This window comes from Dendrobates tinctorius, unplaced genomic scaffold, assembly GCF_039654945.1.
Source record: "Dendrobates tinctorius isolate UK_male_01 unplaced genomic scaffold, ASM3965494v1 ptg000155l, whole genome shotgun sequence".
Taxonomy (NCBI): domain Eukaryota; kingdom Metazoa; phylum Chordata; class Amphibia; order Anura; family Dendrobatidae; genus Dendrobates; species Dendrobates tinctorius.
The window spans coordinates 20,841,420-21,129,777 of record NW_027361822.1 but is presented as its reverse complement, the minus strand read 5'-3'; the positions used below and the strand labels follow the sequence as shown (position 1 = coordinate 21,129,777).

At 44.7% G+C, this 288,358-nt stretch overlaps 1 protein-coding gene and 1 pseudogene across 1 annotated transcript; both read right to left on the bottom strand.

Moving 5' to 3' along the window:
* Window positions 1-58,128: 58,128 nt before the first annotated feature.
* On the bottom strand, window positions 58,129-253,415 carry LOC141051185 (uncharacterized). The gene is given in 17 exon segments (XM_073548049.1): window positions 58,129-59,304; window positions 59,306-59,926; window positions 100,621-101,549; window positions 113,086-113,094; window positions 139,382-139,990; window positions 141,120-141,210; window positions 142,366-142,460; window positions 142,540-142,663; window positions 142,747-142,926; window positions 143,056-143,205; window positions 207,741-209,020; window positions 222,355-222,445; window positions 222,632-222,729; window positions 222,813-222,936; window positions 223,019-223,198; window positions 223,328-223,477; window positions 253,266-253,415. Coding segments are annotated over 17 exon segments (4,782 nt in total). The 5' UTR covers window positions 253,293-253,415; the 3' UTR covers window positions 58,129-59,280.
* LOC141051111 (uncharacterized) lies at window positions 101,993-104,358 on the bottom strand (annotated as a pseudogene).
* Window positions 253,416-288,358: the final 34,943 nt, after the last annotated feature.

Below are 288,358 nucleotides of genomic sequence, written 5' to 3'. Positions count from 1 at the left end.
CCGGTGGCCTCCGGGAAATCCCATCCCAGGCTGGTGCGGCGGTGGTGCTCTGTGGTGCGGCGGAGCTCTGATGGCATTTTGCGACAGGTGCTGCGGTGGTGCTTCTCTAAGGGGTGGCGGCGATGGTGCTCTGCGGTGCTCCTCTGTGGGGCGGCAGTTGCGTTGCTCTGTTGGGCTCCACTATCATTTCGTGAAAGCGTGGCACATGCTCAGATTAAGATCTCGGCAACTTTGCCCCGCAACGTCCCGCGCATCTTGTCTCGAAAAAAACAAGCCCCCATACAGCTCCATCACCAGAAAAATAAAAGTTATAGCTCTCAGAATAAAACGATGCAAAAATAATTATTTTTTATATAAAATAGTTTCTATTGCATAAAAGTGGCAAAACATAAAAAAATAATATAAATGAAGTATTGCTGTCATCGTACTGACCCGAAGAATAAAACTGCTTTATCAATTTTACCACACGTGGAACTGTATAAACGCCCCCTCCAAAATAAATTCATGAATTGCTGGTTTTTGTTCATTCTGCCTCCCAAAAATCAGAATAAAAAACAATTAAAAAATGTCACATGCCCGAAACAGGTACCAATAAAAACGTCAACTCGTCCCGCAAAAAAAAGACCTCACATGACTCTGTGGGCCAAAATATGAAAAAATTAAAGCTCTCAAAATATGGTAATGCAAAAACTATTTTTTGCAGTAAGAAGCGTCTTTTAGTGTGCGACAGCAGCCAAACATAAAAATCGGCACGAGCAGGGGAGAATGATGAGAGCCAAGTTCAGCACCTGTCGCCGGGGAACAGCACTTACTGTAACACTTCTTCCCTGTCGCCGATGCATGTATGTCACATGGATGACATCCATGTGTGTTATGCATATGCACGTGTGCTGGATGGTTTTTGGCCCGTGCTGACATTAAAAAATGGACATGTCATCATGTTTTTCCCACTGACACACAGTCCGTGGAAACACACTGACATGTGCACAGACCCATTCACTTGAACAGGCAAATAACGCTCCGTTCCTCCTGAGTCTCTCCGAATGGCTGCCCAATGGTATAAATTTCTGGGACACACCCATGGTGTCAATATGATCACTGCACCCCTAGATGAATTCATTGAGAGGTGTAGTCCATAAAATGAGGTCACTTATGGGGGGTTCTGCTGTTCTGGCACCTCATGGGTTCTCCCAGTGGGTCATGGCACCTGCAAACCATAAGGCCGGGGTCACACTAACCGACGCAAAATACAGAAATGTCCCCTAAATAGTGCTTCGTAAGCAAGGTGCGGTTGCGTATGGTTTTTGAGGCCTGCAAACTATTTAAATCATTAGCCTACGCCCTATTTATTGGCTCTGGAACAGGTGGCTGCCTCCATTCTGTCCATTTGTGACCTTGCCTTGACTTGGTGTGTTGGTGTTGTATGTGCAACATGGCAGACAGTCTGAGTTTCAACACAACTGAGCAGGTTCTCTTCAACTGGCTTTTGTCACGCCGCTTTGGTCACCCATACCCAGTGATAGTAGATCCGCGGAAGAGGAGACGCATGTGGGTCCATCCACTTTTGACGCAACGACTCACAAGAGGTCATTTTCACTGCCTCTATTCTTCTCTGCGGGATCATCCAGAAAATTTTTTCCAGTACTGTCGCATGAGCCTTGCAACATTTGATCTCCTTTTGGAGACAGTGCGCTCTGGGATAACCTTTCAGGATACAAGGATGCGCAAAGCTATATCTGCAGAGGAGCGACTTCTACTCACATTACGGTATGTGAGTCGCCATCGCTCCACCCAGGGCTGTGGGGTACTCTGTATCGGGCCGGTGTCGGGGGAATGGTGTGTCACAGCAGCGGTGACCAGGTCCGTGGCCCTGGGCCCCAATATCAATGGCGGTGGTGTTTGGTTGTAATATAAAGTTTGTGACGCCATCCGTGGTATTTGGCAAGTGAGGTGTTAGCCAACGCTGCGTGCAGATCCTCTGGGGCTGATGGTGTGTCGCAGCTTAGATGGTGTAGCTCCCCACAGGTGAAGCTGTAACCCCAGGGCAGTGTATAAGTGATGGGCACAGGGATGTAGCAGTGCCGACAGGTTAGGAAGCAGACACAACACAGCGGGGTGCAATTTCTGTACCTTTACTTGGTAACTGCAGTCCAGGGTCCTGATCACAGATGGTATTGGAGCAGGCTAGCCTGGAAGCAACTCAGGGATTCTCTCTCTCAGACGGGCTGTGCAGTCTCCCTAATAGCGCTGTGTGTGTGAAGCACTCCAGTCCTTAGTTACCCTGAAGTTCCTCCTGTCAAATGTTCCTAGACTTCCACTTGCACGGCAGACAGCTGTAGCCTCTCTCTCTGGGACTCCTCTCACTCTCTGAATCCCCGGCTCTCTATCCGTTTTGCTGTTGAGCCTCAAGTCTTCTAGGGGAGCAGGGCATCTACAGCCTCCTACTCCTCGGGTATCTGTGGCAGGGCCGTTAGTATCCGTACCACCGTGGAGACCCGAATCCAGTTCTGTGCACTCTCAAGCTGAGGGAGCTCGCCTGCTGCAGCTCAACCTCCTGCTTCGCATTCCCCGTCTGCACACTTCACCCTCCGCAGACTAACTCCACTTACTTCCTCTTGGCCCTCAGGGATCACTCCTCCCCTCCATCCTGGGTCAGAGCTTCCCCTGCTGGTCAGGAGGGGAACTGTGTTATATGCATGGATTGACTGTGAGAGAGACCCATCATTGCCTCCAAGCCTGGCATTATCCTCCCCTGGAGGAAGGCAAAGCCAGTGTGGTGACCGAAACTCCTGGGGGCGCCACATATTTACTTCACAACCACATTTTCTATGTTCATGATGTGTTGCCCAAAGTATGTGTATTTTTGTTTTTGGAATAATTTTTTGGCCCTCATCTTACTCCAGATATATTAAAAATTACATACCAGAATGTTATGTGTAATATGTACTGAATATCACGTAGTGCTATAAAAAATATGTGTTAGTAGATATGAAACAATAACAAGTTTGGTATGTCTGTAGCTGGTCTTTTTATCATTTTTGCCTTCTAAAATATTCCATTGCTGTTGTTCTTCAGCTTCCTGTCCAATGACCTGTCTTATGCCGCCCTCCACCATGAGTTTCTCATTGGAAGATCTACCATTTCTGGCATAGTCAGGTCGACATGTAGTGAAATATGGTCAAGACTCCATCAACTTATCATGCCCGAGCCCAGGATGGAAGACTGAGGATCTCAAGGGACCTTGAGGAGGAATGCCAGTTTCCTAATTGTATTGGGGCCCTGGATGGGAAACATATCCGGGTGCGTAAACCGCCGAACTCTGGCTCCCAATTCTTCAATTATAAGCAATACTTTTCTGTTGTATTGTTGGCTCTGGCCGACCCTCAATACAAGTTTATAATTGTCGACACTGGGGCCTATGGAAGGACGGGAGACTCTAGAGTCTTCAATACTTCCATTATGGGTAGGCACCAACAAGTTGGATCTACCCCCACCACGCCAGCTACCAGGTTCCACTCAAGAATCAGTCCCTTATGTCCTTGTGGCAGATGAGGCGTTTCAGTTAACGCGCAATGTCATGAGGCCATATCCCCGGCGTAACCTGAACCACCGACGCAGAATTTTTAACTTGCGCCTATCACGTGCTCGGCAACTGGTGGAGTGTCCCTTTGGCATTCTTTGTGCCAAATGGCGGGTCCTACAGTCTGCCATTCAGCTGAGTGAACAAAATGTGAATGAAGTTATCAAAGCATGTGTCGTTCTTCATAACTTCACCAGGATACATGATTGTTCCTCCTCTGCTGGTGTTGTGCGTGGGTCAAACAATGTGCGTAGGTCGAGGCCACATATCAACCCTCAACGTAGACCGCTCTTTGGGCTCAAAGTGCGTGATATTTTCACCAATTATTTTAAGTCACCTGAGGGGGAAACTTCTTGGTAAGAGCATGCTGTGTCTATGTTATAAATTTTTGATTTCTGTCTGTGTGTAAATATATATATTTCAACCCCTTATGATTCTCTGACTCTGCCTTGGTAAGCGTATGTTAGTATGCTGATAATTTTTTTCATAATTGAGACAGAGACGTAAAATGTAGTAGACAAATTTTTTACTCTTGTCTTTTTTTTTAACCACATATTGCCATATGGTAAATGTGTCAATGGCCCAAAGTGGCCTTTTTGCAGATTTGCAAAATTACAAGCAAAACATTTTCATAAAACAAAAAAACAAACAATTTTGCAAGACCAATATTCCTACATTACAAATGTCGGTAGGTTGGGGGAGGAGAAGGCGGAAGACCAGCCTGTGTTTGCTGCTGGCTACTTTGGCCAACTTGGCCATCGCCCTGTTTGGGGCATACTCTTGCCCATGATGTGGGTAATGTACTGCTTCCTGTGATTGTGGTGGGTACTGGGCTGACTGAAATTGGAGAGGGGCCTCTTGTTGGGGCTGGCAGGCCCGTGGCTCATACCCACCAAAATAGCCATGTCGTCCCCAACCAGGTTGGGACCAGCCTCCAACACTGGGTGGGAACAAGTGGCCATATTGGTGAGGCTAGAGGCAGACATATGTTGCTGCTGTGGGCAAGGTTGGGTAGGGGGAGGAAAGGGGTGAGGTGTAGGCCCACGTGTTTGAGGATCCTCAGAGCCTGCTTGAGCAAGCATGTGTGTGGGATGTCTAAAGCGCAGTAGATTCCTTGGGGAAAGCTGTCACCTCTCCAGATATTCAAATAACTCATATTGGGTATTGGGGTGTGTACTTGCATCAAGCAGGATCTGAAAACATCCTCGAATACGTAGCCTCACTTCACGGGAAAGGGCCCGAAGATAACGTGCCAGGCTGCGTGAGTATGCCTCCTCCCCATCATCATTATTGACTCGAGCAAGGTAGTTCAGTACCCCTGTGTCAACATTGGTACGGGTATCTTGAGCAGGGATCTGACACCTTCTTCCTCACCGAGATGGTCCAGCAGGCTGTGGGGAGCCCTGTATCTGGGCCTGGGCAGTTGGGCTCCTGCTGATGTTGCCCTGCTCCTCCTTTATGGCGGATGGTGCTGCAGCAGACGGTCCCGCTTGTGGATGTGCTCCCGGTGGTGGGGTTTGTGGTGCAGGCCCTGGGTTTTCAGGAGAGGAAACTTCAACCATGCTTCTTGGAGGGGGAGAAGATGGGCCAGCCACCTCTTCTCCTCCAGCCACAGGATCAATGGTGGGCTCTGTATCTGAGCCAGTTTCCCTTTCCGTAAAGTTTGACTGAGTTCTGTTATGAAATAGAACATAGCCAAAATTCCAAACATTAGTTTTGGCCCTGTAAAGTATCTGTGTAATGTGGTGTGAGGTATCTACTTACAGTCTCAGATCCAGAATTGGAATGAGGAAGGAGAGGCGATCATAATAGATATATTTGCGCTTTGTGTGGCCCGCATCACCACTCCTGGCCCGCTGCTGACGTTCCCGCCTGTATTGGATGCTGCGCCAGCGTCTCATCACATCTTCCACTGCAATGCGACAGGAAAGATTCTAAATTTCACATATTTGCTAGCTAAAATTTGCAAAAAGTAGCCTAGTCATGTGGCCTTCTAGGGTTTGCTTTCTACCCAGTGTAGCATATATAACTGTGGCATCCAGGCCAGATACACAGGGTCACAATAGTTCAGGGGTCGAGTAACAACTCTAAACTTGGTTGCCTAGGAAGATGAGGAGCTTGTGGCCAGGGACAAATTATGCCAGTGTAAAACAATGGATCACATAAAAATCTACACGCCTCATGAGGCAAAAATTCCAAGCACAGGAAGGGGGTGGGGGCTTATTCAAAATGCCTTTTTTGATGTGAGGTAATTTTATACACTTTTTTGGTTGGTTGTACTTACTCATTTGCTGCTGCTCCTCACGTGGCCAATCACCAAAATCGTGGAACATCTGGTGACATATGCGCCTCCAGGACGCCTCCTTTCTTGCCCGGTTGGCATAATGGGCATCATGTTGGTCCCAGATTCCTGGGTGCTCCTGCACTAACACAATCAGCATCTCCACTTTGAGGTAGTAGGCTGCCATGATGCTGCAGGACTCCATGGAGGCGTACTTCCTGAATGTCTGGAGCGATTGGCCCATTTCCTGTCACCTGCCAAAGTCCTGCGTATGTCTTGCAAGTCACACTTGTGGTCCGTGTGTAATGCGTATTTTTTGCGCACCCATAGACTTGCATTGGCGTACTACGGAGGTAGTACGCTGACAATCACAGCATGCTGTGATTGGCACGGACCGTAGAATACGGCCGAGAAATATACGGCTGATGGGAGCTGACCCATAAAGAATCGTTGGTCCGTGTGTAATGCGTGGTTTTTACACCTCTCACTCGTCCGTATTTCTCTCTAGTGTGACCCTGGCCTAACTGTAAAATCTGGCGCTCCTTCCCTTCCGAGCTCTGCCATGCGCCCAAACAGTGGTTTACCTCCACATATGGGGTATCAGCGTACTCAGGACAAATTGCACAAGCATAGCACATGTCACAATAACCTAATTTAAATAATCTCTAAAACCACCCCTCAATTAGCAATAACCAATCACCAGCAAACATTAACAATTATATATCAACAATACAGTTAATACACATAAAAACATCCCAACACTTCAGGGATCATAAGCGCATCAATGCAGCATCAGAAACGGCCCCCCTGATCGTTCATCACATTCATATATATTAATATTTATGCCCCAAACACATACACATCACATAAAGAGGCTGGTATCGCTCCACCAATCAATATGTAGCCTTTTTGTTAACATAGTGATCATCCATTGTGGAGTCGCCTCCTGCTCACCTTGTCCAATAAGAAGGATGTGTGATCTGCGCATGTCTCGGCGTCCTTCCCTCACTGGTAATCATCCAGCTCTCAGTAATAGACTCTGCGCAAGCTCTGACATCACAAAAGGTCCTTCAGCACTTCCTGCATAGTCACCAGCATCGCATGGTGCAGTCACATGATTCAAAAGGTCCTTCAGCAGTGAGATTTCAGATATAACTTCAATCAGTCAAAATCACATAATTAACCCGGTGCCGGCAGCTAATAGTCGAAAAAAAGGGTGACAGATTGCCTTTAATGCTTCAGAAAGGTTGGACACATAAGGGTTAATATATTAAATTGCTGGATAATGGATTGTTATGTTATTATATAATATGAATAACGGGTTAGGCCTGTTTCACATTTCAGTTGTTTGGCCTCAGTCAAAATCCGCCTTGTTTCGAAAAAAGCGGATCCACCTTTTTTTTGCCATAGACTTGCATTAGCGGCGGATTGTGATGGATGGTCGTCCGTTCCATCCGCCATTTGGCGGATCTGCCAGAATTTTGGCGTCCGCTATCTGGAGTGGATGGACATTTTTAGTCTGCGCCGAAATGGCAGATCACAGCAGATCCGCAGCCGTCCGCCATCTGTTATAATGGGCGCCTATGGGTGGCGGATCCGTTGCCTATTGCCATTTGGCGGAATCCGCCGGCGGAATCCGCTTTTTTAAACTGAGCATGCTCAAAAATGTTGATACTTTTCCAGACAGCCCCCAAACTATATAAACCTGCAAGGTGGGCTTCACTCCTCATCATGCCAGCCATCCAGCGACAGCCAGCAAGAAGAGAGAGACTGCAGAGACTGCCAGGAAGCCTGCCAGTGCTTGCAACAGATACTGCCAGCCAGCGTGAGTATTGCCAGCCAGCGTGAGTATTGCCAGCATGTGTGAACGCAGCATGTGTGTGTGTGTTCTGCTTTTTTTTTCATCCTGTAATTGTATTTCCAACTGCTGTGGTGTGTGTTTCATGTGTTTTTTATTTTTCATTTAGTGTACTTGTATTTAAAATAAAGAGCAGTGTAGCTCCTACTTCCCAAAAAAGTAAACCTCCCCCCAAAAAATTTAATAAAAACTGTATCCAAAAACTGTCTGTATTATCATTTAAAAATAAGGTAACTTTAACATTTTGGGTATACATGCAATACAAAGGTATTTGAGATTCTATTTCTTTTAACCAAAAAGTATCTATAAAAAGGGGAATGCAGAACTTTGGTATTTTAAATTTTATCTTGGTTTTTAAAGAATTTGAGTGTAAATGGAATTTCGAGTCGGGGTTTAGAGATTTAAAGTTGGAACAAGCTTAGGTGTTTTCAAGTTTTTTTGTTTGGAGGGGAATTTCAATACAGGAGGTGGAGGGTTTGCAAGGTTACGCATTGCGCCAATCAATTTTAAATGAGTGTTGGTGGTTTTGCAAGGTATTTTTTTCGGAGGGATGGGTGAAAAACAGGAAGTGGTGGTTTTGGTAGGTTGCACATTGCGCATATGAACATAGATCGTTCTTAACCGTTAAAGAGGGGTTAGAAAACCAGTCAAGTACCGAACATTTATAGGTTTTTTTTTTTGGGTGAGTGGTTTTGAAATCCAAATATATCTGAACATACGTTTTCCTTTTCATAACGGGATAACACATAAAAAATCATTACAAGTGTATTTATACTTTATTATACTTCCAGTCACCCAGCCACGCCGCAACTGACCCAGTCAGGCCACAACGGACCTAGCACTCCGCCAGGCCCCCAGTTCAAGTTTTGCTGTAAGTATGAAGGCCTGAAAGCTTTACCGATCCCTTTGTATAGTAGCTTACAAGTATCTTTATACTTGCAGTTTCATCGAGGGAACCAGTCAGACCGCAAGGAATGCAGCCAGGCCAGAACTGACCCAGCCAGACCGCAAGGAAAACAGCCAGGCCAGAACTGACTCAACAAGGCTGCAACTAACTCTTCCAGGCCTCAAGTTAAAGTTTTGCTGTAAGTATAAAGGCCTGAAAGCTTTACCGATCCTTTGTATAGTAGCTTACAAGTGTCTTTAACCCCTTCCTGACATCAGACGTACTATCCCGTCCATGGGACCCAGGCCCCTATGCCCATGGATGGGATAGTACGTCTACCGCGATCAGCGGTGCCCACGTGGTGAGCGACGCTGATCGCGGCCGGGTGTCAGCTGATTATCACAGCTGACACCCGGCACAATGTGTCAGGGGCGGTCACGGACCGCCCCCGACACGTTAACCCCTTGCACACCGCGATCAAACATGATCGCGGTGTAACGGGGGTTAAAGGGAAGCATCGGCAGGGAGGGGGCTCCCTCCGTACTTCCCTGATCCCCCCACGGCAGCGCAATGTGCAGCGCTGCTGCCGGGGGCTCCTTTCCTGCAGGCCCCCGAATCCAAGATGGCGACGGGGGCCTTCGGGGGCCTGCAGGAAGCTGGCTTCCTCAGTGCCTGCAAAGCGCAGGCATGAGGAAGCCTTGTGCAATGCCTGTGACAGATCGCTGATCTGTCACAGTGATCTGTGATGTGACAGATCAGCGATCTGTCACAGAACAGTGATGTCCCACCTGGGACTATTTAATAAAGTAAAAAAAAATAAAAAAATGTGTTAAAATAATTTTAAAAAAATCGCCAAATAAATTACAAAAAAAAAATATTCCCCCAAATAAATCCATTTTTTGAAAAAAAAAAAAAAAAAAAAAACAATAAAAGTACACATATTAGGTATCGCCGCATCCGTAGCGAACCCCTTAAAAAATAAAAATAAAAAACGAAGCAAAAAATAATGATTTATTATCATACCGCCAAACAAAAAGTGCAATAACGCGCGATCAAAAAGACGCATATAAATATCCATGGTACCGCTGAAAACGTCATCTTGTCCCGGAAAAATCGAGCTGCCACACAGCATCATCAGCGAAAAAATAAAAAAGTTATAGCTCGCAGAATAAAGCGATGCAAAAATAATTATTTTTTATATAAAATAGTTTTCATTGCATAAAACCGACAAAACATAAAAAAACGACCTAAATGAGGTATCGCTGTAACCGTACTGACCCGAAGAATAAAACCGCTTTATCAATTTTACCGAACTGCGTCCCAAAAATCGGAATAAAAAGCGATCAAAAAATCTCACGTGCCCGAAAATGGTACCAATAAAAACATCAACTCGTCCCGCAAAAAATAAGACCTCACATGACTCAGTGGGTCAAAATACGGAAAAATTATAGCTCTCAATATGTGGTGATGCAAAAACTATTTTTACAATAAAAAGCGTCTTTTAGTGTGCGACAGCTGCCAAACATAAAAACCGCCATAAATAGTAAATCAAACCCCCCGTTATCACCCCATTAGTTAGGGAAAAATAATAAAATAAAAAAAAATGTATTTATTTCCATTTTTCCGTTAGGGCTAGGGTTAGGGGTAGGGCTGAGATTAGGGTTAGGGGTGTGTTGGGGTTCGGGTTGGAGATAGAATTGGGGGTTTCCACTGTTTGGGCACATCAGGGGCTCTCCAAATGCAACATGGCGTCTGATTTCAATTACAGCCAATTCTGAGTTGAAAAAGTCAAATGGTGCTCCTTCCCTTCCAAGCTCTGACATGCGCCCAAACAGTGTTTTACCCCCACATGTAGGGTATCAGCCTACTCAGGACAAATTGCAAAACAATTTTTGGGGTCCAATTTCTCCTGTTACCCTTAGGAAAATAAAAAATTGGGGGCAAAAATATCATTTTTGTAAAAAAAAAATGATTTTTTTATTTTCACGTCCGAGGGTTATAAACTTCTGTGGAGCACTTGGGGGTTCAAAGTGCTCACCACACATCTAGATAAGCTCCGTGGGGGGTCTAGTGTCCAAAATGGGGTCACTTGTGGGGAGTTTCAATAGTTTAGGTACATCAGGGGCTCTCCAAACGCACATGACACCCGCAGACCATTCCATCAAAGTCTGCATTCCAGAACGTCACTACTTCCCTTCCGAGCCCCGACGTGTGTCCATACAGTAGTTTTCTTCCACATATGGGGTGTCAGCGTATTCATGACAATTTGGACAACAACTGTTGGGGTCCAATTTCTCCTGTTACCCTTGGGAAAATAAAAAAATTGGGGACTAATTGATCATGTTTGTGGAAAAAATACGATTTTTTTTATTTTCATACCCGGGCATTATAAACTTCTGTGAAGCCCTTGGGGGTTCAAAGTGCTCACCACACATCTAGATAAGTTCCTTAGGGGGTCTCGTTTCCAAAATGGGGTCATTTGTGGGGGTTTCCACTGTTTAGGTACATTAGGGGCTCTCCAAAGGCAACATGACACCCGCAGAACATTCCCTCAAAGTATGCATTCCAAAACGTCACTACTTCCCTTCCGAGCCCCGACGTGTGTCCATACAGTAGTTTTCTCCCACATATGGGGTGTCAGCGTACTCAGGACAAATTGGACAACAACTTTTGGGGTCCAATTTCTCCTGGTACCCTTGGGAAAATAAAAAAATGGTGACTAAAAGATCATGTTTGTGGAAAAAATACGAATTTTTTATTTTCACTCCCGGGCGTTATAAACTTCTGTGAAGCACTGGGGGGTTCAAAGTGCTCACCACACATCTAGATAAGTTCCTTGGGGGGTCTAGTTTACAAAATGGTGTCATTTGTGGGGGGTTTCCACTGTTTAGGTACATCAGGGGTTTTCCAATCGAGACATGGTGTCTGATCTCAATTCCAGCCAAAAACGTCAAATGGCGCTGCTTCCCTTCCGAGCTCTGTCATGCGCCCAAATAGTGGTTTACCCCCACATGTGGGGTATCAGCGTACTCAGGACAAATTGCACAATAACTTTTAGGGTCCTGTTACCCTTGGGAAAATAAAAATTGGGGTGAAAAGATCATTTTTGTGGAAAAAATATGATTTTTTAATTGTACCGCTGTACGTTATAAACTTCTGTAAAGCCCTTGTGGGTTCAAAGTTCTCACCACATATCTAGATAAGTTCCTTGGGGGGTCTAGTTTCCAAAATGGGGTCACTTGTAGGGGGTTTCCACTGTTTAGGTACATCAGGGACTCTCCAAACGTGACATGGCGTCCGATCTGAATTCCAGACAATTTTGCATTGAAAAAGTCAAATGGAGCTCCTTCCATTCTGAGCTCTGCCATGCGCCGAAACAGTCGTTCCCCCCCCCCACATATCAGGTATCAGCGTACTCAGGACAAATTGCACAATAACTTTTGCAGTCCAATTTCTCCTGTTACCCTTGGTAAAATAAAAAAAATTGAACCTGAAGTATTTTTTTTTGTGAAAAAAAGTTAGATGTTCATTTTTTTTTTAAATATTCAAAAAAATTCCTGTGACGCACCTAAAGGGTTAATAAACTTATTGAATGTGGTTTTGAGCACCTTAAGGGGTGCAGTTTTTAGAATGGTGTCACTTTTGGGTATTTTCTATCATATAGACCCCTCAAAGTGGCTTCAAATGTGATGTGGTCTGTAAAAATAAAATGGTGTTGTAAAAATGAGAAATCGCTGGTCAACTTTTAACCCTTATAACTTCCTAACAAAAAAAAATTTTGGTTCCAAAATTGTGCTGATGTAAAGTAAACATGTGGGAAATGTTAGTTATCAAGTTTTTTGGGTGCCATATCTCTGTGATTTAAGGGCATAAAAATTCAAAGTTGGAAAATTGCAAAATTTTCGCCAAATTTCCGTTTTTCTCACAAATAAACGCAAGTTATTTGAATGAAATTTTACCACTAACATGAAGTACAATATGTCACGAGAAAACTGTGTCAGAATCACCGGGATCCATGGAAGCGTTCCAGAGTTATGACCTCATAAAGGTTCAGTGGTCAGAATTGTAAAAATTGGCCCGGTCATGAATGTGCAAACCACCCTTGGGGGTGAAGGGGTTAATAGAGATGAGCGACTTTGCCTTTTTTTAGGGTTGAGTCGGGTTTCATGAAACCCAACTTTCTCAAAAGTCGAGTCTAACGAAATCGTCCGACTATCGGGAAAAGTTGGAGGTCCGACTGAAACACGAAACCCAATGCAAGTCAATGGTGAAGCAAAGTCGGCAGGGAGTGGAGGACAGAAAACACACCTACATTGCCCATTTCAATGCCAACGACATCAATTCTTATTACCTAAGCTTGTCAACCTTAATTTACTTTATAATAATAGTTACACATTGAAAATTGGGGGTTATTTGGTTAAAGTTGTGGGGGCGGGTAGGGCTGGCTCCAGGTTTTCATGTGCCCCGGGCGAAAGAGTGTCAGTGGGCCCCTTTAGCACATACCACAATTCATGATGCTCTGATATGGCAGAGAAATATTGGTGTAGTGCAATGACAAATACTTCACTTCTTACATTACATGACTGATATCTATTTTAAATTCTACAATAGCTCAAAACCGGACAGTATATTCCTCCATACAGTATTATGGCCACCACATAGTGCGCCATACAGAATAATGAGCCCCATAAATTGCTCCATACAGAATAATTGGTTCCGTATAATGTTCCAAACAGTATATGATGAGCTCCACATAATGCTACAGTATATGATGGTCCCCATATAATGCGCCATACAGTATAGGATGGTCCCCATAGAGTAGAATGAGCCCCACATATTGCTCCATACAGTATAATGAGTCGCATATAAAACTCCATATAGTATATGATGGGCCCCATATATTGCTCCATACAGAATGGGCTCCTTTTATAGGAGGGGAAGACAGTGCAGATAGAGACCTGGGCACAAATAATGAAATGGGGGGTGGGGTTAGAACAGTTAATAATTTAAGAAAGAATAGAGGTACAGAGAGATACATAAAGTGCATGTATACTAATGCCAGAAGCCTCGCCAACAAAATGGAGGAATTGGAGTTAATGTTGTTGGAACATAATTATGACATGGTGGGGATATCTGAGACATGGCTGGACGAGAGACATGACTGGGCGGTTAATTTACAGGGCTATAGTCTGTTCAGAAATGACCGAACAAATAAGCGAGGGGGAGGCGTGTGTTTATATGTAAAATCATCCTTAACCCCTTACCTACAATTGACGTAATATTCCTTCCATGTGACCATGGACCTAATTACCATGGACGGAATATTACGTCATCGCGATCAGCGGCGCCCACGTGGTGAGCGCCGCTGATCGCGGCCGAGTGTCAGCTAATTATCATAGCTGGCACCCGGCACAATGTGTCAGGGGCGGTCACGGACCGCCCCCGACACGTTAACCCCTTGCACACCGTGATCAAACGCGATCGCGGTGTACCGGGGGTTAAAGGGAAGCATCGGCAGGGAGGGGGCTCCCTCCGTGCTTCCCTGAGCCCCCCACGGCAGCGCAATGTGCAGCGCTGCTGCGGGGGGCTCTTTCCCTACAGGCCCCCCGGATCCAAGATGGCGACGGGGGCCTGCAGGGAGCTGACTTCCTCACTGCCTGCAAAGCGCAGGCATGAGGAAGTCTGCAGCAGTGCCTGTGACAGATCGCTGATCTGTCACAGTGATCTGTGATGTGACAGATCAGCGATCTGTCACAGGACAGTGATGTCCCACCTGGGACAAGGTAATAAAGTAAAAAAAAAAAAAAAAAAAAAAAAAAAAGTGTTAAAAATAATTTTAAAAAAATCGCTAAATAAATTAGTAAAAAAAAAAAAAATATTCCCCAATAAATCCATTTTTTCAAAATAAAAAAACCCAAAAACAATAAAAGTACACATATTTGGTATCGCCGCGTCCGTAATGACCTGCCCTATAAAACTGTCCCATTAGTTAACCCCTTTAGCAAACCCCTTAAAAAATAAAATTAAAAAACGAAGCAAAAAATAATGATTTATTATCATACCACCGAACAAAAAGTGCAATAACGTGCGATCAAAAAGACGCATATAAATATCCATGGTACCGCTGAAAACGTCATCTTGTCCCGCAAAAAACGAGCCGCCATACAGCATCATCCGCAAAAAAATAAAAGTTATAGCTCGCAGAATAAAGCGATACAAAAATAATTATTTTTTATATAAAATTGTTTTCACTGCAAAAAACCGACAAAACATAAAAAAACGACCTAAATGAGGTATTGCTGTAACCATACTGACCCGAAGAATAAAAACGCGTTATCAATTTTACCGCACGCGGAACGGTGTAAACGCACCCCCCAAAAGAAATTCATGAAACGCTGGTTTTTGTTCATTCTGCGTCCCAAAAATCGGAATAAAAAGCGATCAAAAAATGTCACGTGCCCGAAAATGGTACCAATAAAAACGTCAACTCGTCCCGCAAAAAATAAGACCTCACATGACTCGGTGGGTCAAAATACGGAAAAATTATAGCTCACAATATGTGGTGATGCAAAAACTATTTTTACAATAAAAAGCGTCTTTTAGCGTGCGACAGCCGCCAAACATAAAAACCGCCATAAATCGTAAATCAAACCCCCCGTTATCACCCCCTTAGTTAGGGAAAAATAATAAAATAAAAAGAAAATGTATTTATTTCCATTTTCCCGCTAGGGTTAGGGTTAGGGTTAGGGCTAGGGCTAGGGTTAGGGTTAGGGCTAGGGTTAGGGCTAGGGCTCAGATTAGGGTTAGGGGTGTGTTGAGGTTAGGGTTGGAGTTATAATTGGGGGTTTCCTCTGTTTGGGCACATCAGGTGCTCTCCAAAGGCAACATGGCGTCTAATCTCAATTCCAGCCAATTCTGCATTGAAAAAGTCAAATGGTGCTCCTTCCCTTCCAAGCTCTGCCATGTGCCCAAACAGTGTTTTACCCCCACATGTAGGGTATCAGCCTACTCAGGACAAATTACAAAACAACTTTTGGGGTCCAATTTCTCCTGTTACCCTTAGGAAAATAAAAAATTGGGGGCAAAAATATAATTTTGCGGAAAAAAATGTTTTTTTTATTTTCACGCCCAGGCGTTATAAACTTCTGTGAAGCACTTGGGGGTTCAAAGTGCTCTCCACACATCTAGATAAGCTCCGTGGGGGGTCTAGTTTCCAAAATGGGGTCACTTGTGGGGAGTTTCAATAATTTAGGTACATCAGGGGCTCTCCAAACGCACATGACACCCGCAGACCAATCCATCAAAGTCTGCATTCCAAAACGTCACTACTTCCCTTCCGAGCCCCGACGTGTGCCCATACAGTAGTTTTCTCCCACATATGAGGTATCAGCGTACTCAGGACAAATTGGACAACAACTTTTGGGGTCCAATTTCTCCTGTTACCCTTGGGAAAATAAAAAAAATGGGGACTAAAAGATGATGTTTGTTGAAAAAATACGATATTTTTATTTTCACGCCCGGTCGTTATAAACTTCTGTGAAGCACTGGGGGGTTCAAAGTGCTCACCACACATCTAGATAAGTTCATTAGGGGGTCTAGTTTCCAAAATGGGGTCACTTGTGGGGGGTTTCCACTGTTTAGGTACTTCAGGGGCTCTCCAAACGCACATGACACCCGCAGACCAATCCATCAAAGTCTGCATTCCAAAACGTCACTACTTCCCTTCCGAGCCCCGACGTGTGCCCATATAGTAGTTTTCTCCCACATATGAGGTATCAGCGTACTCAGGACAAATTGGACAACAACTTTTGGGGTCCAATTTCTCCTGTTACCCTTGGGGAAAATAAAAAAATGGGGACTAAAAGATCATGTTTGTGGAAAAAATACGATTTTTTTTATTTTCACGCCCGGACGTTATAAACTTCAGTGAAGCACTGGGGGGTTCAAAGTGCTCACCACACATCTAGATAAGTTCCTTGGGGGGTCTAGTTTCCAAAATGGTGTTATTTGTGGGGGGTTTCTACTGTTTTGGTACATCAGGGGCTTTCCTAACGCGACATGGTGTCCGATCTCAATTCCAGCCAAAAACGTCAAATGGCGCTGCTTCCCTTCCGACCTCTGCCATGCGCCCAAATAGTGGTTTACACCCACATGTGGGGTATCAGCGTACTCAGGATAAATTGCACAATATCTTTTAGGGTCCTGTTACTTTTGGAAAAATAAGAATTGAGGGTGAAAAGATCATTTTTGTGGAAAAAATATGATTTTTTAATTGTACTGCTGTACGTTATAAACTTCTGTGAAGCCCTTGGGGGTTCAAAGTTCTCACCACACATCTAGATAAGTTCCTTGGGGGGTCTAGATTCCAAAATGGTGTCATTTGTGGGGGGTTTCCACTGTTTTGGTACATCAGGGGTTTTCCAATCGCGACATGGTGTCCGATCTGAATTCCAGCCAATTTTGCATTGAAAAAGTCAAACGGCGCTCCTTCCCTACTGAGGTCTGCCATGCGCCGAAACAGTGGTTCCCCCCCACATATCAGGTATCAGCGTACTCAGGACAAATTGCACAATAACTTTTGCAGTCCAATTTCTCCTGTTACCCTTGGTAAAATAAAGAAAATTGAACCTGAAGTATTTTTTTTGTGAAAAAAAGTTAAATGTTCATTTTTTTTTTTTTAATATTCAAAAAATTCCTGTGACGCACCTAAAGGGTTAATAAACTTCTTGAATGTGGTTTTAAGCACCTTAAGGGGTGCAGTTTTTAGAATGGTGTCACTTTTGGGTATTTTCTATCATATAGACCCCTCAAAGTGGCTTCAAATGTGAAGTGGTCCCTAAAAATAAAATGGTGTTGCAAAAAATGAGAAATCGCTGGTCAATTTTTAACCCTTATAACTTCCTAACAAAAATAAATTTTGGTTCCAAAATTGTGCTGATGTAAAGTAAACATGTGGGAAATGTTATGTATTAAGTTTTTTGTGTGCCGTATCGCTGTGATTTAAGGGCATAAAAATTCAAAGTTGGAAAATTGCGAAATTTTCAAAATTTTCGCCAAATTTCCGTTTTTTTCACAAATAAACGCAAGTTATTTGAATGCAATTTTACCACTAACATGAAGTACAATATGTCACGAGAAAACAATAGTGGAAACTGAAAGGAAAAGAGCGCAATAGGGTCTTATCTGGGAAAATCGAGAAGTAAAACAATTAATTATACTCACCCTATGTAGGAGAGTAGCAGGCATAAAGGAACAAGGTCAGCTTGCTGCACATCCAAATGACCACGCTGTGGCCATAAATCTTCAGATTCACTAGTAGGATTTTTTTTGGATTAAACGTGCGCTGCCAGACCATCACTCCTCACAAGTTGTGTGCTTAATACATTTATTTCCCAACGCGTTTCGAAGTTAAAAACCTCTTCTTCAGGGGATGACAACTGATGTCATCCCCTGAAGAAGAGGTTTTTAACTTCGAAACGCGTTGGGAAATAAATGTATTAAGCACACAACTTGTGAGGAGTGATGGTCTGGCAGCGCACGTTTAATCCATAAAAAATCCTACTAGTGAATACGAGAAAACAATGTCAGAATCACCGGGATCCATGAAAGCGTTCCAGAGTTATGACCTCATAAAGGTACAGTGGTCAGAATTGTAAAAATTGGCCTGGGAGTTAACGTGCAAACCACCCTTGGTAGTGAAGGGGTTAAAACCCATCCTGCGTGATAATATATATGAATCTAATGAAAATGTAGAGTCCCTGTGGGTAGAGATAAAGGGAGGGGGAAAAATAATAAATTACTGATAGGGGTTTGTTATAAGTCTCCAAAAATAATAGAAGCAACAGAGAATATCCTCATAAAGCAAATAGATGAAGCTGCGACTCAAGGAGAAGTCATTATTATGGGGGACTTCAACTACCCTGAAATACACTGGGGAACCGAAATCTGCAGTTCCAGCAAAGGTAATAGGTTTTTGACAACTATGAGACAATTACCTTTCACAACTGGTTCAGGACCCAACAAGAGGGGGGGGCACTGCTAGACTTAATATTAACCAACAGGCCAGACCGCATATCAAATGTAAGGGTTGCGGGTCACTTGGGTAATAGTGATCACAAATTAATAAGTTTTCTTGTATCCTTTAATGAGATGTTTAGTAGAGGGGTTACAAGGACACTAAACTTCAGGAAGGCAAACTTCCAATGGATGAGAGATGATCTTGGTGCAATTAACTGGGACGATATACTGAGACATAAAAATTCACAAAGAAAATGGGAGACGTTTATTAGGACCTGTGCACAGTATATACCGTATGGGAATAAACATGCGAGAAATAGGAGGAAACCACTATGGCTAAATAGAGCTGTAAGGGGAGCAATAAGGAACAAAAAGAAAGCATTTAGAGAATTAAAGCAAGTAGGTAGTGATGAGGCATTAACTAAATACAGAAGATTAAATAAATTCTGTAAAAAGCAAATCAAGACAGCAAAGATTGAGACAGAGAGACTCATTGCCAGAGACAGTAAAAATAATTCCCAAATATTCTTTAACTACATAAATAGTAAGAAGCTAAAAAATGATAGTGTTGGCCCCCTTAAAAATAGTCTGGGTGAAATGGTGGAGGAGGATGAGGAAAAAGCCAATATGCTAAATGACTTTTTTTCAACAGTATTTACACAAGAAAACCCCATGACGGATAACATGATCAGGGATAAAAATTCTCCGTTAAATGTCACCTGCTTTATCCAGCAGGAAATACGGCGGCGTTTAAAAATCACTAAAATTGACAAATCCCCGGGCCCGGATGGGATACACCCCCGAGTACTGCAGGAATTAAGCACAGTCATAGATAGACCATTATTTTTAATCTTTAAAGATTCCATAATAACAGGGTCTGTACCACAGGACTGGCGTATAGCAAATGTGGTGCCAATATTCAAAAAGGGGACAAAAACTGAACTTGGAAATTATAGGCCAGTAAGTTTAACCTCAACTGTGGGTAAAATCCTGTGGAGGGTTTTCTAAGAGATACTATACTGGAGTATCTGGAGACGAATAACCTAATGACCCAATATCAACATGGGTTTACAAGGGACCGTTCCTGTCAGACTAATCTGATAAGCTTTTATGAAGAGGTAAGTTCAAGACAGGACAAAGGGAATGCAGTGGACGTGGTGTACATGGACTTTTCAAAAGCTTTTGATACGGTGCCCTACAAAAGGTTGATACATAAAATCAGAACAATGGAGATAGGGTAAAATATGTGTAAGTGGGTTAAGAGCTGGCTCAGGGATAGGAAACAAAGGGTGGTTATTAATGGAGCACACTCGGACTGGGTCACGGTTAGCAGTGGGGTACCACAGGGGTCAGTTTTGGGCCCGCTTCTTTTTAACATATTTATTAATGACCTTGTAGGGGGCATAGAGAGTAGAATTTCAATATTTGCAGATGACACTAAACTCTGCAGGGTAATCAATACAGAGGACAATTTTATATTACAGGAGGATTTATGTAAACTAGAAGCTTGGGCTGATAAATGGCAAATGAGCTTTAATGGGGATAAATGTAAGGTCATGCACTTGGGTAGAACGAACAAGACGTATAATTATGTGCTTAATTGTAAAACACTGGGCAAAACTGTCACTGAAAAAGACCTGGGTGTATGGGTGGACGACAAACTCACATTTAGTGGCCAGTGTCAGGCAGCTGCTGCAAAGGCAAATAAAATAATGGGATGCATTAAAAGAGGCATAGATGCTCATGAGGAGAACATAATTTTACCTCTATATAAGTCACTAGTGCGACCACACTTAGAATACTGTGTACAGTTCTGGTCTCCGGTGTATAAGAAAGCCATAGCTGAACTGGAGCAGGTGCAGAGTAGAGCGACCAAGGTTATTAGGGAACTAGGGGGTCTGCAATACTAAGACAGGTTATTACACCTGGGGTTATTTAGTTTGGAAAATCGAAGGCTTAGGGGTGATCTTATTACAATGTATAAATATATGCGGGGACAATACAAAGACCTTTCTAATGATCTTTTTACTCTTAGACCTGTGACGGGGACAAGGGGGCATCCTCTACGTCTGGAGGAAAGAACGTTTAAGCATACTCACAGACGCGGATTCTTTACTGTAAGAATCATAGAATCATAGAATCGTAGAGTTGGAAGGGACCTCCTGGGCCATCTGGTCCAACCCCCTGCTCAAAGCAGGATTCGCTAAATCATCCCAGTTAGATGTCTGTCCAGCCTCTGTCTGAAGACTTCCATTGAAGGAGAACTCACCACTTCTCGTGGCAGCCTGTTCCACTCATTGATCACTCTAACTGTCAAAAAGTTTTTCCTAATATCTAATCTGTGTCTCCTCCCATTCAGCTTCATCCCATTGCTTCTAGTCTTTCCTTGTGCAAATGAGAATAAAGTTGATCCTTCTACAATGTGACAGCCCTTTAGATATTTGTAGACAGCTATTAAGTCTCCTCTCAGTCTTCTCTTTTGCAAACTAAACATTCCCAAATCCTGCAACCTTTCCTCATAAGACAGGGTTTGCAGACCGGTCACCATTCTGGTCGCTCTTTTCTGAACTTGCTCCAGTTTGTTGATGTCTTTTTTAAAATGTGGTGCCCAAAATTGGACACAATATTCCAGATGAGGTCTGACCAAAGAGGAGTAGAGGGAAATAATGACTTCACATGATCTAGACTGTATGCTTCTGTTAATACATCCTAGAATTGCATTTGCCTTTTTTGCTGCTGCATCACACTGTTGACTCATATTCAGTCTGTGATCTATTAGTATACCCAAGTCTTTTTCACATGTGCTGTCACTTAGCCCTATTCCTCCCATTCTATATATGCTTTTTTCATTTTTATTGCCCAGATGTAGTACTTTGCATTTCTCCCTGTTAAAAACCATTCTGTTAGTTGCTGCCCACTTCTCCAGTTTATTTAAATCTTTTTGAATCCTCTCTCTCTCTTCTCTAGTATTAGCTATCCCTCCTAGCTTTGTGTCATCAGCAAATTTAATCAGTTTACCCTCAATTCCTTCATCTAAATCGTTGATAAAGATGTTGAACAATACAGGGCCCAGGACAGAGCCCTGTGGTACCCCACTTGAGACATTCTTCCAACTGGATGTGCAGCCATTTACGACCACTCTTTGGGTCCGATCACTAAGCCAGTTATGAATCCACCTAACAGTTGCCTTGTCCTTAGTCCTTGTACTTAGTCATTTTTTCAATAAGGATTGTATGAGAGACTTTGTCAAATGCTTTGCTGAAGTCAAGATATACTATATCTACAGCATTTCCTTGATCCACCCAATCAGTAATACCGTCATAGAAGGAAATTAAATTAGTCTGACATGACTTATTAGTTACAAACCCATGCTGACTCTGTTTAATCACTTCATTCTTATCCAGGTATTGACATACATGTTGTTTAATAATTTGTTCAAAGATCTTTCCTGGTATAGAAGTCATACTCACCGGCCTATAGTTGCCTGGGTCCACCTTCTTCCCCTTTTTGAAGATAGGAACAACATTTGCTCTTCTCCAGTCTTCTGGCACTTCTCCTGTTCTCCAAGAATTTTCAAAGATTATGGAGAGGGGTTCAAAAATTTCTTCTGCTATCTCCTTCAGTACTCTGGGGTGTAATTCATCTGGACCTGGAGACTTGAATTCATTTAGGTTAGCTAAGTGTTTCCTCACTATCTTTCTGTTTATAGATATCCTGGATTCTTCTATTCCCTTAATAGGACAGTGAATAACAGTTGAGGTTACATTTCCTTTCTGAGAGAAAACAGATGCAAAATAGGAATTTAAAAGTTCAGCCTTCTCAACATCCTGTCTTACCATTTCATCATTTTCATCCTGTAAAAATCCTATAGCATCTTTGACTTTTCTTTTACTTTTGACATATCCCCAAAATCCTTTATTATTGCTTTTGACATCTCTTGCAAGCCTCAATTCATTTTCAGCTTTAGATAATATGATTTGTGCCCTGCAGGTTCTGCAGACAGCATTATATTCTTCTTTAGATATGCCTCCTTCTTTCCATTTTATAAACATTTTTTTCTTCCTTTTTAGCATGTGCTTAAGTTCTGTGTTCATCCATCCTGGTTTCCTTAAATGCTTCCTATTCTTCCCTCTTTTCGGAATTGTTAACAACTGTGCTTTGAGAATTTCATTTTTCAAGATTTCCCATCCTTCCTGGACATTTTTGTCTTTAAGGATATCCAGCTATTGGATCCCTCCAATTCTCTTTCTGAATCCCTTAAAATCTGCCTTTCTGAAATCTAACCTTGACGTCTGAGTCTTCACAGGTCTTCCGCCTCTAGTTATCCAAAATTCTAAAATAGCATGGTCGCTACCTCCTAGGGTCCCAGCCACTTTTACCTCCTCAACCATTTCCTCCCTGTTTATAAGGATTAGATCCAAGGTAGCAGTTCCCCTTGTTTTCTCCTTTACCTTTTGGAAGATAAAGTTGTCCGCAAGAGAGGATAAGAATTTCCTTGACCTGTTAGTTTTGCCTGAGAGAGATTCCCAACAAATGTCTGGATAGTTGAAATCTCCCATGACAACTATGTCAAATTTTTTGGAGAACTTGGCCATTTGATGCATAAAGAGTTCATCCATATCTTCAGCTTGCACAGGCGGCCTGTAGTAAATGCCTACAATGGTGTCCTTTCCATTGTTCTGTCCTTGTATTCTTACCCAAACAGTTTCCACAGAACTCCCAGTCTCTGAAGCTTCAATCTCTGTGCAGATATACGCATTTCTAACATACAATGCGACACCCCCTCCTCGTTTATCAAGTCTGTTTCTTGCAAATAAGTTGTATCCTTCTAGTCTTGTATTCTAATCATGTGTATTGTCCCACCAAGTTTCAGTGATTCCAATGACATCATATTTCTTTTCCTGTGTTAGTAGTTCCAATTCTCCTTGTTTGTTGCCCATGCTTTGTGCATTAGTATAGAAACATTTTAGTTTGTGTTTGGTTTCTCTTTCTCCAATATTTTTATTAATTAGATTCTTTCGTCTTTGTTCTTCCTTTCCACTTCTAATAGCAGAGTTCTCAATAGCATTTGTCAGGTGTATGGCTTTTTCTGGTCTTTTGCTTCCCTTCCCATGTTGTTCTAGTTTAAAGCTCTCCTTACAAGTGTAGCAAGGCGACTTCCAAATACCTGCTTTCCAGTCTTCGTAAGGTGCTCCCCATCTCTAGCAAGTAGTCCATCGTATAAGTAGTTCACTCCGTGATCCAGAAATCCAAATCGTTGCTGACGGCACCATTGACGTAGCCAGTTGTTCACCTGCAGAATCTTATTCCACCTCCTTGTTCCATGGCCATCCACTGGGAGGATGGAAGAGAAGACCACCTGCGCTCCCAGTTCTTTCACTTTCTTGCCTAAGTCTTCAAAGTCTCTGCAGATGGTTTCCAGGTCGTTTCTTGCGGTGTCATTTGTCCCCAAATGTAGTAGCAGGAGCATGAGCATTGAGACTATGGAACTCTCTGCCATATGATGTTGTAATGAGTGATTCCCTAATAAAATTTAAGAAGGGACTGGATGCCTTTCTTGAAAAGTATAATATTACAGGGTATATACACTAGTTTCCTTAATATTGCGTTGATCCATGGAGCTAGTCTGATTGCCGTATGTGGAGTTGGGAAGGAATTTTTTTCCCCAATGTGAAGCTTAGTGTTTGTCAAATGGGTTTTTTTTGCCTTCCTCTGGATCAACATGTTAGGGCAAGTTTGGATAGGATATGGGTTGAACTAGATGGACTTAAAGTCTTCCTTCAACCTTAATATAATGCTCCATACATAATAGGCCCCATATGTGCGCCATATAATGCTCCATACCCTATATGATGCCCCATAAATAATGAACCCCATATGGTTCTCCAGTATATGATGAGCCCCATGGATGATGCTCCATTGTATGATGGGCCTATATAATGCTCCATATATAATGGGCCCCATATGATGCTCTAGTATATGATGGGCCCCATATGATGCTCCAGTATACGATGAGCCCCATGGATGATGCTCCATTGTATGATGGGCCTATATAATGCTCCATATATAGTGGGTCCCATATGATGCTGCAGTATATGATGGGCCCCATGGATGATGCTCCAGTGTATGATGGGCCTCTACACTGTGTGCACAATTATAAGGCAAATGAGTATTTTCATCACATCATCCTTTTTATATATTTTGTCCTACTCCAAGCTGTATAGGCTTGAAAGCCAACTGCCAATTATGTAAATCAGGTGATTTACATCTCTGTAATGAGGAGGGGTGTGGTCTAATGACATCATCACCCCATATACAGTAAGGTGTGCTTCATTATTAGGCAACTTCCTTTCCTTTGGCAAAATGGGTCAGAAGAGAGATTTGACGGACTCTGAAAAGTCAAAAATTGTGAGATGTCTTGCAGAGGGATGCAGCAGTCTTGAAATTGCCAAAATTTTGAAGCGTGATCACTGAACAATCAAGCGTTTCATGGCAAATAGCCAACAGGGTCGCAAGAAGCGTGTTGATAAAAAAAGGCGCAAAATAACTGCCCATGGATTGAGGAAAATCAAGTGTGAAGCTGCCAAGTTGCCATTTGCCACCAGTTTTGCCATATTTCAGAGCTGCAATGTTACTGGAGTATCAAAAAGCACAAGGTATGCCATACTCGGGGACATGGCCAAGGTAAGGAAGGCTGGAAAACGACCACCTTTGAACAAGAAACAAGATAAAACGTCAAGACTGGGCCAAGAAATATGTTAACACAGATTTTTGTAAGGTTTTATGGACTGATGAAATGAGAGTGACTCTTGATGGGCCAGATCCATGGGCCAGAGGATGCATCAGTAAAGACCAGAGAGCTCCACTCTGACTCAGACGCCAGCAAGGTGGAGGTGGGGTACTGGTATGGGCTGGTATCATCAAAGATAAACTTGTGGGACCTTTTCTGGTTGAGGATGGAGTGAAGCTCAACTCCCAGACCTAGTGCCAGTTTGTGGAAGACACCTTCTTCAAGCAGTGTTACAGGAAGAAGTCGGTATCGTTCAAGAAAAACATATTTTTCATGCAGGACAATGCTCCATCACATGCATCCAAATACTCCACAGCGTGGCTGCCCAGTAAAGGTCTAAAAGAAGAAAAAATAATGACATGGCCCCCTTGTTCACCTGATCTGAACCTCATAGAGAACCTGTGGTCCCTCATAAAATGTGAGATCTACAGGGAGTGAAAACATTACACCTCTCAGAACAGTGTCAGGGAGGCTGTGGTGGCTGCTGCACGCAATGTTGATTGTAAACAGATCAAGCAACTGACAGAATGTATGGATGGAAGGCTTTTGAGTGTCATCGTAAAGAAAGGTGGCTATGTTGGTCCCTTTTTTGGGGGGGGTTTGAATGTAAGAAATGTTTATTTCCACATTTTGTGTTATATTGGTTTACCTGGTGAAAATAAACAAATGAGATGGGTATAGATTTGGTTTTTATTAAGTTGCCTAATAATTCTGCACAGTAATAGTTACCTGCACAAACAGATATCATCCTAAGATAGCCAGATCGAAAAAAAAACCCACTCCAACTTCCCAAATTAATAAGCTTTGATATTTATGAGTCTTTTCAGTTGATTGAGAACATATTTGTTGTTCAATAATAAGAATCCTCTCAAATACAACTTGCCTAATAATAATTATGCAAACAGTGTGTAATGCTCCATATATAATGGGCCCCATTTATAATGCTCCAGTGTATAATGGGCCCCGTATATGATGCTCCAGTGTATGATGGGCCCCATTTATAATGCTCCAGTGTATGATGGGCCCCATTTATAATGCGCAGGTGTATGATGGGCCCCATGGATGATGCTCCAGTGTTTTATGGGCCCCAATTATAATGCTCCATATATGATGCTCAAGTGTATAATGGGCCCTATCTATGATGCTCAAGTGTATGATGGACCCCATATATAATTCTCCAGTGTATAGTGCTCCCCATATATTGCTCCAAACATTAAAAAAATGAAATACCTCTCTTCGCTGGGCAATGCTCCAATCTAGACTCTTCAGCGTCGCCATATTCAAGCTCTCTGCACTTGGACTGTTCAGGCAGAGGGCGTACAGACGTGACGTCATAGCACTCTCTGACCTGAATGTCACTGTCAGGAAACGCGGAAGAGGTCACAGTGGTGGAGCATGGAGAGTTAAGTAGTGCTGGTGCCCTGAGCAAGCAGGGGGGCCCACTCGTGGGCGATGGCAGTGGCACAGGGCCCCTCATAGTACGACGGTGTCTGTGACTGTGAGTGGACCCCCCACTGTCAGAGACACCGGTGTACTGTGAGGGACCCTGTGTCAGTGCTGTCACCTACGAGTGGGCCCCCCATCTGCCAGGGCCCACTCGTAGGTCAGGTGCTGACGCCGGCCCTGGGGGGGTACAGCCCAGTTAGGGAGGTGGAAAAACTGGCATATGTTGAGGTGTAGGCTGAACGTTCAGAGCTGTAAATGGAGGAATTGCAGAAGTCTGAGGAAGAGGAGGACAAAGCGAGCCATTTTGCTGGCAACCTATGTGTCATCAGGGGAAGGTGGTACAAAATCCTTTGAAACCCAGGCATGGTTCATTTTAATGAAGGTGAGATCACCAACATTTTGGGTCAACAGCCGTGTCCTTCTTTCTGTCAGGATTTATCCAGCAGCACTTAAAACTCTTTCTGATGGCACACTACCACAGCAGGGCAAGCAAGCTCCTGTAAGGCATATTGTGCCAATTCAGGCCAGGTGTCCAGTTTAGAGGCCCAGTAGTCAAAGGGGAATGAAATGTAAGGTAGAATATCGATAGGGGAGAGGTAATTTTGAACCATAGTTAACAACTGCTGTCTCCTGTCTGTTGCAATCGATTCAGTAATAAGTCGTGTGAGCGGTCCTCGAGAAGTCAGTCCACAACATGCTCATGAAACCCCTGTCTCCAACGCCAGTTCAGCTGTGTACACCACGAACACCTCTTTCATTTGGCCCAGTACGGCTCGTTGTAGAACCTGCACCGCTGCTGTGTGCTGGGAATGCCTCTAACAAACGGTTTACCAGAGTTGCTTGTTTGTTCGCCAATATTAGCTCTAGGTTCTCCTGTGGCATGAAGTTCTGTAGTTTGACTTTATGGCGTGGATCGAGGATGCTGGCCAACCAGTAGTCGTCATCCTTCATAATTTTGACAATGCGGGGGTCCCTTTTTAGGATCCGCAAGAGATAATCACACATGTGGGCCAATGTTCCAGGTGTCTATGATGCACTAACAGTGGTGGGTGGAGGAGTACTTTCTGCCAAATCCACATCCCTCCAGTCACGCACAAACCCTGTACCTGACCTTGGCAAGTCAATATTTTCTCTTGCCCCCCCGAGAAGCATCTGCCTCCCCAAAATAATCATCCCCCTCATCCTCCTCTTCCTCTTCTTCCTCCACCTCATCCAGGAAAGTTCCCTGGGCAGACAATGGCTGACTGCCATCAAGGCTTCCCTCCTCCTCCTCCTCTTCCTCCTCCGCTGCAGATGCCTGATCCTTAATGTGCATCAAAGTTTGCATTAGCAGATGCATAAGTGGTATGCTCATGCTTATGATGGCGTCGTCTGCGCTTACCAACCGTGTGCATTCCTCAAAACACTGAAGGACTTTACAGAGGTATTTCAGCTTTGACCACTGCACACCCGACAACTCCATGTCTGCCCTCAAACTACCTGCCCGTGTATCCTCCCACAAATGCATTACAGCCTGCCTCTGTTCGCACAGCCTCTCAACCATGTGCATGGTGGAGTTCCACCTTGTTGCAACGTCTATGATTAGGCGGTGCTTGGGGAGGTGGAGCGATCGCTGCAGCCTCTGCATACGACTGGAGTCTACGGGCGAGCGACGGATGTGCGAGCACAGTCTTCGCACCTCATGGAGCAGGGCTGGTAACTCCGGATAATTATTTATGAAGCACTGCACCACCAGGTTCAAGGAGTGAACCAGGCAAGGCATGTGTCTGAGTTTTGCAAGGGCTATGGCCGCCACAAAATTACGTCCATTATCACTGACTACCTTGCCTGGCTCAAGATGTAGACTGCCCAGCCATGACTCAGATTCTCGCTGCAAGTAGTCGGCCAATACCTCTGCGGTGTCTGTTGTCACCCAAAGACATCATTTTTAAAACAGCCTGCTGACGCTTACCACTAGCTGTTCGATAGTGGGACACCTCATGTGCAACACTGGCAGCTGCGGATGGAGTGCTCGTGTGACTGCGCTCTGTCGACAAGCTTTCACTTCTGGATAAGGAGGGTCGAACGCCTACAGCCAACTGTTTCCTATACCGTGGGCTAGGCAGCACTGTTCCACCGCCACTGTCCCCTGTGGAGCCTGCATCCACCACATTAACCCAGTGCGCAGTGATGGACACGTAACAGCCCTGGCCATGCCTACTGTCACATGCATCTGTTGTGAGGTGCACCTTTCCACTCACTGATTGTTTGAGTGCATGGACAATGCAGTCTTTCACATGCAGGTTGATGTTGTGAGTTCATTTTCCCCTTCACTACTGAGGCCCGAGGAACTCCCTCTTCTGGTAAAGAATGGTAGTGAGCCTGATTATCAAACACCTGAGGCTGATGATGATGACTGGCTGAGTGGAGTTACTGACTGGATATAAGGCTGCCGACGCCCTTCTGCCCTGCGGGTGATTTCTCTGTGGGATCCTTGGAGACCAGTCTGAATTCCTGCTCCTCTAAAGCTAAGTTTGCTGCTCGGCTTTTTGCATTTGTGCTTTGACTTTGTTTTGCTTTGTTTTTCTGGATTTCTGCCATTCCCTGCTGGGGTGTGCTGAATTCCTTTAGCTCTGTCTTCTGAAAACACCTGAGTGCTGATTTAGTTTTTGAAGCCTAGCTGCTTCAGGGTCTTTTTCATATCAGCTTGTTGGCTTATGTCTTTGATAGGGTTTTTGCAGATTGCAGACAGCAGCCTTCCTGTCCTTTCCTATCTAGGTAGCTTTGGGCCCCATCTTTGCTCAATCTATCTTTCTGTCTGTGTTAGTATTTTCATCTTGCTTCACCATCATTATATGTTGGGGGCTGCCTATTGCTTTGGGGTCTGCTCTGGGGCAGTTTAGATTTCCCCTTTCTTTAGGCCTATTTAATTCTCCGGCTGTGATCGAGGGGTCTAGGGCATCGTAGGAACCCCCCACGGCTACTGCTAGTTGTGTTGATAGGTTCAGGGGTCTGCAATCTGATAGTTGCCAACTTCTCTGGATTTCTGGACTTAGCTTGAATTTCTGTTTTTGCCTCCTACGGTGACTCAATCATAACAGGTGGAGGGCAGGGATGGCTTTTCCTGAAAAGTGTCGACTGGGTAGGTCATAGCGTGGGACAGCGTAGGCCATGAGCTCTCGGAATGCTTCACTTTCAACCAAACGGAAGGGCATCATCTCTAATGAGATGAGTTTGGCAATGTAGGCGTTCAAAGCCAGTGTACGCGGATGAGAGGATGAGTACTTTCTTATCCTACTCAGAGTGTCTGGTAGGGTGAGCTGGACTTGAGAGCTGAATATGGGGGAACTAGTGATGGACCTGACTGACTGAGAGGGGGTTGGTGATGGTGGTGATGATGGCCTATATTCAATCTTTCGTTGCAAAAACATTGTGATTCCCAGACTGCTTTGGCCTTGCGACGACACCTCAACATTTCTTGCTGGTGGTGTGCTTACCGGTGGGCTTACAGTGGGGGAAGCGATGGAGCGTTGCTGGCTACCTTCAGTTGGAGCAGGTGCACATGTGCTACCTGAGGTTTTGTAGTCCGTCCATGCTTGCAAGTGCATGGTGATTAAATGTCTAAGCATGCAACTGGTATTCAAATTTCGAAGATTTTTCCCTCGGCTAAATTTCCAATATTCAAAAAGGAGTGTAAAAGGGAACCTGGAAACTATAGGCCGGTAAGCTTAGCATCTGTTGTGGGTAAAATTTTTGAAGGGTTTCTAAGGTATACCATTATGGAATATCTCAATGTTAATAAATGTATAACTCCATATTAACATGAATATATGAAGGATCACTCCTGTCAAACTAACCTGATCAGCTTCTATGAGGATGTAAGCTCTCAAATGGACCAAGGAGAATCATTGGATGTCATTTATCTCGACTTTTCTAAAGCATTTGACACTGTCCCACATAAAAGATTGGTAAGTAAGATGAGAAAGCTTGGGCTAGGGAAAAATGTGTGTAGATGGGTAGGTAGCTGGCTTAGTGATAGAAAACAAAGAGTGGTTATTAATGGTGCATACTCAGATTGGGCCAGGGTTACTAGTGGGGTACCACAGGGTTCTGTATTGGGCCCCCTACTATTTAATACATTTATTAATGATCTAGTAGATGGCTTACACAGTAAAATATCAGTATTTGCAGATGATACAAAACTATGTAAGGTAGTTAACACAAAGAAGGACAGTTTGCAACTACAGACAGATTTGAGTAAATTGGAGAATTGGGCTGAAAAATGGCAAATGAGGTTTAACACAGATAAGTGTAAGGTTATGCACATGGGAAGGAGAAACAGATGCTATAATTACTTACTAAATGGGAAACTGCTGGGGAAATCAGACATGGAAAAAGACTTAGGTATCTTATTCAATAAGAAGCTAAATTGGAGTGCTCAGTGTCAGGCAACTGTCACCAAAGCAAATAGGGTCATGGGATGCATTAGAAGAGGTCTGGGGACACGAGATGAAAACATAATTCTCCCTGTGTACAAATCACTCGTCAGACCACACTTGGAGGATTGTGTGCAATTTTGGACGCCGGTGCTCAAGAAAGACATTACTGAACTTGAAAGGGTTCAAAGGTGGGCTACTAAAGTGATAAATGGAGTTGGTTCACTACAATACCCAGAAAGGTTATCAAAATTAGGTCTATTAAGGGGAGACTTAATATATATATGTACAAGTATATCAGAGGGCAATACAGAGATCTCTCCAATGAACTGTTTGTACCAAGGACTGTGACATGAACAAGGGGGCATTCTCTTTGTTTGGAGGAAAGACAATTTCTGCACCAGCATAGAAGAGGGTTCTTCACAGTAAGAGCAGTGAGGCTCTGGAATTCTCTTCCTGAGGAAGTGGTGATGGCCAACTCGCTGAATGAATTTAAGAAAGGAATGGATGCTTTTCTTGTGAGCAACAGTATAGAAGGTTACAAATAACAGAATATTATAGGTAGATGGTTGACCCAGCTTAGGGGAAGGAATTTTTTTCCCTATGGAGAAAATTGGCTTCTACTCTGTGGGTTTTTTGCCTTCCCCAGGATCAACAATGCAGAACAGCTGCACTAAAAATAGGCTGAACTAGATGGACATAAGGTCTTCCTTCAGCCTTCAAAACTATGTTATGTTACTATGTTATGTCCTTCCGCACTTCTTACAGATAACCTTTGCCTCATTAATAGGATTTTGGTCAAAAAAGTGCCACACTGCAATCTTCCTACTATGGTCTAAATTTCCAGGGCTTGCACGCTGTGCTAATTTGACCGCCTGGCCAAGCTGTCCTGCAACTCTTTTTGTTTTTTTAACACGTTTTTGGACAGCTACGTGCCTGCAAGATAACCGTTGCTGTGATGTCGATGCCTGCTGCGGATCCTTCTCCAATTCTGAGCTATTCCAGCGGCACCCTTTTCCTCCAATGGATGCCAATCTGGGTCAACAACTGGGTCATCCATCACCTCCTCTTCAATTTCATGTGCACCTTCCTCTGTGTCACCGTGTAAGGTGGTATAGTATGCGGGAAGGGGCACCTGAGTTTCATCAGGGTCAGATTCTGGCTCAGTAGACTGTAAGGGCAATGTAGTGCTCTGGGTCAATGTACCAGCAGAATCATCTAGCAGTGGCTGTGCATCAGTGCACTCCATGTCAGATTCATCTTGGACTGGGGAATTCAGGATTTGACTTGATAACCCAGACATGGTATGTGAAAAGAGCTCCATGGAGTAATCTGAAGTGTGGCCTGCTGCATCCTTCACTTTTGGTGGGGGTGAAGGACACAAGGAAAGGTGTTGTTCCTGACCAGAAGCCTGCACTGACCACTCAGTGCTTGCAGTTTTTGAAACTTCAGAAGAAGAGGCGATAGAGCTGGAGGCTGTTTTGGCAATGTAAGCCAAAACCTGTTCCTGATGCTCCGGCTTTAAAAGCGGTTTACCTACTCCCAGAAAAGGGAGCCTTCCAGGCCTTCTTGAGGCAGACGATGATGCAGGCTCAACACCTCCTGCCTTAGGTGCTATTGTGCTTTTGGCACTACCAGCAGATGCACCACCACCATCAGTACCAGCTGCCCCCCCACCCACTGCCTCTTCCACCATACTTCCTCATGTTTGGGAAAATGTACCAAAAATACCAGCAGATATGTGGTACTGTATGAGGAGCATACACCTGTATAAGGTGTAGGGGAAAATTTAAATCTCCGTATATATTTCCTTAGTCACACACATACGCTCTCCCAGTATGGATTTGACCATAATCCAAACAGCAGATATACGGTACTGTATCAAAAACGTACAGCTGTATACAGTGTAGGGGAGAATTTAAATCTCCATATATATTTCCTTAGTCACACACAGATGCTCGCCCACTATGGATTTGACCGTAATCCAAACAGCAGATATACGGTACTGTATCAGAAACGTACAGCTGTATACGGTGTAGGGGAAAATTTAAATCTGCATATATATTTCCTTAGTCACACACAGACGCTCTCCCAGTATGGATTTGACTGTAATCCAAACAGCAGATATACGGTACTGTATCAGAAACGTACAGCTGTATACGGTGTAAGGAAAAATTTAAATCTCCGTACATATTTCCTTAGTCACAAACAGACGCTCTCCCACTATGGATTTGACCGTAATCCAAACAGCAGATATGTGGTACTGTATCAGAAATGTACAGCTGTATATGGTGTAGGGGAAAATTTAAATCTCCGTATATATTTCCTTAGTCACACACAGACGCTCTCCCACTATGGATTTGACCGTTATGCAAACAGCAGATATACGGTACTGTATCAGAAACGTACAGCTGTATACAATGTAGGGGAAAATTTAAATCTCCATATTTATTTCCGGGGTCACACACAGATAGTCAGCATGTATTTGTCCATGATACCAGCCGATACACGATAGTGTGTGAGGAGCGTACAGCTCTATACGGTGTGGGAAAAAATGAATGGTCGGTAACTGTGCAGAAAAAAAGAATAAAAGTATTAGTGCTGTGTAAAAAGCAGTCTGCATAGCAGTGTATACACAGCAATGCAGCTATCAGACAGCCTAATAACCAGCGCTGCACACAAAAAAATCCTACCGTTACTGCACACTAACTACAGCACAATTTCTATCAGCACAAGCACAGAATCACTTTTCTTTCCTGCCTAACTCTCTCCCTACTGAGAAACAGCGGCAGCAACCTCTCCCTACGCTAAGATTGGCAGAAGTAAAATGGTGGTCAGTGGTCAGGGCTTTTATAGCCACTGTGACACCACACAAAGCAAGCCAATCACTGCAATGCCCTTCTCTAAGATGGTGGCGGCCGCTTGCCCATGTCATCTTGTTGCACACAGTGTGCGTCCTTGCTCATTGGCTGAGAAAAGGTGCCTGCAAGCATTATGGGAAACGCGACTTTGGCGCTCGGGTCGACGACCGCATGGCCGACCTCACGCTATGGTCGGGTTTCACTCAGCGAAACCCAACTTTGGCGAAAGTTGGCGATTTTTGAATCTGACCGACCTGTTTTGCTCAACTCTAGTCTTTATACTTGCAGATTCATCGAGGGACACAGCCAGACCGCAAGTTAAAAATGTCGTCTTCTGGGAGCCCCTCTCACAGCGTCGGCGAACTGAGGTAATAAAAAATTTTTTTTCATTTTTTTCTCTGATGGTAACAGTTTTTTTTTTTTTAACCCTATATGCATGTATTCTGTTTTCACAGGAAGCTGAATCACAGGGGCTTCCAGAAGGAGACATGCAGGGTGGAGAAATGCCAGGAGAGGGCACGCAGAGTGTAAGTTTCGCAGATACAGATACTCACATACATCACACTACACAAAACAAAAACATTTATCACAGCACACACAATAACTATGCCTCCATCCAAGCACATAATCATGTTTTTATTTTTTATAGTCTTCAGAATCCGGTGCCCGAACTAGAGTTATTCCCAGGACCTACTGGAGTCGTCGAGGTGATAATCGTGGCGGTCAGCGAACAGTAAGTAAAATTTTTTTGGGGTGTTTGATTAATTAACTTCATGTGCATGAATTTATTTATTTTTTTTTAACAGGTTTCACAGCGTGCTCCCGAACCAGATTTGGAAGAGGGTAATATAGATGTGGACACCCTCATCAACGAGGTGTGAGAGCAACGGCATTGGGAGGAAGTATGTTTTGTCGTTATAGACAACTGGGAGGATCTCGATGAGCAGGACAAGGATAAAGCACTTAAGTATTCACAGTTCAGTAAGTTATGTTACAGCATGTAATGTGTTGAATACTAATCAATTTGTGTTTTTGATTTCCAGGTGAAAGAGTTATCACGCGGTGGCGGTCACTCAGGGATCGCTTCAAGAGGGACTTCAACAAGGAGATGCAGGTCTCGAGTGGATCAGGAAGACGCAGGAGCAGCCGGTATAAGTACTACAGAGCCCTGTCGCTCCTACGGTCGACGAAGGTGAGTAGAAGGTAAATATTCCACACCCCATTTATGAAGTAAAAATGTTGACATGTTTAAACTTTTTTTTTTCTTTCAGCAAGAGCAATGAAATATCAATATATTAATATATATTTTTTCTTTTACAGCACCGTCTGCAGCACTTGGGAGCCTGCTTCTGAGTTGGCCCCCTCTGGAGCGATCCCTTCGGAGACCGCCAGCGGGGACCACGTCGAGAAACCCGACCCCTCTGCACCTTCCCTCTTGTCTGGTTCCTCGGTCCCATTCACCAGCACTGGAGAAGCAGGGCACATAAATCTGCAGGTGACGAGTTAGAGTCCCCTTTACCCCACCCCTCTGACACTGCCGCAACATCTAGAAGAACTTTTGGTTCTTGACGGCAGTGCCAGAGAGGTCAGGAAAGGATGTATATGCCTGAGTTTTTGCATCTGAATGCATCCTTCCAGAATGCCATAAAACTTTTAGGGTACGTGCACACGCTGCGGATTCCGCTGCGGATTAATCCGCACGGATTTTGCAAAAACCGCAGATAATCCGCAGGTCCAAAGACCTGCGGATTATCTGCGGTTTTGCCTGCGGTTTGGTCCTGCGGATTCACCATCTCCACAATGGTGGAGATAGGAACCTGCAGCGGTTTCCGCAGAAAGAATTGACATGCAATTCTTTCTGCGGATTCAAAACCGCAGCAAATCCGCGCGTTTTTTTCTGCAGCGTCGGCACAGCGTTTTGTTTTCCCATTCAAATGAATGGTACTGTACACCGCAGCTAAAACTGCTGCGTGTCCGCAGCGGCCAAAACCGCTGCGGAAACCGCAGCGTGTGCACACAGCCTTAGGGCAACAAATAACTTCTGGGTTCAACATGATCAATACAAGCATCATGGAACTCAGAAGTTTTATGGAGAGGATGCATTCAGATGCAAACCAGTCGCCGAGACATTTTTTTTTTTCAATCGGTACTCAGGCACATGGAAAATCTAGCTCCTGACCTGCAGATGCATGTGATGAAAGGCTGTCACAATGCTTTAGTGCAGGCGATGTCCCAAGCCCCTCCACCTACCCATCACCTTCCCTCCCCTCATGCCACCGTCCATACTCCAACTGTCCATCCTCCTACCGTCCATCATTCTACCACTCCTTCTCCGATCCCGGTTTCCCCATTCCATTCTTCCTATTTCCTTCATTCACCTTTCCATTATTCCCCATTGACTTCACCGTACCCACCTCCACACACACTTTCAATGTTCGCACCAACCACATCTGGCCAGCAACTCCCATCCCAACCTCATGTTTTCCACCCCCCTTCCACTTCTGATCCTCCCCAAACTCATTCCCAGTCCACCCCCCCCCTCGACGTGGTCCACCCTGTTAGCCCCTCCGGTAATATCTCCACCCAACCGTACCTTCAGTTGTAAAATTGTTTACACAGTTGTAGATAAAACTTTTTTGGTTCAAAACAATTTTATTGTCTTTCCTTTTTTTGTAGTGCTAAGTTAACAAACTTTAAAAGGTTAAAAACATACACAACTTTTGGTAAAGGTACAAAAAGGTAAAGGTACACAAATTGGTGTACAGGTAAAAAACATACACAGCTTTTGGTAAAGGTACAAAAAGGGTAAAGGTACACAAATTGGTGTACAGGTAAAAACATACACAACTTTTGGTAAAGGTACAAAAAGGGTAAAGGTACACAAATTGGTGTTCAGGTAAAAAACATACACAACTTTTGATAAAGGTACAAAAAGGTAAAGGTACACAAATTGGTGTACAGGTAAAAAACATACACTGCTTTTGGTAAAGGTACAAAAAGGGTAAAGGTACACAAAGTGGTGTACAGCTAAAAACAAAAACAAACTTTTGGTAAACAAATTGATGTACAGGTACCAAAAATAAGAAACCAAAAGGGAAAACTTACAAAGTTTTTGTTATAAAAAAAGGAACCTTGGTATAATCTGCAAAAAAAATAAATAAATTTTAAACCATGCCATCTTGCCAGTCAACTCTTCCTTCTGGTGAGATGAAGTAGTCTGCAAATGTGTCCTTCATTTTCATCAATGGAAACTGATTCCTTGGAAATGACAAAATTATGCAGGATCACACACGCCTTCACCACCTCATCCACAGTCTCAGTTTTCATTTTTATAGAAGTTAACAGGACTCGACATTTTGCAGTTAAAATCCCAAAAGCGCACTCCACCACTCTTTGCGCTCTTGTTAAGCGATAGTTGAAGATTTTTTTTCCTTTGCGTCAATCCATGACTCCCGTATGGCTTGAGAAGATGTTTGGACAGTTGAAATGCTTCGTCTCCAACACATACAAATGGCATTGGTGGGCCTGAGGTTCCAGGTAGTGGTCTTGGAGGTGGTAATTGAAAATTCTCTCCATATAAACGACGCCCCATTGCAGACATCTTAAAAACCTGTGAATCATTTGATCGACCATACGCACCAATATCCACCGCGATGAATTTGCATTTTGAGTTGGGAATGGCCATCAGCACAATTGATAAAAAATTCTTATAATTGAAATATTCTGAACCAGAGCCAACGGGTTTCACAATCCTTATGTGCTTCCCATCCACTGCACCAACACAATTTGGAAACTGACATATTTCTTGAAAGTTGTCAGCAATCTCCAGCCACCTGTCCTGTGTTGGCTGTGGGATGTACTCCTCCTGTAGACAATCCCACAGTGTCCGGCAGGTCTGTTGTACTATTCCGGATATTGTAGATATCCCCAGCCGGAACTGGTAATGGAGGGAGGAAAAGGATTCTCCAGTTGCCAGGAATCTGTAAAAAAAAGGCAAAAAAAAATACAAACTACCAGCAACAACATGACACTAGAAGTCTGCAGAATCAGAAACCATTTACAAAAAAATAAACTTACCGAAGGGTCACCATCAGACGCTCCGCCGATGATATTGAAAACCGCAAGTAGGTGTCCCTTTTCTGGATTTGCGCTCCAACACGCTCCACCAAAATCTCAAATAGGTCCCGTCTCATCCGCACATAACTAAAGAACTTCTCAGGGTTTTTCCTCAATTCAAGATAAAACGTAGCAAAAACACCAAGGGTCAATCGCTATGCAGTGACAGGATGAATCCACAGACGTCTCTTCCTTCGCCGACGCAGGATGCGCTGTCTTGCTTCCTCCTTGGGCCGAGCAATCATTGCCAAACGATTGCACTCAAAGTCCGCACAGTCTATTACTGAGAGCTGGATGATTACCAATGAGGGAAGGACGCCGAGACATGCGCAGATCACACATCCTTCTTATTGGACAAGATGAACAGGAGGCGGCTCCACAATGGATGATCACTATGGTAACAAAAAGGCTACAAATTGATTGGTGGAGCGATACCAGCCTCTTTATGTGATGTGTATGTGTTTGGGGCATAAATATTAATATATATGGGTGTGATGAACGATCAGGGGGGCCGTTTCTGATGCTGCATTGATGCTCTTATGATCCCTGAAGTGTTGGGATGTTTTTACGTGTATTAACTGTATTGTTGATATATAATTGTTAATGTTTGCTGGTGATTGGTTATTGCTAATTGAGGGGTGGTTTTGGAGATTATTTAAATGAGGTTATTGTGACATGTGCTGTGCTTGAAAAAGATCATGTAAGATGGTAAGTTGCCACAGATGGCAGAATAAAGAAACAGAAAGAATTTTTCACCAACTTTTGTGGCGCTGTCTTCATTTTTTATTTGGATGTCTGGATATTTTCCGGGAAGTACTCTCTGGAATTGACGTGCGCCTCTATTGTGGGTACAGTTGACCCCTTATTGCTATGAGGTGCTGTGGATTTTTTATTCTTTGATTGTAAATTGCACAATAACTCTAGGGGTCCAATTTCTACTGTTACCCTTGGGAAAATGAAAATTGGGGGTGAAAAGATCATATTTATGATTTTTTATTTTTACGGCTCCATGTTATAAACTTCTGTGAAGCACTTGGTGGTTCAAAGTGCTCACCGCACATCTAGATAAGTTTTTAGGGGGCTCTAGTTTCCAAAATGGTGTCATTTATGAGGGGTTTCCACTGTCAAGGTGTAGGTACGTGTGCCGACTGGGGGTGGTCCTCTTTCTGCCGCGAACAGACTGAGACAGAGACTGAAGTGCGTCCAATAGGTCCTCTTTATTGGCCATCCTCTTGACGACTGCAGCACCACATAGCAGCTGCACGACAACTTCCGCACACAGGCCCGGGTACCCTTCTCTTTCTTCCTTTTCCTAATTGACGTCCCTCGCTCGCGGCTCTTTCACTGTGGCTGCCCTAGGCCTACCACCACAGGGCTTCACCCGTCCGTCTGGTACCCCCCGTGCTTGCTCTGTCCTGCGGCTCTCCTGTCAGGGCCACCCCCCTGACTCTCTTCCTCCTCAGTCCCTGCCGGAGCTTCTTCTCTGTCCGTCTCCCTTTTCATCTCTTCTTCTCCTAAGCTCCTCTCCCTGGACTGGCTTCCTTTTGGAACTCTCTACCCCTTCTTATATCCCCCTCCCTTGGAATTCCCCTCTAGAGCTCCTGTAACTCCGCCCCCCATGACTCTGCGGTTTCATAGCCTTAAGTTGATGTTAAGCCCCCTCACTGCTCCCTGCTTCCATCTCGTGGCCAAACTAAAGTACTACACAGTCATCTTTTCCTGCTGTCCTTGGTCTCCCCCTAGTGGCCAAACCCAGTACTCCACCATCCCTTACTATCTCCAGCTGTCTCCCACCTTCATATACAGCAGTCCATGTCAAGCACACTGTACATTTACCTTCCCACTACAGACAGGTCCGTAGGCCAGTCCACTTCCCCTACATAGGCTCATCAGGGGCTCTCCAAATGCGACATGGGGTCCGATCTCTATTCCAGCTAATTTTGCATTGAAAAGTCAAACAGCGCTCCTTCCCTTCCGAGCTCTGCCATGCGCCCAAACAGTGATTTACCTGCATATATGGGATATCAGTGTACTCGGGACAAATTGCACAATAACTTTTGGGGTCCAATTTCTCCTGTTACCCTTGGTAAAATAAAACAATTTGCATCTGAAGTAAATTTTTGTGAAAAAAAGTTAAATGTTCATTTTTTTTTTTTAAACATTCCAAAAATTCCTGAGAAGCACCTGAAGGGTTAATAAACTTCTTGAATGTGGTTTTGAGCACCTTGAGGGGTGCAGTTTTTAGAATGGTGCCACTTTTGGGTATTTTCTATTATATAGACCCCTCAAAGTCACTTCAAATGTGATGTGGGTTCTAAAAATAAAATGGTGTTGCAAAAATGAGAAATCGCTGGTCAACTTTTAACCCTTATAACTTCCTATAAAAAAAATTTTGGTTCCAAAATTGTTCTGATGTAAAGTAGACATGTGGGAAATGTTATTTATTAACTATATTGTGTGCCATAGCTCTCTGTTTTAAGGGCATAAAAATTCAAAGTTGGAAACTTGCAAAATGTTCAAAATTTTCACAGGAAAGATATATATCTTTGTACCGTGTTAGCCAGTAGATAGAAAAATAGCTTGCAATGTGTTACCATCTTTTCAGTTAGCCATTAACAGGTATCAGCCACTGAGGACTCTCAATTCTGAATATTTTTCCCAAATTTTTGCCAAATTTCCATCTTGTTTCACAAATAAACGCAAGTTATATCAAAGAAATTTTAACACTATCATGAAGTACAATATGTCACGAGAAAACAGTGTCAGAATCACCAGGATCCATGGAAGCGTTCCAGAGTTATTACCTCATAAAGGGACAGTGGTCAGAATTGTAAAAATTGGCCCGGTCATTAACATGCAAACCACCCTTGGGGTTAAAGGGGTTAAAGTCAAACTTTGAATCATAACAGCGCCTGCACTGCACAGTGTGAGGAGTCTCTGATGCCAGGAGTAGGCGGTCATGTGACTGCAAGTATGTGATTTGCATACATGTGGTCATGTGCCGACTAGATGGGCGTAGCCTCAATCAGACTTACGCCTCAAGCCTGGACAACCCCTTTAATAAACTGAATTCTAATTTGAGTAAAAATATATATACTCACACATTTTTCAAAGAATTTGTCACCATAAAGCTCAGGAGAAGTTACTAGGACCCATCAGCTCTACTCTGCCAGGCAGGTGACCATGTGATCCCCTAATCTCTCCAGATCACTGACCAGGTAAAAACAAACACCCCCAGCAGCAGCTCCTGTTTGCCGAGTCCTGGCAGGATAACTGCTCATGTGTGAGGTTCATACATAGTAAAGGGAGATAGAGGGTGTATAGCCTGAAACTACAGGGGGCATGACAGTCCCTCTAAATCCGGGATTTGCACATGCGCGGCATCGGTATCATTGAATACCTTTTAATTTCACGGCCATACTACATTTTTCAGTGTTATCAGTGCATATAATAGATGCCAGGCCTGATTATGCCCCTTTGCTTTTTAGCATAATGCCTAGCACATGCGCATTAGAGCGGTTTTGATTTTTTCCATTCATTGCGCCCCACTTCCGGTTTTCGGACATATTTTGCCCATTTCCGTTCTGAGAGACGGTTAGCGCATGCGCGGCACCGATATCATGGGATACCTTTTAGTTTCACAGCTATTCTGCATTTTTCATTCATATTAGCGCATATAAGAGACGCCAGCCCTGTAGGAAGACACACACCCTCCACAGGCAGCGGCGCAGTCCCGTTTCACCGTGATTTTCCTCTTACATTTTGGTAAATATTAAGTTTATTCTGTTTGGAATGTAATGTTTTCACATTTCTATTTCTTGCTAGATCTTGGTGTTGATCTTACTTTTTTCTTTTCTCTTTTTCCCTGGCTTTCCTCCAGAACTTTGAAATTTCAACATTTAGCCACTCAGGTGCTTATGCCTTTGTATTACCTTTTGCACTATTTTCTATAGTACCTTAAGGCTGCGTTAGGCTGTGAGTTATTGAAGAGGGCTGTGTAATTTGTGGTCGCCTCTTTTTACAGCACGTTATGAAAGATTCAGATGATTTATTCTAATGATGGAATCCTAAGTCTATTATAATTTTCAATACATTGTTTATATCGACTCGATGTCTTTTCTTTATTTTGATTTTTTTCATTTATAAAGTATGTCAGGCAGTGATTTTGTGTCTTTTACTTAAGTTCTGTTCTCAGAATCAAACTCTAATTTGTTGTTATTATTACTATGTTTTATGTAGATGAATACCCTTGACAAAGGCTGTTTAGGCCGAAATGTTGGGGCACTGTGTGACTAACAATAATATCATGAAATAAAAATTGTATATTCAAAATAATTTTCTTGTAGCCTCAGGTTTTATTATACTACTGTATCTACACATAGATCTGAATTAAACGTATAAGGCTTTTTCTCTATAGAGATGTTTTTTTCCTCTGCCCTCCATATGTGAGGTATGTCTTTATAATTCATACTTAGTATAATAGACTTCTTTCTCTCTCTTCTCTATCTTCAGATGTCTCAAGGCTCTGCGGATAGAGACTCTTGGGGGAAAAAGCTTCAGGAAAACAGCCATTTGTCATGCAGGTCTTGAGATACTCCTCAGTGAATATTATTTTTGTGCAGACCACAGACAAAATGATTATCCTATAGAGATACAGAACTTTTCTAACAGAAAATGATGCTGTGGATGAAGTACTTGGTGCATGATACGGTTAGACAGCATAGCCAAGCTTCATCCAAGGCGAACAGGGTTATAGCGAAACTTCCAGAGTCAATCTCACCCAGATCAGGGACCTTGAGGAAGTCTCTCCTCCCAGAGAATGAGAAGATGCAGAACAATTGAGGATTACATATCAAGTTTATTATTCTCTCTGACAGGGACCAGAAAATTAACATGTTCCCACTAGAGAAGATGTCTAGGATGATTAAAAATTTGGATCCTGAGAGTGGTCTGTGTCATGCCGCTGCAATACAGGTAAATGCAAGCTCCACTAGATGGCAGTAGAGTGGAGGGAGGACTGCACACAGCATGGCCAGACCTGTAATGCAGCGGCGAGGCCACCACCAGGTGGCAGCAGAATAGTCAAACAAGCTGGGCCGATGTAAGACTGTAGCTCAGTACAAAAGGAATAAGCAAACACAGAGTCACAAACAAGCCAAATGGGTCAGTACCGGTCAGGAGCAGATATGCCAAAACAAGAGACAAAACAACAAGTCAGGGTCCAAGTCAAGTCAAAACCAGGGAGCCATTACACGAACGGGAAACACTGAGTCAGGAAGGGAAGAGATAATAAACAGACACGGATTCAGTAAGCAAGCAGCAGGACAAATCAGGGCAAATGGGGTCAGCGACACACGCTATAGGCAGAAACTATAACTGACATGGTCTGCAGGATGCAGCGGAGATAAATAGCAAACCCAGACTGAGGCTCAGAAAGTTCACCTCTGGCATGACCAGACCGTAAAAAGGGGAGGCTAGGACTCAAAACCTGGTCTGGATCATGACAGTCTGTATGCAGAGATTATGGGGAAACAGAGTGATTAAAGTAAAAAAAAAAATCCATCAGAGGTCAATGACAAATGAATGGAAAAACCCTGATAAAGCTACTTTTCTGAATAATAGGTTTAAATCAGTGCATATGATTGATCCAGAACACAAGAACATGTGGGGTGCTAAAATTGTTTAAACATACGTATTGTGCCCAGTGAGGAAAGTTCCAATTTTTGAGACTGAAGGATATTGCACTACGCAGAAGTCATTTTACAACAAGTTTTTTCTAATCCCAAAACCCCAAAACAAGTGGAGAACTATTATAGATCTCAGTTTTTTTTAACAAGTTCATAATCAAAACAAGGTTTTGCATGGAATCAATAAGATAGATTCTACCACCTCTAGAGCAAGGGGATTAGCTAGCTACTATTGACCTAAAGGATGCATACCTACATATTCCTATCCACGCAAATCATCAAAGATATTTTCGAATGGCGGTCTGGGTTAAAAAGCAAGTTAGTTAATATCCAGTTCACCTCACTTCTCTTCAGGAATGCCTCTGCTCCTCAAGTCTTCACAAAGGTTGTGGCAGCGGTAATCACAGGACTCAGACTGGAAGGTATAAGCATCCTGGATGTTTGGCTTATAAAGGCCTCTGTAGAAGTGACCCTCTCTATTGATTTGGATTTGATATCAGATGTAACCAGGCACTAGGGTGGATAATCAATTGGAAATAATCTCATATATCTCCATCCCAAGAGAGAATATTTATGGGGTTCATTCTGGACACCACAAGCATGTCCCTGTCTCTTCTGGTACAAAGACTCAGAGTACTCAGGGCAGCAGTTGAATTATTGAGACAACCCAGACCAGTGTCCCTTCGCCAGATGATGCGGACAGTTGAACTGATAGTAGAAGCTAGCGGATCAACCTAACCGGCCTGATGGCACATGCGCCCTTTACAGTTAGAGATACTGCAAAAATGGGACAGAGACTTGCATTCTCAGGACGAGTTGACACTCCATTCCAGAGAAACGTGATCTTGTCTGAGATGGTGACTTCACTTCAAGAACAGCAGACCCTTTGCTCCCCCTGCATGGACAGAGGTAGCAATGAATGCATCATCAACAGGATGGGGTGCCCACATGAAAGGCGAGAGTGGGTTATGGTCTCCTAAAGAGAAACTATTGTCGTCCAACCTCAGAGAGCTGACAGCAGTTCAGACAACACTCTTTCGCTTTTATCCAACCATCCAAAGGGAAGCCGTGAGGAATAGGTCCGACAATCAAAAGACAGTATCCTATATAAACCACCAGTGTGGCACAAGATCCATACCACTCTCAATGGAGTTGCATTGATCTGTGCAGAGACCAGATTCAAATGGTTGACAGCCGTACATATCAAGGGGAGCCGGAATGTATTACCAGATAGTCTAAGTCGCGATCTAACACTTCAGGGGAAGTGGTCTTTGGATAAGAGCATTTTCATTCATATTACAGAACTATGATGGAACCCTCAGATCGACTAGATTGCTATCCAAGAGAAAATGAAGATAGCTTTTGATCTCTCTGCACAAGCAACACAACTTGATCACTGGACGCTCTATCAACACCATGGAGTTTCTGGTTACAGCTCATGTTTCCACCTATACCGGTGATTCTCAGAGTCCTGCAGAAGATCACGAGAGAGCAGGCCTCATTTCTAATGATATGTCCTTATGGTTCACACCTCTGACAGTTATGAGCAAGGGAATTTATTTAAGACTTCCTATCATCCCTCATCTGGTGACTCAGGAAGGCTAATGTTATCCTCACCTGGACCACCTTCATCTTAGAGCTTGGTGGTTGATAACATATCTTATCTAAAAGGGGGCAATTGGAGGCTATAGACAATACTGTCCTCCATTCAAGAGGTGCAAGCATCAACAAGACCTATTCTAGAAGTAGAAATGTTTTTTCAGCTTGATTTATTAAGAACCAGGTGTCCTCTCATACTTCTACCTTCCAGAACATCCTGGACTTCCTGCAAGAAGATTTTGACAGAGGTCTCAAACCTAATACTATCAAAGTCCAGATACCTGCCCTGTCGACAGTACTGGGAAAAAATTGTCCCAGGAATCACTTCTCTGGAGGTTTATGAAAGCAGTCCAAAGAATTTGGCATACTATCACAGATTTAGTTCCCAGATTGAACCTAGGACTTGTCTTGGAGCAACCCGGAATGGCTCCTTTTGAACCTCTGGACAAGGCAAATATAAAGTAACTATCCCTCGAGACCTTTTTTGTGACAATTACGTTTGCAAGGAAAATGAGTGAGATTCAGGCTCTGGCTTCCAAAGAGTCTTATCTTATATTTCTACAGGATCGAGTCCTGTTAAGAACACTACCTTTTTATACCTGTAAAGTTTCTTTCTTTTCTAATATAAACCAACAGATAGACCTGCCATTTTTTTTAACTGGATCCATCTTCCGATGAAGAGAGAATCCTGTATTCCTTAGATGTTGGAAGGGCTCTAAAGGCATATGTGAGTCACACGAAACAGTACAGGTGTTGTGAATTCCCTTGCTCGGACTTCTGAGCCGGAACTCCCTCTGGTGGTTACTGGGAATGGTGGAGCAGGCCAGGTTGATGGAAGTTTGCCACCTGACGACGATTGGAATCTGGGATTACAGGCTGGGAGCATATAAGTGAGCAGGCTTCCCTTAGTGGTTGCTGGAGATTTCCTCCTTGTGCATTTTGAGTTCTTTTGTCTCCTGCCTGATCTGCATGGTTCAGTTAAGTGATTCTTTTGCTAATCCTTTGCAGCTAATCTGTGTCACGGTCCTGTTAAGGTTGGCATGCAGCCACCGCTGAGCAAGGACTCACCCACACTGCAGAGGGGCCCGGGGTCAGACACAGCCAGATAGTTCAAGGGAACAGGACCTGGAGAAGCTAAAGTCAGTGAGCAGTGAAGGACCTACGGTCATGTGACCACAAGGGGGCGGGGCTTAGCATCCTGCTACCAGCGATAGGCAAAACACGAATACAGGAATTCTCAAAGTCAGACAAACCGGGTCATACACAGAGATAACAGTAAAGTACCAGGGATGAGACAGAACGGAGAGTCGGGGCCAAGCAGAGATCAAAACCAAACAGACATAGAAGGTACCAAGCAGAATCCAACAAGCAGTATCCAGAGAACAGACCGAGTCATACACAGAGTATCAGATGAACAAGAACACAGCACAAACACGCTCAGGGGTCACCACACTATGCCAAGGGCGAAAGTATAACTGATGGGGATGGGAGCATCCTGAGGCTATAAGAAGCTATCCCAGAACCAGGGAGAGGCCACAATCATAAGCCCCAGGTGTGCAGGTAAGCCTGCACTGGGATCACAACCTTTAACCCCAGAAATGCCAGTCATCAGCACTGGTTCCAGACATTAACCCCACGTGTGCGAGTCAAACCCGCACTGATATCATGACAGTACCCCCCTCTCAACGGGGGGCCTCTGGACCCCCAGGCTTGCCAGGGTACTTAGCATGGAAAGCCCGCACCAGGTGATCAGCATGCATCAACCGGGCCGGCACCCAGGACCTTTCTTCCGGTCCATACCCCTTCCAATGAACCAGGTACTGTACCGACCGCCGTACCAACCTGGAATCTATGATATGACCAACCTCGTACTCCACCTGCCCTTTGACCAAAACAGGAGGAGCAGCGGACTCGGAGTCTCCCCGGACTGCTTCAAAAGGTTTCAGTAGAGATTTGTGGAAGACTTTAGGGATCTTGAAAGAGGGTGGAAGGCACAGCCTATATGCCACTGGATTGATTTTTTCCACAATCTTGTATGGGCCAATGAATTTGGGCCCCAACTTGACTGAAGGAACCTTCAACTTAATGCTTCACGTGGAGAGCCAAACCTTGCTTCCAACCTGAAATGTGGGCCCTGGTGTTCGTTTCCTGTCGGCAAAAAACTTATACCTGCCCTGAGACCTAGATATACACCGCTGAACTTCTGCCCACGTATTCTGTAATTGCTGAACAGAGCCCTCAGCCCCGGGACACCCCGAGTCCAGACGAGAAAACTCACCAAAATGAGGACTGAACCCATAATTGATCAAGAAAGGAGTCATACCCGTGGATTGACTCACCCGACTATTGAAGGCAAATTCAGCCAATGGCAGTGCATCGCACTAGTCATTCTGTCTAGCAGAAGTTAGACACGTGAGGATCTGTTCCAGGGACTGATTAGTGCGTTCCGTCTGACCATTGCTCTCAGGATGGTATGCAGACGAAAAGGACAGAGACATCCCTAATTTTTTGCAGAAAGCACGCCAAAACTTAGCTACAAACTGCACACCATGATCAGACACCACATTCAGGGGTACCCCATGCAACCGGATCACATGCTGCACAAACAACCTGGACAATGTCTCAGCTGACGGTAGTGCGGACAGGGGTACAAAATGAGTCTGCTTAGAAAACCTGTCCACCACTACCCATACCACTGTATTACCCTTAGATGGAGGGAGATTGGTCACAAAATCCATGGATAAGTGAGTCCATGGTCTTTCGGGCACTGCCAAGGGCATCAGCTCCCCTGCCGGCCGGCTATGAGAGCTTTTAGAACGAGGGCAAACCCCACAGCCAGCAATTAATTTTTTCATGTCCGAACCAAGGGTAGGCCACCAAAAGATCCTAGCCACCGTCAGACGCGTGGCTGAAATACCAGGGTGAGCACTCAGCTTGATTTCATGGAACTCCTGCAAGAGTTTCAGGCGAAGTTGCTCTGGGACAAACAACTTCCCCTCCGGCTTGGCCGCCGGGGCCCGCGACTGGGCCCCCTGAATCTCCCATTCGAATTCAGACGAGACCTCTGCTATCACAACCCCAGGGTGAAGAATGGAGGATGGTGGCTCAGGGGGAGACACCGGCTGAAAACTGTGCGATAAGGCGTCAGCCTTGACATTCTTAGACCTTGGACGAAATGTAATCGTAAACTGAAAACGGGAAAAAAAAGTGACCAACGGGCCTGTCTGGGCGTTAGTCTTTTAGCAGACTCAATGTATGACAAATTTTTGTGATCCGTGATCACCGTAACCTGGTGACTGTCCCCCTCCAAAAAGTGCCTCCATTCTTCAAACGCCAATTTGACCGCAAGAAGCTCTCTTGCCTACGTCGTAATTTCTTTCCGCAGCAGAGAACTTCTTGGAAAAGAAAGCACATGGCCTGAGGTTGGTTAGAGTGGCAGGCCCTTGGGACAACACCGACCCCACCCCCACCTCAGAGGCATCCACTTCCACGACGAATGGTTTGGACGGATCTGGCTGTACTAACACGGGAGCAGACATAAAGCTTCTTTTCAGGGTCGCAAAGGCCTCTTTTGCGAGCGAGGACCAGTTTCTCACATCCGCACCTTTACATGTAAGATCTGTGAGTGGTTTGACCACCTGTGAAAACCCCCGAATAAATTTGCGGCAATAATTGGCGAACCCCAAGAAGCGCTGAAGACCCTTAAGGTCTCGGGGTTGCACCCAATCCGCAATGGCCTGCACCTTCTTGGGGTCCATGCGAAAACCCTCACAGGACACAATTAATCCCAAAAAAGACAATTCTTGAACAAAAAACACACATTTCTCCAATTTGGCATACAGATGATTTTCCCTCAGTCTTTGGAGAATGGTTCGTACATGATTCAGATGAGATTGACTGTCGGGAGAGTATATGAGAATATCGTCTAAGTAAATGACAACAAAACAACCAATGAGATCCGAGAATACCACGTTGATGAAATTCTGAAATATGGCTGGGGCACTGGTAAGACCAAACGGCATGACTAAATTTTCAAACAGTCCCTCAGTCGTGAGGAACGCGGTTTTCCATTCATCCCCCTCCCGGAAACTTATCAAATTATATGCCCCCCGAAGATCCAGTTTGGAGAACCATTTTGCCCCTGAAAGTTGGTTACACAAATTGGGAATCAACGGAAGGGGGTACGTATTTCGTACAGTAATCTTGTTGAGCTCACGAAAATCGAGGCAGGGACGTAAACCGCCATCTTTTTTCTTTACAAAAAAAACCCTGCCGCCACAGGTGAGACTGAGGGACGTATGAGTCCTTTGCGAAGACTCTCAGCAATGTAATCTTTCATGGCCAAGCGCTCAGGGCCAGACAAATTAAACAGACGGGCTTTAGGCAATTTCGCCCCCGGGACTAACTCGTTAGCGCAGTCAAAGGGTCTATGTGGCGGCAACGTCTCGGCCTCGCTTTCAGAGAAGACATCTTCGAATTCTTTCAGGTACTCCGGAATACCTTCCAGCTCGACAGATGACACAGATACAGATTTAACAGGTTCAACCAATAGTTCAGACTTATCACATAACATCGAATCATTAAACGCCCACTGAACAATCTCCCCCGTTTACCAGTTAATTACTGGGTTATGGCGTTGTAACCAGGGCATGCCCAACACCAATCCTGCTGGTAGATTGTCCAGAACCAAACAACTTAAGTTTTCCACATGGGTAGCGCCCACTTTGAGCGAAAACAAGTCAGACATAAAGAGAATTCCCTCTTTAGTGAGGGGGGAGGAGTCAATGGCCACCACTTTGATCAGAGTCTAACTGTCCCTATCTTACAGCGTGTGACCAATTGGGAGTCAATAAGATTGACGGATGATCCGCAGTCCACGAAAGCTGTAGAGGGAAAAAACAACCGTCCACTAACAGTTCCACATGAAGCAACACCTTAGAAAATGAGGAAAAGGGTACCTGAGGGTCTGAGTAGTCTCCCCGCTGACTACCCAGAACCTAGTCGTTTCCCGTCGACCGGGTTGAGGATGGACAATCAGGACACTCCCTTTTCCAATGTCCCATTTTACCACAGTAGAAGCATAACTGCTTTTCTCTCCGGCGTTGCCTCTCCTTTTCCTTCAGGGAGAGAGCCTCTACGTCCATGGGCACAGAAACAGTCTCTTTTCCACTAGGGAACAATGGAGTCTCTGCCTGCATCACCCCCTTGGCCCGCAGCCTGTGGTCCGTCCGGACGGCCTGGGTCATGGCGTCCTCGAGTGAGTTAGGCGGGGAATGTAATGCCAAGGCATCCTGTAACCGCTCGGACAAGCCTCTGCGAAAGAGTCCTCGAAGTGCGGCGTCGTCCCAAGAGACCTCTGCGGCCCAGTGGCGGAATTCTGTACAAAACCACTCAGCCAAGTGTTTCCCCTGACAGACACTCATCACCATGTCCTCTGCCAGTCGCACTCGGTCCGGCTCATCATATATGTGCCCGAGGGCCTCAAAAAACGCATTCACAGAAACTCTCTCAGGGGCAGTGGGAGGAAGGGAGAAAGCCCAAGCTTGTGGGGACCCTCTTAATAAAGACATAATGACCCCAACCTTCTGACTTTCGTCCCCAGAGGAACGTGGCCTCAAACTAAAGAAGAGTTTGCAACCCTCCATGAAGACCCTGAACTCCTTTTTGTTCCCAGAAAAGAAATCAGGCAGTTTAACAGGTGGTTCTGGGGACACCAAAACAACATCACTCGCCCCAGCCCCCAGAGACCCAGCAGCTAAAGCCCCTCGCACTGTCTCAGAAACCTGCTGCTGAGAACGAGCCAGAGCTTGCTGCTCCAGAGATAAACCCTGAAACATCTGACTAAGATTTTTCATTTCTTCAGCCAGAGATTGTATGGGATCCATATTTCTCAACAGAGAGAAAAAAAATAAAAAAAATAAAAAACACCCATAAACTTAACGGTCAGTTATAATGTCATGGTCCTGTTAAGGTCAGCGTGCAGCCACCGCTGAGCAAGGACTCACCCACACTGCAGAGGGGTCAGACACGGCCGGATAGTTCAAGGGAACAGGACCTGGAGAAGCTAAAGTCAGTGAGCAGTGAAGGACCTACAGTCATGTGACCACAAGGGGGTGGGGCTTAGCACCCTGCTACCAGAGATAGGCAAAACACTAATACAGGAATTCTCAAAGTCAGACAAACCGAGTCATACACAGAGATAACAGTAAAGTACCAGGGATGAGACAGAACGGAGAGTCGGGGCCAAGCAGAGATCAAAACCAAGCAGACATAGAAGGTACCAAGCAGAATCCAACAAGCAGTATCCAGAGAACAGACCGAGTCATACACAGAGTATCAGATAAACAAGAACACAGCACAAGCACACTCAGGGGTCACCACACTATGCCAAGGGCGAAAGTATAACTGACGGGGATGGGGGCGTCCTGAGGTTATAAGAAGCTATCCCAGAACCAGGGAGAGGCCACAATCATAAGCCCCAGGTGTGCAGGTAAGCCTGCACTGGGTTCACAACCTTTAACCCCAGAAATGCCAGTCATCAGCACTGGTTGCAGACATTAACCCCACGTGTGCGAGTCAAATCCGCACTGAGATCATGACAATCTGGTTGTGCCTTTTTTTTGCTTTCTGCTTTGTTGCAAGGGTTCAACCTGCTTCCTGCTGAGGGCTGCACTGGGCCCGCTCCATATGTTACAGCTTGTGTCAGTTTGCTCAGTCCCCAGTTATATTAGTATCTTTTGCTTTGCTTCCAGTTCACACCAGAGTGCTGATCTAGCGGGGGTGAGGTCGTGTGGCCTCAGGTTTTTTGTATGTCAGATGTGTTGGATTTTGTAGGGTTTTTGCGTGATTGCAGACAGTATCTTTTCTGTCCTGTCCTATCTAGACAGCTTGGGCCCCACCATTTGCTCAGTCTATTCTCTGCCTATGTTTGTCCCTCATCTGGTCTTACCGACAATATATGTTTGGGGGCTGTCTATTCCTTTGGGGATCTGCTCCTGGGCAGTTTGGATTTCACCTTTCTGGCTTTAGGCTTAGTTAGTTCTCTGGCTGTGCCGAGGCATCTAGGGCATCGTGGGAGCGCTCCACGGCTACTGCTAGTTGTGTTGATAGGATCAGGGGTCTGCAATCCGCTTAGTTAACAACCTCTCTGGTTTCCAGGTGGCATAGCCTGTTCCTGCCATCCTCCTCGGTGACCCATTCATAACAACAGGAAGTCAGAACATCTCTTCATTTCCTTCTCAAAGAAAAACAGGTGTCAGAACATATCAAAAATCTCCTTATCCAGATGGTTGAGGCAGACTGTTACTATATGCTTTGAGTAAGTAGGTTGTCAAACTCCTCAGATTGTGAAAACCCACTCAACTAGGGCCATGTGCATATCATGGGCAGAAAGAAGCTGCATACCTATTGAACAGATATGCAAGACAACCTCTTGGAATTCGGGCCTAACCATTGTGAAATATCATAAGATGGACATCCAAGGTTCTGGAGAGTCAGCCTTTGGCACAGAGATTCTACTGTCCACTGTTAAGAGTACCCACGCAAAAGATGGTTTATTGCTATATCTTCATTTGTGCTTCTGCTGTAGAACGACAAGTAAAGCATAATTTCTTACCATAAATTCTCTTTCCTTTAGTCTGAAGCAGGAGCACGAACTTTCCCTACCAATAAAGCTGTGTTTTTTCTTCAGTTTTTCTGGGTCTAAGGCCTCTTGAATATATTTGATAACAACACAAGGGAATGTGGAGAACTAGCAGGTATATACAGATGTAAGACAATTTAAACTGCGGTAATTGCTATCAAATGTCCTTTGTTCCAGGAGAAAATCCCCATTGGTGCTGCTGCTTCAGACTAACGGAAAGAGAATTTATGGTAAGAAATTATACTATACCCTGACCCCCAACCAACATTCAAAGGCAGCACTGTGGCTATTTTCTGTTAGGTGATTTTCCATTTCCCTCAACAAGCTATTCTTCCCTTCATCAAATTTCTGCTTGTTTTTCATCTATCTGCATTCACTTTCTGGAATAGACCTGCAGATAACCATTCTTTTTTTGTGGAAACATAACAAACTCTTCTCTGCTATAATGGTGCTGTTCACACTGCAAATATGTTGTCACAAAATGTAATGTTTGTTTCAAGCAAGTATCTGGTTTGCCTGTTCCATCACTTCTGCCTGTAGTTTGCTTGCTAATGTCCTACATCTCTGCAACTGATCATCTGTCTCTTGATAGTTTGCAACTCTGTCATTAACCTTTTGCTTGCTGCAAGTCCTGCACTGACTATACTTTTTCTCTTTAGGTATGTATCCACACTCTTCGCTCTGTGTCTTCTGGTGGTTCCTGATTGACTTGTCTATCTGCCATCCTCCATACCCTGTTGTCCTGGTTCTCTGTGATCCATGTGCTATCTGGCAAGTCTTTCCCACTGTGCCATTGGTTTTGGTCCATGTTGCTCACTCTGACTTACAGCTTATAGAATGCACCTCACCAGGTAAGCCTATTACACAGCCCAGCAAAACATTTGTTAGGATATTATCACTCACACCTATTTCTGTTAGCCCCTCCTTGTACCCCAAATTAAGAACAATCAAGTCATAGGTACAGCATGGTGGATTGGTTCAGGAGGTTCTTCTGTCTCTCTATAGATGCAGCAACAAAAAAGTGATGCGTATAACCATGGAGCTGTTAGGGTATGTTTCCACGGTCAGGAAATGGCAGCACTGTGGACGCAGCACATGTCCGCTCCGTCCAAAGCGCTGCCGGCTTTGTACATGTGGTGATTCGCATGTGTTTATTGAACACGTGGAATCACCGCATCCTATAGATTAGACTGTGTTATTTATCTTGCGGAAACTGAGCGTGTCCGCAAGACAAATAGACATGCTGCGGTCTAGAAAGATGCGCCGCATGCCCGGTAACGCAGGTCTGCTACCTGTGTCTATGAACGCATAGTGGAGATGCGATTTCATAAAATCCCCTCCACTATGCTGTAACATCTGGCCGCTGCAGATTGGATGCTGCGGCTGAACGCAGCGTCCAATCCACAGCAAATACTGAAAGTGGAAACATACCCTTATTGTTCCAGTGAAGGTGGAAAATGGGGGAAAGACCTTGGACAAGGTATGAAAACATTAGATATTTCATGAAAAGTTCATCCTCATCATCATGATGTGAAGAGATTTGTAGATGATATTGAGCACAGATGGGTTTGTGCTGATAACGGCATAATGAGGACGGTTTCTGCCAGACAAATTAATCGGATTAAGAGAGAAGCTACTAAAATACCAATAAAAAGCAGCAAACAGGTATCTGAGACTGCTGGTGACTCTGGGTCCCCACAAACCTCAAGGTTAAGCCACCGTTAAACAATGCTCACAAGCAGAAATGGTTGCAGTGGGCTCACACATACATGAAGACTACTTTTAAAAGTCTTTTTTTTACTGATGAGTACCATGCAACCCTGGATGGTCTAGATGGATGGAGTAGTAAATAGTAGATAGCCACCAAGTCCCAACAAGGCTACGACATCAGTAAGGAGGTGATGGAGTCATATTTTGGGCCATAATCATGGGGAGATAGCTAGTAGGCCCTTTTTGGGTCCTTGATGGTGTGAAAATGAGTTCAGCAGTATATTGTTTCTCACTGACTGCTTTCTTCCATGGTACAAAAAGAAGAACTGTGCCATCCGTAGCAAAATCATATTCATACTGACAATGTACGATCTCAATCTGCAAAGAATACCTCTGAGTCTTTGGCTGCTATGGGCATAAAAGAACAGAAGCTCACCATCCACCCCTGACCTAAACCCTATTGAGAACCTGTAGAATATCCTCAAGCAGCAGCTCTGTAGGGCTATTTTGACATCCTGCAAAGAAATTCAAGCAGAAACTCTCCCCAAAATTTACAAGTTCAATGGATGCAAGAAATATGAAGGTGATATCAAACAAGAGATCCTATGTTAACATGTAACTTGGCCAGTTACGATGGTTTTGATTGGAAAAGCTTTTAATTTCAGCTACTGTGACCTCTTAATGCTGCAAATTCAACAAATGGTCATTTTCAGTTCTTTGCAAGCTGCTTGAAAACACTGTTTTGAAGAGTAATTTGGAACAGTTAATTTGAGTTTTTTTAGTTTTGAGAGAAATTCTATTATCATTGGGAGGTTTGTCCAATAAAATGTGATTTATGAACGGTTGATGATATCCATTTAGGAAAATCAGAGAAAAATAGCATTTGCATAATAATTTGGAACTTGGTAATGTAAAAGGGTGAAAACAAATGACAAACTGTAGAAAGTTGTCAACTAATCTCTTAAAATCAAATAAACATAATACTTACCATATTTTTCAGGCTACAAGATTCACTTTTTATCCTCCAGATTTGGGTGGAAAATGGGATGCATCTTATAGTTCAAATGTAGCTTACCAAGGGGAGAGGACGGCGGTGGAGCATGGTCACAGGAGGCAGGATCAGGGTTGCTGCTGCAAGAAGCCGGCGGCAACAATAGTGGTTCCATGCTGCAGGCCTGGGCTGGTAGGAGTGGGACTGGGGTCTCGCGGTGGGCTTCAGCAAAATGGCATCAGCTCATATTTATGGATAATATGATCATTTAATTGTTTAGGCTAGTTTCACACTAGCATTTCCTGGAGCTGCAAAATGCAACAGGGTGCGTTTGGCACAGGTCGGCGCACCGACAAAAGGACGCATGCGCCGGCAAACACATACCTGCGCACGGCGTGCGTACCCAATGCTAAAGATAGGGTATGCAGGTCGCATGCAGCGTTATGCGCCTATAGGCGGAGCTGACCGGAGGAGGCGCGGCAGGGGGTGGAGCTTAGCAGCGGCTGTGCGCAGCACGATGCAGCTCCATGAAACGCTAGTATGAAACTAGCCTAATACAGGCAAACTGCACTTAATCATGCACGTTGAATGATCTGTAATAGCTCATTCATTGCAGCTAGGTTGCCACGTTTCTTGGCAGCGCGAAAGTCCTGTTTACACAAGACGATGTGCTGTCAAAAACGATGATCACCAAATGAACGAGTGCGTGATAGGGAGCCTCTTTAGACTGGAAAATTACTGTGAAACTAGAGTAAATGGATATTTACTAAAAAGGAATGCAATTCATAAAACCAATGTGAAAAAAAACAAAAAGTGCTCACAAAAATCTTTGTAAATCTCAGTATTTACATTTTCCCACATTCGAAATGCCATGTGTGCCCAAAAAAATTAATAAAGTGTGCAAGCTGTATTATAGATCTGACACCTGACTGCTCCTCCTCCGTGCTGGTTCCCTTGTTCATCTCTTCAGATGATGTTGATGCACCAGTGACTTGGTCATCGGGAAAGGGGAGTTGTGGTGGGATTGATATATAATTTTGTGCTGTTTATTATTTTGATAGAGCGCCCACAATAAGGCATATTTTAAATGAAATGGTGGGAAAAATCCCTTTAACTATTCATGCTGGGGTCAATAGAGGCCATGGTTTTAAGTGGTAAAACAGATGTAGTCTCTCCTGTTATGTCTCTCATGCTTGTAAAAGTGATTCTAGGTCTTGCTTGCTCCCCAAAGTCTGCCTTATTTAAGTAAAAATTCTGGTTCACAGTCCTAGAGCTTTTGCTCAAGCCCAAACCAAAATAATATAGCACATTCCGAATAGCAATGGTTTTTATAAACAATTTGCACAATTTCAAAAGTACAAAAGAACCAACATACTGGTATCCTACTGATTTGTCATTTGTCCTCGAGTTATAGGGTTTCTTCCATGCCTTTATGGACCTTGCTTTGGGAACATACATACTGAAAAAAAGGGTCTTCCCCAAACTGTTCTCATAAAGTGTAAGCTACAATTGTCCAAAATGTCTTAGTATGCTGAAGCATTAACATTTCCCTTCCCTGGAAATAAGGGCCCAGTGCCGACCCTGAAAAACAACCCCTAGGCATCATCTCTCCTCCACCAAACTTTAATATTGACACAATGCAGTAAGGCGGGTAACAATCGCCTGGAATTTTCCAAACCCAGATTCATCCATCAAACTAACAGATATGATTCATAACTCCACTTAACATGTTTCCACTGCACCAGACTCCAGCGGCATTTGTGCTTTACACCACTTGATCTTACACTTGACATTGTATTTGGTGATGTAAGGCGGGCATGCAGCTGCTCAGTCATGAAAGCCCATGCTTTCAAGCTCCTGGCACAAAGTTTCCTAGCATTTGTGTTGATGTTGATGCCAGAAGAGGTTTGGAAGTCTGCAGTTATGACTTACTAGAGCATCAGTGACTTGTATGCACAATGCACCTAAGCGCTTGGTGGCCCTGCTCTGTAACTTTATATATTCTACCACTTTCTGGCTGAGTTGCTGTGGCTCCATTTTTTTGGATTATATATGAGGAAGAAATGTAATGAACTGACTTGTTACAACGATGTTGTCATAATAGATGATCACGCTCAAATTCATTGAGCTCGCTAAAACGAGCCATTCTGTCAGGAATCCTATTAATGTCATACTGCATTGCTTAATTTTGGCAATGCCACTGAGTGGAAAACCTGAATTAAAAGATTAATAAGTGTATCCCAATAATGAACAATGAATATTGCTTTTTTATTTGCTTTTTTATATTACATCTATTAATTGCATACATTTATTAATTCTAATTTAAAGGGGTTGACCTGTGCCTCAATCTGTATTGTTTCCTGCAGTGGTGACATCATGTGGATAGCAAATCATTAATCTTCGTGGCTAGTGCCATTTACAGCTGCAGAGTGTCACGATCCTGTTGGGATCGGCGTGCAGCCACTGCTGAGCAAGGACTCACCCACACTGCAGAGGGGCCCGGGTTCAGACACGGCTGGATAGTTCAGGCAAACAGGACCTAGAGGAGCTGAAGTCAGTGAGCAGTGAAGGGGACCTACGGTCATGTGACTGCAAGGGGGCGGGGCTTAGCGTCCTGCTGTCAGAGATGGCAGGACACTAATATAGGAATACTCAAAGTCAGACAAAACCGGGTCATACACAGAGATAGCAATAAAGTACCAGGGATGAGACAGAACGGAGAGTCGGGGCCAGGCAGTGGTCAAAGCCAAACAGACATAGAAGGTACCAAGCAGAATCCAAAAAGCAGTATCCAGAGAACAGACCGAGTCATGCACAGAGTATCAGATAAACAAGAACACAGCACAAACACACTCAGGGGTCACCACACTATGCCAAGGGTGAAAGTATAACTGACGGGGATAGGAGCTTCCTGAGGCTATAAGAAGCTTTCCCAGACCCAGGGAGAGGCCACAATAATAGGCCCCAGGTGTGCAGGTAAGAGCCTGCACTGGGATCATAACATTTAACCCCAGAAGTGCCAGTCCTCAGCACTGGTTCCAGACATTAACCCCAAGTGTGCAAGACAAACCCGCACTTAGATCATGACACAGAGCTGTTGAGCTTAATGCTTGGCTGCATCTTTGTCAACGTGACACCACCACAGCCGCCAAACAAAAGAAACTGGTGCAGCAACAGAAACACAATGCTGGACCCAAGGAGAGTAAGTTAGGCCAGATTTCTTTATAACTGACTGAGCCTATTGGCAAAAGTTTGGTCAAAGTAGAGAACCCCTTTAAGCTCTAAATTGCTTGATTTTTTTTTCTTGTATGATGTGTCAGCAAAATATATGGTTTCTCCCTGTGTTAGTTTTTTTTTCTGGTCAACAAAACATGATTTTCAAGTAAAACTTTATTCGCCTTTTAGGAGTGATAATGGCTCCTTCCTCGTGTGAGTTTTTTGATGTTTATGAAGATGTGATTTGAGGGTAAAACATTTCCCACATTCTAGACATGAATATGGTTTCACCCCTGTGTGACATCTCTGATGTCTAACAAGATCGGATTTATGTGTAAAAGACTTCCCACATTCTGAACATGTAAACGGTTTCTCACCTGTGTGACTTCTCTGATGTATATTAAGAACTGATTTGTCCACAAAACATTTCCCACATTCTGTACACGAATATGGCTTCTCTCCTGTGTGACCTCTCAGATGTTTAAAAAGATGTGGCTTGTCTTCAAAAGATTTCCCACATTCCTGACATGAAAACTGCTTCTCCCCTCTATGTCTCTTCTCATGTCTAACAAGATTTCGTTTATTTGTAAATGCTTTTCCACATTCTGAGCATGGGAACGGCTTCTCCCCAGTGTGATTTCTCTGATGTGTAATAAGATTTGCTTTATCTACAAAACATTTTTCACATTCTGAACATGAATATGGTTTCTCACCTGTGTGAGTCCTCTCATGTCTAGCAAGATATGATTTCTGCTGAAAATCTTTTCCACACACTGAACATGAATATGGCTTCTCCCCTGTGTGAATTCTCTGATGTATAACCAATTTTGACTTATGTTTAAAACATTTTCCACAATCTAAACATGAAAATGGTTTCTCTTCATTGTGACTTCTTTGATGTTCATCAAGATCTGATTTCTGGTTAAAATATTCTAAACTCGACCACGGCTTAATTCCTGCTTGAGTACTTAGATTTTGAAGACCCATTTTGTGACAGTCATTTTTCTTAATAGTCTGCGATGAATCAGAAGATAGCGTCTGTTTAAAATTATCACCTGATAGATCTTTGGAGTGCAAAGATGATGGTATATCTGAGATGTTGGCATGCTCTTCATATGTATCTTGTGTGACATCAAGGTCCTCTATTTTAAGCAATATCACATGTCCCTCCGATATCTCGCTACAGTCATCTGCCAAGAATAATGGTAATCATTATTTAATAAAAGTGCATTAAAATTCTATTTTTATAGCATTTTTTATGTAAAATATCCATATCAATTGAAAGACATGAAGCAAAATTCAATTAGTCACTAAGACAGTAGTGGCTAAACAGTTCACATTCTTAAAGTAAACATCAGAAAAAGGATTGGTAGGTAGATCGTGATATGAGGCCACCACTACCATCATTTGTCTGGAAGAGTTTAATCTGGCAATCTCAATATTTTGGCATTTCTGGCATCACTATTTTGCAATGAATTGTTCATTAGAAAATCATATGTTATAGTAGCAGTATTGTTATGTTAGAAGAATCCAAAACTTGGATTCTTGGATACCCAAAATGGTACCTGACAGCTTATATGGCATGCAGATCTGCATGCTATAGAAGCGATCAGCCTGCACAAAATGAGTGTCCCATAGTGGGACACAGTGTAAAAGTAAGAATGAAATAAAAATAAAAAATGTAAATAATTTTAAAAATATTTAAAAAATACAAAAATATAATAAAAATCAATATTTATTCTATCATTAAATCAATATTTGAAATAAAAAAATCTAAACAATAAAAGTATACATATTTAGTATCGCCGCGTCCGTAACGACTCGACCTATAAAACTGTCCCACTAGTTAACCCCTTTAGTGAAGACCATTAAAAAAAAGGCAAAAAAAATGCTTTATCTTCATACTGCCGAACAAATAGTGGAATAACACGCGATCAAAAAGACGGATATAAATAAACGTGGTACCGCTGAAAACAAGCTGCCATATAGCTCTATCACCGGAAAAATAAAAAAATTATAGCTCACAGAATAAAGCAATGCAAAAATAATTATTTTTTCTACAAAATAGTTTTTATTGCATAAAAGCGCCAAAACATACAAAAAGATGTAAATGAGTTATCGCTGTCATCGTACTGACCCGAAGAATAAAGCTGCTTTATCAATTTTACCACATGTGGAACTGTATAAACACCCCCCCCCAACAGAAATTCATGAATTGCTGGTTTTTGCTCATTCTGTCTCCCAGAAATCGGAATAAAAAGCAATCAAAAAATATCATGTGCCCGAAAATGGTACCAATAAAAATGTCAACTTGTCCCACAAGAAACAAGACCTCACATGACTGTGGGCCAAACTATGGAAAAATTATAGCTCTCAAAATCTGGTGATGCAAAAACTATTTTTTTGCAATAAAAAGCGTCGTTTAGTGTGTGACAGCTGCCAAACATAAAAACCCGCTATAAATAGTAAATCAAACCCCCCTTTATCACTCACTCAAAAATAATAAAAATAAAAAAAATTATTTATTTCCATTTTCCCATTAGGGTTATTGTTAGGGTTGGGGCTAAAGTTAAGGGTTAGGGTTGGGGCTAAAGTTAGGGTTGGGGCTAAAGTTAGGGTTAGGTTTGGGATTAGGGTTAGGGTTGGGATTAGGGGTGTGTTAGTGTTACGTTTGTGGTTAAGGTTATGGTTAGGGTTGGAACTAAGGTTAGGGGTGTATTGGGGTTAGGGTTGGAGTTAGAATTGTTGGGTTAACACTGTTTAGGCACATCAGGGACTCTCCAAACGCGACATGCGTCTGTTCTCAATTCCAGCCAACTCTGCTTTGAAAAAGTCAAACGGTGCTCCTTCCCTTCCGAGCTCGCCATGCGCCCAAACATTGGTTTACCCCCACATATGGGGTATCAGCATACTCAGGACAAATTGCACAACAACTTTTGGGGTCAAATTTCTCCTGTTACCCTTGAGAAATAAAAAATTGGAGGTGAAAAGATCATTTTTGTTGCATATTTTTACGGCTCTACATTATAAACTTCTGTGAAGCACTTGGGGGTTCAAAGTGCTCACCACACATCTAGTTAAGTTCCTTAGGGGTCTACTTTCAAAAATGGTGTCAATTGTGGGGGGTTTCCACTGTTTAGGCACATCAGGGGCTCTCCAAATGTGACATGGCATCCCTTCTCAATTCCAGACAATTTTGCATTGAAAAAGTCAAACGGCGCTCCTTCCCTTCCAAGTTTTGACATGCGCCAAAACAGTGGTTTACCTGCATATATGGGGTATCAGCATACTCAGGACAAATTGTCCAACAACTTTTAGGGTCCAATTTCTCCTGTTATCCTTGGTAAAATAAAATAAAATTGGTTCTGAAGTAAATTGTTTGTGAAAAAAAGTTAAATGTTCATTTTTTTAATCATTTCAAAAATTCCTGTGAAGCACCTAAAGGGTTAATAAACTTCTTGAATGTGGTTTTCAACACCTTCAGGTGTGCAGGTTTTCGAATGGTGTCACTTTTGGGTATTTTTTTATCATATAGACCCCTCAAACTGACTTCAAATGTGATGTGGTCCCTTAAAAAAAATGGTGTTGTAAAAATGAGAAATCAATGGTCAACTTTTAACCCTTATAACTTCCTAACAACTTTTGGTTCCAAAATTATGCTGATGTAAAGTAGACATGTGGGAAATGTTATTTATTAACTATTTTGTGTGACATGTTCTCTGTTTTAAGGGCATGAAAACTCAAAGTTGGAAAATTGCGAAATTTTCAAAATTTTCTACAAATTTCCATTTTTTGTCACAAATAAACGCAAGTCATATCAAATAAATTTTACCACTATCATGAAGTACAATAAGTCACGAGAAAACAATCACCGGGATCCATGGAAGTGTTCCAAAGTTATTACCTCATAAAGGGACAGTGGTCAGCATTGTAAAAATTGGCCTGGTCATTAACATGCAAACCACCCTTGGGGGTAAAGGGGTTACATGACTAATGGTTAAAGTAATTTGAATTCTAACATATTTAATTCTCTTATTTATTTATTTTTTGTCCCCTTTGTGGACCTGAATTTAAGATTATCTGATCACTTCTACTGTATACTACACTACTATAGTTTTGCAGTGTATACTGAAAATCACAGTCTTCTATGAAGCTCCTATTCACAGAAGAGCCACAATGGCAGTGACATAGGCCTTTAGCAGACCCAGAGATTGACAACGGCATACAATTGCTTAACAAGAGCGATCAGAACTCAGTTCCAGCCGCTGCTGTTAGACATAGATGCCGGCTATGTAACATAGCCAGTATTAGCTTCATGAGGAGGGTCCCAAACTCTCTCAAATTATGTACCTATAAGCAGCGGCGTACTGATCGCGGTTGCAGAGTGCAGCTGTGACAGGGCCCGTGCGGGAGGGGGGCCGACGACAGGGCATATTTCAGCTGGATGTGCTTCCAAGGACGCACATTCAGCTGAAATGCATTGAGGAGAAGAGATCAGCCTGGTCCCTGCACCTCAATACATGCTGCTGTCCAATCAGAGACTGGCAGCTAACGTTGGTGTGCAAGACACTGACTTCACATGGCAATAGCGTCATGTGCTGCCCGTCGCTTGCACGTTGACTTCATCTGCCAGCTTCTATGCTGGCTACAGAAGAGAATGCAACAAATTGTGGGAACTGAAGAAAGTAAAAAGAATTATTATATACCAAGATGGGGGACATATATACCAGGAAGGGCCTAGGATGGGGACATATATACCAGGAAGGACCCAGAATGGAGGACATATATAACATGAAGGACACAGGATGAGGGACATATATACCAGGATGGGCTCAGGATGGGGGACATATATACCAGGATGGGCCCAGGATAGAAGACATATATACCACAATGGGCCAAGGAAATGTGATATTTACCAGAATGGGCCCAGGATAGGGGATACATATAGCAGGATGGGCTGGGCAATATATATACCAGGCAGGGGCCCAGGATGGAGGACATATATACCAGAGTGGGCTTAGGATGGGGAACATTACTACATGATGGAGAGGAGGTGTAACATGTATGTCTTTATATGATTTAGAACACTATAAGGGCCATACATCTGACCACCATGCAAGGGGGAGGGCCCAAGTACAAACTTTGCACCAGGGCCCCTCGGACTCTAGTCACACCAGTGCATATACTGTATGTCATTTTGGTTTAACCCCTTTCCTACATTAGACGTACTATTCCGTCCATGTGACCTGGGACCTAAGTCCCAAGGACTCACATGACTCGGTGGGTCAAAATATGGAAAAATTATAGCTCTCAAAATGTGGTGATGCAAAAAACTATTTTTACAATAAAAAGCGTCTTTTAGCGTGTGACAGCTGCCAAACGTAAAAACCCGCCACAAATAGCAAATCAAACCCCCCCTTTATCACCCCCTTAGTAAGGGAAAAATAATAAAATTAAAAAAAATGTGTTTATTTCCATTTTCCCATTAGGGTTAGGGCTAGGGCTGAGATTAGGGTTAGGGGTGTATTGGGGTTAGGGTTGGAGTTAGAATTGGGGGGTTTCCACTGTTTTGGCACATCAGGGGCTTTCCAAACGCGGCATGGCGTCCGATCTCAATTACAGCCAAAAAAGTCAAATGGCGCTGCTTCCCTTCCGAGTTCTGCCATGTGCCCAAATAGAGGTTTACCCCCACAAGTGAGGTATCAGCGTACTCAGGACAAATTGCACAATAACTTTTGGGGTCCTGTTACCCTTGGGAAAATAAAAATTGGGCGTCAAAAGATCATTTTTGTGGAAAAAATATGATTTTTTAATTGTACGGCTGTACGTTATAAACTTCTGTGAAGCCCTTGGGGGTTCAAAGTGCTCACCACATATCTAGATAAGTTCCTTGGGGGGTCTAGTTTCCAAAATGGGGTCACTTGTGGGGAGTTTCCACTGTTTAGGCACATCAGGGGCTATCCAAACGTGACATGGCATCCGATCTGAATTCCAGCCAATTTTGCAGTAAAAAAGTCAAACGGCGCTCCTTCCCTTCTAAGCTCTGCCATGCACCGAAACAGTGGTTCCCCCCCACATATCAGGTATCAGCGTACTCAGGACAAATTGCACAATAACTTATGCAGTCCAATTTCTCCTGTTACCCTTGGTAAAATAAAAAAATTGAACCTGAAGTAATTTTTTTGGGAAAAAAAGTTAAATGTTCATTTTTTTTTTAAACATTCAAAAAATTCCTGTGAAGCACCTGAAGGGTTAATAAACTTCTTGAATCTGGTTTTGAGCACCTTGAGGGGTGCAGTTTTTAGAATGGTGTCACTTTTGGGTATTTTCTATCACATAGACCCCTCAAAGTGACTTCAAATGTGATGTGGTCCCTAAAAACAAAATGGTGTTGTAAAAATGAGAAATCGCTGGTCAACTTTTAACCCTTATAACTTCCTAACAAAAAAACATTTTGGTTCCCAAATTGTGCTGATGTAAAGTAAACATTTCGTGCACATGTCAGCTGTTCAATACGGATGACATGTCCCGGGAAAGATGTCCGACACTGGTGTAAATGTACGCATGATGTCAGAAAGAGATTAAAGGAGGCCCAAAAGCTGCCAAAACAGCTCAAATTAGGGGCAGACTCCAGAAAAAGTGGCATCAATTGACTCACAGTAGAAAATTTATAAAGGTGCAGCAGTCAGGCATGGGCCATGCATGAGACAGGATTTTGCCCAGTATTTACAGCTTGGAATTGAAGTTCAAATTAACATGAGGTGGATGAGGGAGTGGTGTAGACCTGCTGTGCTGGGAGCCCTGATACCTCATGCAACAGCTCAAACAGCTTTTCTGCTCAGCCACACTTAGGTGGCACAAATATCAGCTTCGTAGACTACCCGTTGCTGCAACATGTGCAGAGTGGAATTCCACCGTGTCTGCACATTGCATATCAACCTGTTAAAGAGTAGGCCGAAAGACCTCTGTAGCGATGCAAGTCAATGACACATGGGGTACGAATAGCAGTAGTGAGCATACAGTGACTGTGCTTTCTGCAGCAGTGCATTCAGGCCGGGATAGTGGCAGAGAAATTGCTGTACCACCAGGTTTAGTACATGAGCCACGGAAGGTATGTGTGTGAGGTTGCCCCGGCGTAGGGCTGCCACCAGGTTTGCACCGTTATCCTGGGCCGCTATCAGGGCATTGCTGCCCTTACTGTGGTACGGGGCCCGGCGAGCAGGATTCTGCCGGTTCAGGAACTGAACGTGCTTTCTCAGACGCATGTTCAGTTAAAATCTATTGCCATGCAGGAGGATATCCTCCTGTACAGCAACAGTTAACGTTAACAGCCGCCAACCAATCACAGGCTGGCAGCTGATGTCAGCGCAAACGTTGCACTGACATACACCTGGACATCCGTGCCTCAGGTGAATTGAGCAGAGGACACCGCTGGACCTCGGCCAGTTAAGGAGAAACTTTTCTTTTGTAAAGCTGCCCTATGGAGTGGTATCATACTACTATGGCGGTGCATTACACTACTATGGAGGTTCCTTTTACTACTATGAGTGTGCATTATACTGCTATATATGACTATGGGGTGCATTTTAATGCTATGGGGTGCATTATACTACTATATGGAGTATTATACTATTATGAGGATGCATTATACAACTATGGTGGTGAATTATACTGCTATGGGGGGTGCATTATTATATATTATACTGCTATATATGACTATGGGGTGCATTGTACTACTATGGGGATGAAGTAACATAGTAACATAGTTTTGAAGGCTGAAGGAAGACCTTATGTCCATCTAGTTCAGCCTATTTTTAGTGCAGCTGTTCTGCATTGTTGATCCTGGGGAAGGCAAAAAACCCACAGAGTAAAAGCCAATTTTCTCCATAGGGAAAAAAATTCCTTCCCCTAAGCTGGGTCAACCATCTACCTATAATATTCTGTTATTTGTAACCTTCTATACTGTTACTCACAAGAAAAGCATCCATTCCTTTCTTAAATTCATTCAGTGAGTTGGCCATCACCACTTCCTCAGGAAGAGAATTCCAGAGCCTCACTGCTCTTACCGTGAAGAACCCTCTTCTATGCTGGTGCAGAAATTGTCTTTCCTCCAAATGAAGAGAATGCCCCCTTGTTCTTGTCACAGTCCTTGGTACAAACAGTTCATTGGAGAGATCTCTGTATTGCCCTCTGATATACTTGTACATATATATTAGGTCTCCCCTAAGTCTTCTCTTTTCTAGAGTAAATAGACCTAATTTTGATAACCTTTACTGTATACTGGTATATATGACTATGAGGTGCATTATACTATTATATATAACTATGGGGGTGCATTATACTGATATATATAACTACGGGGGCATTATTCTTTTTGTATGACTATGGCGGTGTATTATACTACTTTGTAAGTGCATTATACTGCTATATATGACTATGGGGTGCATTATACTACTATGGGGGTGCATTATACTACTATATATGACTATGAGGTGCATTATGCTACTATGGGGGTGCATTTTACTGCTATGGTGGTGCATTATACTACTATGGGGGTGCATTATACTACTATGGGGGTGCATTATTCTACTATGGGGGTGCATTATACTATTATATATGACTATGAGGTGCATTATACTACTATGGAGGTGCATTATACTACTATGGGGGTGCATTATACTATTATATATGACTATGAGGTGCATTATACTACTATGGAGGTGCATTATACTACTATGGGGGTGCATTATACTATTATATATGACTATGAGGTGCTTTATACTACTATGGGGGTGCATTATACTGCTATACATGACGATGAGGTACAATATACTACTATATATGACTATGAGGTGCAATATACTACTATGGGGGTGCATTACACTGCTATATATTACTATGGGGTGCATTATACTACTATGGGGATTAATTAAACTGCTATATATGACTATGAAGTGCACTATGTATTATATATGACTATGGGGTGCATTATACTGGTATAGTGCATTATTCTTTTTGTATGACGATGGGGGTGCATTATACTACTATGTATGACTATAGAGGTGCCTTCTAATACTATATAACTGTGGGGTGCATTATTCTGCTTAATATAACTGAGGTGCATTATACTATGATATATGACTATGGGGTGCATTCTAATACTATATATGACTATGGAGGGCATTATACTAATATGGATGACTATGGGGTGCATTATACTACTATGGATGACTATGGGTGCATTATACTACCATAGATGACTATGGTGGCAGTATGGAGAGACATGGAGGGCAATATGGAGAGACATGGGGAAGTATCAAGAGACAGGAAGCAGAATGGGAGGACAATTGGGGTTCAGAATGGGACGACACATGGGGTCCAGAATGGGAGGACACGTGGGGGCAGGATGTGGGACATTATTACTGTAGGGGCTAATTAAAGGAAATATTTGAGGATACTGTTTTCAGTGTGGGGGAGAAAAGGTCCTGTTACTGTGCAGGGCGACACGGTCGCTTTTTTCTTCTGGCATAGTGTAGAGATTGGGGAAAGTGCTCTAGATAACTGGGATAGAGACGAGTCCTGGCTGGAAGAAGTGATGGCGGTCTTTGCTGGATGAAGCTGAAGGACTTCAACTAGAGACGTCACTGGTGAGTCAGTGTGCTACCTGTACACTGACACTATACACTGTATACTATATACAGAGGTCCTGTGATTAATGTCACCATTGATCACTGTATTATCTGTTCAGTGACACTGTATACAGAACTCCTGTGTATAATGTCACCGGTGATCACTGTATTACCTGTATACTATACACTATATACAGATCTCTTGTGTATGATGTCACTGGTGATCCCTGTATTACCTGTACCTTAACACTATATACAGAGGTCCTATGTATAATGTCAATGGTGATCACTGTATTGCCTGTACACTGACACTATACACAGCGCTCCTATGTATAATATCACTGGTGTTCCCTGTATTACCTGAACACTATACACTATATACAGAGCTCCTGTGTATAGTGTCACTGGTGATCCCTGTATTACCTGTACATTGGCACAATATACAGAGCTCCTGTGTATAATGTCACACGTGATCATTGTATTACCTGTACACTGACACGATATATAGAGTTCCTATGTATAATGTCACTGGTGTCACTGGTGATCTCTGTGTTATGTACACTGACACTATACACTGTGTACTATATGCAAAGCTCCTGTGAAATGGCACTTATGGTAAAATTAGTAATGTGTTTTTTTTAATAATGATCAGTATTGTAGTATTTGGTCACTATGTGGTTGTAATATGTGGTCTGGTCATTGTGTGGTGGTATTTGTCCCTTGTATGCGGCATTATTTATTCACTATGTGGTGGTGATATGTGGTCTGGTCATAGTGTGGTGGTATTTGTTCTTTGTGTGTGATGGTATTATATGGCCTGGTCATGTGTGGCAGTACTTGTCCCTTATAATAATAATAATACATTTTATTTCTATAGCGCCGACATATTCCGCAGCACTTTACATTTCAGAGGGGATTTGTACAGACAATAAACGTTACAGCATAACAATAATCACATAGATTATTACAAATACCAAGAGGAATGAGGGCCCTGCTCGCAAGCTTACAGTCTATGAGGAAAGAGGTAGACACGAAAGGTGGGTGGTAACACTTGCCCTGATTATATGGACCAGCCATAATGTTAAGTGTGTAACAGTACAGACACAGAGGGCTAATGGATGCATAAAGCATGTGGGAACATGATGCGGGGAACCTGGTTATGGTAAAACTTTTGGCTGTGCCACACAGGGACAGATTAGGTTAATGTGTTGAGGCGATAGGCCAGTCTGAATAAATGCGTTTTCAGGGCACGCTTAAAATTGTGGGGATTGGGGACTAATCGTATTGACCTGTGAAGTGCATTCCAAAGAATTGGCGCAGCACGTGTAAAGTCTTGGAGACAGGAGTGGGAGGTTCTGATTATTGAGGATGCTAACCTCAGGTCATCAGCAGAACGGAGGGTGCGGGTAGGAAGGTATACTGAAACAAGGGAGTTGATGTAGGGTGGTGTTGAGCCATGGAGGGCTTTGTGGGTGAGGGTAATAAGTTTATACTAAATTCTGGAGTGGATGAGTAGCCAGTGTAATGACTGGCATAAAGTAGAGGCATCGGTGTAACGATTGGTGAGGAATATGATCCTGGCTGCAGCATTCAAGACAGATTGGAGAGGGGAGAGTTTGGTAAGAGGGAGACCGATTAGAAGAGAGTTACAATAGTCGAGACGAGAATGAATAAGAGAAACAGTAAGAGTCAAAATTAAGAAAAGGTCGAATTCTAGAAATGTTTTTGAGGTGCAGATGACAAGAGCGAGCCTGTGATCGAATGTGGGGGCAAAGGAAAGCTCGGAGTCAAGTATGACCCCAAGACAGCGGGCATGTTGCTGGGGAGTAATAGTGGAACCACACACAGAAATGGCAATGTCGGGTATAGGTACATTAGTAGAGGGAGGAAACACAAGGAGTTCAGTCTTTGACAGGTTCATTTTCAGATATAGTGAGGACATGATGTTAGACACAGCGTTTAGACAATCGCCGGTGTTTTCTAGAAAGGCTGGCGTGATGTCAGGAGAAGAAGCGTATAATTGGGTGTCATCAGCATAGAGATGGTACTGGAAACCAAATCTACTGATTGTTTGACCAATAGGGGCATTGTACAAGGAGAAGAGGATGGGGCCTAGAACCGATCCTTGAGGAACCCCAACAGTAAGGGGAAGGTGAGAGGAGGAGGAACTGGCAAAAGATACAGTAAAGGAGCGGTCAGAGAGATAGGAGGAGAACCAGGAGAGAATGGTGTCCTTGAGGCCAATGGAACGGAGCATAGTGAGGAGGAGCTGATGATCCACAGTGTCGAATGATGCAGAGAGATCCAAGAGAATTAGCATGGAGTAATGACCATTTGATTTAGCTGTTAGTAGATCATTAGAGACTTTAGTGAGGGCAGTTTCAGTAGAGTGTAAAGAGCAGAAACCGGATTGGAGAGGGTCGAGAAGAGAGTTATCAAAGAGATAGCGGATAAGACGGGAGTGGACTAGGCGTTCCAGGAGTTTAGAGATGAAGGGAAGATTAGAGACAGGTCTATAGTTAGCGGCACAGTTTGGGTCGAGGGATGGCTTTTTAAGTAGTGGATGTATGATGGCATGCTTAAATGAGAAGGGAAAGATACCAGAAGAGAGAGAGAGGTTAAATATTTTAGTTTGGTGAGGGGTGACGGCAGGGGAAAGGGACTGGAGGAGATGTAACGGAAATGGGTCACTGGTGTAAGTGGTTGGGCGAGAAGATGCAAGGAGCCTGCTTACTTCTTCTGTGACTGGTTCAAAATCAGAGAGTGAGCTAGATGCAGTGGGGGAGGGAGGACAGTGCATGGTATGAGGTGATTGGGAGATAATTTCCTGTGGAATCTGGTCAATTTTTTTCTTTGAAATAATTGGCCAGATTGTCAGTTTGGATCTCCTTTCCCTTCTATGTGATATTATTTACTTACTATGTGGTAGTGATAAGTAGTCTGGTCATGGTGTGGCGGTATTTGTTCCTTGTGTTAAAAAATGCATGTGACACATTCCCTTAAAGAAACAAATAAAAATATACATAAAAAGAGTACAGGATATTTTAACAAATGTTTAATAGCTTAGAGTAAAGTAGGGTGCTGCCAAAAGAGTCTATCTTGTCGTGGAGGTGGCTTAAAAATTCTTTTGGCCAAAACAAAAGCTGCAGGCTGTGTATGTGATCTAGTGTTAGATGGGAACTGATCATGTGTGATTGGCGATAAAATGGTGCAGAAGTGGAGTATTTCCAAGATTGGGTGAAGGGATTGTGGAAGGTTGGAGGCGGAGCTAGGGTGGAGCCTGGGCGGAGCCTCAAGGGGCCTGAAAATTTGCACGTATGGGGTCCTGAAATTCCTGGTAGCAGCCCTGCCATTATCGCACACAGCTTTCCCTTTCCCTGACTCGGCCTGGATAGCTGCGTGACTGGGATCTCCAAGGCATATTATTTTAAACACTGCCTGATTGTGGTGAGCACTAGCTGCGCAGTACGGAGGTGGGAAATAATTCTCTCTGCACTGTTGTAACGCGTGTCTCAGTAAAGGATAGGTTGAGGATGCAGGTGGAGGTCCTAGAGGTGGTGGAGGAGGCAGAAGAAGTGGAGGAAGTGTTAGATACAGATGTTTGTCCCTCAAGCCTTGGGGATTCCAAGACTTGTGGAGCAGCCCCTTCCTCACCTGCCTCCACAGCCACCAGAGTCATCCAATGCCCAGTCAGCAAGATATAATGCAGTGGTGAAATGCACCCTGTCAGACATACATTTTTTCAAGTAACTTAGGATGTTGTTTGCAAAATGCTGGTGTAGCACAGACACAACTTCCTTAGAGAAGTAATGGTGACTGGGCAACTTGTACTGGGGGACTGCGACAGCCATCAGCTTTTGGAAACTGTCTTTATCCACCAGGCAGAAAGGCAGTATTTCTATGGCCCACAAATTGGAGATGGAGAAGTTCAACCTCTTAGCTTTAGCGTGTGTTGGAGGAAACAATCTTTTATGTGACCACAACTGCGGGATCGAGGGCTGGCTGATGTGCTGAGAGTGGGTGGAGTAGGGACAACACAACAAACTGCTGAACTGTGAGTGAGGTGCAGGCTGAGATGTTATTGTAAATTTTTAAAGCTGTGGTGTGCTCGGTGTTTGAGATCGGTCAAAAACAGCAGGCATGTCCACCTCCGTAAGAACTAATGGGCTCTCATTCACCCTGACTATAGAGTGTAAATGTTAGGTATCGGATTCCTGACACTGCACAGCGGGAATCCAGAGCCAGACATCCAGCGGTCTCCCATTCTCCTCCGACCGCTCCGGGTGCTGCTCAGCAATCACGGCGAGCCAGGCGTGCTACTCAGACTTGTCTGACTGCCTGGATGTTGCTGCCACCTCGGGTGCAGCAATGGTAGCGCATCCTGTTCTGCAGGGAACCGCTCCAGAGGCTAAGACCTCATGCCATGCTACTGGGCATGCCCGCAAGGTGACCTCTCACTGGAGAGCAGGGGTCACATGCTCAGGTCCTGCGTCGGATCTGATTGGTCCTTTCCAGGGTACTGGAAGGTCCCGGAAGCGCATGGCTATAAAAAGCCTGCATGGCGGCTCGCCTATGCGCTAGTGTAGCATATTATGCTGTGTGTGTATGGTGATGGATGCATGGACTGGTGACTGACTTATTATGAAACCCCTTCCCTTGGATAATACGATTGGTGACTGTGTGTTGGGTTAGTCAGCTCCAGGTTGTGGCACGCTACATGCCATTGTGCGATCCACGCCTACACTAGCGTCCGTTGGTGCCCGGTTCTCGGTGCCGACGCTTACGGCTTTAGTTGCCGCTGCGCTGCAATACCAGCAGCTATTGGTGTTCGCGGCTGCGACGCCACACGCCAGCTCCTGTGACGTTAACAGGGCCAGCGCCTTTGCATATATTTTTGCCAAGTGACTCTGTGTCTGAACAGAGCCGCTCCTAGTGTTCGGGTGACGTTAACCCGTGCGCACTACGGCACCTTCTGGTACATCTGCCATTGTCCAGCAGCGGTCTAATCACCTACCGCACGGTGGACCCCGGGCGGCGAACGCACCTCCTATTATTTATATTTGGTGCGTTCCGCCGTCCCGAACAGTAAATAAGTGGAAGTTCTGCAGCCGGAGACCTGTGTGAGAACACTAGCCATGGTGACAGAGGAGGAAGGAGCTGTTGATGGGGTGGCCAGTGGTTGGTGAGGCCTTTTAGGCCGCATATTAGCGCAGTGAGATTCCCAGACTAACGCATTTTGATCGTGCATGTGCCGGTTCATGCATGTAGTAGTCAAATTATTGGAATTTTTGCCTCTACTGAGTCATTTTTTACAAAGTTGGCAAAGTTGGCAGTTGGGCCTTCAGTTGGGGCCTCAAAAAAGGCCAAGACTAGGCAACCATTGCCGCTCCTGCGAACTGCAGACCCGCAACTGCTGCTGGCCACAGCCAGAGTTGTGGCAGAGTAACAGAAGCTGTAACCCCTTCCACCATGATCCCGCTTTTTCCCACTAATGTTGGATCTACCCTTCCCCTCTTTTAACCAGCTGTTTCACAACCCTAGGCCCACACCTGTTAGTTACCTATCACTAAATGATCTATCAGCATTTATATGGAGACACTGATGTCTGGACCATACAATTAGAACAAATGATTCAGATGCTGAAATGTGGACTGGTATCTGGACCAAACAAATAGCACAAAGGATTTAGATGCTGAAAAGTGGACTGGTGTCTGGACCACACAATTAGCACAAAGGATTTAGATGCTGAAAAGTGGACTGGTGTCTGGACCACACAATTAGCACAAAGGATTTAGATGCTGAAATGTGGAGTGCTGACTGGACCACACAATTAGCACAAAGAATTTAGGTGCCGAAATGTGGACTGCTGGCTGGACCACACAATTAGCACAAAGGATTTAGATGCTGAAATGTGGACTGCTGACTGGACCACACAATTAGCACAAAGGATTTAGATGCTGAAATGTGGACTGCTGGCTGTCACGGTGACCCGTCCTGTGTGACGCGACCTGCAGGCCGGTAGCTAAAACAACAAGACGCGGCACTAGAGTTGAGCGACTTTTGGTTTTTTAGGGTCGCGTTTCGTTTCGTGAAACCCGACTTTTCCAAAAGTCGGGTCGAGCAAGATCGTCCGATTATAGGGAAAAGTTGGGGTCGTCCCAAAACACGAAACCCAATGTAAGTCAATGGGGAATAAAAGTCGGCAGTGAGAGGAGGACAGGAAACACACCTACAGTGCCCATTTGAATGCCAAAAGCATCAATTCTTCTTTCTTAAGCTTGTCAACCTTAATTAACTTCATAATACAAGTTACGCACTGAAAAATGGGGGTTATTTGGCTACAAACTGTGGGGGGGGAGGGCTGGCTCCAGGTTTTCATGTGCCCTGGGCGAAAGAGCGCCCCTTTAACACATACCACAACTCATCATGCTCCGATACGGCAGAGAAATAGTGGTATAGTACAATGAAAAATACCTCACTTTTTACATCTCATGACGAGGCCCATCTATTTCTCCATACAGAATCATTGGTCCCATATAATGTTTGAAACAGTATATGATGAGCTCCACATAATGCTACAGTATATGTTGGTCCCCATGGATGAAGCTCCACTGTCTTATGGGCCCAAATAATGCTCCAAACATAATGGGCCCCATTTCTAATGCTCTAGTGTATAATGGGCCCTGTAAATGCTGCTCCAGTGTCTGATGTCCACCTTTGGAATGTTCCAGTGTATGGTGGGCCCCATCTATCATTCTCCAGAGTATAGTGCTCCCCAAAAATTGCTGTCCCAACATTGAAAACAATCAAATAAGTCTCCTCGCTAGGGAATCCCTGTACTTGTCTGGACAGGTGCTGTAGCTTGCTTAACAGCTCGCCAGCCGTTCTCACGCCCAGTATGGATTACACGTGATTGCACAAAGGTGAGAAAGGGTACCGTATCCCCAGATAACATGTATGGATAGCGTACACATTCAAAATATATGTCTATACAGCATGAGGCAGGCTCAGACAGTGTTAGGCCCAGTATGGATTGCACGTGATTGCACAAAGGTTAGAAAGGGTACCGTATCCCTGGATAACATGTATGGATAGCGTACACATTCAAAATATATGTCTCAGGAGGCAGGCTCAGACGGTGTTAGGCCCAGTATGGATTGCACGTGATTGCACAAAGGTTAGAAAGGGTACCGTATCCCTGGATAACATGTATGGATAGCGTACACATTCAAAATATATGTCTATACAGCATGAGGCAGGCTCAGACGGTGTTAGGCCCAGTATGGATTGCACGTGATTGCACAAAGGTTAGAAAGGGTACCGTATCCCTGGATAACATGTATGGATAGCGTACACATTCAAAATATATGTCTCAGGAGGCAGGCTCAGACGGTGTTAGGCCCAGTATGGATTGCATGTGATTGCACAAAGGTTAGAAAGGGTACCGTATCCCCGGATAACATGTATGGATAGCGTACACATTCAAAATATATGTCTCAGGAGGCAGGCTCAGACGGTGTTAGGCCCAGTATGGATTGCACGTGATTGCACAAAGGTTAGAAAGGGTACCGTATCCCTGGATAACATGTATGGATAGCGTACACATTCAAAATATATGTCTATACAGCATGAGGCAGGCTCAGACGGTGTTAGGCCCAGTATGGATTGCACGTGATTGCACAAAGGTTAGAAAGGGTACCGTATCCCTGGATAACATGTATGGATAGCGTACACATTCAAAATATATGTCTCAGGAGGCAGGCTCAGACGGTGTCAGGCACAGTATGGATTTGACGGCCCAGATTACACAGCGGAGGAGTAGGGAGAGGTAAAGATTGCAAATGCTGTGGCCCTGCCCAAGCAAGGGGGGCCCACTCGTGGGCGTCGGTACTGGCACTGGGCCCCTCATAGTACAGCGGTGTGTCTGACGGCGGGTGTGCACCATCACCGTCAGAGACACTTGATTGCACTATGAGGGACCCTGTGCCAGGGCCCGCGCCCAAGAGTCGGCCTACCCACCTGTCCAGGGCAACGGCACTCGCACGGTGTCGTGCGGTAGGTGGTGACCCCGGCCATGGGGGGGGAGGCAGCACAGTTAGGGAGTTTTAGAAAGTGGCATATGTTGATGTTGGACATTCAGCTGATGCAAAAGGCGAAATAGGTGAAGTACCAGGAAGAGGTGGACCAAAGCAAGCCATTTTTCTGTCACCCTATGTGTCATCAGGGGAAGGTGGGACAAAATCCTTGGAAACCCATGCGTGGTTCATTTTAATGAAGGTTAGATCATCCACATTTTGGGTTGACAGACGGGTCCTTTTTTCTGTCAGGATTGATCCAGCTGCACTGAAGACTCTTTCCGATAGCACACTTGCAGCTGGGCAAGCGAGCTCCTGTAAGGCATATTGGGCCAATTCAGGCCAGGTGTCCAGTTTAGCGGCCCAATAGTCAAAGGGGAATGACCTGTGTGGGAGAACATCGATATGGGAGGAAAAGTAGTTTGTTACCATAGTTGACAACTGCTGTCTCCTGTCACTTTCCATCGATGCAGTATTACCAGTTGTGTGAGCGGTATTTGAAAAATCAGTCCACAACATTGTCATGAAACCCCTGTCTCCAACGCCATTTCTGCTGTGTGCACCACAAACACCTCTGCCAAGCTGCCCCCGGCCCGTACGGCTCGTGTGAGAACCATCACCGCTGCTGTGTGCTGGGAATGCCTCAAGCAACCGATTTACCAGAGTTGCTTGTTTATTAGCCAATATTAGGTCAAGGTTCTCCTGTGGCATGATGTTTTGTAATTTGCCTTTATAGCGTGGATCCAGGATGCTGGCCAACCAGTAGTCGTCATCATTCATCATTTTGGCAATGCGGGGATCCCTTTTTAGGATCCGCAAGGCATAATCTGACATGTGGGCCAATGTTCCCGGTGTCAATGATGCACTGCGAGTGCTGGGTGGAGGAGCACTTTCTGGCAAATCCACATCCCTCCAGTCACGCACAAACCCTGTACCAGACCTTGCCACGCCAACATTTTCACTTGCCCCACGAGATGCATCCTCCTCCCCTAAATAATCATCCCCATCATCCTCCTCCTCCTCCTCTTCTTCCTCCACCTCGTCCAGGAGAGGTCCCTGAGCAGACAATGGCTGAATGTCATCAAGGATTCCCTCCTCCTCATCAACATTGGCTGCAGACGCCTGCTCCTTAAGGTGCGTCAAAGTTTGCATGAGCAGACGCATAAGTGGGATGCTCATGCTTAGGATGGCGTCGTCTGCGCTTACCAGCCGTGTGCATTCCTCAAAACACTGAAGGACTTTACAAAGGTCTTTCAGCTTCGACCACTGCACACCTGTCAACTCCATGTCTGCTCTCAAAGTGCCTGGCCGTGTATCCTCCCACAAATGCATTATGGCCTGCCTCTGCTCGCACAGCCGCTCCACCATGTGCAGGGTGGAGTTCCACCTTGTTGCAATGTCGATAATGAGGCGGTGGTTGGGAAGGTGGAGCAATCACTGCAGCTTCTGCATACGAACGGAGTGTACAGGCGACCGGCGGATGTGCGCGCACAGTCTTCGCACCTTCTGGAGCAGGGCTGTTAACTCTGGATAATTTTTGAGGAAGCACTGCACCACCAGGTTCAAGGTGTGAGCCAAGCAAGGTATGTGGCTGAGTTTTGAAAGGGCTATGGCTGCCACAAAATTACGGCCGTTATCACTAACTACCTTGCCTGCCTCAAGATGTACACTGCCCAGCCATGACTCAGTTTGTCGCTTCAAGTACTCGGCCAGCACCTCGGCGGTGTGTCTGTCGCCCAAACACATCATCTGCAACACAGCCTGCTGACGCTTTCCACTAGCTGCTCGATAGGGGGACACATCGTGTGCAACAGTGGCAGCTGCAGATGGAGTGCTCGTACGACTGCGCTCTGTGGACGAGCTTTCGCTTCTGGAGGAGGTGGAGGAGGAGGAGGGTCGAACGCCTACAGCCAACTGTTTCCTATACCGTGGGCTAGGCAGCACTGTCCCACCACCGCTGTCCCCTGTGGACCCTGCATCCACATTAACCCAGTGCGCAGTGATGGACACGTAACGGCCCTGGCCATGCCGACTGGACCATGCATCAGTTGTGAGGTGCACCTTTCCGCTCACTGACTGCTTGAGTGCATGGACAATGCGGTCTTTCACATGATGGTGGAGGGCTGGGATGGCTTTGCGAGAGAAGAAGTAGCGACTGGGTAGGTCATAGCGTGGTACTGCATAGGCCATGAGTTCGCGGAAAGCTGTGCTTTCCACCAACCGAAAGGGCATCATCTCAAACGAGATTAGTTTGGCAATGTGGGCGTTCAAACCCAGTGTACGCGGATGAGAGACTGAGTACTTTCTTGACCTACTCATAGTGTCTGGGAGGGTGAGCTGGACTTGAGAGCTGCATATGGTGGAAGTAGCGGTGGACAGGGCGGACTGAGAGAGGGTTGATGATGGTGATGGAGTTGGTGTTCTTTCTGATGGCCTAGAATCAGTCTTTCGTTGATATAACAGTGGGATTCCCTGACTGCTGTGGTCTTGCAACGACACCTCAACATTTGCTGCTGTGCTAACCGGTGGGCTTACAGTGGGGGAAACAATGTAGCGTTGCTGACTACCTTCGTTGTGATCAGTTGCACATGTGGCACTTGAGGTTTGGTGTTGTGTCCACGCTTGCAAGTGCATGCTGGTTAAATGTCTAAGCATGCAACTGGTATTCAAATTTTTCAGATTCTTCCCTCGGCTAAAGGTCTTTGCGCACTTCTTACAGATAACCTTGGCCTGATCATGAGGATTTTGGTCAAAAAAGTGCCACACTGCACTCTTCCTACTTTGGCAGACATTTTGCGGCCTAGCACGCTGTGATCTTTTGACCCTCTGGACAAGCTGTCCAGCAACTCTTTTGATGTTTGGAACCTGTCTTTGGAGTGCTCCGGGCCTGCCAGATAACAGCTGTTGCGATGTCGATGTCTGCTGTGGATGCTCCTCATCTGAGCTATTGGAAGCAGCACCCTCTTCCCCCAATGGATGCCAATCTGGGTCAACAACTGGGTCATCCATCACCTCCTCTTCTATGTCATGTGCACCTTCCTCTGTGTCACCGTGTATGGTGGTATAGTGTGCGGGAAGGGGCACCTGAGTCTCATCAGGGTCAGAATCTGGCTCTGTACACTGCGAGGACAATGTAGTGCTCTGAGTGAATGTACCAGCAGAATCATCCATCAGCGGCTGTGCATCAGTGCACTCCATGTCAGATTCATCTTGGCCTGGGTAATTCACCATTTCACTTGATAATCCAGGCATGGTATGTGAAAACAGCTCCATGGAGTAATCAGTAGTATGGCCTGCGTCATCCTTCAATCTTGGTTGGGGTGAAGGACACAAGGAAAGGTGTGGTTCATGAACATGAGCCTCCAATGACGACTCAGTGCTTTTACTTTTTACAACTGAAGAAGAGGAGGCGATAGAGCTGGAGGCTGAGTCAGCAATGTAAGACAAAACTTTTTCCTGATGCTCTGGCTTTAAAAGAGGTTTGCCAACTCCTAGAAAACTAAGCGTTCGAGGCCTTATGTAGCCAGACGATGACGCAGGGTCAGCACCTCCTGCATTCGGTCCTATTTTGCTCTTGCCACTACCATCAGATCCACCACCAACACCATCATTACCAGCTGCCAACCCCCGCCCAATTTCTCGGCCTCTTCCACCAGCCTTCCTCATTTTTGGTAGAAATGTAGACAAAATCCAACAAACTATATAGTAATGTAAAACAAGGTACAAGGTGTCTATAGGACAGGGGAGATTTTGAATTTCTGCACACACTTGTGGACAGTGGACACTTTTGGATTGTGTGAGGCCCACTGATATCTGAGCGCTATGTGACAGGCTCGATGGCACTGCTGTGACAAAAGTGACTAGAGGATAAGGGAGATTTTGAATTTCTGCACACACTTTTGGACACTGGACACTTTTGGATTGTGTGAGGCCCACTGATATCTGAGCGCTATGTGACAGGCTCGATGGCACTGCTGTGACAAAAGTGACTAGAAGATAAGGGAGATTTTGAATATCTGCACACACTTTTGGACACTGGACACTTTTGGATTGTGTGAGGCCCACTGATATCTGAGCGCTATGTGACAGGCTCGATGGCACTGCTGTGACAAAAGTGACTAGAGGATAAGGGAGATTTTGAATATCTGCACACACTTTTGGACACTGGACACTTTTGGATTGTGTGAGGCCCACTGATATCTGAGCGCTATGTGACAGGCTCGATGGCACTGCTGTGACAAAAGTGACTAGAGGATAAGGGAGATTTTGAATATCTGCACACACTTTTGGACACTGGACACTTTTGGATTGTGTGAGGCCCACTGATATCTGAGCGCTATGTGACAGGCTCGATGGCACTGCTGTGACAAAAGTGACTAGAGGATAAGGGAGATTTTGAATTTCTGCACACACTTTTGGACACTGGACACTTTTGGATTGTGTGAGGCCCACTGATATCTGAGCGCTATGTGACAGGCTCGATGGCACTGCTGTGACAAAAGTGACTAGAGGATAAGGGAGATTTTGAATATCTGCACACACTTTTGGACACTGGACACTTTTGGATTGTGTGAGGCCCACTGATATCTGAGCGCTATGTGACAGGCTCGATGGCACTGCTGTGACAAAAGTGACTAGAGGATAAGGGAGATTTTGAATATCTGCACACACTTTTGGACACTGGACACTTTTGGATTGTGTGAGGCCCAATGAATATCTGAGCGCTATGTGACAGGCTCGATGGCACAGCTGTGACAAAAGTGACTAGAGGATAAGGGAGATTGGATTGCTTTTAAAAAAGCAGTTTGCGGAGCAGTGGGTAAACAGCAATGCCAGCCTGTCAGGAAGCCTTAGAAGGCAGCCCAACAACCAACACCACTGATACACCACTATATAGCCTCCCCTTGCACTGCACACACAGTGACTGGTGTGTTGTGCAGGCCAAATTGCTAGCAGCAGAAGCAGTTTTTTTTTCTTCTCAGCAGGACAAAAAAAAAAAATTGGGATTGCTTTTAAAAAAGCAGTTTGCGGAGCAGTGGGTAAACAGCAATGCCAGCCTGTCAGGAAGCCTTAAAAGGCAGCCCAACAACCAACACCACTGATACACCACTATATAGCCTCCCCTTGCACTGCACACACAGTGACTGGTGTGTTGTGCAGGCCAAATCGCTAGCAGCAGAAGCAGTTTTTTGTCTTCTTCCCTGCCTAACGCTCTCCTTACAGAATCAGCAGCAACCTCTCCCTATACTAAGATCGGCAGAAGTAAGATGGCGATCGGCGTGCACGCCCTTTTATACCCCCTGTGACGCCCACCAAAGCAAGCCAATCACTTGCATGCCCTTCTGAAAGATGGTGGTGACCCGTGCCTATGTCATCACGTTGTCCACAGTGTCCGTGGATCCTGATTGGCTGAAAAAGAGCGCAAAACAAACTTTTGAAACGCGACTTTGGCGCGTAAGTCGCCGACCTCGTGGCCGACCTCATCCTAGGGTCGGGTTTCGTTTCATGAAACCCGACTTTGCTAAAAGTCGGCGACTTTTGAATTTTTTCGACCCGTTTCGCTCAACTCTACGCGGCACGTGATACTGTCCTGTGTGACACGGCCCGCAGGCCGGTAACTAAAACAACAAGACACGGGGAAACGGGAAACAGTTACAACGGGGGGCCCTGCGATAGGGAGAGGGGACGTGGAGACCTCCTGCACTCCCCTGAGTCAGTGTCCCTAACGCTCCTAACGTTCCCTATGCCGGTTCCGCACCTGACGCCGATCAGAAACCTGTCGCACTAGCACACCCTAAACCTATCCCTTGCTAGGGAGCTGGGTGGTGCAGGCACTGGCCCCACCGCTGTACTAAAACACACTAAGGAAAAAACACAAACAGGGAAACACCACTTAGCTTTACTCTGTTGCACTTGCTCCTGGCAACAGAGTCCACCACCAGAATGCAGCTCTCCTCCTGAATCGCTGCCACCAAGCTCTGTCAGAGCTACAAGGAAATCCCCTATGACTCCTTCAACACCAGGGCTAAGACAGTGCTGCAAGGAATGCTCTCCAGCTCCTTCCTCCACCAAGGATGGTTGAAATGAACACTATCACCAACACTGATTGCAACACCTGTGACTCTTTTATAGCAGAGCCAGAAAAATCACACCTGCATTATCATCATGTGTACTTAACTAAAAAAAACAGAGTGCAATGACGCTCACCACCACCGGGGGCAAACTAGAACAAAAGACACCACAGTGCAATAATCCTAATGGCCACTGGGGGCAAAAACCAAACTTAAGCACAGCTTAAGAAAAAAAAAGGTTACCTGTGCTTTTATCAGTCCTGATTCAGCATGGATCATGACAGTACCCTCCCCTTAATGAGAGGCCTCTTTACTCTCAGGACCGCTCCTCATCAGGGAACCACCTACAGCAGGGACGCCCAAACCCAGAGTTCACCCCAGCAACTACCTGCACGTCAGGTTGATGACAAACGAGCCCGCTGGTATTGGCAACGTTTCTGGAGGCGCCACACATCTCCGAAGCGCTGACCTGGGGAACGAGTTGTGTATGTGTATGTTTGGTATGAGCTGGTAACACTCCACAACACACTTCCACTGGATGTTTTTTTGTGGCCACCCATACACGCTCGTTCACACACAGGTCCGGACCTGAACGTTTATTGCCACTCGTTCGTTTGTCACCATTTGGAGAACTCTTTCTGTGATTGACAACAGAGGCGTCCCCCTGTGTCACCACACTCACACCCCCGCACTTCACCAAGGGGTACACCACCCTCCAACCCCTTCCACCATGAGGTCTGCGCCTCCCAGGGTTGGCCAATGGCGAGGGTTGAGACTTGCCCCTACTCTCCTGCAGCACATCTGCTGCTCTCACCGGAGAGGAAGAGAGACGGCAGAGATAGTAGTTCCTAGGCAGCAGTCCTCACACGAGTGCCCCCAGCTGACCACTTCCCTCCCCCGCCAATCTATTACCGGGTTGTGTCTTTTCAGCTAAGGGAGGTCTAAAACAATAGGTGCTGGCATTCCCTCCAAGACGTAGCATGACAAGGACTCCTCACGATGTCCTATACGCAGATGGATATTCTCTACGACTTGGGTCAAGCTCCCCTGGCTCAGTGGAACAGAGTTTATGGCCTGGACGCTTATAGGCTGGGCTAGTGTCCTACACCTCAGACCATGAGTCTGGACAAAGCGAGCATCCACCAGACTGACTCATGCTCCGCTGTCCACAAGCACCGGTATCACCTCCGGTACCCCGCCAGCCAAGACCTCTGCTGACATGGTACCTTGGGAGGGCAAAATGGAGCAAATGTATACTCCCTGCTTGCCTCCCTCCAAGCAACCAGGGGAATGCGGCTTCTCAGATGGCACAGATAATTTGGCGTGCAATGGGCAAGCCTTCAGGACATGACCAGTCTGCCCACAGTACAAACATGCTGACACCACTCCCCGAACCGTAGGCAGCTCCAAATACAAACTACTGTAGCTCCTCCTACTTGCATAGGTTTGTCTGGAGACTTGGCATGAACTGGGCAGGCTCTCATAAAATGGCCAGGCTTCCCACAGGAAAAGCATACCCCCCCACCACAACGAGCCGCAGACACCCCCTTTTTTGTATCAACAACACCGGGCTGTCTGAGTTCCTCCGTCCGAACTGGTAGGTCCTCCTCCCTAGCGAGGACATCAGGGGGCACTTTTTGTATATGTCTTTCCCTAAGGCGTCTATCCACCCAGTTGGCAAGGGACATGGTGGCCTCCAGCAACCTGGGGGCGGCGTACTGCACCAGAGTATCTTGCAACTTTGGAGACAAATCCTGTACAAATTGACTCCTAAGTGCAGGGTCATTCCACTGAGTGTTAGTGGCCCATCTCCTAAACTCTGAGCAGTACTCCTCAGCAACCCGGGCTCCCTGTTTACACCTACGGATTCGGGATTCCGCCAGGGCGGCGCCATCAGGATCTTCATACACAAGTGCCAGAGCCACAAAAAACTCGTCCACGGACACCAATGATGGAGAATCGTCCGGTAGGGAGAAGGCCCAGGATTGGGGATCCCCTTTAAAAAGGGACATAATGATTCCCATCCGTTGCTCTTCACTCCCTGATGAATGAGGGCGCAGCCTGAAATATAATTTACAGGCTTGTTGAAACACCAAGAATTGATCTCTCCCTCCAGAAAATCTGTCAGGGAGGGATATCTTGGGTTCAGGCTGAGCCTGTTCCTGAACCAAGCCCCCAGAGCCCACCAACAGCCGCAGCTGCTGCACCAACCCTCCGCGCAGCCCCCTAATCTCATTAGTAAGGATCTGCAGCATTTGGGCAAAGGGCAGAACTGGGTCCATGGCTCAGCAGAAAAAAAGTTATGGGTTGGTGATAATATCACGGTGACCCGTCCTGTGTGACATGACCCGCAGGCCAGTAACTAAAACAACAAGACGCGGCACGTGATACTGTCCTGTGTGACACGGTCCGCAGGCCGGTAACTAAAACAACAAGACACGGGGAAAGGGGAAACAGTTACAACGGTGGGCCCTGCGATAGGGAAAGGGGACATGGAGACCTCCTGCACTCCCCTGAGTCAGTGTCCCTAATGCTCCTAATGGTCCCTATGCCGGTTCCGCACCTGACGCCGATCAGGAACCTGTCGCTGTAGCACACCCTACACCTATCCCTTGCTAGGGAGCTGGGTGGTGCAGGCACTGGCCCCACCGCTGTACTAATACACACTAAGGAAAAAACACAAACAGGGAAACACCACTTAGCTTTACTCTGTTGCACTTGCTTCTGGCAACAGAGTCCATCACCAGAATGCAGCTCTCCTCCTGAATCGCTGCCACCAAGCTGTGTCAGAGCTACAAGGAAATCCCCTATGACTCCTTCAACACCAGGGCTAAGACAGTGCTGCAAGGAACGCTCTCCAGCTCCTTCCTCCACCAAGGATGGTTGAAAGGAACACTATCACCAACACTGATTGCAACACCTGTGACTCTTTTATAGCAGAGGCAGAGCAATCACACCTGCATTATAATCATGTGCACTTAACTAAAGAAACCAGAGTGCAATGACGCTCACCACCACCGGGGTCAAACTAGAACAAAAGACACCACAGTGCAATAATCCAAATGGCCACCGGGGGCAAAAGCCAAACTTAAGCACAGCTTAAGGAAAAAAAAAAAGGTTACCTGGCTGGACCACACAATTAGCACAAAGGATTTAGATGCTGAAATGTGGACTGGTGTCTGGACCACACAATTAGGACAAAGGATTTAGGTGCTGAAATGTGGACTGCAGGCTGGACCACATAATTAGCACAAAGGATTGATATGATGGAATGTCGATTTCACACAGGATCCTATCTATCTAGCCTCATTACTCTGTTATACTGAGGAAATGGTGTCAAAGTCACATGTACGTTTTTTATGTAGCGAAGGACATGTGACTTTGGCAGCCAATGACACAAGCCCTTGTGTCTGGACATTGTGGATGGTTTCTGCACCGATTGGCTGCCGGAATCTCCACACATTAAGTTAATAAAAAACAAATAACAGTCCTCCGCTCCTCTGACCTCTCCCCACCGCATCCCCTTATCAATCATGCCCTCCCACCTTGCTTATCGTTCATAACCTCTATCCTAGCCAAAGTCCTAACAAAAGCAGTAGTAGGAACTCGATCATTTACCTAATTTTGGCCAAATTTTTCTTACTTTGAGGAAATGCTTTAAAAGCCGAACACGAATCCGAATGTGCAATGTTCGTGCCAAACTTGAGATTGGCTAATGTTTTCTAAACAAGTTTGCTCATCTCTACTAATGAATAAAGCATTGGGGAAAGTCTCAGGTGGAGAAGACGGTAGTTGTCTAGTGGCAGCATGGTAACCACTTGTTTTGTGATACAGAGGATTTACACCTTTGATAAAGCAGCCATAGCCAGACAGCAGAGAGTGCTCTGGGAACCAATCCAAGTAGAATCCTAGAGAATTTAGCTAGAGATTGGGTTGAGCTCCAGTGTCAGAATGGCAGCAGCCAACAACCTGACCTTATGGCTGAAGAAAACAAAATATACAACTAAGATGCTAATAGAGAATCAGACCGTAAATAATCATCACATAATTGTATCAGCCAGTGACTGCGAGGAATTGGTGACTTCTTGGCATTTAGTGATTACTACTCACCTGGGTAGTCATATGTAGGAATCTCCTCTTTACACCACTCATCACCCCTCACATATGTCTCTGTAGTATTAATATGGGTCAGATCTTCACCCTGAAACAAATATTGTAAAAGTCACAGACAGATGGAGAAGTCACATCTATGATCAGCTCTAATCCTGCCATCTCCACCGTTCTCATTACACAAGTATAAAACATATAATACTGGTGGATAAAACAAGACTGAGCACAAGACCTTCACAGCCATCTACACATCATAGGGGAGATCTCATGACACCTTCTCTCCATCTACCTGATGATCCTGAGGAACATCGGGATTTTCTTGTATATAGCCCATTGGAAGAAGAGGACGGGGACATCTCTCTGGTGTTGTCCTCTTACTGGATAGGTCTGGAGAAAACAAATAAAGGGACTGAATTCATTCTTTACATACAGATAATTATAGGCCGTGTGTATTTAGTCCTGTCTGTTACCTGGTGATGTGAGGGGCTGGGGAACCTCCATCATGACATCATTGTAGAGATCTTTGTGTCCTTCTAAATACTCCCACTCCTCCATGGAGAAATAGACGGCGACATCCTGGCACCTTATAGGAACCTGACACATACAATGATACCGTCATCCCCCCGATCCCTCCATAGTGTTACTGTATAATGTCCCAGCATTCCCAGCAGTGTCACCTCTCCAGTCAGCAGCTCAATCATCTTGTAGATGAGTTCTAGGATCTTCTGGTCATTGATGTCCTCATGTATCAGGGGGTGGGGTGAGGGCCCCGTTATTTGACTCAGGGGTCTTCCCCATCCCTCAGACACAGGGGCCTGACAGCGCTCACTAGAGGTCTTCTTCACTACTGTGTAATCCTGGTTATGGAGAGACACATTAATAAATCTCACTACAGACATTTCCAGAGGCCTCACCTCTCCAGTTCTGTCCATCTGTTATTCCCATAGATAAGAATGATGTAATGTGACGTCATCAGAATCTCTCACCTCTCCAGTAAGCCGGAAGAGGATCTCTAGGGTGAGGTGTAATATCCTCTCCGCCATCTTGTCCCTGTCCATCCTTGATGGGTCAATCAGGAAAATTCTCTTATATAGAAGATCTCCACTGAGAGGATCCGATATTGTAGGGACCTGAATGGGAAGAAGATGACAATGAAACATCAGAAAGATCCCATGTAATAATACAATAACTGGAGATAATAAGGGAACGTGTAGATGTTGTATTCTCAATATGGTTCTTAAAAGGTATTGACACGAAATGCGAAAGGGGTTACTGCCCCCTGCACCCAGTAAAGAGAAACCCCCAGCACCTACCTCCACCTGCACAGCCCCACACCATATATATGGCTGCTCTGTGCGCACAGGACCTGGGATGAGGTCACAGTCATGTGATCAGCCACAAGGGGAGGAGTCAAGGAATTCCATACCAGCGTACTTGGAGTAGAGCCTTGTGTGTATATGATGATGAGTTGTTTGTATGTGAATTGTAGGAAGCAGAGCTGTGTATGATGTTTATTCACCAGGGATTGTGTATGTTACCCCCTTGGAGGTGATAATGAAAAGTCCAAATTACTTTTTGCCCGGAATCATGAGGAGAGAGCTGTTAGACCCGTTTTGGGGGTCTCTGGAGGTGTGAAAATGACCTTGGCAAAGTATATAGAATTTCTGACTGACCAATTTCTTCCATGGTACAAAAATCAGGAGCAAAATCACCTTCATGCTGACAATGCACCACCTCATGCTGCAAAGAATACCTCTGAGCCATTGGCTGCTATGGGCATAAAAGGAGAAACTCATGGTGTGGCCACCATCTTCCCCTGACCTCAACCCTGTAGAGAACTTTTGGAGTATCATCAAGCAAAAGATCTATGAGGGTGGGAGGCAGTTCACATCAAAACAGCAGCTCTGGGAGGCGATTCTGTCATCCTGTAAAGAAATTCAAGCAGAATTAGAGGGGGTTTTAGTGACTTCTTCCTCTCATCCCATTGAGGCAGGAGAACCGATGCAAATTGTGGACTGCAGAGTCCAAGGAGGGAATTGAACTTGAAACACCTGCTCGTTTCTGTCTATATTGTGGTCGAATGTGTCATGTAATGAATGATTCAGTGTTTCAGATACAATAATGGATTTCTTAGAGGTAAAAAAGAAAGAAAAAACATCATTAATATGTAAGGACACTGGTTCTAAAGGTTTGAAATGATCTCTCATGCAGACTACTGGTTGTTTTTCATTAATATCTTTGGTTTCCAAATCTGGAGTCATAGTTACCTCTGCAATTGTTGATCTTATTGTCAGTGATTTTCCTATCGAGTGTGGGTACACAGTTTCAACACTTGGCAATAGCGTAGCTACCGGGGGCAGAGGGTGCCGTCACCCCGGGCCCCTTGTTCTGAGGGGGCCCACCCAGAGCTACTGCCACTGGATTCGCCACCTGAGTTGTAATCAGGGTTACTGGTTAGGGGCCCACTCAGATTTTTTGCACCACCCCCTTAGCTTGAATCCCTAGCTACGCCTCTGACTCTTGGTCATCATATGCACGTATCAGCAATTGATAATTCTTCCATTTCCCAAAGCCATGTTACTTCTACGGTTGAGGTATGAAAAGGTCGAAGACCCCGTATAAAACTGAGTAAACTGCTGGCATCCCATTAAAAGGGGGGGGGTAAACTTGCCAGACATAAGAGGATATAATCTAGCATGTATTTCTTGTTACATAGTAGATTGGTTTAAAAACACTAATGGGTTTTCTGATACGGCACTGGAAAAATCGTATGCATATCCGTGGAACTTAGTCTCCTTATTACACACACCACAAAGCCTAAAGCCTAAAAAAAATTAACATTCAATAGTGTACGGAGACAATAGCTACATGGAAGGAACTTAGGACAAAATTCAAATTATCATGGAAAATCTCGAGAGATTTACCCATATGGGGAAATCCAGCATTACAACAAATAGCAGAAAACAAACTATTTCAGGAATGAAGGGTGAAAGGGATCCACAAGATTGCTAATCTACTGTATGAAGAAGAAAATAGGTGGCTGAGTAGGGAAGAGATAATATCAACATTCAAGCTAAGTGAACACAGCAATTCCTACAATTTGGACAAATAAAAGGAACAATTATGACACATTTGATAAATGTGAGGGAAGAAACGAGAAGGAATGCAATGGACAATCTATTACTTGACAGAGCAGGCACACACAATATATCCACAATATACAGAGGCTTAACCGCTTCCCGACCGCCAACAGTAGATAAATGTCGACGCTTGCTGGGCTTTGTGCAGCGCTGACGTTTATCTACTGTCGGCGGTTTTGTGCCCCCTGGGACCCCCATGTACTTTATAATGCGGGGATCCCGGCGCACAATGCTTGCTGTGACCCCCAACCTCATCGAGACCTGATTGGTTCAGGTCCTGATGATGTCAGCGTCACAGCAGCCAATGAGAGAGATTGCCGGGAAAGCTTGTTGTAGCAACGAGCTGTCCCGACTATCTGCCTCATAGTAATGCTGCTTCTCCTCTGATCTCCTGTCAGTGCGAGATCAGAAGAGAAACAGTGTGACAAGCGCTGCTGGCAACAGCTGTGCCAGGCAGCGATCTTGTCACACAGTAAAAATAGCAGGTACGCAGGTTAGGGCTAGTGATATAGTTAGGGTTAGGGTTACTGTTAGGGTTAGTGCTATAGTTAGGGTTAATGCTATAGTTAGGGTTAGTGTTAGGGTTAGAGTTACTGTTAGGCTAAAGTTAGGGTTACTGATAGGGATAGTTTTCCTGGTAGGGTTACGGTTAGGGTTACTGTTAGGCTAAAGTTAGGGTTACTATTAGGCTAAAGTTAGGATTATTGTTAGGCTAAAGTTAGGGTTACTGTTAGGCTAAAGTCAGGGATATTGTTAGGATAAAGTGAGGGTTATAGTTAGGCTAAAGTTAGGGTTATTGTTAGGTTAAAATTAGGGTTAGGGTTGAGGCTAGGGTTAGGGTTGGGGGTAAAGCTTGGGTTAGGATTGAGGCTAAAATTAGTGTTAGAGTTGGGGCTAGGGTTAGGATTAGGGGTATGTTTGTGTTAGGTTTGTGATTAGGGATATGGTTAGGGTTGGGATTAGGGTTAGAGGTGTGTTGGGGTTAGGGTTGGAATTAGAATTGGGGGTTTTCACTGTTTAGGCAGATCAGGGGCTCTTCAAACACAACATGACGTCCGCAGACCATTACATCAAAGTCTGCATTCAAAAACGGAGCTCCTTCCCTTCCGAGCTCTGCCATGCGCCCAAACAGTGGTTCCCCCCATATATGGGGTACAAGCATTTTCAGGACAAATTGGACAACAACTTTTGGGGTCCAGTTTCTTCTGTTACCCTTGTGAAAATAAAAAATTGGGGGCTAAAAGGTCATTTTTGTGGAAAAAAAGGGATTTTTTTTATTTTCAAGGCTCTACATTATAAACTTTAGTGAAACACTTGGCGGTTCAAAGTGCTCAGCACACATCTATGATAAGTTCCTTGGGTGGTCTAGTTTCCAAAATGTTTTCTCCCACATATGGTGTACCAGCGTACTCAGGACAAATTGGACAACAACTTTTGGGGTCTAATTTCTCCTGTTACCTTGTGAAAATAAAAATTGGGTGCTAAAAGATCATTTTTGTGAAAAAAAATGATTTTTTAATTTTCACAGCTCTACATTATAAACTTTAGTGAAACACTTGGGAGTTCAAAATGCTCACCACATATCTAGATAAGTTCTTTGGGTGGTCTAGTTTCCAAAATGGGGTCATTTGTGGGAGGTTTCTACTGTTTAGGCACATCAGGGGCTCTGCAAACACAACTGACTCAAGCAGACCATTTCATCAAAGTCTGCATTCCATAACATCACTACTTCCCTTCCGAGCCCCACCGTGTGCCCAAACAGTAGTTTTCTCCCACATATATGGTATGGGTGTACTCAGGACAAATTGGACAACAGCTTTGGGGGTCCAATTTCTCCTGTTACAGTTGTGAAAATAAAAAATTTGGGGCTAAAAGATCTTTTTTGTGGAAGAAAAAGATTTTATTTTCAAGGCTCTACATTATAAACTTTAGGGAAACACTTGGGGGTACAAAGTGCTTTCCACACATCTAGATAAGTTTCTTGGGTGGTCTAGCTTCCAAAATGGTGTCACTTGTGGGGGGTTTCCACTATTTAGGCACATCAGGGGCTCTCCAAAAGTGACATGTGTCCGATCTCAATTCCAGCCAATTCTGCTTTGAAAAAGTCAAACGGCGCTCCTTCCTTTTCAAGCTCTACCGTGCACATAAACAGTGGCTTACCCCCACATATGGGGTATCAGTGAGCTCAGGGCAAATTGCACAACAACTTTGGTGGTCTCATTTCTCCTGTTATCCTTGTGAAAATAACAACTTGGGGGCTAAAAGATCATTTTTGTGGAAAAAAGATTTTTTATTTTCAAGGCTCTACATTATAAACTTTAAGGAAACACTTGGGGGTTCAAAGTGCTCACCACATGTCTAGATAAGTTCCTTGAGTAGTCTAGTTTCCGAAATGGTGTCACTTCTGGGGGGTTTCCACTGTTTAGTCACATCAGGGGCTCTCCAAACGTGACATGGCGTCCAATCTCAATTCCAGCCAATTCTGCATTGAAAAAGTCAAACGGCGCTCCTTCCTTTCCGAGCTCTGCTGTGCGCCCAAACAGTGGTTTACCCCCACATACGGGTGTTGTGAGTTCATTTTCCCCTTCATTACTGAGGCCCGAGGAACTCCCTCTTCTGGTAAAGAAAGGTAGTGAGCCTGATTATCAAACACCTGAGGCTGATGATGATGACTGGCTGAGTGGAGTTACTGACTGGATATAAGGCTGCCGACGCCCTTCTGCCCTGTGGGTGATTTCTCTGTGGGATCCTTGGAGACCAGTCTGAATTCCTGCTCCTCTAAAGCTAAGTTTGCTGCTCGGCCTTTTGCTTTGGTGCTTTGACTTTGTTTTGCTTTGTTTTTCTGGATTTCTGCCATTCCCTGCTGGGGTGTGCTGAATTCATTTAGCTCTGTCTTCTGAAAATACCTGAGTGCTGATTTAGTTTTTGAAGCCTAGCGGCTTCAGGGCCTTTTTCATATCAGCTTGTTGGCTTATGTCTTTGATAGGGTTTTGGCAGATTGCAGACAGCAGCCTTCCTGTCCTTTCCTATCTAGGTAGCTTTGGGCCCCGTCTTTGCTCAATCTATCTTTCTGTCTGTGTTAGTATTTTCATCTTGCTTCACCATCATTATATGTTGGGGGCTGCCTATTGCTTTGGGGTCTGCTCTGGGGCAGTTTAGATTTCCCCTTTCTTTCTTTAGGCCTATGTAATTCTCCGGCTGTGATCGAGGGGTCTAGGGCATCGTAGGAACCCCCCACGGCTACTGCTATTTGTGTTGATAGGTTCAGGGGTCTGCAATCTGATAGTTGCCAATGTCTCTGGTTTTCTGGACTTAGCTTGTATTTCTGCTTTTGCCTCCTACGGTGACTCATTCATAACAGAATCACCCGCCATACCGCAGATCCTAGGGTACTCAATAGCAGGAAAGAATTGTAAAAAAAAAAAAAAAAAAGTGTGTATATTTTTTCCTCTATATCTCTGAGGCCGTAGGGGGAATTTTTTTTTTCTTTCTCTCAATGGAGATAAAGCAATTGTCTGATCATGTGGAGCAGCTCGCTGCGGAAGTGCGGGGAATTTCCGCCTACCTTGCTCATTCACATGCTGCTGAACCAAAGATTCCTACATCTGATGTATTTTTTGGGGATCGGTCTAAATTTTTGAATTTCAAAAATAATTGTAAATTATTTTTTGCCTTGAAGCCTAACTCGTCAGGGAGCTCTGCGCAGCAGGTTAAAATTGTCATCTCTTTGCTGCGTGGCGATCCCCAGGATTGGGCGTTTTCTTTGAAACCAGATGATCCTATTCTGACTAATGTGAACGCATTCTTTCAAGCTTTGGGGTTGTTGTATGACGAACCTAATGCCATTGATCAGGCTGAAAAGACCCTGCTGGCATTGAGCCAGGGTCGTGATTCTGCAGAATTGTACTGTCAAAAATTCCGAAAGTGGCCAGTACTTACTACCTGGAATGATAATGCCTTGGCTGCTCTCTTTCGGAAGGGGTTGTCAGAAGCCGTAAAAGATACTATGGTGGGATTTCCTGTTCCCTCTGGTCTTGACGATTCTATGTCATTAGCCATTCAGGTTGATCGGCGTTTGCGCGAACGCAAAGCTGCACGAGAGGTGTTGCCACCTGTTGAACAAATGTCTGAACCTATGCAATGTGATAGTTTTTTCCAGAGAGCAGCGTCAGGAGTTCAGAAGGCGTAAGAAGTTGTGTTTTTTCTGTGGAGATGCCTCGCATATTATTTCTGTCTGTCCTAAATGAGAGAAACGCTTTGCACACACGTTTTCTGTTGGGGGTGTTCAACCTAAGTTTCTTCTGGCTATTACTCTGATCTGCTCCCTGTCCACATTTTCCGCCAGGCTTTTGTGGATTCGGGAGCAGCCCTAAACCTAATGGACTTGGATTTTGCTAAACGTTGTGGATTTCCGATGACACCTCTGCAGACGCCTATCCCTTTGAGGGGGATTGATGCTACTCCTTTGGCTAAAAATAAACCCCAGTTTTGGACCCAGGTGGTAATGCGGGTCGCCCCAGACCATCAAGAAAATTGCAGATTTTTGGTGTTGCATAATCTGCATGATACTATTGTTCTGGGGTTTCCCTGGTTACAGATTCATAATCCAGTTTTGGATTGGAAATCTGTGTCTGTGGTGAGTTGGGGTTGTCGGTGTGCCTTTAGTGAGGCTCCGGTGTTTTCCACCTCTCCTCAGTCGCATGATGTTCCTGATTATTTGGCGGACTTTTATGATGTATTTAGTGAGAATGAGTCTGCGTCTCTGCCTCCTCATAGGAGTTATGACTGTGCAATTGAACTGAGCCCGGGGTGTAAATTTCCCAAGGGTCGGCTCTTCAATTTATCTGTACCCGAGCACGAGGCTATGCGATCCTATATTAAGGAGGCGTTGGAGAAGGGTCATATTAGACCATCGTCGTCACCATTAGGTGCCGTTTTTTTTTTTGTAGCCAAAAAGGATGGATCATTAAGACCTTGTATTGATTATCGTGCCCTCAACAAAATTACTGTTAAATATCAGTATCCGTTACCCCTGATTTCGGATCTATTCTCCAGAGTTAAAGGTGCTTGCTGGTTTACCAAGCTTGACCTCAGGGGGCGTATAATCTTATTTGCATTAAGCATGGGGATGAATGGAAGACAGCGTTTAATACTCCGGAGGGACATTTTGAGTACCTGGTGATGCCTTTTGGGCTCACTAATGCCCCTTCTGTCTTCCAGTGCTTCATGAACGATATTTTCCGAGATTTTGTCGATAAATTTTTGATTATCTATCTGGATGATATTTTGATCTTCTCCAAGGATTGGGATTCTCATGTGGAACATATTCGGACTGTGTTCCGGATCTTGAGGGAGAATTCCCTGTATGTCAAAGGATCTAAATGCCTTTTTGGAGTACAGAGGATTTCTTTTTTGGGATTTATTTTGTCCCCGTCAACTATTGAAATGGACCCGGCCAAGGTACAGGCCATTCACGATTGGGTTCAGCCCACTTCTTTGAAGGCCCTCCAGAAGTTTTTGGGTTTTGCTAATTTTTATCGGAAATTTATAGCAAAATTTTCTAGTATTGCCAAGCCATTGACTGATTTGACTAAAAAGGGTGCTGATGTGTTAAATTGGTCTCCAGAGGCTGTTTCTTCCTTTCAGGAGCTGAAGCGAAGATTCACCTCCGCCCCGGTTTTGCGGCAACCTGATGTCTCACTTCCATTCCAGGTAGAGGTGGATGCTTCTGAGATTGGTGCAGGAGCTGTTTTGTCCCAAAAGGATCCTGTAACATCTAAAATGAATCCCTGTGCTTTCTTTTCCCGAAAGTTCTCTCCATCTGAACGTAACTATGATGTGGGGAATAGGGAACTGTTGGCCATGAAATGGGCATTTGAGGAGTGGAGACATTGGTTGGAGGGAGCTAAGCATCAAGTCGTGGTCCTCACTGACCAACTGACCACAAGAATTTGATTTACCTAGAGTCGCTAAGCGCTTGAACCCTAGACAGGCTAGGTGGGCCTTGTTTTTTACACGTTTTGATTTTGTGGTTTCTTTTCTTCCTGGAACAAAGAATGTCAAGGCAGACGCCCTCTCTAGGAGCTTCTTTGCTGATTCTCCTGTGGTGACCAAGCCTGCTACCATCTTAGGCGAAGAGGTAGTTCTTTCTGCCATCTCGCCCGATTTGAGACGTGCTCTGGAAGAGTTCCAGGAGGACAAACCTGAGCGTTGTCCCAGTGGAAAGTTGTATGTTCCTGACCAGTGGAAGAAGAGAGTGATGTCTGAAGTTCATTGCTCTGCTTTGGCTGGTCATCCAGGTATTTTTGGTACTAGAGATCTGGTGAGTCGGTTTTTTTGGTGGCCCTCCTTGTCTCGTGATGTCAGGAATTTTGTGCAGTCCTGTGGGACGTGCTCCCGGTCTAAATCGTGTTCTCGCTCTAGTGGGTTGTTGATGCCTTTGCCTGTCCCCAAGAGGCCATAGACCCATATTTCAATGGATTTCATCTCTGATATGCCTGTCTCTCAGAGGATGACTCTTATTTGGGTGATTTGTGATAGGTTCTCTAAGATGGTTCATCTTGTACCACTCCCTAAGTTGCCGTCTTCCTCTGAGTTGGTGCCCCTGTTTTTACAACAGGTGGTTCATTTGCACGGGATTCCTGAGAACATTGTATCTGACAGAGGAGTCCAGTTTGTGTCTAGATTTTGGAGAACTTTATGTTCCAGGCTGGGAATTCAGTTGTCCTTCTCCTCTGCTTTTCACCCTCAGACCAATGGGCAGACAGAGAGAACAAACCAGACCTTGGAGTCATATTTGAGATGTTTTATTTCTGCTGATCAGGATGATTGGGTTTCATTTTTGCCCTTGGCCGAATTTGCTTTAAATAATAGAGCTAGTTCTGCCACTTTGATGTCACCTTTTTTTTGTAACTTTGGGTTTCATCCTCGATTTTCTTCAGGGCAGGTGGAGCCCTCTGCCTGCCCAGGTGTTGACACTGTGGTGGAGAGAATGCACCAGATCTGGGACCAAGTGGTGGATAAGTTATCTCTCTCCCAGGAAAAGGCCCAGCGGTTTTCCAACCGACATAGGACCATTGGTCCCCAGTTTAAGGTTGGTGATATGGTGTGGTTATCATCAAAAAATATTGCTATGAAGGTGGCTTCTCCTAAGTTTAAGCCTAGATTTATTGGACCTTACAAGATTGTGGAGATTATTAATCCGGTCTCTTTTCGTTTGGCTCTTCCTGTCACATTTAAAATCCATAATGTGTTCCATAAATCTTTGTTGAAGAGGTTTGTTGAACCTTTTGTTCCGGGGGTGGCACCTCCAGACCCTGTATTGGTTGAAGGTAACATGGAATATGAGGTAGAGAAAGTACTGGATTCCCGTCTGGCTAGACGGAGACTCCAGTATTTGGTTAAGTGGAAGGGTTATGGTCAGGAGGATAATTCCTGGGTCTCTGCCTCTGATATTCATGCCAAAAGATTGGTGCGTGCCTTTCATCGGGCTCACCCTGATCGCCCTGGTGGCGTAGTTGAGGGTTCGGTGACCCCTCCTCAAGGGGGAGGTACTGTTGTGAGTTCATTTTCCCCTTCATTACTGAGGCCCGAGGAACTCCCTCTTCTGGTAAAGAAAGGTAGTGAGCCTGATTATCAAACACCTGAGGCTGATGATGATGACTGGCTGAGTGGAGTTACTGACTGGATATAATGCTGCCGACGCCCTTCTGCCCTGCGGGTGATTTCTCTGTGGGATCCTTGGAGACCAGTCTGAATTCCTGCTCCTCTAAAGCTAAGTTTGCTGCTCGGCCTTTTGCTTTGGTGCTTTGACTTTGTTTTGCTTTGTTTTTCTGGATTTCTGCCATTCCCTGCTGGGGTGTGCTGAATTCATTTAGCTCTGTCTTCTGAAAATACCTGAGTGCTGATTTAGTTTTTGAAGCCTAGCTGCTTCAGGGCCTTTTTCATATCAGCTTGTTGGCTTATGTCTTTGATAGGGTTTTGGCAGATTGCAGACAGCAGCCTTCCTGTCCTTTCCTATCTAGGTAGCTTTGGGCCCCGTCTTTGCTCAGTCTATCTTTCTGTCTGTGTTAGTGTTTTCATCTTGCTTCACCATCATTATATGTTGGGGGCTGCCTATTGCTTTGGGGTCTGCTCTGGGGCAGTTTAGATTTCCCCTTTCTTTCTTTAGGCCTATGTAATTCTCCGGCTGTGATCGAGGGGTCTAGGGCATCGTAGGAACCCCCCACGGCTACTGCTAGTTGTGTTGATAGGTTCAGGGGTCTGCAATCTGATAGTTGCCAACTTCTCTGGTTTTCTGGACTTAGCTTGTATTTCTGCTTTTGCCTCCTACGGTGACTCATTCATAACATACGGGGTATTAATGTATTCAGGAAAAATTGCACAAAAAAAATTGTGGTTAATTTTCTCTTTTTACACTTGTGAAAATAAAAATAAAAATTGGTACTAAAGTAAAATGCTTGTGAAAAAAAGTTAAATGTTTATTTTTTCCTTCCACATTCCATTCATTCATGTGAAGCACCTGAAGGGATAATAAACTTCTTGTATGTGGTTTTGAGTACCTTGAGGGGTGCAGTTTTTAGAATGGTGTCAATTTTGGGTATTTTCTGTCATATTTACCCCCCAAACTCACTTCAAATGTAAGGTGGTCCCTAAAAAATGGTTTTGTAAATTTTGTTGTAAAAATGAGAAAATGCTGGTCAACTTTTAACCCTTATAACTTCCTAACAAAAAACATATGTTTCCAAAATTGTGTAGAAGCAAAGTAGACATGTGGGAAATGTTATTTATTAACTATTTTGTGCAATATTACTGATTTAAGGGCATAAAAATGAAAAGTTTGAAAATTGCGAAATTTACAAAATTTTCACCAAATTTCCATTTTTTAACAAATAACAAATAAACGCAAGTCATATAAAATAAATTTTACCACTATCATGAAGTACAATATGTCACGAGAAAACGCTGTCAGAATCACCAGGATGCGTTGAAGCGTTCTAGAGTTATTACCTCATAAAGTGACACTGGTCAGAATTGAAAAAATTGGCCCTGTCATGAAGGCAAAAACAGGCTCTGGCACGAAAGGGTTAAAAGACATCCTTGGGAAAACATTTAGATCTTGGGCTAAACAAATAGAGAGTGAGGAAATTAGGGAAAAAATACTAGCAGGTTGGCAGGCAGTACAGAAAAATATTTTGAGTGAAGTTTGGAGAGACACACAATTTAGGATTTTGCATAGAGCTATACTTGCCTTCAACATACCAGTATCTAAAATTATGAGAGATCCGCCTGGTACATTGTCCAAAATGTAAACTTAGAAAGTCTGATTTCCTACACGGACTCTGAGGCTGCCCTAAAGTACAAGAATTTTGGAAAGACATAAAGCATGTGATGGAAAATTTTGGCATTGGGAATATATCACAACAAAAAACAACAGCCACACAACAAAAAGGGAAGGAAAAATTAACTCCAATGTTCCACATAATTTCTCTGATAGCCAAAAGAATCTTATTAAGGGATTGGTTGAGTGCTTCCATTCCAAATCGGAAAGCTATAATAGGTCAAATGAAGACTTTATTTCACTTAGAATGGCTGGAAGCAGAATGTAACAAGGAAGAGCGTATAAAATCACTCATGACAAAGTGGAAAAGCTTTTTACTTAAACATTATACAAGCAGAGAACTTCAGGGAATTGTGAAACCCTTTGAACAGACTAGTTGGTAAATATTGGAGGACATGGGTGGAACATTGGGGAACATAAAAATAGCTGATCTGAATGTTGATGGAATAGGTGGCAGAGACACTGGTTAAGAAGTTATATAAATTATGGATGCAAACTAAATATTCTATAACGGTTTGGGATCAGGCTTGGACTGGCCCATAGGGTATCAGGGGAATTCCCCGGTGGGCCCGTGCAGATCTGGGCCCCCAACCCCACAATATGGGCAGTACTTGGCATAATTCACTTGATTCACTCTGTACAGAAAAAAGCAGCATCTCATCATTCAATAACCAAACTACCCAGTTTATTATTATAGATACAGGTAAATTTGTGAATGAGGGTAGTGTAGTAATTGCATGCAGGTGAAAAGTGGACCTCCCAGGGTCAATGATACTAGTGGGCCCTTGGCACCCCAGTCTGACACTGGGTTTATCTACAGCATTATAGAATGCTGTAGATAAGCCCTGAAAGGGTAACTCGTATCGGCCAAACCTGATGACAGGTTTGCTTTAACAGACTTTTTCTATTATGTGTTTTCTTGTACTATTTCTCAATAAAATACATGGTTTATCCCCATTTGAGTTGTTTTGATCTTGGTCAACAAAATATGATTTTCAAGTAAAACATTTCTCACCTTTCAGGTATTGTATTGGCTTCTTCCATTTGTGAGATTTTTCATGTTTAAAAAGATCTGAATAGTGGGTGAAACATTTCCCACATTCTGAACACAAATATGGCTTTTCCCCTGTGTGACTTCTCTGATGTCCAACAAGATTTACTTTCTGTGTGAAACATTTCCCACATTCTGAACATGAAAAAGGTTTCTCCCCTGTGTGGATTTTCTGATGTATAACTAAAAACGATTTCTGATTAAAACATTTCCCACATTCTGAACATGAAAATGGCTTCTCTCCTGTGTGAGTTCTGTGATGGACAACTAAAAATGATTTATGAGTAAAGCACTTCCCACATTCTGAACATAAATATGGCTTATTCCCTGTGTGACTTCCTTGATGTGTAACAAGATTTGATTTGTCTGCAAAACATTTTCCACATTCTGAACATGAAAAAGGCTTGTGACCTGTGTGAATTCTCTCGTGTCTGACAAGTTGTGATTTCTGGATAAAACATTTCCCACATTCTGAACATGAATATGGCTTCTCCTTTGTATGTATTTTCTGGTGTGCAACAAAACTTGATCTATCTCTGAAACACTTTCCACATTCTGAACAAGAATATGGCCTCTCTTCAGTGTGAACTCTCTCATGTTTAAGAAGATCAGATTTCTCTGTAAAACACTTCCCACATTCAGAACATGAATATGGCTTCTCACCTGTGTGACTTCTCTGATGTTTAGCAAGATGTGATTTAAATGCAAAACATTTCCCACATTCTGAACATGAAAAAGTCTTGCAGAGGGTGTGAATTCTCTCATGTCTTACAAGACCTGATTTCTGGTTAAAATATTTCCCACAATGTGAACATGAATATGGCTTCTCCCCTGAGTGAATTGTCTGGTGTTTAACAAGATCGGATTTATTTGCAAAACAATTCCTGCATTCTGAACATGAAAATTGTTTCTCTTTTGTGTGAGTTTTATGATGTGAAACAAGACTTGATTTTTCTGAAAAACATTTTCCACATTCTGAACATGAATATGGCTTCTCCCCTGTGTGAACTTTTTGATGTCTAATTAGATGTGTTTTATCTACAAAACATTTCCCACATTCTGAACATGAAAATGCTTTCTCCCCTGTGTGAATTTTCTGGTGTTTAACAAGATTTGATTTAGCTGCAAAACATCTTCCACATTCTAAACATGAATATGGCTTCTCCCCTGAATGCATTCTCGTATGTATTACAAGCTCTGATTTCTGGTTAAAATATTTCCCACACTCTGAACAGGAAAATCTCTTCTCCTTTGTGTGAATTTTTTGATGGGTAACAAAAGACATATTGAGGGAAACACTTTTTCCATACCCTGAACATGAAAATGGCTTCTTTGCTGTAAGAGCACTTTGATATCTAATGTCCCTTTTTTGATGTTTATTTTTATTAATAGTCTGTGATAAATCAGAAGATAGGACCTGTTTAACCAGATCATATGATAGATCTTTGCTGTGAATAAATGATGAAATATCAGGAATAGTTGCGAACACTCCAATTGTATCTTTTGTGATATCAAGTTCATCAAATTTAGAAAGTGAAGATGTGAGATATCCTTCTGTTCTCCTGGTACATTCATCTGCCAAGAATAAAGCCAATTATTATTTTTTAATAAAATAACAATGCAAATTATATTTTAACAACATTTGTATATAGAAAATCCATAATAATTGCAAGTTATGTACCGATATTCAAAAAGACAAAAACAGTTGACAATCGAACAGTAAAACTCAAAGCATGGACCAATAGAGCATGATGTTTGGCTCTTTTTGTTCATTTTGCCTCCCAAATAGTGGAATAAAGAGCCATAAAAGTATTTGCAGCATAAACAGAAAATGTTTTACTCATCCCACAGAAAAAAGCCCCCCCACTCAGGTATATCATTTATGAATGGAAAAATAGAGTGTCCACATTACTAGTAGCTCAAAGACTCTGCTTCCATAAACCAACGCAGCAAAATCCAAGCTCCCGAAGCCAAATGTCCCCCTTGCTTCTCAGAATCGGAGTAGGTGCTGGACCTGGTGTTGCAGTGACTCTATGAGGACAATCAGCAGCACAAAAGTGAAAGAAGGTAGATTCATCCTATAGGATACCATGATTCTAGTAAGGCAACATCAGCATTAACCTCCGCTTTCCATTAAAGACCTGGGCAGATAAGGGTCAGCATCTACTAATTTTAGAGAATGAAGTGGATCTTCCAGGGCTGTAAGCTTCAGCCAAGAGACAGGTCTCTCCAACAGAAAGTCTTCCAATGCATAATGGTGATATTTTCAAATGGATAAGCATGTGGCGGTCTAGCAGTAGAATGGTGACAACATGATTGTGATATAGAGGGAATACATGATTGATAAAGCAGCCATACCAAGTGACTGAGAAGAATCTGTGACATCCTGCATTTAGTGTTTACTACTCACCTGGGTAGTCATATGTAGGATTCTCCTCTTTACACCATTCATCACCCCTCACATATGTCTCTGTAATATTAATATGGGTCAGATCTTCACCCTGAAACAAATATTGTAAAAGTCACAGACAGATGGAGAAGTTACATCTATGATCGGCTCTAATCCTGCCATCTCCACCGTTCTCATTATACAAGTATAAAACATATAATGGTGGATAAAACAAGACTGAGCACAAGATCTTCACAGCTGTCTACACATCATAGGGGAGATCTCATGACACCTTCTATCTACCTGATGATTGGGTTCTTCTTGTTTATAGTCCTGTGGAAGAAGAGGACGGGGACATCTCTCTGGTCTTGACCTCTTACTGGCTAGAACTGGAGGAAACACATACAGGAACTGAATTTATTCTTTACATACAGATAATTATAGGCCGTGTATATTTAGTCCTGTCTGTTACCTGTTGATGTGAGGGGCTGGGGAACCTCCATCATGACGTCCTTGTACAGATCTTTGTGTTCTTCTAAATACTCCTACTCCTCCATGGAGAAATAGACGGTGACATCCTGATACCTTATAGGAACCTGACACATACAATGATACCGTCATCCCCCCGATCCCTTCATAGCATTACTGTATAATGTCCCAGCATTCCCAGCAGTGTCACCTCTCCAGTCAGCAGCTCAATTATCTTGTAGGTGAGTTCTAGGATCTTCTGGTTATTGATGTCCTCATATATCAGGAGGTGAGGTGTAGTCCCTGTAATTGGGCTCAGGGGTCTTCCCCATTCCTCAGACACTGGTTCCTGACAGCGCTCACTAGAGGTCTTCTTCACTACTGTGTAATCCTGGTTATGGAGAGACACATTAATAAATCTCCCTACAGACATTTCCAGAGTCCCCACCTCTCCAGTTCTGTCCATCTGTTATTCCCATAGATAAGAATGATGTAATGTGATGTCATCAGAATCTCTCACCTCTCCAGTAAGCTGGAAGAGGATCTCTAGAGTAAGGTGTAATATCCTCTCTGCCATCTTGTCACTTCTCCTATCCATCCTTGTAGGGTCACTCAGGAGAATTCTCTTATATAGAAGATTCCACTGAGAGGATCTTCTGATATTATAGGGACCTGAATGGGGAGGAGATGATGATGTAACATCATAAAGAATCCAATTAATGGAGATAATAAGGGGAAACATATGAGGAGATAGAACATGTAAATGCTGTATTCTCTCTTTGTTTGGAGTGGTCCCTCTAGTTTTGGGTGACAGGCAAGTACAGTACTTGTCTATTGAGTTGAACATGGGGTGAAGGTTGTGTGTTATAGAGATGGACTTGGGAGTTTAGGCTCTGTGCATGTGTGTGATAGAAGGGAACTTAGGGGAGCAAACTAGGGCTAGGTGATTTTAACAAAAAATAAAGTATTAATTAAAAAAAACGCTGAGATCATTTTCTGTTCCTTTTGCTAAACTTGGTTAAGATAAGTCTAAAAATAAAAAGACAATATATTACTCACACTTGCAGCTTCTGCACTCATCTGTCCCTTGTCCCCTCGCGGTCTCTTAGACATTATGAGGTAGTGTCACTGACAGTGGTAATAATAATGCTAAATTCCATCAAATGGTACAGTCAGTCATACAATAGTCCGCAATTTATAAAGCAGGGCAAAGTCAGGACAGCAAGAATCCACTTTAGTTGGCAGGGAATGAAAAAGTGTCATGTTTCAGCTTCTATAGTAAGACTTTATTCACACCTGTTTTTAAGTTCCTTTCATTGTTTCATTTTAACCCCTTTCAGACATATGATGATGCAATGGTACCTTCTATGTTTGGTCCCTGTCTTTGGTGCAGGCTCAGGAACTGAGCCTGCATGATTACCAGCAAATGAAGGCTGTATTACAGTACAGCCATCATCTGCCTTTAACAGCAATGAATGGAGCTGAAATAGGGTGTTTGTGTGCTTATATGTGTTTGTGCGTGTAATAGAGGGTGCATGTTTTGTGACCTGAAAATATAGAAACAAAATGTTAATACATTTCAGGGTTTTTTTTATTTTTTCGGAATTTCAGCAGTCAAACCCTACTGGAAAATCATGTTACCAGGTCATTTATATAACATAATCACTGAATCATGGGTTTTCTTTTCGCAATTTCTCTGTTGTTGGATTTTGTTTTTTCTGTATTACAGCACATTTTATGATAAAATAAATGGTGTAATTAAAAACTACAACACCACAACTCCTCTTGCAAAAAGCAATCACTCATATGGCTATGTCAGTGTAGATATAAAAAAGTATTTTCTGTACTGCTATACAACTTTTGCTCGCTCATATAATATACCGCACTGACTCTGTATCGCAGTGTATGTTTGCCTCTATGTGTATTGCTTTTCCTTGCGCACATCTCTTTGGCTAAACCACAGACAATTGCCAATCTGCAATTATAGCAGTAAGATGACCGGAGTAGCCCTCTCTGTCTGTCTAACCACTTAGATGCCATGATCCTAATGACTACGGCATCTGAGCTTTTGAACAGTCAGGATGAGTTATCTATAATCCCAGTAGTTACAGCAATATGTCATCTAAGATATACAGCTGAAACTATCTGCAGATGGGGCGGATGCTAGTACTGTGCTGCCCACTGTGTACACACCATCTCCTAAAACTCTCACAGTCTCTCTTATCCCTTATCGTTTAGACTACTGCAACTCCTTTCTGATCGTTTTCCCTCTTTCAGATCCCTCCCATTCTCTAGTCTGTCCTGAATGTGGCAGTTAGGGTCGTATTTCTGTCCAGCCACTTTACCGATGCTTTCACCTATGCCAGTCATTGCACTGGTTGCCCATTTACTATAGAATGCAATATAAACTCCTCTCTGTCACCCACAAAGCTCTCCACAGTTCTGCACCACCCTATATCTCCTCCCTCATCTCTGTCTATCGCCCTACACGTTCCCTCCATTTTGAAACTGACCTAAGACTCCAATACTTTTCCCATGTTGCACCAGTTTTCGAGAATGCACAACCCGAGACTATCTAACTGATACTTCACCCCCACATTTTTAAGTGTGCTTTAAAAACACATCTCTTTAAACAAGCCTATCACCACAACTCTTTAACCTAGTTCTCCCCTGTTACCTCCTTCTAAATATTATTCAGAATCTGCTCCCTTTTATTAATCTGTCTCCACACTGTTAGCGTGGGTGGTCAAGAGCCGGAATCTCCTGGAGTGGTCCCTCTGGACCGTCGCACCGAGGGGCCCCGGGCCAGCTGCCAGGTGGAACCGACCCCTATACAGGGACCGTTAGGAGCAGGCCCAGGGGTTCGAGTACCACGGTAGCCGGTACCAAGAGGGGCGGCTCAGGATGGACTGGAGTAGGACCGTGGGACTGAAGTGTAGATGACAGAACAAGGCTGGCACACAGGAGACAGAAATGGAGTAAGACTATAGACTGGAATGTGGAGGAACTGAAGAGTAGATGACAGGACAGAGTTGGAACACAGGAGACAGGAATAAAAGAGGACGGAAGGACTGGAGCAATATGGAACTGGAACACCGGAGGCAAGACTGGAGTTGGACGGCAGGACTGGAGTAGGATGGAACAGGAACATCGGAGGCAGGAGACGGAGGAAACAAGAACACTGGAGCAGGACTGAGAATAACTGTTAGCGAACACGGAAGACAGGCTGCGAGGCTGCTGCAGGAAACACTGAGGGCGGCACCGAGAGACTGTAGACAGCACAGGAGGAAGCAGGGCCCTGTGTGCAAGGTAACACAACGATCAGGCGCCTCCCTCAGGGGAAAGCGGCCTGATATAGCCCCGTCTGGTCTGCCATTGGTCCGAAGGTGCTTCCGGGTCAGGGCACAGCCGGAGCACAAGAAGCAGCAGGGAGGCGTGGCCGCGGTCTATGGCGCATGCGCATTGCATGCAGGGATGGCATCGGCCGCAAGCCCATCAGAGGTGACTGCCGTGGCCATCGGGTGGAGAGAGGCTGCAGCGTGGGAGCGGAGGCCAGCTGCGGCGTGGGAGCGGAGGCCGGCTGCTGCGTGGGAGCAGAGGCTGGGTGAGTATGACAGAGCGGTGTAACAGTACCCCCTCCCCTAAGTCGCCCTCCCCGGAGATTAGCAAGAAATCTCTTGAGGATACGGGGAGCATTGATATTCTCTCCGAGGCTCCCAGGATCTCTCCTCAGGACCAAAGCCCTTCCAATCAACAAGAAAGAATGTCCTACCTCTAACCCTCTTCATAGCGAGAATGTCCTGCACTTCAAAGACATCATCAGCACCCACCGGCTGAGGACCAGGATCAGGCAAGGAATGGAAGTGATTCAGCACCACAGGTTTCATGAGGGAGACGTGGAAGGTGTTCGGGACCCGGAGCGAAGCAGGCAACCTCAATTTGTAGGCGACTTCGTTGACACGTCCAAGAATTTCAAACGGACCGACGTAGCGCGGTCCAAACTTGTAGGAGGGCAATTTCAACCAGATGAATTTGGAGGAGAGCCAGACTTTGTCCCCAACACGATACGGTGGAGGATCCAATCTCCTTTTGTCGGCATAATTCTTCATATGATCAGCGGACCTCTTGAGTGACGTATTGGTCTCGGCCCAAATCTTGGAAAATTCAGAGGACAAGGCGTTGGCCACGGGTACCTCGGAGTCAGGGGTTATCGGACGAGGAACACCAGAATGCCTGCCAAAAACAATGAAGAACGGAGACTTGGCCGAGGACTCGTCAGCATGGTTGTTATAAGCAAACTCTACCCAGGGGAGTAAGTCGACCCAATCGTTCTGGTGGGCGTTGGAGAAATGACGTAGGTACCCTGTCAATGTCTGGTTGGTACGCTCTACGTGTCCATTGGACTGTGGATGGTAGGCTGAGGAGGAGTCGAGGGAAATGTTCATGAGCTTGCAAAGTGAACACCAGAACTTGGAGGTAAACTGAACCCCTCGGTGAGACACAATGCGTTGAGGTAGTCCATGGAGTCTGAAGATTTGGTGAATGAAAACTTCGGCCAGCTCCGGCACCGAGGGAAGACCAGGCAGAGGGACGAAGTGGGCCATCTTGGAAAAATGATCCACCGCCACCAAAATGACTGTGCAGCCCGAAGAGCGGGGTAGGTCAGTGATGAAATCCATGGCGATGTTTTCCCAAGGAACCGTAAGAACGGGCAAAGGAAGCAACAAGCCGGACAGAGGTCTTCGTGGCACTTTGTTTTTAGCACAGGATGGACAAGAAGCCACAAAGTTGAGTACATCTTGGCAAAGTGTGGGCCACTAGTAGTGACGCGTGATAAGATCAAGGGTCTTCTTAGTTCCGGCATGGCCGGCCAGTTTGGAGGAGTGCCCCCATTGGAGGACCTTTCGCTTGAGGTTCTCAGGCACAAGTGTCTTGCCTGGAGGAGGAGTAAGCCAGCTCACTGGAGCCACTGTGATGATCCTAGTGGGATCAATGATATGTGAAGGTTCCTCCGTTGTTTCATGTGGCTGGAAGACCCTGGACAGGGCGTCGGCTTTGGTATTCTTGTTGCCAGGACGGAAACGGAGCTCGAAGTCAAATTGGGCGAAAAATAAGGACCATCTGGCCTGATGACGGTTGAGTCTCTGGGCAGACTGGAGATAGGCCAGATTCTTGTGGTCCGAGAAGATGACAAGGGGATGAACAGCTCCTTCCAGGAGGTGACGCCATTCCTCCAAGGCCAACTTGATGGCCAGGAGTTCCCGGTCGCCGATCGAGTAGTTACACTCGGATGGAGAGAAGGCCTTCGAGAAGAAGCCAGAAGGATGCAGGCGACCGGAGGCGGTTCTCTGGGACAATACTGCCCCGGCACCTGTCGAAGAAGCGTCCACCTCGAGTACAAAAGGTCGATTGCTCTCAGGGTGAAGCAAGACCGGAGCCGTGGAGAAAGCCCGTTTTAGAGTCAGAAAGGCCTCCTCCGCCTCAGGAGTCTAATCTTTGGGGGTAGTCCCCTTACAGGTGAGAGCAGAAATAGGTCTTGTGATCGCGGAGAAGTGGGAGACAAATTGCCGGTAATAAATGGCGAATCCGAGAAATCGTTGTATCGCCTTTACTCCGACGGGGCGAGGCCATTTGAGAATGGCAGACAACTTCTCGGGGTCCATCCTTAGACCAGCGTTGGAGATAATGTGTCCCAGAAACGGCAGAGTGGTCTGTTCGAAGAGACATTTCTCTATCTTCGCATACAGGCGGTTCTCCCGAAGACCCTGTAGCACCAGGTGGACACTCTTTCTGTGGGACAAGAGGTCCAGTGAGAAGACGAGGATGTCGTCTAAGTACACGACCACACAGGAGTACAAGAGATCCCGGAAGATCTCATTGACAAACTCTTGAAACACCGCAGGAGCATTGCAAAGACCAAAGGGCATGACCAGGTACTCATAATGGCCGTCTCGAGTGTTGAAAGCGGTCTTCCACTCGTCACCTGCACGGATACGGACCAGATTATAGGCTCCTCTGAGGTCCATCTTGGAGAAGACTCGAGCCCCTCTGAGACGGTCAAACAGGTCCGGAACGATTGGAAGAGGGTACCTGTTCTTGATGGTAATCTCATTCAAGCCCCTATAGTCAATGCACGGCCGTAGAGTTCCATCCTTCTTTTTGATGAAGAAGAACCCGGCTCCCGCAGGCGAAGAGGATTTCCATGTAAAGCCTTTGGCAAGGTTCTCTCGGACGTACTCGGACATGGCGGTGGTCTCTGCGGGAGAAAAGGGGTAGATTCTGCCCCTTGGAGGGGTTGAACCGGGAACAAGTTCAATTGGGCAGTCAAACGGCCGGTGTTGAGGAAGGACCTCTGCTTCCTTCTTATCAAAAACATCGGCGTAAGAGCTGTAGGCTGGAGGAAGACCCGGAAGGTCCGGAGGTGACAGAGGAGCGGCCGCCAGGCGGACAGGAGTCAGACAGCGAGCTTGGCACCGGAGCCCCCAGCGGAGTATCTCTCCAGAAGACCAGTCGAGAACAGGCTGATGAGTCCTTAACCATGGAAGACCGAGTAGAATGGCGTGAGAGAGCTTAGGCAAAACGTAGAAGGCTATCTTCTCTCGGTGTAAGGCTCCGACTTGCAACTCCACTTCTTCAGTGACCAAGGTGGCGGTTTGCCATCCACTGCGGCAATCTGGATAGGGTTAGATAGAGTAACCACGGGAATTTGGTATTTGTCCACCTCTTCAGGTCGAATGAAGTTACCTGCCGAGCCCGAATCCACGTAGGCCACCTCGGAACCACGTCTCTCCCCTGAAACCAAAAGCACAGAAATTGTAAGAGGTTGAGAGGGATCATCATCACCTAGGGAGGCCTCCCTTACCTGACCTAGGTGGAGAAGTTTCCCTGTCTCTTAGGACAGGTGCGGACATAGTGTGACGATTCACCGCAATAGAGGCACAGACCTTGTGCCCGCCTCTCTTTCTGCCGCAACTTGGCCAACTTTAGGTGATCTATCTGCATGGATTCGACCGAGGAGGGAGAAGAGGACCCGGCCAAACGGGGACTGGCAGAACGGGTGAAAAGGGGAACTGGCCTGGTGGACCTCCTGTCTCTCGCTGACTCGCGAGCGCGCTCCTGGAAGCGTAGGTCCATGCGGGTAGCCAGCGAGATAAGGTCCTCTAAGGTGGACGGGGTATCTCGACCTGCGAGTTCATCTTTTATTCTGCCTGAAAGACTGCGCCAGAATGCCCCTACAAAAGCCGCGTTATTCCAGCCAAGCTCAGAGGAGACAGTGCGAAAGTGAATAGCGTACTGTCCAACCGTGCAAGAACCCTGATGTAAGTTAAAGAGTGACTCAGTGAGAGAGGCTAACCGGCCCGGCTCATCGAAGACCCTGCGAAAAGTATCCAAGAAAACCGGGAGACTCGAGACTACAGAGTCGTCACGTTCCCAGAGGGGATTCAACCAAGACAGGGCCTCCCCCTCCAGATGGGACATGATGAAGGCCACCTTGGCCCGATCAGAGGTATATTGCTGCGGCAACCATTCAAAGTGGAGGCTACACTGATTTAAGAACCCCCTACAGAGCTTGGGATCCCCGGTGAAGCGAGGCGGTTTGGCAAGACGGGGCGTCGGGAATGCTGTAGACGCGGCGGGAGGAGTTGGGGCTGCGGTAGCAGCCTGGAGGGCCGACAAGCGACTGTCAAAGGAGGCCATGTAAGACAAAATGTGGGCTTGAGTATCTTGTTGCTGACCCAGTTCCTGTTGGAGACTGGCCAGTTGAGTGGCATTTCCAGGATCGGCCACCTGCAGGGCCGACAAACGGGTGTCCATAGACTTCATGATCGACATAATGCGTCCCTGATTCTCCCACAGAAAGAGCAACTCTTTCTGAGTGGCAGCAGTAGTACCGGCGGAGTCCATGGCCTGATCGTACTGTTAGCGTGGGTGGTCAAGAGCCGGAATCTCCAGGAGTGGACCCACTGGACTGTGGCACCGAGGGGCCCCGGGCTAGCTGCCAGGTGGAACCGACCCCTATACAGGGACCGTTAGGAGCAGGCCCAGGGGTTCGAGTACCACGGTAGTCGGTACCAAGAGGGGCGGCTCAGGATGGACTGGAGTAGGACCGTGGGACTGAAGTGTAGATGACAGAACAAGGCTGGCACACAGGAGACAGAAATGGAGTAAGACTATAGACTGGAACATGGAGGAACTGAAGTGTAGATGACAGGACAGAGTTGGAACACAGGAGACAGGAATAAAGGAGGACGGAAGGACTGGAGCAGGAGGGAACTGGAACACCGGAGGCAGGACTGGAGTAGGACGGCAGGACTGGAACAGGATGGAACAGGAACACCGGAGGCAGGACTGGAGTAGGACGGCAGGACTGGAACAGGATGGAACAGGAACACCGGAAGCAGGACTGGAGTAGGACGGCAGGACTGGAGCAGGCTGGAACAGGAACACCGGAGGCAGGACTGGAGTAGGACGGCAGGACTGGAGCAGGATGGATCAGGAACACCGGAGGCAGGAGAAGGAGGAAACAGGAACACTGGAGCAGGACTGAGAATAACTGTTAGCGAACACGGAAGACAGGCTGTGAGGCTGCTGCAGGAAACACTGAGGGCGGCACTGAGAGACTGTAGAGAGCACAGGAGGAAGCAGGGCCCAGTGTGCAAGGTAACAACGATCAGAGGCCTCCCTCAGGGGGAAGCGGCCTGATATAGCCCCGTCTGGTCTGCCATTGGTCCCGAAGGTACTTCCGGGTCAGAGCACAGACGGAGCGCAAGAAGCAGCAGGGAGGCGCGGCCGCGGCCTATGGCGCATGCGCATTGCATGCAGGGATGGCGTCGGCCATGAGCCCGTCAGAGGTGACAACCGTGGCCGTCGGGTGGAGAGAGGCTGCGGCGTGGGAGCGGAGGCCGGCTGCAGCGTGGGAGCGGCGGCCGGCTGCGGCGTGGGAGCGGAGGCCGGGTGAGTATGACAGAGTAGTGTAACACACACCCTCCATGCACACGATAACTGCACTTGATAATTGTGCTTTAATACACTGGCTGATGACCGGATCATGCAGCTTTATATGAAAATCCCTATTTATTATAATTGCTGGACCTGAAATAACAAGCACTTCTATATTGTGTCCCCCTATTTCCTTGTAGATTGTAAGCTTGCGAGCAGGAACCTCGCTCCTAATGTAACTGTCCTACCCCGTATTGAATTTGTCTGTATTTGCCACCTCTTAGGCTGGGTTCACACGTAGCGGAACTCTCGCCGAAATTACCGCGAGAATTCCAGAATTCCATTCCGCGGGAAAATCGCATTTTAAATTCCCGCGGAAAAACTAGCATTTTGCAAGCGTAATTAGCTTGCAGAATTGCTAGCATTTTCCAAGCGATCTGTAGCATCGCTTGGAGAACTGATTGACAGGTTGGTCACACTCGTCAAACATAGTGTTTGACGAGTGTGACCAACTTTTTACTATTGAGGCCGCCTATGCGGCCTCAATAGTAAAAGACAGGATGTAAAAAATAATAAAAAAAATATTGTTATTCTCACCTTCCGACGTCCCGCGCAGCCTTCCCGCCTCTCTCCAGGCTCCCGATCCCAGTAATCCTTTGCGACAATTACCGCGATGACGTCCGTTCTCGCGGGATTGCGACGTCTCGCGGTCATTCGCGATGACGTCGCGCGAATGACCGCGAGACTTCGCGATCCCGCGAGAACGGACGTCATCACTCGCAAAGGCTTACTGGGACCGGGAGCGTGGAGAGAGGCGGGAAGGCTGCGCGGGACGTCGGAAGGTGAGAATAACAATATATTTTATTTTAAATTCTATTTTTTACAGGGATATGGTACCCAAAGCCCGGAAGACAGTCTCCTCTCCTCCGGACCGTGGGTACCATCCGCAAATGTTCTGCTTACTTTTCGCATGGTGTGCACAGCCACATGCGTAAAGCAAGCAGAATAATGCATTCCTATGGGTGCGGGATCGCCGCGATTCCGCGAAATTAATGAGCATGCTGCGTTTTTTACCGCAAAGCGATTCCGCCGCGGTAAAAACCGCAGCATTAACACAGCATTGCGGAATCCCACAGGAATGTATGGGATGCTTATTTTTCACGTTTTCACGGCAAAAACGCGCGGAAAATACCACCGCGGAAATGCGAAAAAAACGGCACGTGTGAACGAGGCCTTAATTGTAAAGCGCTGTGGAATATGTTGGCATAGTATGAATACAAATTATTACAATTATTATTTATCCCCCATCAAGGCGCAATCCAAGGTTCAGCAAATTTCCCATTATTTGGTCATTGCCCTCACCACTCTTTTAATGGGGTAGTCTTAAATTTGGAGGTTTTACCCTATCCGTGGGGTAAGAGATGATGTAGAAAGGTTAAGATTTTTCTTGTGTCATACTTTGTCTAAAATTTGCATTATATGCAATTCTATGTGAACTTGACTCTGAGAGGAGGGAGTTTGGTGAAATTTCCCATAAGAACCTAACATGGAGTGCTACTTTGTCTGTACATGGCATACAGTGGTATATAAAAGTTTTAGGCACCCCTGGTCAGAATCACTGCTATTGTGAACAGTGAAGAAAGTTAAAGATGAAATAATCTCTAAAAGGCCTAAAGTTAAAGCTGACTAGAGTTGAGCGAACTTGCTCAAGTCCCTATTTATTCGGCAAGCTATAGCACTTACCAGCTGATCAGCTGTTCGGCTCCGCAGCTCCAACAAACAGGCTCTCCGTGCATGCGCTGTGACTGTCACACAACCACGACACATGCGATCCAGGAAGCCGAGTTCCAACTGCAGTTTATTCGGTAAGCGCTATAGCTTATCAAATAAGCAGGGACCAGAGCAAATTTTAAGCCAAAAATACACATTTTTTCATCTTTCACATTTGAAAAATTACGAAAAGGAAAATGGGCCGATGCAAAAGTTTAGAACCCAGTCAGAGGCTGGGATCTTAACCTTAGACCCCAGCCAGAAGACTGATATCTAGCCAAATTAAAACTCTTGCTTTGCACTTAGGAGGAGTAAACACCTGGAAACACGTGTCTTCAAATAACCATCTCATATACCATGTCATACGCCAATCCTTGTTGAAGGGTCGATACTGACTTTTAGGATTGCCACTTCCAACAGATGACGCTAGAGTTCAAGTTCTTTTCCTCCCTGAAGATAATAACGTTTATTTCTATAGCGCCAACGTATTCCGCAGCACTTTACATTACAGACAATAAAGACGTTGCACAATAACACGTAAGTCAACAGATTCCAAGAGGAGAAGGAGTGAGGGCCCTGCTCGCAAGCTTACAATCTAGGAGAGACAATTTTCAAAATTTCTGTACTGGGAATAAAGAGAGAAAATCAGCAAACTCTGGGATCCTGCTCAAAAGAATGATTAGTGCCATGTCTGACCATATTTGTCTCTTTTAGTTGAAATATATGGTACAGCAATATATGACAATGCACTGGTATTAGTATTTCCTGACTTCTCATCTGAACTGCTCAAGTAATGAGCAACGTCCAAAACTCCCAGGCAACAATTAATCTACTTATACCGATCAGCCATTGGTGTAAAACCATAAAGGATCCTATGTAGTGATGAGCAAAAGGAGTAATCTGAGCATGCTCATGTGCTGACCATGTGTCTTGGGCGTGTTCGAAAAATATGTTCCAGTCTCCGCGGCTGCATGTCTCGTGGCTTTTCGACAGCTGCAACACATGCTGGGATTGCCTAAAAAACAGACAATCTCAGCATGTGTTGCCGCTGGGACATGCAGCCGCGGTGACTGTATCATATTTTTCGAGCACACCAAAGACACTCGGTTAGCACACATGCATGCTCGGATAACTCCTTATCCCAGCACGTCCTGTAATGAAAATTTCTAAGTAATAGTGCAATTATCGGCGATAATAAGGGGAAGACACAGGATGAGGGGATAGAACGTGTAGATGTTGGTTTATGATGATGATTATTATTATTATGCTGGATTCTGACATTTTTATGAACAAGTCATGATGGGTCTTAACCCCTTTCTGCCATCTGACGTACTATCCCGTCCATGGGACCCGGGCCCCTATGCCCATGGACGGGATAGTACGTCATAGCGATCAGCGGCGCTCACATGGTGAGCGCGGCTGATTGCGGCCTGGTGTCAGCTGATTATATAATAATAAATTAATAATAAATTTTATTTCTATAGCGCCGACATATTCCGCAGCACTTTACATTTCAGAGGGGATTTGTACAGACAATACACATTACAGCATAACAATAATCACATAGATTATAACAAATACCAAGAGGAATGAGGGCTCTGCTCGCAAGCTTACAGTCTATGAGGAAAAAAAGGGAGACACGAAAGGTGGGTGGTAACAGTTGCCCTGATTGTATGGACCAGCCATAATGTTAAGTGTGTAACAGTACAGACACAGAGGGCTAATGGATGCATAAAGCATGTGGGAACATGATGCGGGGAACCTGGTTATGGTAAAACTTTTGGCTGTGACACACAGGGATAGATTCGGTTAATGTGTTGAGGCGATAGGCCAGTCTGAATAAATGCGTTTTCAGGGCACGCTTAAAATTGTGGGGATTGGGGACTAATCATATTGTGAAGTGCATTCCAAAGAATTGGCGCAGCACGTGTAAAGTCTTGGAGATGGGAGTGGGAGGTTCTGATTATGGAGGATGCTAACCTCAGGTCATCAGCAGAACGGAGGGTGCAGGTAGGATGGTATACTGAAACAAGGGAGGAGATGTAGGGTGGTGGTGAGCAATGGAGGGCTTTGTGGGTGAGGGTAATAAGTTTATACTGAATTCTGGAGTGGATGGGTAGCCAGTGTAATGACTGGCACAAGGTAGAGGCATCGGTGTAACGATTGGTGAGGAATATGATCCTGGCTGCAGCATTCAAGACAGATTGGAGAGGGGAGAGATTTGTAAGAGGGAGACCGATTCGAAGAGAGTTACAGTAGTCGAGACGAGAATGAATAAGAGAAACATTAAGAGTATTTGCAGAGTCAAAAGTAAGAAAAGGTCGAATTCTAGAAATGCTTTTGAGGTGCAGATGACAAGAGCGAGCCAGTGATCGAATGTGAGGGGCAAAGGAAAGCTCGGAGTCACGTAAGACCCCAAGACAGCGGGCATGTTCCTGGGGAGTAATGGTGGAACCACACACAGAAATGGCAATGTCGGGTATAGGTACATTAGTAGAGGGAGGAAACACAAGGAGTTCAGTCTTTGACAGATTCATTTTCAGATATAGTGAGGACATGATGTTAGACACAGCGTTTAGACAAGCGCCGGTGTTTTCTTGAAAGGCTGGCGTGATGTCAGGAGAAGAAGTGTATAATTGGGTGTCATCAGCATAGAGATGGTACTGGAAACAAAATCTACTGATTGTTTGACCAATAGGGGCAGTGTACAAGGAGAAGAGGAGGGGACTTAGAACCGATCCTTGAGGAACCCCAATAGTAAGGGGAAGGTGGGAGGAGGAGGAACCGGCAAAAGATACAGTAAAGGAGCGGTCAGAGAGATAGGAGGAGAACCAGGAGAGAACGGTGTCCTTGAGGCCAATGGAACGGAGCATAGTGAGGAGGAGCTGATGATCCACAGTGTCGAATGCTGCAGAGAGATCCAAGAGAATTAGCATGGAGTAATGACCATTTGATTTAGCTGTTAGTAGATCATTAAAGACTTTAGTGAGGGCAGTTTCAGTAGAGTGTAAAGAGCAGAAACCGGATAGGAGAGGGTCAAGAAGAGAGTTATCAAAGAGATAGCGGATAAGACGGGTGTGGACCAGGCGTTCCAGCAGTTTAGAGATGAAGGGAAGATTAGAGACAGGTCTATAGTTAGCGGCACAGTTTTGGTCGAGGCATGGTTTTTTAAGTAGTGGATGTATGATGGCATGCTTAAATGAGGAGGGAAAGATACCAGAAGAGAGAGAGAGGTTAAATATTCTAGTTAGGTGAGAGGTGACAGCAGGGGAAAGGGACTGGAGGAGATGTGATGGAAATGGGTCACTGGTGCAAGTGGTTGGGCGAGAAGATGCAAGGAGCCTGCTTACTTCTTCTTCTGTGACTGGTTCAAAGTTAGAGAGTGAGCTAGATGCAGTGGGGGAGGGAGGACAGTGCATGGTATGAGGTGATTGGGAGATAATTTCCTGTCGAATCTGGTCAATTTTTTCTTTGAAGTAATTGGCCAGATCGTCAGCTCGGAGCTCCGTGGTTGGGGCCTGTACTCTTGGGTTGAGTAGAGAATGAAAAGTGTCAAAGAGACGTTTCGGGTTATTGGACAGTGAGGTGATGAGGGTGTTGAAATAGGTTTGTTTGGAGAGGTGAAAGGCAGTGTTGTATGTTCTAAGCATAAACTTATAATGGATGAAATCTTCGTGTAGATTGGATTTTCTCCACAGACGTTCGGCGCACCTGGAGCACCGCTGCAGGAAACGTGGTTGCAGGGTGTGCCAGGGTTGTCGCCGTCTGTGTTGTGGTGTTCTATTTATAGGGGGTGCAAATTTATCCAGGGCACTTTGAAGTGTTTCATTGTAATGCTTCAATGCAGAATCAGGACATGAGAGGGAGGAGATAGCGGCCAATGAAGACTGCAAGTTCTTCATAAGTTTCTGGGTGTTAATGGCCTGTATGTTTCTATAAGTATGGACAGTGGGGGTGACCTGAGCAGCCTGGCAGTTCTTGATAGAGAATGAAAGAAGATTGTGGTCAGAGAGCGGAAGAGGGGAGTTTGCAAAATCATCCACTGCACAAAGCCGAGAGAAGACCCAGTCGAGGGAGTTTTCGTCTTCATGCGTTGGAGAATTAGTAAGCCGCGAAAGCCCAAACGAGGAGGTTAGAGATAAAAGGTGAGTAGCAGATGGTGAGAGGGGAAGAGCAATGGGGATATTGAAATCTCCCATAAGGGTATGGATGTCACAGGAGAGAAAATGTGGAAGCCAAGTGCAAAATGATCCAGGAACTGATGGGAGGGGCCGGGAGGACGATACACCACCATCACTCGCATGGAGAAGGGGGTGTAGAGACTGACGGCATGGATGTCAAAAGAAGGGAAGACTAGTGAGGGTAGTTGAGGGATAACCTGAAAGGTACATTTTGGTGATAGGAGCAGACCAACGCCTCCACCTGCTCTATTGTCTGATCTTGGGGTATGAGAGAAGTGTAGTCCCCCGTATGAAAGAGCAGCAGCAGCGGTAGTGTCTGACTGCTGGATCCAGGTTTCAGTAAGAGCCAGGAGGTTAAGAGAAATAGAAAGGAAAAAGTCATGGATGAAGGAGAGTTTGTTACACACTGAGCGAGAATTCCAAAGTCACAATTAAGAGAGACAGATGGCATGCAGGGAATATTAATAAGATTAGAGGGGTTTCTGAGTGTAGCAGTTGGGGGGTTTGACTTTCTATGACATGGGGACCAGGGTTGGGAGCAATGTCTCCTGCAACTAGGAGAAGGAGGATAGAAAGAGTGAGCAGATGGTTAAGTGATTTGTGAGAGCGTCTCTTATGTTGAATGGTGGGACTGACTGGATCTGTGCAATTTAACAATGTGAAAAGAGCGTGAGTGCTATACATAGGAGAGGAAAGGAGCGAGGGGCCGATATGGATGGAGTGTAGAGTGTTAATGCCAAGGCGGTGGATGTGTGTGAATGCAGCGGCCAGGATAAAAATTACACAAATGCATATGGTATATATTTGTTGCACTCCAAATGTACAGGGAGTAGATGTATATAAATGTGTTACCTGTCTCCTGCCCTGTCTAACTGCCATGTTATAACTGCCAGTACTTTGATACATCACAGCTGACACCCGGCACTATGTGTCAGGGGTGGTCATGGACCGCCTCAGACACGTTAACCCCTGGCACACTGCGATCAAACACGATCGCAGTGTACCGGGGATATAGGGAAGCATCGGGAGGGAGGGGGCTCCTTCCGTGCTTCCCTGAGACCCCCACAGCAGCGCAATGTGCAGCGCTGCTGCGGGGGTCTCCTTCCCTGCAGGTCCATGGATCCAAAATGGTGGCGGGGACCTTCGGGGGCCTGCAGGGAGCCGGCTTCCTCAGTGCCTGCAAATCGCAGGCACGAGGAAGCCTTCTGCAGTGCCTGTGACAAATCGCTGATCTGTCACAGTGATCTGTGATGTGACAGATCAGCGATCTGTCACATGACAGTTAAGTCCCCACTGGGACATTGTAATAAAGTAAAAAAAAAAAGTGTAAAAATAATTTTAAAAAATCGCTAAATAATTTGAAAAAAAAATTAAAAATATTCCCTAATAAATTCATTTTTTGGAAATAAAAAAAAAAAACAATAAAAGTACACATATTTAGTATTGCCGCGTCCGTAACGACCCGCCCTATAAAACTGTCCCATTACTTAACCCCTTTATTGAACCCCTTAAAAAATAAAAGTAAAAAACGAAGCAAAAAATAAAGCTTTATCATCAAACCGCCGAACAAAAAGTGCAATAACGCACGATGAAAATGACGGATATAAATAACCATGGTACCGCTGAAAACGTCATCTTGTCCCGCAAAAAATGAGTTGCCATATAGCATCATCAGCAAAAAAATAAAAAAGTTATAGCTCGCAGAATAAAGCGATGCAAAAATAATTATTTTTATATAAAATTGTTTTCATTGAATAAAGCGCCAAAACATAAAAAACTACCTAAATGAGGTATCGCTGTAACCGTACCGACCCAAAGAATAAAACCGCTTTATCAATTTTACCGCAGGCGGAACGGTGTAAACGCACCCCTCCAAAAGAAATTCATGAAATGCTGGTTTTTATTCATTCTGCGTCCAAAAAAATTGGAATAACAAGCGATCAAAAAATGTCACGTGCCCGAAAATAGTAACAATAAAAACGTCAATGTCAAATAAGAAATTGTGGACTAATAGATCATGTTTGTGGAAAAAATATGATTTTTTATTTTCACGCCCGGGCGTTATAAACTTCTGTGAAGCACTCGGGGGTTCAAAGTGCTCACCACACATCTAGATAAGTTCCTTAGGGGTCTAGTTTACAAAATGGGGTCGATTGTGGGGGTTTCCACTGTTTAGGTACATCAGGGGCTCTCCAAAGGCAACATGACACCCGCAGACCATTCCATCAAAGTCTGCATTCCAAAACGTCACTACTTCCCTTCCGAGCCCTGACGTGTGCCCATACAGTAGTTTTCTCCCACATATGGGGTATCAGCGTACTCAGGGCAAATTGGACAACAACTTTTGGGGTCCAATTTCTCCTGTTACCATTGGGAAAATAAAAAAATTGGAGACTAAAAGATCATGTTTGTGGAAAAAAAATATGATTTTTTATTTTCACGCCCGGGCATTATAAACTTCTGTGACGCCCTTGGTTGTTCAAAGTGCTCACCACACATCTAGATAAGTTCCTTGGGGGGTCTAGTTTCCAAAATGGTGTCATTTGTGGTGGGTTTCCACTGTTTAGGCACATCAGGGGCTTTCTAAACGCGGCATGGCGTCCAATCCCAATTCCAGCCAAAAAAGTCAAATGGCGCTGCTTCCCTTCCGAGCTCTGCCATGCGCCCAAATAGTGGTTTACCCTCACATGTTGGGTATCAGCGTACTCAGGACAAATTGCACAATAACTATTAGGGTCCTGTTACCCTTGGGAAAATAAAAATTGGGGGTGAAAAGATCATTTTTGTGGAAAAAATATGATTTTTTAATTGTACGGCTGTACGTTATAAACTTCTGTGAAGCCCTTGTGGGTTCAAAGTTCTCACCACATATCTAGATAAGTTTCTTGGGGGGTCTAGTTTCCAAAATGGGGTTACTTGTGGGGGGTTTCCACTGTTTAGGTACAACAGGGGCTTTCTAAACGTGACATGGCGTCCGATCTGAATTCCAGCCAATTTTGCATTGAAAAAGTCAAACGGCGCTCCTTCCCTTCTGAGTTCTGCCATGCGCCGAAACAGTGGTTCCCCCCACATACCAGGTATCAGGGTACTCAGGAGAAATTGCACAATAACTTTTGCAGTCTAATTTCTCCTGCTACCATTGGTAAAATAAAAAAAATTGGACCTGAAGTAATTTTTTTGTCTAAAAAAGTTAATGTTCATTTTTTTTTAAACATTCAAAAAATTCCTGTGACGCACCTAAAGGGTTAATAAACTTCTTGAATGTGGTTTTGAGCACCTTGAGGGGTGCAGTTTTTAGAATGGTGTCACTTTTGGGGATTTTCTATCATATAGACCCCTCAAAGTGACTTCAAATGTGATGTTGTCCCTAAAAATAAAATGGTGTTGCAAAAATGAGAAATTGCTGGTCAAATGTTAACCCTTATAACTTCCTAACAAAAAAAAAATTTTGGCTCCAGAATTGTGCTGATGTAAAGTAAACATGTGGGAAATGTTACTTATCAAGTTTTTTGTGTGCCGTATCTCTGTGATTTAAGGGCATAAAAATTCAAATTTGGAAAATTGCGAAATTTTCAAAATTTTCTCCACATTTCCATTTTTCTCACAAATAAACGCAAGTTATTTGAATGAAATTTTACCACTAACATGAAGTACAATATGTCACGAGAAAACAATGTCAGAATCACCAAGATCCATGGAAGCGTTTCAGAGTTATTACCTCATAAAGGGACAGTGGTCAGAATTGTAAAAATTGGCCCGGTCATGAACGTGCAAACCACCCTTGGGGGTTAAGGGGTTAAAGTGCAGGGCCGAAAAACTGCAAAGGGGTTACTGCCCCTTGCCCCCGCCCAGTAATAAGCAAACTCCAACACCTACCTCCACCTGCAGAGCCGCACACCACATATATGGCTGTTTTGTGCTCACAGGACCTGGGATGGATGAGGTCACTGTCATGTGATCAGTGTCTTGGATGGGAGGAGCCTGAGGATTCCATAGCAGCATGCATGGAGAAGAGCCAAGTGTGTAAAATGTGCACCACTGAGGAGGATGTGGCGTGATCATAGGAGGGGGATAGATCATCACTACATGAGTTTGGACCCAGACCAGTCCTGAAACATGGAAGTGTTGCCACTTGTCTTGGTGCCACTCAAAACATTGATCCAAAATCCATAAAAGCCATGTTCTGTCCCTACCAATAATTCATGGATTTTCAATCCCAAAGCCAAGTATGAGGAGCAGCTCATGTTCTCCTGCATGTGAGAACAAAAGGCTGGGTATTGAGGCTGAGCACACATCATTTTACGAAAAACTATGGATCGACTGGTCCTGTATTGTTTCCTGGCCAAACAATTGGGTGCTGATAACTAAAGATACAACAGAGAAGAAGGAGGAGTAATCAGAGTCCTGCAAGTACTGTAGTAGATGATGATGGTGATGACTAGAGATGAGCAAATTGGGCAAAATTCTAATTTGCTTTTTCACAGAGATTTTCTCAGGAGATTCCATTCACACAGAAGTTACTCTTTGTGAATTGAAAGTCCTTTATTATGCTCTGGGCATTTTGGAGGAAGAAAACAACCTCTTCCTCTGCTGACAACACCTCCTCTACACTCCAAACTGATTCCCTTGTCTTGTCCACCACACAATCACTATCATTCCTGACTCGGTTGACAGTTGTCTCAGTGTAGAAAATGCCCCGAGCTCCATGCTGCCTTTCCTTGTTCCCACCTCTGGATTTGCCGCAATGTCTACGGAGCGACTACTAGAGCCACCAACAACTCCGCTATGTGTTTGAGTCCTGACCTTCACCTCCTGTGTCCCCTTCCAAACATCGACTGTACTCATATAACTCATCAACTGGAAAAAAATTGCAATGAAAGATCTTCTATTGCATGAGTTGTGCTGTGGCTTTGGCTGCATTGACACATCTGTGTGTCAAAAGTCTATGATTCACTGACCTACCATGGGGATCCAGACCCAAAATCAACATTCTCATGGACATAACTGAGACTGTCAAATTTAGAGAAACCACATGATTGAATGAATCCGGCCTTTGATGAAAAGCACTTCACAAGAGGGCAGAGAAGACATTGATGTCATTGACAAATTAAAAGTTTTAGTAGAAAAGATTAATTGTTACAGTGGTGGAGGATGAATGTGCAGAACGCTGACTCAAACTGACAGTGTCACCGTCAGAAGTATCATCATTTTGCTTTGACTGTGCTGTGACACTAACGGAGAGCCTGGCTGATGGTCCATTCCGTGTCCTCGGATATGACAGAAAAATGTGGATCCTGGCTGAGTATGCCACTGCAGACCACATGCTACTGCTTGACATGGCAGGCCAGGACCTGACAAAATAGAGATAAATGAGGGAGGCATGAGTGCAAAAATAAACTAAACTGAATGAACTCATGTGTTTGTTCAATTACAATATATTTTTACAAAACTAGAATTCATTTTTGCTTTCCCATAAAGGAGCTATGAATATATAATATGTAAATGTAAAAAATAAAAAAAATAACACCAGAAATAATCCATAGTATTGATGTGTATGTGCAACAAATTATACTAATAAAACAAGTAAAAAAAAAATCAGCTTCATCCCCAGAGGATCGACTTCGAATGGAATTTCATCAAATTCGCAGGTCCTTCCACATTTGAACATACTTCAATTCAATTCACGAGAATGAAAATAAAAATGCCCAGCGCAATTACACACAGTACTGAAGACCGAATACCCCAAGAGCAAGCTAAAGACTTGAGGCACGACCTTGTGGGCTTCTGCATAGTGCCATACAGTCATCACATCACATGGTCTTGTGCAGCCAATAAGGGGGGGTTATCAAAGCCACAGTAACAGATGAGGGTTGGTCAACCAGCACCATTTTAGGTATTACAGCTTTGAAACAGGGAGTCAGAGCTCACAGCTCAAACCACAAAGGGATAGAAAAAGGCTACAACACTTGTGAAGGACAATCAAAAAGAGTAGAGGCAGTCGTAGTTTATGAATAATAATCCAATTATTCAAGTGACATATGGAAGTGTTTGACCTGCCTATCCACTCAGTGTGCTAAAACAACACCTTAATAACAGCCTTTTTTTATTCTTCGCAAACAGCAAACAAAGAGAGAATTATATTACTTTTTTGTACAAATTTTGCTTCTGAACCGAAATCCCGAAACCAAGGCTTGTGTGTCACAAAAAGTTTGATTCATGGTTTGTGACACAAACAATCCATAATTTTATTATAAAGATAAAATAATCTTGAGAATTCCCCAAAAAAAAGAATTCCCCTGTTGTAAAATATATATTATATACAGTATATACATAGAGAGAGAGGATTCAAAAAGATATAAATAAATTGGAGAAGTGGGCAGCAACTAACAGAATGGTTTTTAACAGGGAAAAATGCAAAGTACTACATCTGGGCAATAAAAATGAAAAAAGCATATACAGAATGGGAGGAATAGGGCTAAGCAACAGCACATGTGAAAAAGACTTGGGTATACTAATAGATCACAGACTGAATATGAGTCAACAGTGTGATGCAGCAGCAAAAAAGGCAAATGCAATTCTAGGATGTATTAACAGAAGCATACAGTCTAGATCACGTGAAGTCATTATTTCCCTCTACTCCTCTTTGGTCAGACCTCATCTGGAATATTGTGTCCAGTTTTGGGCACCACATTTTAAAAAACACATCAACAAACTGGAGCAAATTCAGAAAAGAACGACCAGAATGGTGACCGGTCTGCAAACCCTGTCTTATGAGGAAAGGTTGCAGGATTTGGGAATGTTTAGTTTGCAAAAGAGAAAACTGAGAGGAGACTTAATAGCTGTCTACCAATATCTAAAGGGCTGTCACATTGTAGAAGGATCAACTTTATTCTCATTTGCACAAGGAAAGACTAGAAGCAATGGGATGAAACTGAATGGGAGGAGACACAGATTAGATATTAGAAAAAACTTTTTGACAGTTAGAGTGATCAATGAGTGGAACAAGCTGCTACGAGAAGTGGTGAGTTCTCCTTCAATGGAAGTCTTCAAACAGAGGCTGGACAGACATCTGACTGGGATGATTTAGTGAATCCTGCTTTGAGCAGGGGGTTGGACCAGATGGCCCAGGAGGTCCCTTCCAACTCTACGATTCTATGACTCTATGATATATTTTTACAGACTTTATGGTTGTGATAGTCCAATATTAGACCGATGCACGCTACCCAATTCCAGATGTCTGCTGCAAGTGCTTACTTATGGAGCGTGAACCTACTTAGTTTTTTTCATTACGTCATCATAAAAAAACTACTTTTGCACCGGTCAAATTTTGTTTAAATGCAGATTGCACATTTTCTGTTAGTACAATAAACCTCATTTGAATCCAGAAATATAACTGAGTCCATCAGTTATTAGATATGTGAAACTGAAATAGCTGTTGCAAAAACCAAAATTGTTATAAAGAAAAATGGTTTACATTAATAGGGGTGCCCAAACTTTAACATATGACTGTATATCCCAGGAGCTTGTCCATATCTTTGTCAGGACCGATTTGCCCAAAGAGATTCTGACGACCATGGGACCCTGTTTATGAGCAAAGTGATGCGGGAGCTGTGTTGAGTCCTCCAGATCGCCAGCTACGAACCTCCGTTTACCATCCACAGACCGATGGGCTGGTGGAGTGCTTCAACAAGACCTTGAAGGCCATGCTCAAGAGGGTCATTGAGAAGGACAGTGGGGACTGGGACTATCTGCTCCCATTCTTACTCTTTTCTATCAGAGAAGTCCCACAGGCCTCCACTGACTTCTCGACGTTCGAACTCGAGTACGGCCAACATCCACGAGAGCTAAAGGACATCGCCAAGGAAACTTGGGAAGCCAAGGTCACGCCGCACCAAAGTGTCAGTGAGCATGTCACCCTGTTGCAAGAAAGGATGGCAAATGTAATGTGTATCATAAAGAAACATCTCCAGGCACAGGAGGCCCAAGCGAGGGTATACAACCGTTCAGCAAGGTTAAGGCAATTCCAGCCCTGGGAACGCATGCTGGTACTTATCCCTACAGTGGAGAGCATATTCTTCGCAAAGTGGCAAGGCCCATATGAGATAGTGGAAAAACTCGGGGGACATGAATTACAAGGTACATCAGCCTTGTTGCAGGAAGCCGCACCAGGTATAGCATGTGAACCTAATCAAGCCTTGGCAGGTCGGAAGAGGCGAGATCAAGCCCAAGCTTAATAAGATAGAGGCAATTCAGAAGTGGCCACAACCGCTATCCAAGAAACAAGTGAGGGCGTTTCTTGGGATTGTGGGGTATTACCAGCGTTTTATCCCGAACTTTGCCATAATTGCCGCACCATTAACGGATCTCCTTGTGGGCACCAAGTCGATGATGGTGAAATGGACTCCAGGCCTTTCAAGAACTCAAGCGGGCTCTGTGCAAGCATCCTGTTCTGGTCACACCAGACTTTCGCAAATAATTTGTGTTCCAGATTGATGCTTCAGAAGTTAGGTTAGGAGCCGTGTTGTCATAGAAAATCAATGGAGAAGAGCATCCCATCCTATACCTGAGCCGGAAACTCATCTTGTGAGAATTATGCCATAGTTGAGAAGTATTTGGCTATAAAGTGGAGTGTAGACACACTGAAATACTACCTGCTAGGCCGTAGGTTTATGTTAGTGTCGGACGATGCCCCTCCGAGATGGTTGAGAGAGAAGGGTAAGAACGCCAGGGTGACTAAGTGGTCCTTAGCCCTTGAAGACTTCATATTCCACGTAGAGAATAGACCAGGGAAGTTTACCTGGCAACTCGTATGCTCTCTGCCAAATTCCCTGCTTAGTGTCTGAGGTGCCAAAACCCCTGCCTTTGGGCAGAGGGGGAGAATATGTGGCAGGGTCACTGGCAAAGTGTATGAAGAGTGATACGTGTCACTGCGTATACTACAGTCAGTGATGTAGAACCAGATTATTTTAGCCTCCAGCACGCTAAGTGCTGAGAGGCTTAATCTTAAAGTTACAATGGGCTGGTTTTATGTGAACACCCATAGAGTGGGTGGGAGGGTGCTCACTGTATCCCCTCTTGCAGAGCCAACACCAACATGTGTACTAGCAGGACCTGCAGTGATGTCACGATCATGTCATCATCACATGGTCCTGGCTAAATACCTGGATATGATAGACAGTCTGTGTGTGTGGAGAGGGAACATTCCCACGTGGCTCCAGTAGGAGTGGAGTTCATTGCTGGTGACCTGATCATCGCCTGTATGTAACAGAGCCAAACAGGTTATGGCAGCTTCTAGTCTCCCATACAGACTATTGAAACATGCCAAAAGTAAAAAAAAAAGTTTTTGAAAATATTAAAAAATAAAAAAATATAAAAGTTCAAATCACCCCCCTTTCGCCCCATTTAAAATAAAATAATAAAAAAATATAAAGCAAGAAAACGGGGGCACCACCGAAAGATTTTAAAGGGATCCAACCATGGCCTATAAACTATATGTAATAGACAGAGAAAAGAAAGAATAGGCCACAAACTGGGGATCACCCTGATTAGGAAATAGCGTGAATATTATAAATTTTATTGTACACAGCAAACAGCAGATATATTAAAAACATTTAAAAATGGTCACACATGTGACACATACAAGGGTTATGCAGTGCTCATAATAGAGCAACCCACCTGTTACCTATTACCACTTTCACCAAAAAATAATGCCCTAAACCCAAGGTCCATGTAAACAAGGTTCTCAATTGCGGGGTTTTATAAAATATTACTGAAGTACGCTGGATTATGAGCACTGCATAACCCTTGTATGTGTCACATGTGTGACCATTTTTATTTATAATATTTTTAATATATTTATTTTTATTTATAATATTCACGCTATTTCCTATCCAGGGTGATCCCCGGTTTGCGGCCTATTCTTTCTTTTCTCTGTCTATTACAAATAATAAAAAATAAAAAAAAAATCAAACATACACATATTTGGTATCGCCGCGTTCAGAATCACCCAATCAATAGAAAAAAAGAATTAACCCGATCGATAAATGGCGTAGTAAGACAAAAAAGTCAAAATGCCAGGATTTCGGGGATATTTTTGGTTGCCGCAACATTGCATTAAAATGTAATAACAGGCAATTAAAAGATTGTATCTGCATCAAAATGGTATCATTAAAAACATCAGCTCGGCACTCAAAAAATAAGCCCTCATCCAACCTGAGATTACGAAAAATGGAGACGTTACGGTTATCGGAAAATGGCGCTTTTTTTTTTTTTTTTTTTTAGCAAACTTTGGAATTTTTTTTCACCACTTAAATAAAAAAGAACCTAGACATGTTTGGTGTTTATGAACTCATAATGACCTGGAGAATCATAATGGCAGGTCAGTTTTAGCATTTAGTGAACATGGTAAAAACAAAATCCAAAAATCAACTGTGGGATTGCACTTTTTTTGACAATTTCACAGCACTTGGAATATTTTTCCCGTTTTCGAGTACACGACATGGTAAAACCAATGGTGTTGTTCAAGAGTAAAACTTGTCCTGCATAAAACAAGCCCTCACATGGCCATTTTTACTAAAGTAAAAAAGTTATGGCTCTGTGAAGAAGAGGGGCAAAAAATGAAAATGCAAAACCAAAAATAAAGGGTTAAGCAATCTGACAACACACAGAAAGTAAGTTAAGCCGAGGTCTCATAGCCGTGCCACAAGAACAGTATTCATGGCTGTCTTCCATAAGACCATCAAGGTGGATACATATTTTATTGTCCAGGGGATTTCTGACAATGGATGAATCAGTAATAGAAATGGTCAACCAAGGAGATACTTCTCATATTTAACCTTCTTAGGATCAATCATATCAACAAATCTGAAAATCTTTCTGTAGAAGGAAAAAAAAATACTTGGAAATACTTTATCCTGGCTCTTATTTGCCTTTTGGCTGTTTTATTTTTTTCATTCAACGTTGTTGAAACTGTACTGAGAATAGCGTGTGGACTTAAACAACTCGTCAAAAAAAAAGGGTCAGAGAAGTAAGCAACGAATTGTTCTGATGAACAGAAAGTGCACAGTGACACAAAATACAAATTTAATGATGGTGACCAACTGATGTATCCGAACACACAAATCCACTAATTTCATAGCAGCAGAGAATCAGTTCCAGTACCATTTCTGTTCTTTAGCAGATGCTTGAGAAGCTTTAACCAACATTCTTGGCTTTATTGCCTTCCTCATACACTTGATGCTGTAGCGCATTGCTTTGTAGAAGGTTAACATTACCTTGTTTTAGAAGGTTCTCCATATTTGTCAGATAAAGCACTTTCACGGGGTGTCTAGGACGCCTGCTCAGGGACCTTCTACCAGGCATCCAGCATTTAACGGCATTACCACTTACTGATAAACTGATAATTCAGTCGGTCTTTAATACTATTTTGGGAGATCCTACATCTACACCCATCAAATTGGATAGAGCACTACAGCCTAAACGATCTACGATAGACACCCTTGTGACATCACATGCTGCTTACACGATTGCAAAACTCAAGAAAAGATACTGTCAAAGGCCAGGGCTCAGAGAGCTAAGAACCTACATGGGTACCGATATTGAACTCTTTCCTGACCTATCCCGTATAACCCTCAAGAAGAGAAGACCTCTTAAACCCTTACTAAAAATACTTATGGATCATCGTATCTCCTACAGATGGGGTGTCTCTTTTGCCCCGATTGCTCGTTGGGATGGAACCTCTGCAATACTCTATTCCATATCGGACCGATCTACCAACATTCTATGAGACTTTGGGGCTACCTTTCCCTTAAATCATGGATTGGGAAAATTCACTGCCTCCAGAGGCACCTTCTCCTGTATGGATCAAGAGCGGAAGAAGAGGCCGGAAGGGACTAGGGGACAGAGAAGACCGAAGGATTGTCCCTCTTCCGAAACCTCGCTGAAATTAATCCCCTAAACACTGGACTTTACTAAGATCTTTTTATAGATATATTGGGACGGTTCTCTTGCTGCTCTCCTTTAGTACTCAGCTGTTAATAACTTGCTTTTTGCTGTTTCTTAATTTTAAGGTTTATTCTGCACTTATTATGCCATAATTGCCTCGGGGAGCCCCTAGTTGGTTGGTCTTGTAGCTGTTTTTGTTCTGACACAAAGTCAGATATTCAGGCCCTCCAAAATAACGAGTGCTCGGAGAAAAGAATGCACATTTGTTGAGCACATAACGATTCCCTTTATTCACACTGAGAATATTACTTCATATATCATTTACAAACAATGCAACTCAATTTAACTCATGTAGACCTCCATTAACCAGGTAATGATGACTTTATTTATCATGTACCCATAACACAATTTTTGCACGACCTCAAAACACTGCATATGAGATAAGAAGTATGAAATCCTTGACTATGAAACTATAAGGCTGGGTAATACAAAACAATATATAGAACAGAGATTAACCCTTCTACATTAGTCCTTTGGAAAGTTCCCTTCCATTCAAAGGAAACTCTGGATCCACTCCCCCTGAAATATACCGTTAAGGGATTACCTTTAGTCACTTAAATTCCTAGTGGGTTTATTTAAATAAATAATTAAAATTTGAACTTAATAATGAACCCCTTTAGCTTGTTGAACTATAAAATACACACAAATAAATTGGATTGCTCCTAATTAGGTAGTTATTACTTTAAGGTGTAATCTGAGTAGATGTCTGGACTCCAGAGGACCAGTAAAGTAGTGAGCGCTGTATATCTTCATGAGAAGTCAGATTAAATGATATTTGCCAGATAAACGTGGGTTAATACCACGGCTCTTCAGGACTGCTGTCGCGGCCGGTGACAGACACTCCACACTTCCCTCTTCTAGCGGCGCGCCGGCATGCACGATGTGAAGCTGTGGCGTGAGATGAGCCAACAGGACCTCCTGTCCCCCTTGGCCGCTATTAACCTTCTCCTCCATACCTTTTCAAGATTCAAAACATCCAACGGTACAAGACAGGGGTGTCTGCTCTCTCCTCTGCTATATGCAATGTGTACTGAACCTGTACCAGCAACGGTCCTCCAGAACTCTAATATCTTGGGGGTAGAAATTAAGGATAAAATATTCAAAATCTCATTGCTTGCAGACGATGTTATTAACCCTTACAAATCCCCAAATAACTCTCCTAAATCTTTTTGACACACTTAGGGAATATGGGCACCTATCAGGGTATAAGATAAATGGAGGCTTTACAGTTTAATATATGCCCCATTAACCCCTTCACGACCCAGCCTGTTTTCACCTTTCTGACCCGGCCAATTTTTACAATTCTGACCACTGTCCCTTTATGAGGTAATAACTCTGAAACGCTTCAACGGATCCCGCTGATTCTGAGAATGTTTTCTGGTGACATATTGTACGTTATGACAGCAGTAAAAGTTCTTCGATATGACTTGTACTTTTTTGTGGAAAAAAAAAAACGAAATTTGACAAAAATTTCGCAATTTTCCAACTTTTAATTTTTATGCCCTTAAATCAGAGAGTCATATTGCACAATTAGTTAATTAATAACATTTCCCACATGTCTACTTTACATCAGCAAAATTTTGGAGCCAAAATAGTTTTTTGTTAGGAAGTTATAAGGGTTAAAAGTTGACCAGCAATTTCTCATTTTTTCAACAAATTTTACAAAACCATTTTTTTTTAGGGACCACCTCACATTTGAAGTGAGTTTGGGGGGTAAATATGACAGAAAATACCCAAAAGTGACACCATTCTAAAAACTGCACCCCTCAAGGTACTCAAAACCACATTCAAGAAGTTTATTATCCCTTCAGGTGCTTCACATGAATGAATGGAATGTGGAAGGAAAAAATAAACATTTAAATTATTTTCACAAACATTTTACTTTAGTACCAATTTTTTTTTTATTTTCACAAGTGTAAAAAGAGAAAATGAACCACAATTTTTTTGTGCAATTTTTCCTGAATACGTCAATACCCCGTATGTGGGGGTAAACCACTGTTTGGGCGCACAGTAGAGCTCGGATAGGAAGGAGCGCCGTTTGACTTTTTCAATGCAGAATTGGCTGGAATTGAGATCGGACGCCATGTCACGTTTGGACAGCCCCTGATGTGACTAAACAGTGGAAACCCCCCAGAAGTGACACCATTTTGGAAACTAGACTACTCAAGGAACTTATCTAGATGTGTGGTGAGCACTTTGAACCCCCAAGTGTTTCCTTAAAGTTTATAATGTAGAGCCTTGAAAATAAAAAATCTTTTTTCCACAAAAATGATTTTTAACCCCCAATATTTTATTTTCACAAGGATAACAGGAGAAATTAGACCACCAAAGTTGTTGTGCAATTTGTCCTGAGTTCACTGACACCCCATATGTGGGGGTAAGCCACTGTTTATGCGCACGGTAGAGCTTGAAAAGGAAGGAGCGCCGTTTGACTTTTTCAAAGCAGAATTGGCTGGAATTGAGATCAGACGCATTTCACGTTTGGAGAGCCCCTGATGTGCCTAAATAGTGGAAACCTCCCACAAGTGACACCGTTTTGGAAGCTAGACCACCCAAGAAACTTATCTAGATGTGTGTAAAGCACTTTGTACCCCCAAGTGTTTCCCTAAAGTTTATAATGTAGAGCCTTGAAAATAAAATCTTTTTCTTCCACAAAAAAGATCTTTTAGCCCAAAATTTTTTATTTTCACAACTGTAACAGGAGAAATTGGACCCCCAAAGCTATTGTCCAATTTGTCCTGAGTACACCCATACCATATATGTGGGAGAAAACTACTGTTTGGGCACACGGTGGGGCTCGGAAGGGAAGTAGTGATTTTATGGAATGCAGACTTTGATGGAATGGTCTGCTTGAGTCCACATCACATTTGAAGTCATTTTGAGGGGTCTATATGATAGAAAATAACCAAAAGTGACACCATTCTAAGAACTCCACCATTCAAGGTGCTCAAAACCACATTCAAGAAGTATATTAACCCTTCAGGTGCTTCGCAAGAATTTTTGGAATGTTTAAAAAAAATGAACATTTAACTTTTCTTCACAAAAAATTACTTCAGATCCAATTTGTTTTATTTTACCAAGGGTAACAGGAGAAATTGGACTGCAAAAGTTGTTGTACAATTTATTCTGAGTACGCTAATACCCCATATGTGGGGGGGGACCACTGTTTGGGCGCATGGCCGAGCTCGGAAGGGAAGTTTGACTTTTCAATGTAAAATTGGCTGGAATTGAGATCAGACGCCATGTTGCATTTGGAGAGCCCCAGGTGTGCCTAAACAGTGGAAAACCCCCAATTCTAACTCCAACCTTAATCCCAACACACCCCCTAACCCTAATCCCAACTCTAACCTCAACCCTAACCCTAGCCCTAATGGGAAAATAGAAATAAATGCTTTTTTAATTTTATTATTTTTCCCTAACTAAGGGGGTGATAAAGGGGGGTTTGATTTACTATTTATGGCGGTTTTTATGTTTGGCAGCTGTCACACGCTAAAAGACGCTTTTTATTGCAAAAAATAGTTTTTACATCACCACATTTTGAGAGCTATAATTTTTCCATATTTTGGCCCAGAGTCAAGTGAGGTCTTATTTTTTGCGGGACGAGTTGACGTTTTTATTGGTACCATTTTCGGGCACATAATATTTTTTGATCGCTTTTTATTCCCATTTTTTGGAGGCAGAATGAACAAAAATCAGCATTTCATGAATTTCTTTTTTTTTTTGGGGGGGGCGTTTATACCGTTACGCCTGTGGTAACATTGATAAAGCGGTTTTATTCTTCGGGTCAGTATGATTACAGAGATACCTCATTTATATCTTTTTTTATGTTTTGGCGCTTTTATACAATAAAAACTATTTTATAGAAAAAATGATTATTTTTGCATCACTTTTGTTCTGAGAGCTATAACTTTTTTATTTTTTCACTGATGACACTGTATGGCGGCTTGTTTTTTGCGGGACAAAACCACGTTTATTTGTATCCATCTTTTTGGTCGCGTTATTCCTCTTTTTGTTCGGCGGTATGATGATAAAGCATTGTTTTTTTGCCTCGTTTTTTATTTATTTTTTTACGGTGTTCACTAAAGGGGTTAACTAGTGGGGACAGTTTTGTAGGTCGGGTTGTTACGGACACGGCGATACTAAATATGTGTACTTTTATTGTTTTTTTCTATTTACATAAATAAATGTATTTATTGGTAAAATATTTAATTTTTTTATTTGGGGATTTAAAAAAAAAAAATATTTTTACACATTATAATTTTTTTTTACTTTATTACATTGTCTCAGGTTGGGACATTACTATATAAAGTCAGATCGCTGATCTGACACTTTGCATAGCACTCTGTCAGATCAGCGATCTGACAGGCAGTGTAGGAGGCTTGCCAGTGCCTGCTCTCAGCAGGCAATGACAAATCACCTCACCGCAGGACCCGGAAGGACCCCGCAGCCATCTTGGAGTCGGGGGTCGCCATGGAGACCACAGGAACAACGCGATTGCGTTGTTCCGGTGGGAGAGCGCAGGGACCCCCCTCCCTGCGCGATTGTTCTGTATGCCGCTGTCAGTACTGGGCGTTGCTGTCACATACAGCTGACACCCGCACCCGATCACCTTGCCGCTCAGCATGAGGCAGCGGTGATTGGGCCACAATACTAGTACTGCTCTGGTCAGAAATGCAGTACCCGCAGAGCAGTACTAGTGCGGCGAGGGTCGGGAAGGGGTTAATTTACAGCAACTAATAATAAACTATAAATTCAGGTGGAAGTTTCTGGGGGTACAGTTATAATCCATATATGGCAATGTATACATTATTAACGTCCCTCCACTATTTAGGGAATTTAAGAACTTATTGACAAAATGGATGCCACTCACAATTTCATTAATGGGTCGAATAGCCTTGCTAAAAATGACCCTTTTACCTAAGCTATAGTATTATTTTGAGACTCTTCCCGTTAATGATCCTTTGGGATAACTTAAATCCTTACAGGCCGCTATAATGAGATTTATTTGGAAGAACAAATGACAGATTGTCTAAATAAATCTTAACCACATATAGATTGCAAGGGGGCCTATCGGTTCCAAATATTATAAAGTATTACTAGGCATCCCATCTTAGAAGAATTCCCTCGTAGGCCTCACTATGGGCATATAACAAATGGACTCAGATCGAAAAATTGTGGATGGCCAGGCCCCTGTACATCCTAACTCTTTTTTGTGGCATAAATCTCATAAATAAGTTGACGTTCAAGAGAAATATGGCTTTCATGCGTGAAAAGTTTTGGATTAGCCTCCCCTAATTCTTCAGTGATCTCCTTCATTTACCAACCTTTAATCCCAAATAGTTTGGAACCACTGATGGTTCACCCGTGGATTTTAGCGGGTCTCTTTAGATTTGCGTATTTGGTGGACAGTGATTCATTGGTGGTCCTTTCATTTTACTTTATTAAATACAACTTCCCCATAACTAATAGAGTTTTTACAGTACATGCTGATCAAGCACCTGGCGTTATCACTCTATGGCTCAATGAGAGTATCTCACCCAACGAATTTTGAAATGTTGTACAAAAGAGTCCACTTTAGGCCTTTTATGAGACCTATATAAGATAATTAACACTCCTCAGACAAGCCCTCCAAAACACATCTTATATGATTAAGTGGGAGACATTGCTGGGAAGACAGCTCCACCCCCAAACTTGGCAATGTTCTTGGGATAAGGCAGCTAAAACTTCTATATGCACGTTGTATAAAAGAGAATCAATATAACATATTAATGTTCTGCTACCACACTCCAGATTTACCTCAAAAGCTTAGCCCCCAATTTTCGAGCACCGGCTGGTGGTGTGGTTCCTCGCACGGTTCACATTATCACATCTTTTACACCTGTGCGGGGTTGTCTGATTTTTGGGAGTCAGTGAAAACTCTAATCCAAAAGGTACTTTTCATAGATGTGGGTCTAAGGTCCTGCAGTTTATCTAATTAATGCCATCCCTAGAGGGTTGGGGAAGAATCCATCCAAACTGTTACATATATTTATAGCTGCTAGGTGCACTCCATTGGAAACAGTCCAATCCCCCTTCCAGCCAGGATTTGCTGCTTAGGATTTTAGATATCCGTGGAATGGAATACTTGACGGCTCTATTGAATTCAAAGATGGATCATTTTGATTCCATCTGGGCTCCTTGCGACTATTTCTGGGTGTAATCTAATATTTAAGATTATTAGGCATATAGATCCCTTCCTTCCCACTCTTTCCTAATGTGTGTGAGTCCTTTCTCATTTGTTTATTATTAGAGATGGGTGGACCCATGGAAGTTCGGGTCCAGCGGGTTCGACCGAAGTTAAAAAAGTTCTGGTTCAGGTACTAGAACAGTACCCAGACCAGAATCTGAACCCAGACCCAATTCACTTGAATGGGGGCCCAAACATCCAGTGCTTGCCAGGCTGTCAGCTGCAGCAAGCACAGCGGCAGTGATTAGCGGTGATGTTATTTAGGTTACCGCTGGTCACTGAGGCTGCGTTCCCAGCCGGGCCCCTGAACTATGGTGACCTCCGGTAAGATCACCGCTAGCACAGTGAGAAAAAGTCTCATGGTGCAGAGTTCACCGGGAGACATTTCTCATTTCTCCCACTGAACTCTCTGAGCTCAGCACTTATTTTTCCCACTAAAAAAACAGTGTGTGGACCCCTCTATTCTTGATAATCAGCCTTGCTAACTCTGGGTTATCGGCCCCAGGTGTCAGTTTTGCCAAGCTGGTTATCAAAAATACAGAGGAACCCACGCCATTTTTTTTAAAAAAACTATTTAGGTGCCTGCTGATGGTTACTCCCATCAGCCACTGACTACTTTCAATGTTATTAGCAGCAGCAGGTATAGGCTGATCACAGCAGTAGTTTCATCAGCCGACTCCAGTGACCGGAGGTAAATATTTTACCTCCGATAATAGTTGCGGGCTCATGCTCTCATTTTCCAGTGTGGGAACCGTGGCTCTCTGACCGGCGGTAAAGATTTCACAATCGGTCAGAAGCAGTGTTTGCCATGCTGTCATGCAGATGACAGTGCAAGAAACACCTGGTGTTCAAGAGGCCGAACCCGAACAGTAACACGGACTTCATGGTGAAGTCCGTGGTCAGTGTCCATGCCCAAACAGCAGGTGTTTGGTACGGACACCAAACGTTAGTGTTCAGGTTCGCCCATGTCTATTTATTGTAAGTAAAAAAATCCCTATAGGTTTTTACTTCAAGTATTTTATACACACTTATGTTTTTTCTTATGTGTTTGTAATGTATTTATGTTATATGTTAACATTTAAGAACCAAAAAAACGAATAAAAGTTAGTTATTAAAAAGAAGCACTTTCTCTGTACGCATAACATCTATTTAAGGCTCCTTATGCCCGCATCTTCCATCATATGTGTGGATTTAGCTCACTGATCAAAGCAGCAGAAACATAGATGAGCTTCAAATGTCCATAGATTGGCTCTTTTCTGGCTTTTATTAAAGTATATTCAACACTGGTAACAAGCATGCAAGTTGTGAGATCCAAACAAAACAAAATCCTGCTCATTTGAGCAGTTACTAAACAATACAACGTCCCTGTCTATCTTACACACAAAATAGAAATTTTACCACTAACATGAAGTACAATATGCCGCAAAAAAAAAAATCTCAGAATCAGTGGGATACGGTGAAGACTTCTAGAGTTATAACCTCGTAAAGTGACAGTGGTCAGAATTGTAAAAACTGGCCTTGTCATTAAGTACCAAATTGGCTCTGTCACTAAGGGGTTAAGAGGAAAAAAAATTTGTATTTCCTTTTTTTTGTCAGGTGGTTGGTTGGGTTTCATGCAGTAGGGATCTGGTATGGTAGAATGAAACTGTAAGGTTATAAGAATGTAAGAAATATGAGCGACACAATACTTTTGTCCATTTAGTGTATATAAAACAAATTAGAGTACTCAATGCGTATAGAATATTACTTGATTATTTGATTTTTGGACAACAGATGTCTATTAGTAACTTCATATATCTTTAATTATAATTTATATTCTAAATTGCTTTCTTTATCATGTTTAATTATATGGCTTTACTTTCTCTCCATTTGAGTTGTTTTGATGGTCAACAAAATATGATTTTCAAGTAAAACATTTCTCACCTTCTAAGAATTATAGTGGCTTCTTCCGTGTGCGAGTTTTTTCAGGAGGTATAGATCTGAATAGTGGGTGAAACGTTTTCCACATTCTGAACATGAAAAGGCCTTCTCAAGTTCTCCCCTGTGTGACTTTTCTTATGTACAACTAAAAGTATTTTCTAATTAAAATAATTCCCACATTATGACCATGAATATGGCTTCTCCCTTGTGTGAGTTCTCTAATGTACAAATAAATATAATTTCCGGCTAAAACATTTCCCATATTTTCGGAACATGAACATGGCTAAGGGCTCACTCACACTTGTGTATAAATCGGACGAGTGCAATGTGAGAACAAATTGGATTGCACTTGTACCAATGTTATTCAATGAGACAACACAAATCATCTGTGTATTTTTTCTCAGCTGTATTCAGCATGAGAAAAAAATAGCAGCAAGCTGCGATTTCACTATGAAATCTGATGCCATATGGACCATCAGTATGGCATCCGATTATTTTTGAGACATTTTATCTCTGTAGCATAGGAAACTTTAAATCATCTTGTAAATAATTAATAGCTGCGAGTAAAAAAAAAAAAAAACAGATTCCATACAAACTGCATACGGATGACAAGTGAGGAAAAAATCGTACCACTTTTTTGGATGAGAGTGGGACGGATTTTTTATACGCAGGTGTTATTCCCTGTGTGACTTCTCTGATGTTTAACAAGACTTGAACTGTCTGCAAAGCAATTTCCACATTCTTAACATGAAAAAGGTTTCTCCCCTGTGTGAGTTCTCTAATTTATAACTATCATTTCTGAGTAAAACATTTCCGACATTCCGAACATGAAAAGGGTTTCTCCCCTGTGTGAGTTCTCTAATTTATAACTATCATTTGTGATTAAAACATTTCCCACATTCGGAACATGAATATGGCTTCTCACCTGTGTGACTTTTCTGATGCATAACAAGAATTGATTTGTCTATAAAACATTTCCCACATTCTGGACATGAAAACGGCTTCTCCCCTGTGTGACCTCTTTGGTGCCTGACAAGATGCGATTTACGGAAAAAACATTTCCCACATTCTGAACATAAATGTGGCTTTTCGCCTGTGTGAATTCTTTGATGTCTAACAAGATTTGATTTATCTGCAAAACTTTTCCCACATTCTGAACATGAAAATGGCTTCTCCCCTGTGTGACTTCTTTCATGTGTTGCAAGTTCTGATTTCTGATTAAAATATTTCCCACACTCTAAACAAGAAAATCTTTTCTCCTTTTTGTGATTTTTTGGATGTGTAACAAAACACATATTGAGGGGAAAACGGTCTTCATATTCTGCATTTGAGAATAACTTCTTTGCTATAAGATCATTTTTAGATTTAATGCCCCTTTTGTGGCGTTTATATTTTTCAATAGTCTGTGATGCATCAGAAGATAGGACCTGTGTGCAAGGATCACATGATAAATCTTTGCTGTGAAGAGATGATGGAATATCTGGAATAGTGACATATACTTCAGTTATATCTTGTGTGATCTCAAGGTCATCTGATATAAACATCGAAGATGTCAGCTGTCCCTCTGATCTCCTAAAGTCATCTGCCAAGAATAAAAACAATTATAAAACAAACCATAAAAGCTGTGTTTTTACAACATTTCTATATATATAAAATGCATAAAACTTGCAAGTTATGTAGCAAAATTCAACAAGATAAAAACAGTTCACAATCTAACAATAGACCTCAGATCAGGAACCATTAGAGCATGACATTTGTTTCATTTTGCTCATTAGTGAAAATAGTGGAATAAAAAGCCATAAAAATGTTTTGCAATCCAAATTGATAAAAAAAACAAGCCCCAATAAGGTTCATAATCTGTGAATGGAAACACAGACGTTGTCCATATTACTAGTAGCTCTAAAACACTAAATAAACAATATGTCCTGTATAGACACGTTTGAAATATGCTGCTGACATAAAGCAGAAAAATGATAAGTGTAGGAAGATAGGTCATCAAGGTCTGATCGGTGGGGGTGTGACATACAGGGTGCCCAGTGATCAGCTGTTCTAGTTATTAAAGCCAGTTATCAAAGTATTCAGCTTTTCCTTCTTATTGTCCTAAGCAGTCTGGATGTTTTCTTGTCCTCTGATTGGGGTCTGGTAATGTGTTGTGATGCCCCCAGAAGGTCTGAAGAGTAAATTCCTTAACTGATGTAAAAATACATAAATCCATGCGACACATTCATTTCTGCAGGGAGTGTGTCAAATGTTGTCGCATGACCCCAATCAGAGGACAATAAAACATCCGGACTCAATATCTATGAACTGTTCCAATATTTATGTTTCTCCCTCTCCCATAATGACAATTCTGCTTCACGTCACTTGTTTTATCTATTGCATTATTTCTGTGCTGTTTTATGTATAAATATGTGATTCTTCAGATTTTGCATTAGTCTATGCTTAATGAAGACCTGAGTAGACTCGAAATCTTGCAATTTGTTGCCATCTTTTCAGTTAGCCATTAAAAGGTATCAACCACTGAGGACTCTCAATTCTAAATATTTCTCTATCTACTGGCTAACACGGTACAAAGATATACTGTATATCTTTCCTGTACCAAAGTATCAAGAAGCACACAGTGATCCAGAGGCAAAATGGTGACCTCTTGATTGAGACATGGCCGGACTGCTGCGCCGATAAAGCAGCCACAGCCAGTGGTTACTACTCACCTGGGTAGTCATATGTAGGAATCTCCTCTTTACACCACTCATCACCAATCACATATGTCTCTATAGTATTAATATCGGTCAGATCTTCATCCTGGAACAAATATTGTAAAAGTCACAGCCAGATGGAGAAGTCACATCTATGATCAGCTCTTATCCTGCCATCTCCACCATTCTCATTACACAAGTATAAATAAACTAGATGGAGGCCTTATGCTATCGCATTGGGAGGGTGGTAATGTCACGATGGGGGCAGGCTTTGCAGGGTTGAGAATCTCCCCCCCATGTGCTCACCCACCTATCCACTCTCTCTTTCCTCTTGTGCTGACTTCTCCCGTCTGTGCTCTCTTCTTTGACCTGTCTACCCCATGTGCTATCCCCCTTGTCTGCTGTCTCTCTCCTTCCTGTGCTGTGTTCTTCCCTCATGTTTGAGCTGTCTCCCCCTGTGCTCTGTCTCTCTCACCCCTGTGTCTGACCGTGTACAGAACATACCACAGCTCCTGGGCAGGGGAGGAAGCAAAAGACAATACTGACATTACAGCAGGAGATCGCAGAGGATACATTTTGTGAGGTAAAATATTGTATAAAAACAGTCAGTGAAATATTCACCTCACAAAATTAATCCTCTATGATCCCCTGCTGTAATGTCAGTATTGTCTTTTGCTTCCTCCCCTGCCCAGGAGATGTGGTATGCTCCGTACACGGTCAAACACAGGCAATTTTTAAAATGAACTTTCGTTCGTGGGAAAACTCCTTTAATGTGACAGACTTCCTCTGCATGTAGACACGTCGCGCATCTGCCACTGGGATCAGCCGAATTAGTCACTGCTCCTTTGCGGAATTCGCACAGGCGCAGTGCGACGGTGTTCTGCTGGTGGTACCGCGCAAGAGGCTGCGTGAGTGTGTGTGAGAGTGTGTTTGTGTGGTGCGTACGGCGTATAGAGTGTGTGTGAATGTGTGTGGTGCGTAAGGCGTATAGAGTGTGTGTGGTGCGACGGTGTTCCGCTGGTGGTACTGAGCAATAGGTTGGTACCAGCAGCAGTTTCCATATTGTGACACCCATCACTTGGGTGTCCCAATATGGCGGTCGGTGAACTTCCTCCGCTTGGAATTCTGGGAAAGGGTGACATCTGGACAGAACAGGAAATTAAAACATTACAAGGCAATTATATGAATAGATAATACTGGTGGATAAAACAAGACTAAGCACATCATAGAGGAGATCTCATTACACCTTCTCTCTATCTACCTGATGATCCTGAGGGACATCGAGATCTTCTTGTTTACATTCCTGTGGAAGAAGATGGGGACATCTCTCTGGTGTTGTCCTCTTACTGGACAGAACTGGAGGAAACACATACCGGGACTGAATTAATTTTTTACAAACAGATAATTAATGGCTCTGTGTATTTAGTCCTATTACCTGGTGATGTGAGGGGCTGGGAAACCTCCATCATGACGTCTTTGTACAGATCTTTGTGTCCTTCTAAATACTCCCACTCCTCCATGGAGAAATAGACGGCGACATCCTGACACCTTAAAGGAACCTGACACATACAATGATACCGTCATCCCCCCGATCCCTTCATAGAGTTACTGTATATTGTCCCAGAATTCCCAGCAGTGTCACCTCTCCAGTCAGCAGCTCAATCATCTTGTAGGTGAGTTCTAGGATCTTCTGGTCATTGATGTCCTTATGTATCAGGGGGTGAGGTGGAGGTCCCCTGATTGGGCTAAGGGTTCTTCCCCATCCCTCAGACACATGGGCCTGACAGCGCTCACTAGAGGTCTTCTTCACTACAGTGTAATCCTGGTTATGGAGAGACACAATAATAAATCTCACTACAGACATATCCAGAGTCATCATTTCTTTAGCTCCATAAATCTGCTTTTCCCACTGAGAAGAATGGTGTAAAGTGACATCATCAGAATCTCTCACCTCTCCAGTAAGTCGGAAGAGGATCTCTAGGGTGAGGTGTAATATTCTCTCCGTCATTTTGTCCTTGTCCGTATCCATCCTTGACGGGTCAATCAGGAAAAGTCTCTAATATAGAAGATCTCCACTGTGATGATCCAATAGTGTAGGGATCTTAATGGGGAGAAGATGTAAAATTATAAAGGATCCTGTGTAATATTACAATTACTGGAGATGCTAAAGGGAAACATGTTGATGCTGGATTCTCTCATAGGTACTGATGGCTCGGTTCTGGGGAATTGATGGAGAGAGCTTAGTACAGCACTTATCTGTTCCCGTCAGCCCCCTGCACCTGTGCAGCCATCACTCCTCTGGTTGTGTAGTAAAAAGATATGAGGGGCTTGGGATTCTTGCAGTAGTGATGAATTGGCTCCAAGTGATCATTTATCAATGGTTGCAAAACCCCTTTACCCATTCTAAAACGGTCACTCAAAGTCATAGCGCTGAGGCAGTTTGTAACTTGAGGCCTTATTACATCACACCAACTGTAGAGGCTCAAAAGCTAGCAGTTCAACTCCTTAGATGCTGCAGTCAATGGTGACTGTAATCTATACACTATCAGGGAGTTTTTTTAACAGACTCCAAATGTATTCTGCAGTAGGACAATGAAACCAAACATACAGTCAAAATCATTAATTAGTAATTTGAGCATAACGAAGAACAAGAAGTCCTAGAAGTGATAATATGGTCTCTACAAAGCCCTGATCTCAACGCCATCTAATCTACCTGGGATTTCATGGAGAGAAAGATTTGTGCGAGCCGACATCCACAGAAGATCTGTAGTTCTTTCTCCCAAGATGTTTGGAACAATCTTCCTGCAGAGTTCCTTAAAAAATTTAGAGTACTTGTATCTAGAAAAGTTGATATTTTGCCGCTGTTTTTAAGGCAGATAAAACAAAACCATATGGCACAAAATAGTATATATCCCAATAGAGTCACCTACTTTGTAGTATCGACTCAAAGGGAATTGAAGATGGACACTCCAGCATAACATATTACACAAAAACAATTGGAGTACAAGTCCGATTTATGGAAAAATATCAAATTTTATTAGACATATAGTAATACTGACATAACAATATATACAGAAAATAGAAAGGATCAGGTAATATCAGCTGCTTTGGTCCAACAATTCTCAATATAAAGTGCTAAGTGCCTATGGTGGATATGGGCTATATATTAGGGACTCAAAATTACCAGGGGATCATATCAGGTGCGCATCCTGAAAAAACTCCCACTATCCCATGCATAAGTGCTTACCCATAATGGATTCTACCAGGACCTGTGCAGCGCCGCCACTGATGCGCGTTTCGCCTCTTTCTCAAGGTGCCGTGATGTGTTGCGTGAGGGACCAGGTTTAAATACCCTGTCAGCAGGTGCCCCATTAATTGGCGCATGTGTCCGGTCACCCGCCCCGGAAGTTGCATCACCACCGGCGACAGCATGGCGTCGCATGTCAGAGGACGTCGCTCTGACGTCACTGAACCGCAAGCGTCACTGGTGCGCCTCAGCAATGCTCCATGGGCGAATACCGCAGACATGCGCATTAGAGCCTCAATTCCTGCAATACATCAATAGGAAGGCTATATCCTATGAAAGTGACTATTAAATGTGAATGTGTGCTTCAAATAATGTCAATTAAACTATATATAGAGCATAAAAGTTATCAAATGCCTCTAATTGCAGTACATTGGTGATCAAATAAATATTGATGCATCGTAAAAAATCTCCTCCGTGTTTGATTTATCTGCAATAACATTATTACACAGTGCATGTAATATATTTTAAAAAACTAATTAATAAAAATTATAAGCACATTAAATATTACACCATATGTGAATATATTAGAATAATCCAATCCTCCCATCTTGATGTGTGTTCTTGAACCAATGGAATAACCCCATGGATCCCTCCAGATCTTCCTCACTCAAACGTCATGGAAATATGCGGTAGCCAATTACAAGATCAAAACTGAACAAGGAAACAATAAATAAATAAATAAATAATAAGACAAAACATACTACACAAACAATATTTACAGAAATGAGCTAAAACTCAACTGCTCATTGAGTCCAGCCGGTGTCACTGTGTCAAGAACTGTGATCCACCGGCATTCCCCCTGAGCTAACGCATGTTTGGTGTCACCACCCCTTATTCCCGCACGGATCCTATCAATGCCCCAAGCCTGGAGCCCATTCGGATCGCAACTGTGTTTAAGACGAAAATGTCTAGGGATGGGTTTAAGACTATTTACATCCTCCACTTCACGGGTGGCCATTATGTCTCTCACATGTTCTCGTATACGAACACGTAATTCACGTGTAGTTAATCCAACATATATTAGCCCACATGGGCAAACTGTGCAGCGTCAGTGGCGGCGCTGCACAGGTCCTGGTGGAATCCATTATGGGTAAGCACTTATGTATGGGATAATGGGAGTTTTTTCAGGATGCGCACCTGATATGATCCCCTGGTACTATTGAGTCCCTAATATATAGCCCATATCCACCATAGGCACTTAGCACTTGATATTGAGAATTGTAGGACCAAAGAAGCTGATATTACCTGATCCTTTCTATTTTCTGTATATATTGTTATGTCAGTATTACTATATGTCTAATAAGATTTGATATTTTTCCATATATCGGACTTGTACCCCAATTGTTTTTGTGTAATATGTTTTTAAGGCAGATGTCGGTCACATCAAATATTGATGCGATTTAGATTTTTCTTTTGTTTACTCTGCATTTTGTTAAATGATAAAATAAATTATTGAAAGCATTCTTTCTTTGCTACACTTTTTTCACATATGCCTTCCATTTTTGCATAGCACTGAATGTACCATAAAATGCCAATGGGGTATAACTCAACCATTAAAATCCTGGAAAAAAAAAGTGGTAATATGTTTGCAAACATTGCAGTGAATTGTAGCTAAGGAAAACTATATTTAAATAATGATTTGTTCTGTGGTTTGGCTTAGGTGTGACTTTAGTGACTTTGGATGCTGGGAGTTTAGAAAGGAGAGGCTTGTACAAATTTGCTCCACTTTTGACAATACCATCTAGTGTACATTTTGTTGCAGGTTTTCAATTGTTGATGAGCTGTCTAAGAGTGCATTCTGCTGTGCGAGGTACAGGGGTGGACATACCATTGGTGCAACCCTGCCGCACAAGGGCCTAAGAGATAAGGGAGCACACACTTCCACCTCCAAAGCTGCTTTAAGCTTCTGACACAAACCCTTGACTCGTCTGCAAAGGGTCCATATACTGTTCTTGTACAGGGGCCCTCTTCTATTTGTGTACAACCCTGGCAAGATGTGTGCTCATTTTACATTTGGAAGCCCTGATAATGGATCTAAATGAGCAGCTTGCAACACGGAGATCTATAAACAATATGGAAAGGAATTTGCTGCTCACTGAACAGGCACTCACTTGGGTAAATGTGGGAGAGGATGGCAGCATGGAGTTGCAGGACAGTGAGGCAGCTAGCTGGATAACAGAAGGCATGGTCGAAGGAAGAGTGTTAGGCGTCGGGTTCCTGGCACTGCACAGCGGGAATCCCGAGCTTTGCCTTCGGCAGTCTCCCATTCCTCTCCAGCCACAGTGGAGCCTGCTCAGCAGACTCGTCGATCCCAACGCTCTGCTCACACCAGCACTGTGGGTTTGGTTGCTGCTGCCACCTCTGGTCCAGCTATAGCAACGGATGCTGGTCAGCAGCGAATGATTCCAGGGACTAAGTCCTCCTTTTGGTCCACTGAGCAAGCCCGTGGGATGATCTCCCATTGGAGATCGGAGGTCACATGTTCAGGTCCTTCTCCACCTAGGATTGGACGATCAGGAAGGTTCCGGAAGGACGCAGCTATAAAAGGTTTGCATGGCCGCCACGCCATGCGCTATGATAGACATTGAATCTTTTGCTTTAGTGGTGTGTTATGAATGGGTCACCGAGGAGGAGAGCAGGCCCAGGCTAAGCCACAGAAAACCAGAGAGGTTGGTAACTAAGCGGACTGCAGACTCCTGATCCTATCCACACAACAAGCAGTAGCCGTGGAGCGTACCTACGATGATCCTAGACACCTCAGCACAGCCGGAGAGCTAACTAAGCTTAAAGCAAGAAAGGGGAAATCTAAACTGCCCCAGAGCAGACCCCAAAGGAATAGATAGCCCTCAAACATATACTGTCGGTGAGACAAGATGAAAACACAAACGCAGGCAGGAAAATAGACTGAGCAAATGAGGGGGCCCACACTGACTAGACAGGAAAGGAAAGACACTGTCTGCAATCACGCAAAAAACCCTGCAAAAAGTCCAACACGTCTGATGCACAAAAACACTGAAGTCGCATGACTTCGCCCCCAACTATATCAGCACTCTGGTATATTCCGAAAGCAGAGCAAAAAGAGACCAATCTAACAGGGGACAAAACAAACTGGCACAAGCAGTAACATATGGGCGGTGATTCAGTACAACCCCAGCCAGAGCTGGCTGACCCGCACAAAGCAGAGATAGACAAAACCAGATCAAATGCAAACAGAATAGCAAATGAACCACTTAGCTGAACATCCAGGGACAGATCTGGAGACATCAGACCTCAGGAGGAACAGGAAGAAAATCACCAGCAGGGATAGAGGGAGTCGGCTGTCTTAAATCCCAATCTGAAACCCCAGATCGCCAATCGTCATCCTCATTATCAGGTGGCAAGCCTCTGTCAATCAGATCAGCTCCATTACCTCCAGTAACCACCAGAAGGAGGCCAGAAAGAGAACTCGCAACCCCTCTGTCAATCTGACCAGCTCCACTACCTTCAGTAATAACCAGAGGGAGGCCAGAAAGCAAATTCACAACAGTGGTGTGTCTGAAGATGGATGTATGATTCTGGTGACTGGCTCATTATGATCCCTCTTCCTTGGTTGTCTATGAGTTAGGGTCTTAGAGGTAGTCCCAGCAGCTAGCACTAGTACTGCTTAGCGCCGCAGTGCAGTTAGCTCTGGTTCCATTAGCACCAGTGGGCGTCAGACAGTGCAGACACAACTCCGCAGTTACCGCAGTGGCTACCTGTGCGGCACTATGCGCAGTTACTAGCGCTTTCCAGCACGGTTCTTATGCTGGATAGTGGCGACCGCCAGGGTAGTAGTAGCACCCGCTCTGTGCGGTGTACTATTCCCACTCGTGTCCTGTGACGCTAATATGCCGGCTAGTACGGACTCCGTGTGGTAACAGAGTCCGCTCTTGCAAGCACCGGGTCAGTGGTTGCACGCCGGTGTCCGGCTACCACCTGTGTTATTGCATCCGTCATTGTCTAGCAGCTGTTTCCATCTCTGCACGGTGGACCCCAGGCTGCGAATGCTCCATATACCATCTTCTTTATCTGGTGCGTTCCGCTAGCCCTTAACAAAGAGTGTCAGGGAGGCTAATCCTAATCTGGCAACCCCAACAAGTGTCAATACAGAGTAGCACTGCTGCAGCAAGATATGTCATTTGGAAGTCGAGGAAGTGTCTATATTAAGGGGGAAATATGAGCTCAGGGCAAGCCAGACAAGTGCTGGGATTCCATTACTAAGGGAACAGATAGTGCAATCTGTCACATAGATGGATAGACGAACGTTGTGTTGTCTTCCTGGCGCTTGAGTTCAAACCATAGCAGATCGGGTGGACAGATTATAATCTGTCAACACAAAAAAAACAATCAGCAAAGGTAATATGTCTGTTTTATGGAGTTTGATGTGCTGAATCCAAAAATGTGCTTAGTTTTGCTCCATCACATAAAATTTCTGAGACAGAAGTATTTTTGTTATTCCGTTATTTCTGCATTTTCAATGTATGTGGTTTTCCTATGTTATTCCTATTTCTTTGCTTTCTTAATTGTGAACAACATCAGTAAAGGTTTTAGAGAGTTTTATGGGAAGGAGTATTGACAGTGCGGTCAACCAATGACTACTCGGAAAGTCACATGTTATGGGAGGAGCTAACTGTTATGAGGCGGTAAGACTTGAGTCAGTCAGAAAAGGATGGTGATGGCAGCAAGGACTGGTATGTGAGACTCTGACAGGAGACCGGCCTCTACAGGGATCTGAGCCCTGCCACAGGGAGATAGAAGGGAAGGCAGCGGACAGCCGCCATTGTGAGAGGATTTACACTGCATTTCTGGGAGGGCAAGTCACCTCAGAGGGAGGAAAACAGCTCAACCACTGAGGTGTAACTGAGTGAGGGTCTCCACAGAGAGAGAACCTGAAAGCAGCCAATGTCACACTGAGAAACTGTCTGCAAATGTTCATCTGTAAGGAATAGGCTGACCAGTTTACCTCACAACTGTATATAGTTATCTACCAGATTACCTCCAGCAAAATCAGTTCTAAATACAAGCTGCCGCTGTCATCTCTGGGGAAATATCTACATATAGTGGGTCAGCTCATCGCATTTTTTTTTTTCAGTTTGTCACCACCATTGAACTGAACTTACTCCACTGTTTTATCTGATTTAAAGGAGAAAAATGCCCCGACAGTGTATCAATCATCCGAACAGATTCTGCTATGTGTGTGGTTCTTTTCCACCAAAAGGCCAAGTACGTTCAATCACTCATGATATTAAAAAGATGTATCGTATGTAGTGACAGCTTGGTGATCAAGACAAAATCTGGGTCCCTCATGTGATATGCTCAAGTTGTTCAAGTGGTCTTCGTGACTGGTGGAATAAGAAGAAAGTGGCTATATTATTTGCCGTTCCCATGATTTGGAGAGAACCCAAAAATCATAGTGATGACTGCTACTTTTGTTTTGTCAAACTGAAGGGCTTTTCTACAAAGAACAAATACAGTATAAGATTAATTACCCTGAACTTGAATCTGCGATTAGGCCAGTTCCACATGATGGTACCTTACCAGTTCCTGTACCACCGTTGTCTGGATTGGATGAAGATGAAGTAGAATATGAAGACTATGGAGCTGAAGCTATTGGCAAAGATATGGTGACCTCAAGTCAAGATGAGTATGCACCTGATGGAGCAGCCGAGCAGCCAGAACACTTTACTCAACATGAATTAAATGATCTCATCAGAGACCTTTCATTGTCAAAAGATAAAGCTTCTTGCATCTGGGGTTGAAACAGAAGAATCTTCTTCATGATGATGTCAAAGTGTGTTATTACCGACACAGAAGTAACACTTTAACACAATTTTTCACAGTTGAAGGACCAATGGTGCACTGTAACAATGTGAATGGCCTCTTCGAAGAACTGAATCAAGAGTATTTTGTTGCAGATTGGCGATTATTTATTGACTCATCCCAGAGAAGTATGAAAGCAGTGTTGCTTCACAATAGAAATATGAAACCATCAATCCCTATTGCTCACTCATGTCATCTAAAGGAAAGTTATGAAAATCTGTCAGTTGTTTTGGATGCTATACAATATAAGCATCATCAATGGAATATCTGTGGAGATTTGAAATTAATTGGTCTGCTATGGAAATGCAAGGAGGTTTCACAAAACATTGTTGCCTCTTGTGTTTATGTGACAGTAGAAATACAGTAGAGCATTATGTTCATCTTGATTGGGGGCCGAGAAACATCTCTGCTCCAGGTAGAGACAATGTTCAGCATAATCCTTTAGTTGCTCCAACAAAAATCTTTCTTCCTCTACTACATATAAAGTTGGGTTTGATTAAAGACTTTGTGAAAGCAATGGCAAAGACAAATTCTCAAGGGTTCCAGTACATTTCACAGAAATTCTCCAGCATTTCACCAGCAAAACTGAAGGAAGGGGTATTTGTTGGTCCTCAGATCAGAGAGCTTATGATAGATGATGTGTTTGAAGGAACTCTAAGTGATAAGGAATTGAGAGCTTGGAAAAGCTTCAAGTGGATCTGTGAAAACTTCTTAGGAAAACAAAAATCTCCAGAATATGTTGAAGGTGTTGAGGAACTGCTAAATGCATACCAGTGTCTTGGATGTCGCATGTCTCTGAAAGTGCACTTTTTGCATTCATATTTAGATTTCTTCCCTCAAAATCTTGGGGATGTAAGCGATGAACAAGGCGAGCGGTTTCACCAGGACATTAAAGTAATGGAACACCGCTACCAGGGTTTTTGGAATGACTCAATGATGGCAGATTACTCTTGGAGGTTATATAGGGACAACCCTGAAAAATCGTATCAACGACAGTCTGATGTCAAGCACTTTTAATTTCTGCTCATATTTTGAGTTCTATTTTGCATGTGAAATTATGTTGGTTTAATAAAAACTGTTTTGTAAGGTGAAGCATTTTTTTCTGATATGTAGATTACTGTTTTCTTAATATCGCCAGTATATTTCCTATACCTTATAATAATGATGCTGCTCCATGGAAACTATACGTGCTACAGAAAAACTATATACATCTTTGAAATCAAGACAAAAAGATGATTAAGAAAAGTACAGTCACCTGCGATGACTACAAAAAATATTTTTTGTAGACCTGTGATTAGGATGGGTTGGTAAGGACCTAGCGGTATGGTGCAGGTTGGCACCAATGACAAAGTTAGAGGTAGACGAAAGGTCCTTAAAAATCATTCCAGGGAATTAGGCCGAAAGTTTAAGGCAAGGACCACGAAGGTAGTATTATCGGAAATACTGCCTGTACCACATGCCTCACCAGAGAGGTGGCGAGAGACTAGGAAGGTGAATAAGTGGCTCAGGAATTTATGTTGGAAGGAGAGTTTGGGGTTTATGGAAAACTGGGCCAAATTCTCAGTTGGAAAAAGGCTCTACACTAGAGATGGGCTCAACCTTAATGGGGAGAAGGCCGCTCTGCTGGAGGAAAGAATGGTTAGAAGGTAGGAGGAATGTTTAACATACAGACTGGGGGAGGGCAATTCTATATAGAAGAAGATACTGTAGATAGTGACCTGGAGATAAGTAATTAAATTGGCCGTGGCATAACAGGAGGGCAATGGCAATAAGTACACTAACGATGAATAGAGGTACAGAGAAATATATTAAGTGCATGACTGATGAATCAGATCTAATATGGTTGGAGAAAATTACCGTATTTGATATTGTGGAAAAAATGGAGACATGGCTGGACAAGAGCTATGACTGGGCTGTTATTTAACAGAGTTATAGTCTGTTCAGGAATGACCATACAAATAAGAGAAGGAGAGAGGTTTATTTACATGTAAAATCATCCCTAAAGCTCATCCTGCATGATAATACAGTGGGGAAAATAAGTATTTAATACATTCCCGATTTTGCAAGTTTTCCCACCTACAAAGAATAGAGAGGTCTGTAATTTTTATCGTAGGTACACTTCAACTGTGAAACAGAATCTTCAAAAAAATCCAGAAAATCACATTGTATGATTTTTACATAATTAATTTGCATTTTATTGCATGAAATATGTATTTGATACAATAGAAAAACAGAACTTAATATTTAGTACAGAAACCTTTGTTTGCAATTACAGAGGTCAGACATTTCCTGCAGTTCTTGAACAAGTTTGCACACACTGCAGCAGGGATTTTGGCCCACTCCTCCGTACAGATCTTCTCCACACCTTTCAGTTTTTGGAGCTATCACTGTGCAACACTGAGTTTCAACTCCTTCCAAAGATTTTCTATTGGGTTCAGGTCAGGAGACTGGCTAGGCCACTCCAGGCCCTTGAAATGCTTCTTACGAAGCCACTTCTTAGCTGCCATGGCTGTGTGTTTCAAGTCATTGTCAGGCTAGAAGACCTAGCCACGACCCATCTTCAATGCTTTAACTGAGGGAAAAAAATCTTGCGATACATGACTCCTTCCATCCTCCGTTCAATTCGGTGCAGTCGTCCTGTGCCCTTTCCAGAAAAGAAACCCCAAAGTATGATGTTTCCCCCACCATGCTTCACGGTTGGAACGGTGTTCTTGGGGTTGTATGGATACTTCTTCCTCCAAATACGGCAAGTGGAGTTGATAGAAAAAAGTTCCATTTTCGTCTCATCTGACCACATGACCTTATTCCATGCCTCCTCTGGATCATCCAGATGGTTATTGGTGAACTTGAAACAGGCCTGGACATGTGCTAGTGTGAGCTTGGGGACCTTGTGTGTCCTGCAGGATTTTAATCCATGACGGCGTATTGTGTTACTAACGATAATGTTTGAGACTGTGGTCCCAGCTCTATTCAGATCATTGACCAGGTCCTCCTGTGTAGTTCTGGGCTGATTCCTGACCTTTCTCAGAATAAGGCCGGCGCCTCACACAACATATAAAAATACGGACCGTATTGTACAGGCCGTAATACGCATAAATGGTCCCTAAATAGTGATCAGTATGTCATCCATTTTCAGGGTGTGGCCGCGTATTTTGTGCATGTAACCATTCGTATGTAATCCGTATGGCATCCGTATGCGGAGATTTTCTCGCAGGTTTGCAAAATGGACATATAATGGATCCCTATGATAGGTTAAGACCCAAACGAAAGAATAGATATATACACATAGAATACACACACACACATATGCATATATATATATATATATATACACTCACTGGCCACTTTATTAGGTACACCATGCTAGTAAGGGGTTGGACCCCCTTTTGCCTTCAGAACTGCCTCAATTCTTCGTGGCAGAGATTCAACAAGGTGCTGGAAGCATTCCTCAGAGATTTTGGACCATATTGACATGATGGCATCACACAGTTGGCGCAGATTTGTCGGCTGCACATCCCTGATGCGAATCTCCCGTTCAACCACATCCCAAAGATGCTCTATTGGATTGAGATCTGGTGACTGAGGAGTCCATTTGAGTACAGTGAACTCATTGTCATGTTCAAGAAACCAATCTGAGATGATTCGAGCTTTATGACATAGCGCATTATCCTGCTGAAAGTAGCCATCAGATGTTGGGTACATTGTGGTCATAAAGGGATGGACATGGTCAGCAACAATACTCAGGTAGGCTGTGGCGTTGCAACGATGCTCAATTGGTACCAAGGGGCCCAAAGAGTGCCCAGAAAAAATTCCCCACACCATGACACCACCACCACCAGCCTGAACCGTTGATACAAGGCAGGATGGATCCATGCTTTCATGTTGTTTACGCCAAATTCTGACCCTACCATCCGAATTTCGCAGCAGAAATCGAGACTCATCAGACCAGGCAACGTTTTTCCAATCTTCTACTGTCCAATTTCGATGAGCTTGTGCAAATTGTAGCCTCAGTTTCCTGTTCTTAGCTGAGAGGAGTGGTACCCAGTGTGGTCTTCTGCTGCTGTAGCCCATCTGCCTCAAAGTTCGACGCACTGTGCGTTCAGAGATGCTCTTCTGCCTACCTTGGTTGTAACGGGTGGCAATTTGAGTCACTGTTGCCTTTCTATCAGCTCGAACCAGTCTGCCCATTCTCCTCTGACCTCTGGCATCAACATGGCATTTCCGGCCACAGAACTGCCGCTCACTGGATTTTTTTTCTTTTTCGGACCATTCTCTGTAAACCCTAGAGATGGTTGTGCGTGAAAATCCCAGTAGATCAGCAGTTTCTGAAATTCTCAGACCAGCCCTTCTGGCACCAACAATCATGCCAAGTTCAAAGGCACTCAAATCACCTTTCTTCCCCATACTGATGCTCGGTTTGAACTGCAGGAGATTGTCTTGACCATGTCTACATGCCTAAATGCACTGAGTTGCCGCCATGTGATTGGCTGATTAGAAATTAAGTCTTAACACACAGTTGGACAGGTGTACCTAATAAAGTGGCCAGTGAGTGTATATATATATATATATATATATATATATATATATATATATTTTTTTTTTTTTCTTTCATAGAGTTCTACATAGTAGAATAGCCACTAATTCAATTGCCGGCTTCTGTAAAATCATTCCCCAACCCGACATGAAATGACACATAGTTTACATACAGTAAATCATTTCATGTTTTTTTTTATATGTCCCTGACTAATAATTAGATGAGGGTTTGTGTGTAAAATTTGGGACGTCTAGGTGTTAAATTAAGGGGTTAATTCGTTGGAAAAAAATGCGTGGGCTCCCATGGCTAAATCGCAACCAGAGAGGTAAAGCAGGTGAGTGAGGGCAGATTTTAATATCCTTGAGAGGGACCATTGTTTTTGCCCCCCCCCCCCCCGGCTACAAAAATCTGCCCCCAGACAAGGCGTCTCTTATCCTCTCTATCCCCATTGCCCTGTAGTGGTGGTGAATGGGTTAATATTAATGGGTAAATGTCATCTTGCAATTGGAAGGTGACATTAAGCTGATTAATAATGGAGAGGTGTCAATTAGACACTTATCCATTATTAGCCCTAGACTATTAAACGGTTACAAAACACAAACAGACATTAATTAAAAATTACAGTTAGGTCCATATACATTTGGACAGAGACAACATTTTTCTAATTTTGGTTCTAGACAGTTTTTAAAGGGACCAAAAGTAATTGGACAGATTAAATAATTGTAAATAGAATGTTCATTTCTAGTACTTGGTTGAAAACCCTTTGTTGGCAATGACTGCCTGAAGTCTTGAACTGATGGATATCACCAGACGCTGTGTTTCCTCCTTTTTGATGCTCTGCCAGGCCTTCATTTCGGTGGTTTTCAGTTGCTGTTTGTTTGTGAGCCTTTCTGTCTGAAGTTTAGTCTTTAACAAGTGAAATGCATGCTCAATTGGGTTGAGATCAGGTGACTGACTTAGCTACTCAAGAATATTCCACTTCTTTGCTTTAATAAACTCCTGGGTTGCTTTGGCTTTATGTTTTGGGTCATTGTCCATCTGTAGTATGAAACGACGACCAATCAGTTTGGCTGCATTTGGCTGGATCTGAGCACACAGTATGGCTCTGAATACCTCAGAATTCATTCGGCTGCTTCTGTCCTGTGTCACATCATCAATAAACACTAGTGACCCAGTGCCACTGGCAGCCATGCATGCCCAAGCCATCACACTGCCTCCGTCGTGTTTTACAGATGATGTGGTATGCTTTGGATCATGAGCTGTACCACGCCTTCGCCATACTTTTCTCTTTCCATCATTCTGGTAGAGGTTGATCTTGGTTTCATCTGTCCAAAGAATGTTCTTCCAGAACTGTGCTGGCTTTTTTAGATGTTTTTTAGCAAAGTCCAGTCTAGCCTTTTTATTCTTGATGCTTATGAGTGGCTTGCACCATGCAGTGAACCCTCTGTATTTACTTTCATGCAGTCTTCTCTTTATGGTAGATTTGGATATTGATACGCCTACCTCCTGGAGAGTGTTGTTCACTTGGTTGGCTGTTGTGAAGGGGTTTCTCTTCACCGTGGAGACTATTCTGCGATCATCCACCACTATTGTCTTCCGTGGGCGCCCAGGTCTTTTTGCATTGATGAGGTCACCAGTGCTTTCTTTCTTTCTCAAGATGTACCAAACTGTAGATTTTGCCACTCCTAAAGTTGCAACAATTTCTCGGATGGGTTTTTTCTGTTTTTGCAGATTAAGGATTGCTTGTTTCACCTGCATGGAGAGCTCCTTTGACCGCTTGTTTCCTTCACAGCAAAACCTTCCAAATGCAAGCACCACACCTCAAATCAACTCCATGCCTTTTATCTGCTTAATTGAGAATGACATAACGAAGGGATTGCCCACACCTGTCCATGAAATAGCCTTGGAGTCAATTGTCCAATTACTTTTGGTCCCTTTAAAAACAGGGTGGCACATGTTAAGGAGCTGAAACTCCTAAACCCTTCATCCAATTTTAATGTGGATACCCCCAAATGAAAGCTGAAAGTCTGAACTTCAGCTGCATCTGAATTGTTTTGTTTAAAATTCAATGTGGTAATGTCTAGAACCAAAATTAGAAAAATGTTGTCTCTGTCCAAATATATATGGGCCTAACTGTATTTTAATGAAATAAAGACACCAAGTTTTTGACCAATTTTTATTACTCTGCTATTCCAAAATAAAACCGTTCAGTCATGTCCCACGGTGTAATCCTTCACAAGGGGTTAAATAGTTTACAATGAGGACCGATGCTAATGCGACCAGCCCCACTGTAAACTACTTCAGAATGACTTAGCTCAGCTCTGCGCAGCCTCACTGGCTGCCTGGAAATGAACTAATTACCATGGGAAAGTTTCTGACTTTTTTCCCACGCTCATCAGTTCACCTCAGGTCAGCCGGGGACTCCCGCTGACATCACTGAGGCTGCGGGGAGTTCCGTAGCTGACCTGAGGTGAACTAACGAGCATGGGAAAAAATGCAGAAACTTCCCATGGCAATTAGTTCATCCCAGGGAAGCCAGGGAGGCTGCGCAGAGATGAAATAATTCATTCTGGCAGTGGTTTACATGGGGCTGGTCGCATCAGCACCGGTCCCTGTGTAAACCACTTAACCCTTTCTGATGGATTGCAGCGGGGGACCTGACTGAGCAGCGGAGAGGTAAGGATATGGTTGTTTTTTTGTTTTCTTTTTGTTACAGGTCGATGGTTTATTTTTGGATTACCAGAGCAATAAATCTTGTCAAAAACTTGGTGTCTTTATTTCATTAAAATAATGTCTGTGTGTGGTTTTTTTAAGGTACTGTCACACTTAGCGATGTACCAGCGATCCCGACCAGCGATATTACGCGGTCAGGATCGCTCGTGCATCGCTAAGTGGTCGCTAGTGAGCTGCCACACAGGCAGATCTCACTAGCGACATCGCTGGGGACGGGGGTCGCTACTTACCTGTCACACTAGGCGATCCTGACGTCCTCCCGCCCGGCTCCACGCGTCGCTCGTCGTCACAGCAGGAAGCGCCGCAGGAAGATGACGACGAGAAACAGTCCAGCCTGTTCTCGCGCGATCAGCGATAACCAGCGGGGGAGCGGGTTGTAGGTAAGTATCAGACAGCGATATCGCTAGCAATATCGCTATAACGTCACAAGTTATAGCGATATTGCTAGCGATATCTCTTAGTGTGACATGCCCTTTACCGTTTAACCCCTTCAGGGTTAATAATGGATAATTGTCTAATTGACACCTCTCCATTATTAATCGGCTCAATGTCTTCCAATTGCAAGATGAAATTAACCCATTAATATTAACCATTCGCCACCGCTACAGGGCAATGGGAACAGAGAGGATAAGTGCCAGAGAAGGCGCATCTTATAGATGCCCCTCTTCTGGGGTGTCTGGGGGCAGATTGTTGTAGTGGGGGGGCGGCAAAAAACAATGGTCTCTCTCAAGGCTATTAAGATCTGCCCTCACTCACCTGCTTTACCTCTCTGCCTGCGATTTTGCCGAGGGAGCCCACGCAATTTTTTACAACAAATCAACCCCTTAAATTAACACCTACACCTCCCAAATTTTACACACAAACCCTCATCTAATTACTAGTGAAAGACATATAAAAAACATGAAATGAAATGGTTTTCTGTATGTAAACCATGTGTCATTTCATGTCGGGTTGGGGAATGATTTTTCAGAAGCCGGCAATTGATTTTGCGGCTATTCTGCTATGTAGAACTGTATGAAATATATATATACAGTGCCTACAAGTAGTATTCAACCCCCTGCAGATTTAGCAGGTTTACACATTCGGAATTAACTTGGCATTGTGACATTTGGACCGTAGATCAGCCTGGAAGTGTGAAATGCACTGCAGCAAAAAAGAATGTTATTTCTTTGTTTAATTTTTTTTTAAATTGTGAAAAGTTTATTCAGAGGGTCATTTATTATTCAACCCCTCAAACCACCAGAATTCTGTTTGGTTCCCCTAAAGTATTAAGAAGTATTTCAGGCACAAAGATCAATGAGCTTCACATGTTTGGATTAATTATCTCTTTTCCAGCCTTTTCTGACTATTTAAGACCCTCCCCAAACTTGTGAACAGCACTCATACATGGTCAACATGGGAAAGACAAAGGAGCATTCCAAGGCCATCAGAGACAAGATTGTGGAGGGTCACAAGGCTGGCAAGGGGTACAAAACCCTTTCCAAGGAGTTGGGCCTACCTGTCTCCACTGTTGGGAGCATCATCCGGAAGTGGAAGGCTTATGGAACTACTGTTAGCCTTCCACGGCCTGGACAGCCTTTGAAAGTTTCCTCCCGTGCCGAGGCCAGGCTTGTCCGAAGAGTCAAGGCTAACCCAAGAACAACAAGGAAGGAGCTCCGGGAAGATCTCATGGCAGTGGGGACATTGGTTTCAGTCAATACCATAAGTAACGTACTCCACCGCAATGGTCTCCGTTCCAGACGAGCCCGTAAGGTACCTTTACTTTCAAAGCGTCATGTCAAGGCTCGTCTACAGTTTGCTCATGATCACTTGGAGGACTCTGAGACAGAGTGGTTCAAGGTTCTCTGGTCTGATGAGACCAAGATTGAGATCTTTGGTGCCAACCACACACGTGACGTTTGGAGACTGGATGGCACTGCATACGACCCCAAGAATACCATCCCTACAGTCAAGCATGGTGGTGGCAGCATCATTCTGTGGGGCTGTTTCTCAGCCAAGGGGCCTGGCCATCTGGTCCGCATCCATGGGAAGATGGATAGCACGGCCTACCTGGAGATTTTGGCCAAGAACCTCCGCTCCTCCATCAAGGATCTTAAGATGGGTCGTCATTTCATCTTCCAACAAGACAACGACCCAAAGCACACAGCCAAGAAAACCAAGGCCTGGTTCAAGAGGCAAAAAATCAAGGTGTTGGAGTGGCCTAGTCAGTCTCCTGACCTTAACCCAATTGAAAACTTGTGGAAGGAGCTCAATATTAAAGTCCACATGAGACACCCAAAGAACCTAGATAACTTGGAGAAGATCTGCATGGAGGAGTGGGCCAAGACAACTCCAGAGACCTGTGCCGGCCTGATCAGGTCTTATAAAAGACGATTATTAGCTGTAATTGCAAACAAGGGTTATTCCACAAAATATTAAACCTAGGGGTTGAATAATAATTGAACCACACTTTTATGTTTAAAATTTTTTAACATTTAACTGAGCAACATAACTTTTTGGTTTGTAAGATTTATGCATCTGTTAATAAATCCTGCTCTTGTGTGAAGTTTGAAGGCTCTAACTTATTTGCATCTTATCAAACCTGCTAAATCTGCAGGGGGTTGAATACTACTTTTAGGCACTGTATATATATATATATATATATATATATATATATATATATACTGTATATATGTGTGTCTGACGTGTGTGTGTGCATATATATATATATATATATATATATATATATATATATATACACATACAGTTGTGGCCAAAAGTATTGACACCCCTGCAATTCTGTCAGATAATACTCAGTTTGTTCCTGAAAATGATTGCAAACACAAATTCTTTGGTATTATTATCTTCATTTACTTTGTCTTAAATGAAGAAACACAAAAGAGAATGAAGCAAAAAGCAAAACATTGATCATTTCACACAAAACTCCAAAAATGGGCCAGACAAAAGTATTGGTACCCTCAGCCTAATACTTGGTTGCACAACCTTTAGCCAAAATAACTGCGACCAACCGCTTCCGGTAACCATCAATGAGTTTCTTACAATGCTCTGCTGGAATTTTAGACCATTCTTCTTTGGCAAACTGCTCCAGGTCCCAGATATTTGAAGGGTGCCTTCTCCAAACTGCCATTTTTAGATCTCTCCACAGGTGTTCTATGGGATTCAGGTCTGGACTCATTGCTGGCCACCTTAGAAGTCTCCAGTGCTTTCTCTCAAACCATTTTCTAGTGCTTTTTGAAGTGTGTCTTGGGTCATTGTCCTGCTGGAAGACCTATGACCTCTGAGGGAGACCCAGCTTTCTCACACTGGGCCCTACATTATGCTGCAAAATTTGTTGGTAGTCTTCAGACTTCATAATGCCATGCACACGGTCAAGCAGTCCAGTGCCAGAGGCAGCAAAGCAACCCCAAAACATCAGGGAACCTCCGCCATGTTTGACTGTAGGGACCGTGTTCTTTTCTTTGAATGCCTCTTTTTTTCTCCTGTAAACTCTTTGTTGATGCCTTTGCCCAAAAAGCTCTACTTTTGTCTCATCTGACCAGAGAACATTCTTCCAAAACGTTTTAGGCTTTTTCAGGTAAGTTTTGGCAAACTCCAGCCTGGCTTTGTTATGTCTCGGGGTAAGAAGTGGGGTCTTCCTGGGTCTCCTACCATACAGTCCCTTTTCATTCAGACGCCGACGGATAGTACGGGTTGACACTGTTGTACCCTCGGACTGCAGGGCAGCTTGAACTTGATTGGATGTTAGTCAAGGTTCTTTATCCAACATCCGCACAATCTTGCGTTGAAATCTCTTGTCAATTTTTCTTTTCCGTCCACATCTAGGGAGGTTAGCCACAGTGCCATGGGCTAACTTCTTGATGACACTGCGCACGGTAGACACAGGAACATTCAGGTCTTTGGAGATGGACTTGTAGCCTTGAGATTGCTCATGCTTCCTCACAATTTGGTTTCTCAAGTCCACAGACAGATCTTTGGTCTTCTTTCTTTTCTCCATGCTCAATGTGGTACACACAAGGACACAGGACAGAGGTTGAGTCAACTTCAATCCATGTCAACTGGCTGCAAGTGTGATTTAGTTATTGCCAACACCTGTTAGGTGCCACAGGTAAGTTACAGGTGCTGTTAATTACACAAATTAGAGAAGCATCACATGATTTTTCGAACAGTGCCAATACTTTTGTCCACCCTCTTTTTTATGTTTGGTGTGGAATTATATCCAATTTGGCTTTAGGACAATTCTTTTTGTGTTTTTTCATTTAAGACAAATTAAATGAAGATAATAATAACAAAGAATTTGTGTTTGCAATCATTTTCAGGAAGAAACTGAGTATTATCTGACAGAATTGCAGGGGTGTCAATACTTTTGGCCACAACTGTACATATATATATTCTATGTGTATATATCTATTCTTTCGTTTCATTATTAAACCTGTCAGTGTGAGTTTACTGTATCGCGCACTGAATTGCCAGCTTTTGGTAAAGGACACCGGGTGCGTATTTCTCGCAAGTCACACGTCTGGTCCATGTGTAATCCATATTTTTTGCGCACCCATAGACTTGCATTGGCGTACTATGGGCGTAATACGCTGATAATCGCAGCATGCTGCGATTGTCTCGGCCTGCACAATACACATCAGAAATATACAGCTGATGGGAGCTACCCCATAGAGAATCACTGGTCCGTGTGCAATGCGTGTTTTTAACGCCTCTCACTCGTCCATATTCCTCTCTAGTGTGACGCCGGCCTAATCCTTATCCCAGGAGTCAAAATCTTGCATGGAGCCCGAGACCGAGGAAGAATGACAATCATCGTGTGTTTCTTCCATTTTCTAATAATTGAGCCAACAGTTGTTGGTTGTCTTCTCACCAAGCTGCTTGCCTATTGTCCAGTAGCCCTTCCCAGCCTTGTACAGGTCTACAATTTTGTCCCTGGTGTCCTTAGACAGCTTTTCGGTCTTGGCCATGGTGGGGAGGTTGGAGTTTGATTTATGTCTGTGGACAGGTGTTTTTTATACAGGTAATGATTTCACATCGGTGCATTTAATACAGGTAATGCGTGCAGAGTAGGAGGGCTTCTTAAAGAAACACTAACAGGTCTGTGAGAGCCAGAATTCGTGTTGGTTGGTAGGTGATAAAATACTTATGTCATGCAATAATATACAGCTTAATTATATAAAAAATCATACAATGTGATTTTCTGGTTTTTATTTTTAGATTCTGTCTCTCACAGTTGAAGTGTACAGTGGGTATGGAAAGTATTCAGACCCCTTTAAATTCTTCACTCTTTGTTTCATTGCAGCCATTTAGTAAATTCAAAAAAGTTAATTCTTTTCTCATTAATGTACACTCTGCACCCCATCTTGACTGAAAAAAAAAGAAATGTGGAAATTTTTGCAAATGTATTAAAAAAGAAAAACTGAAATATCATATGGTCATAAGTATTCAGACCCTTTGCTCAGACACTCATATTTAAGTCACATGCTGTCCATTTCCTTGTGATCCTTCTGGAGATGGTCCTACTCCTTCATTGGAGTCCAGCTGTGTTTAATTAAACTGATAGGACTTGATTTGGAAAGTCACACACCTGTCTATATAAGATCGCACAGCTCACAGTGCATGTCAGACCAAATCAGAATCATGAGGTCAAAGGAACTGGCCAAGGAGCTCAGAGACAGAACTGTGGCAAGGCACAGATCTGGCCAAGGTTACAAAAGAATTTCTGCAGTACTCAAGGTACCTAAGAGCACAGTGGCCTCCATAATCCTTAAATGGAAGAAGTTTGGGACCACCAGAAGTCTTCCTACACCTGGCAGTCCAGCCAAACTGAGCAATCGTGGGAGAAGAGCCTTGGTGAGAGAAGTAAAGAAGAACCCAAATATCACTGTGGCTGAGCTCCACAGATGCAGTAAAAATATGGGAGAAAGTTCCACAAAGTCAACTATCACTGCAGACCTCCACCAGTCAGGCCTTTATGGCAGAGTGGCCCGACGGAAGCCTCTCCTCAGTGCAAGATTTATGAAAGCCTGCATAGAGTTTGCTAAAAACACATGAAGAACTCCCAGACTATGAGAAATAAGATTCTCTGGTCTGATGAGATGAAGATAGAACTTTTTGGTGATAATCCTAAGCGGTGTGTGTGGAGAAAACCAGGCACTGCTCATCACCTGCCCAATACAATCCCAACAGTGAAACATGGTGGTGGCAGCATCTTGCTCTGGGGGTGTTTTTCAGCTGCAGGGACAGGACAACTGGTTGCAATTGAAGGAAACATGAATGCGGCCAAGTACAGAGATATCCTGGATGAAAACTTCTTCCAGAGTGCTCTGGACCTCAGACTTGGCTGAAGGTTCACCTTCCAACAAGACAATGACCCTAAGCACACAGCTAAAATAACAAAGGAGTGGCTTTAGAACAACTCTGTGACCATTCTTGACTGGCCCAGCCAGAGCCCTGACCTAAACTGAATTGAGCATCTCTGGAGAGACCTGAAAATGGCTGTCCACCAACATTAACCATCCAACCTGACGGAACTGGAGAGGATCTGCAAGGAAGAATGGCAGAGGATCCCCAAATCCAGGTGTGAAAAACTTGTTGCATCATTCCCAAGAAGACCCTTGGCTGTACTAGCTCAAAAGGGTGCTTCTACTCAATACTGAGCAAAGGGTCTGAATACTTATGACCATGAGATATTTCAGTTTCTCTTTTTTAATAAATTTGCAAAAATTTCTACATTTCTGTTTTTTCCTAGACAAGATGGAGTGCAGAGTGTACATTAATGAGAAAAAAATGAACTTTTTTGAATTTACCAAATGGCTGCAATGAAACAAAGATTAAAAATTGTAAAGGGGTCTGAATACTTTCCATACTCTCTGTACCTACAATAAAAATTACAGATCTCTCTATTCTTTTAGGCGGGAAAACTTGTAAAATCATCGGTGTATCAAATACTTGTTTTCCCCACTGTATATGTGAGGCTAAAGAAAATTTGGGTGGAGATAAGGGGAAGGAATAACAATAATAAAATCATGATAGGGATTAGATACAATTCTCCAAATATAATGGAAGTGGCAGAAAATATCTTCATAAAGCTAACAGATGATGCAGTGAATCAGGGAGAAGTCATTATTATGGGAGACTTTAACCCCCACAACCCCCATCTGTGGACGTCGGGCACTCAGACCATCCTCATGGAGTCGGTTTCTAACCGTTTGTGCAGACACATGCACATTTGTGGCCTGCTGGAGGTCATTTTTCAGGGCTCTGGCATTGCTCCTCCTGTTCCTTCTTGCACGAAGGCTGAGGTACCGGTCCTGCTGCTGGGTTGTTGCCCTCCTACGAAACCCTTCACTTCTCCTGGTGTACTGGCCTGTCTCCTGGTAGCACCTCCAGCCTCTGGACACTACGCTGACAGACAGCAAACCTTCTTGCCACAGCTCGCATTGAAGTGCCATCCTCGATGAGCTGCACTACCTGAGCCACTTGTGTGGGTTGTAGAGTCCGTCTCATGCTACCATGAGCGCTAAAGCACAACCAACATTCAGAAGTGACCAAAACATCAGCCAGAAAGCATTGGTACTGAGATGTGGTCTGTGGGCCTCCCCTGTAGAACCACTCCTTTATTGGGGGTGTCTTGATAATTGCCAATAATTTCCATCTGTTATCTATTCCATTTGCACAACAGCATGTGAAATTGATTGTCAATCAGTGCTGCATCCTAAGTGGACAGTTTGAGTTCACAGAAGTTTGATTTACTTGGAGTTATATTCTGTTGTTTAAGTGTTCCCTTTATTTTTTTGAGCAGTTTATATCATGTAGTCATTTGTTTTGAGGTATAGGGAGTGGAGACTTGTATTGTAGACAAGCCGGATATAAGGTAGATGAGGCTTGTACTGTGGGCTCGTTTATAGATATTGGGAAAGGATCTTTGAGATGGGAATACCCCTTTAAGGGAATGTGTGGACTGCAACGTGAGGAAAAGTTATTAAACTTGGGGTCATTTGGATTTCAAAAACAAAGGCTTAGGGGTGATCTTATTATAGTGTAAAAATATATCGGGACAGTACAAATGTCAGGAACACTGCAATGCACTTGCTCACTGAGCCAGTGCGCGTGTCCTGAGTACAAAAACAGTGCTCAGATACCTGCGGAGCGGGGCAGCAGCAGTGACGACGCATGCTCCAGGACCTGAAGCACGTGAATGCTGGGGGCGTGGCCTAAGCTCCACAGAGCTAGGAGCTGCAGGGAAACTCCTAGAAAGGCAAGGACAGGACAGGTTACCAAGGGGCATAGACAGGGGCGGAAACCAGATCAAGCCGGGTCAAAGCACGAGATAGCAAAACAGTACCAAAGGGTTAGACAGAGCGAATAGTCAGGATGTAGCAATAGATCAGTAAACCAGAACGGGCAATGGATGGTACAATAGGGACAAACTGTAACGGAGTAACAATAGCCAAGCCAGGAGGTCAGAACCGGAGAAGACAATAGTACCAAAACGAGAGACGGAGTACAGAGTGAGGGAACAGGCCGGGTCATACACGGGAAGCAAACAAGCAATGCAGAATACACACACACCAGGGGGGTCGGTCACACAGCCAGAATAACAGTATAGCTGACAGAGAATGTCAGAGATCCAAAGAGAGGCCAGCAAAAGTTAACCCTGCGAGAACAGGACATTAACCATGTCCTAACCATGACAGCAAAGACCTTTCTAATGATCTTTTTATAACTAGACCTGCGACGTGGGCAAGGAGACATGCTCTAGGGTTTAATCGCAATCACAGTGATTCTCTACAGTCAGAGCACAGAGTACTAGATTGTATGATGGGACGTTGATCCTGGGAACTACTCTGATTGCCGAGTGGGCAGTTGGGAAGGAATTTGTCCCCTATTATGGAGCCATTAGTGTCTGCCCCATAGGGGTTTTGCTTTGCTCTGAGAAAAAAAAAAATCGAACTATAGTCAGCTCACCCTTCTGTGAAGTCTTCATTAGGCAGCTGGCACTCAGCAGTGTTCCATAGAGCAAACGTACTTGGGAAGAGAAAAAAACAGCGAGTAGATCGCAGACTAAAATATAACCTTTCATCCATTAGGTTAAAACATGAATGGCACAGGATTGCCGGGCATGTAGGAAAACACAGATGACGCGTTTCGACATAACAGTCTTCATCAAGATCTTGTGTCGAAACGCGTCATCTGTTTCTGAAGTGTTTTTCTACATGCCCGGCAATCCTGTGCCATTCATGTTTTAGCCTAATGGATTAAAGGTTATATTTTAGTCTGCGATCTACTCGCTGGTTTTTTTTTTTTTTTTTGCCTTCCTCTGGATCAATGCATTAGGCATTCGACTGGCGGAAGTCTACCTTCAACCTTAAAACCTTATGGGCAAAATAGATCACTAAATGAGAATACTCCGCTGTATGAACTTATCCCAAAGATAAATTATTAACCATCTTCATATGTACTGCTTTCTCCCCATTCACAAAAACAGTAACAATACTGGATTCATATACAATCTACAGTATATGTTAGGGTCTAGTAACCTTATATGGAGAAAGCCAAATCCAAGGGGACAAAAGAATGAGGCCCACCAGAGCCTCAGCCAAGCTGTAATCCAGCTATATGGGAGAAGATGGAAAAACTCCAAAGATAAGCTGGGTACAGAAGGGGTTACTGTCCCCTGTGCAGCCCAGTAATGGGGAATCTCCAGCACCTACCTCCACCTGCAGAGCCGCACTCCACATATATGGCTGCTCTGTGCGCACAGGACCTGGGATGAGGTCACAGGAGGGGAGGAGTCAGGGGTCACATGATCAGGGGCCTCAGTGTATGCAGGACTCTGCTGTGCTGGTTGTCATGGTGCTGGATGAGGGGAAGTTTCTGTGTGGGGTCAGGAGGGGTTTACAGGGTGGATGTAGCAGAGCTGTGTGTGTACGAGGTGTACGGAGCAGAGCCGGGTGTCTACGAGGTGTACGGAGCGGAGCCGTGTGTGCACGAGGTGTACGGAGCGGAGCCGTGTGTGCTCGAGGTGTACGGAGCAGAGCCGTGTGTGTACGAGGTGTACGGAGCGGAGCCGTGTGTGTTCGAGATGTACAGAGCAGAGCCGTGTGTACGAGGTGTACGGAGCAGAGCCAGGTGTGTGTACGAGGTGTACGGAGCGGAGCTGCGTGTGTACAAGGTGTACGGAGCGGAGCCGCGTGTGTACGAGGTGTACGGAGCGGAGCTGCGTGTGTACAAGGTGTACGGAGCGGAGCCGTGTGTGTACGTGGTGTACGGAGCGGAGCTGCGTGTGTACAAGGTGTACGGAGCGGAGCCGCGTGTGTACGAGGTGTACGGAGCGGAGCCGGGTGTCTACGAGGTGTACGGAGCGGAGCTGTGTGTACGAGGTGTACAGAGCGGAGCAGTGTCTGTGCGCGGTGTACTGAGTGAGTGTTGCCACGGGTGTGCGATGTTTAGACACTAGAGATCGTGTGTTTCCCTCTTAGTCCAATGAATAGATCCTCTGAGATTGGGGAGTGCATTCATCATTCTGCACTATTGCTGTTATGTATTATAGAAGAGGAGGGCACTATCAAATATATTTGATTTTAAATATTAATGGGATCCACCTGCAGTATGTCCAAAAATAGACAATTAGCCACCAAAGATGAAGAAACATACAAAAAAGCAGGGATCACCATAAAAAATACCAAATTTTATTAGGACACACAAAACCACAACAGGAAATTTAAAAACATTTAAAATGCACAAATAGTTTCACCATGTGTAACCAACACATACAGGAGCAGCGGTTAGCCTGGTAACACCTATAAATGACGCATTAAATTTCCAATTCAATATTTTAATGCTTTCCTACATCCATGATCTTTTTGTTACTACCAAACTTTCCTTCCTTGCCATCACCGAAACTTGGCTCACCCCTTCTGACACAGCCTCTCCTGCTGCACTTTCATATGGTGGCTTCCACCTTTCTCACACCCCCCGCCCCAGCAGCAAACATGGCGGAGGAGTTGGTTTTCTCCTGTCAGATACCTGCTCCTTCACCCCAATCCCACTGCCACCCTCTGTTATCCTCCCTTCCTTTGAGGTGCACTCTGTGCGCATCTACTCCCCCTCCAACCTCCAACTGGCTGTCATCTACCGCCCCCCAGGGCCAGCCACCACCTTCTTTGACCACTTCACTACCTGGCTACTTCATTTCCTTTCCGCAGACATCCCTACTATCATCATGGGCGACTTCAACATCCCCATTGACACTTCCCTCTCAGCTGCCACTAAACTTCTATCTCTCACTTCCTCTCCAACGAGCACTTCATCGCATTCAAACAGTCCCTCACTACTTTCAAGACCACACTCGCCACAGCTAAACAAACCTACTTCTCATCTCTCATATCCTCCCTGTCTCACAACCCTAAACAGTTATTCAACACCTTCAATTCGCTCCTCCGTCCCCCAGCACCTCCTCCCTCCCCACTCATCTCAGCTGAAGACTTTGCCTCATTTTTCAAGCAGAAGATTGACAACATCAGAGACAGTTTTAGTCAACAACCCCCAGAGCCCTTCCTCCCGACTTCCCAGCCCTCCACCTCCAAAACCAACTTCTCCACCATTACAGAAGATCGACTCTCCACTCTACTCTCAAGATCACATCTCACCACCTGTGCACTTGACCCGATCCCATCCCACTTCATCCCAAACCTCACCACAGTCTGCATCCCAACCCTAACCTATATCTTCAACCTATCACTAACAACTGGTGTTTTCCCCTCAAGCTTTAAACATGCCTCCATCACATCTATCCTCAAAAAGCCCTTTCTTGACCCATCCTCTGTATCTAGCTATCGCCCTATATCATTTCTCCCCTATGCCTCCAAGCTACTAGAACAACACGTCTACCTTGAACTGTCCTCCCATCTCTCTTCTTGCTCCCTCTTCGACCGCTTACAATCTGGCTTCCGGTCACACCACTCCACTGAAACTGCCCTTACTAAGCTCACCAATGACCTCTTAACCGCCAAGAGCAAGCGACACTACTCTGTCCTCCTCCTCCTGGACCTGTTGGCTGCCTTTGACACAGTGGACCATTCCCTATTATTACAGACCCTCTCATCCCTTGGCATCACAGACTTGGCCCTATCCTGGATCTCATCATACCTAACAGAACGGACATTCAGCGTCTCCCACTCACACACCACCTCCTCACCTCGCCCCCTATCTGTCGGAGTCCCACAAGGTTCAGTCCTAGGACCCCTGCTCTTCTCCATTTACACCTTTGGCTTGGGACAGCTCATAGAATCTCATGGCTTTGAGTATCATCTCTATGCTGATGACACACAGATCTACATCTCTGGACCAGATATCACATCCCTACTAACCAGAATCCCTCAATGTCTGTCCACTATTTCATCCTTCTTCTCCGCTAGATTTCTGAAACTTAACATGGACAAAACAGAATTCATCATCTTTCCCCCATCTCACGTGACCCCCCCCCAATGAACCTATCCATTACAGTATATGGCTGCCCACTCTCCCCAGTCCCACAAGCTCGCTGCCTCGGGGTAATCCTTGACGCTGATCTCTCATTCAAACCACATATCCAAGCCCTTTCCACTTCCTGCCGACTTCAACTCAAAAATATTTCACGAATCCGTTCATTGATCAACCAAAAATCTGCAAAAACCCTAGTCCATGCCCTCATCATCTCTCGCCTTGACTACTGCAACCTCCTGCTCTGTGGCCTCCCCTCGAACACTCTCGCACCCCTCCAATCTATTCTAAACTCTGCTGCCCGACTAATCCACCTGTCCCCCCCTATTCCCCAGCTTCTCCCCTCTGTCAATCCCTTCACTGGCTCCCCATTGCCCAGAGACTCCAGTACAAAAGACTAACCATGACATACAAAGCCATCCACAACCTGTCTCCTCCATACATCTGTGACCTCGTCTCCCTGTACTTTCCTGCACGCAACCTCCGATCCTCACAAGATCTCCTTCTCTACTCCCCTCTTATCTCCTCTTCCCACAATCGCATACAAGATTTCTCTCGCGCATCACCCCTACTCTGGAACTCTCTACCACAACATATCAGACTCTCACCTACCATCGAAACCTTCAAAAAGAGCCTGAAGACCCACCTCTTCCGACAAGCCTATAACCTGCAGTAACCACCGATCGACCAAACCGCTGCATGACCAGCTCTACCCTCGCCTACTGTATTCCCAACCATCCATTGTAGATTGTGAGCCTTCGCGGGCAGGGTCCTCTCTCCTCCTGTACCAGTTATGACTTGTATTGTTTAACATTATTGTACTTGTTTTTATTATGTATACCCCTCCTTACATGTAAAGCACCATGGAATAAATGGCGCTATAACAATAAATAATAATAATAATGGAAAATGTCTCTATATAAAAATACCCAAATTATTGATTTTAAGAGACAAAAAAAATCATCACATGCCTAGAAAAATTGGAAATTGTAAAGATTGGCACCAAATACAAAATGAAGCAAAAATATATAAAGCAATTGAATATAGATACAAAATTATTCAAGTCCTTATGTCTTAATACAGACACCTAACAGAATGATACATGAGCAAAGGCACATCAGTAAGCCATCTGAAGCGTAGACTATATATGCTCAGGTCACATAAGACCTTCCTAATAGCCGCATAATGTGATGGCCTGTAAGGCTGTGTGCCCACGTTCAGGATTTTACGTGTTTTTTTCGTGTTCTGCGTTTTTCCGCTGCAAATTTTTTTGTTCCCATCCCTTAGTCGCTTATTTATTTCAATCAACCCCAGAGGATGAGATGTCAGAAGGACGGTGGCTGCGAGGGACATCCAGCAGATACCTGAAACTGCAAAGTGTAGTCCCAAATCCGCGACTGTTCATTGTATCTAGGACAGTTGGGGCCTGTCACGGGGTCCTTCTCCGATACCACACAATCAACAGAGCGAGGGAAGTGTGAACAATCCCAAGACCTTTATTACAGGCAAGATTAGAAGGTCCATAAACAATGCACCACACTGAGGATACAATAGTCCAGAATAAGAAAGTAGTCCAGTAACAGGATAAAATGTCCAGGGAGATGAGATTCCAAAACTCTAGCACCAGAGGATAAAATGGGTCCTTCTCTCTGAAGTGCAGTCTTTACACGATCCTCTCCATACAGGAACTGACTTGACCAGCTCCTGTTCTCCCCACCCCCTTCCTTGTGTCCAGGGGTGGTCAAACAGGTTGGGGTGGTTTCCAGGCCTCCCAGAGGAGAACAAAGGAGCCTTGGGGATTAAAGAACTACAGGGGGTCATCAAGAGACAGATACAGTCAGGCTATAGACATACAAGAAAAACACTATGAAAATAAGTGAAATAGAAATACACAAAAAATGATATCCACATAGCCTATCACACCATCACAACCTCTCTCCCATAATAAGTGAGCACACTATGAGGTCCACATTGCTCAACCATTTATAGTTCCTTGTACAGTGGCATGGGTAGGTCGGCCTGGGGAGCCTATGGTTCTTCTTGTCGAGACAGACCATCGATGCATCTGTCTGCACGAGGAACCTGCGCTTATAATCCGGGGCAGCCAAGACAAGAGCAGTGACAAGGGCGGTCTTTGACGCTGAAAAGGCATCCTCGCATGCTGTTGTCCACGTCACATTCCTAGGCATGTTCTTGCGGGTCAGATCGGTTAGGGGCTTGGCCAAGGTGCTAAAGTTAGAAACAAATTTGCGATAGTAACCAGCAGTTCCTAAAAATGCAAGTACCTGCATTTTAGTCTGGGGTCTACACCAGTTGCTAATGGCTTCCACCTTGGCTTCCACCTTAGGGTCCCACCTCCTACTCTATGCCAGAGGTACTGCACCTCAGCCATCCCTATTTGGCACTTATCAGGGCGAATGGTCAGTCCTGCAGTAAGGATACAGTCTAGCACTATGCCCAAGTGTTTAAGATGTTCCTCCCAGGTTGTGCTAAAAATGGCAATGTCGTCTAAGTAAGCACAGGCAAAGTCCTGACATTGTTGTAACAGTCGATCTACCAGTCTCTGGAAAGTAGCGGGGGCAGTTTTCATCCCAAAGGGCATTCCCAGGAACTCGAAAAGCCCAAATGGAGTAATGAAGGCCGAGCGCTCCCGAGCATCCTCCGTTAGGGGTATCTGCCAGTACCCCTTGCTCAAGTCTAACGTGGTCACAAATTGGGCACTGGCCAGACGATCCAATAGATCATCAATACTGGGCATGGGATAACCATCACTCTTGGTGGCATCATTTAATCGTCTAATTAACGCAGAATTGTGTTGTACCATCCTTCTTGGGGACCAGGACGACAGGAGAGGCCCAAGAACTGTGAGATGGCTGAATAACTCCCAGTCACTTCATCTCCTCCAGTTCGTTCTTTATCATGCCTTGAACAGCCTCTTGAACCCGGTAGGCAGCCTGCTGGATGGGGCATTGTCCGGGGGTTTCCACATGGTGGCTGGTGAGAGTAGTCTTCCCCGGCTTTGAGGAGAAAGCAGCAGCCCTCGGCCTTAGTACGGCAACAATATCGTCCTTTTGTATATCCGATAAATGGGAGCCCAGGGGCACTTGTTCCAGTGATCCCCCCTCTTGGGCAACCTGAAGGAGATCGGGGAGATACTCATCGTTGACGGTATCACTAGGGGGGTGGCAGACAGCTAGAACAGGCAGAGAGCTGGTCGAGTCAGAACCTCCCACTCCCGTCTCCAAGACTTTACACGTGCCGCGCCAATTCTTTGGAATGCACTTCCCAGGTCAATATGATTAGTCCCCAATCCCCACAATTTTAAGCGTGTCCTGAAAACGCATTTATTCAGACTGGCCTACCACCTCAACACATTAACCTAATCTATCCCTGTGTGGCAGAGCCAAAAGTTTTACCATAACCAGGTTCCCCGCATCATTCTCCCACATGCTTTATGCATCCATTAGCCCTCTGTGTCCGTACTGTCACACACCTAACATTATGGCTGGTCCATACAATCAGGGCAACTGTTACCACCCACCTTTCGTGTCTACCTCTTTCCTCATAGACTGTAAGCTTGCGAGCAGGGCCCTCTTTCCTCTTGGTATTTGTTATAATCTACTGTGATTATTGTTATGCTGTAATGTCTATTGTCTGTACAAATCCCCTCTGAAATGTAAAGTGCTGCGGAATATGTCGGCGCTATAAAAATAAAATTTATTATTATTATCGGTCGTGGTAGTCTTTCAGCATGTTAATGTGGACGGTTTTCTGTCATCGACCACTAGAGTCCAGGGCAATAACATAGTTAGTGTCATTAATTTTCTTGACAACCTGATAAGGGCCTTCCCACACTGCTTGAAGCTTGTTGGCAGGAGAAGCAGTAATCATGAGCACTTGTTGTCCTTCCATAAATTCCCGGTTCCTGGCATTACGGTCATACCAGGTTTTTTCTCTGGATTGGGCCATTCGCTGATGTTCTTTAGCGAAGGTAGCTAGCTGGGTGAGACGGTCTCTGAGCTCTAGAATATAGGGAACGATGGGCATTCCGGTATCTGAGATGTCTCCCTCCAAATGTTCTTTCAGAAGAGTGAGAGGCCCATGGACCTTCCGGCTAAACAGTAGTTCGAAGGGAGAGAACCCTGTGGACTCTTGGGGAACCTCCCGATAGGCGAAGAGGAGATGTGGCAGGTACTTTTCCCAGTCTTTTTCAACGTCAACAAAAGCCATCAGCATATTTTTTAGGGTTCCATTAAAGCGTTCACATAGTCCGTTGGTCTGTGGGTGGTATGGGGTGGTGCGAATGGCTCAAACACCACAGGTATGCCATAGGGACTGGACCAGATCTGACATGAACTGAGTGCCTTGATCCGATAATATTTCACTAGGAAACCCTACCCGGGTAAAGATGGTAACAAGGGCTTCGGCTACCTTTACTGCTGTAATACTGGACAGGGCCACAGCTTCAGGATACCTAGTGGCATAGTCCACCAAGGTCAAGATATATTTTTTCCCCGACCAGCTGGGGTGGGCCAGAGGACCTATGATGTCGACAGCTACACGTTGAAATGGTTCCTCAATTATGGGCAGAGATTGCAGGGGTACCTTATTTTGAGCTCCTGGATGCCGCATCCGCTGGCTCACATCGCAGGTGCGGCAATAATGGGCTACCGACTGCGAGACGCCAGGCCAGTAAAAACTTTGGGTGAGTCTCTTTTCAGTCCTTTTTCTCCCTTGATGCCCAGCCAAGGGGATGTCATGGGCCAGTTGGAGTAGCTGTGCCCTGTACTTCTGAGGGACAATGAGTCGCCTGATCGTTGCGTCAGGGTTGCCCTGGTCACTGCCCTTTGTTACACGATAATACAGTCCGTTTTCTCGTGTGAAGCCATCCCCATTATCTCCCATGTGCCCAGTTTCTGCCTTTCGCCTAAGGGCTGCTAAGGTAGTGTCACCCTCTATTTATCTCCTAAACTCCTCTCTGTCCCAAGGCTCTCCAAATGTAGTAGCAGCGAACGTATTGTGTTATGATTGAGTCACCGTAGGAGGCAAAAACAGAAATGCTAGCTAAGTCCAGAAAACCAGAGAGGTTGGCAGCTATCGGATTGCAGACCCCTGATCCTATCCACAAAAACTAACAGTAGCCGTGGGGGGTTCCTACGATGCCCTAGACCCCTCGATCACAGCCGGAGAATTAAATAGGCCTAAAGAAAGAAAGGGGAAATCTAAACTGCCCCAGAGCAGACCCCAAAGCAATAGGCAGCCCCCAACATATAATGACGGTGAAGCAAGATGAAAACACTAACACAGACAGAAAGAAAGACTGAGCAAAGACGGGGCCCAAGCTAACTAGATAGGAAAGGACAGGAAGGCTGCTGTCTGCAATCCGTGAAAAACCCTATGAAAATAAGAGCCAACAGACTGACAGTGAAAAAGGCCCTGAAGACGCTAGGCTTCAAAAAAGCTATGTCAGTACTCAGGAATATTCTGAAGACAGAGCAACCGGCAAAAGGAGATTCAGCTTACCCCAGCAGGGAATGGCAGAATCCAGAAAAGCAAGGAAAAACAAAAACAAAACACAAATGCTAACAGGAAAAGCAGAAAACTTAGCTTTAGAGGAGCAGGAATCAGACTGGTGTCCTAGAAGTCCACAGAGAAATCACCTGCAGGGCAGAAGGGCGTCGGCAGCCTTGTATCCAGTCCGTGACTCCACTCAGCCAGTCATCCTCATTAGGCTCAGGTGCCTGATAATCAGGCTCATTACCTTCCTTTACCAGAATAGGGAGTTCCCCAGACCTCAGTGACGAAGGGGAAAATGAACTCACAACAGTATTGCTTACCGACTCTGATGCGGTTCGTGGTGGTTGCTCCCCGGTGAGGTCCAGATGATGTAGTGCTTGAAGGGCCTGTAGTCGGGTGACTGCTCCCACAAATTGGCACTGTAACTCCCGAATGTCGTTACCAAGGAGGATATCTGCAGGAAGTCCTCCCATAACTCCAATCCAACACAGTTATTCTCCACAACCATAATCCAAACGCACAGAAGCTCGCTGTATATATTTGCGGGCACCCCCCGCCAGGACAATGGGAATTCCCGGACCCTGGTAAATTGCCTCAGGTCGAACCACACCGGGGTCAGCGATAGTCAAGAATGCCCCCGTGTCTCTAAATCCTGACACTTTGTATCCATCAATTAAGACATCCTGCAGGTGGAGTTGCCGTTGTTCTGAGTAGCTAAAGGACAGAGGCCAGAGTCCGTACACTCCAGGAGGAGTATCTATGGTGCCGTGGTCGGTGGTCCACTCTGGTGGGGGTGGTGGTAGCTCTTCCTCAGGCGGGGTGGAGTGCACAAGATGCACTGGACGAAGTGGGGCTGCGTGGGGCTCCGTCCAAATCCTGGAGGGACAGCCAGACTGCAAATGTCCAGGTTGCCCACACCCATAACACCTCTTCTCTGTGATACCCCCAGGTCGTGGTCGGAACTGTTGGGGCCTAGGATTGTGAGGCGTGATTGTCATCAGCTTGCGACTAGGTGGAAGGGCAGATATAATTGGAGGGGGATGGGGCGTGGGAGCAGGCCGTGGTTCATTGTCCAGAAGCCTCCTCCATTGCGGCCGGATAGTAAGGGCTTCATCAGCCAGGGCTGCAGCTCTATCCATGGTACACAGCGTGCGCTCCCGGACCCATTCCCGTACCTCTGCGGGGCACTTGGCAAGAAATTGTTCTATAAGGAACGCCTGCAGGCCTACACATGCTTTTATTACATTTGGTATTGTAATTTTTAATGATGGACTAAATAAAGGCTTTTTTTAATTTTCCTATATCGTGTGCTGGAACTACAAAAGTTTTTTTTTCACCAAAAACCGGCATGCAGTAGCAGAGTCAAAATGCAGGCTAAGGTCAGAGTCAAAAAACGGGTGAGCAGCAGAGGTACAAAATCAGCAGACTGTAGCAGAGTCAAAATCCAGGCTAAGGTCAGAGTAAAAAAAACGGGTGGGCAGCAGAGGTACAAAATCAGCAGGCTGTAGCAGAGTCAAAATCCAGGCTAAGGTCAGAGTCAAAAAACCGAGCGGGCAGCAGAGGTACAAAATCAGCAGGCTGTAGCAGAGTCAAAATCCAGGCAAAGGTCAGAGTCAAAAAACCAGGTGGACAGCAGAGGTACAAAATCAGCAGGCTGTAGCAGAGTCAAAATCCAGGCAAAAGGTCAGAGTCAAAGGTAGCAATTAAACACTAGGACACTGGGGAAACCAAGACTATATCTGGCGGCCTGCAGGACAGACTCCAAAGTATTTGAAGGATAAGGCTATCCCTCACAGGCTCACAGCCTGATGACCTAATCTGGACCGCCCCCAGAACCAGGCCAGATGGCGATGCACTAACCCCTTCACCTCTGACAGAAGAGAGAAGCCTGCGCCCACCAGACAACTGCGCAGGGGCCCCTTCTCTGTCACCACCATCACCCACAGGAGAAACACGGCGATGCCCAATGACCGAGGCATGCGTCAAAGGAGCGGACCCACATGAGGACATAGCCCTCCTATCGCTGGCACCACCAGTCGAAGGAGTCCGGCACCTCCCAGCGGCCAAGGCAGGAACACCAGCCCCCCGAGTCCGATGACGATGTGACAGTCCGGCGCCTCCCAGTGGCTGAGGCAGGAACACCAGCCCCTGAGTCCGACGGTGACGTGACAGTCTGGCGCCTCCCAGTGGCCGAGGCTGGAAAACCAGCCCCCGAGTCCGACGGTGATGTGACAGCCAGCATGGGAGGTGAGTATAGGCTTTATTATTTTATTGGGGCCAAATATTTAGCTCAAGAGTTCTGAGTAAGGGACAAAAATTTATTCCATGTTGAGAAAGATTTAAAGGTGACAAATATACCCTGCTGATTTGCAAGTTTTCTTTGGTACAAAGAATGGTGAGATCTGTAATTCTGAGACAGAATCTAAAAATAAAATAAACACAGGAAATCACATTGTATGATTTTTAAACTATTAAATAGCATTTTATTGCATGAAATGCGTATTTGATCACCTTCCAACCAGCAAGAATTCTGGCTCTCACAGATCTGTTAGTTTTTCTTTAAGAAGCCCTCCTACTCTGCGCTCATTACCTGTATTAATTGCACCTGTTTGAACTTGTTACTTATATAAAAGACACCTGTTTACACATTCACACTCCAACCTCTTCACCATGGCCAAGACGAAAGAGCTGTGTAAGGACACCAGGGACAAAATTGTACACCTGCACAAGGCTGGGATGGACTACAGGACAATAGGCAAGCAGCCTGATGTGAAGGCAACAACTGTTGGAACAATTATTAGAAAATGGAAGAAACACAAGATGATTTTCAATCTTCCTCGGTCTAGGGCTCTATGCAAAATCTCGTCTCGTGGGGTAAGGATGATTCTGATAAAGGCCAGGAATCAGTCCAGAACAACACGAGAGGACCTTGTCAATGACCTGAAGAGAGCTGGGACCACAGTCTCAAACATTACCGTTAGTAACACAATACACCATCATGGAATAAAATCCTAAAAGGCACACAAGGTCCCCCCTCTCACTCCAGCACATGTCCGGGCCCGTTTGACGTTCACCAATGACCATCTGGATGATCCAGAGGAAGCATGGGAGAAGGTCATGTGATCAAATGAGACCAAAATCGAACTCTTTGATATCAACTTCACTCGCCGTGTTTGGAGGAGGAAAAAAGATGAGTACTCCCCCAAGAATACCATCCCAACTGTGAAGCATAGTGGTGGAAACATCATACTTTGGGGGTGCTTTTTAGCAAAGGGGACAGAACGACGGCAACATATTAAAGGGAGGATGGAGGGGTCATGTATCAAGAGATTTTGGCCAACAACCTTCTTTCCTCAGTAAAAGCTTTAAAGATGGGTCATGGCTGGGTCTTCCAGCATGACAATGACCCAAAACAGACAGCCAGGGAAACTAAGGAGTAGCTTTGTATAATGCATTTCAAGGTCCTGGAGTTGCCTAGCAAAATCGTCAGTGTATCAAATACTTATTTTCCCCATTGTATCTCTTGGGGATCTTTAGGTAGATGATTCAGTTTAAAGATTCTATATGCATCAAGAATTATTTTACCCACTGTTAGATTTTGAATTAATTGGGAAGTCATCTTAGTAATGAATTGATTTACGTCAGGAAAATTCATTCATTCCGGAATACCGCAGATTTTTAGGTTATTTTTGCTCGCATGGTCCTTTGAATTAGCCATTTGCAATTTCAGAGCTGAACGTTCCTTGTGAATAGTGTTAGAGTTTGACAAGATATCGTTACAGCATTGGACGCCCATTAAGCGCTTTTCAGTTTGTCAATCTTGTTAAAGGAATTTTATATTCCAGGGGTTATTCCTAAAAATGTGATTTTCCAGAAATTGTTGAGTTACCGACATCAGTTCAGTTGTTGAGTTACTGACGTCATTGATCAAGAGTTCTGAGATGGCCCCATCAGACACAAGGGGGACCTCGATTGAGTCAATTCCATTAATGTTCGGAAACTGTAAGTAAAGAGGCTCTGAGCATTGTTCTTTGAATTTTGATCCACTTTATTACATGTGTTCAGGATGGTATAGTAAGCTCCCAGAGACGTAACAAAGGCGTGGCAGATTTTCTTTGTGTATTCTGAAGTGACGGGTTTTCCTAACGCATGAAAATTTTCCACTGTATCCATATTTTTGCAAATATTGGAGTCAGAGATAGATGTAACTTGCATGGTTTAACTTATTTTATGTTGTTTATATCCATCGCATTTAATGAGCTACCTATACCATTGTTGGTAGGTTAAAGTTTATCGTCGTGGGATATAAACTGTAAATTCTGAGAATAATTTTTTAAATACTCATGAGAAAAGCAATTTTTTTGTTCTTTTTTTTTTTTTTTAAAGCTATTGGAAGACATAATAATAATCATGGAGGACGTAGAGGATTGTTACTCTAAATTGGTTCTATCAGAAAAATGACTTAATCTCGGTTAATTCTTGAGGGGATATACTGTATAGTTTCCTTTTAAGTGATCTATGATTTCAAAAATCATATTAGTTTCCTCTGAATTAAAGAGGTTGTCCACTACTTTTACATTGTCCTATCCTTGGGATAGGTCATCAATGTCTGTACGGCTGGGGGCCGATATCAGTGTTGGTGGCAGAAGCCACTGTCCGGAAGTGCTTGCTTGTGGAGCTGGCCTTCTACTTGTAGAGGCTACCTCAGGGTACTACACATTCGGCTCCTATTGATTTGGATAGGAGGTAGATGTGCAGTACCCTTTGGCATCTGCTACAAGTAGAAGGATAGTTCTACAAGTACTTTCGCCGCCACCATTGATAGCCAGGGCCACCGTTAGGGCATTACTGCCCTTATTGGTGAATGGGGCCAGGTGAGCAGAGGGGGGCCCGGATCGGGCCTCACTCTTCTGCACACTGGGCCCCAGCATCTGGATTCTGTCGGTTCAGTTGAAATCTATTGCTGTGTGGTGAGGCTTCCCGCATGGTAACAGTTATCAGCCGGCAGCCCATCACATGCCTGCAGCTGATGTAGGCGCTGTCATACACCGCTACTTCCGCACCTCAGATGGATGAAGGAAGAGGACAATTCTAGACCACAGGCAGGTAAGGAGAAACTTTTTTTCTTTTTTTTACTTTTTTAAATCATCATAGAAGATCATATGGGGCAGAATTGAGAAATATGGGGGCAACATGGAGATGACATGGGGGCAGAATGGAGATGACATGGGGCAACATGAAGATGACATGGGGAAGAATAGAGACGACATGAGGCATAATGGAGTCACATGGGGGCAAGATGCAGAGACATTGGGGAAGAATGGAGAGACATGGGGGCTGGGGACACAATGGAGTCACATGGGACCAGGATGGGAGAACATATGAGGCAGAATGGAGACAACATGGGGCAAAATGTGCTTACAGCCCAACATCATGCAGTTCGATTAGCATTTTTTATGCAGATTTGAAGACGCGTTTTGATTTTTTTTTCTTTTCCAGAAAAGTTTTGCACTTAAAAACACCACCGTTTTTAACATGCTATATTAAGACCCCTCATAGAAGCCTATAGAGAAAAAAGTGCCAAAGCCATGCAGATCAGGAGCGTTTTTAGACGTACAGTGGTCAGAAGTTTTCCAGAAATCATATCCAGTTTGCTTGGACAGTTAAACACAGCAGAATTTCTGTGCAAAAAAAATGCAGCATTTATGCTAAGTGTGAATAAAGCCTAACTGTCCAAAGTGGGTGTGAATTCATGAAAAGTCTGCCTACTGTGCTTCTAAAGACGCTGCTGAAATGCGCAGTTTTTGGCACTTTTTTTTATCAAAAATGCTGAATGTGAATTTTCTTTTTCAAGACATACTGTATACAGTATGTAAAATAGGGGGCAGGTCACTGAGGGATCAGCGACCTGTCAGAAGTCTGCATTATGAATACCCAATCAGAGCACCACATAGAGCCCCGCCCACAGACCACTCCGGAGCATGAGCACATCATTAAAGGGAAGGTGCCATCAAAAAAAGTTTTTTTCAGCAATTGAAAAAATGTAAAGAATAAGGCTATGTGCACACGTTGCAGAATTCCCGCGGGAATTCTGCTATGTGCACACGTTGCAGAATTCCCGCGGGAATTCCATTCCGTGGGAAAACCGCATTTTAAATTCCCACGATTTTCCCGCAGAAAAACTAGCGATTTGCAAGTGTAATTAGCTTATAATAATCATAATCTTTATTTTTATATAGCGCTAACATATTCCGCAGCGCTTTACAGTTTGCACACATTATCATCACTGTCCCCAATGGGGCTCACAATCTAGATTCCCTATCAGTATGTCTTTGGAATGTGGGAGGACACCGGAGCACCCGGAGGAAACCCATGCAAACACAGGGAGAACATACAAACTCCTTGCAGATGTTGTCCTTGGTGGAATTCGAACCCACTGAGCCACCGTGCTGCCCATAGCTTGTAGAATGCTAGCGTTTTCCAAGCGATCTGTAGCATCGCTTGGAGAACTGATTGACAGGTTGGTCACACTCGTCAAACATAGTGTTTGACGAGTGTGACCAACTTTTCCTATGCGGCATCAGTAGTAAAAAGATCTAATGTTAAAAATAATAAAAAAAAATTTAAAAATGGTGTTTTTCTCACCATTCTCGTCCCACGCAGCGTCCCCGATTATCGCGATGCCCCCGGGAGGTCCCGTTCCCAGCGATGCCTTGCGACAATGACCTTTGATGACGTCGCGGTCTCGCTAGACCGCGACGTCATCAAAGGTTATTGTCGCAAGGCATCGCTGGGAACGGGGGACGCTGCATGGGATGCCGGAAGGTGAGAATATGCCGATTTTTTATTGTAATTCTATTTTTTACAGGGATATGGTGCCCAGAGCCCGGAGGACAGTCTCCTCTCCTCCAGACCCTGGGTACCATCCGCAAATGTTCTGCTTACTTTTCGCATGGTGGGCACAGCCACATGTGGAAAGTAAGCAGAACAATGCATTCCTATGTGTGCAGAATCACCGTGATTCCGCAAAATGAATGAGCATGCTGCGTATTTTTCCGCGATGCAATTCCGCCGTGGGAAAATCCGCAACATTAGCACAGCATGTGCGGAATCCCATAGGATTGCATGGGATGCTGTTCTTTTGCGTTTTTGCGGCAAAATTGCGCCTTTAAAATCGCTGTGAAAATGCAAAAAAAACGCATTTGTTTACAATTTAGTAAAATCTAAAAAATAATTTTAAAAGGTTTGGTATTTCCACTTTTAAACACTAGGGGAAGCAGCTACCGAAATTTGATACAAAAACCTAGTGTACAACTAGCTCACATTACTGCCCTGCAGTAATTATGGGCAGAATCTGCTGACATGGGTGTGGTGTCACTCCTCTCCTCCCCTCCTGGGTGTTTGCTAAGGGATAAGAGAGGATGACATTTAGGAACACAGTGAGCAGCCATTTTGTTGGTGGCTGCAAAGTTATACTGACAAGTAGGCAGTCACCAAGGATGGCAGGCAGCAACGATTCTGTTATTTGCTGCTGCTCACTGTATCACACTCACGCTTACATGCTGACACTCACGCTCAGCCCAACACCCTCGTTACTAAGCCAATAAGTAAAAACAAACACACACAAACCAATGTAGGAGCGTTAATAGAATGAACGTACATAGGCTGCAACTGTTATTTTTAAAGAGAAAAATTAAAAAATAATTGTTTGGGCTCCCACGTAATTTTATTAACCAGCAGAGGGAAAGGCGACGGCTGGGGGCAGATGTTTATAGCCTGGGAAGGGGGTAATACCCATGGAGCTTCCCAGGCTATTAAATAAGCTCACAGTTGTATACATTGCCTTTACTGGCTATTAAAATAATAATAATAATTTTATTTCTATAGCTCCAACATATTCCGCAGCACTTTACATTATAGAGGGGACTTCTACAGACAAAAGACATTACAGCATACAGCATAGCAATAAACACATAGATCAAAACAGATACCAAGAGGAATGAGTGCCCTGCTCGTAAGCTTACACTCTATGAGGAAAAAGGGGAGACACGGAAGGTGGGTGGTAGCAATTGCTTTTATTGTTTTTGGACCAGCCGTAGTGTAAGAATCGGGTGTTCCTGTTGCTGCATGAACCGGTTAACAGTCTAAATATGTACCAGTACAGACACAGAGGGCTATTAAATGCAAAAAGCATGTGAGAACATGACGCGAGGAACCTGGTTATGGTAAAAAATTCAGAAATGAGCCACACAGGGATAGTTAGGTTAATGCGTTGAGGCGATATGCTAGTCTGAATAAATGCGCTTTCAGGGCACGCTTAACTGTAGGGATTGGCGATTAATCGTATTAACCTGGGTAGTGCATTCCAAAGAATTGGCACGGCACGTGAAAAGTCTTGGAGATGGGAGTGGGAGGTTCTGATTAATGAGGATATTAACCTCAGGTCGCTGACAGAATGGAGGGCACGGGTAGGGTGGTAGACTGAGACGAGGGAGGAGATGTATGGTGGTGCTGAGCCATGGAGGGCTTTGTGGGTGAGGATGATAACTTTATACTGAATTCTGGAGTGGATGAGTAGCCAGTGTAATGACTGGCACAAGGTAGAGGCATCGGTGTAACGATTGGTGAGGAATATGATCCTGGCTGCAGCATTCAGGACAGAATGGAGAGGGTAGAGTTTGGTAAGAGGGAGACCGATTAGTAGAGAGTTACAAATGTCCAGACGAGAATGAATAAGAGAAACAGTAAGAGTTTTTGCAGAATCAAAAGTAAGAAAAGGTCGAATTCTAGAAATGTTTTTGAGGTGCAGATAACAAGAGCGAGCCAGTGATCGAATGTGGGGGGCGAATGAAAGTTCGGAGTCAAGTATGACCCCTAGACAGCGGGCATGTTGCTGAGGAGTAATAGTGGAGCCACACACAGAAATGGCAATGTCGGGTATAGGTACATTAGCAGAGGGAGGAAACACAAGGAGTTCGGTCTTTGACAGGTTCAGTTTCAGATATAGTGAGGACATGATGTTAGACACAGCGTTTAGACAATCGCTGGTGTTTTCTATAAAGGCAGGCGTGATATCAGGAGAAGAAGCGTATAATTGGGTATCATCAGCATAGAGATGGTACTGGAAACCAAATCTACTGATTGTTTGACCAATAGGGGCAGTGTACAAGGAGAAGAGGAGGGGGCCTAGAACCGATCCTTGAGGAACCCCAACAGTAAGGGGAAGATGAGAGAAGGAGCCAGCAAAAGATACAGTAAAGGAGCGGTCAGAGAGATAGGAGGAGAACCAGGAGAGAACGGTGTCCTTGATGCCGATGGAGCGGAGCATAGTGAGGAGGAGCTGATGATCCACAGTGTCGAATGCTGCAGAGATCCAAGAGAATTAGCATGGAGTAATGACCATTAGATTTAGCTGTTAGTAGATCATTACAGACTTTAGTGAGGGCAGTTTCAGTAGAGTGTAAAGCGCGGAAACCGGATTGGAGAGGGTCGAGGAGAGAGTTATCTGAGAGATAGCGGATAAGACGGGTGTGGACCAGGCGTTCCAGGAGTTTAGAGATGAAGGGAAGATTAGAGACAGGTCTATAGTTAGCGGCACAGTTTCGGTCGAGGGATGTTTTTTTAAGTAATGGCTGTATGATGGCATGCTTAAATGAGGAGGGAAAGATACCAGAAGAGAGAGAGAGGTTGAATATTTTTGTTAGGTGAGTGGTTACAGCAGGGGAAAGGGACTGGAGGAGATGTGATGAAATGGGGTCACTGGTGCAAGTGGTAGGGCGAGAAGATGCAAGGAGCCTGCTTACTTCTTCTGTGACTGGTTCAAACTCAGAGAGTGAGCTAGATGCAGTGGGGGAGGGAGGACAGTATGAGATGATTGGGAGATAATTTCCTGCCAGATATGGTCAATTTTTTCTTTGAAATAATTAGCCAGATCGTCAGCATGGAGCTCCGTGGTTGGGGCCTGCACTCTTGGGTTGAGCAGGGAATGAAAAGTGTCAAAGAGACGTTTAGGGTTATTGGACAGTGAGGTGATGAGGGTGTTGAAATAGGTTTGTTTTGAGAGGTGAAGAGCAGTGTTGTATGTTCGAAGCATAAACTTATAATGGATGAAATCTTCGGGTAGATTGGATTTTCTCCACAGACGTTTGGCGCACCTGGAGTACCGCTGCAGGAAACGTGTTTGCAGGGTGTGCCAGGGTTGTCACCGTCTGTGTTGTGGTGTTCTATTTATAGGGGGTGCAGTTTCATCCAGGGCACGTTGAAGCTTTTCATTGTAATGCTTCAGTGCAGAATCAGGACATGAGAGGGACGAGATAGAGGCCAATTATGACTGCAAGTTCTTCATAAGTTTCTGGGTGTTAATGGCATGTATGTTTCTATAAGTATGGACAGTGGGGGTGACCTGGGCGGGATGAAAGTTTTTGACAGAGAATGAAAGAAGATTGTGGTCAGAGAGCGGGAGAGGGGAGTTTGTGAAATCATCCACTGAGCAAAGCCGGGAGAAGACCAAGTCGAGGGAGTTTCCGTCTTCATGTGTGGGGGAGTTAGTAAGCTATGAAAGGCCAAACGAGGAGGTTAGAGATAAAAGGTGAGAAGATGGTGAGAGGGGAAGAGCAATGGGAATGTTGAAGTCTCCCATGATGAGGGTTGGGAAATGGGGGACCCCCCCAAAAAATGACGTGGGGTACCCCTGTGGTAGGGGGGCCGGACTGGGGGGTAGTCCACTGCTTACCACGACCGGACGCGACAAAGACGAAACGGAGGCAGAATTCAGTTGTAACAGATCCGGGTTTATTGGCCGTCCTCCTGACGACCTTAGCCATGCACCGCAGTTCCTTTACAGCTCTCCGTTTCCAGGCCCGGGTACCTTTCACCTTTCCTTTAGTCGTGATGACGTCCCTCGCGGATCATTCGCTGGGGCTGTCCTAGACCAATCTACCGCCAGCACTTCACCTGCCCGAGGTCGTCGTCTAGTCGGTACTCCCGGGGCCTCGTCTGTCCTGCGGTACGTCGTGTCAGGGCCACCCCCCTGACTGTCTTCTCTTGTTAGTCCCCTGGTCGAGCTCTTTACCGTTCTCCGTCTTCTGTCCTGAGTCCTCTGTTGAGCTCCTCCCGGGACTAGCCTAGCCTCTGGAACCCCAACCACTCATATTTATCCCCTCTCTCACTGGGAATTTCCCTCCTGGGTTCCTATCTCCCCGCCCCCTATGACTAAGGCCTGTTTCACACTTCCGTTTTTGACCATCAGTCAAAATCCGCCAGTTTTTGAAAAAAACGGATCCGCCATTTTTTTTGGCGGATCCATTTTTTCCCCCATTGTGTTGCATTACCGGCGGATCTTGACGGATGGCCATCCGTTGGAACCGTTTTGTTTGAGGATCCGCCAAAATGTTAGCGTCCGCCGGCATGCCTGGACGGCCCCTGCAATGTTTTTTTTGCAGTAGGATCCGCATTTTACAATGCGCATGCCCGGAGAAAGGAAGTCCGCAGGCCATTTAACCCTGAAATCCTTTCTGGCGGTGGAAAAAAAATTCTCTCTCTCTCCCCCTCTCTCTCTCTCTCCTTCCCGGCCAGCGGTTCCTTTAAAATTCTTCATTCGGCGGATCCGTCAAAAATCGGATCCAGTGGCATCCATTCACATCAGTTACGAACGGATCCGCTTTTCCGCCTTTTTGGCGGATTTTAACTGACACAAAAAACTGAAGTGTGAAACAGGCCTAAGCAGTTTCTATAGCCCTAAGCTGATGTTAAGTCCTGAACTACACTCCCCCCTGCCATCTTGTTGTCATTTCTAGGTACTACACTCTCTTGTCTGTCTTTCCCAGATATCACCCTGCTGTACTTGTCAATTTCCGTCCATAGTGCACCAACCGTTCCCTCCTACGTCCAGTCAAGTCTTTCCGTCAAGTCACCTTCCCCACACTCCTATAATTAATAATCAGCAAAGGCTATGCAGTCAGCTATGGGCTGATAGTAATAGTCTAGGAAGGAGCCATGGATACTGGCCCCCCTGGCTAAAAACATCAGCTCTCAGCCACCCCAGAAAAGGTGCATATATAATATACGCCAAATCTGGCGCTTAGCCTCGCTCTTCCCATGTGACCTGTAGCAGTGGAAAGTGGGGTAATATTTGTGGGGTTGATGTTAACAGCCTGGCATACATGCCCCCCCCCAGCCTGGCATACAGCCTTTCCCACAGCCAGACAGCCTGACAAACATGACCCCAAGCCTGGCATACAGCCCCACTTCAGCCAGCCAACCTGGCATACATAAATATTAAGTGCTGCTGTAGATCAGTTTACTCCTTTCCTGAACTACTCTGTGCTGCTGTCCCCCTGCTCCTTCCACCATTTTCTCTGTGACCCCCCATAGACCACCACATTGCTCTCCTGAAAAACTATGTGCTGCTGACACCTTGCTCCTTCCCCCATATATCTCCCTCTGTGACCCCCCCAAAGACCAGCACACTGCTCTCCTGAAATACTCTGTGCTGCTGTCACCCTGCTCCTCCCCCATATATCTCCCTCTGTGACCCCCCCAAAGACCAGCACACTGATCTCCTGAAATACTCTGTGCTGCTGTCACTCTGCTCCTTCCACCATATATCTTCCTCTGTGACCCCCCCAAAGACCAGCGCACTGCTCTCCTGAAATACTCTGTGCTGCTGTCACTCTGCTCCTTCACTCATATATCTCCCTCTGTGACCCCCCCCAAAGACCAGCACACTGCTCTCCTGAAATACTCTGCACTGCTGTCACCCTGCTCCTTCCACCATATATCTCCTCTGTGACCCCCCATAGACCAGCACACTGCTCTCCTCAAATACTCTGTGATGCTGTCACACTGCTCCTTCCCCCATATATCTCCCTCTGTGCCCCCCATAGACAAGCACACTGCTCTCCTGAAATACTCTGTTCTGCTGTCACTCTGCTCCCTCCACCATATATCTCCCTGTGACCCCCATAGACCAGCACACTGCTCTCCTGAAATACTCTGTGCTGCTGTCACCCTGCTCCTTCCACCATATATCGCCCTCTGTGACCCCCAAATAGACCAGCACACTGCTCTCCTGAAATGCTCTCTGCTGCTGTCACCCTGGTCCTTCCACCATACATCTCCCTCTGTGACCCCCATAGACCAGCACAATGATTTCCTGAAATACTCTGAGCTGCTGTCACCCTGCTGCATCCACCATATATCTCCCTCTGCGACCCCCCGTAGACCAGCAAACTACTCTCCTGAAATACTCTGTGCTGCTGTCACCCTGCTCCTTCCCCATATATCTCCCTCTGTGACCCCCAAAGACCGTCCCAGCACACTGCTCTCCTGAAATACTCTGTGCTGCTGTTACCCTGCTCCTTCCACCATATATCTCCCTCTGTGACAACCAAATACACCAGCACACTGCTCTCCTAAAATGCTCTGTGCTGCTGTCACCCTGATCCTTCCACCATACATCTCCATATGTGACCTCCATAGACCAGCACACTGATCTCCTGAAATAATCTGTGCTGCTGTCATCCTACTTCTTCCCCCATATATCTCTCTCTGTGACCCCCATAGACCAGCACACCGCTCTCCTGAAATACTCTGTGCTGCTGTCATATATCTCCCTCTGTGACCCCCCAAAGACCAGCCCAGCACACTGCTCTCCTGAAATACTCTGTGCTGCTGTCACCCTACTCCTTCCCAAAAATATCTCCCTCTGTGACCCCCCATAGACCAGCGCACTGCTCTCCTGAAATATTCTGTGCTGCTGTTACCCTCCTCCGTCCACCATATATCTCCCTCTGTGACCCCACACAGACCAGCACACTGCTTTCCTGAAACTCTCTGTGCTGCTGTCACCCTGCTCCCTCCACCATATATCTCCCTCTGTGACCCCCCATAGACCAGCACACTGCTCTCCTGAAATATTCTGTGCTGCTGTCACTCTGCTCCTTCCACCATATATCTCCCTCTGTGACCCCCATAGACCAGCACACTGCTCTCCTGAAATACTCTGTGCTGCTGTCACCCTGCTCCCTCCACCATATATCTCCCTCTGTGACCCCCCATAGACCAGCACACTGCTCTCCTGAAATATTCTGTGCTGCTGTCACCCTGCTCCCTCCACCATATATCTCCCTCTGTGACCCCCATAGACCAGCACACTGCTCTCCTGAAATATTCTGTGCTGCTGTCACTCTGCTCCTTCCACCATATATCTCCCTCTGTGACCCCCCATAGACCAGCACATTGCTGTCATGGTCACGTGTGTCAGGACGCAGATGATACCGCAAGGCGGACCCATAACACACGTGACCCTGGATACACCGCCTCCAGTGGGGCGCATTTAAATAATAAAACGTGCAGGTGGATACGCCGCCTCCACCTGGCGAATTTAGGTATTACACGTTATACATACAATAATCAAATAATAAAGGGGGAACCTGGGAAACTTTAACAATGGTGGGCCCTGCGATAGGGAATGGGGACATGGAGACCTCCTAAGCTCCCCTGAGCCAGTGTCCCTGCACTCCTTACATTCCCTATACAGGCTCCGCACCTGTCGCCGCACGCGTACCTTAACGCCCTTGCTCACCCTGACCCTAAACCCTCACTAGGGAATGGGTCGGTGCGGAGACTAATCCCACCACTGCACTAATAACACACATGAGGAAAGAGACAATACAGGGGAAACACCACTTAGCTTTGCTCTGCTGCGTGCGCTCCTAGCAACAGAGCCCACCACCTGCGTGCGTCTTCTCCTCCACCTGGATCCATCACCATAACAGGATCCTTCACCTTAGTGCAGCCTTGGAGTCGAGTCCAACACCAGTTGCAGCTGCTTAGTACCAGAGTCCCAAGGAAGTGTTCAGCTTCTGCCACGAAGTCTAGCATGCTTGAGTCCAGCTCAGCGGCCAAGTCCCACATGGTGAGTGCCACTCTCCATAGTAGCCACTCCACCAGACCATGCAGACACTTCCCGGTGACTCCATCACTGCGACTCCACCACGCCATGCCAGCCCTTCGTCCAGACACCATAGCTGAAACACGTCCCCCCTGGCTAAGCTGCGCAGGACTCCTCACCAGCTCCATCCTTCCTCCAGGCTCTCCAACTCAGAGTGAACACAAACTCACAATATCCCTGAGCACACCTTTATAGGGTGTCACACCTGATCCATAATTAAGTGAACATTAACCTAAACCTAAGGTGCGATACCATTCCCCACCACGGGCAACTTAGAATGAACGACACCACGTGTGATAATTCTAATGGCCACCGGGGGCTATCATGACACACTTTGGAACCAAAGGAAAAAAAGTTCACTTAATGCATTTAATACCGCCAGATCCAACACAGGATCATGACAATTGCTCTCCTGAAATATTCTGTGCTGCTGTCACCCTGCTCCTTCCACCATATATCTCCCTCTGTCACCCCCCATAGACCAGCACACTGCTCTCCTGAAATACTCTGTGCTGCTGTCTCCTTGCTCCTTCCACCATATATTGCCCTCTGTGACCCCCAAATAGACCAGCACACTATTCTCCTGAAATGCTCTGTGCTGCTGTCACCCTGCTCCCTCCACCATATATCTCCCTCTGTGACCCCCCACAGACCAGCACACTGCTCTCCTGAAATAATCTGTGCTGCTGTCACCCTGCTCCTTCCACCATATATCTCCCTCTGTGACCCCCCATAGACCAGCACAGTGCTCTCCTGAAATACTCTGTGCTGCTGTCACCCTGCTCCCTCCACCATATATCTCCCTCTGTGACCCCCCCAAAGACCGGCCCAGCACACTGCTCTCCTGAAATACTCTGTGCTGCTGTCAACCTGCTCCTTCCACCATATATCGCCCTCTGTGACCCCCAAACAGACCAGCACACTGCTCTCCTGAAATGCTCTGTGCTGCTGTCACCCTGATCCTTCCACCATACATCTCCCTCTGTGACCCCCATAGACCAGCACACTGCTCTCCTGAAATACTCTGTGCTGCTGTCACCCTGCTCCCTCCACCATATATCTCCCTCTGTGACCCCCCATAGACCAGCACATTGCTCTCCTGAAATATTCTGTGCTGCTGTCACCCTGCTCCCTCCACCATATATCTCCCTCTGTCACCCCCAAATAGACCAGCACACTGCTCTCCTGAAATGCTCTGTGCTGCTGTCACCCTGATCCTTCCACCATACATCTCCCTCTGTGACCCCCATAGACCAGCACATTGATCTCCTGAAATACTCTGTGCTGCTGTCACCCTGCTCCTTCCCCCATATATTTCCCTCTGTGACCCCCCAAAGACCGGCCCAGCACACTGCTCTCCTGAAATACTCTGTGCTGCTGTCACCCTGCTCCCTCCACCATATATCTCCCTCTGTGACTCCCCATAGACCAGCACACTGCTCTCCTGAAATGCTCAATGCTGCTTTCACCCTGCTCCTTCCCCCATATATTTCCCTCTGTGACCCCCCAAAGACCGGCCCAGCACACTGCTCTCCTGAAATACTCTGTGCTGCTGTCACCCTGCTCCCTCCACCATATATCTCCCTCTGTGACTCCCCATAGACCAGCACACTGCTCTCCTGAAATGCTCAATGCTGCTTTCACCCTGCTCCTTCCACCATATATCGCCCTCTGTGACCCCCAAATAGACCAGCACACTGCTCTCCTGAAATGCTCTGTGCTGCCGTCACCCTGATCCTTCCACGATATATCTCCCTCCATGACCCCCATAGACCAGCACACTGATTTCCTGAAATACTCTGAGCTGCTGTCACCCTGCTCCTTTCCCCATATATCTCCCTCTGTGACCCCCATAGACCAGCACACTGCTCTCCTGAAATACTCTGTGCTGCTGTTACCCTGCTCCATCCACCATATATCTCCCTCTGTGACCCCCCATAGACCAGCACACTGCTCTCCTGAAATACTTTGTGCTGCTGTCACCCTGCTCCTTCCCCCATATATTTCCCTCTGTGACCCCCCAAAGACCGGCCCAGCACACTGCTCTCCTGAAATACTCTGTGCTGCTGTCACCCTGCTCCCTCCACCATATATCTCCCTCTGTGACTCCCCATAGACCAGCACACTGCTCTCCTGAAATGCTCAATGCTGCTTTCACCCTGCTCCTTCCACCATATATCGCCCTCTGTGACCCCCAAATAGACCAGCACACTGCTCTCCTGAAATGCTCTGTGCTGCCGTCACCCTGATCCTTCCACGATATATCTCCCTCCATGACCCCCATAGACCAGCACACTGATTTCCTGAAATACTCTGAGCTGCTGTCAACCTGCTCCTTTCCCCATATATCTCCCTCTGTGACCCCCATAGACCAGCACACTGCTCTCCTGAAATACTATGTGCTGCTGTTACCCTGCTCCATCCACCATATATTTCCCTCTGTGACCCCCCATAGACCAGCACACTGCTTTCCTGAAATACTCTGTGCTGCTGTCACCCTGCTCCCTCCCCCATATATCTCCCTCTGTGACCCCCCATAGACCAGCACACTGCTCTCCTGAAATACTCTGTGCTGCTGTCACCCTGCTCCTTCCACCATATATCTCCCTCTTTGACCCCCCCATAGACCAGCACACTGCTCTCCTGAAATACTCTGTGCTGCTGTCACCCTGCTCCCTCCACCATATATCTCCCTCTGTGACCCCCCATAGACCAGCCCACTGCTCTCCTGAAATACTCTGTGCTGCTGTCACCCTGCTCCTTCCACCATATATCTCCCTCTGTGACCCCCCCATAGACCAGCACACTGCTCTCCTGAAATACTCTGTGCTGCTGTCACCCTTCTCCCTCCACCATATATCTCCCTCTGTGACCCCCCATACACCAGCGCACTGCTCTCCTGAAATATTCTGTGCTGCTGTCACCCTGCTCCGTCCACCATATATCTCCTTCTGTGACCCCCACAGACCAGCACACTGCTCTCCTGAAATACTCTGTGCTGCTGTCACCCTGCTACCTCCACCATATATCTCTATCTGTGACCCCCAAATAGACCAGCACACTGCTCTGCTGAAATGCTCTGTGCTGCTGTCACCCTGATGCTTCCACCATACATCTCCCTCTGTGACCCCCATAGACCAGCACACTGATCTCCTGAAATACTCTGTGCTGCTGTCATTCTGCACCGTTCACCATATATCTCCATCTGTGACCCCCATAGACCAGCACACTGCTCTCCTGAAATACTCTGTGCTGCTGTCACCCTGCTCCCTCCACCATATATCTCCCTCTGTGACCCCCCCATACAGCAGCACACTGGTCTCCTGAAATACTCTGTGCTGCTTTCACCCTGCTCCCTCCACGATCCCCCATAGACCAGCACTTTGCTCTCCTGAAATACTCTGTGCTCCTGTCACCCTGCTCCTTCCCCCATATGTCTCTTTCTGTGACCCCCCTTAGACCAGCACATTGCTCCCCTGAAATACTCTGTGCTGCTGTCACCCTGCTCCTTCCCCCATACATCTCCCTCTGTGACCCCAGAGACCAGCACACTGCTCTCCTGAAATACTCTGTGCTGCTGTCACCCTGCTCCCTCCACCATATATCTCCCTCTGTGACACCTCATAGACCAGTACAGTGCTCTCCTAAAACACTCTGTGCTGCTGTCACCCTGCTCCCTCCACCATATATCTCCCTCTGTGACCCCCCAAACAGCAGCACACTGCTCTCCTGAAATACTCTGTGCTGCTGTCACCCTGCTCCTTCCCCCATATATCTCCCTCTGTAACTTCCCATAGACCAGACCAGCATACTGCTCTCCTGAAATACTCTGTGCTCCTGTCACCCTGCTCCTTCCCCGATATATCTACCTCTGTCACTCCCCATAGACCAGCACACTGCTCTCCTGAAATTCTCTGCGCGCTGCTGTCACTCTGTTCCCTCAACCATATATCTCCCTCTGTGAGCCCCCATAGACCAGCACACTGCTCTACTGAAATAATCTGTGCTGCTGTCACCCTGCTCCTTCCCCATATATCTCCCTCTGTGACCTCACATAGACCAGCACACTGCTCTCCTAAAATACTATGTGCTTCTCTCACCCTGCTCCTTCCCCATTCACTCTTAAGGCATCAAAACTATGAATTAACACATGTGGAATTATATAATTAACAAAAAAGTATGAAACAACTGAAAATATGTCTTATATTCTAGGTTCTTCAAAGTAGCCACCTTTTGCTTTGATTACTGCTTTGCACACTCTTGGCATTCTTTTGATGAGCTTCAAGAGGTGGTTTTCCAACAGTCTTGAAGGAGTTCCCAGAGATGCTTAGACCTTGTTGGCCCTTTTGCCTTCACTCTACGGTCCAGCAAAGATCTCAAATGTGGACTCATCAGAACAAAGCACAGCTTTCCACTGGTCTAATGTCCATTCCTTGTGTTCTTTAGCCCAAACAAGTCTCTTCTGCTTGTTGCCTGTCCTTAGCAGTGGTTTCCTTAGCAGCTATTTTACCATGAAGGCCTGCTGCACAAAGTCTCTTAACAGTTGTTGTAGAGATGTGTCTGCTGCTAGAACTCTGTGTGGCATTGACCTGGTCTCTATTCTGAGCTGCTGTTAACCTGCGATTTCTGAGGCTGGTGACTCGGATGAACTTATCCTCCGCAGCAGAGGTGACTCTTGGTCTTCCTTTCCTGGGGCAGTCCTCATGTGAGCCAGTTTCTTTGTAGAGCTTGATGGTTTTTGCCAATGCACTTGGGGACACTTTCCAAGTTTTCCCAATTTTTCGGACATACTGACCTTCATTTCTTAAAGTAATGATGGCCACTCGTTTTTCATTACTCAGCTGCTTTTTTCTTGCCATAATACAAATTCTAACAGTCTATTCAGTAGGACTATCACCTGTGTATCCACCAGACTTCTGCACAACACAACTGATGGTCCCAACCTCATTTATAAGACAAGAAATCCCACTTATTAAACCTGACAGGGCACACCTGTGAAGTGAAATCCATTTCCGGTGACTACCTATTGAAGCTCATCAAGAGAATGCCAAGAGTGTGCAAAGCAGAAATCAAAGCAAAAGGTGGCTACTTTGAAGAACGTATAATAAAAGAAATACAGTATTTTCAGTTGTTTCACACTTTTTTGTTAATTATATAATTCCACATGTGTTAATTCATAGTTTTGATGCCTTCAGAGTGAATCTACAATTTTCATAGTCATGAAAATAAAGAAAACGCTTTGAATGAGGTGTGTCCAAACTTTTGGTCTGTACTGTACAGATCTGTATATTTTTTTTTTTTAGATGACAATTTGGTAAAATCTATAAATACTGTAAATACAAAGTCCTTGTTGTCACAATAAAAAAAAAAGTAAAAATCGCTCAGATCCTTAAAAATAGAAAAGCAATTATTCGTTGTCCACATCTTTGGAGCATATTGTGATGTCACTGGATAATTCCGGAGTTGATGTCACAGTCTACACGGAGTGTTCTATGCCGCCTCGGACTGGACCACAGAAGAACAGGACAATCCCCTGGTGGACCCCTCTGCTGCAGTGGGCACCCCGACCTGCACACCCTACATGACCAGGGCTTGGATGCGCTCTCTATAGACAGGCTGCAGGGTCTCGGGGGCTCCCGCTGTGTGACCGTATCACCGCCTCATAGAACTAAGATGGCCCGGTATCAGGACTGGCCGTCTGAGACAACGGCAAAGCCGCAGCTAATACCGAGTATTAGTAGTTTCCGCTACTACGAGGTAATAAAAACAAATCAATTTTCACATTTTTGGCATCAGTTTTTCTCCCATGGGGAATTGAAATTCCCAACGTGCCCTGAAAGATACCGACCTCCAGGACCTGCTTGTATTCTTGAAGGGGTATTCCCATCTCCAAAACCCTGTCCCAATATCTAGTAGGTGTAATAATAGTAATATCTCTGTCCATTTCCTCATGTGCAGGACCTTAGGTATCCATGGTTAGAACCACTAGTAGCTAGCTGTTATTATATCAGTGGTCGTAGCCATGGATATCCAAGGTCCTATGATGCCTCCACATCAGGAAATAGACATATTAGTCTGTGAATGGAACGTGGTAATGAACCTAATAGGTTCAGACCCGCTTTCATTCACATTATCGTTATAAAGGAGCTGATTCCTAGGGCTATATTTAGCCCTATGGTAAGCCCTCTTAATGACACGGTTACTATACCCCCAAGCACAAAGTCGACTTTTCAAATCTAGGGCCTGTTTTTCAAAGTCGGTGTCAGTTAGATTGAAGCTTCTTCCATCTTTGTGTTCCTAATGATTTTCATACATCCATATTAAAGGAGTTTGTCCCTTCTGTAGTATCTCCATCATCCCCACCTCCTCCGGTTTCAGTTGATGGAGGTTTAGAGTACGAGGCAGAGGATCTTGGATTCTCTGAGGGTCTGAAACTTCCTCCAATACCGGATTCATTTGAAGGGTTACGGAACAGAGGAGAGATCCTTGGCCCCAGCGGTATCTGTGTATATCGATCGTTTGGTCAGGGCCTTCCATTTATGTTTTCCTGGGAAATCTGGGGTTCGATGGCACCGGTTGAACAGGGGGTACTGTTACAACTCCGCCATTCACTGTGTCATAGGGATGCAATGAGTGACAGCTCAGCCACATTATGGATTTCATGGGTGTGCTGGAATGTTGGTTTTGTGAATGGTATAGCCTAGCACCCCAATCAAGGGCTGGGGCATACTCGGCTATTCCCATGCAAATTAAGGATTGTCCAGCAGCCCAATCCGGGCCTGCTGAGTTTCCTCTAGGTGTCACCGTTTCTGGGTGATTGCCTGGCTATTTAGCTAGCTGACAATGGTCAGACCATTGCCAGTCGTAGTTCTGTTCAGAGGTATGTATTCTGTTGTGAGTTCATTTTCCCCTTTGTCACTGAAGTCTGGGGAACTCCCTATTCTGGTAAAGGAAGGTAATGAGCCTGATTATCAGGCACCTGAGTCTAATGAGGATGACTGGCTGAGTGGAGTCACTGACTGGATATAAGGCTGCCGACGCCCTTCTGCCCTGCGGGTGACTTCTCTGTGGACTTCTAGGACACCAGTCTGATTCCTGCTTCCCTAAAGCTAAGTTTCTGCTTTGCCTGTTTGCATTTATGTTTTGTGTTTGTTTTCCTTGCTTTGCTGGATTCTGCCATTCCCTGCTGGGATGAGCTGAATCTCCTTTTGCCAGTTGCTCTGTCTTCAGAATATTCCTGAGTACTGACATAGCTTTTTTGAAGCCTAGCGTCTTCAGGGCCTTTTTCACTGTCAGTCTGTTGGCTCTTATTTTCATAGGGTTTTTCACGGATTGCAGACAGCAGCCTTCCTGTCCTTTCCTATCTAGGCAGTTTTGGGCCCCGTCTTTGCTCAGTCTATCTTTCTGTGTTAGGGTTTTCATCTTGCTTCACCGTCATTATATGTTGGGGGCTGCCTATTGCTTTGGGGTCTGCTCTGGGGCAGTTTAGATTCCCCTTTCTTTCTTTAGGCCTATTTAATTCTCCGGCTGTGATCGAGGGGTCTAGGGCATCGTAGGAACCCCCCACGGCTACTGTTAGTTGTTGTGATAGGATCAGGGGTCTGCAATCCGATAGCTGCCAACCTCTATGGTTTTCTGGACTTAGCTAGCATTTCTGTTTTTGCCTCCTACGGTGACTCATTCATAACAGAATCAACCGCCATACCGCAGATCCTAGGGTACTCAATAGCAGGAAAGAATGGTGTTAAAAAGAAAAAAAAAAAAAAAAAAAGAAAAAAGGTGTGTGTATATTCTTTCCTCTATATCTCTGAGGCAGTAGGGGGGAATTTTTTTTTCTCTCAATGGAGATAAAGCAATTGTCTGATCGTGTGGAGCAGCTCGCTGCGGAAGTGCTGGGAATTTCCGCCTACCTTGCTCGTTCGCATGCTGTTGAACCAAAGATCCCTACACCTGATGTATTTTTTGGGGATTGATCTCAATTTTTGAGTTTCAAAAATAATTGTAAATTATTTTTTGCCTTGAAGCCTAACTCGTCAGGGAGCTCCGTGCAGCAGGTTAAAATTGTCATCTCTTTGCTGCGTGGCGATCCCCAGGATTGGGCATTTTCTTTGAAACCAGATGATCCTATTCTGACTAATGTGAACGCATTCTTTCAAGCTTTGGGGTTGTTGTATGACGAACCTAATGCTATTGATCAGGCTGAAAAGACCCTGTTGGCATTAAACCAGGGTCGAGATTCTGCAGAGTTGTACTGTCAAAAGCTCCAAAAGTGGGCGGTCCTTACTACCTGGAATGATAATGCCTTGGCTGCTCTCTTTCGGAAGGGTTTGTCAGAAGCCGTAAAAGATATTATGGTGGGATTTCCTGTTCCCTCTGGTCTGACGATTCTATGTCATTAGCCATTCAGGTTGATCGGCGTTTACGTGAACGCAGGATTGCAAGAGAAGTGTTGCCACTGGTTGAACTGACGTCTGAACCTATGCAATGTGATAGAGTTTTGTCTAAGGCGCAACGTCAGGAGTTCAGAAGGCGTAATAAGCTGTGTTTTTTCTGTGGAGATGCCTCGCATATTATTTCTGTTTGTCCTAAACGAGAGAAACGCTTTGCACACACGTTTTCTGTTGGTGGTGTTCAACCTAAGTTTCTTCTGGCAATTACTCTGATCTGCTCCCTGTCCACATTTTCCGCCAAGGCTTTTGTGGATTCGGGAGCAGCGCTAAACCTAATGGACTTGGATTTTGCTAAACGTTGTGGATTTCCGATGACACCTCTGCAGACGCCTATCCCTTTGAGGGGGATTGATGCTACTCCTTTGGTTAAAAATAAACCTCAGTTTTGGACCCAGGTGGTCATGCGGGTCGCCCCAGACCATCAAGAAAATTGCAAATTTTTGGTGTTGCATGGTCTGCATGATGCCGTTGTTCTGGGGTTTCCCTGGTTGCAAATTCATAATCCAGTTTTGGATTGGAAGTCTGTGTCTGTGGTGAGTTGGGGTTGTCGGTGTGCCTTTAGTGAGGCTCCGGTTTTTTCCACCTCTCCTCAGTCGCATGATGTTCCTGACTATTTGGCGGACTTTTATGATGTATTTAGTGAGAATGAGTCTGCGTCCTTGCCTCCTCATAGGAGTTATGACTGTGCAATTGAACTAAGCCCGGGGTGTAAATTTCCCAAGGGTCGGCTCTTCAATTTATCTGTACCCGAGCACGAGGCTATGCGGTCCTATATTAAGGAGGCGTTGGAGAAGGGTCATATTAGACCATCCTTTTCATCCTTAGGTGCCATTTTTTTTTTTGTGGCCAAAAAGGATGGTTCTTTAAGGCCTTGTATTGATTATCGTGCCCTCAATAAAATTACTATTAAATATCAGTATCCGTTACCCCTGATTTCGGATCTATTCTCTAGAGATAGAGGTGCTTGCTGGTTTACCAAGCTTGACCTCAGGGGGGCGTATAATCTTATCCGCATTAAGCAGGGGGATGAATGGAAGACGGCTTTTAATACTCCGGAGGGACATTTTGAGTACCTGGTGATGCCTTTTGGGCTCACTAATGCCCCTTCTGTCTTCCAGTGCTTCATGAACGATATTTTCCGAGACTTTGTCGATAAATTTTTGATTATCTATCTGGATGATATTTTGATCTTCTCCAAGGATTGGGATTCTCATGTGGAACATATTCGGACTGTGTTCCGGACCTTGAGGGAGAATTCCCTGTATGTCAAAGGATCGAAATGCCTTTTTGGAGTACAGAGGATTTCATTTTTGGGATTTATTTTGTCTCCGTCAACTATTGAAATGGACCCAGCCAAGGTACAGGCCATTTATGATTGGGTTCAGCCCACTTCTTTGAAGGCCCTCCAGAAGTTTTTGGGGTTTGCTAATTTTTATCGGAAATTTATAGCAAAATTTTCTAGTATTGCCAAGCCATTCACTGATCTGACTAAGAAGGGTGCTGATGTGTTGAATTGGTCTCCGGAGGCTGTTGCTTCCTTTCAGGAGCTGAAGCGAAGATTTACCTCCGCCCCGGTTTTGCGGCAACCGGATGTCTCACTCCCGTTCCAGGTAGAGGTGGATGCTTCTGAGATTGGTGCAGGAGCTGTTTTGTCCCAAAAGGATCCTGTAACATCTAAAATGAATCCCTGTGTGCTTTCTTTTCCCGAAAGTTCTCTCCATCTGAACGTAACTATGATGTGGGGAATCGGGAACTGTTGGCCATGAAATGGGCATTTGAGGAGTGGAGACATTGGTTGGAGGGAGCTAAACATCAAGTTGTGGTCCTCACTGACCACAAGAATTTGATTTACCTAGAGTCGGCTAAACGCTTGAACCCTAGACAGGCTAGGTGGGCCTTGTTTTTTACACGTTTTGATTTTGTGGTTTCTTTTCTTCCTGGAACTAAGAATGTCAAGGCAGACGCCCTCTCTAGGAGTTTCTTTGCTGATTCTCCTGTGGTGACCAAGCCTGCTACCATCTTAGGCGAAGGGGTAGTTCTTTCTGCCATCTCGCCCGATTTGAGATTTGCTCTGCAAGAGTTCCAGGAGGACAAACCTGAGCGTTGTCCCAGTGGAAAGTTGTATGTTCCTGACCAGTGGAAGAAGAGAGTGATGTCTGAAGTTCATTGCTCTGCATTGGCTGGTCATCCAGGTATTTTTGGTACTAGAGATCTGGTGAGTCGCTCTTTTTGGTGGCCCACCTTGTCTCATGATGTCAGGAATTTTGTGCAGTCCTGTGGGACTTGCTCCCGGTCTAAATCTTGTTCTCGCTCTAGTGGGTTGTTGATGCCTTTGCCGGTCTCCAGGAGGCCATGGACCCATATTTCAATGGATTTCATCTCTGATATGCCGGTCTCTCAAAGAATGACTGTTATTTGGGTGATTTGTGATAGGTTCTCTAAGATGGTTCATCTTGTACCACTCCCTAAGTTGCCATCTTCCTCTGAGTTGGTGCCCCTGTTTTTGCAACAGGTGGTTTGCTTGCACGGGATTCCTGAGAACATTGTATCTGACAGAGGAGTTCAGTTTGTGTCTAGATTTTGGAGGACTTTCTGTTCCAAGCTGGGAATTCAGTTGTCCTTCTCCTCTGCTTTTCACCTTCAGACCAATGGGCAGACAGAGAGAAAAAACCAGACCTTGGAGTCGTATTTGAGATGTTTTATTTCCGCTGATCAGGATGATTGGGTTTCATTTTTGCCCTTGGCCGAATTTGCTTTAAATAATAGAGCTAGTTCTGCCACTTTGATGTCACCTTTTTTTTGTAACTTTGGGTTTCATCCTCGATTTTCTTCAGGGCAGGTGGAGCCTTCTGCCTGCCCAGGTGTTGACACTGTGGTGGAGAGAATGCACCAGATCTGGGACCAAGTGGTGGATAAGTTATCTCTCTCCCAGGAAATGGCCCAGCGGTTTTCCAATCGACATAGGACCATTGGTCCCCAGTTTAAGATTGGTGATATGGTGTGGTTATCATCAAAAAATATTGCTATGAAGGTGGCTTCTCCTAAGTTTAAGCCTAGATTTATTGGACCTTACAAGATTTTGGAGATTATTAATCCGGTCTCTTTTCGTTTGGCTCTTCCTGTCACATTTAAAATCCATAATGTGTTCCATAAGTCCTTGTTGAAGAGGTTTGTTGAACCAGTTGTTCCTGGGGTGGCACCTCCAGACCTTGTATTGGTTGAAGGTAACATGGAATATGAGGTAGAGAAAATACTGGATTCCCGTCTGGCTAGACGGAGACTCCAGTATTTGGTTAAGTGGAAGGGTTATGGTCAGGAGGATAATTCCTGGGTCTCTGCCTCTGATATTCTTGCCAAAAGATTGGTGCGTGCCTTTCATCGGGCTCACCTTGATCGCCCTGGTGGCGTGGTTGAGGGTTCGGTGACCCCTCCTCAAGGGGGAGGTACTGTTGTGAGTTCATTTTCCCCTTCGGCACTGAGGTCTGGGGAACTCCCTATTCTGGTAAAGGAAGGTAATGAGCCTGATTATCAGGCACCTGAGTCTAATGAGGATGACTGGCTGAGTGGAGTCACTGACTGGATATAAGGCTGCCGACGCCCTTCTGCCCTGCAGGTGACTTCTCTGTGGACTTCTAGGACACCAGTCTGATTCCTGCTTCCCTAAAGCTAAGTTTCTGCTTTGCCTGTTTGCATTTATGTTTTGTGTTTGTTTTCCTTGCTTTTCTGGATTCTGCCATTCCCTGCTGGGATGAGCTGAATCTCCTTTTGCCGGTTGCTCTGTCTTCAGAATATTCCTGAGTACTGACATAGCTTTTTTGAAGCCTAGCGTCTTCAGGGCCTTTTTCACTATCAGTCTGTTGGCTCTTATTTTCATAGGGTTATTCACGGATTGCAGACAGCAGCCTTCCTGTCCTTACCTATCTAGGCAGTTTTGGGCCCCGTCTTTGCTCAGTCTATCTTTCTGTGTTAGGGTTTTCATCTTGCTTCACCGTCATTATATGTTGGGGGCTGCCTATTGCTTTGGGGTCTGCTCTGGGGCAGTTTAGATTTCCCCTTTCTTTCTTTAGGCCTATTTAATTCTCCGGCTGTGATCGAGGGGTCTAGGGCATCGTAGGAACCCCCCACGGCTACTGTTAGTTGTTGTGATAAGATCAGGGGTCTGCAATCCGATAGCTGCCAACCTCTCTGGTTTTCTGGACTTAGCTAGCATTTTTGGTTTTTGCCTCCTACGGTGACTCATTCATAACAGTATTCCATGTGCTCTGTGTTCTGATCTTTGTTGACTGACCTTGGACTTTGCCTTTTGACTATTAGTTTGTCTTGCCCCTTTGCCTTTCATACTGTACACTCCTGTTATTTGACGCCAGACTCCTTGACTCCACTGTCTCATGGCTTGTCCGTGAGAAGTAACTAGCCAGCGTCACACTACTGAGATCGATCAGCCATATGGCAAATTTGAAGGCCAATCAACACTTAGCTCTTTTTTACATGGTAATATGTTGACATGGTTAATAAAATTATCACCTATGAAAAGGTTGTTTAAAAAAAGCTAATTCCACAAAGATCCTTTGTTTCAGAATGGCTGTCAGGGGTCAACTATTCAGTAAATGTATTTATATATGGATCTGTTATTTTATAGTATTTGTTTTTTACAGCAAATAATCATACTTTTTTTTACAAGAACCAAAATTTAGTATTTAACAATACTCCCTGTGTTCATGGATCTAACAATAATGGCTGATGATAGCGACAACACAAAATTAAAATGATACTGATATATACCCATATATTGGAGAGAGATATTACTTACTGTAAACTAAAAATATTAAATGTACATCTACTGCCGGGAGTAAAGTAACAAAGGATCTTTCACATCACCAAACTTTTTTAGTTGATGGAATCAATGCAATAATAATATGAAACTTTAAAGACTAAGTGAGATTTTAATGATAAACATATTCAAGTTTTCAGCACACAGAACAAAGTAATTTGGGACTATAGTATTAGAACTTGATTTATAGAGTATATACATAGTAGAGTACAAAAGAGAATAAAAAGCACAAAATGAGAACTACAACAAATCTACACAACTAGACTATTGAGGGTATAGTAGAGATGGGAGAATCGATTTGCAGAACTCTGGTCCTTCTGCCAGGCCAGTTATCTGTGATGGGAAACCTACGGATCTCCTTACCTCCCGGCATTCACGTCTTCTCGTATTTGCGCCATGCCACGATGATGATGATGTTGCGCCAGTCCAGTTAATCAAAAAAGAAGCTGGGAATACCGGGAGGTAAGGTGATTCGCAGGTCACTTGTAAAGCGGTCACACATTACTGACCTGGGTCATGTACAGCTATTTATAAAAAAAACAAAGGAAAAATATCCCAGAAACAGACCACCATAAAACAAAGCAAACTTTGATGTACACGGATAACTATTTAGTCTACCCCAATAATACAATATCACCCTTACACCCTTAGAAAACAGGTAGCATAAACCAAAAAGCAGAGTACAGACTCAATGCGCTTACACACGTCATGGAACTTTGTGTGCTTTCTCTCAAAGATAGACTTTGCAATTCTTGTCACTCTATGGTGTGCATATTTAGATATACACATATATAATATGCTCTGGCAAAAATTAAGAGACCACTGCACAGTTTTATAAAAATCAGCTTCTCTACATGTCTGACAGCCATTCCATTTCAGTGTCAGTTGAATTCCAACCAGAGGACACCTCATTCTACTTAATGTGCTTCTGATTAGGTGATCTCCTGAACCAAATCTTATTTAACGAAAGAAAGTATAAAAAACCCTGCTGTGGTGTTCACAATCCTCTTGCGATAGGACAAGCTGGATGGCAAGACAAGTGCTAGTAATATCCCAAAAGGAATAGGAACGAAAAAACAACTTAACCATGCCAAAGGAGTTGAAAAGAAAAGTCTTGAGAGAGGAAAACAAGGGCTCAATTCTGACTTTACTAGCAGAGGGATACAGTGAGAGTCATGTTTCCTCAATCATTAAAATTTCTAAGACAGCAGTCCATTACAACAAGGTCAAGCAGCAGACATTGGGGACAAAGCTACAAGACCAGCAGAGGGCGAAAACGACTCTTCACTGACCGGGATGACCATCATCTTATTAGAATGTCACTCAGCAGCCACAGGATGACATCAAATGACCTACAAAAGGAATGGCAAATGGCAGCTGGGGTGAAGTGCACGGCAAGAACAGTTCGTAACAGGCTCCTAGAGGCAGGGCTCAAGTCATATAAAGCTAGAAAAAAGCCTTTCTTCAATGAGAAGCAAAGAAGAGCCAGGCTGAAGTTTGCCAAAGACCATAAGGATTAGACCATAGAAGACTGGAGTAAGGTAATCTCTGGTGAGTCTAATTTTCAGCTTTGCTAAACACCTGGTTGTCTAATGGTTAGACGGAGACCTGGAGAGGCGTACAAGCCACAGTGTCTTGCACCCACTGTGAAATTTGGTGGAGGATCGGTGATCTGGGGACGCTTCAGCAAGGCTGGAATTGGGCAGGTTAATCTTTGTGAAGGACGTATGAATTAAGCCACATACAAGGTTATCCTGGAAAAACAGTTGATTCCTTCTACTCAGGAAATGTTCCCAAACTCTGAGGACTGGTTTTTCCAGTACGACAATGCGCCATGCCACACAACTAGGTCAATCAATGTGTGGATGAAGGACCACCACATCAAATCCATGTCATGGCCAGCCCAATCTCCAGACCTGAACCCCATTGAAAACCTCTGGAATGTAATCAAGAGGGAGATGGATAGTCACAAGCCATCAAACAAAGAAGAACTGCCTAAATTTTTGTGGCAGGAGTGGCATAAGGTCACCCAAAAGCAGTGTAAAAGACTGGTGGAAAGCATGCCAAGACGCATGAAAGCTGGGATTAAAAATCATGGTTATTTCACAAAATATTGATTTCTGAACTCTTCCTGAGGTAAAACATTAGTATTGTTGTTACTAAATGACTGTGAACTTGTTTTCTTAGCATTATTTGAGGTCTGCAAGCACTGCATTTTTTTGTTATTTTGAACATTTCTCATTTTCTGAAAATACAAAATTTAGTGCTTGGAAATTCGAAGACATGTTGTCAGTAGTTATAGAATAAAAGAGCAACTTACATTTTACTCAAAAAATTTACCTATAAAAAGAAAAATAAGAGAAACTAAAAATTTTGTAGATGTCCCTTAATATTTGAAGGCCTTCTACATGATTTTGGAGTGTTTCTGTGGAAAGGTTTGCACATCAACCATAAGAGTATTTGGGAGGCCTTTCTCACAATCTTCGTTTTAGTTCTTCTAAAATGATTTGGGAGTTGTGGTCAGAGCTCTGTGTGAGTCAGTCAACCTCACCCAATTATGACTTATGGAGCTTGGCTTGTGTACATTCCTCAAACTACTACATAACCATAGTAAGGATAACAATCCCATTCACGTAGATATGAGTATACCAATCCTTTGCTATAAATGTAAAAAAATGGGATAAAATAGAGGATATCTATACAAGGATAATCGCAAAATGAATTAAATCACAGAGAAAACAAACGATCAGAGAAATCCAAACCACTACATATGTATGAAACATATAAAAGTTTATTCAGAAAAAACAGGGAAACAGGGCAGGAAGTGGAGTCATAGAATGACCATGGCAGCGTGCAAGCGACCAATTGGGGTAAGCATGGAGTGAAAAGACCTAATAGGAACATCAATACAAGGCATATAGCTGGATGACATAATTGAAAACAAAAATGCCAGTTCCTAGAAACATTAGTAGTGTAGCAAAGCAGGACAAATACATAAATATAAATAATAAACAAATGTCCAATGACAAACTTAGTACCTGTTTTAGTTGTATGTAGCGGTCCTCTCCAGCATCCCCCCCCCAATTTATGACTCCACTTCCTGCCCTGTTTCCCTGTTTTTTCTGAATAAACTTTTATATGTTTCATACATATGTAGTGGTTTGGATTTCTCTGATCGTTTGTTTTCTCTGTGATTTAATTCCTCAAACTACGTTGAAAACATATAATTGCCCAAAATGTCTTCCTATGCTGAAGCAATAAGATTTCCCATCACTAAAATCAAGGGGCAGAGGCCAATCCATGACAAGCAATCGTGTAGCATTACCTCTCCTCCAGCAGACTTTACAGTTGGCACAATGCAGTCAGACAGGTAACATCCTCATGGCAAGAGCCAAAAGAAGCACGTCATTTTGTCATTGAACAGAACATGGAAATTCATGGCACGAAGCTCCTAGGAGGTGAATAGTTTGTGTGCTGATGTTAATGCCCGACAGCTTATAGCTCCACAGTTATGGAGTAAGCAGAGCATTGGCGACTTTAATGCACTATGCTCCTCAGTATTTAGCAATCTACGTGGTCTACTAATAATACCACCCACAGTTGATAAAGGATTATTTAAGATAGAATAAGTTTTACAAACTAATTTGAATTCAGTGATTAAAAGGTATATGCCAAAACTTTTGTCCAACTAGTGCAGATATAAAAATATGACAATGTAAAATATTCAGTGCACATAGAATGTGACTTTTTATTTGCTTTTTTAATAGCCCATGTCTGTTAATTACTAGATATATTTCTTAATTCTATTAGTCTATTACTAACTACATATTTTTTTTTATTTTGTTTTCAGCTCTAAACATCTTTCCTTTCCTCATTTACTTTTCTTTCACTGCCTTTGTTTTTGACTACATATTTTTTTGTACAATTTGTCAATAGAATATACGGCTTCTGCCCGATGTATTTTTGATGCCCAAGAAAAAATGATTTTCAAGAAAAACATTTTTCACTTTCAAGATATAATAGCTTTTTTTCTATATGTATTCTTTCATGTTTAACAAGATGCGATTTGTCGCCAAAACATTTCCCACATTCTGAACATGAAAATGGCTTCTCTCCCGTGTGAGTTCTCTGATGTCTAGCAAGAGTGAATTTATCTCTACAGTGTTTCCCACATTCTGAGCACGAATATGGCTTCTCCCCTGTGTGAGTTTTCTGATGTGAAACAAGATTTGATTTCTCTGTAAAACATTTCCCACAATCTGAACATGAATATGGCTTCTCCCCTGTGTGAATTCTCTGATGTGTAACCAGATAGGATTTATTTGAAAAGCATTTTCCACATTCTGGACATGAAAATGGCTTTTCCCCTGTGTGAATTCTTTGATGTTTCATAAGAGTTGTTTTCAGGAGAAAACATTTCCCACATTGTGAACATGAAAATGGCTTCTCCCCTTTGTGACTTCTCTGATGTGTAGCAAGATTTGATATATCTTTAAAACATTTCCCACATTCGGAACATAAATATGGCTTCTCCCCAGTGTGACTTCTCTGATGTGTAACTAGATTTGACTTATTTGTAAAACAGTTTCCACATTCTGAACATGAAAAGGGCTTCTCCCCTGTGTGACTTCTCTGGTGAGAAACAAGATTTGATTTACTTGTAAAGCATTTCCCACATTCTGAGCATGAAAAAGGTTTCACCCCTGCGTGAATTCTCTGATGTCTATATAGATTTGATTTTTCGGTAAAATATTTCCCACACTCTGGACATGAAAATAGAATTTTTTCTGTGTGACTTCTCTGATGTTTCAGAACATATGATTTCTGATTAAAACATTTTCCACAATCTGGACATGAATATGGCTTCTCTCCCGTGTGAATTCTCTCATGTCTAACAAGATCTGATTTCTGGTTAAAATATTTCCCACACTGTGAACATGAAAATCTTTTCTCTTGTGTGTGATTTTTTTGGTAAGGTACAAAAGAAGTATTCTGGGAAAAACATTTTCCATATTCTGAACACGAAAATGGTGCATTGTCTGCTAGAGAACTTTGATTTCTATCATCTGCTTGGTAAGTTTCATTTTTTTTAATAGTCAGTGATGAGTCAGAAGATTGGACCTGATCAAAAGATAGATCTTCGCCGTGAATAGATGATGGAATATCTGGGAAAAAGGGAAACACTTCAATTGTATCTTGCGTGATATCAAAGTCATCTGATCTAGAAATTGAAGATGTCAGCTGTTCTTCTGCTCTCATAGTACAGTCATCTGCCAAGAAAAAAAACTAATTATAATTTATGAATAAAATAGCCGTAACATTTATATTTTTATAAAGTTTCTATAAAAAATAGTGCTATCATTTGTCCCACACTATCATTGACAGTAACATGTCCTTTAATGCAGAACAGAGTAAAGGGCCTGTCACACTAAGCGATATCGCTAGCAATATCGCTATAACTTGTGACGTTATAGCGATATTGCTAGCGATATCGCTGTGTGTGATACTTACCTACAACCGGCTCACCCGCTGCTTATCGCTGATCGCGCGAGAACGTCCAGGACCGCTTCTCGGCGTCAGCTTCCTGCGGCGCTTCCTGTGGAGAGACGAGCGACGCGTGGACGCGGGCGGGAGGACGCAGGATCGCCTAGTGCGACAGGTAAGTAGCGACCCCCGTCCCCAGCGATGTCGCTGGTGAGATCTGCCTGTGTTCAACTGACAAGTAATACTTGTTTTTATTATTTTTTTCACATGCTCATCACCAACAACTTTTTATGACAACATGTAAAACCAAGGAATAATCCAGTCTTCTACAAATCCATCAGTTTTTTCGATCAGTACTATACTGTTAAGGTACTGTCACACTTAGCGATGTACCAGCGATCCTGACCGCGTCACATCGCTGGTCGGGATCGCTGGTACATCGCTAAGTGTGACAGTACCTTAACAGTATAGTACTGATCGAAAAAACTGATGGATTTGTAGAAGACTGGATTATTCCTTGGTTTTACATGTTGTCATAAAAAGTTGTTGGTGATGAGCATGTGAAAAAAATAATAAAAACAAGTATTACTTGTCAGTTGAATCTATGGCCGTTAAAGCACTGCCACTCTACTGCTTCCAGACCAGTGATGGTATGCAGAGCCAACCTGTGGTATCTGGAGCAGTATAAAAAGGTAGTAGAGAAGTACCACTGGAACAGCAGAAGGATTAGTCTGGTAAGTCAAATTTATCTTTTTTTAACCACATTTCACTCTGTACCAAGGGGCATACTAAGCAGAATGGACAGTGGGAAACATGGCAAGCTGCCGCTAACTGCTGTGAGAGCTCCTTTCTACCTCGGTTCCAAAAATGTCATAATTGTAAGTGGATCTTGAATGAAATTTCATAGAAGGTCGAAACAAATGAATGAAGCTTTCCCTCAAGGGATGTAATGTAGCAGTACCAATTGTGAGTTGATAATATCGTAAGGCCACGTTCGCATGTTCAGTATTTGGTCAGCATTTTACATCAGTATTTCTAAGCCAAAACCAGGATTGGGTGATAAATAAAGAAGTGGTGACGTGTTTCTTTTATACTTCTCCTGATTTAGGCTTACAAATACTGAGTTGTAATACTGACTAAATACAGAACATGTTGTAATAATCATAAAGGTACAACTGATATCATGAAAATATCAATATAGCCCACAAAAGAACACCCCTCACATTTTTTAGTGTGCAAAAGTAGCAAACTATAAATATATATATATATATATATATATATATATATATATATATATATATCTAATATATAAAGCTCAAAGTGTGTATGTATGTATGTATGTATGTATGTATGTATGTATGTATGTGTGTGTGTGTGTGTGTGTGTGTTTGTGTGTATGTCCGGGATAGGCATCCGCACCGTCGCAGCTACAGCCACAAAATTTGGCACAGTCACACGTCTGGACCCCGAGAGCGTCCTAAGCTATGTTGTAAGGCGAAATTTTAACCCCGCACATTCCAATTCACCAAACAATTTTGCCCCTATCTACATACTGGGGGGAAAAGTGTGTGCGCGTCAAGCCCCGCCCCTCATTATGATGTCACAATGCCCCTATTTGCATACTGGGGAAGCAGTGTGTGTGTGTCAAGCCCCGCCCCTCATTATGATGTCACAGTGGTTGCCATGGCGACGCTGATGTCATCAAAGGTTGCAAGCCGCTCATTATGATGTTATAATGGTTGACTATGGATTGGAGGATGTGTGTGAGTATATGGGCACCGGACTATGGGATGGAGGATATGTATGATGGGTATATGGGAACGGGACTATGGGATGGAGGATGTGTGATGGGTATATTTTTGCACTGGACTATGGGATGGAGGATATGTATGACAGGTATATGGGCACGGGACTATGGGATGGCGGATATGTATATGGGCACGGGACTATGGGATGGAGGATGTGTGATGGGTATATGGGCATTGGACTATGAGATGGAGGATATGTTTGATGGGTATATGGGCACGGGACTATGGGATGGCGGATATGTATATGGTCATGGGACTATGGGATGGAGGATGTGTGATGGGTATATGGTCACTGGACTATAGGATGGAGGATATGTATGACGGGTGTATGGGCACGGGACTATGGGATGGCGGATATGTATGATGGGTATATGGGCACAGGACTATGGGATGGAGGATATGTATAATGGGTATATGGGCATGGGACTATGGGATGGAGGATATGTATGATGGATATATAGGCACGGGACTATGGGATGGAGGATATGTATGATGGGTATATGGGCATGGGACTATGAGATGAAGAATATGTATGATGGGTATATGGGCATGGGACTATGGGATGGAGGATATGTATGATGGGTATATGGGCATGGGACTATGGGATGGAGGATATGTATGATGGGTATATGGGCATGGGCCTATTGGATGAAGAATATGTATGATGGGTATATGGGTACGGGACTATGGGATCGTGGATATGTATGATGGGTATATGGGCACGGGACTATGGGATGGAGGATAATTATAATTTTCTATAACCACAATTAGTTACTATGCCCGGGCAGCGCCGGGCTCTTCAGCTAGTATATATATATATATATATATATTTATATTTAGTTTAGCCAGGCAAGCTAGGCATTTGCCTAGGGCCCCCACTCCCACAGAGGCCCCCAGCCAGTGGGGTGCCAATAATAGCGGCACACCACACGACGCTATGGGGCCCGTGAGTCAGGGTGGCCTGGTGCAAGAGCCGGCTCTGCACCCCCTTGCATTGCGCATTTAACTGTATCGGCATCGTAGGGCTGCAAGGACCAAGTCTACCAAGGACTATGGGGGCTGCATTAAACTATATGGGGTCTGCATTATACTCTATTGAGGACTAGATGGAGTTCATTAATACTCTATCAAGGACTATGGGGTGGATATTATACTATGTGATGGCTGCATTATACTCTTAAGGACTATGGGCTGTGCATTTTACTATGTGTACTATATTGGGGCTGATTATACTCTGTGGAGGACTATGGAGTGTGTTATACTGTATGAAAGGTTATGGGTGCATTATACTATGGGAAGTCCATTGTACTATATGGAGGACTATGGGGGTGCATTATACAATATGGGTGACTATGGGATGCATTATACTATATAGAGAACTATGGGGAGCGTATTCTACTATATGGATGACTATTGGGAGTGTATTATACTATATGGAGGACTATGGGGAGTGTATTATACTATATAAAGGATTATGGGGAGTGCATTATACTAAATAGAGGATTATACTATACTATATGGATGACTATTGGGAGTGTATTATACTATATGAAGGACTATGGGGAGTGTATTATACTATATGGAGGACTATAGGGTGTGCATTATAATGTATACAGGACTATGGGGAGTGCACTATACTACATGGAGGACTATATTATACTATATGAAGGACTATGAGGAGTGTATTATACATCAAGGAGGACTATGGGGAGTGTATTATATTATATGGAGAACTAAGAGAGTGTATTATACTATACAGAGGACTATGGGGCACATTATACTAAATGGAGGACTATGGGGTGTGCATTATATTATATGGATAACTATGGGGTGCATTATAGTAAACAAGCAAAATGCTGCCTATTCATCGAGTGATTGGATTGTTTATGCCAGAACAAAATCATTGATCTCAACAGCACCATCACCCGGTGAAAACTGCAGATATGCTATTTTTAACATGATACTGTGTGGGTACAGATTGATCTACTAGTGATTGTTCTGTCCCCATCATTTTTCAGCCGGTGTAAAGAGGCCGGGAAATAAGCATCAAATGACTTTTCGGTCACGCTCGTTTAACGGCCTGAACTCAGGTCATATAAATACAACCAAATGTTTCTGTCTGATGGTGCAATATGTCGGCATTTGGGGCCCCACTTTGTCTAAAACTGGCCGTGCTATGAAATACATAATTGCAAAATAAAATAACCATTTTTTATTACTATTTATATGTTCATTCTACCTCTTCAAAAATAAGAACAAAAGGCAATCAAAAATGTTATCTAATCCAAAATTCTAACAGTAAAATCTTTAACTCGCATACCAAAAAAAAAAAAAAATAAAACCCCCCTTTGGTTCATCATCTGTCAATAGAAAAATAGGGGGTTTCTACATTATGTGAATCCAAAAGGCTCTGGAAAATTGACATAGTTCCCAAAAAACAATCCAGTAAAATTCACCCACACAATTCCAAATATCTCCCTCCTTTCTGAGCCTTGCAATGTGCCACATCAGCAGTCAACATCAGGTGTACTGTGGCGAACCCAATTTCATAATTTACTCCAGAACCACAAGCTGGGAACAATATATTGGACACTAAAATGGTTTGGTTGCAAAATCTGCTCCGTGCAAATTTCTGGAAAATGCGTGATGGATCAAACTTGTCATTACACCTATACTGTAGAAGAATTTCTTGACAGTCTATTCCAGAAAAAAGTCAGTTCTGAAATACCAATGGTGCATCTTCCCTTCCCCGCCATGCTGCTGTACTCAAGAGAAGTAGCATAATAAATTAACTGGTACTTTTTTCCTACTTATTTTGGTAACAAATTCCTTGAAGGAAGCAAATTCCAGCAGCAGGCGGATCCTATAAAAATTCAAGTGTTTATTAAGTCATATAAAAATTGTCGAAGAACCTAACCCACCGCAAACTGAAAAATGAAAAGGTCTGGAAGACGCGTTTCGGATACATGTTGTCACGACTTGGTTGTCGAGTGACCTGCGACCAGGATCTCCTTCCCAGTCCTTAAAACTAGGGGTTGCCCTAGCTCACAGTATTCCCTGGGTTACTTCTGAAGGTGATGATGCCAGGACCACATACTCTGCCTTATCTCCAGTATCCACCCTCCATCCTTCAGCCACCCAGGGAAGAGGGGAGCAGCCGTGCACCGCAGTACACCAACCAGATGAACAAGGCAACACAAACAAGGGCAACTGAAAATACCAGGCATACAAATATTCACTCACTTATAAATGAGGAATGCATCAGGGAGTGAAGGATGGGGAAATGCCAAAGTAGGAGAAGAAAAGGGAATTATCACACTTAAAAACCCAAGCAACAGTCACCAATAAACACAAACTCCTTCTCATATAACCACCAAACAACTATCCTCCCAGCCATGCAACATAAGCTTCTTCTGATGATGTGTGTCAGTCAGGACCCAAATAATATAAGGGATAGAAGTGGCTAACCGTGCTCAGCTAAAAGCCTAAGCACTCCAGGAGCTCTTAACATAGCCAAATAACCCCTGTATTGCCAAAATAAATTAACACCATTTAAAAAGAAAGTGCTTCTGTCATGATCCAGGATGGGGCTTCGCTTTGGCCCGTCCTGGTCAGACTGGGGGTTAATTGTTCTGCCTCTCTCTGGCAGAGGGCGGCTATTTAATGTTCACTGGACCTAGGTCCGGTGTCAGTTATACTCCTGCCCTCGGCTGAGTTAGTTGACCTCTTGTATACGTGTGCCTTGTGCCTGATATCTTGCTTGCTTGTTCGTTTGTGATCCGGTTCTGTCCCTGTTACGAGTTCTGCCTGCCCCTCTTGTACCGCACCGCTCTATCGTGTATGACTCTCTGCTTGTAACTCGACCGCCCTCTTGTGTATGACCTTTGGCTTTGTCTGACCTCCTGCCTGTTTACCCCTCCTGTACCTCGTTTGCCCGTACTGTATATGACCTCCGTTTTGCCCGACTCTGAGTTTTCTACCTTCTCTGAAAGCAGGACGCTAAGCCCCGCCCCCTTGCAGTCACATGACCGTAGGTCTTGTGCCGGCTTGCTAAACTTCAGCGTTCAGGCCCTGTGCATCTGTACTTTCTGGCTGTTCTTGTCCCCAGGGGTCCCTACAGTGCGGGTGAGTCCCTGCTCAGCGGAGGCTGTACGCCGGCGCTGTCAGGATCCTGATAGCTTCTTTTCAGTGCAGGAGTAAGAACAATCAGACACTGCAGTCCTCTGGCTCCTATCTGTTGCGGTAACCATGTTAGGGCAGTAACATCACGATGGGGCAGCTTTGTGGTGCTGGGGGTGACTGCACGGAGGCGGGTGGGCAGGCAGCGGCGGGATCCGGTGCATGTTGTCAGGCAGTGGGTCCTGGCGGGGGTCCGGCAGCAGCATCCCTCTCATTACTCCTCCCTCATTACACCCTCTCATTATACCCCCTTTATTACACCCCTCTCGTCATACCCCCTCGTTACACCCCTTTCACAGCCTCATGATCACAGCAGCGACCTGGATCCAAGCGGCGAGTGGGATCCAAGCAGCGGCCGGGATGGCAGCGGCGGTCGGGATCGCAGCGGCGGTCAGGATTGCAGCGGCAGCCTGGATCCGAGCGCCATCGGGATCTCAGCTGCGTTCCGGATCACAGCTGCGTCCTGGATCTGAGCGGCATCACTTGGGTGTACCAAAATGGCGGTCGGCGTACTTCCAGTGCGGCGCAATGGATTGTGGGATTCGGGGACATCCAGATGGAAGTGGGTGACGGACAATTTAAGGCAATTATATATATATATATGAAAAATGTTTTGATACTGTAGATAGGGGTCTTCTAATTCTGACTTTCAATGGCCTGTTGTACAGCCGACAAATTGAATATTACAGTGGGTACAAGTGATCAAATAAGCTACATACTGTATGTGCTATTACAATTAATATACCGGATATACTCAAGTATAAGCAGAGTTTTTCAGCACATTTTTTAGGCTGAAAAAGCCTTCCTTGGCTTATACTCGAGTGAGGGTCCCACAAGATGGAGGGGGAGCAGGTCACAGGAGGCTAAAGCCTGTGCCCGCTGCTAAAGAGAAATGGATATTCATGGCGCTGGCAGTGAATATTCATTTCTCTTTAATAGTGGGCAAAGTAGTCGCAGCCACCACCTTCCTGCAGCTGCCAGGCGATTACGTGGCCCGCTACGTAAGGGAATGAATATTCACTGCCCTCCACTACCATGGTTGTGGAGAACAGTGAATATTCATTCCCTTTAGTAGTGGGCCATGTGAAAGCCCAGCCACTGCATTAAGCTGACCACTGCAGGAAGCCGGCGGCTGCTGCTCCTGTCCCCACTACTAAAGAGCAATGAATATTCACTGCTGTCCACGCACATAGTCCCTGCATGGAGCGCAGTGAGTATTCCAGCAGCTGTCCTCTGCTTGTAAGCAGTGCATGACCTCACTGCCATGCACTGCTTACAAGCATAAATCAGCTGCTGGCTGATTTTTAATGTTTTTCTGATGGGGGGCCATGCATACAAGGATAGAGATGAGGAGTTCATGCATACCAGGATAGGGAGGAGGGGGCCATGCATACCAGGATAGGGATGAGGAGGTCATGCATACTAGGAAGGGGATGTGGAGCCATGCATACAAGAATGGGGATGAGGAGACCATGAATACTAGAATAGGGATGAGGAGACCATGAATACTAGAATAGGGATGTGGAGACCATGCATGCCAGGATAGAGATGAGGTGGAAATGCATACCAGGATTGGGATGAGGAAACCAAGCATACTGGGACAGGGATGAGGAGGCCATACATGATAGAGATGAGGCGCCACGCACACAAGGATGGGGATGAGGAGACTATGCATACTAGGATAGGGATGAGGAGACCATGCATACCAGGATAGGGATAAGGTAGCCATGCATACCAGGATGGGATGAGGAAGCCATGCATACCAGTATAGGGATGAGGGGCCATGCATACCAGGATGAGGAGCCATGCATACCAGGATGAGGATGAGGAGCCATGCATACAAGAATAAGGGATCAGGAAACCATGCATACCAGGATAGGGATGAGGAGGCCATGCATACCAGGATAGGAATGAGGAGGTCACGCATACCAGTATAAGGATGATTGGACAATGTATACAAGGCTTATACTCGAGTCAATACGTTTTCACAGTATTTCTGTGGTAAAATTAGGTGCCTCGGCTTATATCCGGTTTGGCTTATACTTGAGTATATAAGGTGTATATATATATCATATGTTTTATTTATTACAGGCAAAAAAATGCTTGGTGTTCTGCATGTGCTTGCAGCATGTGCAGACTGTGTTTCCACATTTGTATGAACCTTGTGTTGATAGCCAAGTGTCTTTTCTACTTAGGGTTTCACTTAAAATACAGATTGGGTGAGAGGGGAGATCTCCAATTGTAGGTGCCCTTCTGGCTACAAACCTCACTGGTTTTGATAAAATAGATGGAAGTTTTTTTTTTCTTGGACTAATTATGGAATATGTTCTTTAAGGCCTGTTTCACACATCCGTTTTACAGATCAGTCTTAATCCGCAAAAATGGCGGAAAACGGATCCGTCGGCGGATGAGAGAGAGAGAGAGAGAATTTTCCAGGAACTGCATTACTGGGTTAAAAATGATCCGGGAGCAAAGATTCTGGGCATGCGCACATGAAAATAGCGGACCGTCAAGAAGAAAAAACATTGCAGTGTCCGTCTCATCCGCCCGGTAGCCATAAAAATGTTGCCGGATCCGTCAAAAAACGGGGGTGACGGACGACCGTCAGTCAAGATCCGCCAATAATGTAAGTCTATGGGGGAAAAAAACAGATCCGCCCCTTTTTTGGCAGATCCGTTTTTTTAAAAAATTGGCGGATTATGACTGACGGGAAAAAACTGATGTGTGAAAGAGGACTAATGAGTTTGCTAATCACTCCAAATTGTGGACTGTATGTTGTTACAAAAGTTACTGGGCTGGTCACATATTTCTTACCCGCCGATGCACTTTTTTATCCTACAACATAACCTCTCTATGTTTTCCACTGACTATATTTTCTGCTCTTTCTATCTAAAGCCCATTCTGGATAATGCCGTGTCTTCAATCTATTTTGTTATATCTTGCAACTCTGGTTTATATCGGGATTCCAAAGTGCAATTTCGTTTGTACCTAAAAAATTCCACCACAGCGAGGTCGCCTACAGTACTGAATTCATTGCTTTCTCTTTCCTAAAAGGAGAGATTGCTACATTCATGTCATAATCAAAGCTGAGGGAGATATCCAGATAATGAATATCTTTCTTCTAATGAACTTAAGTTTTAAATGTAAAGTTGTTGATATTCATATACGACAAAAATTTGGATGCCAATACCTCTCAGGTCCTCTATGAAATGACCATAGCATCTGATATGGGCAGAGAAAGGATTGGCATCCAAAAGAAATAAACATTTATTCCCAATATGCCATAAAAATCTTGGCTATAGATGGTGAGGATCCCGCCCTCATTGATGCTTCTTGTTGTTGCAAAAAAAAAATTCCCTATTAAATGAAAAATAATTATGACTCAATAATAATGAAATACTGAATCTGTGGTTGTCAAGTACAACATTTTTGTAAATGATGACGTAAGGTTTCTAAGGCCTAATTATGAGGCATGGACGTGTACGATACCACAACAAATGTCATCCATTAATTGCTGACCATTTTGTTTTGTCCAGTGAAACTATTACATGTTTTGCGTCTCTAACAAAACTTGGGAGATTAGCTACCAAAGGCTGGAACAGGTAAAGGTCAACCCAGGTGCTAAGGTTTTCACCTAGGCTCCCTATCTCTGCAACAATTGGTCTGGGTGGGGTGGGGAATAGTTTTTATGCACTTTTGGCAAAGAATCAGATATACCTTGAGGGGCGTAGTTTGTGGAAACTTGTGGGGTAGGGAGGTTCTGCTATTCTGGTATCTCTGGGGGGTCTGCAAAAAACAGTTTCTGAACACATATTTGGGTATTGTCAGATTCAGGAGATACTAGGGCATTGCAGTAAAGAGCAAAAATCACGGTATACTAAAAAGCTCAACACAGGCTGGTTTTCATATTAGGGCCGTCATGACATGGGTCTTCAGCAGATGCCCTGCTGTTATGATAACCCAACGATACCTCCCAATCGCGATGCAGTGGGGCGATGGACACATGGAATGGCGGCCTCCATGTTTGCGAATTTTAAATGCCTTTGTCAGAGATAGTCAGTGGCATTTAAGAGATTAACAGCAGCTGGTGGAGATAGGCTTCACCGCTGCTGTTAGAGGCAGATCTTGGCAGTTTCTGACCTTGCATCAAAGACGTCTGTATCAGGAAAAAAAAATAAATGTATATACTCGTGTATAAGCCGACCCGTATATAAGCCGACCCCCCCCCTAATTTTGCCACAAAAAACTGGGAAAACTTATTGACTCACATATAAGCCTAGGGTTAAATGGTGGTCCAAGAAGATGCTCCATAGATAAAACCCCCCCATATGCTGCTGCACAAGATTTAATGCTGGCCCAAGAAGATGCTCCATAAATACCCCCCCATATGCTGCTGCACAAGGGTTAATGCTGCCCCATAAGATGCTCCATAAATACCCCCCATAATATGCTGCTGCACAAGGGTTATTGCTGCCCCATAAATACCCCCCATATGCTGCTGCACAAAGGTTAATGCTGCCCCATAAGATGCTCCATAAAAAACCCTTATTTGCTGCTGCTGCAATAAAAAAAAAAATGACATACTCACCTCTCCGTCGCTGGGGGCCAGGTGCCGGTGTCCTGAGCCCCTGGCAGTGGCGATATTCACCTTTCCCCGTTCAATGCCGTGCACCGCTGTCTCCCGGATCTCTGCATTGACAGCAGAGGGCGCGCACCGACTACGTCATCGCGCCCTCTGCCATCACAGCAGGAGGACCCGGAGACACAGCGACTTGGAACGGGGACAGGTGAATATCACTCTGCCCCCGTCAAACTCACCCCTCCTGGCGCAACGTCTTCTCCGCAGCGGCAGCCCCTGCTTCTCCCTCTGCCGTCTGCTTCCTGAATTCAGCTGGTCACGTGGTACCGCTCATTAAGCTCATAAACATGCGCATATTTATGAGTTTAATGAGCGGTACCATGTGACCGCTGAATGCAGGAAGCAGACGGCAGAGGGAGACGTAGGGGCTGCAGAGAAGTGCCAGGAGAGGCGAGTATGGTCTCCGACCCCCGCTCCCCCTCTCCTGCCCACCCCCCCGGTATATTACATGCGTATAAGCCGAGAGGGGGACTTTCAGCCCAAAAAAATGGGCTGAAAATCTCGGCTTATACACGAGTATATACAGAAATCTTAAAATCACTGAGATCAGAAAAAGCATTTCAAAGTTATCACCAAATAAAATTACACATGCCAGATTTGAAAAATGTGGCCTGGTAAGGAACAACAAAAGTGGTAGCAGGGGTTAAACAAGAGGATCTTGGGCACTAACTAATATAGACAAAAACTGTGACTATAGACAATAGCATATCTACTAAAATGATCGCTCTCCACTCAGAAAGTCTTCATCGTCAATGATTTAGTAACTAGCGGTCAAACATCTTTGGATAATTTGAGTATGTGCTTGGGGCTTCTGGCAAACCAAACTATCATAGGGGTCAATATTTTCTGTCAGACATACTGAGTTTCTAAAAGAGATATTAGACATATAGAGAGACCATTTTAACATAGTTCAGAGCTGAGGTGTCTTAAATTTAGGTCTCAGACATTCAGCAGAGGCAATGGAGAGCTTTCTTCAATGATAACCAATGAGTTTCAGTCTCGCCGCCACCACCATCATCATAACACATCCCTAACAATTGACTTGTGCACATTTATGTGGCCCATTGGAGCTCCTATGAATCCGAACCAGAGAAAGAGATAAATAGATAGTGCTCTCCATTTAAGGAGAGATTTTTAAGTTATTTGAATTTATTAGGTTTGAAAACCTAAGGAATTCATGAAGCCAGGTTTACAAGCCATGCCAAGACATCTCCTACAAATGTGCATAGATGTGTCTTAGAGGAATCTGCCTCACTCAGTGTCATGGCATAAGTATACAATTTTTTTTTGTAATTTACATTTTTGGTTTTTTTTTCACAAAAACCTCCATTTTTATGGATAGGCACGGCGCTTTTTTTCTGCCTTCGAAGCCATGAAACACTACATCCTGTATATTTTAAAACTCATTAACCGCTTCAATTTTCATGGAAGTCTTGATTGATATTAAGAGCTAATTGGTAAAATAAAGGCTTTCCTGCATTACCCATCAGAAGAAGAGGAGGAGGAAGAATCCGCTAAACCCTCATCACTACATTCAAAACACACAATTATTTTCTGAATTAGACAAATGTGAGCAATCAGATTTATCCATAGAAGAGTAAGGATCATGTATGCTCACATTCCCTTGAGTCACAAATGAATCTGGATGTAGGGGCATTGCCCTTTACATGAGCTCTTCATAATAATCCAGAGGCATGAGGAACTACCACACCTCATCCATAGTCAACTTCATACACACAGTATATATGACTGGAGGACAGATGGAGCTGCCACCCATTTCAAAGCATGCTATGTCATTTCTGGATGTTTGTAGCATATATGTTCAGATATAAAGAGAAAAGAAGGAATATCTTCCTGCCCCAATTATGGTCCTGGATGTTACATATGCACATGTGACCCACTGAAACAAGAAGTGAACTGGACACAAGTTCTCGAGAAACCAGCATCACATCACATGATGCCGACATCCTCATCAAGACTCCTGAAAAAAGTGTTCCATAATAAAGACCACCTGGGCAACCCTAGATGTGTCTAGCATATGCAGGGTCCAGGCTAAAATAGGATCCCTTATGGTAGCAGTAGAAAGGTCAGAGAGCTAGTATCCAACCAGGTATTATGAAAAGAAAAATGGACAGGAGCAGTCTCAGTGTGAAAGCACCACTAGTAACAGAAAGGAAACTATCTTTTCCATCTTCACCAAGACAGCACCTGAGCTACAAGTTTCTCACCTAGGACATGAAACCACGGATGCGGTAGGGAAGGATCAACTTTTTACACCTATTGGTTTCCTGTCCTGGGTGGGTGGACTCTCTTTACTCCTGATGCTATCACGGGTAAAAGAGAATAATTCTCTTTGAGATCCGCATATATGGTGTCCAAATTCCATAAGCACATGTTATCGCCAATAAAAGTAACACAATTTAATCACTATTTAATTAGTATTTTGACTGAAGGAGGGAAATTGTTTTATCTGCATTTAGTGGTTACTACTCACCTGGGTAGTCATATGTAGGAATCTCCTCTTTACACCACTCATCACCAATTACATATGTCTCTATATTATTAATATCGGTCAGATCTTCATCCTGGAACAAATAATGTAAAAGTCACAGACAGATGGAGAAGTCACATCTATGATCAGTTCTAATCCTGCCATCTCCACCGTTCTCATTACACAAGTATAAAACATATAATACTGGTGGATAAAATAAGACTGAGCACAAGATCTTCACATCATAGGGGAGATCTCATGACACCTTCTCTCCATCTACCTGATGATCCTGAGGAACATCGGGATTTTCTTGTTTACAGTCCTGTGGAAGAAGAGGACGGGGACATCTCTCTGGTGTTGTGCTCTTACTCGATAGAACTGGAGGAAACACATACAGGGACTGAATTCATTTTTTACATACAGATAATTATAGGCCATGTGCATTTAGTCCTGTCTATTACCTGGTGATGTGAGGAGCTGGGGAACCTCCATCATGACGTCCTTGTACAGATCTTTGTGTCCTTCTAAATACTCCCACTCCTCCATGGAGAAATAGATGGCGACATCCTGACATCTTATAGGAACCTGACACACACAATAATACCATCATCCCCCGATCCCTTTATAGCGCTACTGTATAATGTCCCAGCATTCCAAGCAGTGTCACCTCTCCAGTCAGCAGCTCAATCATCTTGTAGGTGAGTTCTAGGATCTTCTGGTCATTGATGCCTTCATGTATGAGGGGGTAAAGTTCAGGCCCTGTGATTGGACTCAGGGGTCCTTCTCGTCCCTCAGACACAGCGGCCTGACAGCGCTCACTAGAGGTCTTCTTCACTACTGTGTAATCCTGGTTATGGAGAGACACATTAATAAATCTCACTACAGACATTTCCAGAGTTCTCACCTCTCCAGTTCTGTCCATCTGTTATTCCCATAGATAAGAATGATGTAATGTGACCTCATCAGAATCTCTCACCTCTCCAGTAATCCGGAAGAGGATCTCTAGGGTGAGGTGTAATATCCTCTCCGCCATCTTGTCCATGTTTCTATCCATCTTTGACGGGTCAATCAGGAAAATTCTCTTATACTGAAGATCTCCACTGAGAGGATCTGGTATTGTAGAGACCTGAATGGTTAGAAGATGAGCTGACGTAACATCATAAAAAACCCATGTAATAATACAATTACTGGGGATGATAAGGGAACATTTAAGACAATATAATGTGTAGATGTTGTATTATTCTCTCATAGTGGGGCCTGGTTGCTCTAGTGGGGTGATCATTTATCATCTATCGATGGCTGGAAAATCACTTTAATCCCTCCCTTAGATGTGTTGTAACTATTAATCAGCATATCTCCTAACCGCCGTGAATCCTTGGCAGCAAGACAAAGACCCACATCTGAGACTTTACCCCTGCCCTGGGCAGTGAGCCACGTGTCCCGGCCCACCCTCCTTAGAGCAGCACTGCATAGTGTGTACACTGACAAACTGAGCTCATACTGCGCACGTGTGAGTGTCCTTTGAGAAGACATAAGTGGGTTATTACCACTCTGTCTTATTCCCTGCACGCACAAAGCGCTCAATGAAAGACATGTCAAAGACTGAACTCCTTGTGTTTCCTTCCTCTACTAATGTACCTACAGTGGGGCAAAAAAGTATTTAGTCAGTCAGCAATAGTGCAAGTTCCACCACTTAAAAAGATGAGAGGCATCTGTAATTTACATCATAGGTAGACCTCAACTATGGGAGACAAACTGAGAAAAAAAAATCCAGAAAATCACAGTCTGTTTTTTTTTTATTTTATTTGTATATTATGGTGGAAAATAAGTATTTGGTCAGAAACAAAATTTCATCTCAATACTTTGTGATATATCCTTTGTTGGCAATGACAGAGGTCAAACGTTTTCTGTAAGTCTTCACAAGGTTGCCACACACTGTTGTTGGTATGTTGGCCCATTCCTCCATGCAGATCTCCTCTAGAGCAGTGATGTTTTTGGCTTTTCACTTGGCAACACGGACTTTCAACTCCCTCCAAAGGTTTTCTATAGGGTTGAGATCTGGAGACTGGCTAGGCCACTCCAGGACCTTGAAATGCTTCTTACGAAGCCACTCCTTCGTTGCCCTGGCGGTGTGCTTTGGATCATTGTCATGTTGAAAGACCCAGCCACGTTTCATCTTCAATGCCCTTGCTGATGGAAGGAGGTTTGCACTCAAAATCTCACGATACATGGCCCCATTCATTCTTTCATGTACCCGGATCAGTCGTCCTGGCCCCTTTGCAGAGAAACAGCCCCAAAGCATGATGTTTCCACCACCATGCTTTACAGTAGGTATGGTGTTTGATGGATGCAACTCAGTATTCTTTTTCCTCCAAACACGACAAGTTGTGTTTCTACCAAACAGTTCCAGTTTGGTTTCATCAGACCATAGGACATTCTCCCAAAACTCCTCTGGATCATCCAAATGCTCTCTAGCAAACTTCAGACGGGCCCGGACATGTACAAGCTTAAGCAGTGGGACACGTCTGGCACCGCAGGATCTGAGTCCATGGTGGCATAGTGTGTTACTTATGGTAGGCCTTGTTACATTGGTCCCAGCTCTCTGCAGTTCATTCACTAGGTCCCCCCGCGTGGTTCTGGGATTTTTGCTCACCGTTCTTGTGATCATTCTGACCCCACGGGGTGGGATTTTGCGTGGAGCACCAGATCGAGGGAGATTATCAGTGGTCTTGTATGTCTTCCATTTTCTAATTATTGCTCCCACAGTTGATTTCTTCACTCCAAGCTGGTTGGCTATTGCAGATTCAGTCTTCCCAGCCTGGTGCAGGGCTACAATTTTGTTTCTGGTGTCCTTTGACAGCTCTTTGGTCTTCACCATAGTGGAGTTTGGAGTCAGACTGTTTGAGGGTGTGCACAGGTGTCTTTTTATACTGATAACAAGTTTAAACAGGTGCCATTACTACAGGTAATGAGTGGAGGAAAGAGGAGACTCTTAAAGAAGAAGTTACAGGTCTGTGAGAGCCAGAAATCTTGATTGCTTGTTTCTGACCAAATACTTATTTTCCACCATAATATGCAAATAAAATGAAAAAAAAACAGACAATGTGATTTTCTGGATTTTTTTTTCTCAGTTTGTCTCCCATAGTTGAGGTCTACCTATGATGTAAATTACAGACGCCTCTCATCTTTTTAAGTGGTGGAACTTGCACTATTGCTGACTGACTAAATACTTTTTTGCCCCACTGTATACCCGACATTGCCATTTCCGTGTGTGGTTCTACTATTACTCCCCAGCAACATGCCCGCTGTCTTGGCGTCATACTTGAATCTGAGCTTTCCTTTGTCCCCCACATCCGATCACTGGCTCACTCTTGTTATCTGCACCTCAAAAACATTTCTAGAATTCGACCTTTTCTTACTTTTGACTCTGCAAATACTCTTACTGTTTCTCTTATTCATTCTCGTCTCGACTATTGTAACTCTCTTCTAATCGTCTCCCTCTTACCAAACTCTCCCCCCTCCAATTTGTCTTGAATGCAGCTGCCAGGATCATATTCCTCGCCAATTGTTACACCGATGCCTCTACCTTGTGCCAGTCATTACACTGGCTACCCATCCACTCCAGAATCCAGTACAAACTTATTACCCTCAAACACAAAGCCCTCCATGGCTCAGCACCACCCTACATCTCCTCCCTTGTTTCAGTATACCATCCTACCTGCGCCCTCCGTTCTGCTGATGACCTGAGGTTAGCATCCTCAATAATGAGAACCTCCCACTCCCATCTTCAAGACTATACACGTGCTGCGCCAATTCTTTGGAATGCACTTTCCAGGTCAATACGATTAGTCCCCAATCCCCACAATTTTAAGCGTGCCCTGAAAACGCATTTATTCAGACTGGCCTATCGCCTCAACATATTAACCTAATCTATCCCTGTGTGGCACAGCCAAAAGTTTTTTACCATAACCAGGTTCCCCGCATCATGTTCCCACATGCTTTATGCATCCATTAGCCCTCTGCATCCGTACTGTTACACACTTAACATTATGGCTGGTCCATACAATCAGGGCAATTGTTACCACCCATCTTTCGTGTCTCCCCTTTTTTCCTCATAGATTGTAAGCTTGCGAGCAGGGCCCTCATTCCTCTTGGTATCTGTTATGATCTATGTAATTATTGTTATGCTGTAATGTATATTTTCTGTACAAGTCCCCTCTGAAATGTAAAGTGCTGCGGAATATGTCAGCGCTATAGAAATAAAATTTATTATTATTATAAAATTTATTACATGTGCTGAATAGTAGCTTCAACACAGGTGAGGCTTCTATTAGACTATCAGACACAGAGCTGCTGGTTCCCGGCTCACCCACATCAGCTCTGCCAGTAACTTACCACAGGGTGTGTCATGGGTGTACCGCGACAGAGAGGAGCCAGAAGATTGCAGCGTCTGATTTCTCCTACTCCTGCACTGATTAGAAACACTTCACTTTCATATTAAATGGTGCAGGTTTCTTTTAGCTGTACAGGGGTTAATCTGCTCAGTTGAGAGCTCCTGGGAGCTTTCCTGCATTAAGGTTCAGCTGTTCACTGTTAGTCACTCCCATATCCTATATAATCTGGGTCCTGGCTATCCCACATTGTCAGAGCTAGCTTTTGCTGCATGGCTGGAGGTTGTTGGTGGTTATTATTGGAGAAGGCGGATTTATCTGTGACTGTAGCTAGGTTTTGGGTTTGTGATAATTCCCCTTCTTTTCCTAACCCCATCCTCCACTCCCCAATGCATTTCTCTTTTGTTTGTGTTAGTATATTTGTATGATTGGTATTTTTCGTTATCCTTGTTCATATTACCTTGTTAGTCTGGTTGATGTATTACGGCATACTACTACTCCCCTGTTCCCTAGGTGGAGGAAGAGTACAGACTGAGGGAAGATTCATAAGCTAAGGCATGGAACGTGGCCTCGGTATCTTCTCCATCAGAAGTAATCTGGGGAACAGGGCAAGCTAGGGTGCCCCTAACGTTAAGGACAGGGAAGGAGCCCCTGGTCCTGGGACACGAAAGCTGTTTTCTATGCAACTGAGGCTCCTATATATGCCTCTGCTATAGTGGAAAATACTGTATGTACACTATAGAAAAAAGAAATGCATGTCCCCCCAGAGATCTGCTATGTGATTTTGTGTGATAAATTGTTATAAAAAAAGACATAAAACTATATCTACTGTATTTATCTATCTCTCATCACATATCTGTCTATCTGTTCTATCAATGGAAAGAAGAATCCAATCATCCTGGCAGGTGCATAGCAATATAAACAAGAGTAATCCAAAAGGACGACCTGCACTTCACTGCATTCGTAAAAATCTATGTATTTATTGAGTAAAATTAACATTTTCATGGCTCTGTGTATACAGCAGAATACGTATATCAAAAAATATCAATAACAAACACAAAGAACAACCTTGTAAGCACTCAGAGTCCTCTTGGATGGAGAAAGAAAAATGTTGTGAAGAAGAAACGGAAAGTGGTGGTCATGCCCCCATGACCACCACTTTCCGTTTCTTCTTCACAACATTTTTCTTTCTCCATCCAAGAGGACTCTGAGTGCTTACAAGGTTGTTCTTTGTGTTTGTTATTGATATTTTTTGATATACGTATTCTGCTGTATACACAGAGCCATGAAAATGTTAATTCCTTGTTGAGAGGAACAGAGGCCACTATCTGCAGGCTGGATATAACCTCAAGAGAAAGTGTTGTCTTCCAGGTGCAAAAATCAAAGATGTGTCTGACAGGATATCAGTCCCTTCAGACCTACAGAAGACTACCCATTCCTGCTAATACATGTGGGGACAAAATATACCACAAGAAAGGTCCTGGAAACCATCTGCAGTGACTTTGAGGACTTAGGCAAAAAAGTGAAAGATCTGGGAGCACAGGTGGTCTTCTCATTCATCCTCCCAGTGGATGGCCTTGGAATAAGGAGGTGGAACAAGATTCTACAGGTAAACAACTGGCTACATCGATGGTGCTGATAGAAAGGATTTGGATGTCTGGATCATGGAGTAAATTGGTACCTATACGATGGACTGCTTACTTGAGATGGGCTACACCTTAGCAAGACTGGAAAACACATATCTGGAAGTCGCCTTACTACACTCATCAGGAGCGCTTTAAACTAGAACATTGTGGGAAGGGAAGCAAAAGGCCAGACATACAGCGAACAAATACTATTGAGAATTCTGCTGTTATAAGTCGAAAGGAAGAACAAAGACAAAAAAAATCTGAATAATAAAAATATTGGATAAACATAAACTAATCACAAACAGATGTTTCTATACAAATGCACAGAGCATGGGCAACAAACAAGGAAAATTGGAGCTACTGACGCAGGAAAAGAAATATGATGTCATTGGAATCACTGAAACTTGGTGGGACAATACACATGACTGGAAAACAAGGCTAGAAGGATCCAACTTATTTGCAAGAAACAGACTTAATAAATGGGGAGGCGGTATCGCATTGTATATACTATAAAACAGTATATCTCAACAGAGATTGAAGCTTTAGAGACTGTGAGTTCTGTGGAAACTAGGTAAGAATACAAGGAGAGAACAATGGAAAGGACATCAATGTAAGATTTTACTACAGGCCACCTGGGCAAACTGAAGATATGGGTGAACTCTGTATGTATCAAAAAATATGACGTAGTGATCATGGGAGATTTCAACTATCCAGACATTTGTTGGGAATCTCTCTCAGGCAAAAGTAACAGGTCCAGCAAATTCTCTTGCTGACAACTTTATCTTCCAAAAAGTGGAACAGAAAACAAGGGGATCTGCTACCTTGGATCTAATCCTTATAAACAGGGAGGAAATGGTTGAGGAGATAAGGGTAGCGACCATGCCATCATAGAATTTTGGATAACAAGAGGAGGAAGACCTGTGAAGACTCACACTTCAACGCTGAATTTTAGAAATTCAGATTTTAAGGGACGCATAAAGAGAATAGGACGAAACAATGGCCCCCTCATTCCCATACTGATATGCATGGCCCCCTCATCCCTATCCTGGTATGCATGGCCCCCTCATCCCTATCCTGTTATGCATAGCCTCGACATCCCCATCCTGATATGCATGGCCCCATCCCCATCGTGGTGTGCATGACTCCATCCCCATCCTAGCATGCATGGCCTCCTCATCCCTATCCTGGTAGGCATGACCCCCTTATCCCTAGTCTGGTAGGCATGGCCCCCTCATCCCTATCCTGGTATTCATGGCCCCCTCATCCCTATCCTGGTATTCATGGCCCCCTCATACCTATCCTGGTACGCATATCCCCCTCATCCCTATCCTGGTATGCACGGTCCTCTTATCCCCATAATGGTATGCATGGCCTCCTCATCCCTATCCTGGTAGGCATGTCCCCCTTATGCCTAGCCTGGTAGGCATGGCCCCCTCATACCTATCCTGGTAGGCATGCCCCCCTCATCCCTAACCTGGTATACATGGGTCTCCTCATCTCTATCCTGATATGCAGGGCCCCCATCTCCATCCTGGTATGCATGGACCCATCCTTATCCTGGTATGATTGGTCCCCATTCACATCCTGGTATGCATGGCCCCCATCATAAAAACATTAAAAAAATATAAACCATTACACTTACCTTTCAGGCGCTCCCTTGCCGCATCTTGTTCCGATGCCAGCAGCTGATTTATGCTTGTAAGCAGCGGTATGGCAGTGATGTCATGCGCTGCTTACAAGCCTAGGACAGCTGCCAGAATATTCACTGCTCCCCACGTTGGGACTATGTGCATGGAGAGCAGTGATTATTCATTGCTCTTTAATAGTGGGCACGGAGTAAGCCGCAGACGCCGGCTTCCTGCACCTGCCGGGCGTTCAGGTGTACCCGATTCTAACGGGAATGAATATTCATTGCATTCCACGCCTATGGAAGTAGAGAGCAGTGAATATTCATTCCCTAAAGTAGCGGACACACGTGACCGCCCGGCAGTTGCAGGAACCGGCTGCTGCAGCTAACAGCGTGTCTGCTATTAAAGAAAAATGCAATAGAGACTGTTGGCGAAATAGCACAATTAGGGTCTTATCCGGGATTCAGACAGTTTAACACATTAGATTGTACTCACCAAATGGAGCCAAAATATGGCTTATAACATTATTTGCTGCAGCAGATCCACAGGTCCACTGATGGCCAACCAAAGAAAAAAAAAATTGGGAAAAGGTGGATTCACTCTGCGCTGCTGAATAACTGAGGGTCCGGACATATATCACATAGAATGTGACTTTATTCAACGCGTTTCAAAGTTCTCAGGCTTCTTCATCAGGAAAATAATACAAATGTTGACATAACCACTCTCCATAATCTTTGATGCAAATACTTTTATGCTTAACGATGAAAAAAGTATTCTCGGAGTGATACCTTTATTGGCTAAGCTGAAAAAAGCATAACATTTAATAGATATTACAGAAGGACATTTGTTCATGAGGTGGGAGGATTGATGCTTCCTAAAGAAAAGCCAAGGAAATCAAACAAGGGATTTTGTTTCCATGTAGTGAGTCATAAATTCAGGTGTTAAATTGAGTCCTATTGTCAAAGAATTGAACATCTTGTGGAGAAGTCCCAGAAGACTGGAGAAGAGCGAATGTTGTCCCTATCTTCAAAAGGGGAAGGTAGACCCAGGGAACTATAGGCCGGTGAGCCTGACTTCTAGACCAGGAAAGATCTTTGAACAAATTATTAAACAACATGTATGCAAGTAACTGGATGAGTATGAAGTAATTAACCTGAGCCAGCACAGGTTTTTAATAGTGACGGACGAGCTCGGGTGCTCGTTGTTTGGGTTGAGCAAATTGAAATACTCGGGTACTTGGACAGAACAACGAGCCCAATGTAAGTCTGAGGGAGACCTGAGCATTTTGAGCATTAATCTGCTTAAAGGGCCATTATTAAACAGTGGTTCTCCTAGGCTGTTATTGCCTATGCAGTGAGTAGCTGGGCTGCCAAGAATTACAACGCACTCCTGTCATGATCTCAATGCGGGTTTGACTCGCACACGTGGGGTTAATGTTTGGAACCAGTGCTGATGACTGGCATTTCTGGGGTTAAAGGTTGTGATCCCGGTGCAGGCTTACCTGCACACCTGGGGCTATGATTGTGGCCTCTCCCTGGTTCTGGGGGAGGCTTCTTATAGCCTCAGGACGCTCCCATCCCTGTCAGTTATACTTTCGCCCTTGGCATTGTGTGGTGACCCCTGAGTGTGTTAGTGCTGTGTTCTGGTTAATTGATTCTCTGTGTATGACTCGGTCTGTTCCCTGGATATCGCTTTGGATTCTGCCTGGTACCTTATATGTCTGTTTGGTTTTGATCTCTGCTTGGCCCTGATTATCTGCTCTGTCTCCTCCCTGGTACTGTACTGATATCTTGTGTATGACCTTTGGCTTTGTCTGACCTCCCATCTGTTTATCTCTCCTGTACCTCGCTGGTCTGTACTGTGCATGACTTCTGCTTTGCCATAATCTGAGTTCTCTGGACCCTGACACTATTAGCTTGAAGCACGCCTGGTCACCTCTGCTGCCCTGCTCCCCAGGTAACTCTTAGCACTGCTTCTGTACTCAGGACACACGCACTGGCTCTATGAGCAAGTGTAGTGCGGTGTCTCTGACATTATAACTGACCATTTCAGTTTTTGTTTTTTTTTCTGAAGAGAAAAAAAAAAAAGGTGTGTGTTATCCTCATGGATCCCATACAAGCCTTGTCTGATCAGGTCAAGCACCTGACCCAAATGTTCCATAAGCTCAATGTGGAACAACGCACGATGGCCCAGACCCAGCAACAGTTGGTGGTTACTGTGCAGGAGGCTGTTGATGCAGGGGCTTCTAGTTCTGGGGGTAGGGATGTGTCATTAGCGTCCCCCGAATCTCCGGTCAAATTGCCAGACTTTTTCTCAGGGGACAAAAAGGAGTTCAGGTCTTTCAGAGAAGGATGCAAGCTTTTTTTTTCTCTAAGGCCCCGCTCCTCCGGGGATGAGTTCCAGAGGGTGGGGGTCATTATTTCCCTACTTCGGGGGGCTCCGCAAGCATGGGCTTTCTCTCTGTCTTCCTCTGCTCCTGAACGTATGTCAGTGAACGCATTCTTTGAGGCCCTCGGGCACATTTATGATGAACCTGACCGAGTGCGATTGGCAGAGGATATGTTGATGAGTGTCTGTCAGGGGAAACATTCAGCTGAGTGGTTTTGTTCTGAGTTCCGCCGCTGGGCGGCAGAGGTCTCTTGGAGCGACGCCGCACTCCGAGGACTCTTTCGCAGAGGCTTGTCCGAGCGGCTGCAGGATGCCTTGGCGTTACATCCCCCACCTAACTCTCTCGAGGACGCCATGACCCAGGCCGTCCGGATGGACCGCAGGCTGCGGGCCAGAGGGGTGATGCAGGTGGATACTCCATTATTCCCCAGTGGAAAAGAGACTGCCCCTGAGCCCATGGATGTAGGCACCCTCTCCCTGAAGGATACGGAGAGGAAACGCCGGAAGGACAAGCAGTTATGCTTTTACTGCGGTAAAACGGGACATTGGAAAAGGGAGTGCCCGAATTGCCCGTCTTCAAACCCGGTTGGCGGGAAACGACTAGGTCTGGGTAGTCAACGGGGAGGCTGCTCAGACCCTCAGGTACCATTTTCCTCGTTTTCTAAAGTATTACTGCCTGTGGAACTATTTGTGGACGGTAGTTCTTTTTCCTCTACAGCCTTCGTCGACTGCGGATCATCTATTAACCTCATTGACTCCCAATTGGTCACACACTGCAAGATAGGGACAGTTAGGCTCAAGGTTCCGATCAAGGTGATGGCCATTGACTCATCTCCCCTCACTAAGGAGGGAATTCGCTTTATGTCTGATGTGTTTTCGCTCAGTGGGCGCTACTCATGTGGAAAACATAAGTTGTTTTGTGCTGGACAATCTACCTGCAGGGTTGGTGTTGGGCATGCCCTGGTTACAACGCCATAACCCAGTTATTAACTGGAAAACGGGGGAGATTGTTCAATGGGGGTTTAATGATTTTGAGTTATGTGATAAATCCGCACTGCTGGTTGAACCAGTTAAATCTGTGTCTGTATCATCTGTCGAGCTGGAAGGTATTCCGGAATGCCTGAAGGACTTCGAAGATGTATTCTCCGAAAGCGAGGCCGAGACGTTACCGCCACATAGACCCTTTGACTGCGCTATTGAGCTGGTCCCGGGGGCTAAATTACCCAAAGCCCGTCTGTTTAATTTGTCTGGTCCTGAGCGCTTGGCTATGAAGGAGTACATTACTGAAAGTCTGCGCAAAGGACACAAACGTCCTTCAGTCTCACCTGTAGCGGCAGGTTTCTTTTTTGTAAAGAAAAAAGATGGCAGGTTACGTCCCTGTCTCGACTTCCGGGAGCTTAATCAAATTACTGTACGGAATACGTACCCCCTTCCGTTGATTCCCGATTTATGTAACCAACTATCAGGGGCAAAGTGGTTTTCTAAACTGGACCTTCGGGGGGCATATAATTTGATAAGGGTCCGGGAGGGGGATGAATGGAAAACCGCGTTCCTCACGACCGAGGGACTATTTGAAAATTTAGTCATGCCGTTTGGTCTTACCAACGCCCCTGCCATATTTCAGAATTTCATCAACGTGGTATTCTCGGATCTCATTGGTCGTTTTGTCGTTATCTACTTAGATGATATTTTGATATATTCCCCCGACAAGTATTCTCATTTGGAACATGTACGAACTGTGCTCCAAAGGCTTAGAGAAAATCATTTGTATGCCAAATTGGAGAAATGTGTATTCTGTGTACAAGAGTTGTCCTTTTTGGGGTTAATTGAATCCGGTGAAGGTTTTCGCATGGACCCCAAGAAGGTGCAGGCCATTGCGGATTGGGTGCAACCCCGAGATCTTAAGGGTCTTCAGCGCTTCTTGGGGTTTGCCAATTATTACCGCAAATTTATCCGGGGATTTTCGCAAGTGGTCAAACCTCTCACGGATCTAACATGCAAAGGTGCGGATGTGAGAAATTGGTCCTCGCTCGCAAAAGAGGCCTTTGCAACGCTGAAAAAATGTTTTATGTCTGCTCCTGTGTTAGTGCAGCCAGATCCGTCCAAACCATTCGTCGTGGAAGTGGACGCCTCTGAGGTGGGGGTGGGGGCGGTGTTGTCCCAAGGGCCTGCCACTCTAACCAACCTCAGGCCATGTGCTTTCTTTTCCAAGAAGTTCTCTGCTGCGGAAAGAAATTACGACGTAGGCAATAGAGAGCTTCTTGCGGTCAAATTGGCGTTTGAAGAATGGAGGCACTTTTTGGAGGGGGCCAGTCACCCGGTTACGGTGATCACGGATCACAAAAATCTGTCGTACATTGAGTCTGCTAAAAGACTAACGCCCAGACAGGCCCGTTGGTCACTTTTTTTTTCCCGTTTTCAGTTTACGATTACATTTCGTCCAGGGTCTAAGAATGTCAAGGCTGACGCCTTATCACGCAGTTTTCAGCCGGTGTCGCCCCCTGAGCCACCGTCCTCCATTCTTCACCCTGGGGTTGTGATAGCAGAGGTCTCATCTGAATTGGAACGGGAGATTCTGGGGGCCCAGTCGCAGGCCTCGGCGGCCAAGCCGGAGGGGAAGTTGTTTGTCCCAGAGCAACTTCACCTGAAACTCTTGCAGGAGTTCCATGAATCCAAGCTGAGTGCTCACCCTGGTATTTCAGCCGCAAGTCTGGCGGTGGCTAGGATCTTTTGGTGGCCTACCCTTGGTTTGGACATAAAAAAATTCATTGCTGGTTGTGGGGTCTGCGCTCGTTCTAAAAGCTCTCATAGCCGGCCGGCAGGGGAGCTGATACCCTTGGCAGTGCCCGAAAGGCCATGGACTCATTTATCCATGGATTTTGTTACCAATCTCCTTCCATCTAAGGGTAATACAGTGGTATGGGTAGTGGTGGACAGGTTTTCTAAGCAGGCTCATTTCGTACCCCTGTCCGCACTACCGTCAGCTGAGACGTTGTCCAGGTTGTTTGTGCAGCATGTGATCCGGTTGCATGGGGTACCCCTGAATGTGGTGTCTGATCATGGTGTGCAGTTTGTGGCTAAGTTTTGGCGTGCTTTCTGCAAAAAATTAGGTATGTCTCTGTCCTTTTCGTCTGCATACCATCCTGAGAGCAATGGGCAGACGGAGCGCACTAACCAGTCCCTGGAACAGATCCTCAGGTGTCTAAACTCTGCTAGACAGAATGACTGGTGCGATGCACTGCCGTTGGCTGAATTTGCCTTCAATAGTCGGGTGAGTCAATCCACTGGTAGGTCCCCTTTCTTGATTAACTATTGGTTCAGTCCTCATTTTGGTGAGTTTTCTCATCTGGATTCGGGGTGTCCCGGGGCTGAGGATTCTGTTCAGTGGTTAAAAGATACATGGGCAGAAGTCCAGCGGCGTATATCTAGGTCTCAAGGCAGGTATAAGTTTTTCGCGGACAGGAAACGAACACCTGGTCCCATGTTTCGGGTGGAAGAGAAAGTTTGGCTCTCCACGAGAAACATTAAGTTAAAGATTCCGTCAGCCAAGTTGGGACCCAAATTCATTGGCCCGTACAAGATTGTGGAAAAAATCAATCCAGTGGCGTATAGGCTGTGCCTTCCACCCTCTTTCAAGATGCCTAACGTCTTCCACAAATCTCTACTGAAACCTTTTGAAGCAGTACGGGGAGACTCCGAGTCTGCTGCTCCTCCGGTTTTGGTCGAGGGGCAGGTGGAGTACGAGGTTGGTCATATCGTAGATTCCAGGTTGGTACGGCGGTCGGTACAGTACCTGGTTCATTGGAAGGGGTATGGACCGGAGGACAGGTCCTGGGTACCAGCCCGGTTGATGCATGCTGATCGCCTGGTGCGTGCTTTCCATGCTAAGTACCCGGGCAAGCCTGGGGGTCCAGAGGCCCCCCGTTGAGAGGGGGGTACTGTCATGATCTCAATGCGGGTTTGACTCGCACACGTGGGGTTAATGTTTGGAACCAGTGCTGATGACTGGCATTTCTGGGGTTAAAGGTTGTGATCCCGGTGCAGGATTACCTGCACACCTGGGGCTATGATTATGGCCTCTCCCTGGTTCTGGGGGAGGCTTCTTATAGCCTCAGGACGCTCCCATCCCTGTCAGTTATACTTTCGCCGTTGGCATTGTGTGGTGACCCCTGAGTGTGTTAGTGCTGTGTTCTGGTTACTTGATTCTCTGTGTATGACTCGGTCTGTTCCCTGGATATCGCTTTGGATTCTGCCTGGTACCTTATATGTCTGTTTGGTTTTGATCTCTGCTTGGCCCTGATTATCTGCTCTGTCTCCTCCCTGGTACTGTACTGATATCTTGTGTATGACCTTTGGCTTTGTCTGACCTCCCATCTGTTTATCTCTCCTGTACCTCGCTGGTCTGTACTGTGCATGACTTCTGCTTTGCCATAATCTGAGTTCTCTGGACCCTGACACTATTAGCTTGAAGCACGCTTTGTCACCTCTGCTGCCCTGCTCCCCAGGTAACTCTTAGCACTGCTTCTGTACTCAGGACACGTGCACTGGCTCTATGAGCAAGTGTAGTGCGGTGTCTCTGACAACTCCAATACTCCTTTCACGAGAGGTACACGAGGGCCTCCTGAAAAAATGTTGCTTTGAATGGAAGGTCTGCCCTGATATCAAGTCATATACCCCCCAATATGCCTTTCAACCCAGACACTGGAAGGCCACATGAAAACCCACTTCACAGTCTTCAGTTGGTCCTGCCATACAGTTTCCTTATGCATTGAATGCAAGGGCCGCCTTGACCTAAATGTGCACGCACCTCAATCCCCCCTTGGATGAAACATGGAGGAGCGCCTCCTAGAAAAAAGTCCCATTACAAAGGAGCGGGTCTCCTAGACTCATCATGCCCATACAGTAAGTGTATGGACTGACAAACATCTCGCCATGGGGGGGTACATTTTTTAAAAGTATAATATGTGCATCATAGACACCCTTGCCAAAAATTGGACTGCCTGTAGCAGCACAGAACACGTTAACCTTGGTGATCTTGTGGCAGAGAATGAGGAGACATTAATGAAGGCCTCATTAAAACCAAGGCCCAATGTAAAGGAGTGGGTCTCCTAGACTTGTAATGCCCATACATGCAGTGCATGGGCTGATAAACATTTCCCCATGGTGGGTAGACATTTTTTAAAAGTATAATATGGGCTTCATAGACACCCTACCCAAAAATTGAACTGCCTGTAGCAGCACAGAACACGTTAACCTTGGTGATATTTTGGCGGTGAATGAGGAGACATTGATGAAGGCCTCATTAAAACCTAGGCCCAATGTAAAGGAGCGGGTCTCCTAGACTTGAAACGCCCATACACGTAGTGCATGAGCTGACAAACATTTCCCCATGGGGGGTACATTTTTTAAAAGAATACTATGGGCATCATAGATACCCTTGCAAAAATTAAACTGCCACATTAACCCTGGTGATCCAGTGGTGGAGAATGAGGAGGCATAATGAGAAATCATACTGAAATCAAACAAATAAATTAAAAATGTGAATCCACCTATGAAAGAAAATAATAAAAGGGAAGGGCGAACACAGGTTCATAGATATGAAGCCAGAATGTGTCCAACGAGATATGTTTGTCCCTAGCAACAGCTCAGAGACAGGGATATAAATAAAAATATAATGACTTTTGCATCATGGAATACGTTGACCCTGGTGCTCTACTGGTTGTGGATGATGAGGATGATAACACCAAACAGACCCAATCAGGAAGCGGATAACCATGTGTGATGAAGAGGTGCATGAGAATACACCTCCCAAACCAACTCCAAAAATGAATTGAGGTTATGTTTCAATGTTTTCATTCGGTGGTGTACAGAAGTCTTGGCCAATCCAGCCCTTGTTCATTTTGATAAGAGTCAGCCTTGTCTGTTATAATTCCACCAACGGCACTAAAAACCCACTCTGACAGAACGCTAGCAGTAGGGCAGGCCAGGACCTCCAAGGCATAGAGAGCCAGTTCATGACACGTGCCCAGCTTGGATACCTGTTATGAATGGGTCACCGAGGAGGATAGCAGTCCACAGAAAACCAGAGAGGTTGGTAACTAAGCGGATGCAGACCCCTGATCCTGTCAACACAACTAGCAGTAGCCGTGGAGCATACCTACGATGATCCTAGACGCCTCGGCACAGCCAGAGAGCTAACTAAGCCTAAAGCATGAAAGGGGAAATCTAAACTGCCCCAGAGCAGACCCCAAAGGAATAGATAGCCTCCAAACATATATTGTCGGTGAGACAAGATGAAAACACAAACGCAGGCAGAAAAATAGACTGAGCAAATGATGAGGCCCACACTGACTAGACAGGACAGGAAAGGAAAGACACTGTCTGCAATCATGCAAAAAACCCTGCAAAAAGTTCAATACGTCTGATGCACAAAAACACTGAAGTCGCACGACTTCGCCCCCCACTATATCAGCACTCTGGTATATTCTGAAAGCAAAACAAAAAAAGACCAATATAAAAGGGGACAAAACAAACTGGCACCCGCAGTAACATATGGGCGTTGATTCAGCACAGCCCCAGCCGGAGCTAGCTGACCCGCACAAAGCAGAGATAAACAAAACCAGATCAAATGCAAACAGAATAGCAAATGAACCACTTAGCTGAACATGCAGGGAAAGAGCAGGAGACATCAGACATCAGGAAGAACAGGAAGAAAATCACCAGCAGGGATAGAGGGAGTCAGCTGTCTTAAATCCCAGTCAGAAACCCCAGATCTGCAATCGTCTTCCTCATTATCAGGTGGCAAGCCTCTGTCAATCAGATCAGCTCCACTACCTCCAGTAACCACCAGAGGGAGCCCAGAAAGAGAACTCTCAATCTGACCAGCTCCACTATCTTCAGTAATCACCAGAGGGAAGCCAGAGAGAGAATTCACAACAATACCCCCCCTTGAGGAGGGGTCACCGAACCCTCATCCAAGCCACCAGGCCGGTCAGGATGGGCCCAGTGAAAAGCACGAACCAATCTTTCGGCATGAATGTCAGAAGCAGAGACCCAAGAATTATCCTCTTGACCATAACCCTTCCATTTGACCAGGTACTGGAGTCTCCGTCTAGCCAAACGAGAATCCAATATTTTCTCTACCTCATACTCCAAATTACCTTTAACCAATACAGGGTCAGGAGGCACCGCCATGGGAACTACTGGCTCTACAAACCTCTTCAACAAGGATTTATGGAACACGTTATGAATCTTAAACGTAACTGGAAGAGCCAAACGGAAAGAAACGGGATTAAAGGGGTTGTCCGGGCTTTTCATATAATCTCAGTGCATATCTGGGCTGCAGAATGCTGACAATAAGTAATTTGCCTTCTGTGGCGAGTTTTCAGGGTTCCCAAGATATGATCTCTTGCTTCTAAGAAAAACGCCCAGGGGGGTGTTCTGGCATTGAAATGAGAACTGGTCGTTTCCTCCTACTCTACTAAAAACATGCCCTCTATAGCAACAACCCCACCCTCCATAGCAACAGGCCCTCCCCGACCACATGAACAAGCCTATCCCTCCTCACACAGTAACAAATCCTCCCCCTCTAGCAGCCTCAGTTCAGAGAGCAGAACCACCTAGCTGCTCCTCCCCCAGACACACGCTGAACAATGATCTATGGAAAGTGAAATTATTGTGGAGGAAACAACCAGTTCTCATTTCAATGCCAGAACACACACCCCTGGACGTTTTTCATAGAAGCAAGAGATCATATCTTGGAAACGCTGCAAACTGGTCACAGAAGGTAAATTACTTATTGTCAACATTCTGCAGCCCAGATATGCACTGAGATTATGTGAAAAGCCCGGACAACCCCTTTAAGGATTTCCAAAATCTTATAAGGTCCAATGAATCTTGGCTTGAATTTTGGAGACGCAACCTTCATAGGAATATTCTTTGAAGACAACCAAACCATATCACCCACTTTAAACCAGGGACCAATGGTCCTATGCCAGTTGGAAAACCGTTGGGCTTTTTCCTGAGAGTGGGACAATTTATCTACCACAAAATACACACTTGGGCAGGCCGAAGATTGCACCTGCCCTGAAGAAAATCAAGGATGAAACCCAAAGTTGCAGAAAAAGGGCAACATCAAAGTGGCAGAACTAGCCCTATTTTTTAGCGCAAACTCGGCCAAGGGCAAAAATGAGACCCAGTCATCCTGATCAGCAGATATGAAACATGTCAAATAGGATTCCAAAGTCTGGTTTGTTCTCTCAGTCTGCCCATTGGTCTGAGGATGAAATGCAGAGGAGAAAGATAACTGAATTCCCAGTTTGGAACAAAAAGCTCTCCAAAATCTGGAAACAAACTGGACTCCTCTGTCCGACACAATGTTTTCAGGAATCCCTTGCAACCGAACCACCTGTTGTAAAAACAAGGGCACCAACTCAGAAGAAGGTGGCAACTTTGGGAGTGCTACAAAATGGACCATCTTAGAAAATCTATCACAGATCACCCTGATAACAGTCATTCTCTGAGAGACAGGAAGATCAGAAATAAAATCCATTGAGATATGAGTTCATGGCCTCCTGGGCACCGGCAGGGGCATCAACAACCCACTAGAACGAGAAACAAGTCCCACAGGACTGCACAAAATTCCTGACATCACGAGATAAGGCAGGCCACCAAAAAGACCGACTCACCAAATCTCTGGTACCAAAAATACCTGGATGACCAGCCAACGCGGAGCAATGAATTTCAGACATTACTCTTTTCCTTCACTGGTCAGGGACATACAATTTTCCCATAGGGCAACGTTCAGGTTTGCCCTCCTGAAATTCCTCCAGGGCACATCTCAAATCGGGTGAGATGGCGGAAAGAACTACACCCTCATTTAGAATGGTAGTAGGCTTGGCCACATCAAGAGAATCCGCAAAGAAACTCCTAGAAAGGGTGTCCGCCTTAACATTCTTAGTGCCCGGAAGAAAAGAGACCACAAAATTAAAATGCGTGAAAAACAAGGCCCACCTAGCCTGTCTAGGATTCAAGCGTTTGGCTGATTCAAGATAAATCAAATTCTTGTGGTCGGTGAGGACCACAACTTGATGTCTAGCTCCCTCCAACCAATGTCTCCACTCTTCAAATGCCCATTTCATGGCCAATAATTCCCAATTCCCCACGTCATAGTTACATTCAGATGGGGAGAATTTTCGAGAAAAGAAGGCACAGGGGTTCATTTTAGAAGTCACCGGATCTCTTTGGGACAAAACGGCTCCTGCACCAATCTCAGAAGCATCTACCTCCATCTGAAATGGGAGTGAGACATCAGGTTGCCGTAGAACCAGAGCAGAAGTGAATCTCTGCTTAAGCTCCTGAAATGCCGAAACTGCCTCTGGAGACCAATTCACCACATCAGCGCCCTTTTTGGTCAAATCATTCAGTGGTTTAACAATACCAGAAAAATTACCTATAAATTTACGGTAAAAATTAGCAAAACCCAAAAACTTCTGGAGAGCCTTCAAAGAAGTGGGGTAAAACCCAATCATAAATGGCCTGTATCTTGGCCGGGTCTATTTCAATAGCCGACGGGGACAAAATGAATCCCAAAAATGAAATCCTCTGTACACCAAAGAGGCACTTTGATCCCTTAACATGCAGAGAATTTTCCCTCAAAATCCAGAACACAGTCCGGACATGTTCCACATGAGAATCCCAATCACTGGAAAAGATCAAAATATCATCCAGTTAAATGATCAAAAACGTATCCACAAAGTCCCAGAAAATATCGTTCATAAAAGACTGGAAGACAGAAGGGGCATTAGTGAGCCCAAAAAGCATCACCAGGTACTCAAAAAGTCCCTCCGGAGTATTAAACGCTGTCTTCCATTCATCCCCGTGCTTGATGCGAATAAGATTATACGCCCCCTGAGGTCAAGCTTGGTAAACCAACAGGCACTTTTAACTCTGGAAAATAAATCAGAAATCAGGGGTAACGGGTACCTATATTTAACAGTGATTTTGTTAAGGGAACGATAGTCAATACATGGCCTTAATGAACCATCTTTCTTGGCCACAAAAAAACCAGCACCTAAAGGTGAAGAGGATGGTCTAATATGGCCCTTCTCCAATGACTCCTTGATATAAGATCGCATAGCATCATGTTCGGGTACCGATAAGTTGAAAAGCCGACCCTTGGGAAATTTACACCCAGGCATTATCTCAATTGCACAGTCATAACTCCTATGAGGAGGCAAAGACGCAGACTTACTCTCACTGAATACATCAGAAAAATCAGCCAAATAGCCAGGAATATCATGAGACTGGGGAGAGGTGGAGAAAACAGGAGTGTCATTAAGAACACATTGACAACCCCAACTCACCACAGACGCAGATTTCCAATCTAAAACAGGATTATGAGTTTGCAACCAAAGGAAACCCAGAACAATAGTATCATGCAAATTGTGCAATACCAAAAATTTACAATTTTCTTGGTGGTCCCGGGCGACCCGCATTATCACCTGGGTCCAAAACTGGGGTTTATTCTCCGCCAAGGGAGTAGCATCAATACCCCTCAAGGGGATAGGAGTCCGCAGGGGTATCATGGAAAAACCACAACGCTTAGCAAAGTCCAAATCCATCAGATTCAAAGCTGCTCCTGAATCAACAAAAGCCTTAGCGGAAAATGTAGACAAGGAGTAGATCAGGGTAATCGCCAAAAGGAACTTAGGCTGTACACTGCCCACCGCAAATGTGCGAGCAAAACGCTTTTCTCGTTTAGGGCAGACAGCAATAGTATGAGAGGCGTCCCCGCAGAAAAAACACAACTTATTACGCCTTCTAAAATCCTGATGTTGCACCCTAGACAAAACCCTATCACATTGCATGGGTTCAGAAGTTCGTTCGAAAGGCGGCAATGCCTCTCGTGTAGTTTTACGTTCACGTAAACGCCGATCAATTTGAATGGCCAATGACATAGAGTCGTCAAGACCAGAGGGAACATGAAATCCCACCATAACATCTTTTTCGGTTTCTGCCAAACCCTTCCGAAAGAGAGCAGCTAGGACATCGTCATTCCATCTAGTAAGGACTGCCCACTTTCGGAATTTTTGACAATATAACTCTGCAGAATCCTGACTCTGGATCAATGCCAATAAAATGTTCTCAGCTTGATCAATAGCATTAGGTTCATCATACAACAACCCCAAGGCTTGAAAAAACGCATCCACATTAGCCAGAATAGGATCTCCGGGTGTCAAAAAAAGGCCCAATCCTGGGGATCGCCGCGTAGCAGGGAGATGACAATTTTAACCTGCTGCACAGAGCTCCCCGAATGAGTTAGGTTTCAAAGCAAAAAATAATTTACAATTATTCTTAAAATTCAAAAATTTAGACCGATCCCCAGAAAACACATCAGGAGTAGGGATTTTTGGTTCAACAGCAGATGATTGAGCGAGATAGGCAGAAATTCTCCGCACCCCAGCAGCGAGCTGCTCAACACAATCAGACAATTGCTTAGTCTTCATTTAGACAAAAAATATCCTCCTACAGCCCCAGAAAAAGAGGAAAAAATATATGAAAAAAAATTCTGACACTTTTTTTTTGTTAAACTCTTTCCTTCTTTAGAGTACCCTAGAGTCTACAGTTAGGCTGGTGATTCTGTTATGAATGGGTCACCGAGGAGGATAGCAGGCCAGGCTAAGCCACAAAAAAACAGAGAGGTTGGTAACTAAGCGGATGCAGACCCCTGATCCTGTCAACACAACTAGCAGTAGCCGTGGAGCGTACCTACGATGAGCCTAGACGCCTCGGCACAGCCGGAGAGCTAACCAAGCCTAAAGCAAGAAAGGGGAAATCTAAACTGCCCCGGAGCAGACCCCAAAGGAACAGATAGCCCCCAAACATATATTGTCGGTGAGACAAGATGAAAACACAAACGCAGGCAGAAAAATAGACTAAGCAAACGATGGGGCCCACACTAACTAGACAGGAAAGGAAAGACACTGTCTGCAATCACGCAAAAAACCCTGCAAAGAGTCCAACACGTCTGATGCACAAAAACACTGAAGCCGCATGAATTCGCCCCCCACTATATCAGCACTCTGGTATAGTCTGAAAGCAAAGCAAAAAGAGACCAATATAAAAGGGGACAAAACAAACTGGCTCATGCAGTAACATATGGGCGGTGATTCAGCACAGCCCCAGCCGGAGCTAGCTGACCCGCACAAAGCAGAGATAAACAAAACCAGATCAAATGTAAACAGAATAGCAAATGAACCACTTAGCTGAATATGCAGGGAAAGAGCAGGAGACATCAGATATCAGAAGGACCAGGAAGAAAATCACCAGCAGGGATAGAGAGAGTCAGCTGTCTTAAATCCCAATCAGAAACCCCAGATCTCCAATCGTCTTCCTCATTATCAGGTAGCAAGCCTCTGTCCATCAGATCAGCTCCACTACCTCCAGTAACCACCAGAGGGAGCCCAGAAAGAGAACTCTCAATCTGACCAGCTCCACTATCTTCAGTAATCACCAGAGGGAAGCCAGAGAGAGAATTCACAACAGATAACCAATAATTAAAAGGCACAGAGGAATCCCGGAGGACGTTTGTACAATCTGCAAGGTACTCCCTCACCATCTTCCCAAACATTGCAATTCTTGTGACACCACCCCTTGCCTCTGTGGCGGCACGATGTGAGGGTCTGAGAAAACTGTTCCAGAACTTTGGCATTGTTCCTCTGCCTGAGCTGGATTGGACTTTTGTCTCTCTCGCTTGGACTCCTTGGCTGTACAACAAACTCTGACATCTGCTGACAGCGTTCTCACATGGGAATTTTTTCAGTAATTCTGCTTCAAGGGCCCTCTGGTACATCATCATTTTTGTACACCTCTCTGCCTCTGGAAGGATAGATTGAAAGTTTTCCTTGTAGCGGGGGTCTAGAAGTGTCACCAACCAGTAATGAGTGTCCCCGAAAATTTTTATAATGCAAGGGTCATGGGAAATGCAGCGCAACATAAAGTCAGCCATGCGTGCCAGACTATTAACAGGCAAGACTTCCGTGTCCTCACCAACAGGAGACGACTGACCATGGTGTCCTCCTCCTCCCTGTCCTCAGGCCATCCCCTCTGAACAGACGGTGTGACAGCTGTGCTTATAGTACCGTCTATAGCGCATGAAAGTAGCTCCTATTCTTCCTCCTCATTGTCTACCAATCCATTGACGACATGAGGCTGGGCTGAGTGTAATCACTGTTATGAATGAGTCACCGAGGAGGAAAAAACAAAAAGCAAGCTAAGCCCAGAAAACCGGAGAGGTTGGTAACTAACGGATTGCAGACCCCTGATCCTATCCACAACAACTAGCAGTAGCCGTGGAGTATGCCTACGGTGGTCCTAGACGCCTCGTCACGGCCGGAGAACTAAATAAGCCTAAAGAAAGAAAGGGAAAATCTAAACTGCCTCAGAGCAGACCCCAAAGCAATAGACAGCCATGTATTGTCGGTGAAACAACATGTCTGATAGAAAAAGGCCCTGAAGTCGCTAGACTTCAAATCACTATATCAGCACTCAGGTATATTCTGAAGACAGAGCAAAAGAGATCAACTGATCAGAGACAAAATGGGGATTCAGCCCAGTCCCAGCCAGGGCTGGCTGAACACAAAAACTAAGTAAACCAGACAAAAACTCATATGAACAATAGCAGAGAAAACTTAGCTTTAGGAAGGCAGGAACCAAACTGGAAACCAGGAGTCACAGTCAGGAAAAATCACCAGCAAGAAACTAGGGAGTCGGCTGCCTTAAATCCAATCAGAAACTCCTGATGTCCAATCGCAGTCCTCTTCCTCAGGTGGCCGGTCTCTGCCATTTAGATCAGCTTCATTACCTCCCTTCACCAACAGAGGGAGTCCAGATAGAGAACTCACTACTCCTCTGTCAGCACGGCCAGCTCCACAACCATCACCAGAAGCCAGAGGCAAACCCGAAAATGAGCTCACAACAAATCACCCTGTATGGTTCCTTGCTCCATGTACTCGTGCTCTGCCTGCAATGCATCATCTTTAATTGTGAGCAGAGGTTTTCAGAATGCTGAGAAGCGTGATGGTGACGCTAATCATGGCGTCATCCCCACTCACCATCTTGTTGCAGTCCTCAAAGTTCTGTAGGATGGTACATATGTCTGACATCCATGTCCACTCCTGAGGTCTTATGTGTGGATTCGCAACTGAATATCGACGGCCTTGTTGATGCTGGTAGTCAACAACTGCCCTCTTCTGCTCACAAATCCTTTCCAACATATGCAGTGGTGAGTCCCAAAGCATGGGGACATCACACACCAGTCGGTGAGCCAGAAGATGAAAACGCTGCTGAAGTTCAGCAAGTGCGGCTGAAGCTGTAGCTGACTTTCTAAAATGGGAAGACAGACGGCGTACTTTCACTAGCACATCCGGCAGCTCCGGGTAGCTTTTGAGAAAACGTTGAACCACGAGGTTAAGCATATGTGCCAGTCAAGGCACGTGTGTAAGCTCACCGTGCCTTAGAGCTGCCACCAGGTTACAGCCATTGTCACACACGACCATGCCTGGCTGTAGGGTCAGCGGTGTCTTCCAAATATCTGACTTCTGTTTCAGCGCTGTCCACAACTCTTCTGCATTGTGCGGTTTGTCACCTATGCAGATTAGCTTCAGCACAGCCTGTTGCCACTTGGCTGAGGCAGTGCTGCAATGCTTTTAGCTTCTGACTGATGTGTTCATTTCAGAGATGGAGTCTGAAGAAGAGGAGAAGGATGTACAGGAGCTGTGGATTGTGGGGGCAACCCTGACTGACGTAGGGCCCGCAATCCTCGGCGTGGGAAGGATGTGTTCCATCCCAAGGTCCGACAGGGTCCTGGCTTCCACTATATTAAACCAGTGTGCCGCCAGTGAGATGTACCGCCCCTGCCCACAGGCACTTGTCCATGTGTCTGTGGTTAGGTGGACTTTCTTAGTAACAGCATTGTTGAGGGCATGGGTAATGTGGGACACATGCTGGTGTAATGTAGGTACGGCACAATGGGAGAAATAGTGGCGACTGGGGACCGAGTACCTTGGGACGGCCACCGCCATCAGGTTGCGAAAAGCTTCCGTCTTAGAAAGGCAACATTTTGAGCGCAAGAAGACGAGAAATGTGCAAATTAAGTGCTGTGGCCTTTGGGGCATTGGCTGGGTATTTCCGCTTGCGTTCCAATGACTGGGATATAGACAACTGAAGGCTGGGCTGTGACAAGGACGTGGACGGGCTTGATGATGGTGCTGGTTGACTGTGGGCAACAACAGGTGCAGGGCCTGAGGCATCTTCACAGGCACGGTGAACTGGGGATTGTGTTATGAATGGGTCACCGAGGAGGAAAACAAGAACAAACTAAGTCACAGAAAACCAGAGAGGTTGGTAACTATGCGGATTGCAGACCCCTGATCCTAACCACACAACTAACAGCAGCCGTGGAGCATACCTACAATGATTCTAGACGCCTCATCACTGCCGGAGGACTAAATTAGCCTAAAGCAAGAAAATGGGAAATCTAAAACTGCCCCAGAGCAGACCCCAAAGGAATAGACAGCCCCCACACATGTATTGACGGTGAGACAAGATGAAAACACGAACACATGTAGGAAAATGGGCTGAGCAAACGATGGGGCCCACACTAGCTAGAAAGGACAGGAAGGGAAAGATACTGTCTGCAATCACGCCAAAAAACCCTACAAAAATGTCCAACACTTCTGATAGCAAAAAAACCCTGAAGTCACTAGACTTCACCCACTATATCAGCACTCTGGCATATTCTGAGAACAGAGCAAAAAGAGGCCAATCTAATAAGGGACAAAAAGCAAACTGGCACATACAGTGACATAAGAGTGGAAATTCAGCACAGCCCCAGCCGGGGCTGGCTGACCACACAAAAAACTGAATAGACCAAACCAAATCAAATGTGACCATTAGCAAAGACAACTTAGCTTGGGATGGCAGGAACAGAGCTGGAAACTAAGACCTCAGGAGGCAGGAAAAAATCACCAGCATGGGAATAGGGATTCGGCTGTCTTAAATCCAGTCTGAGACTCCAGATGTCCACTCCTCTTCCTCATTATCAGGTGGCAGGTCTCTGTTAATTAGATCAGCTTCATTACCTCCTGCCACCACCAGAGGGAGCCCAGAAAGAGAACTCACAACTCCTCTGTCAGCACAACCAGCTCCCTCACCAGAGGCAGACCAGAAAATGAGTTCACAACAGGATTGTCTTGGACTCGAAACAGTGGAACTTCTTCTGTTGTCACCTGCAGACAGTGTTCCTGGAGCCTGGGGTTCGGCCCACAAACTCGGGTGCTTTGCTGCCACGTGCCTACTCATGCTGGTGATTGTCAGGCTGGTAGTTTTGCTAAATCTGCTGATGCGGGCATGGCAAGTGCTGCAAATGGCCTGTTTGGGGTTATCAGCAAAGTCTTTAAAAAATAACCAAAGTGAATAATAAAGTAAATTGGCACTCAACTGAATAATCCTTTGCAGATTTGATTTATTTTATGTATTTTTTGCAGTCCTAGAAAAGACGTTTCGGCCTACAATCGTCCTTCGTCAGTCTGCCGAAGGCAGTAGGTCCATATGAAGCTAGTGGAGGTGTGAAGTCGGCGTGCACGGGCTAGACTACTAGCAGACGAGCGGGGGAATACCGCATCTAGCCCGTGCACGCCGACTCCACACCTCCACTAGCTTCATATGGACCTCATTTCTTCCTGAGTTATACAGTGACAGTTCCAAACAGGCTAGCGTCCACGGCACCTCTAAGGGGATTTATACATTTTTCCATTCTTTTTGCAAGGCTTTTAATTCAGCACACCTATTTTCATAACAACACTAGATACTATTTAGATCCACATGATATTATAAAATTTCCATAGGAATTCTTATCTGGATACCGGATTATCATTCCGTGATAGCAGTCGGCAGACTGACGAAGGCCGATTGTAGGCCGAAACGTCTTTTCTAGGACTGCAAAAAATACATAAAATAAATCAAATCTGCAAAGGATTATTCAGTTGAGTGCCAAGTTACTTTATTATTCACCTTGGTCTGGGTAACCTACTTGTGCACCCTGCGGTAGTGCCACGCTATATTTGACACAGTTTAAAAAATAACCAGACTCAGGAAAACCTAACCGAAGGAATGGCCACTTCTGTCCTGTTGGTGTTACAGGGAACAGATGCACGCCTTCTGTCTGCGGCCACCACACTGCTTCTTGCTGCCTGTTGGGGTTCTATTGCTCCTTCCCCATGTATGCTGCTTTCCTCGCTCTGCATGTCCTCCTGCCAGGTTGGGTCAGTCACTATGTCATCCACCACCTCATCTTCCACATCAGCACCCTGCTCCTCCTCCTGACTTTCCGGCAATTGTGTCTCATCATCATCCACCTCAGGTGACCGTGGCTGCTTAAAGATTTGGGCATCGCTACATGGAATATCATCTTGCCCGTTTCAAGTGGAGCAGGCGAGAGGCACAAATCTCCAAATGGATAACTGAACAGCTCTTTGGAGTGTCCGAGTGTGGTATGAGTTGTCTCAGGGCACTCGGCAAGGTGGGAGGAAGGAGGGTCAGGGTGACGAAGCCCAGCGCGAAACGTGTGTTGGGGCTAGGGAACCGGTGTGCAGTACCAGAGGTCCCACATGGGTAAGCTTTTAGCTAGTAACACTTGCTTTCTATGCACTTGGCACTTTAATTTTTTGTAATACATATTGGTTCCTGCTGTTTCGGACTGATCATGCACCAGTGACTAGTTCAAATTGATTTCAGGTATCTCCTGGCTTGTATTTAGCATCATGATAGGATAAACAGATAGATCACAGTGGGCATGTCCTTTATGTATATGGGAGCTCAGTTGTTCTATGCTGACATAACATGGAACATCACGGCTATCCGTTTTTTTTGTGTGTCATCTCTATTCCATGATCAACATTACTGAATTTTTAAATTAATGTCGCATCACGTGTCTTGTATTCACTTAATAAAGACTGATAATTTTTTTTACGACATTTAGTATTCAGGAATCTTTTCTCTTGGACGCTATACTCCATTGTTCTCTGTAGGATTATGCATGATGGGAGTTGTCTTGTTGTTCCTATGTAATTTGGCATCTCTCACTAGATTAGAGTGGATTGTTGCTTATAAACATGTTGGATTTTGTTAAAGTAAAGAAGAGAGAGAGTATTCAAAAAGGTCTGAACAAATAAACTCTGGGCAGCAACTAACAGAATGGTTTTTAACTGGGAGAAATGCAAAGTTCTACATCTTGGCAACAATAATTAAAAAAGCATATATAGAATGGGAATAGGGCTAAACGACAAACAATAGCACATGTGAAAAAGACTTGGGTATACTAATAGATCACAAACTGAACATGAGTCAACAGTGTGATGCAGCAGCAAAAAAAGGCAAACACAATTCTGGGTTTCAAGCATACAGTCTAGATCACGTGAAGTCATTATTGTCCTCTTCAGACCTCATTTGGAATATTGTGTCCAGTTCTGGGCACCACATTTTGAAAAAGACATGAACAAACTGGAGTAAGTTCAAAGCAGAGTGACCAGAATGGTGACCTGTCTCTGCAAACAATGTCCTACAAGGAATGGTTAGAGGATTTGGGAATGTTTAGCTTGTAAAAGAGAAGACAGAGAGGAGTCTTAATAGCTGTCCACAAACATCTCAAGGGCTGTCACACTGTAGAGGGATCACCTTTATTCTCTTTCGTACAAGGAAAGGCTATAAATAATGGGATGAAACTGAATGGGAGGAGACACAGATTAGATATTAGAAGAAAAACTTTTTGACAGTGAGGGTGATCAACGAACGTATGGAACAGGCTGCAACGGGAAGTGGCAAGTTCTCCTTCAATGGAAGTCTTCAAACAGAGGCTGGACAGATATCTGTCTGAAATGGTTTAGTGAATACTGGATTAAGTAGGGGGTTGGACAAGATGACCCAGGAGGTCCCTTCCAACTCTACCAATCTATGATTCTACGATTTTACATCAAGTCAAAGTGTTTTTGACCTTCTTTGGTCCTTAGGCCACCTATTCTATTCTATTTATCATTGTGCTGTGAGCAGTGACTGAAGCTGAATCTCCCGGGTGCTGCACTTTCAGTGCAGTGACTGGGCATTCATAACTCTACTAACCTGCAGATTAACCCTATATCTGTAGGCATATAGCATTACGCAATGTGACAGGTTCCTTTGGAATAACAAAAAATATTTATATTAATATATATCCACAGAATCATAATAAACAGTAGATATCCCTATTAAGACTCTCCTCTCTGCCCTCACACCAGAGCACATTGTGTCAAAGTTCTGCCGTTGGTCTGAGGGCAGAGTGGAACACAGAGAAAACAGCCTGAGAGCAGAGGTGAATGGTGACAAGATGATCTGAGAGCAGATAGGAACGCTGAGGAGACTGAACAGACATCACAAGGGAAGAGAGGAGCACCAAGGAGACAGCCTGAGGACAGAGAGGAGCACGGAGGAGATGGCTTGAGGACAAAGAAGAGCAATGAGGGACGGTCTGAGGACAGCGAGGAGTGGTGTCGGAAAATTTTTACTCGAGGTGCAGGATCCCTGGGCTTGAGCAGATGACCTAAATGCTGAAAGGAACACTGAGGAGAAGGCCTGAGGACAAAGAAGAGCGGTGAGAAGATAGCGTGAGAGCAGAGAGAAGAGCCGAGGAGATGGCTTGAGGGCAGAGAGGAGCACTGAGAAAATGGTCTGAGGGCACAGAGGAATGTCAATGGGACAGCCTGAGGGGAGAGAAGCACTGAGGACATGGCCTGGGGAAAGAGAAAAGAATTGAGAAGATGGGCTGAAGACAGAGAGGTGCACTGAGGTCAGTGTGAAGCACTGAGAAGATAGCCTGAAGGCAGATGAGCACATTGTCTGAGGGCAGATAGGAGCCCTGAAGAGATGTCCTAAGGCCAAAGATGAGCACTGTAGAAATAGCTTGAGGGCAGATAATAGCTCAGAGGAGATGGCCTGAGGGCAGAAAGGAGCACTTAGCTGATGTCCTGAGCTTGGACTGTGGTTTGAAATGGGCTGGACAGAAAGTTGATGGAGCTCATGATAGTCAGTGGGGATAGTCTGGCTGTGCGTTCAATGAGATATCAATCCCAGACTGCTTTCCGTTGTTCTGCTCCAATAAAGGACAGGACAACAAAAAGCTTTAGCAGTAGTGTAAACACAGCCTAGGGGTTGTCCATCACATCCTAATGTGGCCAAGAGAAAATGATGATGCACCTCATATTCTGGCCCAATTTCTCTTCTTCAAAAGTTAGGTGGTATGGATTAGGGTTCTCAGGCAGCTTGTACATTATGAGTTTACATCTCGCTGATTGCAGATTCTCCTAAATTCCGCAGATGCTGTGGTCAGTAGTAATGGTCACTTCCAGATGGTTAATCAGACCAGGGGCAACTTGTTATGTGATCACAGTGTACTGATGGTTCCCATGGCAACAGGAAAGTAAGAATAGTTCAGGATTTGGGAAAAAGACGTAAAACTATTTTTTTCCTCAGGAAATATTTGATATCACAATAATTGTACATTTATAGTGCTAATTATGTCATTTTTTTCCCATTCCTTAAAAATAGAACCATCTGTCGATCAATGCGGTATCTGTACCCCAAATGTAAACAAAAGACCACAGATCCCGTAAGGTGAAAACCTAAATACAGTGATAAAGAGGAAACAGAAAAGTTGGGACTTAAGAATTGCGGTGATGCAAAACTTCAGAATTTGCTTGATAATGGAGGGGTTACTGCCCCCTGTGCCCAGTAATGGAGGAGTTACTGCCCCCTGTGCAGCCCAGTAATGAGGAATCTCCAGCACCTACCTCCACCTGCAGAGCCGCACTCCACATATATGGCTGCTCTGTGCGCACAGGACCTGGGATGAGGTCACAGTCATGTGATCAGTCACGTGAAGGGGAGGAGTCAGGGGTCATATGATCAGGGGCCTCAGTGTAGGCAGGACTGTGCTGTGCTGGGTGTCATGGTGCTGGATGAGGGGAAGTTTCTGTGTGGGGTCAGGAGGGGTTTACAGGGTGAATGTAGCAGAGCCGTGTGTGTATGAGGTGTACGGAGCAGAGCCGTGTATGTACGAGGTGTACGGAGCAGAGCCGTGTATGTACGGAGCAGAGCCGTGTGTGTACGAGGTGTATGGAGCACAGTCGTGTGTACGAGGTGTACGGAGCAGAGCCGTGTGTGTACGAGGTGTACGGAGCGGAGCCGCGTGTGTACGAGGTGTACGGAGCGGAGCCGCGTGTGTACGAGGTGTACGGAGCGGAGCCGTGTGTGTACGAGGTGTACGGAGCGGAGCCGTGTGTGTACGAGGTGTACGGAGCGGAGCCGTGTGTGTACGAGGTGTACGGAGCAGAACCGTGTATGTACGGAGCGGAGCCGTGTGTGTACGAGGTGTATGGAGCACAGTCGTGTGTACGAGGTGTACGGAGCAGAGCTGTGTGTGTACGAGGTCTACGGAGCGGAGCCGTGTGTGTACGAGGTGTACGGAGCAGAGCCGTGTGTGTACGAGGTGTACGGAGCAGAGCCGTGTGTGTACGAGGTGTACGGAGCGGAGCCGTGTGTGTACGAGGTGTACGGAGCGGAGCCGCGTGTGTACGAGGTGTACGGAGCGGAGCCGCGTGTGTACGAGGTGTACGGAGCGGAGCCGCGTGTGTACGAGGTGTACGGAGCGGAGCCGTGTGTGTACGAGGTGTACGGAGCGGAGCCGTGTGTGTACGAGGTGTACGGAGCAGAGCCGTGTATGTACGGAGCGGAGCCGTGTGTGTACGAGGTGTATGGAGCAGAGCCGTGTGTGTACGAGGTCTACGGAGCGGAGCCGTGTGTGTACGAGGTCTACGGAGCGGAGCCGTGTGTGTACGAGGTGTACGGAGCGGAGCCGTGTGTGTACGAGGTGTACGGAGCAGAGCCGTGTGTGTACGAGGTGTACGGAGCAGAGCCGTGTGTGTACGAGGTGTACGGAGCAGAGCCGTGTGTGTACGAGGTGTACGGAGCAGAGCCGTGTGTGTACGAGGTCTACGGAGCGGAGCCGCGTGTGTACGAGGTGTACGGAGCGGAGCCGCGTGTGTACGAGGTGTACGGAGCGGAGCCGCGTGTGTACGAGGTGTACGGAGCGGAGCCGTGTGTGTACGAGGTGTACGGAGCGGAGCCGTGTGTGTACGAGGTGTACGGAGCAGAGCCGTGTGTGTACGAGGTGTACGGAGCGGAGCCGTGTGTGTACGAGGTGTACGGAGCGGAGCCGTGTATGTACGAGGTGTACGGAGCGGAGCCGTGTATGTACGGAGCGGAGCCGTGTGTGTACGAGGTGTATGGAGCACAGTCGTGTGTACGAGGTGTACGGAGCAGAGCCGTGTGTGTACGAGGTGTACGGAGCAGAGCCGTGTGTGTACGAGGTGTACGGAGCAGAGCCGTGTGTGTACGAGGTGTACGGAGCGGAGCCGTGTGTGTACGAGGTGTACGGAGCGGAGCCGCGTGTGTACGAGGTGTACGGAGCGGAGCCGCGTGTGTACGAGGTGTACGGAGCGGAGCCGCGTGTGTACGAGGTGTACGGAGCGGAGCCGCGTGTGTACGAGGTGTACGGAGCGGAGCCGTGTGTGTACGAGGTGTACGGAGCAGAGCCGTGTATGTACGGAGCGGAGCCGTGTGTGTACGAGGTGTATGGAGCAGAGCCGTGTGTGTACGAGGTCTACGGAGCGGAGCCGTGTGTGTACGAGGTCTACGGAGCGGAGCCGTGTGTGTACGAGGTGTACGGAGCGGAGCCGTGTGTGTACGAGGTGTACGGAGCAGAGCCGTGTGTGTACGAGGTGTACGGAGCAGAGCCGTGTGTGTACGAGGTGTACGGAGCAGAGCCGTGTGTGTACGAGGTGTACGGAGCAGAGCCGTGTGTGTACGAGGTCTACGGAGCGGAGCCGTGTGTGTACGAGGTGTACGGAGCGGAGCCGCGTGTGTACGAGGTGTACGGAGCGGAGCCGCGTGTGTACGAGGTGTACGGAGCGGAGCCGTGTGTGTACGAGGTGTACGGAGCGGAGCCGTGTGTGTACGAGGTGTACGGAGCAGAGCCGTGTGTGTACGAGGTGTACGGAGCGGAGCCGTGTGTGTACGAGGTGTACGGAGCGGAGCCGTGTATGTACGAGGTGTACGGAGCGGAGCCGTGTATGTACGGAGCGGAGCCGTGTGTGTACGAGGTGTATGGAGCACAGTCGTGTGTACGAGGTGTACGGAGCAGAGCCGTGTGTGTACGAGGTGTACGGAGCAGAGCCGTGTGTGTACGAGGTGTACGGAGCGGAGCCGTGTGTGTACGAGGTGTACGGAGCGGAGCCGTGTGTGTACGAGGTGTACGGAGCGGAGCCGTGTATGTACGAGGTGTACGGAGCGGAGCCGTGTATGTACGGAGCGGAGCCGTGTGTGTACGAGGTGTATGGAGCACAGTCGTGTGTACGAGGTGTACGGAGCAGAGCCGTGTGTGTACGAGGTGTACGGAGCAGAGCCGTGTGTGTACGAGGTGTACGGAGCGGAGCCGTGTGTGTACGAGGTGTACGGAGCGGAGCCGTGTGTGTACGAGGTGTACGGAGCGGAGCCGTGTATGTACGGAGCGGAGCCATGTGAGTACGAGGTGTATGGAGCACAGTCGTGTGTACGAGGTGTACGGAGCAGAGCCGTGTGTGTACGAGGTGTACGGAGCAGAGCCGTGTGTGTACGAGGTGTACGGAGCGGAGCCGTGTGTGTACGAGGTGTACGGAGAGGAGCCGTGTGTGTACGAGGTGTACGGAGCGGAGCCGTGTATGTACGGAGCGGAGCCATGTGAGTACGAGGTGTATGGAGCACAGTCGTGTGTGTACAATGTGTATAGAATGTATCTGTTTGTTTACAACCATGGAGCCATGGTCAGAGGCAGACTAAATGTCCTTAAAAATGATTACTGGGAACTAGGAGAGAAGCTGAAGTCCAGGACTTCCAAGTTGATGCTATCATAAATACTGCTGGTGTTACTGTAAGAAAAAGTCCTACTGAGAGCTGGAAGAGTCGGGAAGAAGTTCCACAGACGATCTCTTATCAAGCTGAGGTTGAAGGTTTATTCGGAGATACACAGCAAAACAGATACAGAATAACAGAGGAGTTGGAATATGCGGGCAAAAGCAGGAATTCAGACAGGCAGAGATTTGCTAGGAAGTCTGGCGATGGTAAGGCTCTGTGCCCTGGCCATGGTGAGGCACAGTGGCATGATGGCGATGGAATGGCCCCGATCGACAGTAACAGGGGCTTCTTATACATTATCAGAACAAAGAAAGCTGCATTTTGCCGCAGAGGGCGTTAACATTATAATTCTAAGGCGTTTTCATGGTAATCTACAGAAACGTGGTTTAGAAAAGAGAATATAATGACATAATACGAAGATATTAATTAACATTTCTCCAAGCAACACTAAAACCCATAAGTCATTGGTATCTATGGCTACTGTCCTAAAATCTTATCATTGTCTCCAGTCTAGGTCCCTAAATTCTTACATCCTGACATTTTAACTACTCTATTCTTCGCTACCACACTATCACGTATAAGCATACTGACCATATATTTGGTAACCTGTGACCCTATTGATTGATCCAATCTTCCTCTACGCACATCGGCTGAGGTTGCTAGGAGACATGATCTCATTTTCCATCCTCCATTTAATACATTTTATCAGCTCTTTTGTAAAAGTTGAATCTTCTCTAACTTTCAACAAAATGGCTGCTAGAGACAACATGGCCGCTCAGTATATTATGACTGACCATTCTCTTACAAGTCCCCCTCTTGTACTCTATCCAGAGTACAACATACAGGACTGTAATATTCATTGGTGAATTACTGAAAATAAGAATATTGAGGAAATTCAGCACTTTATGCACTTGTGTGTGTAAGGCAAAAGTCCCTAAAAATAGCACAAACACAATAAAAAAAATAATTCAAATAGTCCCGAAAAAATAAGTTGCACAATAGTCAAGTCTTTTGATCTTTTTCTTCTCATTCTTTGTCTTCTGGATTTTCCTGATCTTCTCCCCCTCTCACACTATCAGAGTCCCACTGTATAGTGTGAAACATCTTCTCCTGATCATCCAATAGGTTCATGGTCCCAGGAGTCGAATATGAAAATCTTCAGCGGACCTGGAGAAAATAGGAAAAAAAGAGTGGAGTATCAGTCCTTACCAGAAATTTCAGTAAAATAAATAAGAAGTCTACACTGATTGATATGAACCATTTTAATCACCTTTTTAGCTTGAAAATTTGAGCAAAGACTTAACCATTGTTGCCATTGTTGTTGGGATGTAAAGCACTAGTCTATCATTAACCCGTTTGTAGTACAAGCACTCCCCCTCAATGGGCAGGGACTCAAGGGAATTGAACAGGGATGAGTCACCCTCCTTCTGTGCCTTTATGAGATCTTGCAGAGGAGAAAAACAAGGGGGGGGCTCTCGGGGTTTCTCAGTGACTGCAGCGATGACTTCTTGAGGATATTTGTCATCGCCTGTGAGTGCAGCCTCCTTGGCCGCGTGATCTACATATGCATTGCCAAGGATGTGGGGGTCAGGAATCAACCTCTGGTGTCCCTTAATTTTACAGAAGGACCATAATTTTGGGAATTCTTTACCCCGTTGCTCAATTTGTTTTAGAATGTCTGCATGCTGCAAGGGCTTGTTCTGAGAATCAACCATCCCCCTAAGGGCCCATACATTAAGATATAGAGTGAGTGACGACACGACATATGCGCTATCACTGAAGATATTCATTGGCTCTGGACACACGAGAATGACCTGTAAAGCTGCTTCCAACTCAGCTCTTTGAGCGGAGCAATGACCAGGGAGTTTATACTGCAGCAGCAATGGCTTAGCTGGAAACCACACAGCGAAGCCTGTGACGTAATGCCCCTCATGCCAATAGCGAGCTCCGTCGATATAGGCACAAGGGATTCCCTCTTGAAAGTCTGCTCGGAAGGGAGAGGGAGTAACATTAACCTGTTCAATTTGACAATCGTGACTTTTTCCTGCATACTGCATCATCTGGGCTAAGTGATATTTCTCACCCACTTCGACTTGTAAGTCTCTAGTCTCAAAATCAATGATCCATTGGGCCATTCTCTGTGAATTAATACCTGAAGCTTTTCCCTTCAGCAAAGTTTTTAAGGTGACATGCGGGGTATGTAAAATTAAAGGAGCAAATCCCACTATATGTCTCACTTGATTCATAGTCCAGTGCATGCCCTGTAGGTGCTTCATGCACTGAGTGAATCCTTTTTCCACGGGGGTCAGCAACCTGGAGTAATAACCTAGGGCATACAACTGACTAGATACCTCTGGGCTGTCTTTGGGCCATTTTTGTAGGAGCACAGAAGAAATAGAGATATCACCGGTGTGAGTCTGAATGTAGAAAGGCTGGGAAGGGTCAGGGTTAATCAATGCAGTAGCTGCTGTAAGGGCGCGCTTTAATCCCTCAAAAGCCTGTAAGGCGGCTCCCTCTACATTAACAGGGTCAAAGTCATTATCAACATTTTTCAATAAATCATACAGTGGTTTAGCCAAATAAGCAAAATCTTCAATGAATTCTCTGGAAAAATTAATAAGACCCAAAAATTTTCTGAGTTCAGTAATATTAGTTGGTATGGGGACAGCCTGAATAGCTTTAACCCTATCATGCATGGGCTTCTTTCCTTCTGCTGAGACAGACACACCCAGAAATTTAACCTCTGATTTCATCAATTGTACTTTATCTAGACTCATTTTGAGTCCTGCCTCTTGTAAAGCCTGACAAACATTTTCAAGGGTTTCTCTGTGTTCACATTCATCAACAGTTTGAATCAATAAATCATCCCCATACTGTAAGACTTTGTCTCCGTAACCAAGGGATTCTAACATCTGAGCCAATGCCTGATGGAAATACACAGGAGAACTGTGAAATCCCATGGGCAACCGCGTGCGAAGCGGAGTGCAGATTCAGGTGTTAGGGGTACTGAGAAAAAGCCATTTGCAATATCCAAACAAGAAAATACCTTACAATCACTCCTCAGCTGCGACATAACTTCAGGGACAGATGCAACAAGGTGAGCAGCTGAGGGAGTGTACTTATTTACAAGTCTCAGGTCTACTACCATTCGAAAACTGCCATCTTCCTTTTTTACAGGTAGAATAGGACTGTTACATGGAGAATTACCTTTCACAACAACACCTTGTTTCTCCAATTCACTGACTGCAACCCTTATGTAAGGGATTGCGTCCTCCGGAATACGGTACTGACGCTGGAAAGGTGGCAGTTTTTCACCATCAATTTTAACCTGAGTTTGTATTAACCCACAATCAGTTTTCTTTGAGATCCACAATTCAGGGAACTTTTGCTTCAATTCATTCTTTAAAGCATCATTGTCAGCATTTTCAACATTTTCACCAGTACATGCTCTGAAACTAGCAATGGGTAATTTATGACTCTTCTCCTCCTCCACAGGGACAATTACAGAACAGATAGTGGCTTCTTTGTTCCGCCACAAGACTTTGTTACATAAATCAACAACAATTCCCATTGCTCCCAAAACATCAGTTCCCAAAATAGTGTACCGTAACTGTGGGTTTACCCAAAAAGCGCATCGAAGACCCCTTTGCTTCGATCCCCCTGTGTCCTGAAATCTCAGGTTCACTGGATGACTTTTTACTGCTTGAATACAGGAGTCCTCAAATTCTACAAAAGTGTAGTCTCAGGCAGTCCAGGGGGTGACTGCAATTTGTGTCATGTTATTGAAACTGAGGCTCCTGTATCGATGACGATGTCCTCCCAAGGCAGCCCCTCTATTCTCCCTCTGACATAAGGTCTACCGTCCTTGCCCAGGGAAAGGGGGGCAAGGAGGGTAAGGGGAACAGGGGGGAGCACTCCATCAATCAGTGTTACTTGCGGTGGGAAGCCCGAAAAATCCATCATCCCCATCTGGGCACGGCTTCCGTCCAACAGCTGCCATCTCCGCCCCAAAGAGATCCTTAGTCAGGGTCCGGTCCTCATGTTCCCGCAGCTCCTTAATCAGTGGAGCATAGGGACGAGGAGGAGTGACCCCTCCCTTAATAGCATGGACCTCCGGGTGCGGATGAGTGAAAGCCATTGGGGAAGGAGCAGAGGCAGAAGGCTCCTGTGAGACTGGGTTAACCATTTGAAGACCGCTGTACTGCTGATACTGCCTAGGGTCATTCACTGCTGGATACGGAGGTCTAACTCCGAAAGGTGGTCTAGAAAACTCCCGGGGCCGTTGGGGGTTAAAGGGCTCCCGGGGTTCTTGGGATATAGGCCCTGGCACAAAGTTGGGACAAAAACGTCTAACATGTCCCAGATGTCCACAAAAATAACACAAGGGAGGACCTCTCATGGGTTCCCTTGGGGGCTCTGCCGAACGGGACCTGCCCATTCTCGGCAGCTGCGCATACCCCCCGGAACTCCTGGCCTCCCGGAATCAGCAGATACACCCCGAGGTGAATGGCATGCAAAAACATTAGACTCATCACCCCTCACCTCGGATTGCATCGTCCTAACAAAACACTCACTTACTTTCCTCCCAATTAGGCAACATTTTTTTAATAAATTTAAGATGGACCAGGAACATTTGGCCTGGGATTTTTCTCTCGGGGTAGAAGCAGCATCACACCTAACCTAGGGTCTGCATGTGCTGGAGCTGTCGGGACAATATATCTTTCCTCAACTGTGTCTGCATAAGCTGGAGCTGTTGGGACACTATATCTTGTTATGTACTACTTCACTCATTCTCCTAACTCTCTTCTCCAGTCTACAACTGTATTTACATCACACTGTGTCCCGAAGCTACAGTGTCCATCTGTGACATAACTGCTCTCAGCTGCTGCTGCTGCTCGCACCCCTCCTCTCTGTGCTTCCATGCTAGCTCCAGCATCTCACCCAGCTTTTCTAATCTCTCCCTATACACTGCCCCTCCCCGGGTGATCATGTTAACATATTGCTGTGTAAGCTACCTATCAAGAGCCTGATCAAAAGTTATGACTGTCTTACACAAAGCCACTACTTGGCTATTAGCTTAACCTAGCGAATTTTTTCTATCTAATTCCCTGTTCTCTGTGGTAAACCAACGCATACAATTTAACCACGTGGTTTCCACATTAACCCCCTCCAGCTGGGGTGTGCCAGCATATTTCTCTGCCTGCTTCCGTAACCACTCCATATTTACAGTGGTCTACAAGGACGAGTTTTACTCTGTTCTAGTATCAACAAATGCAATTTAAGCAACGTTAGATACTCACACCTCTCTCGAATGGAAGACCTCCTGCCGGCTGTTTGGGGTCGACCAGATATCAAAAGAGGTGCAGCCGTGATTCCAGCCTCACTCGTTAGCTTGCCAGGCATCTCACCATGCCCTTTTAAAGCTTCTTGCTACCGGGCACACAAAAAAATTCTCACGTCCTTGTAGATAGCTTCTTCTTAGTTACTCATCTTTTTATAGTCTTTTTTTTGTCCATGGTTTTATTATAAAAAACTCGGGCAGGCGGTCTCGGAGCGATCACGAGAGGTTCTCCTTCAGGCTGGCTTACTTTGATCGGTTTCACGTGTGGCCACACGCGTTTCTTTTATTTTTTCTCTTCCTCTTCCCACCTCCAAGCCCTCATCTGCAGCCTCTTCCGGTGGATCTTCTGGAGGCAGCTCTCCGGAGCTGCTCCTCCTGGCTGGCAATCGCCACTTGTAAGAAAAAGTCCTACTGAGAGCTGGAAGAGTCGGGAAGAAGTTCCACAGACGATCTCTTATCAAGCTGAGGTTGAAGGTTTATTCGGAGATACACAGCAAAACAGATACAGAATAACAGAGGAGTTGGAATATGCGGGCAAAAACAGGAATTCAGACAGGCAGAGATTTGCTAGGAAGTCTGGCGATGGTAAGGCTCTGTGCCCTGGCCATGGTGAGGCACAGTGGCATGATGGCGATGGAATGGCCCCGATCGACAGTAACAGGGGCTTCTTATACATTATCAGAACAAAGAAAGCTGCATTTTGCCGCAGAGGGCGTTAACATTATAATTCTAAGGCGTTTTCATGGTAATCTACAGAAACGTGGTTTAGAAAAGAGAATATAATGACATAATACGAAGATATTAATTAACATTTCTCCAAGCAACACTAAAACCCATAAGTCATTGGTATCTATGGCTACTGTCCTAAAATCTTATCATTGTCTCCAGTCTAGGTCCCTAAATTCTTACATCCTGACATTTTAACTACTCTACTCTTCGCTACCACACTATCACGTATAAGCATACTGACCATATATTTGGTAACCTGTGACCCTATTGATTGATCCAATCTTCCTCTACGCACATCGGCTGAGGTTGCTAGGAGACATGATCTCATTTTCCATCCTCCATTTAATACATTTTATCAGCTCTTTTGTAAAAGTTGAATCTTCTCTTAATTTCAACAAAATGGCTGCTAGAGACAACATGGCCGCTCAGTATATTATGACTGACCATTCTCTTACAGTTACTAGCGTCACTTGAAAGACAGCAGGTGCTTAGGGAGATAAATAAGTGGCACAGAAATTAGTGCAGTATGGGAGAGTTTGGGTTTATGGAGAACTGGGCCAACTTTTCTGTTGGCTAGAGGCTCTACGGCAGGTATGGGCTGCACCTCAATGGGGAGGGTGCAGCTGTGCTAGGGGAAAGAATGGCCAGATGGATGGTGGAGCATTTATACTAGAATCTGGAAGGAGGGAGGGTAGTTGTGCTAATACGGGGATAGAGTAGACCGAAAGAGTGAGACAGTAGGGGTTAATTAGGATTTGGAGGGGCTGGGACATGCAATGAAAGTAGGGAGTTGAGTAGGAGTAATAAGTGTGCTATAAGTATTGAATGTACTGGAACAGGCAAGAAGTCTTGCAAACAAAATGAATGAATTGGAGGCTCTTATGTCGGCCACAGATTACAATGTGTTGGTCATTACGGAAACCTGTCTGGACAAAAGCCAAAACTGGATGACAAGTGTTTTCGTTAAATCCAACTTTTAGACCTGTGCTCAATAACGACATTTGGGTAAGCTGTGACAATGTAGGGTCAGTATGGGTAAATGTACATAGGGATGGTAATAATGAAAGTCTGCTAATTTGAGTTTGCTACAAGATTCCTAATATTAATACCAAAGAAAACAACCAAGTATAATCCAAAAAATATAAATGTTTATTCAGAAATATTTTTCTTAAAAAAATGTTTTTTTAATGCATCACATCGAATAACAGAGGCCACTGGACCACATATAATATGACATAACCACTGGTATATATAAGTATAATAAAACTAAAACAAAGGACATTCAAAACCTTGAATGCCGAGAACTCAGAAATAGCATTAAAGGAGTATAAAGATTTAAAAAAGGATCAAACTAGCAAAGTCGTTTACAGAAAAAAAAATTGCCAGCAACATTAAAATAAATACCCCAAAATGTAATAAATGGATTAATGCCAAAAATAAAAAAAAATTACAGCATCGGCCCCTTAAAAGAAGATAATAACAAGATAATTATAGAGGACAAAGAAAAGGCTGGGAAATTAGACAGGTATTTTTCTTCCATGTTCACCAATGAATTGACTGTTCCAGGGATCATTCAACAAGGTGTTGAATGCAGGGGTTAGCAGTAAGGTACATTTAATAAAATCTTCCCTCATCTCTGCTAAACAGGCCTAATTCACAACCCTCATATCTTCCCTATCCTGCAACCGCAAACAGTTATTCAAAACTTTTAACTCCCTCCTCTGCCCACCACTGCCCTCTCCAACCTACTTCATCTCTGTTATGGACTTTGCCACACACTTCAAAAATAAGATTGATCAAACAAGGCAAGTCTTCATTGTTCAACCACCACAAACCCTTTGTATATCACACTAATGACCACAGCCCATAACCTCCCTCTCCAAAATCACTGAAGGGGAGCTTAATTGTCTCCTCTCCAAATCGCACCTCACAACCTGTGCACTCGACCCCATCCCATCCCAGCTTCTCACCAACACTATTTTCCCATCCCTAACCCACCTCTTCAACCTATCACTAACTTCCGGTACCTTCCCTTCTGCTTTCAAACATGCCACAATCACGCCTATCCTTAAAAAGCCAACCCTCGACCCAACAGCTATGTGCAGCTATCGCCCAAAATCGCTGCTCCCATTCACTTCCAAACTCCTGGAGCTGCACGTCCACACTGAACTTTCCTGCCACCTCTCATCTAACTTGCTCTTTGACAATCTACAATCAGGTTTCCACCCCATCACTCCACTGAGACAGCCCTGACCAAAATTACTAATGACCTACTTACAGCCAAAGCGAATAGACAATACTCTAAACTCCTGCTTCTAGACCTGTCCTCTGCTTTCGACACAGGTGACCACTGCCTTCTACTACATATCCTATCCTCCTTTGGCATCAAATACCTCACCCTATCCTGGATCTCATCATACCTTTCCAACCGCACATTCAGTGTCTCCCACTCCCACACTACCTCCTCATCCCACCCTCCCTCTGTTGGAGACCCCAAAGGATCTGTTCTAAGACCCCTACTCTTCTCAATCTATATACTTGGCCTGGGGCAACTCATAAAGTCCCACGGATTCCAGTACCACCTTTATGCTGATGACACTCAGATTTACCTCTCTTTCCCAGATGTCACCTCTCTGCTGTCCATAATCCCGGAGTGTCTATCAGCGATATCCTCCTTCTCTCGCTTCCTCAAACAGTGCGGACAAATCTGAACTCATCATATTTCCCCCATCTCACAGATCTTCCTTACCTGACCTATCTATCACAATTAACGACATCATGCATTCCCCTGTACCAGAAGTCCGCAGCCTTGGAGTAACCCTTGACTCTGCCCTGTCCTTCAAACCGCACATCCAAGCTCTCGCCACCTCCTGTCACCTGCAGCTCAAAAATATTTCCAGAATCCGTCCCTTCCTCAACCTTCAATCTACTAAAATGCTTGTGCATGCCCTCATCATCTCCCACCTTGACTACTGCAACATCCTTTTCTGTGGCCTCCCTGCTAACAACCTCGCACCTCTCCAGTTCATCCTTAACTCTGCTGTCCGAATAATTCATCTCTCTTCTCACTACTCCTCCACTTCTCCCCTCTGCAGCTGTCTTCACTGGCTCCCATTCCCTCAGCGTATAGACTTCAAATTACTAATACTGACCTACAAGGCTATCTATAACCTATCTCCCCCATATGTCTCTGAACTAATCTCCCACTACCTTCCCTCACGTAATATCTGGACCTCCCAAGACCTCCTCTCCTCCACACTTATTCGCTCCTCACCCAACCGCCTCCAGGACTTCTCCCGAATATCCCCCATCTTTTGGAATTCTTTTCGTCAACACATCCGACTATCAACCACATTCGGATCCTTCAGACGGAACCTGAAAACCCATCTCTTCAGGAAAGCTTACCACCTGCAATGACCCTGCTTCCTCCTCACCACTACTGGAGATATTGCCTCAACCAACACCGGAACTGCTGCAACCTCCCAACCTACTGTCTCCTTCCCCACCATCCTGTAGAATCCTGAAAGGGCAGGGTCCTCTCCCCTCTGTATCAGTCTGTCATTGTTAGTTTGTTTACTGTAAGTGATATCTGTAATTTGTATGTAACCCCTTCTCATGTACAGCACCATGGAATCAATTGTGGTATATAAAAAAATAATAATTTAATCAAAGTATATTTCATCAAAGTACTTCAGTTATACCATGACAGTTAGACAGGGCAGGAGACAGGTAAGACATTTATACAAACCTATTCCCAGTGCATTTGGACTACAATTATTTACCATATACATTTGTGTAATGTATGTCCTGACTGCTGCATTCACTCACATCCACCGTTCTTGCACTAACTCTTTACACTCCACCTATACTGACCCTCCAGTCCTCTCTTCTTTGTATAGCACTCATGCTCTTTTCACATTGCTAAACGGCACAGATCCATTCAGTCCCATCATCCAACACAAGAGTTGTGTGAGGCATCGGGTTCCTGCAGCTGCACAGCAGGAATCCAGAGCCTTGCATCCTGCAGTCTCCCATTCTTCGACCGCTCAGGAGCCTGCACAGCAATCTTGGCATCGCAGGCGTTCTGCTCAGACCAGCTCTGTAGGACTGGTTGTTGCTGCCACCTCTGGGTCAGCAATAGCAGCGCAGGCTGCCCTGCAGCAAGCCACTCCAGTGGCTAAGTCCTCTCGTCACGCTACTGGGCATGCTCACGAGCCGATCTCCCATTGGAGATCGGGAGTCACGTGCTCAGGTCCTTCTCCTGATCTGATTGATTCATCCCAGAGATCTGGAAGGTCCCGCACGGCTATAAAAGGTCCGCATGCCCGCTCGGCCATGCGCTAGTGTAGTCTCTGATTGCTACTGTGTGAATGATGATGGATGCATGAACCTGCAAATGACTCATTAAGATCCCCTCCCTCTGATATTACGTGTGTGGATAGGGACTTAGCGTTCGAATCAGCGCCAGTCAGTGGCATGCTACAAGCCACAGTGCTCATCTACACAGAGCTAGCGTCCGACAGTGCGCCCCTCCTGGGCATTGTCGCATAGCGGCTGAATCAGTTGCCAAGCTGCGGTCAGCAGCACTTGTGGCCGTCCGTGGTAGCGATGCCGCACGCATGGTAGGTCTAGACGGACACCGACCCTGTGTCTTGGGCCCGAGTCCTGTGACCATATACCGTGCATGCACACCGCTGAGACCTGTGAGGTCAACAGGCTCGGCATTTATGTTTATGCCTTAAGGCGACTCTGTGAATATAACAGAGTATGCCCAATGCACACAGGATGACGTTCAACCCGTGTGCGATATACCGCCATATTTTGCGTCTGCCATTATATAGCAGCAGTTTAACACCTGCACGGTGGACCCCGGGTGGCGAACGCACTTTCTATTATTTTATATTTAGTGCGTTCCGCCGTCCCTAACAAGATGCTCTCACAAATCACTTAACCATCTGCTCACACTATCCTCCTCCTAGTCGCAGGAGACATCTCTCCCAACACCGGCCCCTCATGTCATAGCAAGTCAAGCCCCCCAACTACTACACTCTGAAACCCCTCTAATCTTATTAATATTCCCTGCATGCCTTCTGTCTCTTTCAATTGTGCCCTTTGGAATTCTCGCTCAGTGTGTAATAAGCTCTCCTTCATCCATGTCTTCTTCCTTTCTGATTCTCTTAACCTCCTGGCTCTTACTGAAACCTGGATCCAGCAGTCAGACACCACCGCTGCTGCTGCTGCTCTCTCATATGGTGGACTACACTTCTCTCATGCTCCAAGATAGGACAACAGAGCAGGTGGAGGCGTTGGTCTTTGAGCAGGGGGTTGGACCAGATGGCCCAGGAGGTCCCTTCCAACTCTACGATTCTATGATTCTATGATTCAACCTCTGTCTTCTGGTATCTTTCCCTCCTCATTTAAGCATGGCATCATACATCCATTACTTAAAAAACCATCCCTCGACCAAAACTGTGCCACTAACTATAGACTTGTCTCTAATCTTCCTTTCATCTCTAAACTCCGCTATCTCTCAGATAACTCTCTTCTCAGCCCTCTACAATCCGGTTTCCACTCTTTACACTCTACTGAAACTGCAATGACTAAAGTCTCTATTGATCTACTAACAGCTAAATATAATGGTCACTACTCCATGCTCATTCTCTTGGATCTCTCTGCAGCATTCGACACTGTGGATCATCAGCTCCTTCTCACAATGCTCCGCTCCATTGGCCTCAAGGACACCACTCTGTCCTAGTTCTCCTCTTATCTCTCTGACCGCTCCTTCACTGTATATTTTGCGGGCTCCTCCTCCTCTCATCTTCCCTTACTGTTGGGGTTCCTCAAGGATCGGTTCTAGGCCCCCATCTCTTCTCTTTGTATACCGCCCTATTGGTCAAACAATCAGTAGATTTGGTTTCCAGTAGCATTTCTATGCTGATGACACTCAATTATACATTTCTTCTCCTGATATCACGCCTGTCTTTTTAGAAAACACCAGTGATTGTCTTGCCGCTGTCTCTAACATCATGTCCTCCCTCTATCTGAAACTGAACACGTCAAAAACTGAACTCCTTGTGTTTCCTCCCTCTACTAACCAACCTATGCCCGACATTGCTATTTCCGTGTGTGGTTCCACCATTACTCCACAGCACCATGCCTCCTGTCTTGGAGTCATTCTTGATTCCGAGCTTTCATTCATCCCCCACATCAGATCACTGGCTCGCTCTTGTTATCTGCACCTCAAAAACATTTCTAGAATTCGACCCTTTCTTACTTTCAACTCTGCAAAAACTCTTACTGTTTCTCTTATTCATTCTCATCTGGACTATTGTAACTCTCTACTAATCGGTCTCCCTCTTACCAAACTCCCCTCTGTCTTGAATGCTGCAGCCAGGATCATATTCCTCACCTATCACTACACCGATGCCTCTACCTTGTGCCAGTTATTACACTGGTTACCTATCCACTCCAGAATCCAGTACAAACTTATTACCCTCATCCACAAAACACTCCATGGCTCAGCACCAGCCTACATCTTCTCCATCATCTCAGTCTACCACCCTACCCGTGGCCTCCGTTCTGCCAATGAACTGAGGTTAGCATCCTCAATAATCATAACCTCCCACTTCCTTCTCCAAGACTTTTGACGTGCTGCGCCAATTCTTTAGAATGCACTACTCAGGTTAATATGATTAATCCCCAATGCCCACAGTTTTAAGCGTGCCCTAAATATGCATTTGTTCAGACTGGCCTACAATTTCAATGCATTAACCTAACTATCCATGTGTTGCCCATTCAAAATCTTTTACCATAACCAGGTTCCTCGCATCATGTTCTCACGTGCTTTATGCATTTAATAGCCCTCCATGCCTGTACTGTTACATACTTAAACTGATAACCAGTTCATGCAGCATTACATGAACACCCGATTCTTACACTTTAGCTTGTCCGAAAAACGGAAGCAATTGTTACCATCTACCTTCCGTGTCTCCCCTTTTCCTCATAGAGTCTAAGCTTGCGAGCAGGGCCTTCATTCCTATTGGTATCTGTTTTGATCTACTGTATGTGTCTATTGTTATGCTGTAACGTCTATTGTCTGTATAAGTCCCCTCTAAAATGTAAAGTGCTGCAGAACATGTCGGTGCTATAGAAATAAAATTATTATTATTATTATAAGGTAAAAATCAAAGTTCACCAGCTGATATAACAAGTTTAACACAAGAAGAAGTACGCCTGCATCTGAGAAAATTAAACATTGTCAAATCACCCGGCCCCGGTGGCATTCATCAACAGATACAAAGGGAATTGAGCTCAGTAACTGACAGAACGTTGTATCTCATCTTCTTAGACTCCGTAGTTTCAGGGTTGATGCTACAGGATTGGAGGACGGTTGACATTGTACCCATTTTTAAGGCAGGTAAGAAAGTGAATACTTGCAACTACCATCCAGTATTTTTTACATCAGTAGTGTGCAAAATTTTTTCTGGGCGTTATAAGAGATGGCTGCAGAACTGTATTGCAGAGAATAACATAATAACTGCTAACCAGCTCAAATTCATGAAAGAAAGGTTGTGTCTGACCACCACAATGGGTTTTTATGAGCAGGTAAGTGCAAATCTCGATGTTGGTCATGATTAGAGTTGAGCGATTATCATGCACATGCTTGGAGAGCCCAACACACAGGCTCTCCATGCATGTGCTGTGACTGTAACACAGACGCAACACATGCAGCTGCGGCGGCGATCAGCTATTCAGCCAGCGTAATCCAGGAAGCCAGGTTCCTGCTGTAGCTTTTTCGGCAAGCACTATAGCTTGCCGAATAACTGGGGAACCGAAGATATTCACTCAGCTCTAGTCATGATGTGAAATATTTGGTCTTTGCAAAAGGCATTTGGTACTGTACCACGTAAAAGCATAATTCTGAAGCTCCACAAGCAGGGACAAGGGGAAACTATATGCAGATGGGTAAAGAACTGGTTAAATGGATTGTCCGCTCTTAATTTGCAAGTCTACAGACACTGCACATGACTGCAGACTTGTGAATCCTCACATCATGTGCACTGCGCTCTGTGAGGATTCTCTGATGCAGTAAGTGGTGGGTGCGTGACCCCAAGTATGTGATGTGCATAAATTCAGAAATGAGCCAACTAGATGTTCCAGTCTGGAACTGACCTCTTCATAAAAGCTTATCAGATTACTCTGACAGGAAAGGTCCCTCGTAAGCCCATGTTGATATTGGGTCATGAGGTTATTCTTCTTCCGATACTCCAGTATAGTATCTTTTAGAAAACCCTCCAGGATTTTACCCACAGTAGAGGTTAAACTTACTGGCCTATAATTTCCAAGTTTAGTTTTTGTCCCCTTTTTGAATATTGGCACCACATTTGCTATACGCCAGTCCTGTGGTACAGACCCTGTTATTATGGAATCTTTGCAGATTAAAAAAATGGTCTATCTATAAATGTACTTAATTCCTGCAGTACTCGGGGGTGTATCCCATCCTGGCCCGGGGATTTGTCAATTTTAGTGATTTTTAGATGCCGCCGTACTTCCTGCTGGGTTAAGCAGGTGACATTTAATGGGGAATTTTTATCACTGATCATGTTATCCGTCATGGGGTTTTCTTGTGTAAATACTGTTGAAAAAAAGTCATTTAGCATATTGGCTTTTTCCTCATCCTCATCCACCATTTCACCCAGACTATTTTTAAGGGGGCCAACACTATCATTTTTTAGTTTCTTACTATTTATGTAGTTAAAGAATATTTTGGGATTATTTTTACTTTCTCTGGCAATCAGTCTCTGTCTCAATCTTTGCTGTCTTGATTTGCTTTTTACAGAATCTATTTAATTTTCTGTATTTATTTAATGCCTCATCACTTCCTACTTGCTTTAATTCTCTAAATGCTTTATTTTTATCTCTTATTGCGCCCCTTACAGCTCTATTTAGCCATAGTGGTTTCCTCCTATTTCTAGCATGTTTATTCCCATATGGTATATATTGTGCACAGGTCCTATTCAGGATGCTAATAAGCGTCTCCCATTTTCTTTGTGTATTTTTATGTCTCAGGATATCGTCCCAGTTAATTGCACCAAGATCATCTCTCATCCGTTGGAAATTTGCCTTCCTGAAGTTTAGTGTCCTTGTAACCCCTCTACTACACAACTTATTAAAGGATACATGAAAACTTATTATTTTATGATCACTTTTACCCAAGTGACCCCCAACCCTTACATTTGATATGCAGTCCGGCCTGTTGGTTAATATTAGGTCTAGCAGTGCCCCCCCTCTTGTTGGGTCCTGAACCAGTTGTGAAAGGTAATTGTCTCTCATCGTTGTCAGAAACCTATTACCTTTGCTGGAACTGCAGGTTTCGGTTCCCCAATGTATTTCAGGGTAGTTGAAGTCCCCCATAATAATGACTTCTCCTTGAGTCGCAGCTTCATCTATTTGCTTTATGAGGATATTCTCTGTTGCTTCCATTATTTTTGGAGACTTATAACAAATCCCTATCAGTAATTTATTATTTTTCCCCCTCCCCTTATCTCTACCCACAGGGACTCTACATTTCATTTTCATTAGATTCATATATATTATCACGTCCAGCCATGTCTCAGATATCCCCACCATGTCATAATTATGTTCCAACAAAATTCTAAGGCTATGTGCCCACATTAGCATTTTAAAATGCTTACAAAACCGGACTCCTTCCCAGAAAACGCGCTTTTTATTTCCGTGTTTTTTGCGCAAAAAACGATCGTTTTTGATGCGTTTTTTTCCGTGCGTTTTCTGGGATCATTAGAAACAGCTAAAAACGCGGAGCTATGCGGAAATTAATGTGCATGCTGCGCTTTTAGCCGCTAAGCGTTTCCTGAGCGGAAAAAAACGCATGCATTGGCACAAAAAGCCAAAAATGCATTAAATTTAATGGGAGGCTTCTTTGAAGCATTTCTGCAGCGTCTGATCCGGCTCAAACGCTGCAGAAATGCTTACAAAAACGCAACATGGGCACACAGCCTAATTCCTCCATTTTGTTGATGAGGCTTCTGGCATTAGTATACATGCACTTTATGTATCTCTTGTTAACTTTATTCTTTCTGAAATTGCTAACTGTTCTAACCCCACCCCCAATTTCATTATTTGTGCCCAGGTCTCTATGCGCACTGTCTTCCCCTCCTATAAAATGAATACCCTCCCCCCCAGTCCCTAGTTTAAACACTCCTCAAACCTTCTAGCCATTTTCTCCCCCAGCACAGCTGCACCCTCCCCATTGAGGTGCAGCCCGTCCCTAGCGTAGAACCTGGAGCCAACTGAGAAGTCGGCCCAGTTCTCCAGGAACCCAAACCCCTTCTTCCTACACCAATTCCTGAGCCACTTATTAACCTCCCTAATCTTCCGTTGCCTCTCTGGCGTGGCACAAGGTACAGGCAGTATTTCAGAAAATACCACCTTGGAGGTCCTTGCTTTAAGCTTCCAGTCTAATTCCCTGAAATCATCTTTAAGGACCTTCCACCTACCTCTAGCTTTGTCATTTGTGCCAATGTGCACCATGACTGCTGGGTCCTCACCAGCCCCTCCCAGTAATCTGTCAACTCAATCAGCGATGTGTCGGACTCGAGCGCCAGGTAGGCAGCACACCGTTCGACGATCCCTGTCTTTGTTACAGATTGCCCTATCTGATCCCCTAATAATTGAGTCCCACACTACCAGAACCTGTCTGGCCTGCCCTGCTCTCCTATTCCCCCCCTTACTGGAGCAGACACTCCCCTGGCTTTCAGAGGACGTGCCTTGCTGCAGCTGAGCTACCCTTGTACTGACACTCCCCTCATCCGCCAACTTAGCAAACTTATTGGGGTGTGCCAGATCAGGACAAGCCTCCCTGGCGCTCTTACCTCTACCCCACCTTCTAACTGTCACCCAGCTTGCTGCTTCACTGTCCTGCAGCTCCAACCTAGCATCCCCCCTCATCTATCCCATTGAGCATCTGCTCAGTGAGTAGAAGACTCCTTTCTGTGAGACTGGGAATCTCCGGGAGTGAACCCTCAGGAACGCGACGACGAACCTCCCTCGGGCGAACTGACCAGGTGGACCACCCCCAATGCAGGGAGCATTAGGGGCAGACCCAAGGGAGACTATCGCCACGGAAGCTGATACCTGGGAACAGCCGGGAAAGTATGCAGGCAGGAAAGTGCAGGCGGCCAGGTGGGAGATGGCGACGGCCACAGGGATGGCTGCAGAGACTACGGGAACGGTGGTGGACGGCAGATGTGAATGGCAATGGCGGGCGGCAGGAACCGGTACAGGACGAGACACAGGAGCAGGAAGACGGAGGCAGGCACGGACTGGATCTAGGAGGAAACACAGGAAAGTCACCAACAGGGAAGTCAGAGGAGGCCACGGAGTGGTACACAGCGCAGAGACAAAGAGGAACGCAGAAGCGCGTGGACCCGATACCACAAATAATAGTCAGGCAGCAAGCATAGGGTGAGGCTGCCTGATATAGAGCACGCTGGTGAACTTCCGGGTCAGAGTGCAGCAGTACCATAGGACGCCAGGTCTAGGGGGTGTATCTAGCTGTACGCCTGTGTGAAGGAGCAGGGACCGGCCGCAGGAGGGATGATTGACAGGCGCCAGCTGAGGGGGCGGAGCGAGAGAACCGGACGCGCCGGAGAGCCCCAGGCGGCGTGGAGGCACTGGAGACGGCAGCGACAGGAGCCCAGGCAGAGGCAGCAGGGACAGCGGCGGTTGGGACAGCGGCCACAGACGCCGCAGGGCGGACCAGAGCCGGAGAGGTGAGCATGCCAGGCGCCGGGGAGGAGGTGAGCGTGACACTTTCCATATTGTCTATGGATCTCAGTGTTGCCAACTGCACATTTAGATCCAGTATCTGGGCGTCCAAATGCACAATGTGCTTACATCTTGCACAGCAGTATGCACCCTCGACTGGCTGTTCAAGGATTTCATACATGCAGCAAGACGTACACTGGATGGCATTGGCAATAGTGGAGCACATTCCTAATGGGGATTGCACCAGACAGAAAAGATAAGTAAAAATAAATAAAAAGTATTAATAAAATATAACAGCATAACATCAATTCAGTAATTCCTCCATTGGAAACTCCTTGAATTCAAAGTCACTGAATCACAAGTCACACACTTACCACCGTTTGCACTTACACACCGGTCACACTCAGCGCACTTACACTCGCTCAGGGAGAAGATTTAATGAAAAAAACGGAGAAAAAATAGTAACGAGTGCTTCTTTAAATATATATATATCCCAATTTTATTAATATATAATTAAATACACACATCACATGAAAAATACATAGAGGTGCCAGATAGTAGCTCTATGGGAACAGGGGTAAATCCTCCATAATAACAGCATCGGAGAAACCCCAAATGCAAAAGGAGAGGTCAACAGGTGTCGCCCAGTTACTATAATAAATCCACTTATGCCCCAAGCATATAAGTAAAGGATAGAATCAATCAGGCTTACCAGGAAAACAGTGGAGGAGGAGTACCCCTAGAAAGACCCCCGACATATGTTTCGCTGCTTCCGGTGCAGTTTTCTCAAGGGGATGGTCAAATCAGAGGGTTGAGGACCTTAAAATAGTGACGACGTAGCGTCACATGCTTCAGTAAGCTCAATAGGAAGACAAAAAGCGGCACATGCGCATTGCGCACAGCAGGTCCTAGCACCCAGTACACGGCGTCATGCCCCATAAAGCATGCGCGGGCAAAAAATGGCATAGAGACACCTGTCCGAGAGCAGGAGGATCGTGCAGCAGCGCGCACGCGCACCGTCTATTGTAAACAAGAGTATAAACCTAAATGGGGGGGGGAAGGGCAAACATTTAACATACTAAAATCTCATATGTATATATATGCAAATACGGCAGGCACCGATGCGAAAAAATCTAACAGTATGTAACAGACATTACAAGATATATAAGTATAGTAACACAATAAAAAATCAATATGTTGTCACGATGATGCCTCCGTTTGGTGATGCCGAAGGAAGTAGGTATCTCATGCGAAGCAGATCAAGGCACCGTCTTACAAAGAGGTCAGGCAGAGAGTAGGTCACCAACCCTGAATATATAAGTGCGTCACCAACCCTGAATATATAAGTGCAAAAAAAGAAAAAATTAAAACTAATAAAAGTTAAAAACAGGGAGAGGGATGGACACTACAGTAAGAGGAAAAAATTACAGAAATGAACTAAAACTCAAGGATTCATTTAAACCCTTAGGGACCATGGTCCCAAGGGTGACGATCCACTTTGCCTCCAACTGGGCAAGCAACTTCTTATTACTTTATTTCCACCCCTAATACCCAAGTGGAGAACATCAGTACCCCTGATCTTTAAAGATCTTGGGTCACAGTTCTGGAATTCCTGAAAATGACGGGGCAAAGTTTTCAAATCACCAGTGTTGGACACTATCCCGGCCGCGCCAATGTCCCTCACGTGCTCCCGCACATGTACACGGAGTTCATGGGTAGTTAGGCCGATGTATATCATGGAGCAGCCACAAGTGGCATAATATACCACATTGGTGCTGCCGCACGATATAGACCGGCGAATGTCAAAGGTCTTGGAACCATCAGAAGATGTAAATGTGGAACAGCGAAGGACATTGGCGCAGGCAAGACAGCGCCCACATGGAAAGGACCCCGGAGTATGGCCTTGTGTATTGAGGAAACCACTTGGGGTAGAGATATAATGACTCCTAACTAGGAAAAAATCTGAAAAGAAAAATAAATCCATGACGAATGTAGGAATCCCCTATCATTGAGACTGTATAACTTTGGCAATACATATGAATTATCCGCTGAGAGTGACCCAAACCAGAGAAGCTAGGTCACTCCAAATAATAATGGTGTAAACACGAAAGGAAAGAATGAGACGAAGAAAAGAGGAATAAGAGGGATGAGAAAGAAAGAAAGAAAGAAAGAAAGAAAGAAAAAAGGGGGGGGGGAGAGGGGGGAGGAACCATGAAGCCTTATATAAAAGGGGGCAACATGCACCCCTAAAATGACGTCCATCTAACCCGTATTGTTCGATCTATCTTCCTCATGGCTTAGAAAAGAGGGATTGAAAATCCTGAGAGTCCATATACAAAATCCAAGGACTCCAAACCTGCAGATATTTCTACATTGAACCATTAACCTCAGCGGACAATTCCTCCATACTTTGAAGGCTGGTCATCTCCTTAACCCATTTAGACATATTCGGAGATTGGGAGGATTTCCAATGTCTCGGGATCAGTCCCCACATGTAGTAGCAGGAATGGGTAGTCATCTGTAGGTCTGAAGAGTCCTGATATCCTTAGATAGACAGCAGGCTGGTGTAATGTAACAACAGCAAAAAAATTAAAACTAATCTACTTTATTATAATCCTTAAAAAGGAATAAAATCCTGGTAAAAGTGCACAAAACAAAAAACGCATATAAGACTACCAGAGTGCTCTACAATGATAGTCACGGATCGGCTCTAAGGAACGTTTCTTACGCTATTAATAATGTGAGAGCATTTCCAAGGTAATAGGGAATATCATATGCTCATCCCTTTCTAAAATTTTCTCTCTACTCATAGAGCCTCTGGAGCCATAAGTACCATTCCTCCAATTATAGGAGCAAATACTTTATTGATCTATGGTATTAAACTTGCTCAATCATAGCATCAGACCCAGTATGTAACCAACATTGAACAATCACTGGGTTTCCATAGACACTCTAGGCGCCACAGCAATACCTTGTATATTTAAAAGTGGCATAGCCTGCAAACTGAGGTACAGCTTATTTATATAACATCTTCCCATTCAGGGATACGCATGATGAACAAATACCTCCATTAGCACACCAAAAAATTTTTCTTTGCATTCATGGCATATAAAAAGGGAGGATCTCACCCATGTCACACCGCAATGGGCTCCCCCATACAGTACATCTCCCGTCTCCCGACGCGTTTCACTGTTAGCCAGATCATCAGGGGAGTTGATATGATGTAAATGAATGCCTGCTTCTCATAGAATTGCCATCAAGTGGGCTGCTTGCCCATCTGTCTTTTTTATTAAGCGCTATCCTAGCTTCTCCCTGTCCACACATGTGGCGTGAATGATTAGTGCTGACGTCTTCCTGTCAGAATGAGCCGCCCCGTACACCCGTCGCACCTGCACAGACCAAAACAGCATCCAAGACGCCCTGGTACAGACGCAGATCCTGTTAGTGTTACCATAGATACATAGACGCTCAATCCACCAGCCACGTCAAAACTACGCAGGTACATACAAAGAGTCACATGTACACAGAGAAAGCTCTGATACCTATATTCGCTAAATCAAATATGAGCGTCCTCACATGAACCACTACTGCGCAGGCGCTGACTCTCTCCTTTGTCGTCATTCCGAGAGCGCGCCCCAAGTTATGTCCTGTCAGACACACCTTTAATTTTTGCACCTGGAAGACAGCACATTTCTCTTGAGGTTATATCCGGTGTGCAGTTAGCGGCCTCTGTTCCTCTCAACAGGGAATCCCCCATGACCACAACTCTCCGTTTCTTCTTCACAACATTTTTCTTTCTCCATCCAGGAGAACCCTGAGGGTGTACAAGGCTGTTCTTTGTGGACAAAGGCTTTTCTTGATGTATTTCTTCATTGTTCTCCTGCGTAAGAGCCTGGTACTGGTTCCTGAGCAGTATGTGTGCTGACCGCCTCCCGATCCTCCTGCTTCTCTGGGTCACATGTTTCCATTCCTCTGTTTCTTCAGGTGCACTTTGAATTTCTTCTCTTCCTGTGACATGAAGAGATAACTCTGCTCTGTCTAAGAACCCTTCACCTTCCTTAGTGATCTTCAATGTAGCTAAGCTCTCTTCTAGATATTGCAACTTTTCCTCCAATAGGGACACAAGCTTGCATTTGTGGCATGTGAAGTTTGCCTTTTCCACTGGTAAGTCTGTGAACACGTAGCAAGAAATGCAGCTCACCAAATGGCTCGTGGCGTCTTCCATGTTCTTATTGTTAATGATATATGAAAGTGGTGAAAAATGTGACAAAATACCATACATACTCGTGTATAAGCCGCAAAAAACTGGGAAAAGTTATTGACTCAAGTATAAGTTGGATATGCACTGTCCCCTTATCCCTATCCTGGTATGCATGGTTCCTCATCCCCACCCTTGTCTGCATGGCTCCTTATTTCCATCCTTGTCTGCATGGCTCCTTATTCCCACCCTTGTCTGCATGGCTCCTTATTCCTATCCTTGTATGCATGGTTCCTCATCCCTATCCTTGTATGCGTGGACCCCATGAGAAAAGCAGAAAGAAATCCTACTTCCCTGCGTGCCCTTGCAGCATCTTGTTCCGATACCAGCAGCTCCTGTGGCCTAGCAATCACGTGTCCCCGCTCGTTAAGGGAATGAATAGTCACCTTTCTCCATGCCTATGGGAGTGGAGAGAGGTGAATATTCATTACTTTAATGAGCAGGTACCCGTGATAGCCCCGCAGATGCTGGAAGCCAGCGACTGCGGCTGTAACTGTGCATGCTTTAATAGAAATTAATATTCATTGCCAGTGCAGTGAATATTCATTTCTGTTTAACAGCAGGCACAGGCTTTAGCCGCAGCCATCGGCTCCTGCCCTCTGTGACCCGCCACTCCACCGCTCCCCCTCCGTCTTCTAGGACAATGACTCGCGTATTAGCCGAGGAGGGCATTATCAGCACAAAAATGTGCTGAAAAACTCGACTTATACACAAGTATATAGAGTAAACACTAGTAATGAGAACAAACCTTTTCTCTCGTTACATTATAGTCCACAATTTAACAAAATAAAGAAAAATTGAAGATACATTTTTGACCATATAATACGAAGGCCAAATTCTGGCTTCTGTGTTACGAGCAGGCTGCAACATAGTAGTCAGAAGGGCACCCATCTTAGGCAATATACTTTCCCCAAGCCATTTTTCCACCAGTAATAGGAAAGACAGAAATTGGTTAAACTGAAGGGGTTTTCTAAATGTAGTCAATACATTGCATTACTTGCAAATAAGCCTTTTAAAGCTAAAAACTTTTCTAACTATAACAATTCATGCCGTTTCAACATAAAACACTTCATTAATTGCAATACTGAAAATGTTCTATATAAGTGTACTATGGAGAAAATAAGTATTTGATACTGTTAGGGCTGGCAGAATGCACCAAATATTAAAAGATGGAAATAAGGTGTGTTCGCAGCCCGGGGCCCTCCGTGCAGGGATGGTAAGCTGCTGCTCTGTAATGGCGGATGCTATATGACGGTATAATGGAGGAACACACGCGGGTTAAACATCACCCGGTGTGCACAGGGCGAACTCTGTTGCTTCACAGAGCCGCACCTCCGCTAAACACAAATACCGAGCCTGTTAAAGCTCACAGAGCTCGGGGAGATGAACGCTCAGTATATGGTCACAGGACTCAGGCCCAAGGACACAAGGCCAGCGTCCCTCTAGACCTACTGAGCGTGCGGCGTCGCAACCGCGAACGCCGCTAACAGGCTGACTGCCTCGGTACGATAGTGCCCTATAGTAGGCAACACTATCGGACGCTAGGGCTGTGGACTGATGTGCACTGTGGCCTATAGCTTAGCCACTGACTGGCGCTGACTCTAATACTAGTACCCTAACCACATGCATAATATCCAAGGGAGGGGAATCTTAATAAGTCATTGACCAGGTACATGCATCCATCATCATCCACACAAATAGCAACTAGAGTCTATTCTAGCGCATGGCCGAGCTGCCATGCGAGTCTTTTATAGCCGTGACCTTCCGGAACCTTCCAGATCCCCTTGATGGACCAATTAGAACTGGAGAAGGACCTGAGCATGTGACTCCCGATCCCCAATGTGAGATCGTCCCATGAGCATGCTCAGTGGAGCGACGGAAGGACTTAGGTTCTGGAGTCTTTTGCTGCTGGCCAGGCTGCATTGTGATACCTGAACCAGAGGTCGCAGCAGCAGCAACCGATCCCACACTGCTGGTCTGGGCAGAGCGCCGGGACCGACGAGTCTGCTGAGCAGGCTCCACTGCGGCCGGAGGAGAATGGGAGACCGCCGAGTGCAAGGCTCTGGATTCTTCCTGTGCAGTGGCAGGAACCTGATGCCTAACAGATACACTGATGATTTTGCAAATTTTCCCACCTACAAAGAATGGAGAGAGCTGCAATTTTTTATCGTAGGTACACTGCAACTGTAAGAGACAGAATCTAAAAATAAAAAAGAAAATCACACTGTATGATTTTTAAATAATTAAATGGCAATTTATTGCATGAAATAAGTATTTGATCACCTACCAACCAGCAAGTATTCTGGCTCTCACAGACCTGTTAGTTTTTCTTTAAGTAGCCCTCCTACTCTGCACTCATTACATGTATTAATTGCACCTGTTTGACCTCGTTACCTGTATAAAAGACACCTGTGCATGTACTCAATCACTCTCCAACCTCTCCACCATGGTCAAGACCAAAGAGCTGTCTAAGGACAGCAGGAACAAAATTCTAGACCTGCGCAAGGCTGGGATGGGCTACAGAACAAGCAGCTTGGTGAGAAGGCAACAACTGTTGGTGCAATTATTAGAAAATGGAAGAAACACAAGATGACTGTCAATCTTCATGGAGTAAGGATGATTCTGACAAAGGTCAGGAATCAGCCCAGATCTACACGGGAGGATCTGGTTAATGACCTAAAGAGAGCTGGGACCACAGTTTCAAACATTACCACTACTAACACATTATGCTGTCATAGAGTAAAATCCTGCAGGGAACGCAGGGTGGGTCCCCCATGCTCACGCCAGCACATGTCCAAGCCCATGTGAAGTTCGCCAATGACCTTCTGGATGATCCATAGGAGGCATGGGAGAAGGTCATGTGGTCAGATGAAACCAAAATAGAACTTTCTGGTATGAACGCCCCTTGCCATGTTTGGAGAAAGAAGAAGGTTGAGCACAACCCCAAGAACACCGTCCCAACTGTGAAGCATGGTGGGGGAAACATCATACTTTGGGGGGTGCTTTTCTGCAAAGGTGACAGGGCAACTGCACCTTATTGAAGGGAAATGGATGGGCCCTTAGTAAGAGTACTGAAGATGGGTCGTGCCTGGGTCTTCCAGTATGACAATGAACCAAAATATACAGCCAGGGCAACTAAGGATTGGCTCCATTAGAAGCATTTCAAGGTCCTGGAGTGGCCTAGCCAGTCTCCTGAATCCAATAGAAAATCTTTGGAGGGAGTTAAAACCCAATGTTGCCCAGCTATAGCTCCAAAACCTGAAATATCTGAAGATCTGTATGGAGGAATGGGCTAAAATCCCAGCTGCAGTGTGTGCAAACTTGGTCAAGAGCTACAAAAAAAATCTGACCTCTGTAATTGCAAACAAAGGTTTCTGTACCAAATATTAAGTTCTGTTTTTCTATTGTATCAAATACATATTCCATACAATAAAATTCAAATTAATTATGTAAAAATCATACAATGTGATTTTCTGGATTTTTTTTTAGATTCTGTCTCTCACAGTTGAAATTCATCTACAATAAAAATTACAGACCTCTTTATTCTTTGTAAGTGGGAAACTTGCAGAATCAGCAGTGTATCAAATACTTATTTTATACACTGTATGATATACTGTACGCCATGCCATAAATCATACATAGGTTGCACTTCACGAAAATTAAAAGTTCACATAAGGAAACATCTTCATGACATTTCTAATATTACGGGTTTCAACCACGCCTTTTCTTCTGTGACAAAACATTTCATAACCTTATATCAATGTAGAATTTCTTCATTCCAGGTAATTCGAATAGAAAAGGTTAACAAACCTCCAATGGGAGGGGGCATGAGAAGACAATTATACACAAGAGGCACTTTTGATTTACAACCTGGGAACTTTAAAAAGACAAAATGAGATTATATTTCATTATTAACATGGGTCACGACTGTGTTTGTATTATTTGTGTTTTTAATATCAGGTCTGTTTCATATGTTTCTGTTTTCTACTCATTTGTTTTAATGTCTTTCTACATATATTCGGGACCTTTTGTATATCATGTGACGAACTTAACATCAATTGATTGGTTTCTCTTAATGTATAAGCACTACGTACTGTGAAAGAAATCAAGCTCTGATTAAGATCGAAACATGTCCCTTTTTTCCTCTATTATGGTTTTTCTATATTGGAGTGCCATGGAATTTTAATTATCTCACAATAAAACTTGAATCTTATATCAGGATCTGGAAAGAAGCACTCTCTTTTGTATAATTTTTGGATGGATTTTTAAAAAGTCATTACTTCCCTCCTATATTAATCCCCAAAATGGGATAATTTTTAGGCGTTAGGAAACTATCCCCGCCAGTCAGAGAGACGCGGTTCCCACGCTGTCAAAAGACAGCGTGAGCGCTCAGCTGTGATCGGAGGTATAAACTTTACCTTCAGTCACCGGTGTCAGCTGATGGGAATACAGCTTCCATCATCCGACGCCTGCTGCCGCTAATAACAGTGAGAATTCATCAGCCGTCTCCTGTGCTGTAAATAATTTAAAAAAACTGCATGGGTTCCCCTGTATTTTCTATAACCAGTAAGACAAAACTCACAGCTGGGGGCTGCAAACCTCAACTGTCAGCTTCAGCAAGGCTGGTAATCAAGAATAGAGTTTTTTTTTATTTTTTTAAATAATTAAAAAAAAAAACGTTGTGGGGTCCCCACTATTTTTGACGACCAGCCTTGCTAAAGCAGACAGCTGGGGGCTGGTATTCTAAGGCTGGTAAGGGGCCATGGGTATTGCCTCCCCCAGCCTAAAAATAGCAGCCCGCAGCCTCTCAGAAAAGGTGCATCTATTACCCAGCTCTTTCCACTTGCCCTGTAGTGGTGGCAAGTGGGGTTGATGTCACCTTTATATTGATGACATCAAGCCCACGAATTACTAATGGAGAGGCGTCTATAAGACACATATCCATTACTAATCCTATGGTTATATGGTAAATAAAGACACAGCCAGAATAAAGTCCTTTATTTCAAATAAACCAAAACAGTTTTCCATTTTAATTTAAAAATACCATACGCCTAATTTCACTGAATGCCTTGTCTCCTGTAATAAACCAAAAATAAAAAAAACAACAAAATCCCTCACCTCTTCGTTGTTCTGTCCCACACCGTAATTCATGTCTGGGGGATAATTAGTTTTCAACCTGAACGGTGCCAAGAAATTTTACCACTATCATGGAGTACAACATGTAATGAAAAAACATTCTCAGAATCACCAGGAACCGTTGACGTGTTCCAGAGTTATGAAGACTAGCGGTGTGGCTGTTTCAAGATTCACAATAAGGAGGCACTTGAAGAAAAATGGGCTGCATGGTTGAGTCACCAGAAGAAAGCCGTTACCGCGCAAAATGTCATAAAGTATCTCGCCTACAATATGCAAAACAACACAGACAAACATCAAAACTTCTGGAACAAGGTAATTTGGAGTGTAGAGACCAAAATTGAACTTTTTGGCCACAACCATAAATGTTACATTTGGAGAGTTGTCAACAAGGCCTATGATGAAACGAATGCCATTCCCACTGTAAAGCAAGGAGGTGGATCGCTGATGTTTTCGTGATGTGTGAGCTTCAAAGGCACAGGAAACTTTCTTCAGAGTTAAAGGAAAGATGAATGCAGCACATTATCAGCAAATACTGGAGGCAAATTTTCAATCAGCTCGGAAGCTGCGCATGGGACAAACTTAGATATTCCAACAGGACAACAATTCAAAACACAAGGCCAAGTCGACCTGTCATTGGCTACAGCAGAACAAAGTGAAGGTTCTGGAGTGGCCATCTCTGTCTCCTGACCTCAGTATCATTGAGCCACTCTGGGGAGATCTCAAGTGCACAGTTTATGCTAGATAACCCAGGAATTTACAGGAACTGGAGGCTTTTTGCCAAGAAGAGTGAGCAGATTTACCATCTGAAAAAAATACAAAACCTCATCCACAACTTCTACAAAAGACTTTAAGCTGTCATTGATATTAGAGGGGGCAATACACATTAAGAAATGGGGTATATAAACTTTTGATCAGGGTCATTTGGATGTTTTGGGTTGTCATTATGATTTAAAAAGTGAAAATACAGTACGTAGTTTAAGAATAAATGGCTTCACCCAACCACTAACCATGAGTGGAGAAAAAGTTTTGGTGTTATCATTCATATTCTCTGAAAAAAGGGCAAAACAGCAAAAATTCTGCCAGGGTATGTAAACTTTTGAGCACAACTGTAGATAGGTGCAAAATATATTGTGTTCTTTATGCTTAATTGAAAGATGGAGACTTAGCATAATTTGGAAACTGGATAGTGATATCATAAAAAAGAGTCAAAAAGGAGGAAATAAAGGGTGTGTGCAATGGGGGGTGGAGTTTAGGGCAGGAAGGCCTGTCTGTGAGCATAATCTCTTTGATTAAAGAGAAAAAAACTGAAATTATTTTGTTTAGCGTGGTTGCATGAATTGTGCAATTATGTGTATCTATGTTCTTATGTGTTGCATCTTTAAAAGTGTGTGAGTATTGAGGCTGCGTAAAGGAAACCTGACAGCTGATGTGTCACAGGTGTGTCAGAAGTTGCAGACGGTCACACTGCATCTAGCTGCGAAAGGTCTCTGCGTTTGACTTTGCAGACACCTTAACCCTTCTGACTGCTGGAAATCGCCGGTGATATTTCCATTTTCCCCTGTTGAGGCTTGGAGCTATAGCAGTCGGTTATCTTCCTCTTTGATGTTGCTGGAGAATGTCTGTGTTACATCACTGAGTCTACTCAAGATAAGTGTTCCCCTTGCTTGTCTATCCCAGCTGTCTTTAGTGGTAGTGGGGATCGATCAGCGATCACCCTTTTTATTTCCTAAGCAAGGCTTATTTTCAGGGTGAGGAAGGGATTAGGTTCCTGCTCAGCGATAGGTGCAGAACCTATATAGGGACATTTAGGGCAGACAGGCTGACTTTACATCTGCCTAGGAGTCTCCACTCCCCCCTTCCCTAGTGTTGGGCTCCCTTTCTCTCATCCCTTCGTGTTGCACTTAGTTTTTCCTACATTGTATGTGACATGATGCATGCTGCCCAATCTACGGACAGTCAACTGTCGGTATGATTTCAGGCATGTGTGTTTGGCCCTGCAGTGCATCACAGAAAGAAATACTTTAAATGCTGCCAAGTACTGAGCTGCACAGGAGACTAGTTAGAAAGCAGTGTCCTTGCCGCGTCATGCGCCTGGAGGCGGAGCTATCGGAGGGGCGCGGCAGGGGGCAGGGCTTAGCAGCGGCTGTGCGCAGGCCATCGCTGCGCCCTGAAACGCAAATGTGAAACTAGCCTTAAACGGATTGCTCTAACGCAATGTGAACCTAGCCTAAAGAGAGAGACTTGTACCTTCAGAGCAGTGGATGGGGAAAACCAATGGGGATCTGCCTGTCTGTCTAGTCTCCTATGCGGCTTGGTTATTGGAGTTTTTAAAGTGTTTTTCTCTGAAACGTCACAACGTTTCAGAGTCAAACATGTATGGCTGAAATCCTACAGCCAATGTCCGATGCCTGCTGCCTGTGGCCCGGGCAGCATGCATCTACTCTCTGGTTCTCTTTAAGCCCTAAAGCTTACCCCTCAAATTTATCAATTTTAAAATGCCCTTTTTTGCATTAATAGCCATCCCAACTGTACTTGTAAGCAAAGTGGGTTTTAAATGATTGTCTGGTATGTACAGTATGTGGGCATGTCTACCATTAAGTCAGGGTATGTCTCTCCTTGCCAGGGAAGTTGTTTAATTAAAAGCTGTGAGGACAGAGGTGGCAGTTTTTGTATAGAACCGATCATGCTTTCTGAATTCCCAACAAGCTATCTTCTCCAGGCTATATATTTATTTTACTTTGTCATTTCCAGATAGTAGGAATCAGGATTCTAGTGGCTACAAGCATCTGATAAGCACTAGTTTGTTTTTAGGATTCTTTTTTCTCAAAATGGGTGTGGAAATTTTTACAAATGTCAGAGCTATTTTCATTATCTGTTGTAGAAAGGCAAGTGGTATAATATTAGATGGAAGGCATGTGTCACTAAGGTGGCTGGCCTCGGTGTTGAAGGTCCCAGAACAAAGGCTCCAGTAACAACAGGTTACTGAGGTTTTCTTTTTCTATTGGACCACATTTTCGATCCATGATTTAGAAGTGGCAAAGAACCTAGTTGTGAATCGACGTTCCCATACCTCCAATCAGGCTCTATAAAAGACTGCTAAATTGGCTCCGGAGTGTGGTGTTGGAGAGGCTCAGTCTGGTTGCTGATCCAAAAGAGAGAAGAGTAGGGCCAGTGTTGCTGCAAGGAAGAGAGACTGTCTGCTTAATTTGCCTACCCAAAGTAGGAACTGTGTTTGTTTTCCTTTGCTACTTTTCTTTGAATACTGTGAAGGTTCATGACGTATATTAAAACTCACCTTGTTTGACAAGAACCTGGTGCCTGTGTAAACCTGAAGCGCTACCAGAAAGTCAATGGTCCTTCCACTATAATATGGTCTTTATGTGGGTGAATGACCACCACATGGAGAAATAAGAACCAGGCTCTTTGATACAACTTCAACATTTCGGGTCATTCGTACAAGTGTATCTACAAAGTTGTCTCAGAGTAATAATTATTATTTATTTTTAGAGAAGCATTGATTCCATGTTGCTGTACATGAGGAGGGGTCACATACAAAGCAAAAATAGAAATTACACTAAACAAACTAACAATGACAGATGGGTACAGAGGACCCTAACCTCATGGACTTACACTATACAAGACAATGGGGAAGGAGACAGTAGGTTCAGGGGTTTCAGCCGCTCCGGTGATGTTGAGGCGGCAGCCGAGTCATTGCAGGCTGTAACTTTTTCTGAGGAGATGGGTTTTCAAGTTCCGCTTCAAAGTTCCAAATGTAGGGAATAATTGAACATGTTGGCCAACAGAATTCCAGAGGATGAGGAACGTACAAGGGTAGAAGGGACGGAGGTATTGAGAGGACAGCAGATTACGTAGTGGGAGATAACAGGAGATTAGTTCAGAGAAATACAGAGGAGACAGATTATGGATGGCTGTTTAGTCAGTGTTAGTAGCCTAAAGTGGATACCTTGTGGAATTGGGAGCCAATTAAAAGAATTTGCAGAGGGGAGATGCAGAGGAGTAGCAAGGAGAGAGGTGGATTAGTCAGGAAGCAGAGTTAAGGACAGACGGGAGAGGCGCAAGAGTGTTAACAGAGGAGGATATTGCAATAGTTGAGGCAGGAAATGATAAGGGCACGCACTATTGTTTTAGTAACATGGAGGGGGGAGGAATATGATCCAGTACTATTATCCAGGTATTAAAATAATACTTTTATTTATCATTCATTTAAAAAAAACAAAACAAAACTTTTTAAAATCAACTCCTGATGCTTTTCTGGCACCCAGGGTGTCCTTAGTCAGAAACACAGGGTTCCCCGTGTGACAAAAATGCGTCTGGTGTAGATTTTATCTGAATGGCAGTCCTGGTTCATACACCTCTCCCCCCTTCATTTTTTCATTTGGCTGCTATCACCAGCAGGATCGGCATCCTCCAGAGAACACCAACTGGGATTTTTTATCACAATGTCATGGAGAGCTATACTAGCCCCTTTTCTTTTTCATTATTTTAGTAGATTGAGGTTTGAGGAAAGGATGGATTCTGGAAATATATTTGAGTTGGAAGTGGCAAGAGGTGGTGAGAGCTTGGATTTGTGGTTTGAAGGACAAGTCAGTGTAGAGGGTCACTCCGATAGGTGATATGGAGGAAACATGAGCTCAGTTTTGTCTACATTGAGCTTTTGGAAG